This window comes from Pieris napi, chromosome 3, assembly GCF_905475465.1.
Source record: "Pieris napi chromosome 3, ilPieNapi1.2, whole genome shotgun sequence".
Classification (NCBI taxonomy): domain Eukaryota; kingdom Metazoa; phylum Arthropoda; class Insecta; order Lepidoptera; family Pieridae; genus Pieris; species Pieris napi.
The window spans coordinates 4,097,129-4,340,921 of NC_062236.1; the positions used below are offsets into that span (position 1 = coordinate 4,097,129).

Below are 243,793 nucleotides of genomic sequence, written 5' to 3' on the forward strand. Positions count from 1 at the left end.
GGGTAGCTTGTATCGACAGATGGCTATTACAATCCGTTGATTGGTTATTGTTACAACATATGGATTAAGATTACTCAGATGGTGGATTATGGATTGAGGTAGGTTATTGGGTTCGGGCGTTAATCAATGGGTTCATGCTCCAATTGGGGATAGACATAATAAATTTACTGTTTCGAGTTAGGCTTGTCTCGTCTAACAAGAATGGAACCAGCAAAATTGACTTACCATCTGAAGTGACTGAGTGATCCTTAGAAGAAGCCAAAAGATGACGCACTAACGTCATAGACCGCAAACCCCTAAGAAGACTCCAAGCAACGAAATGGGCAACATACAACTCAGGTCGTGACAGAAGTCAGTGATAAAATATTAAAGCCTTATGCCAAGAACACAATAAACTAGGCGGGTTCATCTAAATTACTTAAATACCATATCACTAAGGTTTTCAAATTCTCGTGCAAAGCCGGGTCGATCCTTAAGTAGATCACTAAGTATGTTAAACTTATTACTTACTTTATTAAATTAATTCACAAAGAGGCTTTGAATTCCTTTCGTGGCCTTAATTCTAGGCATCTCTATCTTTTATTAGGGTCAACCTCATTCTAACAATTTCAAATCCGTTTAGAAAAAATCGTTTAATCGTATCGTTGAAATGGGGAAATAACTTTCAGTATCTCTTTTTTTCTTGGCGTTAAGTTGAAAAGCCTTTTTGCCAGGAATACTAGAGAGCGGTGTCGTTGGTTATTGTTTATATAATTTTTAGGCTAATACTATTTTTTAAATTCCAGAAAAAAAACTAAAAAAAACGAAAAATACACTAACTGTTTTTTCACGATTAGAACATAATGTTTTGACGTGTTAGTCTGTATAAACACAGTATTTTTTACTAATACTAAACGAATATATATAGCCTGAAGTCGAAGCAATATATCTTTCGTTTCATTGTAAATCTCATTGGGAACCAAAAAACATGATCGCCTATAGAAAATTGCATAGCAAATGTCACTATAATAAAAAAGTGGTATTTTAATTTACAATTCGTCATTAGAGATTTCAATAAATTATTTTGCATAAAATTTAAAATACTAATATTTCATAAATTCTCTTTACAATTTTTTTTTCACTTCAAAAAGTCCAACTATTCTAGCGTGCGCTGCCAAAACCGCTAGAGTTACACATATGTTAATATGAATGATGGAAATGTTTACCTTAAATAGTCCTACAAAAAAGCCCGTCACAGTAGGTATATATCTGTGTCTTATGTGTTAGCCATTATAGCCAAAATAGTGAACCATAACTACTATAAAAATGTATAATTTATTTAAAATGCACATTTGGTAGTAATAAATTGATTCTGAAATGAAAATAGTTTTATCGCACTGGTATTTAAAGTAAAAAGATAAATATTTCTTTCACGCACTAATATTATTTCAATGCTGCGCAGACGAAGTCGCGGTCACCAGCTAGTTTTTGATTAAATATAAATTACAAAGCGGCTCTAAGAACAACATTTGGGGTACATAACCATTCCTAGCAATCCTTTAATTTCCATAGCCATATAAATCAAAGATTGATCAAGCGAAATCATTTTTTTTTTTAACCAATAAGTGTCATAGAACATGTATTGAGAACTGCATTCAAGAGCTTGTGAGAATCCAGCTACATTTTATATTATGATAAAAATAAAATAACTTATTTATTTGATAGATAGTTAAACATTGAAGGTAAGATAATTAAGGCGTAAGGCCTAACTTGTATTCCTAGTAAATTTCACTATATTTAATACCTCCCGTTCTAGAATCAAAACAATATCCGCAATTGATATGAGACGTAAATTTAAATAAAATAATTTATTGAATTTTTCGTCATGGCTAAGTGTTCCAGTATTTACCTCCTAGATTAGATCTTCAGCTACCTAACAACAACATAACAAATATCACATTATATTTCAAACAATTTAATTTATGTCAGACCATTGATCCATATTTTTAAATTTGTAACAATTGAGTCTTGGTTTTTTTTTTTTAAAGACAATTCACACCAATTGACCTAGTCCCATGCTAAGCTGGTGAAGCTTGTGTTATGGGTACTAGGCAACGGATATACATACATATTATAGATAGATATACATATAAATACATATTTAAACACCCAAGACCTAAGAACAACACCAAATGCTCATCACATCGATGTTCAGCCTGGATTCGCAGTCAGGGGTACTAACCACTAGACCAATGAGTCGTCAAACCAATGAGTCGTCAAAGTCTTGGTACTATTGGTTAGTAAACAAATTTTGCTATGGTGGGGCATGAACAGCGAACCGCAACTCCTTATCATCTGGGTGTTATTTATTGTCATCAACACATTTAGTGCACCATCAGCAAATTTAAGGTTCTAACTTTTCTATAAGGAAAAAATGATCAGCAAGGCACAATACCTCCCAGCCCCCTGACAAACCATCGAAGAAATCACGTTACAGTTAGCAATTAGTCTGAGTTAATATCAAATTACATCACAATAAGGTTTCTTGTGTTATCTTGCGTTTTGTTGTAAGTACCAAAGAATTCGACTACAAGTACATTTTCATAATACGTCCTAATACTTAACGCATTGCTGAACTAACTTAATAAAAACCAACCTGTGTTTCTGATATGCTGAAGTTTTTCAGTGCGTGGCAAGCACCCCACCGCTGCTGCCTTGCACAATCATACGAAATACGCGCGCATCAATCTGCCTAATCGCTTTAGTAATTGTCTTTTATATAAATAATTAAACTGTGACAGTCCGATAAGTCAAAATGGACCATAACGGTTCTGTGTTATCGTCTCCGAGTGATTTTGCGGAGGGTGTGGGTCGAATGTTTTATTTAATTGACCCAAAGAAAACCAGATTTGAGCGTGTAGGGGATGTGCCCAACTTTTATGTGCAGGTTTGTTTGTCTTGATAATTTTATACTATTTATTTGTACTTATACGTTCGTAAATAAAAATTTAATGAATAAATATTGTATTTAACCAACTTAAATATTTTTAATTATTTGTTTTTATGAATTGTTCTTTCCAGTTTTTGTCAGATTGAATATAAAACAATGTAATAATATTATTAAAAATAATTACAAGGTTCATGGAACATAATTTTTATTATAATTGGATATAGCTAATAATTTTTAATTAATATATCTTTTATGGTTACCCAAATTTAGGAAAACATATTTTTTTTTAATTTACATTGTAATTCTATTGCAACATATTATGTATTATTTACATTTCAATAAAACTTTGAGCGTTTTTCGGTCAAGACGACAGCTGTAAAGCACTCGATTATATTATTATTTATTATTCCGTTAAAGAAATTTATTTCTATCATGTTTTGTTTCAGTCATGGCCATACTTCTTTACCTTTATGATATTGGAGCATATAGTTTTGAAACTTAAAGGTAAACGAGGTATTCGGCTGAATGATGGTATTACAAGTTTCTCAAATGGCATGTTCCTCGAAGGTGGCAGGTACGAATTTTTTATAAAATAATAACCTTCAAGGAGGTAGCACAAAGTATTGCTAGGCAAGATAGTCTTATTTCTATAGTAGTATACGAGAGATATAAGGAAAGATATATATATATATCTCTCGTATACTACTATAGAAATAAGATTGTAGCTCTTAACCCAGAGGCCGTGTGCGTAAACCTAAGCTGTGTATTTTTTCTAGCAATCTACATTGTATCGTATGGTGAAAAAATACCGTTAGGAAACTATCATGTCTCAAGGTTTTTGCCCTAAATCAGAAACACAATTACAGAAAGCTAATATTTGCTTATAATCAAAACTATATAAGAAATACACGCTTCTACGGTGCTTCTCAGCTATCCTGTTCTGAACGGGATGTTATTAATAGATTAAAAATAGGCAATATATGTGTGTTCGACTCCGTCACTGGAACGACCTTCACGATTCAATATGATTTAATATTAAATTCCACGCAGAGGTGACATGCGACCCGTCAGAAATTTTCTTGATTAGATAAATACGAGTATAGCTAATACAAAAAATCTATTGGAATTTTGTATTAGTAGTAAGAAAAAACGAAGTCGAAGGAGGAGGTTATCAATTTGACGTGATTTTTGTACTGTTTGACAAGACGAAGAATCGACGAAGAAGTTTTAAAATTATTTGATTTAGACAATTAAAGAATTAAAAGAGAATATTCTAACAATTGATATTTATAATTGTAAATATACCCAATTATAAATATCGATTGCTAGAATAAAATAGAATATAGAATAAAATGTTCTTAAATCGTTTCGTTATTGTTCATTAAATTGAACACAAAAATGTTTTTTATAAACGTATAAGTCTAAAGTAGTTATATTTATTAATTTGTTACATAACAATTATAAGTATTCTTTTACAATTTTGGCCCTATTATTAAGTATTGTGTAATATTTAACTTATCCACGGAGGAACACTAATGTGCTAAATTATATCGGAAATTTTGTTCAACATTACGAGGTTATAATTAAATATTAATGATGAATTGTTATAGAAGCTATTGAGCTTCGTTAATTAATCGATCGACTCTCAATAATTATATTGAGAGCAGATCGATTAATTTGTGTTTCGATTTTTTTACGAATTACACTTAAAGTCCGATTAATAATGACATAAGATTAAACTCTCGATTCCAAAGTGTTGTAATTGTTTTTACACATAGTAAAACTCTGTGCCAAACATACTTACAGGTAACTTACAGAAATCTATAGCCTAGTTTATTAATAGCTTAATTTTTTCCTTAAATACAATGAGGATTTCAAAGAGTATATATAGTAAACATTGTACTGGCAAGACTTTGCCTCTACGGATCAGGAGAAAACATAAAACAAGTGACAATTATTTATGCCTTCAAAATGTGCTTAAAACCTTGTTGATACTTTCATATCTTTCTAAGGATGCTATGGCGCGGTGCAGAATTCTATACCTACACATGGATTTATGACAACTGGAAGATGGTGGACTTGCCCTGGGACTCCACCGCCACTTGGCTATTGGCAGCTTTGGGGGTGGATTTCTGCTACTATTGGATGCATAGAGCTTGTCATGGTATGTATTTGTTAAATAAACCAGTTGTACGAGCCAAGGCAGTACATTTACTCAGGCTTTCTTAGGTTTAAAGCGTGCCGATTTCCTAAATGAGCCCCGAGAGTAGACGCAGGCACTCTATTCAACTGTTACATTGCATTCATTCGTTACATAGCAATTATAATTTCATTATTTCGCTTATAGTCTGTTGTTGTACGCTAGTAGTTAATATAGAGAAAATATATATATTTATATATTTATCAGTGGCGCTACAACCTCTTTAGGTCTGGGCCTCAGATTTCTGAATGTGTTTCATGATCATTTTTCAATCTAATAGGCACGTAGGTGATCAGCCTCCTGTGCCTGACACATGCCGTCGACTTTTTGTGTCTGAGACATGTCGGTTTCCTCACGATGTTTTCCTTCACCGTTCAAGCGAATGTTAAATGCACATAGAAATAAAGTTCATTGGTGCACAACCGGGGATCGAACTAACGACCTCACGGATGAAAGTCGCACGCTAAAGCCACTAGACCAACACTGCTCTAACCCCGATTACCCAGGAACCGTACACCAGTGGTCAACGTTTGATCTTCCTTTTCTCCTTTGCCCTTAGATTTCTATAGCGTTTTCTTTATAAATATATGGGCAAGCCGTTGATGTTTATGTCGTGTTGTTCTAAGCATTTTTGGGCATATAGACAGAACAATTTGTTTATGCACTGACTCTGGATTTCCAACGTATAGACATGATCTACCAAAGCAACATTACAGAAATAATATTTTATTATTTCTGAGACACATTGAGACGAAAAACTACTTATTTTGTAATTTCTACAAAGTCATGTAGGGGAAGGTCGGGACCCTTCGTACGGTTTTCACATTTTGTTTTTTTATTTTTTTCTTTTTCCATGAATTAATCACCTGATAGCTTAAATTTATAGTCTAACTATCTGAGATTCATATAAAAAAATTACAAATGATTTCATCTGATGGTTCAACCATAATTATGATTTAAACTAAATCTGGAAAACGTACGAATCTGCCCCATCAACGGGGCACCTTCGTACAGTGTTTGGGGTACCTTCGTACGCTGTGGGGTAGTTCCGTACGTGCGATTAAAACGTCACACATAAATCAAAATTCATTTATTAGCAATGAAATTAAACAGAAACATAAAGATTTAATTTCTATTGAACAAAAATAAAATACTTTTCTTATAGTGAACGAAAATTACATAGCTCTTCTGATGTAAAACAAAATTTAATTAGTTATGTATCTTAAATTTAGAATCACATTTCTTGATCTTTGGTGCGGATTAGCATTTCTTATTTTCGGGTGTGGCAGTATAAATTCGTGGTTTTCCTGGCCGTCGCCGTCATTTTGTTTGTTTTATTACTTTGTTACAACATGCGGATAGGGTTGAAATGCCTCTGGTGTCAAAACTGACTTCGAAGGAACTACTATTTGATGGATTAGTAAATTATTCAAAGCATCTGGTTCACAAGCATCTAAATCAACCTTAATAAAGATAATAAGAAATAGGTATTAATATATATTCACATCGACGATAGCGAAAATAGCAACACAGGACAAAGTAAATGCAAAAATTAGCAATTAGCACACTAAAACAATCGTACCTACCTACCAGAGGGTTTAGTCAAGACTCAAGATGCCTTAGTAGTAGTGTATGTAGAAAGTTCGTGTCGACAAATTTTCATACAAATTTAGTAGTACAATTCGTTCAAATGTGCCCCATCTAGTGCTGTCCGAAAGTACCCCACTAACTGAATAACAACAAAATATAACTTATTTAAATATTAATAGGAAAACGTCATAAATTAAGTATTGGAGACATATCTTAAGTATATTTCGCAAGTTCTGATAGAATATTGTACTCGAAAACTTATTTTATCTACGGTAACAAGAGATAAAAACATAGATCAAAAAATTACTTACCGAGCGCGAAAACACGTCTATGCCTGTAACTTCACTCTCATCGGTGCGAATTTTGCAAAACTTCGTTGATGTATAGTTGGTACCTCGACTCATACACACATACAAAAACAAGACTGTACTTTGTTTCGTTCAAGTTTTATTTTGACTGTATGAATGTGCCCCGCGTACGAAGGGTAACGATCTTCCCCTATATTACAGAAAATAGAGTAACATTTTTATGACTGTATATCATTAGTTACGTTTCTTTATATGGAAGTAGTAATCACCTTGTGTGTCGTCCAAACTAAAATAATTATTTCCTTCTTGAAAATCGAGGCCTTTGTTTCGCTGCTACCAGTGGAAGCATATTCTAATCGCCAGCATAATTATTTGGTTGAATTCTAGAAATCCATATACTTTGGGCACAACATCAAGTTCATCACACCTCGGAAGACTTCAACATGGGAGTTGGCATCAGGCAGTCCATTTTGCAGGGATGGTGTGGCTTTGTAAGTACCATAAGTTGAGCGCTCTGGGATATTTTATTATGTACCGTACAAATATGTGACAGTAAAATTGCAAACTCTCACACAGACAATTTTTCGACATATTACAATATCGCGAGATTATAAATTATATATATCTTTGTATTTACAATTTCAGGATAATGTATGTCATACATATCAAGGGTTTTATTGACAGCACAGGAATAATGTTTATAGAAACATTATTCAAATTATGCGAGTATACGCATATAATCATTTCAAATTTTAAAAACAAATTTTCAGTTCAAATATTTGCTAAACTTGACTAGCGAGAAACGTTCTGGCTTCTTCTTCTATATAAAGGTTATACTTATGTGAACCAAAGCCAAAAGCGTTTATTCTAAATGCCTGTACATTAACTCCGCCGAAACTTTCGCGTAACAAACTCCTGAACTTATACGATACGACATTCGTTCCCAACTTGTTTAGTTACGTTTCTTTTCTTCGCTAACGAGGTTTTAGTTAATTACTATTGTTTGTCGGATATTTGTGACAACGGAGTCGATAAGCTTTTAAATATACAAATCAATAGTCTTCAAACAAGTTATTTTTGCTTCTAATAATTAAAAAAAAACAGCGGCGCTACAATTTTGTCTGGGCCTTCGATTTCTGTCTGTTTTGTTATCATTTTTGTTTCTAATAGGCGCGGATTAAGTCTAAGTCATGTCGGTTTCCTCACAATGTTTTCAACTACCGTACCAAAAGAATGCGTCAAAAAAATATGTAGAGCATGAATCATAACCATAAGGACAGGTATTAATACTGACAATATTTGTCAATTGTTCGTCAAACTTTGTTTGAGAGATGTGAGAGGTTGAAGTACTGTGATTGATTTCCATCTCTTAAATTTATTTTTTATATATTTTTTAAGTGCTTTGAAGTGTAAAATGTTCGACATCTGTGTATAACAAAAAACCAATAAATAAGTGCTAATTAGTGATCTACAGCGTAATAATATTATATTTCTACAGAGTTCGTGATAGGGGACAGAATTGGAGAATCTTTAAATAACGAATAAATAATAACATTCTTGGACCCGAGTCTACCCACTTTTGGATCTTGGGTACAATATTGTTGATATTATCTACCTACATAAATTGGGATATCTACATAAAAAGGGTATTGAAATATGAATTGTTATGAGTGTAACGATATAATAGTTGGTGTAAACCGATCATTAAAATGTACAGTTTGCCAACGACAGTATCACATTAGATGTGTTAACAATGCACTGGCCAGTCCGGAGGGTACTAGTGAGAGTAATTCGTGGATATGTGCAATATGTAAGAGCCAAGATAACCTTGACAATTTAAATATGTCCTACCCAAGTCGTGCTTCTACTGATAACATAGTTTTTAACCAGCGACGTCATCGAGAACTGCTGACTTTGCCATCTCTTTCGGGTTCCGAATTGCGAGTAATGATTGAGGAAATTGTCTCTGGAGAAATTAAACGTGCAGTCTTCGCTCTAACTGATAATATTTCGAGGCTTCTAAGCAACTCATTTGAAGTATTAAATAATCGGTTAAAGATCATAGAAGATAAACTATTCGTATCTGGAACTGCCAGCCAGCCGATATTAACTGATTCAAATAGAAATAAGCAAAGCGAGGCAAGTACTACACTACATCCAATACCAACCAAGAAAAATCGAAAGCAAAAACGCAAAAATGCATCAACGGCTCCAATTACTCATACCTCTCCCGTCGATGAGGTGAAGGAGTTGCCCAAGCCAGCAGCTCCTAAGAGACATATAGAATCACCTAATAACACAGAGAGATCAACGAATTCCTGTAATCATGTAAACTGCACGGAGGTAAAATTGCCGGTCAATCGTCGACGGTTGAGCACTCGTTATCTTGTGCGAGGTACTGCACTGCCGGGGTCAACAACTCTCGAGGCTTCAGAGAAAATGAGTTATTACCATTTGTTTTATTTAAAATATGGGACAAACGTTGAACAGGTTCGTGAGCACCTTGAAAACATCTGTACGACCAAAGATATCTCTGTAGAAGCTCTTAACGCCCGCGGAAATTACGCATCATTTAAAATTGGAGCTCCTGCCAAGTGTGGCAACCTAGTCATGGCGGAAGAGAGCTGGGCAGATAAAATATGCGTCAAGCCTTGGAAAACTAATTTTCGTGGCAAATCAAAAGAAAAATAGGACTCCCTTAATAAACACACTATATAATAAGAATGAAAAATCAAGTCTGGTTGCCTATTATCAGAACGTGAGAGGCCTTAAAACAAAATTACTAACATTCAGAACGAACCTAATAACGCTTATCGGTGTTCAATTGGTCGCTATAACAGAAACAAATCTGGATGGATCTGTATGTGACGCCGAAGTCATTGATGGCGACTGGTCTGTTATTCGCAGAGACCGTGGGCGTCGTGGAGGAGGTGTTATGCTTTTGTCAAAATCACCCTTACATTTGACGCGTTTACCTGAATATGAAAGCAGCGATGTTGAAGATATTTGGGCTAGGTTTAATTTTATGGGCCAGTACGTATACGTTTGTGTTGTCTATTTACCACCTTCAACTTCTGAAAAATTGTATATAAACTGGTTTGATCATGTAAGTAATATTGTAAAGGTAGTTAGTAATAGCAATAAGATTTTAATATTAGGAGATTTCAATTTTTATAGCTGTAGTGAAAGTTGTATAATGAATTTTAACTGTTTCCTTGCTGAAATGGGCTTAACTCAGTTCAATAAAATATTGAATAAGAACGGCAGGGTATTAGATGCAGTCCTTACCGGTGAAGAGTCGAGTTACAGCAGTGTGAATGTGGTAGCGGTAGATTCAGGTGATGAGTTATCCCGAATTGACGCTCATCATCCACCCTTAAAAGTAACTCTTAATTACAATTTTTACCAGCCTGCGCAAACCCGTGAACCATCGAATATTACTAACGTAAATGAATGGAACTTTAATAAAGGAAATTTTTTGTCATTATTTTATATTCTAGAGGACGTAGACTGGAGAGAATTACTTGCTATTGATGATGTCGACGAAGCGGTGGAACATTTTAATAGCATTCTATATAGCTCTTTTGATCAATGTTTTCCTAGAAAAATTCGAAAGTTAACTAAACAAAGGGTCTACCCTGTATATTTTAATAATGAAATCATCGCTAAATTAAGAACTAAAGCGCAGCTCCATTGGCAGTGGAAATTTCTTAATGATAATAACGCGTGTTTAGAATTTAAACGTCTTAGGTCAATCATTAAGAACGACATTCGCAAAGCTAACATTAACTATTTACATACCATCTCATTAAATTTGGTTAATAAACCTACGCAATTTTGGCAATATATTCGTTCTCTTAGAAACCCAAAAGCTAAAGAGTCTGCAATTTCTTATAATGATGTTGAATATTATGGTTGTGACGCGGCAGAGGCATTTGCTAGTCACTTTAAATCGGTATTTCTGGCAGATCACCCGAAACTAATTCCAGAAACTGCCAATCATAACCCAAAAGCATACTCTAATCATTTTGACATCAAAAATTTCGAAACAGAAGTTATTATGCGTAGTGTAAATAAACTAAAATCTAATACACCTCCGGGTCCAGATATGATTCCGGCTTATATAATTAAAGGACTGGCAGAATATTTAATATTGCCTATATCGCATATTTTCAATATTATTTTATATTCAGGGGTCTACCCAACGTTATGGAAGACATCCCGCGTGACCCCAGTTCCTAAAGCTGATTGTAGAAGCAGAGCTGAAAACTACAGGCCTATCGCGATTCTGTGTACGCTGGCGAAGGTGTTTGAAATGTCCTTACACTCATTAATGTTGCCTAAATGCATTCCCCACATCACTCCTTGCCAGCACGCCTTTCTTCCACGCAGATCAGTTAATACTAATCTATTGACTTTGGCTGACATGGTATCGCGTGAAATTGATAGGCGGTGTCAGGTGGATGTAGTGTATTTAGATTTCCACAAAGCGTTTGATCGAGTAGACAACGACATTCTTCTCCAAAAGCTGGCTGCAATTGGGTGTGGACCTGTTCTGATTAAGTTTTTTTCTAGTTACCTATCAAATCGTAACCAATATGTTAAATATGGACAATATATCTCGCAGCTTTATCCGACAATTTCTGGTATTAGCCAGGGTTCAAACCTGGGACCGTTGCTATTTTTAATAATGATTAACGACCTTCCAAGCGTTATCAAATATTCCAAAATACTATTATTTGCTGACGACGTTAAGGTCTTTAAAATAATTGAGACTGACAATGATCGTCTGTGTATGCAACTTGATTTGGATGAACTGCTGCATTGGAGTGAATTAAATAAACTCCAATTCAACTATGACAAATGTGAAGTGATGACCTTTAGTGCCTCTCCGAATAAAATACTCTGCGACTATGGCATAGGATCGAAAGTTATTAGGCGCGTAGACAGAGTCCGCGACTTGGGTGTCCTTTTCGTGCCCGATCTTTCATTTGCGGAGCATATTCGGACGATTACGGATGCTGCTTTTAGGAGATTAGGGTTTGTCCTGCGAAATTCGGTTGGTCTGACGGACACTGCCACTAGGGTGCTATATTCATCATTAGTAAGGCCAATTCTCGAAACCAGCTGCGTCATATGGTCCCCTTATGAAAGGTATTATGGGGATATGATTGAACGAGTTCAAAAGAAGTTCCTGAGAAATCTGTATAAAAGAAGATACAATTTCTTTCCTTACCTCTACCCTACAAAGTTCTTGATGGGGGTGTTAGGGTATAATTCATTAGAGCTTCGTAGGGATTTTTCGGTGGTCAGGTTTGGTTTGAGTGTAATTAAGAATGAAACGGAAAGCGCATACTTGCTGGGAGAGATCATGAGGCTATACGTCCCGGACAAATATTGCCGCTGCCGGAAACATAACCTTTTCGCTGTGCGTTCGGCTCGCACTGTCCAGCGACAACAAGCGCCCATTCCCCGGCTACTCTCACTGCTTAATGGGTTTCTCGACTCTTCGCCGGAGAGCGACCTGTTTGGGAAGCTTATGGGGGAGGTATACTGTGCTTTCAGAGTGTACCTGGAGGGGATAAGGGGGTAATGCTACCCTGTGTTGTAAATCTTAATTGTATTTTATTGTATTGTTTATTGTTTTTTAGTCTAAGTTTGGCCATTGTGCTGTTATTAAATAAATAAATATTAAAGTAATCTGACGTTGTCTGACACAAAAATTCGCTTCAACGGAGCTGGTTTAAATATTAGGAAGCAGTTACACACAAAAATGCTTTACATTATATATTAGGATATTTATAGTCGTATAATGTTAGACATGCGGTGGAAACTCATCTAGTGTCTTGTGACCCACAGAGACGTTTTACAGTAATTTGTTTTATTTCTTTATGATATCTTTTTTTGTATTATTTTAGGTTAAGGTTGGTTATTATAAGACTTGGTTATGTGCTTCTTGCACTTTAACACATCATATTTCTTTCTTTTTCCTTACTAGGGTTGCCTGGAAGAGATCGCTTGTTAGCGATAAGGCCGCCCGTGGCATCCCGTACAATTTTTATGTTTTATATTATTTGTTTTGCTATAAATGTAACGAATTGTAAACAAAAAAATGAATCTCTAGTGGCGAAAGGGGTAAATACATATCCAGTACAGCCTTGCGATTATGTTACTCACTTTTCGAACTCTCACAGCGGTTTTCACAGCGGCGGTCACGCTCAAATCAATCGTAATTTGGCATTCTGATAAAGAAAAAACTACAAACTCGCTCCTTATCAGAATGCCAAATCGTAAAATGATTGCTTTACGACTGATTTGTGCGCGACCACCGCTGTAAAAACCGCTGTAAGAGCTAGAAAAGTTAGTTACAGAATCGCAAGGCAGCTATTCCAACGCTGTTATTAAATGCCTATATTTGATAGATTAGTTTTCATAATAAGAATTAAGTTGTAACTTGGTTTCTAGTATTTGATTCCAAACGAAATATCAAGTGCATTAACACCGATAAGTCACGTGCGACCGTCAAGAAAAACTGGACCCATCGAGAATATTCTAGTACACAACTGTATTCGGAGATATAGTTACATTGTACATGACTTTCAAAATCCGATGAGAAGGATAAACAACTAAAGTATTGCGATATAAGAGGCAGAACCGAGAGCACTATGTGCTCAAAGGGGTGTTCAAGCATCTATACTTAGGGCTACCATTCATATTATTCTTCTTACAAAAGTCGTCTTGAAGGTTTTTCGACCAAGAACCTCAAAATTGGGACCTAAAAGTCGGACATGAAGCAGTAATAAGTAAAAATAGTTTAAATAGGTAGCAGAGTTTTCAATCCATCATATTATTATTCGTTACATTAACCTATACATTTGATACCTAACAAAAACATGAAAAGTGTGTATCCTCGTAATGCGTTTTACCGACTAGTTAATTAGCTATAATGCAACACAATTATGTATTCTTACTTCATTAATTGGTATTTATTACGGCTAAATAAAAATTAATTAACATAGGGAAATCTACTCTATAAAGTTATGAAGTTTAATTTTTAATATATAATCGATTTGTTAAAATTGTTTATTTTTTGTTATCTCAGAACATTGATCATGTTGTATTTTATAAAAAAACATAACAGCAAAGTCTTTACCTTAATAAGTAACCTAATAATTGACTACAATTATGTTTCCCTGCACATTCTGTCATATCTTGCATTATTAAAGAAGATTACCTACCGTAAGTGATTCGAAGAACATAACTAATTAGTGGTAGGTGACATCCCTGATGAGTGCTTAAACGTTTAGTCCACTCAACCATTAAAGCACGCGATGATTAAAGTACGGGAGCACGCGATAAGTACCGATACTAATACAAAATAAGCCCGAAATTAGGACTCAATACTTTGACCCAATTATAGCTTTATATATTTGGCCCGGTCGTAGTCAACTTTGGCCAATAATTAATCACTATAAAAACATTTTAATAAATATAGACATCGTAAAACATGACCTGTAACTTAAATGTAAGATTACATAATCTACTGTCCTTATTATAAATTAAATGATGTTTAATTTTTAAGATATTTGTAAAATAAACACGAACTGGCCCGGCCCAATAATGTGATCGGATTCAGTTACCTATGATAATAATAATAATTGCTTTTATTACCAAAACTTAATTATAAACACTAAAGTTTCATTTATAAGGATCCTAAAAAAACGTGTGTACACGCGTTAGAATAACTTCTAAACTTTGTTCTCAAAATCTTTTCAAAATTTTTATCTTTCGCCATATTCTACGTTTGTAGAAAAAACTAACCTAACAATAGAAAACAATACTCTCATAATTTTTCCCTAACGCACAAAAAGAAGTATAACGTCAAAAATTAACTTTTTACAGTCGGTAAAATACAATGTAACATTTAGGATCCATCACGTGCTTGTGCTGTCAGAATTTGGTTTGTCCACCGTTGGTTGGTTCTTCCTCCGTGGCCCAGGCACGGTCAGGTGACTTTTCGACATTGTGCTTTATATTCTTAGATTTCAGTGATAGTGATATAATAGATGAAATTAATAAATTACTGAAAGTCTTGAGGGGTGTAGTGTGCAACCCAAGTGTACTAAAAGAACACTTTTTTTGCTTTAGCATATTTTTGTTATTATTATTATTACTTTTTTTTTTAATTTATATAATGCTACAAATGTAATTATTTTTTTTTTGTATCTCACACACTGTTTTGTTGTGTTTTTTTTCTTCATATTTTTATTACTCTTTAATGTTAATATTCTACGGTTTCGATATTTGTAAATATGTGAGGAACATGTATACTAACTTTTTTAGTATAGTAGTTTATTCTAAGAGTACATTGTCTTCACATATAATTATTTAACAAATGTAACAAAATATTGTAAACCTATTTTAAAAGAGTAAGTGTGGAGTTTCTTGCCCATTCTTCTCCACACGAAACTACCTTTTGGAAGGGGCAACTAGAATCATCTTTATATTTTTTTTTTTGACGTTCAAAAGTGCCATTTTAGATGGTCTAATTGAAATAAACGATTTGACTTTGACTTTGAGAACTGGGTCTCTTCGTACCTATGGGATATGTGCGACGGCGAAGGCCTAGGTTATTTGCGATACCAAGGGCAAGAACCAGTCTGTTGCACAGATCCCCGTTATCAAAGACGTTGCGCCTACTGAATGCTGTCTCCGACACTATCGACATATTTATATGTTCGCAGAGAGAATTCACAGTAGCGATGTTGTGTATATTATGTGTTTAATATTATATATGTACCTTCTTTATTATATTTAATGTTTCACGACATTATCGTATTGGCATAGTCTGTAAGGATAATGTATGTATTTCTATAATAAATAAAATTTGTAAAAGGCTTCAGCTTAATATGTAGAAACTAAGCGACTTACATTTTAAATACAACGAAGTTTAACCATTGACATCAATCAAATTATACTGCGTAGCAAACTAACATTTCAATCCATGGATAAAAGGTTTACTCGGAGATTAAGCCTGATCCGCTCAGATAATCCGCAAAGTAATGAGAGAACAAATCTGGATTAGGAACATTTTATTAACTTATTGTGCTACATTTTATTATAGACCGGATCGAGATAGAATAAGAAATCACAATATTATACGTACATGTGGGCGCAAATTCATATATAATGATTATATTTTTACAAACGTGTAAAGATTGATATTTAATTCAGGTAAATATTTATTTAATTCAAGTAAATAAATATATATGGACGCAAATTTATACATAATCATTATATTGTTACATAAATATAAAGATTGATATTTAATTCAAGTAAATAAATAATATTAAGGATTGATAGTCTGTGGTAAATTCATAGCATTTATTATTTATGTTTAAGGAATGGTGTTGATCAGCTGCTATTGTCATTCATCATCATTTGGTAATATCGGGGTAAAATTAGTTCAAAACCGTTATATGGTTTATTTTATTTACCAATATTAATGGATCTGCAAATTAAGGACTATTTGATAGTCTGTAGTCTTTATTATTTATATTCAAGAAATGGTGTCAGCTGTCATTGTCATTTAATAATGTCAAAGTCAAATTATGAAGCCGTTAATACGAATGGTCTATTTGTCAATGTTGCTAGATCTATAAATTACCGACTATTCAATGGTCGATAATAATAATGACTCCATAGTCATTATTATTATTATTAATTATCATATCACTTTAAACATTTAAAACTTATTGATAATAAATATTAAAGTAATCTTTGACACTTGTTTCTATGACTGCCGTTTGACTCTGTGGTCGATTCGGGTTCGGTCGTGGAACGAGTACACGAAATGTCACGAAACCTCTTTATTACAAATTCTGGTTGCTATATATATGGGAACTGGTTGGTGAAGCGCTTAGTTCGGTTGAGCGGCCGAACCAATCAGAAGCCTTTAAAAAGTGGACTTTAATGTCGAAAGTAAATGGCTGATGCCAACAAACCAATTTATGACGTCATTATCTTCAACAATTTATCGTGGTGTCCGGACACAATTATTATGGCGCTTTCAAACGCCGACAGCAGCGGTGGGATACAGCCCTAAAAGACTTCTGAATCTTTGAATGGCACAACCTTCACTTTGGAACAGGAATTGGTGCGCCAACGCGGACGAAAATATCACGAAGTTGATGGTACCTCCACATGAAGCTCGAATAAAGGCCATGCTATAGCATTTTACGTTAAGTTACGAGTTAAAACATGGGCCGACAGCTGGTTGTTGCATTCAACCAAGTGGGAACAAGTGAAGGAACCATACGTTTGGCAACGAGTTTCGGTATGTGAATGACGTGCAGAAATGGTGCAACTACAAGCGAGCTGCTACGCAGAGTACGCTACAACGGTATGGATGCGTTTTTTAGAGGATTCGACAAGAAGCTACCGACGCCGAGGTAATGGATGCGATGGTCACAGGTATTTACTCTTGAGTTTATTCGATCTGAGTTGCTGAGTATTACCCTCGATTTACTTAATAAATTAGTATTAGTTTTTGAAACGTTTTGTAAACGTATAATCGAAAAAAGTTCACGTGAGCCACTTGTTATGGTCCATAGTCCAAGGATCAATTCGTTTGTTTCACTTGCAATGAACCGTCATTTGTCTCGGTACTGCATAGAGAGAAATCCCTCTAAGGCTAACGTTATTTTGTCACTATTCAGTAAGAATAATTTCAGTTTTTGTGGCACTTTTAATAATTCTAAGGTTATTGAATGATTACTGCCATCGTAAGAATCACTTCGAGAAAAATTGCTACCGCCGTCAAAATGACGAACGTGACGCCCTAAATAAATGTAATAACTATTTATCTATTCATCTATTGAGGTTAGTACGAAAACTGTATTTATTGGTAAGAAACATTATTACTGTCTTTTTTATACTGGTGCAGATCGTTTCTTAATTCGAGAAAACATTGCTGGTTTTAATAGTTAATTCTTGGTAAACGTAAACAAGTTGACGTACAGTTTATGGGCATTGAGGGTCAAAAGTTTGTCTCAAAGCAAAGCGTTACAGCTATGGTAGAAATTGATAGTGTCATTTTAGAGCTAGCGTTTTATGTAGTAGGTGACAACTAAACTCAATTTGATATTTTAATACGGTTTAATCTTCTTTAAAAACAAACCCGGCCTTAGCGTTACTCTCAACGCTATGTCCATTAATCGTTAGTTTATTGAGTGTTCAAATTTGACGCCCCTATTAAAATAAATACCGATGAATGAAATTTACAATATCATCAATGTCGTACGGGTAACAATCGGTGAGCTAAAAATTAGATTTAAAAAAAATATACCCGATAAAATTGTACAGGGGAAATGTGGAAATTATTCGAGATTTAGAGTAATATGGCATATTAAGAGATAGATAGCTCTTCCCCATTCAGAGCTCAATTTTATTAGTCGAGAAAAGGAACGGGATGGACCGACATTGCGTTTATTTTCGCAAGTTAAATTCAAATACGGTTAGAGATAATTTATTATCGTTTACCTTTAATTGCAGACCAAATTAATAGATTAGGCAAAGCCCGTTATTACAGCTGCCTAGATATGGCAACTAGCTTTCACGGAATTCCTATATTTATTTATTACATTTTTGGAAGATTTACAGTATTTTAAAGAAAAATTAAAGTTTGTAAATTATGCTAACAAAAAAAAAACAATTAATAACAAATATCTACCTAGGGATATTCCATAATATCTTAGGGACAATAGGAAGATTAAAATTAAAATTAATAATTATTAATTTATAATAACTACGAAACAGTTAAAACATTTCAATTAAGTATGAAAAAGCAGATATAAATTTATAACTATTCTAACGGAAATAGCCGGTGTGTGTGAGTGTGTGTCATACAGTCATTTTATGAACAGAAAAGATCGATGTCAAACTGGGTTGAATATTGGTTGTAGGTCTGACATTTCGAATCATGAATGTACTTATCATCTGCATGGATAGTTTGAATATTTAGATATGCCTTTCGGTCAATTTATGTATTTTTATTTTTTATTTTATTTTTTATTTTCCTCAGTGCGAAAAGCGAAGAGAGCATTTTATAATGATCATAATAAACATTCCATATGTTATAGATATGGCGAAGTAAGATTCAAATCAAAGTTGTCAATATAAATTTGAACCATCCAATATTTTTAGACGTTTACTGTTCACACATAAAATTTAATTTGATTAGTCATAATAGTAAAATGACAAATATAAATTTTGTATTAATACTCAATACGAAATGCTTTCTCTTCAGCTCAGTTACATTCTAAACATCAAAATAGGGTGATGTTTGTCTACCGTACGTTGCGATTTCTTTCTTTCCACTTTTCGGTCTTATTCTATTTTGTTGGGTATTACTCGTCACTAAAAACTAAGCGAGCATTTTATATCGATCATCATAATGAAGGATCGATGGGTAAGTGAGATTTGAATCACAGTTGTAAATATAAATTTAAAATTGAACCTTCTAATATTTTTGACGTTTATTTGTTGAACATCAGGAATGTAATTTGATTTAAACCCCTAAAGTCGTAACAGTGTGACGACAAATATCATGGTTTTTGTGATACCATTTTACCGTAGGTTTTAATTTTTATTTATTTTTTAAAGAGATCGGTTTCCCGTATATTCTTATATTCTGTCATTTATACAGCTTATAAGAAGAACTGTTTCATAATCCTTAACCTAGTTGTCAGCAGGCCGAGGCGGTTTTGTTGTCGTTGGCTGAATAACCAATTGAGGCAATTGTTTGAACGTCATGGTAAGTTACCAGTTCAGTCGAATGGACCGTATGGGCGGAAGATTCGTCAGAGCGATTTACGTGAGGAGGCTTCTACTTCCTGCTAACCTGACGTTGTTGGACCTAGGTAATTGCATTTTATTTATATAACTTTCATGACGAAAGATGATGTTTATTTTATGTATGCGCATTGATGCGTTTATACAAAATATTATATTTTTCCTATCCAAAACATCCTTCCTAAAACGCTGGCTGGCCACCATGCGTATCCTTGATCCTGGTCTGGTTGGCTAGATCTCGTAATGAGTGATGCCTTGTGTTGGCTAGATCTCGTAATGAGTGATGCCTTGTGTTGGCTAGATCTCGAAATGAGTGATGCCTTATGTGTTGGCTAGATCTCGTAATGAGTGATGCCTTGTGTTGGCTAGATCTCGAAATGAGTGATGCCTTATGTGTTGGCTAGACCTCGTAATGAGTGATGCCTTATGACTTATGTGTTGGCTAGATCTCGTAATGAGTGATGCCTTATGACTTATGTGTTGGCTAGATCTCGTAATGAGTGATGCCTTATGACTTATGTGTTGGCTAGATCTCGTAATGAGTGATGCCTTATGACTTATGTGTTGGCTAGACCTCGTAATGAGTGATGCCTTATGACTTATGTGTTGGCTAGACCTCGTAATGAGTGATGCCTTATGACTTATGTGTTGGCAGATCTCGTAATTAGTGATGCTTTACGTGTTGGCTAGATCTTGTTATGAGTGATGCCTTGTTTAAAGTTGTAGCAATCTAAAACAGCGCAAGGGACGCGCTGGAGTCAGTATGGCCGTGTGGGCGCAAATTCATATATAATGATTATATTTTTACAAACGTGTAAAGATTGATATTTAATTCAGGTAAATATTTATTTAATTCAAGTAAATAAATATATATGGACGCAAATTTATACATAATCATTATATTGTTACATAAATATAAAGATTGATATTTAATTCAAGTAAATAAATAATATTAAGGATTGATAGTCTGTGGTAAATTCATAGCATTTATTATTTATGTTTAAGGAATGGTGTTGATCAGCTGCTATTGTCATTCATCATCATTTGGTAATATCGGGGTAAAATTAGTTCAAAACCGTTATATGGTTTATTTTATTTACCAATATTAATGGATCTGCAAATTAAGGACTATTTGATAGTCTGTAGTCTTTATTATTTATATTCAAGAAATGGTGTCAGCTGTCATTGTCATTTAATAATGTCAAAGTCAAATTATGAAGCCGTTAATACGAATGGTCTATTTGTCAATGTTGCTAGATCTATAAATTACCGACTATTCAATGGTCGATAATAATAATGACTCCATAGTCATTATTATTATTATTAATTATCATATCACTTTAAACATTTAAAACTTATTGATAATAAATATTAAAGTAATCTTTGACACTTGTTTCTATGACTGCCGTTTGACTCTGTGGTCGATTCGGGTTCGGTCGTGGAACGAGTACACGAAATGTCACGAAACCTCTTTATTACAAATTCTGGTTGCTATATATATGGGAACTGGTTGGTGAAGCGCTTAGTTCGGTTGAGCGGCCGAACCAATCAGAAGCCTTTAAAAAGTGGACTTTAATGTCGAAAGTAAATGGCTGATGCCAACAAACCAATTTATGACGTCATTATCTTCAACAATTTATCGTGGTGTCCGGACACAATTATTATGGCGCGTTCAATCTCCGACATACACGTTACTAACTACTGAGATTGTTCATAATAATTAAATGATAATCGTTGTTTACTATAGAATTATTGATATGTATAACAAAAAGTCTTTATGCATATACCTCATACTAATAATCTTTATCTATATATCTTAAGTAATATTGACGATTAATAATAAGTTGATTTTCTATCTTATTTCGATATATTTGATTATTCGCTCTTTGTACACATATAATTCAAATTAATTAAGATGTATAAAATATGAACACATTCAATAGGTATGTTAAGAAAGAACGTTTTTGGTGATATTTATCACGAATGTCGATAAATATCACCAAAAACCAATTATGTACCTTTTTTACTCCACCTTCTTATATATTTAATTGTACAGGTTGGTTAGGATAAAAAAATATATTTACTAGATTATTTGCCATTGATATATAAAAAAATACTTCCTATACTGTGTTTATTACCTTATATATTAACTGACCTATGGTCCTATCTTGCACTTGAGGTTTCAAAGATAAGATTTGTTTTTATATATAAGACTAAAATTTATAATAATAATTTAGAAGTTCAAGTAAAAATTTAATAAAAATTACCCAGTTACGAAATAATAACGAAGCAGATTTGGGTCACCTAGTAGCAAATGGATTATAATAACTTCGCTAATCATGTTATAATCCTATCCGATTTATGTAATGAGTTTGTAGCTTCCATGCAAGCACGCACGGAAAATCACAGCCAAAATGTTTCCACTGATGTAACTCTTACAATAGCCTAAATTTTTTTTGTTCATGATAATAAATATTCATGTACGTCATAACTGTACTTTAAAAAATACTGATGAACAGAACACAATTATTTTGTTTGTATCGTATCATGTTTATTTTCTATAAAAAATATACCTGATTTGCGTCGTTCTTTAGATATATAAAAATAGCCGACTCATTTCTATAAATAACTTAATGTACTTATGTTTAGGCGTTCTATCTCCCACTGGCATTGGCAATCCCACCAGCCCAATTTATGGTCCACCACCAATTCAGCTACTTGTACATGTTCTGGATACATACGGAAGCTGTTAATCGTCTCGGCCCGTTGGAGTACTTCTTAAACACCCCCAGTCACCATAGGATTCACCATGGTAAGGCTCGTAAAAAAAAATTCATACTGCGTAAAATTCCTTTAAAAGGTAAAAATCTATTTTTTATAATTTCCTTTATATCAGGTGTCATCTTTCAGTGTCTCTCTATTTTAGTTTTTTTAATTATTTATATGTTACAATGAGACCAATTTTGATAGCAAATATAATACATAAATTGTCCCTCATGTATTAATAATAAAAGCCTCTATAGCTGTAATTACTTGTACATAAAAATGTGAAGTACTAAAAAATTCACACTAAAAATAAAAATAAAATAATTAATCAGCAAGCCGGTTGATTTTTGTTATACAGCTTGACCTTGGACATAGGCCTCCTCTAAGGACGTCCACTCTTGTCTGTTACTAGCTTTACGTAGCCACATAGGGCCAGCTGCTCATCGCACATCATCTTCCCATCTATTTATTTGTCTTCCTCGTTTTCTTTTGTCATAGCGAGGAAGCCATTCCGTCACTTTCTTCGTCCATTTATATTTTTCTGCTCTCATAATGCGTCCTGTCCCTTTCCATTTCAATCTTCTACTAGAAGTAACAGCATTTCTAAACTTTGTCATGTAAGGACATGACATTGAACATGAAATTGAAAGATAACTAGAAGAAATAAAGGTATTTCTTCTAGTTATCTTTCAATTTCAGATCTAGAACACTCCTTTCGATACTATTCTGACCTCATGTATTAGTAATTTTTCAATGTTTTTGGCAAGTCTCTTAGTTCATTCAGCGTGTAATAGTCAAATTTCTCTGAGGCCATTCAAACTTTACCAATAGATTTCATATTATTTACGATCCTAAATTCAACGAAATAATTCAGCACAAAATACACCACTTGCTTCTAATCCAAATGTCTAAACTTTGCATTAAATATGGCTAATTAAGTGTCTGTTTCTAATTGGGTTCAAGGACTTAATCATAAAACAAGCGCAAATTTTGTGAATATTTTGCCAGTCTATTTAAATTTTAATTAATAATAATATTTTGCAGGCAGCAACCCGTACTGTATTGATGTCAATTACGGCGGAGTGCTTATTATCTGGGATAAGATCTTCGGTACATTCAGAGCTGAGAAGGACACTGATCGGATTGTCTACGGTCTTATTTATCAACAACCTTCCTTCAATCCTATTCACTTACAGGTATACTAGAAACATTTTATAGATATCACGAGGCATCGTGATTAAGTACAACTATGCGGTACTTGTTAAGTAGTTTTTAGCACTTACAAATAATTTGAAAAGCCTAAATAGATGCATAGAAAATAGATCATTTTACTTAGTTACAAATTACAGAATCATTTATTAGTAAATCAGCCCTATTGTACTAAAATATAATTTACTAGCTGGTGCCCGTGACTCCGTCTGCGCAGGATTAGTATTTCGAGTAGCTAATATTAGCGTGGCGTAGAAAAAAAATACTTAAGATATTGACTATTTAAGATAAACATTTCCATCATACATTACATATGTGTAACTCGGTTTTGGCAGCGCACGCCAGTGTAGCTCGCAGATGGTAGATTGTTTCCTACTTACTTGATATTTTGGACAATTCCCACAATATCTTTATAAATTGCAGCCTATGTGTTATTCGGACGTATAAGCTATATTATTGTAATGTTTCATTAAAATCCATTCAGTAGTTTTTACGTGAAAGAGTAACAAACATCCATCCATACTTACAAACTTTCGCGTTTATAATATTAGTAGGATTAAAAAGGAAATTAGTATAAGAAAAAGTAATTTAAATATATCGCGTTAAAGCGTTTATTCATCACGGTTTTACATTTCTTTATTTGAAAATTAAAACGGTCCCGCGGTTTCACGTACATAACCCGCGATTATAATTTTGCTAAAAGCGTTTTAATCTAATAGTTAATTACATACTTTTATGTATCTATTTCAGACATTTTACACCAAGTACGTAATTGCTAAATTCAAGGAATACACAACCTGGAGTCATAAACTTCAAGCTGTATTTAACCGACCTAGTTGGAAACCTGAGAACTACGTACGGTTCCAAGATATGCCTGAAGATGTGAGTATTTTTAAATTTCAATATTTTATCAGACTTATAAATTCCTCTCTAAAAAAACTCTAAATTTCTAAAACTATCTGTTATCTTCAAAACAATACTAAGTCAATGTTGCTTCAATGATTGTGCTTTGAGTGAACCTAAACTATGCGTTCTATAGAAAATTGCGCTACCAACCTCAACCTTCCTCACCCCAGTTCTATCTCTGTTTTCTTGATAATTTTGCCATAGGGGTAATCCACCTTCTGTGACGGACACTGGATTGGTTAGTGCTTAAGGCACAGTGACAAGTGATATCGTTTTTCTCTAAATGCGAGTAAAATTCGGCATATTTTCGCAAAAAAACAAAATTTCTTTCATTTATAAATCCACTATAAAACTCTTGGTCTTGGTCTCAGACATCAGTTCCTCTTTTGTGATCATATAATTTAATAGACAAGTAGGTGCCTGACTCATACCTTCGACGTTTTGGATTTAAGTCATGTCGGTTTTTTTAATTTTTCCTTCGCCGTACGAGAGTAAAAAGCCAATAAGCTAAAACTGCTTAGTAAAAATATTAATAAAAATATTCTTTTTTACCAGCCGGATCTTCAACTTCGAGTAAAATACGACGTTATTCTTCCAAAATGGTGTACCGCCTACCTATTGTGCCACTATGCGTTGGTTTTATTCGGATTCTATCGGCTCTTTACGTTGCATTTGGTAAGTATATTAATAAGCAACAATAATTATATAACATGCCGCACTCAACGATATCATTCGCCGGTCCCTTGCCACCGTCAACGTGCCAAGTCTACTTGAGCCGACTGGAATTGCAAGAGACGATGGCAAGAGACCGGACGGTATGAGTTTGATTCCATGGAAGATGGGTCGGGTGCTGGTATGGGATGCAACCTGTTCAGACCTGGCCCCTTCCCATCTACATGGAACCAACAACAGAGCTGGTGCGACTTGTGATACAGGGGTCTGGGCTCCGAATATGATTTTGTCCCATTCGGTGTCGAGACCCTTGGTCCGTGGGGTCCTAGCGCTATAAGGCTTTTTAAGGAAATGTCACAAAGGTTAGTCAACATCACAGGAGACCGAAGATCTGGCAGCTACCTCGGACAAAGAATTAGCCTAGCTATTCAAAGGGGGAACGCTGCCAGTAACTTCGGAACCTTGCCTAAAGGGACTACTTTTAATAATATATTTTAGTTATTATATTTTAAGGTTAGTTATTGTTTTTATTGTTCTTCTTTTTTGTGCATTTGTGTGTTGGAATTAATAAGCAACATATGAATATTATACAATTATTTAAATAAAACCTAAACATCCCATACCAAAGCCTATATCTTTCAAGAGCTCAACGAAATCCGGCAGCTGGCCATCGTGTCTAGCAACATATTGATTACAAGCCGTGGGGTCGGATTTAAAGCGTTCATTTGGTCGTAGTGTGATATATACCTTATAGCCTTTCTAAATTGACGGATCTTCCAATTCCAAAAAGCGATTTCAATAAACAAACAAACTCTTCAGATTTATAATTATTGTATAAATGTTTGATGTACTCCCGACAAAACCTGTTTACCTGGCATTAAGTACGAGCCGTTTAAAGACGACAATAATTAATAAATAAGCTTATCTAGTATCTTTATTTCTCTGTGATGTCAATGCCCTTTGACAGTGTTTCGAGTAGTTTTAAATATAAACATTTACTAGACATTTATTTAGTTCTTTTATCTAAGTTATATGCAATAGTGAAGGTGTTACAACATTTGGTGTTTGTCTCAGATGTCTTTGACTGTCTTTTAAATTTTTTCTCCATAGGCAAGACTTCAGGTGCAAATAGTATTGACACAATTATTTCCTTTTAAAATCAAGCGTTGTCAAATCAATTTTGTATTATACAAGAAATAAACTATAAATAAGATTTAATTAATAAAATAATACTTCAATTGCTTAATAAAACAAGGAAGCTCATATCGATATTATATAATTACAACGCCGGTCACTTCCACCATAGGATGCAATAGTAGGAAAATGTTTAATTACTTGACCATTCATTTCTACTGTTACAAGATCTTGAAACAATTGAAATCTAAAGATCTTGCCTAATTGTTTCTCTTTAGAGAACAAGGAAGATTTCAGTAAAATAATAACATTATATAAAATGTCATAGTTTGGTAATATTGGAAAATATAGTTTCATACTTCGGAAATCTTTTATTAAGAATCATCGGAGAGGTATGCGGCATATTATATACATTAAGTGTTCTATTTATTCTAAAGTGTTCTCTATAAAAATATTTATGCGTAATAAGTGATTGATTATATTATAATAAAACCTAATGAAAAACTCCAGAAAGACCCCAGCACTTCAACTCTCTGCTCGTTTCCAGCATTTTTTAGTAATAGGAATTGTACTTTGTACCTGATAGTATAAAATCTATTTTTAATGTAGTGATGTTTCATTATAATAATATTTGAGTAGATTTTTTAAGATATGCGCACATAGAAATAAAAAATCTTTCCTGAGGCCTGATTGGAACGCACGCACGATTAGGCCACGAATAATTCACTACGCCACACATAGTAACACTGCTCGCATCGTGAGATGGCCATGATCATGCACGTTATCGTTTCAAACCATATAAAAGAGAATTTGTCATTATTTGAATGAAGCCGTTCGCAACTATAACATACTTAGTCATAATTTGTTCTATGGAAGGATTGGTTTAAAATAAAGCCTTAAAACAATGGAAAATATTCTCATCGGAAATATAATCCCTAAAACATTTTCAAAGTATGTAAGAACTTTTCGTAAGGCTTTATTGTTTGAAAGTTTTTGATGGATGAATATAAAGAGATCAAACTCTAAAAGTGGCTAACTTTTTAAAATTCATTTCACGGAACATCTTCAAAGCATTTAAAATAGCTTGAACAAAACAAAATGTAATGTAAATTAAGACGTTTTATTTAAATCTCATAATCCAAACATGAAATACATACGTATAAACTCTTTTGCAAAAAAAGTATATATTTTACGTTTTAAGGTCAATTTCAGTTAATTAAATTAAATGTAATTTTCTGACGTGAATTCTGGCAATTCTCGGGAATTATTCAGTGATATGAGAAAATACTCTTCTGTTTTCAATTTTAATGTTGTCTGTTTATTTTCAGAGTCTTTCACCAATCGCTGTTTTAGCTTTCGTTCTTTACCTCCTCGGCTCCCTCACGGTATTTGGAATGATCCTGGACGCTTCCCCAAAAGCACCGTTCTTGGAGCTATTACGCTGTCTCGTACTCATCACTGCTACATCCCTAGTACCTTCGTTAAGACTTAACTTATTTTCTCAAATGTTCTACGTATCTTCTGCTGTATTTTGGTTCTTATTCGTTTATAAGACTATTGTCATCAAAGTTGAAAAGAAAGGTGACTAGAAGCATCACCAAAATAAAGAAAATAAGATGACATCTAGTAGTAGTAGATCTTAGTTTGGGCATTATGTTAAAACGTGTAACTTTCGAATAAATAAAGTACTTAATTGTTTTATGAATTATTATTTTACTTCTTGTCTTATCTTAGCCACAATTTTTTTTACATAACGGCGGTAGACTCAACTTATGATTAGTGATACCGCCGCCGCCCCTGGACACATTTCCAGATCCCTAGCAAGTGCGTTGCCGTCATTTTAAGAATTGTAACGCTGTTTTATTGAAGGACCCTAAGTCGATTTGCTTTGGTGGCCCGGATTGAAGTACCTGTCCTTGCTGAGCACACCAAACTTCTTAGAAGCTAACTTAGCCTTGCTTTCCAAATGACCGCGAAACTGAACGTCCTTCGATGTATCAACGCCTAGTATTCCGTTTCTTTCTCCTTCGCGGTGTGGGCCAGCGAGTCATCCTCTCTGTGCAGTGGTGGAATGGAGGTCTGACAGAAATTCCCTTGGACAGCATTGGCAGCTTCGCTCCATCTGCCCCAAAAACAAATTTTCACTGTATATTTAAGTTATTAGTGCAGAGTTGCCCCAAAGATTACGAAGGGCAGCCTCTTTATCCATCACCGGATGCTGAGCATCCCAGTGAAGGACGCCTAAATATATAATTTCGTAAATTTGAATTAAAAATGAAAAGCTTATATGTCTAAAATAAGCTTATATATAGACTAACAGTTATTTATTTTTAAAATGAGGAAACAAAACTAAAATAATAAAAATACTATCCACTAGTGATAGATTACTAAATTATTAAAATATGTGTAATTGTTATGATGCAACAAGAATAACATGTTGCATTATACAATATTATTTATAAATAATGCCATTTGAATTCAAGAAGTTGTATATAGCTTTCGTTACTATGTATCGTTATAACATCGAGTGAATAAATCTTAAAATATATATTTTTTAGATATAATTCATCAGATCAAGGCAATATCAGCTGTTGTTATTGGTCAACATAATCTCGGGCCAACGCAATACTATCCGTTTTACCAATCACAACCAAACAAAGCGCGCCATAGTTTTGTACTCTTTTAGATATACTATTTGTATTTATGTACTATTGTTCTGACTAATATTCATTAGATATATAAAAGATATATCTGTAATATTAAAAATATTGCCCTTTTCTTTATCTGATGCTAAATAAATAACAGATTATAACGAAACTTTGGTAAAGAGGCCAAAATCCCGACGGACACCGAAGAAAGTGAATATCTGAACTTTATGATGCTAGAAATTCTCTTAAATTTAAGCTTTAAGAGTAATAATTAGACGTATGTGATTGATTTAAAATGCAATATATTTGCACTTAGTAAAAGGATGATCTAAAGAGAATAATGTACGAGATGGCCGTTGAATAATTTCTACAAAAAATAAAGAAACTAATCTGAATAAAATTAACTTATCTGACAAATAAGTAATACTTATTACTTCCTAGTATTAATTTGATTAATTTCATTTCTTAAGTCCTACGTCATCATTTAATCATTTTGAAATTATTATTTTTTGTTCATATAAATTGTTTTTATATACTAACTATTTAAGTGTCCGACTGAACATAAACATATTCTCCAATATCTAAAAAGAAAATATGTACTAACATATGACATTATTAAGCATTTGGTAGCGGGCAGCCAACTGGATTTTCTCTTATTTTGTCTAGTCAAAAGTAATCTTGGCTGAATTTTCTTTTGAATAATATCGATTCTATATGAAAGAAGTTTCAAATTATCTTTTAAAATATTTCAATCCTTAGTAAGTTTTTCTTAGCTTTCCATTATTCAACTTTTGTTTACTTGAGACAGTGTTTATACTCTGTTGCTATTTATCTATAAAACACTTGCAACCTTATGGGTTTTAGAGATTTGTTAAATTCTCTTTTGTAAGTATAATATAATATTCCATTTTTGTTTGTCTTGGGTATGGTAACAACAAGTTAGAGGTAAGGAGGGACCTTACTATCAAATAATATTTTTTAGGTCCTTAGAGGTAGAATAAATAATGCGAATAAGTTTTCTTTTGTTATTGTAAAAATAGAAAATAAGGAAATAAATAAATACCTATATATATTTTTTAATCTTATGTTCATCTAATTGTCATATATTTTTAAACAATTGTAAAAAGTAAACTGTATTTGTTTATTTGTGATGTAGTGCTTAATAAGTAAATAATAGGTACAAGAGAATACGTTGAATGGCCAGGGATCTCTAAAGACACCATGACTATACCATTAATAGTATGATGCAATTAATGTATGACTTTCATAATATTCACATGCAATAACTGGTTATGTTAATACTAACAGATCACAATATAAACTAAACAATGTAATGTAAACGTGTTTGCACTGATTTTTTTACATTACTTTACATTACTAACGATAACCACGATTTGTACGAGTAATAGCTTAATGTGGAAAGGCCTTTATACTACGGGGACGCTTAAAGATTTGTATACCAAATTGGTCGATTTAATAAATTAATAAAGGAAGATTTTTTATTAAATTTCAGGCATTCATAGTAATTTTTGACGTGACAATATCTAATAAATCAATGAACTCCGGCTGCACACACGAAAAAGCAAGTCTCATTGTCCCGTTACGCTCATTGTATGCTTGCGCCGCATCTATCTCTCTTCCACTCGAATGGCCTACGAGTCCGAGGATTCACTCCTTCATTGTATCCAAAATAAAGATAATTCAATAAAAATAATTCAATTTTATTCATAAATGTATGCAATAATTTTATCAATGTTTATGACGTTGTCACGTTAAGCTATCGTCCATAAACCGACTTCATAGACAACCATATAAATATATTTTTTTTTTATATCTTACTCTTGATACTGATTAGACTAAAACTTATTTAAGACTGGGATGGACTCTATGTACATCGATAAGTCTGAGAAAACAATTATTTTCCTAACTATTTTGTGTTAAATAGTCAATAAATTCCAACTAATTGAACATTAGAAAAAACATTAAGTGTAAGGTAAGGTTTCGAACATTTAAAGCCAGGTTTGTCTAAACATAAAATCGAAATATCCAATCCAACCATTTTATTATCTCATAAGGTGGTATTCACATTTCACAAAAAATCCCAATTACACAGGCAGCCAGCAACGTGTATTCAAATGTGTATTTGATAAGTGTCAGAAGTATTTACGATATTTATTGACGATAACTACGAACTTAAGAACTTTAGATATTTCAAATAATTAATGTGTAAACACTAACTATACAGACATCTCTCTGAGCCTGTATAAGTAATACAGAAATGAAAAAGAAATATTTAAATCTGATTAATTGTGTATCAATTACACTTAATTTACTTTACCGACGATCCCACAGTTGGTGCTCAACGAATAAGTATCGCAATACAGAGAACGGCGGACAGGGACCAAACTTTTATATTTATCAATTTTTATTTTTATTACTATGTAGATCAATATTGGTTACAAACATGTTTATTCGTCCCTTTATATACTTTTACTTGTTCACTTGAACAATATTATATCAATGACCTGTCTTATGTGTATGTGTACGTTTTAGCGGTGACAGCAGTTGACAAATGTTCAATAAAATCCGAACACAGCTCAACGAAGCAGAAGAAAATCTCTTTCTCACTTATTTGTTAAAAGTTTCAGCTACATTTCCATTTAAATTGTCAACCTTACGAATAGTATACTCCAAATGCATTACATTGTATTGTTATTATTACGCATTTGCATTTGAGTTTTACTGTCTAGACAGTTCAGCTATGCTACAACATTGACAAAATTATTGTCTTAAAGCCCATTTAGATGGAGAGAGTTTCTACGTTTCTAGAAATCGTACGCTACTATCAGCATCAATAATCGCCATAGCATTATCGTATCAAAAGTGTTTACATACAGGCAAGAACTAAATTCTCACCTACGATTATGTCATACGAGAATCGCCAGTGATTTATCGCTAGTCGATAATTTCCTGCGTCTGTTTACACATCGACAATTTAGTAAGAAGATTCTTACTTACGAGAATCTCGACTAGTTTAAACACGATCTCGTATGACATTTTTTTATGTTCTTACGAGTATCCTACAATCGGTTTGAACCGTTTTGAGTGCGAGATGTTTCATTCGAGTTTAGTGATTACTCAAAAATGACACAAAAATCCTTTTAATTTTGGAGCTGCCGAAAATATTAAGTTAATTAAACTTTTTAGAATTTACGAGTGTTTGTGGACACGGAAAAAATAAATTATAAAAACCCATTTTTAACCCAAAATATATTTTTCCGTTTCCGTTTAATTAATTCTTGTATTAATAATAATAAGTAATTAAAACACTCTCACGAACTACGCTCATGGTAGCAACTGCCACAAAACCTCGAAATACGATTATTGCTTTTGGAATTCAGTTTACACGGACACAATAAATTTTCCATTGCGAGGCAATTGTTGCCAAAGTGGAAGAGCAATTGGTGTGAATGTTTAGATGAAGAAACTTTTTAATATTCTTTCGATAATCGTACCTATGAGACGGGAAACTCTCTCTCTAAATGGGCCTTTATTCCAAACATTTGTGAAGAAATAAGTACACTTATTTCTTATTCATTTTAAACCTTTAAATAATTAGAAAACGCTTGGTAAATTTTCGATTCTCTAAGTGTCATAGGTCACTTAGAAATGTAAAAATTTCAAAGCGTTCTTGTAAATATTTAATTTAATATAATGTTATATTCCTGGGCACATCTACTTCATTCGAATATAATTTAAAAAATCTCATATTTTTTATAGAAGACACAAACGGGCAGTAGTCTTAACGTTAACCTTGTTAATCATACTGCCGCTCATAAACTTAAATTCAAACTCAAAATATCTTTATTCATATAGTTAAACAAGTACACTTATGAATCTTCAAAAAGAAGTTAAATTAATTGTAAATTTACAATTACTACCAGTTCGCAAGTCAAGGGCGTAGAGCGGGTAAGAAGAACTGGCAAGAAACTTTTCGCCTATTATTGTCATACAAATTGTTTGAGCTGGAGCAAATCAATCACAAGGATTAGGATCATTTAAGTATTCGTCAAACTTATAAAAAGCTTTATTGATTAATTTACATTAAACGAGGGCTTTGAATTTATTTAGCGATAATTCTCTAATTTTGCTTGGGAGTTTGTTGTAAAAACGAATACAATTTCCATATAAGGAGTGGTTTATCTTTTGAAGCCTGGTTGGTCGTACTCTCAAATTAATTCTATTTCGCGTATTATACTGGTGAAAGTCACCATTTGTTTTAAAATCGTTTATATTTTTTTGTAGATACCACAAGGTTTCAAGAATGTATTGACCAGATGCCATAGACACGCACAACACCAGACGCTCGCAAGTACCTACCTTGCTTCTTTTATGAGTCGGCTTTTTTATAAAGGATCTTAATTCGAAGTGTTTCAGACACAACTTTGATTTGGTACTCGACAACTAGGTATTTGGTGAGCGCGAACACTATTGCGCAAGAATTCGTAAGAACTCGTATTTAATAGATACATGCCAAGTATATCTATTTGCATACTAAAATTAGAATTTGTTACAATTTATACACAAAATATGGTCGAGTTATATTAAATTGGTCAAAAAATTATTTTATTTAAATACTTAGTAATGGCAAACTTAAAATAATGTGCAATGAGACCCAGACCGTATTATTAATAAAACTAATACGCAGACCGTTAGGAAATATGTACCGAATTATGCTGCAATTTAAATTTACCTTACTTAAAATTGCAATAGTCTTTCAAATTGCGCTCCAAATGCCATACATTATTAATAGTAGGTTGGTTGAACTTTGTTCGTCCTGAGAATTCGGATCACCTGTACTTAATACATTTCTGAATATTTTATCACCTATATTTTTTAACCAACTTCTAGAGAAGGATCGGAGTGGTCTGTGTGATACTGATAGTCATTTCTCTTTAGTCTTCCAAGCACAAGTGCCATATTAAGAATTATTGTAATATTTATTTGTTGATAAATTTGCAGGAAAGGTCTTATCGTATAATTTTAATCCGATTCCAACTTAGGGAATATTCCAAGTCTAATCATAATCTGTTAAGTTTTTTTTGAGATATGGGTCATGTAAACACCCCCAGAAGATATTTTATTTGTTGTTTGTATTTGGAATAAGTTTAATTCTTGTATAAGTCGAAACATTTACCAGGCACCGAACTTAGTACTGGCATTGAATAACTAAGAGCGTGACAACTACCTTTAGACACGGTGTTCCATTTTCAAAAACCGATATCCATTGTTCACCTTCGTATTAGTAGTTAATACTCACCTATAAGCATGATCTCCTGGATATGATTCTTTGTGTCAATATTCATTTCGTAGTTAGTTTTGTAGTCACCTACCTCTCTAAAGAATTAACAACGTTCGTTGATATTTCCAGCGAATTTTCAAATTAAAACTACAAAACGCGAAAACATCTTTCAAATAGGTCAGATTTTTTTCGGAACTACGATAAATATTAACCTCATAACGGTTATCATTTAACAATTATTAACATAGATAATAAAAATTATTGTTTGGCATGGTACTATTCAAATTGCGCAAGAATTAAATCTCTTATGAAATATATAAAATTTCCACAGACTGATCATGTTGAATGAATGATGGGGAGATATTTAAATCAGGGCTATAAAAAGCTTCTATTTTGTATTTATTCTTTATAAAATTGCGAGAGGCAATAATAACATGTTGAGATTGCTACTGTGCTTACCGAGGTTTTTTTTGTGTTTTGAATGAGCTTATAAGGTAAACAATGATGTTACACAGAAGAATAAAGACTCAAGGAAGAAGTGGCTATTAGATACCTTGTACGGTCCTTGCATCTTTGTAGGTTGTTACATGGACAAAAGTTCTTATAAATTATATAAAGCAAGTAATGTCATTACATTCATCATTTATGTAAATGTTGGACGTCCAATATAACTGGGAGTCTCAGTTCAGTTTAATGTTTATAGATGAGTAGTATAGAGATGTGGGGTCTCTCTGCATCTTCTACCGCATTTACCATGGAGAGTGTTCAGAGGAGTCGTTCGGTCTAATACCAGCAGCTGAGTTTCATTATCGGACGTCAAGGCAAAATACAAAATACCATCCGTATCACCTCGACGTCCGTCGTTCCACTACTGAGCGTTTTCTAATGCAGTTTTTGCCGCGCACCACCACTATGTGGCACCAGCTGCCCACTGAAGTATTTCCGAACCAATTCGACTTAGGGTCCTTGAAGAAAAGAGCGTACCAATTTTTGAAAGACCGGCAATGCACTAGCGAGCCTTCTGGCAATGTGAGTGTCCATGGGCGGCGATATCACTTTACATCAGATGAGCCTCCTGCCCGTTTGCCTTCTATTACAAAAAAAAAAGAAAAATAAATCAAGCTTAGTATTTACTAGTAGTAGTTATTAGTTGTAAGCTTAAAAGCTAGTTATTAGTTGTAAGATACCATCAATACCATCAAACTATGATACTTATTATTATAAGCCCCGACTTACAACATATAGGTTAGACCGTTGCCGCGAAAACCATTTCAATAATAGAGCACGATGTCCGAAAGCCACAGTACAAGACTTCTGAACGTTGGCTCAATGACGATTAATATAACATTTAAGTCCTCGCTCTATTGCCGACCACTTCTTATTGTTTTGTCGTGTACATCGGTTTTAAAGAATTCATCAAAATTTATAATAAAATTGCTAGAATTGACTTCACGCTTATTAATTTACACTCACTGATTGGTTTCTTGTCATCCCAGTGTAACAGTTGTTTAAATTCTATTTATAAATTTGCATTCTGATTTGATATCATCCATCTTATGTATCACTATTAAACAAAGAAGTTATTTATAACACAACGCGATGACAAAATAGTACTTTTGTTAAAAGAGTTCCTAATTTTACAAAATTATTTATTTTGATGATTATTTTTTTAAACTTATTAGTGATTAAAATGTTGTTTTTATTATTTTATAGTGAAGAATCCCAAATTATTTAGGTAATAATAGAAACAAGAACATTAACATATTTTAAATATTTATACAAAAGATTTATTATTTTAAATTAATTATTGCTTAAAGTGAAAACATTTTTGATATTGTTCCTTTACAGTAACTAACATAGATTAGGCTGTCTTATTACTTATGTATTAATTGTTTTTAACAGAAATTTTGCAATATTTGAAGTTCTATAATAAAAAAGAGTAGGGCAGAGATGTTACTATCAATAATTTTAAAGGCTAATACTAAACATACTATTTATGTATGTATATGTATTTTTTGTGGCCGGGCCATCTCAAGACTACCGGGTGATATATATATATATGATATAATTTTAACGGATATATACATTTTATAGTCCGCAGAAACAGTAATTCCATCGACACATAGTAGAAAGATTTATTCAGGTAACACAATACTTGGCGTTGACATATCGAACGACATTAAGTGTCGCGGTAATTTGGCAAGAAAGGCTAAATTAGCCTCCAAAACGCTTGGTGTTCTTAACAAGACGGTATTTTACTCCGGGCTGTACTTAGGGTCCTTCAAGAAAAGGGCGTACCAATTCTTAAAAGGCCGACAACGCACGTACGAAGGCACACAAAGCGATAGCAAATATAGCAAATACAGCGAAACTTTTAAAGAGTAAAAAAATACAGACTATATTAAAATGATATAACTCAACATTCGTGTATAACAGGAAAATGAGTAAAATGAGCAAAAGTTCGTAACATGTTTCAATTGTTAGCTTCGAGCGAAAACAACCGCTAAAGATACATAATAAGTTTATTTTGCCTAAAACAATATGGGTTTTATTAAATTTTCCTTTATACCTTTTCACCAGCTTTATAAAGGATGAAGTTCTAAACTCGTTGAAATCCCTTTTATGTATTTCAAAGACACAGGACCTAACTGGAAAATTGTTCCACTTTCTAGTCCCCACGGTGTTCTATCCGATGATAGGATACTGCAGATATCGAGGTTAAATTTTTATTCTTTTTACAGTGACGCATTTGTCATAACGTTTTGTTAGTTTAAGTTGTGATGAATACTATAAATATATTTTATATATTATACTATTAGGAAACACAAAATATTAGAACGTGTAGGTACTTTAGACTTTTAAAATCTACTGAGGTTAGGTTAGTAACAAGTCCGTTCCGCACGAAGTCTCGAAATAAAAGTGAGTCAACGCCGGTGTTGCCACGCTTTATATAGGTTTCTGCTACAAGATGGCGTGAGTCCGCTAACAATACTTTATCGATTTAGTGTGAGTACACGTTAGTCTTAAGTGATAAACAGTGATATTTAGAAAAATTGTACACAACAGCCTTGCGATTCTGTAACTCACTTTTCGAACTCTCACAGTGGTTTTCGCAGCGCGCGGCGGTCGCGCTCAAATCAGTCGTGAAGCAGTCATTTGGCATACGATTTGGCATTCTGATAAGGAGGGAGCTTGTAGTTTATTATTTACGCTGTGAGAGTTCGAAAAGTGAGTTACAGAATCGCAAGGCAGATTGTGTTCCCCTCAACTGTAGTAGTGTTATTGGACACTTTCTTATGTTAAATGTCCTTTTTAGTATATAAGGTTAGTTTTAAATTACTTATTAGTCTAAAGTTAGACTAAATCGTAATGTTAAATTATGTCCATGTGTTTGTTCCTGAGTTCATTGTGAGAACTATATAGAAATTGCATACAAAAAGTGAAATCGGTATCGCTATATCTATTTAAAGTTGCAGAGTACCAGCCCTGCAGAATAGTAGCGTAACATGTAAAGGATATCGTTAATTCTTTATGTGAAATGATAAAAAGCAAGAAATTTGTTTTAAATGAACTGGACTAACTCTACAGGTTTCAAAGACCGAGTCAGATGTCAAGTTAATTTTAATTGCAAATAAGAAACTCCGAGTCTTTTTGCAAAGTTGACAGTGCTCATATTAATAGGATGAGTAAATGGAATGCTGAGGTGGGTTGGGCACTTAAAATGGAAGCGAAATTTATGTATTTGTAGTTGTTTTTGTTTTTTCCATTCAATATCGTTCTTTATTTGAATTCGATCGATAAATCATATGAGCAATTCGAATTTTCAATCTAAATCCGACAATTTATAATCTATTATTTTATTCTATCATCTGCTGTGCGTTGTTTATAGTATTTACGACTTAAATCGATTTCTCTTATACTAGATACTGCAATTCCATTTTAAACCACAGGCAGATCAAGCTTTATACCAGAGTGTGACTTAAGTGACTCAAAACGAATTCCATTATTAATCGGAAGAAAAGTTACCAATAGGCGTCATCAGGATCGGTTGTCAAAACACTGCCAAGGTAAGGTAAAAAAGAACTTAATTTTTGTTTTAAAATCTCGAAACTCTTTGATACCCATTAAAGCTCACTAACATAATACCACTATTATTTAAGGAAAATAGAAAGCTTACAAAGCAAAAATTTACTGAATCAACGCATCAACAACGACGATACTTCCGTGCGTAAGATAATACTAACCTGGGCTTCAAAGAAGAATATTCAACTTACTCAGACATAGTTGAAACAAAATATGGTCAACTGGATCATAAATCAATATCGTCAGCAACATTAACAAGACGCTACTGCCCATCAGATCTTGGGGAATAGCTTCCAGCAGGTCCTGTTTAGTGCAGTCACATTCATGATTCCCATCGCTTGGTGGTCCCGCTCAATACTATCCAGCCATTGTAATTTTGGCCTGCCGCGTCTTCACTGGCCTCTTCGGTTTCCTACAAGCTTCCATGTTACTCTCACATCCATCTTTCGGAACATGTTCAGCCCATTATAACCTCTTAAGTTGTATGTTTTTCACGATATCTGATTCGCCATAATCTAGTCTATATCTAGTTTGCCAAGCGTAGTATAGTAAATAGAAAAAAAAATCTAATAAATTCTAATTCTAAATAATCTGTAAAGTTATTTTTGACCATCATAAATAACAGGATAAGAAGTAAGTGTGACGAACAATTGGGAGATAACCAGTTTGGCTTTCGCTCTGGTGTAGGTACACGTGAGGCTCTTTTTGCTCTGAATGTCCTTGTACAGAAGTGTCAAGATATGCAGAATGACGTCTTCCTATGCTTTATAGACTATGAGAAAGCTTTTGACAAGGTAAAGCATGACGTTCTCATAAATTGTTTAATCGACACCGGTCTCGATGAAAAGGATCTAAGAGTAATCAGAAACCTGTACAAAGACCAAAAAGCAACCGTGAAAGTGCATCACGAGGAAACCGAGGAGATTAGTATTTACCGTGGTGTTCGTCAAGGTTGTATATTATCTCCGTTGCTATTCAATGTATATTCCGAAGCAACTATATCAGAGGCCATTGAGGGGTTAGAGGTTGGTGTGAAAGTTAACGGAAAGATCATCAACAACATTCTCTATGCAGATGACACTGTTTTAATAGCCTCTCAATGGATGATTTACAAATGCTTGTTAATAAAGTTCATGAAACTAGCGAAAGAGACGGTCTGACTATTAATGCAGTAAAGACGAAGGTGATGGTCATTTCCCGAAACGATACTTTAGGTCCTAATTTATCCGTAGCTGGTAGAACGTAGGAACGGGTGCGGCAATACAAGTATTTGGAAACTTGGGTTACAAACGAGTGGAATCCTGATCAGGAAATTAGGTCTCGAATCGAAATTGCCCGAGGATCTTTCAACAAAATGAAGAAAATTTTGTCACATGACCATTAAACTCCGAGTCCGACTTCTCCTTTGTTACATATGGCCAATTGTTCTGTACGGCTGTGAAGCTTGGACAATTAAAGAAGATACCCGCCGGCGCTTAGAAGCATTTGAGATGTGGTGCTATCGTCGCATGCATCGAATAAGCTGGATCCAGAAGGTCTCTAACGAGAAGGTTCTGAAACGAGTTGGAATGTCGAAAAAACTTTTGCAGAACATTAAACAACGGAAAGTTTCGTACCTGGGCCACGTGTTGCGCCATGACCGCTACCACCTCCTTCAATTAATTATAATGGGTAAAATCCAGGGTAACCGCCGTGTTGGTAGAAGGAAGAAATCATGGCTTCGCAACGTTAGAGAATGGACAGGTATTGCAACTGCGGAAGAGTTGCTGCATCTGGCAAGGACAAGACACGCTTCAAGATACTGACGGCCAACCTCCAGTAATGGAGAGGCACTAAAGGAAGAAGAAGAAATAATCTGTCACATAATTTTTAATAACGAAACAATAAATCTCATGTACATCAAAGCTTGTGGACGATATATATAATAACACGGTAAAACTTTATTTATTTATTTATTTACACTTCGTTGTTATACAAAAACATACATATAAAAAAAGCAGGTTACATAAGTTATTAGGCATCGGGCGGCCTTATCGCTAACAAGGGATTTCTTCCAGGCAAAAAGGTAAAAAGTAAAGTAGGCAAAAATAAAAAAATAAAAACCTACAGAGGGTAAAGTACAAGAAGTGCATAAATAATTAATAACAAAACCTAAAAAATAACAAATAATAATACAAACAAAAATGTAAAAGCTAATGTTAGAGGTAATGAGCCACAATTAATATATATAAGCTTATTAAGAGGCAAAAGATAATTTCTCAAAAAGAAGATTTTTAAATAAATTTAAAGACTGAGCTCGTCTGATATCAAGAGGTAAGTAGTTTGTAAACAAAAACAAAAAATACAAAATTTTTATTTTAAAACTACCTTATATAGTGAAACAGGATATGCATATACTTTAGATGATGGAGTTAATAATGCAAGGTATTTGATATAGCCTACAAAGCAGGAAAATTATGATTATTACTAAGAACTTTAAAAGATAATAAAATAGATATACAAATGAAAAGGTGAGTTTGTTGCCATTTTACGTTAATACTCTCATAAGTTATCTTTTTATTAACTGTAACTGTTAACTTAAAATTAACTTGCTAACTTGAATATATAATTTTATTTTGTTACCTAAAGCGTTTACAATCGCTTAACTCTATCATAAAACATTTATTTCAACACATTAGTGCACTAATAAGTTTGAGACTTACATACATAATTATATACTTAATAACAAGTACACACTCACTCACTCACACACACACACACATCACAAACATGCGCACATACACACACAGCCACGCATGCATAGAATAAGTTCATAGAATCGTCAGAGAAACTATGAGAATTACATTTCATTTTATTTAATTTTTACCGGCTTTGCTTCTTAGCTGGGTTTTGTTTTGTATTCTTTTCTAACAACTGTCTCAATATTGTATAAATAAGGGAAGCAGCGAGCCAACCCCAACACAAGTGTCTCTGACTACTACGGGGGCTGTCTCAACTCATGTATTTAATGTAAAATTTGAGATACAATAATCATTTTCATCATTTTCACTAATGAATGTCAATATTAAAATTGTAAGATCTCCACTTACACCAGTTCCAAATTCAAGGGCGAGAAGAACTAACAAGATATTTTCCGTCACTCTTTTTGTTTGACAAGTGTTAGTGTACAAGGATATTGTAAGGAACATCAACCATTACGCCATACTTGACATATTGAAAAAATGCCATATTAATAAAGTAAAGTATCAGCGGGCAAAATAAAAGCGCTCTATGTAGTCGATGTAATCAAAATGATCGTGAATTGCTAGCCTTATAGAGGCTAGGCCGTATCAGAAATACTTCAAAAGCAGGTTACACAGAATGCGTGGTAAAAAGTACCGTAAAAAAAGTAATATACCAGTTGCACTACAACCCTATATAGGCCTCCGATTGCAAGTGTCGGTTCGCTTTATAGACAAGTTGGTGATTAACTGTGACACGTGTTTCCTTACGATGTTTAAAGAAAATCATAAAGTAATGGGTAGTCACCGACTGAAACCGCTCTACATTGAATTCAGTCAAGAGAATGGAACACGATTTACATAAATAATAACAATATAACATACGTAACGAAAATCATAATTATTTAAATAGTATTATTTTTTATTTAGTGATTAGAAGTTTTAGACATTAAAATGGCAAATTATAGAATAATCACGATTGTTTTTCACGCCAAAGGATGTCCTTATAAAAGAAATGAAAAATCTAAACTCAAATTTTAATGTTGATGATATTAAGTATGGAAATAAATAAGGTTATTACATTAAATGTATTTAATTAACTTAAATTCAATCTCGCTTTTATAATCTATTTAGAATTAGATTTCGATCATTGTAATGAAACAAATTTTCTGTTAAAGAAATAGCTATTTAATTTATGTTCATCAATAATACGTCGCTGGACCGAAATTAAAGAAATAAGAAAGACTTATAAAAATAGAAATGGATGGATTGAGAAATAATTATGTAGAATCGACATTTAGTTTTCTTAAATATTCTATATTTGTGTCGCTATTATAAAATGAGTATTCTAATTTAGGCTTCACGCATCATGAGCTTTTTTGAATTAGATGTTCATTTAACCTCACTAGTGAAGTTTACAGGGGTATATGGGACTCGACACACTCAATATGAGAGACTCCGGCTGCAAATGAGAGAACCAGGTGAGCAATAGCCACTAAAAATAATCTAAATACTAATATCAAAGTACTGACACAGCCGCAATACGAAGGTTCTCAGGGTCAGTTTCGCATTCTATCGGGGACTCAAACTCAGACAGGGTGTCACATGTTACTAATACTAAATGATTAGGTAGGGTATGGGCGTCTTATATTTTCTCCTCCAACTCTAACTTAACAAAAAATCAGCCGGTCTGTTATTAATTGAGTCATAAATTATTTTCATTTTAAAAATCTTATTTTTATTACAAGATATCGAAAATTCGAGTCTTATATGTATCAAACACTTGAGGCTAATTGAAACCTTTTAAAAAATCCTTGACATTTTCGCTTCGAATAAAAGCTTTAAACGATTGAAAGTCAATGGCACTAGAACTGAGAAAATCAAAGAAAACTTGAAAAATAAAGCCGTTGAATCGGCGCGGTCACTGACAAAAGGTTATTTTAATCGAAATGCCATACAGATATTGCATAGGGCAATCGCACTGACTTTAGCTGTCATTTAATTAAAACTCTTCAGATTCGCTATCGTAATAAATATGTCGCTCGTGAACATTTTCATTATATTGTGCTTATCTTCTCGCAAAATGTTTTTCTCTCAAGCCAATAAACTGTTGATTTCCTCATTTAAATAAACACTCGCTGAACTTTTATTAGAACTCGCAACCCGCACATGAATACAATTCTGATATACATTTTTTACATTAATTACACTCTCAATTGCTTCCGATGTTTTGAATTAAGTCATGATATTAACTGTCACAATATTAACTACTTATTTTACAATATGAAGTTTGTGTATGTTTTATTGATTATGCAATAATTGGATATTGACCTCAAGGTAAATAATATAAATAATAAAGTAATGCACTGTTTACAACTGATAAGACCTCAGTATTGTCATACTATATAGGTCATATTGATCAACTGTTATAAATGACAATAAACAAATTGAATATCGCTGCTGTGTCTGTGCTATCTCGCAACGCATTTTAAGCGCAGCGCCTGTACTCTGCACCTTCCAAGCGCTAGCAAACACGACATTTCTGTATGCAATTTCCATGCCTTTCTCTTGATATCCGTAACGAAAACTCAATATTGATGTCGGGATAGCTCCGGCTATCGGATAAAAAACCTTCTAACAATAGGTACGCTCTTTTCTTGAAATTTAATTCGACTTATTTAGAATTGCTTCGGAAATACTTCAGTGGGCTGCTGGTTCCACTTATTGGTGGTGCGCGGCAAAAACTGCCTTAAAAACGCTCAGTTGGGAAACGTCGAGGTATTAGAGCGACTCGTGGCCATGTGTAATACCTTTTCAGAATCCATATTAAATGCGCCAAAACTTGTAATATAGGGTCACTTTTCGGTAGAGTAATTTTTTTTCACAGTGGGGTCCGAAATAAACAAAAAGTTTTGATTTGAAAAAAATTTATATCGTATAACTTAATATTATTTTCAATACACTCAATAAACAACTATAAATAGTATGTCTAACACAAGAACTCATCAGTACCAATCTAGTGGATATTATGAAAAAGATACAGGATGTAGATTTTTTCGAATTTTAATAAGAATTAGTAAAAAAAGTCAATTTTCATTTAAAAACCAAAATAAATCATAACTCTGCAGGGGTTGACCTTAGAGACCTCCCGTAGAACAATTTTTTGCCGCTGATGACCTCATCTATCCCCTATTTGCGTTTGATCCACGACTTTTTGGCCACCCTGTATATTCAACATGCGATAATTATTAAACGAAATCCAAATCGTGTAACCTCATGGAATTTAATATGATTTAAATTTAATCTAGTTTAAATTCTCCTGTTGATCTACGTTTAGTGAGGTGAATAATAGCAATTCTTGTGCGTCTACGATGGAAATTACGAACGGTCTTAGCATTATGAAGGCATTCTTTCCATACCACATTAAACGTTGGAAGGTATTTTAGACATTTCCTTAATAGTACTTACCACTGAATATGTTTCAGTTGAAAAAATTAACGGACGACTGCGGATTATATTATATATGACTATTTAGGAAAAAGGGATACTCTTCTTTAATAAAATCCCACAGGCTCTTTTATCTCTGCCTTTTAATAAATTTAAGAAATGTATATAATAAATGCTTACTATAAAGTACTAGTTGATAAAAGGACCTGGGACTAGTGCTAGACAGGCTACTTCTACTTTAATTTGCGATATTTGTTTTAAAATAAGTGTTGTTTGATGATTTGCTATTTTAAAAGAGTTCCGAGAGTTTTTTACGCCGGCATTTTCTCTCGGCCCACACCCTCTGTCTTCTTTGCCGATGAGTAGGGATGCCTACAGTTTCAAATTAAATCACGTGGAATACCTGTATCTTATGTTCCATAATAAACATTTTTTTCAATTTATTTCATTTTATTTAGTTGTTTCCTTATAGATTTTTTTTAAATAGTTTAATATGTTTATTGTTTTTCTTTTAACCTTATTTGGCTTAATTGCTTTTACTTTTATGTTTTAATTTTGGTCAGAGATCGTGGTTGGACAGTTTGTATAATTTTAAATTGTGTACTTGTATCTTAACAAAAAAATGCAGAACTTGTAACTCAACTCACAAAGTTTAGAGCAAATATATATATAAATAATATATATAAAATATGATTTTGTATCACCATAACCTCAAATTTTGCTTTAAGTTAACAAAGTATGATGTATATATGTATAATATTTGGCATTTAAAAAATACAATCTTTAAATTACATTCCTAGCTATAAAAATGTTAATTACACTAGGTGGTCTAAGTGGGCACTCAAAAATTATCTTGACACAACAGTTAAGATGATATGATGGAAACTTGTTCAGCAAAAACTTGAATTAAATTATTTAAAAACGCATTTAAAATCCTCATATATAACAAATGCTTTTATTTCTAGAGCTTTAAAATAATTTTATATAAAGATCGTGTCATTTATAATCTCAAATGTTATGTAACGGCGGAAAAACTCAGGCCTTCCAATTGTATCCAAACTGTTAGTAGCTCATCGTATACAATTATGTTATACAGTTTATAAATAAAAAATCAATGGCGCTACAACCCTTAAGGTCTGAGCCTCTGTATTTGTATCGTGATTTATTTTATCTAATAGGCAAGTAGGTAGTCTGTGACACACTCCGCCGACTTTTTGGGTCGAAGACATGCTGGTTTATTCACGATGCCTTTCTACACCGTAAGAGCGACTGTTAAATACGCACATGGAATACATACTTTCATGGGTGAGAGTCGCACCCTGAATTCACTAGGCTAACATTGCTCATACTGTACTGCACTAAAATAAAAGTGCTTGAACGCGAAACATTATTTGCATAACTCGAGATTTTGTGCCCGTTAACTCCCTATTATATTTTTTCGACACTGGTCTGTGTAAATTTGTAACTTAAAAACATAAGTTTTATGTTACTTGTATATATATTTGTACATCAAAATTAAACACCTCTAAGCAATTTATGTGAGACAGTCTATTTAGCAAATTCATAGTCTTACAATTTTATACTCATACATACATTTAGTGCTTAGTTGACAGTTGACAGTACGTGTCTTCTGTTTATCTTTGATTTCGATTCCCAGAGAAACAATAATTCTTTCTTTTGTTTCCGAGTGTTTTGTTGCCTCTTACATCCTGTTATAAAAGCCTTGTTATGAGGCAGTGACTAAAACATGTTTTTAAAACTAACAAACTTTATTTAAAATTATGTTTACAATAAACTAACGTTGGAGTTGGAATATGGAATAGAAGTGCCTTTGAAAGGATCGGGATTTGGTACTTAAAGGTTTGGGTAGGAGTAGGGATACATTAGGGGGACAAACAATGTCATTAGGTACTTAACTATAACTTATCACTACATAAACAAATGGTTAAACTTATACAAGGCAAAAATAACAGTTGAAAGTTTAATAATATAGTGGGGACCACATAACACCTCCCCCCTTAAAATAAAGGTTGCGCCTGTTGGCGTGAACTTTTTGAAGAAGTTTGTTGGGCGTCCTCTTCCTCGTCGTCCGAGCTGATGCAAGCCGTCGTCGTCGTCGTCGTATTGTATGTAGACATCGGGATTTCTATTTGTTGTCGTCTTCGGGATTGGTCGAAGCAATTATTAAATATTTGAATGCATCCTTGTTCGTGAGGGTTTCTTCTTGGGTAAAAGTATTTGAAGAGGTTGCAACAATTGCAAAACTTGTAAAGAGTATAAATAAGAAGGACTGATCCAAGTGATAAACTCATTAGAGTGAAATTGTATGGATGTTCTTGAATTATATATTTGTCTTGATTTAGTATTTTAGAGTGATGTTTGATCTCGTCTTTAATAGTATTGAGAGAGTCTAAGGAAACATCGTTAATTTGGATAGGTACGAGTTCTGGATTATAAAGATCTGGAGTTCCTTCGATGCAGTTATTTTCCACGTCGACAGTAACAATGGGATGACTTATGTTTTTCGATTTCGAGTCTTCAGCGATGAGTGTAACCATTGGTGTATAAAATTTGCATGCAGGTTGTAGCAGAATTATTCCGTGTCCAAATATTTCGCCATGTGTAGTTTTTCCGTTGCATTCCATAGCATATGTAATTTTCTTCGAAAGTATGAAAATCCATTTGTTATTTTTTAATGGATGAAATGTGTTGAAATGCGCAGAGAATGTGGATACCTCGCAGTTTTGAGGTATGTCTTTAGAATTCGTCAGCAAGATGGAGACTTCGCAGATTGGTCGTGCGTTTGAGTTGAAGATTGTGACCTTACTGCATACATGAAGGTTTGGAGAGAATTCATGACACTTATCCACGGAGTTCGTCGTCAGGTAGCGTTGACTGTTTTTGCTCATAGCAAGATACATGTGCTCAGGTAGGATTGTGGAATATAAGGAGGACTCAGGATGTTTTATAGGGATTGAAATTAAATGGTATAAGGTAAATATGTCATTTTTGACTAAAGGAAAATTTAATATACATATATATAATTTTGTTCATATAAATATATGATGTAATTGTGGCAGAGTTTAAAATTTTATGAATGTTTTGAAGACTCACGGTTGCCACTAGGTTACCTGATGTTCTAGCATGACTTGATGCTAATAATTCTTTGTAAAGACTTACTGACGATATGACCGAAGGATGAACTGCTCCCGATTTAATAAATAAAATGCTCGCAACGATATCATCAATTTGTTTTTCTAGAGACGTGACGAGTTCTAGAATTTGTATAGAAACAGTTGAGATCTGTTCAGATACACTGAGATTAAAAAGTAAAGTATTCGTTGAGTTAATATAGGAGTTAATTTTCATTAAATTTTCATTGATCATGTGTTCATCGTATGAAATTTTTAAAATGGTATTGTTAAAGTTAGTAATGGTTGAAGAAAGAATTTGGAGTTGTTGTTTTAAAATATCATTCGTAGAAATTTGTTGCTTTTCTAAGAGATCTATACATTCATTATAGTATTCGGCATCTTTTGCGTCTGGTGTACCAATGAGCCATTTTAGAACTGAGCTTAGACCGTCTATAAGTTCGCGCTTGAAACGTTTGTCGCTTGTGTAATATTGAAATTCATCCAACCTTGAGTCTATATTCATAATACTTAATTTAATAAAAGAACTGGTAGTAACGACGTTAGGTAAATTAGAATTTTGTTTGATTATAAAATTATAACTATTTACTAATCGTTTTAGAGAATTCCTCGATAAGAGTAATGGTTCGATATCTCTATATATAATGAGTTTCCAAGAACTTTCCGACACTAGAATTTCACCAACTTCTTCATAATATAGTCCTGAGTTTGAAGGTATATTTTGTATGTGGGTATCCCCGACAACAAAGGTTGTGGAGTACCTGAAATATGGAAATAACTATTTTGTAAAATATAATATTGAAAGAAATATAATAATATTCAAGAATTAGACTACGACCTCTTCAGAATTCTAATTAGAATTAAACCTATTTGTAACTATTTTCTTTATAATTATATAAATTTTGTATAGTATAATGTAAAATAAAATTTTTATTATAGAACATATGATAAAACTAAAATAAGGATTATTCATGTGTGTATAAAATGAATGTATATAATTAGGATTCTCCTCTCCGTCGGATATAGTATTGGGAAATGCCATAGCAATTGGTAAACTGAAATAGAATTAAAATTGGTTTGTAAAAAAAAATCTAGTAACGATAATTATTCTAAATGATTAATGATTCGTGCGATGGTCTTAAACGATTTGCATGCACTATTTGGTTTCTTCCATTCTTTCTGATAATGTAATTTTCATTGAATCCTATTCTGACAATAAGATAAGGACCTTCCCATTTCGAATCTAAGTTATTAGGGTTAGGCACCTTGAGCATTACATAATCGCCTACGTTATACTTAGCGATGTTTCTAATATTTTTATCATAACGTTCTTTAGCTTTTTCCTTCATCGCTTGTAAGTTACGTAAAGCAACGTCACGAGAAACTTTGAGTCGTTCATTAAGATCATGTAAATAATCACAGGTTGTATATTCGTTTAATTCTTTTAGAGAGTAGAGGGATCGAGGTTTATACCCAAAAAGTAATTCATGAGGTGTGAAACCCAATGATTGATTAACTGCTGTGTTATGACATATAACTGCGAAAGGAATTATTTGATCCCAATTGCAATTATTTCTCTTATGATACGATCGTATATGATCTCTAAGAGTAGCATGGAAACGTTCTATAGAACCATTACTTTGAGGGTGGTAAGCTGTGCTCAATGTATGATTTGAACCTAACAATTTCATTAATTGTTTTATGATGCTATTTACAAATTCTGTTCCTTGATCTGAGTGAAATCGTTTGGGAACGCCGTAATGTTGACAGAAGATTAATAGAGTCTTTGCTACGGTAATTGCTTGTTTATCTACAATAGGATAAGCTTGTACAAACCTTGTTAAATCATCTTGTAAGGTTAAGATGTACTTATTAGAGTCATGGGTTACTTCTGAATAAGAAACTAAGTCGATAGAGACATGTTCAAAAGGTTCAGTGGATGATGAAGTTATTACCATTGGAGCTTTATAAGTTTTTCTTTGTATCTTACTCCGTTGGCAAATTTGACATTTGTCAATGTAATTTTTAATAGTGTCGGTCATACCTTTCCAAAAATACTCTGATCTTATTTTTCGTGTGGTTTCAACTATACCACGGTGACCAGACAAAGGGTCATCATGAAAAGATTTTAAAATAGAAGGAATATCTTCAGGATTAGGAGTCTTCACTTTGTTTTCACAGATAGTAATCTTACAATTATAAATGTCTGCTAAATAAGATGTAATATGTAGTTGTTCATTGCCTTTTAATTTACAAGTTGCGTCATCTTTTAAGTCAGGTACGTAAAGTGATTTCAAATCGTTATTCTGTAAACAGCTAAGAAGTGACTTAAAATAACTTTCAGAATCCCAAGGATCGAAATATAAGGGTCGAGAATAGTTAAAGTAAATGTTTTGTTTTTTGTTGGAAACCAATAAGTCAGTTTCGTAGAGTGCTTTAGACTTTTTTAGAAATGGTTCCACTTGAGAACACATTGAAATAGCTTCGTTGTAAAGATTGTTCTTATCGGAAATGTCACAAGAAATAGCAATAAATATGTCTTTATGTCGTTCGTCTAACAGCTTATCTGGTGAAATATGTAGATTTGGAGTGTCGAAACTATAATCTGAAATTTCTGTAAAGTGTTGATAGTTTAATTGTAAATAGTCGTCGTGAGAATCGATTTCGTTCTTATCAGTATTTTTGTCACAAGTTAAGTCAATAGTATTTGTGTTAAGAATTGAGGGCCTAGAGAGTGCGTCGGCATTAGTATTATTTTTACCAGCTTTATAAATTACTTCGTATTCATATTCTTCGAGTTTGAGACGCCAGCGAACGAGACGACTACCAGGGTCTTTTATAGAGAAAAGCCATGTTAATGGTTTATGATCGGTAACGATCTTGAACTTTCTACCAAATAAATAGGGACGAAAATGCTTAACAGCCCAAACTATGGCTAATAATTCACGTTCAATGGTGGAATAATTTGATTCTGCTTTGTTGAGAGTACGTGATGCATACGAAATAGGTAGATCTTTACCTATTTGCCCTTGCGATAAAACAGCGCCAATCGCATGAAGAGAAGCGTCTGTTGTTAAAATAAATTCTTTAGTAAAATCAGGATATTGTAAAATAGGAGGATTGGTAAGGAGACGTTTGCATTCTTCAAAGGCGGATTGTTGAGTTTCACCCCAAACAAAAGGAACATCTTTCTTAAGGAGACTAGTTAAAGGTTTTGTTAGACTACTAAAATTAGAAATGAAACGGCGATAATAGCCGGTTAGGCCAAGGAAAGACTTGATGTCTTTGCATGATTTGGGAACTGGAAAATTATCGACTGCGTGAACTTTATCAGGATTAGGTTTTACACCTTCGCTAGAAATTATATGCCCTAGATAGGCTACTTCTTTCCTAAGGAATTCACACTTATCTGGTTGAACTTTTAAGCCATTTTTCCTAAGTCGATTGAAGACTTCGTATAGCTTTTGTTCGTGTTCTTGTAAACTAGAGGCGAAGACTACTATGTCGTCTAAAAAAACAAAGCAACGTTCACCTTGTAATCCATAGAGTACGCTATCCATAGCACGTTGAAAAGTTGCTGGAGCATTCTTTAATCCAAATGGCATTCTTAAAAATTCATAATGTCCATACGGAGTATTAAAGCCAGTTTTAGGAATATCGTTTGATTCGAGTTCGATTTGGTGGAATCCAGAGGCGAGATCTAAAGTAGTGAAGTAAACAGAATGTCCTAACTTGTCGAGTATATCTGTAATGTTAGGTAAAGGATAACTATCACCTATGGTTATATCATTCAGTTTACGATAATCAATAACGACGCGCCATTTTTGTTTGCCGGAGGCGTCTACTTTTTTAGGGACTACCCAGATAGGACTACTCCATGGTGAAGTACTTGGACGTATTATATTTTCATTTAACATTTTATCGACCTGGGTTTTTACTTCTTGTTGATGTATATGTGGAAACCTATATGTTTTCGTATTAATTGGAATATTTGATGTGGTAGGAATAGTATGCTTAGTATGGTTTGTAAATGTCAGTTTGTCACCTTCTGTATAAAATATGTCAGAATATTCGATTACGATTTTATTTAGGGAGTTTGATTCTTCTTTGTTTAAATGGTCGCCTCTAATGAGGGACCAAACTTTGCTCTGACGATCTGTTTGGGAAATACAATTAAAATTATTTATCTCATGTTGAGTTTGTTCATTAGTATGTTTGTCAAAGTCAAAAATAGTAACAGGGATGGAAGGAGTGCTAATAATCTTATCTTGTTTGTCTAAATTAATGCAAGTTATAAGAAAAGAGTGGTTTGTGACGGTCACTAATGAGCGTGGAATAATAATGCCATTATCTAATGTATGTTTTTCAACGATTGCTTCGCCAGAATTCATAGAATTTGTTGTACATCTAATTACTGTTTCCGATCGTTTGTTAATTACTTGTTTTTCGAGGGATACAGTATTGTTATGTGAATTTAAATCTTGTAGTTTTTCATATAAATAAAATAAGTCATAACTTTTGACGCCAATTGTTAAGATTTTCGATTGTACTTCAATTTTACAGTCATATTCAGTCATAAAGTCATTACCTAAAATACCGTCAGCTTTTATGTTAAGGTTTGCAACATGAAATTTATGTTTAGGTAAATTGTCAAGGGAAATATTTGCCGTTCCTAAGGTCAGCATCTGAGATTGAGAACTGGAAATACCTTGAATAGAAACTATATTTAATTCGTTAATGCAAGCTAAACCTATTTTATCTTTACGTATGACAGATATACCAGCACCGGTATCAATTAAAAGAGTCACAGGTTTATTATCTATGTAAAATGTAGCATGTAAGATATTTTCTGGAGGTATATCATTTAAAGCAGAGATTGAAAAAGATTTAATATTCTTGTTGTTTGATTTCGACTTACGTTTATTTTTTTTATAATGGTATTTTGAATTCGATTTAGTAGTAGTATGAGATACAGCGGGTTTACAAGATTCAGCGATATTTTGAGATACAGTGGGGTTAGAAGATACAGTGCGATTTTTAGATTCAGAGGATTTTGGAGATTCATCGTGCTTATAAGAAATAGTAGAATCCGTATTATGACCAAAGGTTTGGGACTGGCTACCCTGTTTGTAGGTCTGTATAAAGCTAGCTTCAAAATCTGTCTGTGTGCAAGCTTCTTTGCATTGCCTCCGATAGGCTGGTTTATTATGCAAGGATGCAGACACAGTGCTTTGTAACACTCGACTTGATTTTGGAATTTGAGGAAGCATTGAATAGTCTAAAGAGCTGGGTTCATCGAGTAAGAGCTGGTAGCGATTTCCAACGGGTGCAGTGGTGCAGGGAGAGCGCGTTGTTTATTTTGCTCGTTGTATGCTCTCTTGCGACATTCGTTTATTGAATGCCCAATATTTTTACAATAAGCACATGTCTTTGGAGAAAATCTAGGATTAGGAGGCCTGAATGGAATATTTGGGTTTCGAATAGATTGGTAATTATTTTGATATGCATTACTCCTAATTGCTGGCCTAGGAGTTGCAACTGGTCTAAATAAAGATTGCCTAGCTTTGTTCATAGCCCTAATTTGATCTTCTTGCATTGCAAAACGACCTGCTTCTCTCAAGGTATCGAAACCTTTTGTTCTGAGCATTATACCCATGTCTGTAGAGAGACCGTTGAGGAATATGCTTAAGGCGGTTTCCTCGGTGGTTGCTACACGTCCGTCTAATGTTGAATCGCAAATTTCTGAGTGTAGTTTTTCTAAGATTTTGCAACGACAAAGATCTACTCTATGATAAAATTGGGTTAAGGACTCATCATGTCTCTGGAAAATCGATTGAAGTTCTAAATTCAAATGTTGAATTGTCTTGGTATTCGCGAATCTCTCAATAAGAAATCTCTTTAGTTCATCCCACGTCTCGTAAGTTTTACACCGAACTTCTGAGGCCGCGATGCCTTTAATATTATTTAGAGCACAAGTTAACAAAGTCTCCCGTTCAAACGGAGATGACAGTTTAAACACAGTATCACAGGACCTAATGTAACCGTAAATTTCATCGTGATTGTTTGTGTCGAATATAGGAATAAGATTTATAAGAGTTTGAATATTAACTGGTGATGCCTTCATTATGCTTTCGGTCTTTAATGACATGATGATTATTAAAATGTAGAATGCGTGTGTAGTTAAATATGAATAATCTAATTAAATGAAATATAAGATATAGTAATACAGGATAATATATATAAAACACACAAAATATGGAAATATAGGAAAAGAATGAGCCACAAGTAAAATGCCACTTACCACAGTAACACGAACCACAAGAGCATAGTATCGGCGAAAACTATTAAAAGCCTAAGGCTACCGTACTAGGCGATGCTAGTCCTTTGTACGTTTGCTTCGTCTTACTACACAAGTAGATCCTACTGCGCCAAATTTGTTATGAGGCAGTGACTAAAACTTGTTTTTAAAACTAACAAACTTTATTTAAAATTATGTTTACAATAAACTAACGTTGGAGTTGGAATATGGAATAGAAGTGCCTTTGAAAGGATCGGGATTTGGTACTTAAAGGTTTGGGTAGGAGTAGGGATACATTAGGGGAACAAACAATGTCATTAGGTACTTAACTATAACTTATCACTACATAAACAAATGGTTAAACTTATACAAGGCAAAAATAACAGTTGAAAGTTTAATAATATAGTGGGGACCACATAACAGCCTGTACTAAGTTTCCAACCACTATTATAGTACCTAATAAACAGATATTCTCCATTATTTTACGATGGTTCGGACAAGTATTGGTATAAGTCAGTACGAAGATATCAGATATCAGACGAAAATTTGACCTAAGGTATAATAATAATAAATTCATCCATTTATTTCGGACACGAATTCTAAAGAGCTGGTTAAGAGAAGTTAGTAACAATTTTAATTAAGAGCTATATATCTATATAGATAAGTATACACATTAAATAACCTTTGTACTTTCATATTATTGTTTAAATTCCCTTGTATTTTAAGTGTAAAACATGAATTAATACCTACTGACATTTACAAGAATTTTTTTTATTATACTTATATAGAAAAGGAAAATAATAATAGTAAGAAAGATTAAAAAAATGGCTTTCAAAGAATATTAATCCAAAATTAATGCTAATATATTATACCAATTTTATTTATACCTTTAGTAAGAATGTTTTTCTATCGTATTCATAAGTTTTTTCTTATAATCTGTAACTATCCATAATTATTATTATATATAAAATTTTAATTAGAGCAAAAAAATATTACCATTCCACAACAACATATTGCTATTTAATTGAAAAATATGGTGTAACATCGAATAGCAACACGTGAGTGGATAGATTTATCTCTTAGCGATTGTTCAAATTAGTCTCAGAGTCAATTTAAAGATTTACTTTAATTTTTAACGTAGGAACAATTTTTTTACCTAGGGTATCCACTAAGAGGTATCCTTGCTGTTTGTTAGCAGGCGACATTAAGAGTTAAATCTAATTTAATTTATTAGTAATATATATTAACTTATTGAATGCAGTAAAAACCTTTTACTACTGTATTTTATTTATAAGAGCAACTGTTTTTGTAAACTGAAAGTGTTTTGAGGGCTTATTATTATTAGAAGGCTAATAAAAAAGGACGGCTAAGAAGACGGGAAAGAGGGCTAATATAAAAGGAGGGCTGTAAAGGGTTACATTCACAATCAGGTCATAAGATGTATACTTGGATGTTCAGGGAGGTTAACATTATTAAGATCTCTTATATGTGCTATTTACATAGCAGTTTCGAATACTTTTAAGCAAATTTAATTTTGTTTTCGATGAAGGTTTTTGTAAAAAATATCAATGGAAATCGAAAAACAAATTAAATGTAAACAATTTTTTGCTGTAGCAACATTCATAAAATATGATAATTTTCAATTATAAAATACAGCGATTGAAGTGTTACTACCTTACATTACCGGCTATTTATACAAATCGTCAGAACGTCGAGTTGACTTTACATTCAGTCTGCGCAAGCGCAGCCCGTGCGCACAATCGTACTTCAATTACTCGAACTAAAGTGTATTGTTTAATACGGGAATTATAGTGATAATGTGATTATTGGATACAAATAAAATATATAAGAGAAATAAATTATACGTAAGTAAATATTTTAGTATATTTTTAACGTTTTTGTAATAGTTGACAAAAATATTTGTCAAAATTTTACTTTAATCAAAATTAGTTCAGTCGATTTATGTAATCTATAAAAAGTTAACCTAAAATAACAAAAAAATTGACTGATAACAACGGCGAAGGAGATTATAATTTTATCATAATCTTCTTTTCAAAACTTACGTATCTATTTTATTTTTATTATTTTTCGTATATTCTTCTACAGATCTATCTAAATGTGGAATATGCTTTAAGTACGAAATATTTGAGTGCATACATGGATATGTGAGTTTCGGTTAGAAAATATACATTAAAGATAAATACAATATATTACGATGTACTTTATTACCGCTTTTAAATGGTTTTTTATACATAGTTGTTTACATAATGTGTCGTGTGTAACAATTACTGGTTATTAACCTGTATATTATTTCAATAATAATATTATATAAACAACTGTTTATAAGCATTTCATATGTTTTAATCGTATATGATTATACAGTGATAATGGTATTTAAATATAATATTTTGGAAGAAGTATTAGTGTCTGAGGGAATGCCTGTCCAGGGAAAGGGGCCGTGACGTCAGAGGGGACCGGGGACCGAGTTCGATTCCCGGTTAGATATTGGTAATTCGTTCTTCTTTTGTGAATTGTGAGTTAGAAATTATATTTTTTAGGTGTGATTAGTGTATGTAGTCCACTGATATTTACGTTGACAACTGCTATTTGCAAAGTAATGATTTAGATTGTCAGAGCATTGAACCCCCGACCAAAACATATTAAATAAAATAAATGCTAGAGCAAGATATTATACATCAATGTAATTAGAGTTAAATGTAAAATTGAAACGAATTAATCGTTTACATAATTACTAATAAGCATAATTCTTTTTTTATATACAATATATTTCTTATTACGTAAATTAAATTATCTAACCTAACTTCAAAAACATCGTAATCGGTATCCAGACATAGCATTTGTGTTTAACATTTGACTGACCTATAAAAATCTTCCATAAAAAGGATTTTGTGACCTGGTTTTCAATATTTAAAAGCATTGGCATCTAGCACGAGAGGTTGGTATGTACAGCCCAAAAAAGTGCATTCCAAGATGAGGGTTTCCAAATGCTAGTCACCTAAGAGTCCTGAAATTTCCTGTTCGTATATAATTAAAAGGCCGGCAGCGCGCTTGCGAGCCTTCTGGCAGTGTCCATTAGCGGTGGTATCACTTAACATCAGGTGAGCCTCCTGCCCGACTGCCTCCTGTAACATAAAAAAAAATCTAAAATGATCGTAAACTGCAGCTAATATTAAAATTAAATTTCGATTATGTTTTTATTAAAATAAAGAAATAAACAGTACCGTAAATGATGTGTTGTTTTAAAACAATGACGTCAATTTGTACATTTTAATAAAATTGTACTGGACTTCTTCAATTCGTTTTCCGTTACAAAAAGTCATAATCATTAATTTTCAATTTTAATTTGTTATGATGTTTGACGATAGTTTACGACTTTAGTTTTTGTTTAAGAAAATTTAGCTATATGTCTAGTTTTTTATAAAGTTTGTAAATGACGTTACTCACTTTAAATAATATTTAAGATATTATTTATTAGATTGAGATTATAAAATATTACCTAAATATTAGAGAATATTTAGATCTTTTTTTTATGTAATAGGAGGCAAACGGGCAGGAGGCTTACCTGATGTTAAGTGATACTCACAATGCCAGAAGCCTCGCAAGTGCGTTGCCGGCCTTTCAAAAATTGGTACGCTCTTTTCTTGAAGGACCCTAAGTCGAATTGGTTCGGAAATACTTCTGTGGGCAGCTGGTTACACATAGTGGTGGTGCGCGGCATAAACTGCCTTAGAAAACGCTCAGTTGTGGAACGACGGACGTCGAGGTGATACGGATGGTATTTTGTATTTTGCCTTGACGTCCGATGATGAAACTCAGCTGCAGGTATTAGACCGAACAACTCCTTTGAACACTCTCCATGGTAAATGCGGTAGAAGATGCAGAGAGATCCCACATCTCTTCGCAACGCCAAGGGATCAAGCCGCACGGAAAGTGATTGGTCGTCGATGATTCGAATCGCTCTTCGTTGAATACGGTCTAATAATAAGATCTAAAAACTTTTATTTTTTTCCACCTTTTCTGGTTGAAACCTGACAAGTAGGAACTAGTTGTGTAACATAATCTCTGTTGTTTACGGCTCCCATAAGAATGTACGCCATTCTTGAATGGCATTGCGTTACATTAAACCCAACTTTTTATTAATAAACATTTAAATGGTCCCGTTTCAGACATTTACAAATCTAGGAAAGTTTTAGTATAGGATAGCAAACAATAGCTACCAAAGTTGGTTTACAAACAGCCTTTGTACTGATTCGTAGTTGTAATGAGATTGTTGCTGATTTCTCGGAAAGATTAGTATTATTAGTAAAGCTTTATTCCTTTCTGTGTTTTACCTGCCACAAATTTTAATTGAAATAAATAAGAAAAGCAATATTTAAATCGGTTAGCGGTAACTAACACTAACCGATTTTATATATTCAATATACCTCTTTGGTTTTTCGCTAAATCACCGATTGTTTATCACCGCAACAGTATTCATACACTGACGATAAAAGTCATATATACCCGCTCTGGACATCAATTTTAGTAAACTTCTATGACCGAAAAAACACATTTAATACAGCCCTGCGATTCTGTAACTCACTTCACGAACTCACACAGCGGTTTTCGCATCGGCGGTCGCTCTCAAATCAGTCGTGAAGCAGTCATTTTATGATTTGGCATTCTGAAAAGGTGGGAGCTTGTAGTTTATTGTTTATCAGAATGCCAAATCATAAAATGACTGCTTCACGACTGATTTGAGAGCGACCGCCGATGCGAAAACCGCTGTGTGAGTTCGTGAAGTGAGTTACAGAATCGCAGGGCTGTATTAGAAAAAAACACATAACATACTATCAGGCTTTTGGCATAATTAACATAGGTACATTCGTAGATAATATCGCGACACACAGTTCTACTTATGTAAATTTGACAATTTGACTGAACGAACTTAACCCAGTTAGAGTTCAAAGCCTTCATTATTAATCTATCAAGTGTAATTTAATGCGACTTTGTTAATAATTTATACAGCACATTATAATTACGAATATAATAATAATCCATATATTATTGAAGCTTTATTAATCGATACAACAATTGGTTCGTTTACATTCCTTAATATTAGAATTAGTTGTGTTAGTATAAGTTTAAAAAATTTAAGTTAGATTTAATTTTTATTTTTAGTGGTCTAGTTTTTGTATGGGTAAAAGCCTCCTCCATATTTTCCATTTCTCTTTGTCTTGAGCAACATTCATCCAGTTTTTCCCCGCCAGTTCTATAATGTCATCTGTCCATCTTTTCTTTTGTCGTTCATCTCTTTCGAGTAGGTCCAGTCCATTCTGTTATTTCCAGCGTCCATCTTCTATCACGCGCTCTAGCAATATGACCTGCCCATTTCCATTTAAGCCTTAGAGCGTGTGCAAGTGCATCTGTGAGTTTTGTTTTTTTGTGGATGTCAACATTTCTTATTTTGTCTATTCTCCTCAACTTTAAGATGCATTGCATGCTGGCAAGACAGGATTTTTCTAGTTGTTTTCTTGCTGAATTCTTATATAATAATGATTAAATGTGTTTACTGTTGGCTAATGTTGTTAAATTTTGGATCCATATATGACGAAAGTCACTTCCGTATGTCAAAATCCCACACATTTTAGACGCACGGGAGTTAGACTTAGCGCTAAGTTTCGTTTCTGAATCTTACTTTAAGTAGTGTCTCTGAATTTGCCCTATGACATGACGGTTTCCTCGTGTTATCATTCACTTAATAAGCACTTGAAGAAAGAATTATAGAACAGACAGGATTCGAATCTTAAACATTGAGTATCGTCTAACCACTAGGAAACTACTGTCTTGGAAATACCGTTGTTTTTTAAACTGTATTACTTTTCTGGTAGATGACATAAAATAAATAATTGTTCAATATGAAAAACTCTCTCCAAAAAATTCTATGCATCCATTCACCTTGAACAAATTTAAATATTTCTTAGTTGAAAACAATGTGTTGACAACATCCGTAGTTTATCCTACTTCCTTATTGACTTATTGCTATGCCAAGTTAGTAAAAGGCATAAAGATGTTACTAAGTCATAAATCGTATTTAGATAACATTGTATAATTAAAATTGTTATTCGCATTTGTAATTTCATATGAATTTTTGGTAGCACTAGGAATCATAAATATTGTCATTAGAAAATTGAATGGTACACTTGTGTTAGGAAGTAATATAAGAACCTTTCAAAACCTCTCGTTGGCTCGGATGAACTCGTAATGTGACCGTAACTTATGTCACGATCTTGGTGTCGGATCCGATGGCAATTCAAAGTTAAAGTATGTATCAGCGCGCACCTTTCTGTGAAATATCATAGAGATACTAGCACTACCGAATAGAATCAGAAAACATTTTAAATTATTATTTATTTGTTGAGCGGTCATTATACTAGTATGAGTGTTATTATTATAGCCTTGAAAATAAATAACAATAAAATTAATGGTTCCACACACCTAACGCGCAGAATAGCAAACAATATTTTTTTTACCCACATAAAATTACATACTTCAATGTGTATACGTATAATTCTAAAAGTTAATTCGATAAAATGTGAAAATGCCCTGAAATACCTTTAAAATATTAGGTTAATTGTACTACAAACGCGTTGTAATTACCTGTTATATTTGTGAATAAATAATGTTAAGGGATTCTCTTAATATTTTTTTGGTAAAATAGATTTCGTATAAATAAGATGTTAAATCGTGGGATAAATATGCCAAAATAATGTGAAAGGAAATATTTTATATACTATGATTATGTTCTTCATATTAGGTTACGGATAAAGTAATTTATTGCGGCTTAGTGGTTTGTTCGTTGTACCGGAAGATGCTCCTTTAGTTTTGGCAGGTAGCCAAAAACCCTTAAGGTTGCTCGGACCGTGACCTCGGTACGATAATTTAAAATATGTTTTACTTGTAATTGCTAAGGAATGGAAAAATAAAGGAAATATAAAAACCCCTCCTAGAACCCTGCGGCAAGCCTACGTTCCTCAGTTGGTGTAACCCGAATTTCGGCCGGGGTGCTTCATCGAGAATATTTTAAGTAAACCAAAATCTGTAAAGAAGTTGAGGGAAAAGCCTAGTAAAAATATTATTTGTTTGAAATGTGAAATGTCTAAGATAAAGTTCGGATATATTGTTTTAAGAACGTACTGTTTATACAGAAATTTTGTATTTGTAAAGAAGACTTTTTACACATTCGCAGACTCTTATTACGTTAGCGAGAAAATACTCATAGACCTACATGTATAATAAAACTATTCCATTTGCAAAGTAAATACTTAAATAACAAATAATGGAAATTGTTCTATCTATAGATTCAAGAATGGCGTCGAATGTTGTTGACTTGAATATCTTCGCACTCTAAAGATAAATCGACTCAATGCCAAGCCTTTCGTATTTTGATCCCGTGCCATTCATAAATTAATATGTAAATTGTGTTGTTTATGTCTGATATGTTATTTATTTGATTAAATCTAAACAAAATAAAATAAAACATTGAATTTTAAATATTTTAGATTCTATTTTCAATGCTTTTCTGTTTTGTTTTTTTTTTCAAACTCTCGCAGGACATTCGCAGTCATTAAATAGACTTGAAGTTTAGAAGTGTGATTGATGTTTTACACACTTATATATTTATTAATTTCCATAATCGAAAATTACAGGCTCAACGTAAACCACTGCGCTGACAGTGTAACATAATCACTAACTAATGCACACACAATAGTACTATCAAGAAGTAAACATTATCTATGCTTACCATACATTAATTAGCAAACAACATTATAACATAATTATCAGCAGCGGGGGTCTAATAAATTCTTAGTACATTTCCCTGCACGAGCAAAATATTGCATATATTATCAATAAGGGCAATTGATAATAGAACAAAGTTGCTTGTTACAAATGTATAGAAGCATTGTAATTTAATATTCGATAACCTATCCCCTTAAGAGTACAATACTCAAACCCACCTCGTCTGTATGTGTTTTTTCTTTCGCTGCGCAAATAAACTTCATCACATGGCGAAGGAAAAGCTTGTATAGTAGTTGTATGTCTTAGATACAAAAATAAACGTGTATTTAGGTACAGAAGGCAATGATGCACACAAATTACTTACTAATTTCAATTTTCTCACTAAGTGGAGATAGAAATTATCTTTGAACCGAAATATATCAGTGAACCTTCAAGCTCCATACGGAACGGCATTTGATTTTTCAATAGGCAAGTAGATGACCAGCGTTTCGGTTCTGCGTCCTATTTTACAAGCTGTCGGTCGTTTAATAATTTGCGATGTTTACTCCAAATCTTAATTTATTCTTATCATTATATAAATAATTTAACATACGACACTTACGTTTGTTAAATCGACAAAAACGGGGCTCTATTATGCCCGAGCGATTGCACATAATTGAAATTAATGTTGTATGTAATGTCAGTTTTTTATCGGTTGTATTCCTCAATAACTAGATATTTGTGGCAAGACATGAATTGAAAGTAATTGAACCGTGGTATTGAACGTGCTAATTGATACATTTTCGTCACACATAACGTAACCCGTATCAAGCTGGGACTCGGTTTTTTTGGCACAAAATTTAATTATTTACTCTTCAATATGTGATACTTTTCCATATTCAAACATTTTTTATAATATCTACATACATCATAATATATAGATAGCTACATAAAATCTAGAACACATACTAAAGCGCGTACCTAAATACATTGAATTGCGGCCTTATTGCTAACGTTAAATCCCTTTCAGGGAACAGAACAGAAGCGATATTTCTTTTTATAAGAAGCAAAGATGTGCAGGAAGTCCGATAAACCCATATTTTTTATGTTTAGTATTTACAATATTCCTAACCTACATAATTATAATAATAATTAAAAATTGCTCAATCCTTAACTGAGTGGCTTGCACTAGTGGACTTTCTTTTATATGTTTCTATTCATTACCCGCTCGTACGGAGAAGGAAAACATTTGTGGAATCTGTAATGCCTTAGACCTAGAAATCGACGGAATGTGTCAGGCAAACCTACAACCTACTTGTCTAAGAAAAAAAATCATCAATATGTATAAAAAAATCAGATACAAAAGACGGCGGCTTTTTTCTATATTTTAAGTTACAGAGTACCGACGCTGGCCTGGAAATCATAAATCAATCTGTTGATGTCTCAAGAGTCTTGAAATTATAATCTATATTTATGCAAAATTGAAGACGCCATCAGAACAGACATCCATGGAATCCGATAAGATCCACAACTTGTAATGCAAGTTCTCACCGGGTAGTTAAAAAAGTTGTAAATTTCAATTTTACGGTGCATCTGCTGAATTCGGAATATATAATTCTGGAAGTGCTATAAGTGTATTTCAACCGTAACGCCCGACCTTATTTATTTGAAATTATTCTCACTAAAATAATTTGAATAATACAACTTCTATTAGATTTCAAAAACTTTAAGTTTGTTGACGTATATTAATTTGAAGTTCAACATTTACGAGAATCTTAATTCACCAGTAAGTACTTGCTATTTATAAACCACGTACTGTATGGAATGTAGTAATATTTAATAGTATTATTAAAACCGTTATTGAAAGGTTTCCTCACGATACTTTCCTTCGTGCCAGAATTAGACACACAGAATTAGGTACACAGCCGGAGATCAAACCTACCACCTTAAGGATGAGAGTCGCACTAAAGCCATTAGGCCAACATTGCTTTAACATTTAGCCACTGTCTAATCTGAATCTAGAAATATTTTTGTAATAATATAATAACAGTAAGGGGGCGTCCATAAATTACGTGAGGTGTTTAAGGGGGGGAGGGGGTCGAGTCAAATCTCATTTAATCTTACGTTGGAGAGAGGGGGGGTCTCGGCAAATATCACGCAATTTTTTTCTAATTAAAAAAAAATTAGGAAAACGGTTGGCCCTAAAGGCTATCTCTGCAACTTCCCGCTAACTCCATACCTAAACGCTCAACATTTCACTTATTTTGTGTTACTTGTAAATGAAAGCACGAAGCAATTTTTTTTTTCTTTTTACAATAACAATCCAACGCGTTTACGTAAGAAACCTACATTTTGAAAAATCTCACGTGAGATTGGTGGAGGGGGTTTAATAAAATCTCACGACATCTCACCAGGGGGGGAGGGAGGTACAGAAAATTAAAAAAAACACCTCACGTAATTTATGGACGCCACCTAAAAAAGCAACTTATATAAATTAATGCAAATGATCAATCTTATTCTTAAACGGAATTTTAAAAGAGCAAACATAGTTTAAATTTCATCGTTAAACATTCCACAGAGTAAAATAAAAGTTGTCTGTGGTCTATTGTCTTCAATAATATTAAAATTTAGAATATTCAAATATCAGAGTTTCTCCATAAAGTCCGTAGACACAAGTAATTTAAACTTTTGCAATCTCAGCTTTATTCTCAGCAAATTTCGCGGCTATCATGCTCGACTTGTTCAATAAAAGTAATTCACCAGGATCATTTACATCACTTGCGATCGAATTCATTTAAAAATAGGTATTGAATAAAACTGAGCAGTGTTGGCCTAGTGGCTTAAGCGTGCGACTACCATATCAGGTCATAGGTTCGATCCCCGGCTGTAAACCAATCATGAAACAGATTAAGAAATCTGTGTCCAAGTCCGAAAGAGGTTGTAGCGCCACTGATTTATTTTTTTATTGAATAAAACTGTAACAACTATGGATGTAACCAAAGCATGAGTTATTATTATTTTATGTCCATTCATAAAGGATATTAAAGAATAGTTCACGGTGTTATCAATATGGTAAAAATTAAGTCTTGATAACACTTTAATTATATTTAAGGAATTATAAAATCCAAAATTTTACGTAAACAAATCGTGCTAATAAGTAATTGTTATTGCTAAATGTTAGATTACAATTGTTGGTTTCTAAGTATATTGTATATTTATTTTTAAACTTAGTTCTTTCCATTTTTTTTATGCAGAAGTGTAGAATTTTCCTTTGATAATTCATTTATCGAATATTACTTTAATATTTTAGTTTCGAAATACACAATAATTAGTCGAACAACAATTGTACACGTCAGCATAATTACATTAAACGCGTTAAACGTGTTGAATTTACGAGTTTTTACGATTTATTGAATTAATTATTTGCCTAATGGACAACTTAACAAACGTAACAAACTAGAGAGTTGTCACTCCAGTACAACATGATACTATCTTGTCTAGATATCTAGTCTCGGCCTATACAAAATGTACGGTGTTTGTTACGTTTTATATTTATATTAGACGACTCATTGGTCTAGTGGTTAGTACCCCTGACTGCAAAACCATGGGTCCCGGGTTCGATCCCCGGCTGAGACGAACATCGATGTGATGAGCATTTGGTGTTGTGCTTAGGTCTTGGGTGTTTAAATATGTATTTATATGTCTATATATCTATAATATCCCGAAACGATACATTAGTTCCTAATTTATCCGTAGCTGGTAGAACGTTGGAACGGGTGCGGCAATACAAGTATTTGGGAACTTGGGTTACAAACGAGTGGAATCCTGATCAGGAAATTAGGTCTCGAATCGAAATTGCCCGAGGATCTTTCAACAAAATGAAGAAAGTTTTGTGCTGCCGTCACATGACCATTAAACTCCGAGTCCGACTTCTCCTTTGTTACATATGGCCAATTGTTCTGTACGGCTGTGAAGCTTGGACAATTAAAGAAGATACCCGCCGGCGCTTAGAAGCATTTGAGATGTGGTGCTATCGTCGCATGCTTCGAATAAGCTGGATCCAGAAGGTCTCTAACGAGAAGGTTCTGAAACGAGTTGGAATGTCGAAAAAACTTTTGCAGAACATTAAACAACGGAAAGTTGCGTACCTGGGCCACGTGTTGCGTCATGACCGCTACCACCTCCTTCAATTAATTATAATGGGTAAAATCCAGGGTAAACGGCGTGTTGGTAGAAGGAAGAAATCATGGCTCCGCAACGTTAGAGAATGGACAGGTATTGCAACTGCAGAAGAGTTGCTGCATCTGGCACAGGACAAGACACGCTTCAAGATACTGACGGCCAACCTCCAGTAATGGAGAGGCACTAAAAGAAGAAGAAGATATCTATAATATGCATGTATATCCGTTGCCTAGTACCCATAACACAAGCTTCACCAACTCAGCATGGGACTAGTTTAATTGGTGTGAATTGTCTTTAAAAAAAAAATAACAGTCTAACGATCTATGTAGCTTATAAATTTGAATGTATTATTATGTGTCATGTTTTGTTAATGGGAACTTTTGTACGAGGATTAGGGCACTTCAATAGGTACTGTCAGCGATCATTATAATGAGTTCTTGTTCTGCCCGGATCTAAGGTTGCGCTTATAAGCACTACAGATATTGAGAGAACTACATTTTGCCGCTCAACTCTTAAAGTTTCATTTATCACATCATTTTTTTGAACTTCTTAGTTTATTTTTCAGTGCTTCCGAGGATATATGTGTTTTTATAGTTTTATAAACACGGCGATTTCCAAAATTTTCGGAGCATTAACATTATATAGCATTAAGTTATTGTATGTTCAACACAGGTTGATAATAAATAGTATACACAAATACGTGTCTACGCTACCCGATACAAACGGATTCATAATAAATTTCATAAAATTTCAAGTTTGCTTCCCATATGAGATTGATTGCTAATTAAAAATTTTTAGTAACAAGATTTTTGATTACGTTATCGAAAGGCACTCATACGAAGTAAATTTACATTAATATTCATTACAGTATCAGTACGATAAAATGCAATTAACCTTCCGCAGCAGTGCATATAATTTCGGTTTGCATTCGTACAGAAAAATTAAGTAAAAACATCTTAACATTTTTCTATTAGAATAGTAATTATTGTTATTGCCCGCATTCCCTCCATTGTTAAGTAAGAAAGTTATAATGAACAGACAGATACTATCCCAGGGTACCACACGCGCTCGCGGTGGAGAATTCCCCCCTGGGCTTCCTCCACCGGGACTCAATTTAAATTAAGATACTAAAAAATTAACAAAAACTTATCTTATTTACAGATTAAAAATCAACAACGAAGATGGCGTCCGAGGTTCTTTATAGGAACTCCACAGTCAATAAGGAGCTATCAGATGTGTTGGTGTCACATTTAAAGGGTGTAGGGCGAATGTTCTACATACATTCCCCTGAAGAAACGTTATATGAAAAACCCGAAGATGTGCCAAACTTCTTTAGACAGGTCATTATTAGGCTATCATATTTTATAGATGGTAATAAAATAAAGTAACAATATTTTACCTTGTATCCTAAGATGCTTAAAGATGCTACGAGCTTTCAACATCAGGCGATTCAGGAATTAAATTAAAAAATTATTGCTAGTATAATATACTTTTATATTCAGTAAATACGATTAATTTGACAACTATAATTTACTCAAGAGAGCTTTATAAATAAACGATAATTATTCCACCGTGCCATGTTCTAATTCTAAAAAACTCTTCGGCATTTCTAGTACTCATCGAGAACAAAATAAATACATTTATTGTCTCTGGTTTTAAGAAGGTAAATAAATTAAATTCAGATACAAGCATATTTAAAAATGATTATGAAAGAAGTGTCGCAAAAGTTTTTGCTCAACAAATAATATTCTAAACTGTCGCAACACATGTTTCATTTGACAGCATTTTGTTCAAGGCCTAATTTGCCAATCATAAATGTGCTTACAAACCGTTATTATATGAAACGTGTACAAAAGTATCGTGTGCATTATCAATATGAAGAAATGGTTGATGCGAAAAGTACCAAAAACTTTTTACCAACTTTGTCACAACAATTTATCAGTAACTATGTTATCAACGTAATCGTATATCGTCAATCATCCATAAAATTCCGGTTTTGCTATTTGCTTTTTTATTTCTGGATACCGTTTCGAAGTCTTGCAATGAGCCTTGAATGATAAATTGATGGAATTCGATTGTTTTCTCCGTCAATCAATCATTAAATCAGCTATTCGAAACAAAATATCATGTTTGCAAAAACTAAAAATTTTATAATAGGTCTTGAAAGATGTTTTTTCTTCATAGGCAAGTATGTGAGCCATATGTACCTGGCAAACGCAAACGAGTTTTCACGATGTTTTGCCGTCATAGTAGGAGCGAGTGCTTATTGAAACAGTCAAAGAAAATTTGATTCCAACCGTATTTTGAACCCACGATCCGGGTAGCACGCTTTAGCCACTTGGCCAACACCACTCAGTGTGAAGTTTTATACCTTGGCATAAACCCAGCTAAAGATAATTAAAAAGAATGACTCTAATCTGTCGTTTTTATGTATTTAAGAAACATCTTTAAGTTGCATTTATATAATGTGACACTTATATAAATTATTATACGAATACAAAAGCGAATTGATTGCATTTTTTAAGACATTTTGGATGTATTAAAAAGCGTTTATAAAAAAATACAAACATAAATATGTTTTACGCAATTTAGATGGTTGATCAAATAAAACTGACTATTAATTTATTCAGTATCAATGGAGCATCTAAGTTATAAATTGTTATCTTAATAGTCAGTTCAACAACATTTTATTATATCCGTATCGATAAAATCTTGCTAATGCAACATAATGTTAGAATAAAACTATCACATTTTAATGGCTGCTTGATTGAACTTGTTGCACATTTAAACATTTTAAGTTTTTTTCGCAGCAGCTTCTGTATAACGGCCGAGTGTATTTTCTCTGAAATATGCATCGTCGCGCCTTAGTTAATAAATAAATGGTTAATGAATCTATAGCAATCAATTTATACATAAATTTTGTGTATTCTAACAATAAAGCAATCGTTGTTTGATTTAGTAATTTTTTTTTTATAATTGTATTGAGATTTAGTTAATCAAGACTAAAATTGAATTGTTAACTGGTAATGACTATATGGTAAACAAGCGACAGAGCATGCCGCACTTCTCATTGGCATAAGTCTCAAATATCGTAGTTTTGACCCTTGTGGTTAGTAATTTTAGCCCAGCCCACTTCACACTTCTAAAGTATTGTAATTGCCTCTAATAATAACCTAAAAATTTAATAATGCTACTAATGATTTAAGCTTGATCTTTGCAAGGTTAACTATCAGTGAAGAGCCGTAAGGGGGCAGGCTCAGCTGTCGTATCTGTAGCTCATGGACTTTTAAAAATGGCAGAAAGAAAGCGAATGTATCACGTATTTCAACAGTATCATCTATTTCAGATTCTAGATCACGATTTATAAATTCAACCCTTGTTCGGTTAGATTAGTAACGTTACAACGTACAAGTGACGTTACAAAGTTACGAAAGCAGTTTCAGAAAACAATTTCATTGTAGTCATACAATTTTAAATAATGCAACAAAATTTCTTAAATAACTTTTAAATTACTTATAAATAAAGTTTTTATCATGAAATTGGTTATGCAAAAACCACTCCATCCAGTACTTAGCTCACATCCGTTCCCACAACCTTTTAAATACTTTTGCAAATTGTCTGATTAATTCGTAATTAAATTCGATTTGTTTTGTGTACGTTATGAGGCTGAGGTTATTTAATATTTTTTAACACACAATGCGTATCAAGGTTCTGTTGAATTTATGTTAATTAAATATTTCTATTTCAGTCATTCCCATACTTCATAATATTTATGATAATTGAACATATAGTGCTAAGATTAGAAGGCAAGAAAGGGATTCGATTAAATGACGGCGTGACAAGTATATCACATGGAATATTTCAAGAATGTGGAAGGTATGAACAAACTCTACTCTAATATTTATCGAAATTTTTTGATAAACCTATATCGTTTGTTTGACCATCGGTTTTGTGCTAGTGGATTTTTATTTTATTCCAATTATAAACATAGAAATGACCTGCCTTAGACCGAGATCAAGCAGTATACTTTAAAAATATCAAAACTATTTTTATTTCCAAGGATGTAGTATACACCGTAAGAAAGCAGTAGGTGTACATACATACATATAGGGACAGACTGGTTTATATCTTTCATACCTATTGTACACTTTTAGTATAACATTTTTTTGTACTTTAATAATTTTGCCCCAAATTTCGTTCTAGATTAATATGGCGTGGGGCAGAGTCGTATTTATACACATGGATATACAGTAATTATAGAATGGTGGACCTCCCCTGGGATAATACATTGACGTGGTACGCCGCCGCTTTGGGAGTGGATTTCTGCTATTATTGGATGCACAGAGCTTGTCATGGTAAGAATGCAGAGTGAACCAGCTATTTGCTATACTAATATGTAAACTTCTGAACTTACAACGCAACTTCAAAGCCGAATCCGACTTTGTATGACATGGTGGGAGTCCCAACACACACACACACACACATAGCGCACCTGGCCCCTGGACACATGGCGCACCACCACTTTGTGGAACCAGCTGCCCACTGAAGTATTTCCGAACCAATTCGACTTAGGGTCCTTCAAGAAAAGAGCGTACCAATTCTTGAAAGGCCGGTAACGCACTAGCGAGCCCTCTGGCATTGAGAGTGTCCATGGGCGGTGGTATCACTTAACATCTGGTGAGCCTCCTGCCCGTTTGCCCCCTGTTCTATAAAAAAAAAACAACGAAGTTAGTACTATTTTAACAATTGCTCAACATCTAGCTGTCCGCTATCGTCTTCTTCAGAGCTTTCGAAACGTGGAATTACGCCACATTATTGCCATTAGATTCACGGTAACAGCCGAGTCAGCCGTAGTGCTAAGAATTATTCCCGTGTGTCAAACTGGATGTACTCGTAATACGTGGTTGCCTGGAAGAGATCGCTCGAAAGCGATAAGGCCGCCAGTTGCCTTTCCTTTACATGTAATTATGCTAAATTTTTATATTATAATGCAACAAAGTGTAAATAAATAAAAATAAATTAATGCTTCAAATATCATTCTCAGTCGAATAATTTAAGTTTTATTTTAATAAAAAGTGATATTATTTCTTATTAATCTCCGAATAATTAATTTACGTACATATGCATATCATAAATTTTCAATAACTATGTAGGTATTGGTCCAGTCATGTTAATTAATATCACAATAAATGATAATTATGCACATGAATAGTAATTATGTTGTTATCACTCGGATATTATGCTTATAAAACAATAGCAATTAATTTTAATATATTATCACAAGCTACTAGCTTTATTCGTGGCTTCGCTTACGAAGACGTAATTAGGACAATTTGTTTTATGAACAGAATTTAGCATTTAGGCCGTCAACGCATTCGCGAGCCTTCTGTCATTGAGAGTGTCCATGGGCGGAGGTATCACTTAACATCAGATGAGCCTCCTGCCCGTTCTATAAAAACAATGCTAGATATTATATATATAGTGTATTTTCTTCTATCCTCATAACAAGACTTGGTTAGTTGCGTTTTAAAATAATAAAAAAAACACGATGGAAGACGAAATAAACAACTTCTTACAAAAAAATAATTCATATATGTATATTGTATATATCTGTCGTATATGTACATATATAGATATACAGAATATAATAATACTATAAATATGCTTTCCCATATAAGAGCCGTTTTTAGCTTTTGGAACTTAAAATTTTGTGTATCTACTACATAAGTATGTACATTTAAACGAGATTCGATAATTTCATAAAACATTGCAAGTATAATAGATGCAAAGATGGTTGTTGGGCAAGCGAGTTTCTAAAAGATATCAGGCGCAAACTATTATACGCAAACTAATAAATGTTAGGTCTCTAATATCCAAGCCCAAAAGGGATAATCGGTATTATTAAAAGTTTTAATTGCGTGTCAGTACACTTCGTACTTTCTGATAAGGATGTTATTGCCCTATCTCCTTCCTTTGATAAACTTATTTCCCCATATCCAGAAATATTGTGCAAGATAATGGACTATAGTGTACATTTCCTCTAACCTAACAGGAGAATCATCGACTAGTCTAACCTTAGAATGGCCCGAAGGCCCGAATGTCGAGAAGAAGCATATATATCCATAGCAATCGTAATAACTTTTTCTAGCGTTTAAGGGTATTTCATACAGATTGTAGGTGTCGCTACATAAGTTAGTAGATACCTTTTAGTTCTATTTTGAAAAGTTTTTTAAACTATTACGGCCCTATCCCAGCACGAATTGCTGTGTCAGTGTCTCGGGGTGGACTGCGGGGCGCAGTGGAGAGCTGGAGCACTGAGGCGCGCCGGCCCGTAATAACAATTAGTTATGTAAACATTAAATTAATGTGATTTTATTTAAAAAAAATCTGAAATGGATTACTTGGCTTGCGATAAAATATATCGTGTAAATTTCAAAATCACGTTCTATATACATTTTCGTCATAACATTAATTCAAAGTGTCTAAAATTGGCTATGTTTGTATTATTTCTATAGAAGTTATTTAAATCGTGTATCGGTCTTTCAAAATGGATACATAAACTACTCAACTCCACCATATATTTTTCCCATTCGCCCTACTTCAAGAAACGATAACGAAAAATGGAATGAAACAATGAACTTTTTTGGAGTTTGGCGACCAGATCGGACCTTAAGCAGTATTTTAGCATTTAAACACTTGTATCCAATTGAGTAAAAAAAAAGAACCTTAAATAATATTTGTCTGCAGAGGTTCACATACTATGGGCCCAACATCAAGTGCATCACACATCAGAGGACTTCAATATGGGCGTTGGCATCAGACAGTCGGTGTTGCAAGGATGGTGTGGATTTGTAAGTATTAAGATTTCTGATTACTAATAGTGTATTTTCATTAATTTAACGATATATTATTTGATCTATATAAAACTGTTTATGTATAACCAAGCAGAATAATTTAAAGAATGTTATGTATATACATATTGCTTATACAATAAGTTGCAGCCTCCAAATCTTTTAATTTAGAAACCCATAAGAATCAGAACGAAAAAATTAGATATGAAATTAAGCCAAAATAAAGTTTTGTATTTTATCGTGCAAATTTAGTGTGACGCAACTAAAAACAAAATGTTCATCAAAAAACCTCTTTTATATATTTCATGCATATTCAATTGATATTCAGTCCAAATAAAAATTAAATGATTGACTTCTATTCAATGCTTCGTAAATAATACACGTGTTTCGTAAATAAATAACAGGTTTCATCCTTCTAAATTCTTTCTTGTAACAATAAACCAGAACACCAATAATACCTATAGCATCAATTTGTTTAACTATTTCTGTAAGCAATATTGAAGTATAAATTAGTCCTAAATAATTTAACACTAATAACATTACATTGAACAATTACAATAAGTGAAACCGTTCTTGATTAATAATTCATTAATTACCAACATCTATTGGCTATAAATGCCTCATTATAAGTTCGTTTATAGTAATTACAGGAACATTAAGTATTCGCGAAACGTCCATATCCTTTAATGTTGAAATAATCGGTGGCTCATTATTTTAATGTACAATACGGCCGTTGATATGTAATTATTAATAAATTCAATACTATACAGGGTTATTGGTAATTTGCCAGGGACTGGTTCCTTTGTGATCTTTTTTTCAATTTCGTTGAAATTATTTCATAGTTAAGCATTGTTGAAGAGCTAAGAAAACGGTTATGTTTTTAAAAAAATCTTCAAGTTTTTTTTGTTTTTTATTGTTAAGGCATTTTAGTGGAAAGAATCTCGAATAAATATTGAAATAATATGGTTTTTCGTCACGAATTTTTAAATTTGGGCCGACTATTGTTGTTTTATATTAATAAATAACCAATTTTTATAATACATTTTTGATGTTGAATTTTTAACCTATTTTGAAAAAGAGCTAAAAACTGGATAACTCAAAACTGATTCACTTTTACATGATGCATATATATATTAAAATTACCTCCTATCAGGAATACCTCGAAATACCAAAATATATAAAACCCTGTATATTGTGCTAGTATTTTAATGTGTAATATATATTATACAATGTCTAGACAATGGGAGCTTAAGTTATTAATTACTATGAATAAGTAGCAAATATACAAGTAAGGTTAGTCCTGAATTTAAAATAACAGAATTGTTGAATAAGCTGATTACTGAAAAGCACTCGAAACATCGAATTATATAAACAACGAAATAAATTAGTATTTACATATAATTTAAAAACGGTCTAAGCGTACAGACAACTGAAAGCTAAGCTAAGTTTTAAGAACATTGTAAAGATTAATATAATCATACTTTCCTTATAGCGTAAACCTGAACTATTATTCTATACTATTCGTAACGTAAATAATATTGATTAGAGATATTGCTGTCCGAGTCCACATTCGCAAAAATATTGAATTCTATAAAATTTATCTAATTAAACAATATATACTACTCTTGATAGTAAACAATATGTTATTCATTTGCTTTCATGTGATCTGATGTTATATTTGCGTAAAATTATTCTTGCATTGTTATTCTCTGTGGATCGTGCTTTATGATACAGTAATACCTCTAACATCTGTTGAAAGATTAGTTATAAATATTTATTATTAATTAATTTTTTATTATTTTGTAGTTAATAAATATTCTGTAACATTACAGGCGTTCTACTTACCACTCGCCCTAGCGATCCCGCCCGCCCAGTTTGTGATGCACCACCAGTTTAGCTACTTGTACATGTTCTGGATTCACACGGAGGCCATCAAGAGTCTTGGACCCTTAGAGTATGTTTTGAATACTCCAAGTCACCACAGAGTACACCATGGTAAGTTAAACTTTTTATCCGTACACAAGTTTACACATACGAAAATGCACTGCAGTGCACAAATTATTGTAAAATTGTTCGCGATTTAAAGAACTAAAGAAAAGAGACGGGTCTCTTGTACCTGAACCACAAGTCGTAATTTTACGCTTAGGTCTAATTTTGTCTGTTTAAAATTCAATCAATAATTGCAGTTATAGCAAATGGCTGTTGGAATATGATTATCAACTAAAAAATTGTGGAACTGTAAAAAAATAGTATAATTTCGTCGCTGTATAATGATAACTTCGTATTTCCAGAAAATAAAACATTACAGGAAACGAACAAAAAATTTAATTTCGTCAATGTTCGTTAAAATATTGTTATGTACTTTTGTCCATAGTTTTGGGAAAGGACTTATTTATTAGTAACCTAAATAAGTCCTTACTTCATTAGATTATACCAGTTAAATGACATAAGAATCTAAGAACAAATATAAATGGTATTTTGACATACGAGGTTATCATTCTAAAGTGACGATTTGCTTTATTTTACGTTTTGAATCAATTCATTAAAAAAATACAAAAACTTATTTAACGATTTCGTACTTTTTCTCAAACCCTGAAAATATATTGTAAAAAATCAATAATTAAAATATAAAACAGCCCAATTTTAATTAATACAACCGAGCTTGTATAAAACCTTCACATTTTTCATTGTTCAAAAACAAAAGTTTTGTCAAGCGAAATACATCGCGTGGGCGAATTTTAATAACTTTGAGCGGGTCGTGGAATTCTTGTCCTTTATTAGTATAAAGATGTTTCTTTTTAATAAACTCATTTTAAATGTAGTTTTATAAAACTCATAATATTTAGATAAACACTTTTTTGACGGATTTGAAGTTATGTTTTATTATAAATTTACAATTATTTTACATAATTTTAAATTTAACCGACGTTTCGCGTGCTTTACAGCGTGCGTTTATAATAAAACATAACTTCAAATCCGTTAAAAAAGTGTTTCTCTATGTCTAAAAGTTATGTCAATAAAAGACAATACTCATAATATTTATCATAGCTATTTAATTATACAGTAATTTAAAAACTAAGGTTTCACTTTAGTCAATTGTTTTAAGGTTTCCCTGACAGACTTACAAGATATAGCCCACTTTTTTGTAGCACAACTTTTTAAAATTAAAAACAAAACAAATTTTGAAAACAAAATATACAAACAAACCTAGATTATTGGTTTGTTTGTATATTTTATTTTCAAAATGATTTTCCTTAACTTACAAGGCAATCACAAAGTAATAGGACATTTAACTAAAGAAGAAAATGGAACGCCAATAAGTTGTTTTACCTTGTTCACTGAATATTCCTTTTACATTTCAGTGACGATAAACAAATTATATTTGAAATTATTTGTTTTTATTTTAAGTGGCAGTTCTCTTTTATTATTATGTCTTCATAAGTACGATTCTTTTCAGGTAGCAACAAGTACTGCTTGGATGTCAACTATGGCGGAGTGCTCATCATTTGGGACCGGTTGTTCGGTACATTTAGACCGGAAACTGACAAAATCGAAATTGTCTATGGTCTCATTTACAACCAGCCATCGTTTAACCCATTCTATTTACAAGTGAGTTAATCACGGGTCACTTATTTGTGGGATGAAGTTAAATATGAAAGATGAAGCTAAATCGTGAATTTTATGGTTTGACTAACCACGGCTCATTGGTCTAGTGGTTAGTTAGACTGCAAATCCATGGGTCCCGGGTTCGATCCCCGGCTGAGACAAACATAGATGTGATGAGCATTTGGTGTTGTGCTTAGGTCTTGGGTGTTTAAATATGTATTTATATGTCTATCTATCTATAATATGTATGTATATCCGTTGCCTAGTACCCATAACACAAGCTTCACCAGCTTAGCATGGGACTAGGTCAATTGGTGTGAATTGTCCAATCATATTATTATATTATTACTAACCCACTTCAAGGGTGACCAAATTCGGGTTTGGTGCATGATACATGTCGTGTCCCACTTTTTTAAAGAAAGTTTAAAGCGGGAGTTTGAACACGCGGCGAGTTGCAAAATGTGCACCCTAGTAATTAACTCAAAATTCTTTCCACAGATTTTCTATACGGGATATGTGGTTGAGAAATTCCGTAGCTTTGAAAATTGGGAACACAAGATCAAAGCGATAGTTTGGGGCCCGAGCTGGGAGCCTGGGACAGCGAGACTTGGAGATGACGATTTGAAAGAAGATGTAAGTAAATATAAAGAAGGACATAAATATGCATTTACTGTATACAACATTGGAAAAATAACACTAAACGACACAAAACAAAATAGGGTCAACCACAATTGAGTAATTCGCACTGTTAAATCCTAAGCGGCCTTATAAAACGTGTACTAAATGATGTTTAAACAATGGTAACCATGGTAACGAATACGTTACTAATTTTAGTCCACGTTTTATAATAAGATAAATTAGGTAGAGACCGAAACTTTAATGGTAACTTAATCAATTGTTATTGTACTAAATCTAACTACTTACTTCTTCCTGACTATTAACAAACAGCACTGGTACTACTGATAAATAACTTCTGATAGCGATACCGTCGTTCTGTATGGCTTTTCAATGTGGTTCTCTTAACATCCGTAGATGCTTATCTTGCTGAAGCCGCGTACAAATTTTTCGAAGAAGTCTATTAACTATGAGAGTGTGCCATTACTTAATCAATTACCGTATAAAATTCGTTAGCGCGTTTAACCAATTCAAAAGAGCATTAAATATACATCACAATGAGCCTAGTTGACTAAAATTAGGATGGCTGATGGCAACGTGTATCTCGTTCGTATATATGTATCAAGTTTCATGTAAATAAAAATCCATTTTCTGTTATGAGAAGTAAAGTTCTTCAAACATTAGATGTCAACCTTGGTATAGCTATTGGGGTTTATAGAGTTTCGGCCTAGGTCCAATCCAAGTAGTTAATCAAAATAAGTTTATTCAATTTAGATGCGTCTTAGGGCATGCTTATGAATGTCAAAAACGTTTACAAAACTCGCGAAAGAGCAAGACTACGCCATCCATCCTGTTTTTATTTATCCTAAACGAACTTTAAGAAACCTTGACAGGTCTATTGAGGCCGAGTTCTATTTTCAGAATTTCGAACCCTTTCAAATTTGTTCAGTGAATTAAATGTCCAAGAGCCCTAAACGTTAATCTAAGTCAAACCCCTCGTTTATAACCCTTTACAATCAGTAACTGACCGGTGGTTATATAATTTATTTTCGTCTTCTACTTTATAGTAATAGTAACACAAAATTTATTTTTGGAAGCTTTTATCAAACAAATCGTTCTAAACGTGAATTAGGTTCGGTGGCGGTTGTTGTATGGATATGTTCAGATATATATTAAAACATGAGCATATAACTAACTTGCCTTAGACGTCGACGGCGTGCGTAAAGTACTACAAGTACTACGTAATGTATTTTGGTTCCTTTTGTAAAACGTTACGATGCGGGGCGGGGATTGAATTACGCGTTATTGTTAATATTATTTTCGGATTTCCAGTATTTACGCTTCCTAAGGCACAGGAGGCTAATCACCTACTTGTCTATTAGATTAATCTGTAGAAAATGAATGTAAGAAAATCTGTAGCACAGAACTAAAAAGGACCTACTGATATACTTAAATTTAAACATTTGCACAATTTAAACTCAATTTTGTATACATTGTTTGTTAAATTTTCAGATTCAAAGTAGAGAAAAATACGACGTGACTCTTCCTACGTGGTGCAATGGCTACATCGTAGTACATTATGCTGTTGTTTTCTATGGTTTCTTTGAACTCGCCTCCAGATATATGGTAAGACTCACTCAAAAAACTATTGGTTACAGTGTAAATGAATGAAACGCTTTTATCGCTTAATTTATTATATTCATAATGATAAATAAAATATGTACCTCACTTATCATACAAAATGTTAACTTGACGTTTTTGCTTCAAGTAAAACCTTCTCTAGATTTTTAAAAGCATCGTATTCTAGTTCAAATAAGTCGCTTTTCCATAAGAAGTTGAGGATTTTTTTATTTTTTTTAAATAGTGGTCAAAAAAGTATAGAAGAAAAAATTCGATTTAACCTGGAATAACCTTTCAAGCGATATTTTCCCTTAAAACGTTCTCTTATCAAAACCAGAAGATTACTTTATCAAGGCACATTTCAAATTAGGTCAAAATTTTAATCTATGAAGAAAGTGTTGTGAATATTTACCTACCCTTACCCTTTGTGACTTCATCAATCCGTAAAATCTAAGAGTCAATGTCATAGACTAGTATTATTACATTTGTATAAATATGCTACGTTCATGTATTTGACTCTAAACGGAAGCACAAGCTCTTTGAATAACTTTGAATATAAACTGAAAATTTATTGACGTCTGCAGGTACTAAATAAAATTATCGTAAAATTCAAAGGAGTTCAATGGTTGAAGATTTTATAATATATTAAAAAAAATTATTTTTAGCCAAACATACATGTGATCAGCTCACACGCTTCAATTGTTCAGAACTGGATTTATTTTAGTTTTCTTTTCGAATCCTCACACCATGTAGTAAACCCACTTAAATTAAAGAGCTGAATTAGAAGCTGTTCTTATTATATTTTATATAACCAATACTCATGAAAAAAAAACAGTTATATATAGAAATATTTTTCATAAAAACTACATATATCATAATTTGATATCATCCACGACACGCAATTTGGAAATCAAATATTTACAACAATGCCTTTCCATTTGATTTCATCCCACAGCTTTTCAAATAAAACTCATACAATAACTCTCTAAAGAGTTAATATACGAACCTATGTACGAAGTTTATTAGGTTACTCTGAAAGCAATCAAATGTGTGATTTATTTACTTAAGAAATTTCTATTGTTGCTAGTAGAAAATCTTGTATTGTGCGATATATAACTAATGTTGGTAAAAAGCACACAAACTATAATGAATAATTAGAGACTAGTTAGCTAAACTATTTTTATTTAATTTTCGTTATATCGAAATGGATACAGCTCCGTGTACTTGGGTTTTGATTCCCGCCTAAGCAACGATGACAAGTTCGCACAGTCGGCTACCGTAGACAGTCGGCAGTCGGTAAAATAATCAGAAACATGTCCGCCCCATTGAATTTATATACGTGAACACTTCGTAGAGAAATAGTGACGAAAATCTTTACTGTTAGATCCTGGGATGCGAAATAACCGAATCAAACAATTCGATTTGTAATAAAATTACCCACTGTGTGAAAATACTATGGTAATTATTTTTGTAATTGTTTCTTAACGTAATACAATCGTAATCCATTAGAATCGCAAGTTAAATACTCTGAAAACTAAATAACAAGATAAACATGCTTCCCAGTTGCTTTGAGACAATAGTATGCTCAATATTAATAAACATAATTTATATTAATCTATCTGAACCAAACTTAGTGCTTAGTATGACGCCTGTATATTAAAATCTGTTATTGACCGGTAGTAATACTATGTGCTAAGTAATGGTTCTGAACTCATAGTAGAGATTATGAGATTTATAAAGGTACTCCACTCTTCATACTCTTCGTCTCTTTATGACAAATTTAGTTAATGCTATGTAGAGAGACATGAGTACTTTAGATAGAACGGTGCAATTGGACAAAATTATTTTTATGAATAAAGGTGTTATTTTATAAATTTCACTCATGAGCTAATAGTTGTAAGGAATACGTAGATGCAATCTAAGAAATCGTTTTACAGAGAGTCCATAGGATAGAACACAGAAGGTAGTGTAGCGTAATGGTAATTGATGCAAGGATTTCTGCGCCTGCATAAATATTCTTTGCAGATATATCAGGGCGTGCTTATTTCTGTTAAATTATAAAACACCACGTTGCACGTGTTAAAAAGGTCCTCTGCATCTTGCAATCTAAAAAGTAATTTCAAAAACCAACCCACGACGCACTTCAATCTCCCTTATACGCAGACTTTAGAAAATACCGTAGTAACAAATAATTTATACGTTTTATATGCTGTGAGCCCCATAATAGAGACAGATCGTAACTTGGCCCCGTTTGAATTTTATTGATAGTAATTTTTCTTTACAGGGCATGACACCGTTCTCAGTTCTGATTTTCGTATTTTACGTGATGGCGTCGCTAACTATTATTGGAATGCTGTTCGACAACTCAAAATACGCTCCACTGTTGGAGGTTCTTCGTTGTTCAGCCCTCGCTTTCCTCACGAGAAGCATTTCTTCACCAACTCCTGTCACAACCCTTCTGCAAATATTCTATGTCGCATCAGCTATGTTCTGGTGCCTTAATACCATGAAGCTTTTGGAAATTAAGAGAACTAAACTAGAATAAGGGTCCAGTTGATGCACTAAGACTGAAAATGTTTTACTTTTAAGTACCCCACGTGCCAAATGTTTATTATTCGGAAAAGATTTTCTATTTTCATTTTCCATTTTCATCGTGACAGTTTCCACTTTATTTCACCAGTTTAAAATTTAACCAGGAAAAAATTTATAGTTAATACCTAGTCGTAGAACTTAGATATAGTTATTATATACTGCCAAAAACATTAAGCAATACATTAAGTTATCTAAAACTGTTATATTAGATTCTTATTTTGTACACGTGATTTATGTTTTCCTTAAGATTTGTTTAAACCAGAAATATATTAAAAATAATAATTTTTTGTTTGATTTACACAACATATATTATAATCTTTGTGATTTATTTAGTTTCTGAGTGAATTGATAAATTGTGTGATAGATGACATTTATCTGACACTTGTCATCTTTCCTCCTAAAGCAGGTCTGTGGTTTCCAATCCGACACAAAACTGGGACGATATTCGAATCCTGGGAAAATGTGCTTTCTTAGATTTAACAAAAGGTTTACCAAGTTTTTTTTTTCAACACAAGAGAGAAGTGTTCGCCTAGTGGCTTCAGCGTGCGACTCTCATACCTGAGGTCGTAGGTTCGATCACCAATGCACAGCCGGTTGCACCAATGGACTTTCTTTCTATGTGCACATTTAACATTTACTCGAACGGTGAAGGAAAACATCGTGAGGAAACCGACATGTCTTAGACCCAAAAAGTCGACGGCGTGTGCAGGGCTGATCACCTACTTGCCTATTTTTAAATCTAAAATGATCATAAAACAGATTCAGACATCTGAGGCCAAGACCTGAAGAGGTTGTAGCGCCACTGATTTATTTATTTATTTTCACCAAATACATGTTTATATCAAAATCACTACATTATTCATCTCTCTTAATAATACAAAGTTAATATTATGCAATCATATGTAAGCCGTTTGTAAAGATTGATGCCGCTAACAGCACTTCATCAAATATTCAAAGACCCTTCATAAAATCCGAAAGACTTGTTGAGATTCTTACAGAAACTGTTATATGGATTTATACGATATATTTAGGATAACTTATTAGATTTTTTCCTCTATTCTATTGATTTTTATAGGAACTGTTCATACACATCGCATTATATTTTATGATAAAAAAGTGTGCGTGTACTTATGTACGCGCGTAAGAAGTTATACTTTGGCATTATTAAAAATAGTTATTGATTGCATGCAAATAATGAATTACAATTAAATAATCAAAGACTGGAAAAGGGGTCATTATAGTCAATAAAGTTCAGTTTACATTTCAAAAATTAAATAAATAAATATTTATTATTATTCTCTTACATTAAGTGTAACATAAATTCTATTATTATTCGAATGTTGTTTTTAAATTATGTCCAATGCCGTAGCATCTTCCGTGGGCAATTTCATTCTTTTAATTTTAAAACGTAAAATTTCACTCTCATCAATTTTTCATAACGCGCCTAAAGAAGTATAACTTCAAAAATTATTATAAACCCAAAGAGACGATCACCCATGACTAGGATAATGCCTCTAAAAATTTAATAGTGTATTTTTATATTAAGTATTGTTTTATAGGAAAGTTTATGGTGTAGTTCCAAAGGAGTCGTCTGAGTGGCGTAAATTTCTTGGCCTTGTCTAAGAATCGCACAGTGGTTTTAGATTAAGATATATAAATAGTTATCACAAAGTCACTTAGTAAATATAGAAATGTGTAATTTAAATATTTGATGCTTTTAGTGTAATAATATAAAAAGGTATGTCTTTTTTATTCTAATTTGCCCCACGTTTAGCAAAGATGTTGATAATATCATTTAATTCATGGTAAGTGGGAATCTTATCTTTAAAAAAAAATTTAAGATAAGATTCTCACTTTCGTTTTGCTGGTACATAATCAAGGGGATTGGGAATAATTGCTTTACACAAATGATCTTGCTCGGAGAAAAATGAAAATATGAAGTCTATTTGCCAATATTTTTTAAAAATTCCGTCGCTCTATCTTCTAAACGTAGTTCGTAATAGTAGTTTCAAAATAACAAAAAAGTTAACTAGTTCTGTAGAAGTGGTGAATGTCGTTGCTTTCTTTTTGAAATTCATAACACATATACAGAAAATTTATAAAACTTGAATCTTTCTCCATATTTTAAATAAACCTCAAGTTGAAAATACAGAGCTTTATTTTAAAAGTTCTTTCAAGAATATCTAACGCTGAGAAAGTGGTCGAATTATTCATATTTTGTACAGAATAATTGAAGGTTATTTAAAGTAAGTTAAAATGCTCAATTGTCTAAAATAATATTAAAATTATACAAACTGATATCGAAACATATTAGTACTTGTAAAAATAAAGCAAATTCGTTTACAGAAAAATCTACACAATTTAATACAAATATGTCCATCGACCAGTTAAGTGACCCTCAAATAGGAGTAAATTGGGCTCTTTGTAATTTCTCTGTCATGAAAACAGTAGCGACTCATTCAGTCCGGCTGAAGCTTTTGAACCTTTCACCCGTGACCCGCGTTGGCGTTACAACGGATACTAACGAATCTAACGAATATTCAAACCGTTATATTGTTCGTGAAGTGTTTTTGTGTCGATTGTTTGGAATGGGTTTGATATTATGACTTAGGTGAGTTATTATATAGAAACCTCTTTGACCCTTAACAAGATTTATAAATAATAAAGCAAATATATGAAATTAATTCTTAATTCCTAAAAACCGTTTGTACAAGGGTAGTCCAATCTGTTCTATGATTGCATTAAAAATATATGTAAAAGATACATCTTCCAGAAGAAGATGTTCTGTTTATTTTATAATAATTATCTAACTAAATCAAGGAAACGCGAAAATATTGTTTTAATAAAATATAACACGCAGATTAAATTATTATTATTATATTCTTTTCGCAATTATTATCCCCTACGCACGACTGCATTTGATATGAAGCCAGGCATAAATGTAAATATACCCATTTGATTCCAGCAGATCAAATTTAATTGATATATTGTAATTAGTGACGAGTGATGGCGTAGCGGCTTTATCATCCGAGTCTCATCCCTGAGCTCTTAGGTTCGAATCCCGGCTGTGCACCAATCGACTTTCTGTCTATGTGCGCATTTATCACTCGCTCGTACGGTGAAGGAAAACATCGAGAAGAGACCGGGTTACCTCAGACCCAAAAAGCCGACAGTCGGGCTGAGAAGGCCGATCACCTGACAGATGCAGAAACCTCCAGACTAATAAGTAACACAAATTCAACTCTTTACCTAGCTTAGTATAAACAAAATGAACGTGAGAGAATTGAAGAAGTAAAGAGAACTGTTTATTGTGTATGCTTGCTACTTTGAAAATATTTATAGTGGGGTAACGGCGACCTCAAAATAATTATTCATAATATAAATTCATTAATTATTAACACACATAGATTAAGTATGCATTTTGAGTCGTAAGTGGTTTTCCTACTTAAAAATGTATGAAGCTAGAAACAGATTCCAACATTCGAATTACATACATTGAAACACAATTTAATCTACCTGAGCAAATCGAATACTATTTTGTTGCAGTGTACAAAAGCCAAATTGCTCGTTCAGTTGAACTACTGAACTGTATTTGTCTTTGAAATTTGAACAAGATGAGGTTGAGGGTAGACAGATTTCCGTGGATTTGTCTTTGTAGACTGAAATACACTGTAATCAGCTTCTAATCCGTGTACAATTTTCTCGACACTTGCAAATGTAGATGCGTAAAGTAATTTTATACATCAACTGTAAAAGCTTGTATTGTGACTCTTGATAGAACTTTGATCTATAATAATCGAAATCTTTAATAAAACCTAAAAATAAAATTATCTAATTTATAAACAATAATAAAAAATATATAAAAATACTCGATGTATTTACAACTAATTCCTTAAATAGAAAAACTTAAATATTATTTTAAAGAAAAAGCTTTTTAACCGGATGAAAGTTATGTATTATTATAAATTTACAATTATTTAACATAATTTTAAATTTGTCCGACGATGATATATAGGACACCGTGACACCGTGAGCCATTTTTGCCAAAACCCTCCACCTTTTAGTCGATACCAACTTCGGGGAAATAAATACAGATAATGCTACTTTTTTCTTATCTACAGCTGTGATACTTTTTGACATCCAACACCTTTCTTCAGTCACCGTGACCACGCACGCTGTAAAGCACGTGAAACGTCGGATAAATTTAAAATTATGTTAAATAATTGTAAACGTATAATAATACATAACTTTAATCCGGTTAAATAGTTTTTTCTTTAAATGTGTAAAGGTTATGTCAATCAAAGACAATATTAAATATTCATTCCTTATTCACAAAAAAGTATTTTATATCTAGTCCCTGAGACATAAAGCATACCGATTTCTACATCTGTTTCACTGGCGTCAAAACATGCCGGTTGATGAAAGACGTGCCATGACCTTACGTTTTATTGGACATTATTTAAAGATTTTTTTCATAATAGATTCGGGCGCGATAAAAGTTCTAAAGTGCTCATAAAAGTAAATCTAATTACATTATTCAAACTAAATAATTAATTCGTCTCATACTGTAATAATGTTTATGGTGTGATAAAATTCAGCTCAGGTTTAAAATCTAATTAAACTGATCTGGTTTTTACGTGTTATTTTTTTTTTTTTTGTAAATGGGCAGGAGGCTCACTTGATGTTAAGTGATACCGCCGCCCATGGACACTCTCAATGCCAGAGGGCTCGCGAGTGCGTTGCCGGCCTTTTAAGAATAAATGTTAATGGTTAGTGCATATATATAGTCAACTGACTTTATTATATTTTTGAAGTGAAAACTTCTTTAGCGGCATTGTACACTTTTTTTGGAATGGGTAAAAATGGTAAACTCGCGTCAGGACACGTTACCTGATCAAAAATTCGTACGATAGCGCAATAAATAAATATTGTAATCTACCACATAAATGATAGTACTTTTATACTGATAATTAAAGCAATTCGTGCAAAATTACTCCCTAACCATACCAAAATATCAAAAATGCACAACGTTAATATTCAAGTTTTCACTTCTGCCGGCACTCCCGGAGTGCAACCCGTCGTTTTTTTTATTATTACCAGTGGCGCTACAACCTCTTAGTTGTGGGCCTCAGATTTCTATAAATGTTTCGTTATCATTTGATATTCTAATAGGCAAGTAGGTGATCAGCCTTTTATGCTGGTCACACGCCGCTGAATTTTGGCATGCGCTAGTGCAGTTATGTGTGCACATTGACTAGTCCATTGGTGCACACTCAGGGTTCGAACCAACGACCACAGGGATGAGAATTGCACGCTGAAGACAGTGGGCCAACACTGCTCTACATATACATCAACATTGTGAAAAACTACAGCTTGAAAAACACAAAAACAAACTAGGAACGAAGTTGTTTAAAAGAACACAACATACGGAAACAAAATATTAGGTTGCGGAAAAAGTCTTTTCGAATTATACCATGTATGAACTTGTAATAAAATCTCTTTGGCTATACTATATGTACAAATTGTCTTAATTAAATACAGGCTATATTTTATTTTCATATAAATGACGGTCACTGGGAGCCGTCATTGAAAACATTGCATCTACATTCTACAATATCAATCAGTGATGGCATATTTCCCTTTTAAATCTACCTAAAGTATTAAGCAACGTTATAAAATTGGTAATAAGTATTATACTCTGGTATTCTAATATCAAAAATATCCCGAACCGTTTAGCCTCCAAAATGAAGCTATTTTACCTTTGAAGCGAATGGATATTGCAGGCATTTTTATTGACACGGCATGTATGAAAAAGTTTAATATTATGAGCGTAATATGAAGAAAAATGTTCTTGGTAAATCTGCTTGAGCCTTTGATATAGGGATTTTTGTTTAAGTCTTTGTCTTAATAAAAATTCCTTTGGTAAAAGGCTAATTATGTTTTGCGTTACATTGGCTACTTAGTCTTGAACGAGAAGCTTCCGTTGTACGCAAGTAGAATATCTAATTATGGAACGTAACAAACTACGAAACTGTATAGAACTTTGACTTTCATTCGTGGCTTTGCATCTAAATCACTTTGTATTTTAATTGGTGCTTGCAACTTCGTTTACCGAACTACTGACTAATGCCTGCAGCTGAGTTTCATCACGTTGGGGGTTTTCTTGCGCCGCTGTTATCCAAAACTTCCCCTAGAGGATATATAGCATACCTATAGCGTTTAGGATCCTTCAAGAAAAAGCGTCAAAATATATGAAAATAAGCCGAACACCGGAGCTTTTCACGCAACATATATACCTCAACAATCAGACCTTGGAACGTGTCTCGAAAATACGATATCTAGGCACAGTGATTGATGAAAAGGGTGACCATAGCATCGAAATCCGCTGCAGAATTGAACAAGCTCGGAACGCCTTTTCAAAACTAAAAAAAGTACTTTGTGACAAGCGCCTAAATTTATAGCTTAGAACTCGCATTGCGCGATGTTACGTCTTCTCTGTGCTGCTCTACGGCGTAGAATCTTGGACGCTGACAGAGACTATGTCCAAAAAACTGGAAGCGTTTGAGATGTGGGTTTATCGACGTATGCTTAAAATATCTTGGACAGATCGCATACGAAATACAACCGTGCTGGACAGAATGCAGAAGAACAAAGAAGCGCTTATGACGGTTAAGAAAAGGAAACTTGAGTATTTCGGACACGTTTTACGCAACTCCAAAAAATATGAGCTCCTTCAACTAATCATACAAGGCAAAGTGGCAGGTAGAAGGAGACCTGGCCGCAGACGCACGTCCTGGTTGAAAAACTTGAGACAATGGTTTGGTCAAAGCACCAAGTCATTGTTTAGAAGCGCGGCATCCAAAATTAAAATAGCCATGATGATCGCCAACCTTCGCAAGGAGATGGCACTATAAGAAGAAGAAGAAGAAAAAGCGTAGCGCAACAAGTTAAGCCAGTATCGGACTTCAGAATCTTCTTTTGGCAATAAATGTGTCCATTGGCAACATTGTTTATGAATAAATCAAACATGTCGATTTGTTATCTGTTCTATTACTAATACAAATATATGCAGGCATTTGCCAAAGTGCCATATCACATTTAATATTTAGAATCCGAATCCTACAGAATAAAAATCATTAAAATCGCTTCAGCTAGCATCTAATAGATATTTGTTAAAAGCATGCATTATAAATAAGTTTTGATCTAGCCCAATCAAATTTTTAGTTACTTCACTATGTTTATTATATAATAAGAAATTAATATTTATCGACAATGTTTTTTAATGAATCCTACGTTCACGTGAATAATTATGTCAGTAATTAAATTTCCCAAACAAATATGAAATTTCAATAATTTAACTAAATTACCATCTGTTTTACTTACCGTTTTCATTTCCTATGGAATTTATATTATTATTGGAATTTTTATAAGTCAGATCCGATTATCGCTAAATAAGGTATGGATTAGATACTTAGATTTATTCCTTGACGTGATTGCGACCTTTGACACTACAGCAGAGGTTGGCCACAAGGCGTTGTCCTATCACTACTGTGGACTCTAGTAGTTAATGAGCTCATAACAAAACTCAATGCTAGCAGTTTCTACACGGTGGATATGCTGATGGCACAGATATTTTTATCACCGGCTAGTGACAAATCGACTTCTAAGCCTCAACAGAATTAATCTCAAAATAATGATACAACAATTATGGGCTGTCTCCTTAATAAACATCTCTTTGTCCTCGGCGCGACAGACAGTCCCTTGTGCAGAGGCTGTTTCAGTGCAGAAGAATCAGTCACCCACGTAGTCCTGGAATGCGTGGCTGTGGCTTCCCAATGAGCAGAAATCATCGGAGCAGTGAGGTCGCTCTGTGAAGCTTGCGAAGTGCCCAGGGAACTTCTGTAAGGAGCAGGCAGGTTAGCCTGGACTTAACACTAAACGCACACACAGTGCACAGAGCAGTGTTGGCCTAGTGGCATCAGCGTGCGACTCTCATACCTGAAGTCGTAGGTACGATCCCCGGCTGTGCACCAATGGACTTTCTATGTGCGCATTTAACATTTGCTCGAACGGTGAAGGAAAACATCTTGAGGAAACAGACATGTCTGAGACCCAAAAATAAAGTCGACGGCGTGTGTCAGGCACTGGAGGCTGATCACCTACTTGCCTATTATATTTAAAAATGATTATGAAACAGAAATCTGAGGCTAAGACCTAAAGAGGTTGTAGCGCCACTGATTTATTTTATAACACTTAACGTGCGACTTGCGGAACCAAGTCCATACTACACCTACTCCTGTAATGTTTTAAAGTATTTTTGTAGGTAGGTAGGTACCTTCCGTGTCTTTCGAAATCATTATTAGCCAGGATTTTCTACCCCAACCTCCAGGATTTACAACAAAGCAGAAAGAAACAAAGATTCAATTTGAAATAAAATAACTATGAAATAACATAATTTTCTCAACAATCCTTTTGAATAATGCACCTTTGGTATTTAATAACGCGACTGCTCTTATGCAGAAAACCGATTAAATTCTAGTGCACAGACGTTCCTTGCCTACACAATTAGTAAGTCTATTTATGTAAGTATAACAAAAATATACCTTTACACTTTTAATAAAACACTAACGCTTAATACTTGAGTAATGTTCGTAATATCCAAATAATAACTGTCTGTTTAAAATAACAAAGCCTATATCACGCCAAAGAGTTGTTTTGAAAGCCTAACAAGCACCTCCAAGTGTTGTGCGTTTCTCAGTAAGTCACGAAAGCATCGCCTTTTTTAAAGATATTTTACTTTAAAAAGATACATTCACTATCGCCTTAAAATACAAGCAATCAGTGTTTCTGGGAATCATATCAATGTTCAAATTAATGATTAGATTAAAATCTTTCAAATAAAAGCAGCCTTCATGAATGATAAATAAAAATTAAAAATTCAATTCAGATATTTTTTTATTTTCATCGATATTTTAGTATTAAATTAAAAACTTCCTTACAAAATCGTTCGTTCGTTCAATCGTTCTTGTTTTATCTCTAAATTTAGTATGGGATTACCGATTATTTAATCGAGTTAAATAAATTATAAATGTATGTTAATACATATGTCCAAATTTTATAAAAATTGTGTGCAACAGTATTCCATTTGTGATAACTAAACTTTTTTTTTTCATTTAGAATCCCTCAAATACCTACACATTTTATTAGTTTAAAAGATATTGTTTTCTTAGATTATATGTGGAGCACCTACTTAATAGGTATTATATTGTTGGAAATTATAGGAAGAATCTACATATTTATTATACTCCAAATTTTAATAAGAAATAATACTATAATAATTTTAACACTAAATTATCTTTCGTAAATTCAAATTAAATTGCTGAAATTTTCCTTTATCTTTAAATTATCTCCTTAGAAAGCATCATTAAGATACGTTGTTTGGATAAGAGCTACAAAAATACGGGAACTCGTTTTAACTTATTAAAGGTTTTTGTGTTTAGTTCTCCTCTGTAATTATTTGCGAAACAGAAAATTCATTTTTATTAAAGGTATTTAATTGATTTTTTAAATTCAACACTGCGACACTCTTCTAAGATACGTTTATATTTCTTGAAGTCTCGTATGCTCTCAATCGTGTTAAAGAATAGGCAATACACCGCTCTACTGCATCTTATTCATTCAATCTTTTTTAAGCCATGTGGAATCAAACCCAGGGCCAATTTAACGTATTGCGTTAACCACTAAGCAGCTATTATTTTTTGGACCTTTCCTCAATAATTACGATAACAATTATTTTTTGTGATTAAAGGAACCCATAATTTATTTAATAGCTATAATACTCACACAATATTTTCTCATAAATGACCTATTTGGATGAAAATTTCTCGTTCCTTGCCAAAAATATAACGCTCGAGTGAAGTTCAAAGCCATTGAGAAAATAGAACTTACAAGTTAGTTACATAAAACAGGTTTCGTATACGTTTGAATAATTGGTTTCTTACGGAAAACTAAAACAGTAACAGTACATTATATTTTATTCATTATTTATTAATTTTTTATTATGTATTAAAGTCCTTAAATTAGTGGTTGAAAATAGCAAATAATACTTCACTAATAAGTAGGTAATATGTAGGTTTTAATTTAAAATAGAACCTGCAAAAATAATACAGAGTATAAATTGCGCTTAGTACAATTATAAGACAATAGATGGCGTTACATATTTTATAGTTTTCACACGAATTGAACCTATTAAAGATTATTGTTAAGGATTGCTTTTAATCATATACCCTGATATATATTGAATACAACATTTATTACCTCATAGTCGCCGTATAGTCGTTAGTATTTTAAACCCAAATTGAAAATCAAGAAGTCAATGGAAAGAAACTTTTCTTACCTACAATAGCAAAGTTATAAAAGTTCCCAAATTCATATAAAAGATTTAACATTGTTTGGTGTTCACCTTGAAAATACTTAAAATGTTTACGAGAAATTTTATAGAAAAGTTGCGAATTTGGCGAAAAAGTATTTACGCGACGAAAGCGATATCGGCTTGCGAAGCAATTAAATTAAGTGAATTTTTTTGGCTGAATATACATTGTCTTTGAATACAATTTTAGCTGTAGGACGTAAAAAGTAAACGTCCTATGTTCAAAAAATATATCCATATAAATTAAACTTTCCTGAAAGTCCTGATCCATTTTGGTTACATTTTTAACAGGCGAATGACGCTTGCTTTTGAACGTAACGGTCGTTAGAAACACAATCATACTTGATGATTTAGAGTTATTCTTTTACAAGATACTTCTGTCTCTCTGAAATTAAAGTGACAACTAAACTACATAATTATATTTTAGGGAGTCACGTATTGTTAAATTAGATAAAACATTAAAAGGCCAGTAGGCATATTAATGATGTAATCATAGCGGCCTAGATAGTTCGAGCGATGGCTAGGTATATCATGTTACTTTTTCACGCAAAAGCGCTATTCACAAGGATCGTTTATTCTCATTAAAGTCCCATACACCTAGTCCATTAGCAAATTAGATTTGCTGTGGCTTGCTCGCAACTCCCATCAAACTATGTAATAAGGTAAAGCACTCTGGCACGGAAGTACAATCATAAATTTTATTGTCTTTGTTTTTATATTAATAATTTTCATAACTCAATTTATGTTAATTCTGCACATAAATTCTAACATTCATACTAGCGGACATTATGTAGGTGCCTTAAATAGACATTTAATGTTTTATCAAAATCATTACCATGCTATGCAAATTGATTTTTACTTATTTGGTTTTGAAATATCTTTAGCGAAACGAAACGCGCAACACGCCTCACTGACCACAAATGATATGAAAATGTGAGTCATTCGAAACATTGGGTTATGTAATAATGTAATTAATTCGCATTGAAGTCGATTAAAGCAGTGTTATTTAAATAGTATTCGATAAGACCAAAGAGGGGTATTTATCTGATGTATTATGTATGTAAATTAGTTAAGGTTAAATGTATTTTTAACCCGTAAAGAGACATAAATACTGAATATCGATTCTTTCGCAAACCAACATTATTATGTAGTTTGTTCATAATTTAAGGATTTTTCACCTTTTGCTCTGCTCTCTCAGATTAAATTTTGTTTATTTTACTCATTTAGTATTAAGCTATTGTTACCGAGAACATTTTCTCTAATATTTAGGGTAAAGATATTGAAGATTCCTTTGTAATAAATTGTATTACATATCATTGTTACAGATTTATTTGAAACGGTGCTAAGGCGCAATTTTTATGAAGCGAAAACTACGAGCAGCGTCATTCTACTGTGACGACATGGAAGAACTTAATGCTGTGAGTATCTAACAATTTGTTTTTAATTGACAAAAGCTTGCCAACGCTCGGCACACTGATACATTGGTAAACTAACCATAAAAATTTTTTTTTATATACATGTGTCTTTACTAAGACATCATGGCACATTACAATCTAGCCTAACTTAAGACTAATAAGTAATTTAAGTCTAACCTAATTTACTAATAAGGATTTTTTCATAAGAAAGTGTCCAATAACACTACTTACAGTCTCTATTAAAGGGAAGACACTCTGTTCTTGTGTTCTATTTTTTTTTCTTTCACTCACTGTGTATTTAGTACTGACGTGCACTAACACTAATTCACTAGTTCAAATGGTTTTGTCCTTTTAAGTCTTCTCACTAGGCCAGTGGTGTCAAGGAGTTGAATAGCCTCGACATTCACGTGATGGTGGAGCCTATGTTCGTGGGCTCCAGCAGTCTTTTTTATTATTGTGGCGACGTCCTCTATATTAAGGTCCCGATGGAGGTCGTTATTGCGAATATACCAGGGAGCATTGACTATTCCCCTGAGCACTTTGTTTTGGAATCTTTGGATTACTTGGATGTTACTATTACTGGTGCAGCCCCACAGCTGGCAACCATAAGTCCATACAGGTGTCAGGACTTGTTTGTAAATCAATAATTTATTTTGAACTGATAACGCGGAATGCCTTCCGAGCAACCAGTACAATTTAGTGTAACGGAGATCCAGCTCTTCACGCTTCTTTTTAACATGGACCTTCCATCGGAGTTTGGTATCCAGCGTCATACCTAGGTACTTAGCTGAATTTTGGAACGGCACTTTGACGTTATCAATATATACTGGCTGGTAATTTGATGTTTTGTTGGTAAAGTTTATGTGAACTGATTTACACTGATTTAATCGTATCCGCCATTTTTTGGTCCACAAGCCAACAGTATTTATGGCTTTTTGTAGTTTTACTACCGCTTCCTTTTCAGTATCTGCCGTAGACATGATAGCAGTATCATCGGCAAAGGTAGCGATTACGTTATCTTCTAGTTCAGGAATATCGCATGTGTATAAGAGGTACAGGACCGGACCTAATACACTCCCTTGCGGCACCCCAGCTTTTATTTCTTTCAGTTCTGAATAATCATCTTCTTGTCGTACTCTAAACATTCTTTGTGTTAAGTATGACTCTAGTATATTTGAAAATTGACGAGGCAGTAGTTTCTTTAATTTATAAACAAGTCCTCGGTGCCACACTTTGTCAAATGCTTGAGCTACATCCAGAAAGACCGTGGAGCAGACTTTTTGTTCTTCTAGTGCTTTTTCTATATTATTTGTAATTCTATGAACCTGCTCAATGGTAGAATGTTTTTCTCTGAAACCAAATTGGTAATCCGGTATGAGCTGCTTTTTGGCAATAATAGGGTTAAGACGTTTGAGAAAGAGTTTCTCAAATAGTTTTGCTATAACAGGTAACAATGAGATTGGCCTGTAGGACGTTACTTCGTGTGGTGGTTTTCCTGGCTTAGGAATCATTATCACTTCCGCAACTTTCCACATATTGGGAACATATTGAAGTCGAAATGAAGCATTAATTAAGGTTGTCATTTTAACTACAGCTTTACGGGGGAGATGCTGTAGTACCTCACCAGTAATTAAATCAAAGCCTGGCGCCTTTTTTTTAGTTAAACATTTAATTTCACTTAAAACTTCTTTTGGTGTGACTAGACGGATGTTTAGTTGTTCTGACGATATTTCTTCGAAGTCAAGTGAATCTTCTTCATCGATTTGAAATATATTTTCTAGATGATCAGCAAACCTTCTAACTTTTTGTATATTACTTACAGCCCAATTCCCATCAGACTCTCTCAAGGGAGGAATATGTGTTGTAGGTTTTTTGATATTTCTTATCGCTTTCCAGATGGAGTAGTTGGTGGAACCATCAGAAGTTAATTGGTTTAGGAATCTCTTTATTGAAGTATCTTTATGTATTTTAATCTCTCTCCTCAGTTGTTTAGTGAGGTTATTCAGATGTTTTTTGTCTTCAGGACATCTTGTGTAATGCCACCTTTTTCTTTGAGCTCGTTTTGTCTTTATCAGATTTATAATCTCTTCTGGAAAGTAGTTGTTTTGTACCTTTTTCTTAAATTTTGGAGTATTGCTCCAAGCAGCTTGTTGGATGTTCTTTGTAAATTTATTTACTTCTAAATCTAATTGTTCCTCAGTCTTTAAAGGTACTCTTAGGTCTATAATATTCTCAAGATAAATTTTGAAGCTGTCCCAGTCCGTATGCGGGTTCACGAGACATGGATTCAGTTTCCGCTTTACAGGGTCTTCGCCAATTGTGAGTAAGATTGGTGAGTGATCTGAGTTCATATCATAAGCTTCCTCTATTTGGAGAACATTTGGTGATACTTCTCTAAATATGAAGAAATCTATAAGATCTGGTACTTTATTCTTGTCTGTTGGCCAGTATGTAGGCTTCCCTGTCGAAATTGCATCACATCTCAAATCTTTCATAGCATTAAATAGTTCTTTTCCTTTAGTCGTTATTAATCTTGATCCCCAGTAGGTATGTTTTGCATTGAAGTCGCCTCCCAAAACAAATCTATTTCCAAGACTTTTTAGCAGGGTTGTGTACTGGTCGTACTTAAGTGCATGTCTTGGTGGGCAGTAGATAGAAGATATTGTTAATGGACACCGCTTCATTGATAGGCATACAGCCACAGCCTGAATATGTTCTTTTTCATATTTAAAGACCTCATGGTGTTTCAAACTGTCCTTTATTATAACTGTACTTCCCCCGCTGGATTTATTACTTGGGTGAAGGGCATGGTAGGCGGTATATCCTTTAAGTTGAATGTACGACTCCCTGGTAAAATGTGTTTCCGATACCAAGCAGATGTCAATGTTTTCATGTTTAAGAATTATATGAAGTTCTCTTTGGTGTTTTAAAAGCCCATTAGCATTCCATGCCATTATTTTTAAAGACATCATTGCTTTGGACGTTTAGAAGCTGCTATTTTGGTGCTGCTTTCTAGTTTTTTAAGTCTTTCATCAAAAGATGTCAATAATGAAAGTATGGTGTTACTCTTTTCATCTAAGCCTGTGTTAGATTTAGTCTCATTTTGTGTTGAGGATAGAATCTTGGGACCTTTAGTAACCTCAGCGAAGGAAACAGTCTTGGAAACTAATTTTGCTGGTTTTACAGGTTTGTCCGTTTCAGTTTTTGATTTGGATTTTAAAACGTTTCTCATTTTTTGCAATTCTTTAGCTACAACACAGCCTCTGTAATTAGCTGGGTGTGACTCACCACAGTGAACGCACTTCGGTTTCGCGTCTCGTGGCTTGTTACAGTCTACTGTGAGATGCTTTGCAGTACATTTTACACACCTCGGCTCCTTGGAGCAGTATTTCTGTGTGTGCCCATAAGCCTGACACCTCTTGCATTGGGGGATCAATTTTGGTGATTTCAATGGCTGTACATCAATTTTGCAGCCAAGTATCGATTTTATTTCATAAATATTTTTTATGTTTTCCTGATGGTGGAAAGAGAGAATGAACATGTTTAGCGGTTCCTTGTTTTTCCAGCTATATTTGACGGCTGCGTCTAAGATTTTAAATCCAAAACCATAAAATACAAATTTTCATGTAACAAACACTGAAATGGAAACATGACAAACACGAAGAGATAATAAAAATATTGAATAAAACAATTAAAATTACAAAATCGATTTTAATGTGTGAGGAGAGCACCTATGGGAATCCAGACCTAGCTAGTTTATGAGAATATTTAATTTGGACGTCGGTGAGCTTTGGCCAAAACGCGTTCTTCGAAAAGAATGGAACAAATGAAATGATGGTATTGCTGAGGGTACACTATCTGGAGGTGATCTAGACTAGTACACGAATTTTAAATAAGAGGTTAAGGTTGGGTCCATCAACCCTGATTGTTAAATATCTCAAATGGCAACGATATTATTTTTATATTCGAATTTTGCCGTTCCACAACTGAACGTTTTTCAAGGCAGGTTTTGCCGCGCACCACCACTTTGTGGAACCAGCTGCCCACAGAAGTATTTCCGAACTAATCCGACTTAGGGGCCTTCAAGAAAAGAGCGTACCAAATCTTAAAAGGCCGGCAACGCACTCGCGAGCCCTCTGGCATTGAGAGTGTCCATGGGCGGCGGTATCACCATCAGATGAGCCTCCTACCCGTTTGCCCCCTGTTCTATAAAACAAAAAATATATCAATAAATTTTCTAATATTGGTCAAATATATTTTTGTATACTACGAATTTAAGCATTAACAAATGTACCTACTATGAACTATTACAAATTCTTGGCAACGTAAGAAGTTGTGAAATAAATAATGCACATTGTATAAAAATTATTTATTTTCGATCGATATAATAGAATATATTATTTATTAAAAAAGTAATGATTATTTTATCTATTCTTTCTCTTCTCCTGGGTCCTCTGACAGTTCTTCAACTTCTTTTACAGTCACAGGTTGAGGTGGTGGGGTTATCCCTTCTTCATTTAACCTCAATTGGTGAAGTTTAATGAAATCTTCGTGAGCATTGAGTGCTTGTCTTCTTTCTGTTCCCTCTGCTACAGTTGAGTCCCATGAAAATGTGGTTGTAAATGGGTTGTCACGGACGGTAGCTAATGAATTATTTTTAAGATCCGTATATTCTTCTAAATAGGTTTTTTTTAGATTACTTTTTGTGTCCAATAGCAAACTCTTTTTAATCTTTTCTTCTTTTTTTATAGCTTCAGGAAATAGAATAGCAACAGTGTCATTAAAAATAGTCTTCTGGTTTTTCATTATTTCTAACATTCTCCTTTCTTTTTCTAAGCGCTGGGCTTCCAATTCTCTTAGGGGCTTTTCGTGTTCTATAAGTTCAGTTCTGTTAATTCTTTTCTTAACTGCAATGGTTCTTTCGATTAGTTTTTGTATAATTTGTTGCCATCTTTCCTCTGGGCCCACTACTTTGGCCTTTTCTTGTCTTCGCGCTTCCGCTTCTTCTTCTAATCTCCTTTCTTCTTCCTCTCTTTCTTTTCGTTTTTCTTCTTCTTTCAGTGCTAATAGAGCTCCTTCCTTTCTTTTCATTTCTTGTAAAATATGAGGATTGTTCAACATCCACTCTCTTTGCCAAGCCATAAACGATTGCATAACTTTTAATTCACGTATTATTGTTGCTTCCATTCTTCCTGTATAGTTAGGATTTTCAATCATAAATATGGGTGGATCAAGAAATAGTCTAAATGATCCATTGACATCGCTTACACCAATCATATTTTTTGCTACTGGAAGTGTATGTAAGCTAATACCTGTGAGCATATTGCCAGATAATGTTTGTATGGCGATTGGCTGATCACTTCTCAACAACAAGTCCCAAGTCTCTAAATCACCTTCAGATGTAGTAACAAAGAATAAACTAGGCTTATATAAAGACCAAATACCCGCAGTTAATCTATATGGCCGCTTTTTCCACGTCAAAGGTTTGTTTAATAGTTTATCGGACCAAATTGCTAATATTTTACCTCCAACTGTGAGTGTTACATGATTAATGAAAGGATTCTTTTCAGTTGAAGTTATGATTCCATCATGTATACAACAGCTGTAGCTGATATCAGCGTATTCCGAATTTACAACTTCTCCAGTATTAAATTCATGTCCTTCCCATGTTATTTTTATTAGCTCACCATGTTGAGATCCACAGTACAATATTGTATTATTATCAGCCTCACATTGTCGTGCTATGTCAAATGTATAGTATGTACGGCCAGACCCTGTGTTTTTTGGGGTATAAATGTATTTAATATTTGGTGCATCCATTCCAAAGCTTTGCAGTGGCAATGTTTGTGGTTGTCCAGCCGCACCAAGAACTATTTTATAACACGGTTGTAAAACTCGATCCAAAACTTTAAATTCAGATACATCAACAAGTAACCCGGAAGGTCTCTTAGGGACTCTTTTCGATTTTTTCACTTTTTTGCCTTCAAATTGAGTTACGTTTTCTACGGAAAGATTCCATATCAATATCACACCATCGTCCGAACCACTGAAAAACATTAGTGATTTCTTATTATCCCTGTTAAATTTAGATTTTCCAGTAGGTGTTATAGTAAAGTTAGGGGAAAGCCAATGAATCGATGTGATAGGACCATAATGGCTCGTCACTAAATTTGTTAAAGCGGTAGGCTGAACAACAGCATTATCTTGTACATTTTTCATCCAACCCATGTGAGCATTCATAGCTATTCGGTACTTTTCTCTTTTTTCGCTGAATACTTCCATTTTTTCAACGTTTTCTAACTTATTGGATAAATCCCATAAAATTATTTGTCCATTTATACAGCCCCCAATTAAAATATTTTCATTAAATGGACAAAATGAAAGTATTTTAACCTCTCGAGGAGATTCCAGAGTGAGCTTTGGAATTAAGCTATCGATATGACTCCAAATTAAAACTGGATTTATACCATACACAGCTCTTTGAATAGGATCTGCTCGCGAACTTGCTGTTTTAATTACTGTTGGTGATCCATCTGCGTAGCAAATTGCTACTATACCAGACCACATTGGATGAAACACAGCACATGAGACATACTTATCTTTTGCTCTCACATCGGTAAAACATACGTATTCGTCAAATGTCATGGTATCATAAACGTCTACTGCTTGTTCAGATACTAAATTTGGATAATCATTGCAATACATATCCATTACTGTATTAAGTTCTACTATAGAGTTCATTTCAGGATTTATTGTATTGATAAAATTATTAATTTTTTTTATGTACGATGGTCTTCTCATTCGTTGTAGCGCGTTTTTATAAGCTATCAGACCCACCTCATCTGATGTGTCTGCGGCATTTTCTTCACCTTCGTCTGAACTTTGGGCATCTTTTTCAGCAGGCAATCCATCACCTTCGTTTCCAGTATCTCCACCAGCATTTTTATCATCAACTTTTCCTAATGCATCTGCTATAGATTGTGTCCACATATTTTGTGGATACTTTAACACAGTTTGTGCGTAATCGTTTACAAGGGCAGGAGTTATTTGTGATGCACAATCTACTCTCCGTCTAAATATATTATTAAATTTTTGTCTATATGGTGTTAATTCGATATAACCGTCTCTACTTGCATTGGTATCTCTAACCTTAAGACTTTTAGGCGCATATCCCTTAGGAAATTTAACGCGAATCTCCATTTCTAAGAGAGGTCTGGCATTAATAGGTAGCAATTCTTTAATTTCAACTTCACTGCCTAAGCTTTTCCATGGCCTTGGCTTTTTTTGAACAGCTTTCTCTAATTTTTTCTCCTGGCGTTTTATAAATCTATCGGACTGTTGTTTGCAATGATCCTTAGCCTCAATGGTACAGCAAACATAAAATTCATCAACATCTTTTGATTCATCGGATATATAGCCCATCAACACTTCTTCACCAGGATAGGCTTCGAGTTGCGCTTTCAGTGGGAAAAGTTCGGACAATTCCCCTCCCAGATCAATTGTTTCCATTAGTTTTGATTTGCTTATTGATTTCCAGGGATATTGAGCATTAACATGCGTTCCAATAACCATTTCAATTTGAATTTGGGTGTCTTCGCCCAAAGCAATTTTGTATACACCTTCAACATCATATTTGGGTATAAACCTTTTCCTTCTTGGCATAGGTTGTTGCGTCATGTTGTTGTCCACAAGTTCTCGCCCTATCCAAGTAAAATGTACTGTACTGTAATACTTAATTTAATGATAATATATATGGCTTATACGGCTTAAATTATAGTATTTATTTTTAACAAATTTGACATTCAGTAATTGGCATACCTTTCACTTGACTTCAAAATATATAAACAGGTTAATTATGTTTACAATAATACTTTTTGAATTACTGTATATATTTCATGACTTTTTTTATTAAAGATAACTGCCTATTTTTGGAAAATAATTTGGTGTTAATAAATGTTAATGTAGTACTATATACTACTACTATTATTATTTATAGACAATTAATCATATTAAATCAGACGTATAACATACACAGACATGACGAAAAAGCCGGAAGCCCGATGAAAATATTTTATGTTAGTAGGCATTGAAGTCTAATCACCTACTGGCATTTAAAAAAAAAATTAAACACTCAATAATGTGTTAGCCATAAAGAAATCAGCTCCATTGCGGTACTTCAAATAAAAACACCATAGCATAAAAATATAATATTTACGTACATATTAACTAATGTTAGATTGACATATTACACGTTCATAGTACTTAAAATAAAATCATACCCTCAAGAACATCCTCTTCACTAGAATCTGAAGAGACTGGCATCTCCACAATTTTCTTTTTAGCTTCATCTTCGCTACTTGAGTCGCTCATTTTACAAAATGTTCATTAAAACTAAATTTAGAATATACAAACACTGTTTATTTTTCTTAGTAACCAGTAGACGCGTACTCTATACGCATGCGTTGACAGTCCCCGAACAAAAAAGGGTAGCAAAGTTTGCTTTATCGTAGCTAGGGTACGAAAATGTAAGGAATGTTTTTACTAAGATTTCTATACTCATATATGTAATGGAAAGAACGAGAAAGTTTTAATTATTTTACATGTTGAAATAATACGTCATCACGGTTTATTTATTTAAACCATTATATTATATTGTTTAATTATTTATTTATTATATATGTTAACGTAAAATAATTGTAAAAACCGTTAGATTGTAATCTACTTCGCGAGATTATAAACTGTCGAAAGATTGTGAACCTCAGCGTACTGCTTACAATTTAACGTATTATTATTCGGTACATTCTCGTTTTCTATTGGTTATAAGTGATGTGACATTCTCGGTAAATTAATCGAATCGATTATTTCCTCATTTGTTAAATTTAAAGTTGAACCTAGTCGAATCGATTGTAAGCAGTACGTTGAGTTCACAATCTTTCGACAGTTTACAATCTCGCGAGATAGATTACAATCTAACGGTGTTTACAATTTTACGTTAACATATATATAATAGAGGGTCACAGTGCCATCAGTATAGTTGCCTCATTTAATTTCCAGCTAGTAAACATTTCTTCGATTCATGTATACATTATACATGAATTTATCCTCTCCAGACTGATTTTACGGCGGCGAAAAATATCGCTATGTATGCAAAAAAAATTATAGTAAACTAGTGGACCCGACAGACGTTGTCCTGCATGATATTTCAAGCAATTAGTAAAGCAAAGTATGAAAGTACCGACTGCAGCGCCATCTGGCGGGCTGATTTGTGAATCTAAACCATTCCCAGATCCCCTTGAACACACACAAAAAATTTCATCAAAATCGGTCCAGTCGTTTGAGAGAAGTTCAGTGACATACACACTCACAGAAGAATTATATATATAAAGAAAGATATACTATTCTTATAAATAGACCGGATGTCCGGGTAAAGGTCCGGGTTAGGAGCAGGAGCTCATTCGCGTCACTGGAGTGTTTTGTTTTTGTTCAAACTTACGAAATAAAAAATGTGTGACATTTTAGTTCTTTTGTTTTTAGGTGCAGTCAAATACTAACCATTAAGCATATAATATAGATAATAAAGGTATATCTTTGTTTTGCAGGCATCGTTGTCTCAGCGAAAAGAATCAGCTACTTTATTAAGAGCAGGAAGTGATGGTCCAACTTTAAATTACCCATTTGGCTACCCCTTAGCTCTCGTCCTCAGATTACGAGTTTTACAGGTAAATATACAATAAAAATCTAGTCTAGATTATTACACTAAGGCAAGACGTATCATTAAAGTAATTACTTAGGTAAAATTTTTTAACAGTCTACATAAATCTACTGTTGTATTTATAGTAGCTGTTTAACGTTATACGCCCGAAAGCAATAACCTATCTCAATCCATAATCCACCATCTGAGATAGTAATCTTAATCAAACGTTGTAACAAGTGTGCCAATAACCAATCGACGGATTGTAATAGCGATCTGTCGATACAAGCTATCCATGGGAGGTCGTATCGCTGTCTGTGGATAGACCTTTGTATGAAAATGACAGTTGACGCAAGCTCGGTTTCAACAGTTAATTATTTTAACAGATTTTAACTTACACCAGTTTTTGAAATAATAAAAAAAAACTGTGTGTTATGTTTTAAACATACACATGTATATTTTAATGTTATTTGTACGGTTTTATTTACTTTATTTTGTTTACATTGAATAGCAAATATGATTAAAAACTCGGTGAAATGGAATGACAAAGAGCATTTTATCCGTCGCCAAAAATTGATTGTTTTCGTTTGGTTATTGGGATGCAGATAGGAGATCGATCGACTGTCACGGTCTGATCTCAGATTGTTTTCAATCCTAGATTGTGAATTAATTATTGGGTTCGGGCGATAGTCAACAGCCGTAATTGGATTAGTTTGTGCAAATTATTAGACATTCAAATATTACTACCGCCGTTGCTTTGTTACTTCGAATAGCGATACAGATCCCGCCGTTTTTGTATAAAATTTCGAAGTAGTCATCTCGCGGAAGTAACAAAGCGACAAATCGACGTATAAGCTTGTTTAGCCGCTCAATTAACGGCTGAATTAAAAAGGTATTTTTAACACAGCCACAAAGTAAACTGTAATGAACTCCATGTGGTTCATTATTAGTTGGGTACGGCGGTAAAAATTACATAGAAAAATATATTTATATATTAAAAGATAATGGGGTACCATTTTTTAAAATTCAGCAAAGTAATTTTCGTCGTATTTCGTCCACTGTAAATTACATCAAAGAAAAAGATATTTTTTTACATGAATGCTTTAAATACAATGTCTTTGAATTGGTATAATTTATGACTCTTGCGTCTTGTCCTTGATTTTGCTCTTTCTTCAACTCTTTTACAATTATTTTAATGGCTAACACGTTTAATACTTTTAATTTACAATCTTTTTAAATGGGAATCATCAAATACTTCTATATTTAAACCACGGGTAAAAGTATGTTTATTTAAATTAAAATTATTGCATTTCTCATTTCGTACAAGGAACAGAGGACCTGGGGATTCGATTCCCGATCAGAGCACAAATCGTATATTTACCTAAGTCATTTGTTCTCCACCCCCGGCCGTATGTGATGGCACATTAGTAGGTCCCGATTGAGCATGGCAACACTTTTCTTCGGTTTATAATTTTAATATGAAGACATCGGTAACTATTGAATCAATTATCTACTGGAAATTTACATGACTTACTGAAAGTATTTCAGGACTAATTATAAACACTTAAGTCAGTTCCCGCTAACAATGTAATATTCCGAGAAGGGATTTAATTAGGCAAACCTTCACTAGATATATTGCCGACCTTTTCAGATGGTTCTCCATAATAATGGCGGAAAGTATAAAAGTGTATGTCTCACTCCACTACTTTATATTATTGCACACTCTACCACTGCATGCATTAAGGAATGAAAAAATATAATATTTATGAATGGATCTTTACAAAGTGATCTGCTAATATATACGTATGTTATATTTTTACTTTTATATTTTTATTCAAATAATTTTAGCGCTAGCGTGTCTTATAATAAAATAATATTTGCGTGGGTTTCTTCTCCCAAATGTATAAACGTCTTCTTCTTAACATGCCGTGTTATTAAATTATTCAGCTGTATTCAAAAATACGCCGTCGTCTATTGGAACTCGGATCGAACAATTTGCATTGAACATTCTAGAATAATGATTGATGCTCTATGAGAATATTAATTTAAATATATTTTACCAGATGAACATAATAAAACAAAATTAATGATTTATAAAGTCTCTATGCTATTTGAACTACAATATCTTTTCAAATGACATAAAAAATGAAATTCTTATTAACGTTATTGTCTGACTTGTCCGCCATCTTGAAAAAATAACCTGCTATGTCGTGTCACGTTAATCATGGAAAGTGATACATCTTACGACATTGTTCCTAAGATACATAACAAATCAATTTTGTTATACCAAAGCTTCTAAAATTTTAACTAAAATTAATAAACAAGAAAATTTAAATGTAAAAATAAAGCTGTCGTTTATTTCTTCAAAATCAAGATTATTTCCTTGAATAACGACGTAATTATTAACAATATTTTGCTCACAGATGCACAAATATACAAAATGGTGATGATAATTCAGCTCTAAATATATAATAAATTATTTTCATACGAATCGGAATTCAGTGTATGTTGATAGATTGACGGGGCATGAAAGAAAGGTTTGAGAATGCGAAGGAAATACGTTTTGTGATTTATGAGAAAAGATTTCTGACACAAAAGCAAGGGATCATGTGTGGTAGGGAAGATTTCTAAGATTGCGAATAAATTGAAATTTGTAGGAGAATGGTTTTTACGTTAGGTATTCTTTGTTCTTGTGATATGAAAGTGTTTAAAAATACATACTTATTACGTACTACTAATTGTATAATAAAATTTTTTGAATAAATTGCATTTAAGTTTGGCATTTGGCATTGAGAGTGTCCATGTATGTATCACTTAACATCAGGTGAGACTCCTGTCCGTTTGCCCCCTGTTGAAAAAAAGTCTAATTAATAATATTAACAATTTAAATAGCAGGCTCACTTGCCTATACTCGTAAATAAACATGATCAATGAAAACTATACAGCAACATTTAGGAGCTAAAAGTCACTGAATTACAAATTGGACAGAACTAAACGACGTAAAGAAATTTTTTGAAAAGACGTGTTAATGAGTTTGACACAGCAAGAGACAGAAATTGAAAGGATTTAGGATATAAATATATAAATATATATATATACTAGTAGACTCGGCCAAGCGTTGCTGTGGCTAAGGTTTTTGTTACAGATGTTAAATAGTATCTTATGTGAAACGTTGGTACTTTCAACACAGCGCGGCGCCACCTGTTAGAATTGTGATTTGTGACTGTCAAATAATAACAGACAAATAATTAGCAATAAATTAAAATTGTGACTATAATTTGAGATTTAAACTATCCTATCTCTCAAGTTGGATCGAACTGCACATGGTGTGCAAATTTGATTGATATCGGTTCGGTAGTTTAGGAGTCCATTGAGGACAAACATTGTGACACGAGATTTATATATATTAAGATATAACGATAAACGAACTAATTAATTAGTTAAATTTAATTTTTTAATCACGGTGCAAAAATAACAGTTATTTAGTAATAAGTAAGATTTGTAGTTATGTTTTAGAATTCAAGTTTAATTTTCTCGTTTTATATTATTTAAATGTTTTTACACTTCCAGATTGTATGCGGTATTTCAAAAATAGTGATGGGGAGTGTAGCATTCATTGAAGAGCGTCAGAAATTAAATATGGGTCTGGGTATCCCCGCTGGCACCTTGAGTGTTTTGGCAGCTGGTAAGTTAACTATGTGTTCTACACGCAATTAACTTAATAAAGGATTATAAAGCGGAAAAAACATAAAACATTTCTTTAATAATTGGAAGATATGCAGTTATTTATTTAGGAAACAAAACAGATACATGTCTATACCATAAAAAAAAACACATTGGATATATCCACAAAAAGTTTCACTGATAAAAAATAAGATACAAAGCAAAGCAAAACAAAACATGATAGCACAAAATTTTTAATTCAGGAGAACGACCAACATAGTCGCTATAATAAAGAAGAAAGATTCAAGTCACTCATAATCTATATATATAAAAATGAAACCCGTTTTCCGTTGTCACGACATAACATGAAAACGGCTTGACAGATTTGTCTGATTTTTTTTATAATATACCTTGAAGTACGAGGATGGTTCTTACGGAGAAAAATTAAAAAAAATTTAGTGAAAAAGTCTAATTCCTTACTAAGTCTAAAACTTCTATATTCCCATACAAAATATTCGTAATAATACTTAAAAGTCAATTTGAACTTTAATACCATAGCATAAAGTTCAAGTGTTAGTGGAGGGGTTCCGGGAAGGTAAATTTTTATTTTTTGACATAATGTATTTATTGTCTTATCAATTTTCTTTTTTTTATCTTACTAGCTAGACCGGTGTCCCGAATAGCAGCATAAGTATTTTAAACAAATAAAGAATCGACTGTTAGGCTAGTAATATATAATAATAGAAATCACTTCACAGGGTCTCCCCACCAAATAAATATATTATGTTTTTAAAATTAAATATTATGATTATTAATGATAAATAAATTCATGGATTATTCTTGTTGCTTGTTATGAATACTTAAAAGCAAAAATGATGTATTTAGATATGTAAGGTTTTTTGCCTGGTCTTTCTTGTATAAAAATTTCCTGTAACTCCAATAAGTACATCATTGCATCACTTATATCATCATTTGGTTGGAGCTAGACCTCAAAAATATTGTTTACCATTACGCAATACAAACTTATTAAGGAACATACAATGTGAATTAGAATAATATTTTATTAACATTCACAAGCTTGACCATTATTACATAATTGGGTGAACAGGAACTCGCTTACTACTATTTCAGCGAAATTGAATTGACCGGTGCATTGAGTTAAAATAACGAAACCTGAGATAACAATGTTGCAACTAACTTAATTCTGTTTCCCGGTGAAGCTATGTCAATACACACGACCCGCGGCTGGGGTGCGGTCACAAGCGGAGCGATTAGCGTTTCAGCGACAGCAGTTTTATGGACGATATCAATAATCATGCTGCTGGCGTTAATTGTACAGTGTGTTCGGACTTTATTAGTTATACCCGATGAGAGCGAAAGGTAAGTAAACTTATCAAGACATGTCAAATAATTAGCGCAACATATTCTAAGATATTTTAAGAAGTATCGCATATCTATCAAACATTAAATCGCTTACTTTTTAAGATATTCTTTATATGCTTTTCACATCGCCGCGTGTCCAGCCAAGGAAAAAAGGAAAAAAATTGGCAATATGCCCTGTATATAATTACACGAATCTTTTCGAGCTAGTTTTGAACCTACAATACGTAAACTATTTATTTTACATACATATGGAAAAGATTTTAAAATTTAGATCAAACGGTATATCAATATGTTAATAGAACTTTTATTTACAGTGTCTATTCACAAGATGAATTCCTGACCTCATCACGTGATTTGACCATAATCGCATGCATACAAATCACCCTGGCGTTCATCACACTCTTGAGTGCCCTTGTTTGCGCGCGAATCGACTTCAGTACCTGACGCGAGCCCTCAAGGCAGCTTACTCGTCGTCGCATCAGCGAAGCGGCCGCGACTGCTACAACGTCCACACCCAGTGTACCAACTGCTTTAGATCGCGAAAAACGAGTTGCCTGGCTTACGTAAACATATTGTTATGTAACAAGCGTCTGATTTCTTTACAAAACTCTAAAAACCATTTCAGATTAAATAATAAATACTTTGTTTTTTGTACATAATTTTAACATTGTTAATATTACTTATGGTAGTTATTATATATTGTTCATTCATCATCAATGGTGAAAAGATCTTTATTCAAATTTCGTTAAATGAGTAAATATTATGTAATTGACGTTTTGCCTACTGGCCACTTTGACCTCTAATATCTTCTCTTTGGTTAGGAATTCCAAATTCATAAAATCAATTTATAAAATGGAAAACATGAAATATCGCGTTATTTACGAGTACAAATTTCACCGTGGCACCAGTGCTGCAGAAACGGCTCAAAGGATTAATTATGTGTATGGCGGCGGTGTCGAAAAAGAAAAAACAGTGCGTTTTTCTCTCCAACGTTGCGTTCTGGAAATTTCGACCTGCAGAACAAGACCCGTGGACGGCTGGAGACCAAATTTGATAACGAAGAATTGAAGGCTTTTGTTGGAGCGGATCCATCGCAAACTATGTATGATTTAGCTGCAGCCTGCGGTGTTGAAGCAAATCACTTGAAGCAAATTGTAAAAAATTCAACTCTTTTGGGGTAGTCGAAACCGCCTTCAACTTTTATTGATGCCCGTCCAAATGGTTTTCTTTAGTAAAGAGTTCAATGAACTACCTATAACATGAGTACCTATAGCAATGGTACATTGATTAAATAAATATTATCTATTTTAAAAAAAACTACTTTTTGTTCCTCACATACAAAACGCGAATTTCATATGTAACGATATAAAACCAATGAAATTGAAGTGAGAAAAGACGTCATGAAACTTAATACTCTACATACTTGGCACAAGATGAGCCTTTGAGTAGGCATGACGCTAACAAGTTCATAATTCATATCGCGGTGACTGAGAGACTGTTATAATTAAATAAACGCTAAGCCCCTAACTTTAATTTTCGTTATTTGTATACGGTAAATGTGGAAATTTTTCGAGAGTAGGGCTATAATATTCCGACTTTGTAGATTACTCTTTGTAATAAGGTTGTTGGTACTTATTACCTTACCTTATCTTTATTTTTATATCACTCTATTACAACTTCTTATTTGGTTCTCTTTGCCTACAATAGATAAGATAATATAAGTTTTAAACGTATGAATATAAAATACATTTTCTTGCAATGTATACGCTACTTTTATACTAGATATTTCTAACTGTTACGATATAATGTATCTTGATGTAATGTTGTATAGAACTTCGTATAGCGTAAGAATATGGACAACACAATTGTATACATTTATTTATAATAAAGAAATGTAGATTTTTTTACACGGCCTACAATTCTGAACCCTAGTCAACGTCACAGAAACCTTTTTTTAAGAAGGGAAATGTGCGGGAAATGTTTAAAATACCGTACCAAAAAGCATAGCTTGTGTCAATTAAAGTCAAAGAGTCCTCCAGCTAGCCGAGGGGTAAATTTCACAATTGCCTGACGCAGCTCAAAGTAAAGCAAACAATTATTCGGTTGTAGAATTCAATTGCAACTTTAAATACAAATTCATGTTGTTGTTAAAGAGTCTATAGATTTAAGGCTTTGATATGTCATTAGATTTATTTATTATAACAAATTTCCCTATTAAATGGACAAAGTATAGATCTTACAATTATATTTACAAAAAAAAATCGGTTGTCTGTAAAGTCGGTTTACTGACGGTAGTTGAACGTGACAACGTCATAAAAAAATATTGATGGGATGGTTGCATTTTTCAAAAAAAAAATTAAATTTTATTTTTTTGATAGGTATTTTGTATGGATATAGAGAAGGAGGTAAATGAAAAACACAATTGAATTGATCAAGTTACATTTATTTGTACGCATAAATACAATTATGTCAATTTTAAATGGAACGCCTCAGAGCGAGGTAACGCCGCATGAGTCATGTTTTTTTGTGCGTGCAGCCGGCTCCATCGAATTATAAGACGTTGTCACGTCAAAAATTATAAAAGTGATCGATTTATTTAAATCAATTTGAAATATAAACAGTGGTTTTTATTATAGTATATAAGATTAAAAGAATATTTTGATCATAAAATAATTATGTTCCGAGATTTTTTGCCCTATCTATCAAAGTCAATCAAGGCGAGATTTATCTTAGACCGACGTTATCGAATTTCGGTGTCACTTGCTCAATTGATCACTTACGATAGAATTTATAGAGATATTAGAGATATTTAAAGATATTTTTATATAATATTTCCTTTACAGGTCGAAAGCGTGATGCTTGATGTGATCATGTCCTTAATGGGTTGTATGAAGTCCCAGAGCCCAACACGGCACACTTCTTCATCTGTTGCGCTGATAATTTCACTGTTATTTGTGTATATTAATCAGAATTCGGTATATAGTATTCAATAAGCACATAGAAAGAAAAATCCATTTGTCCACAGCCAAAGTGACTTTGATTACAACCATTGAGAATCGGATGCTTAACTACTGCCCCAACTGTAACCTTCTATTGAATTCAAAATAAACAAAAACGGTCGCTTTCTGTAAGGCGTTACATTTCGTTTTCGTATCCGAGTTAAATTTGGGTCTTTATTTATTCTACTATTAGCCATAATTTAATGAACAGCTAAGTACGGCTGTTAGTCTATTTTTGACAGTTCACTTAGCTAAGATTGTTTAAATATATATCGTTTTCTGTAAATCGATTAATAATAAGTTTTCATTGTTTTAAAACAATCAAATTCTATAATCAAATCTCTCCGTTCTTTTTAAAAGAGTTTATAAGTCTTCGAAAACTTAAAAAAAACCCGGGTGAAGTGTTCCGAAAGTCATCATGTTCGTCGCGTATTTTTGGATGTTCAAGTATAACTCCACCGTCAAAGGAGCGATAGGTATGGAGTTGTCAAATGACTGATACAAAAACAAAATTATAAATAATCTAATACCCTTGTACTAATTACATATAATCCTTTAAATTAAATATTTATACCGTGTTTTGCTGTTTGAATTTATCAGTTTGATAACAATATCTATAGATTCCACTTTTGCCAACAATTCAATTTTATAAATTTAGAGCATTATTATAAATAAATACCTAAATGGATTTCGAATGGGAAATTTTACGCTTGGAGCTTTAAGGGGCTTATCGAGGCCTTTTATTAAATACTCTGACGATCAGAGGATTAATTTACATGTCCAAATGGAAAAACTTTTTTACTTTTCAATTATGTGGTGAATATTAAAAACCAATTATTTGTGATTTTATTTCGAAAAATACAATAAAATCATATTTTTTTATTTATAAAAATATATCACTATTTAACTGTAGAAATTAATTTAATCTGTGCGCAACATGCGTTCAGATACTGCATTGACTAATCCAAGACGAAACGAACTAAATAAATTTATTGTTTAAACATGTAATATTTGCCTTTGAAAACTTGCCGATAATTCTCAGTAGAACCAACCTCCGAATCAGTAAGTAAAAAAATTACAGAATACAATTAAAAAAATCTAAATTAAATTTGCTTGCTTCTTTGTTTATGCTAGAATTTCTCGTTTACGTTTTTAAGGAAATTAAATACAATATTATTAATAATTTCTTTCCTTATTTTGATTCCAATCGAAGAAGTTTTTCATTAATCTTTGGTTTACAGGCTCCAATTAGATTTTAACTAATAGTAGTTTTAATTAAACGTTTTCCTAGAATGAATATTACAGTACAAAAACCCACGTTTTGAGTGTTTTATAGCCATCATGGTTAGCGAGAGACCAATCGTCTCACTGTCATCAGACCACATTATAAAGTTAATTTCCTTAGGGTAATAACCAGATTCTGAAAAGGTGGGAGCTTGTAGTTTATTGTTTATTAGAATGCCAAATCATAAAATGACTGCTTCACGACTGATTTGAGAGCGACCGCCGATGCGAAAACCGCTGTGTGAGTTCGAAAAGTGAGTTACAGAATCGCAGGGCAGTACGGGGTGTCATTATAAACTATAAAATAAAAGTATTAAGGCATTTTTGAAGTTTGGCAAAATTGTTATACTTACACGATTATTATGCTTAGCTTAACATAAATAACCTGATACCTAGCACGTGACCGGTCAAGAAAGTCTAAATAAAAATAAAATTGGAGTCGCAATTAAGAAGCTTCGTATACAAATTTTAAATCAACATATATCCTACTAATATTATAAACGCGAAAGTTTGTAAGAAGGGATGGATGTTTGTTACTCTTTCACATAAAAACTACAGAATGGATTTTAATTAAACTTTGCTTTTTTAGCTTATACATCAGAATAACACAAAGGCTACAATTTATAAAGATATTGTGTGAATTGTCCATAATATCAAGTAAGTAAGTAAAAAATTTACCATCTGCGAGCCATTCTGGCTGCCAAAACCGCTAGTTACACATATTACATATTATGGAAATGTTTATCTTAATAATTAGTCCTACAAAAAATTCCGCCGTATTATATAACATCTATATCTTATGTGTAAGCCATTATAGCAAAAATAGTGACCCATAGCTACAATAAAAAATTATAATTCCACATTCACATTTTTTAGTAATAAATTGATACCTAAATGAAATTAGAGACCTACTTTTATCGCTTCTGGTATTTAAAGTAGATAAAATACGTCTTTCACGCTAAATCATTTGGACAAATGTTATTTTAATTCTGCGCAGACGAAGTCGCGGGCACCAGCTATTATACATATACTATAACATAAAACATGTATGGATACGGATATCATTCTTCGATATTCTTCAAACAAAATTAAATATCCAAATTGACTAAACTTCAAGGTTATTGAATAATTAATGAGTTTGTTACCGAGAAAAACAAACTTAAAAGACGTATTACGTCGTTCCATTTTCTGTTCTACTCTTTGTTCTTTTAACAATTGGTGTATTTGTTCAGTAGTTACATTTGGTTTCAGTAACACTCTTGTTTACAGTGTAAAGCACACGGCAAAGTGGGTCATGAGCAAATACTATCGCTTTTCTCTTAACGAACTCGAACTCAATTAACTTAATTAAGACTTAGTGTTTATTTATGAACTGTCCAACAGCGCTCAAAAGTTTAGTCATGGCTATTGATAACTAGACCAATTGCGTTGTAAACTAAATTGTTCATAATAGATATATGTTGGCGAAAATTGTCTTTGATTGGAGAATGTCAACCCAGACATAATTATAGCAATTAATTGGGAACGACCTTCAAACTCGACTGCCTAAAACAATAAAACCTGTGTTCTATACTTTATATATATATATATAATGGTATCGATCGTTTGTACGAGTACTGGGAATAAATAAGGCGCAACTGCGTTTCTCTGTGAATATAAAAGTAACAACATTTAAAGCCTATATTTTAGGTTTTATAAAATAAAAAAATGTAATGAAAAAAATTAAAACATCTTACATCTATTATGTCAAGTGACAAATTAAACATCGTCGATCAGACGGCAAAGAAGAAAAATAAATTATAAAAAGAGTTTGTATAGGAAAATATGTTTTCCTCACATATATATAAAGTATAGAACAGAATAAATATGCTTTGTGTCTATACCATTTGCAAACAGAATTTTTTAATAGCAAAAGCCTATTTGTGTAATCCCTTGAAGAGTCATGGAATAGATATTTGTTTTATTTATTATTAATAGGTACCCTTCTTAGCTTGGTAGCTTGAGTTTATGCTGAACACATCTATTTCCCGGGAATGGAAACCGGAACGGAACCAAGAAACGTATTTGTTTAAATTTGAACGCTAAAAATTGTCACTTTCAATTTTTAAGATTAATTATCTTTTTAATTAGCTTCGAAGTAATTAAGTTTTATACCTACTGTATAATATAATATGTTTACACGAAGCAAATTATTCTACATGAACAATTCTTAGAAAACACATCATGATAATGACCATGTAACACTTCAGTTAATGTGACACTGAAAAGAGATCTGTTGACCTTGAATAAGTTATTATTATACCATTAAGTTTCATAGCATGGTTATATAGGAAATGCTAGTAAAGAGGAAAATGAACAGCGCTAAACTAAACTCTAGCAAAACGCATATAACAACTGATCTTTGCGGAACTATAATTGTCATACAATTTCGCAGCACCCACCATGTGAGACAGGTGACCATTCGCTAGAGATGAGCAGATAAAAAAAAAGAACAAGCAATCTTATTGTTTACGACATGTGTGCTGCGACCAACTCCACACACTTACTTTTAAATCCATATCGTAAGCAATAAAATAGTTTTTGTATTTATAAACAAAAATATAGTTTTATTTTTCGTTGTATAAATTATCGGATTTCATAAAGGATTGCGGAAACGTATGGTCATTTAATGATAAATATCCATGAAAAGAGTATGCAAAGTATGAATAGCCACGGAACGGAATAGATAGATCACGTTCAAAGAGCCTTTTGTTGAATTTTTACTGAATATCCCCGCTTTGGCTGCCATAAAATACACACTTAAAATCTAAAAAGTATGATTTTTAATCACACAGTACGCCTAACAGCCTAAATCGTACTTTTTTAATAAATCTTTATTAGTCTCCGCACGTATGTGGCCCATTTGCATACACGATAGTTTGCACAGGCTTTTATAGTAGATAAAAAACTAAAAACATGACACTGGGCAACTTTTTTACAAGAGATTAAACTAAATTATGTACCTACTTGATTTTCCGTTGCATACATATTTCATTAATGCAAATGAACAAGCAGGGAAAAACATAAATATTATGATGAATAAACCTAGTCATCAACTTATAATGTATATATTTGCTATAAGGAAAATCGGATAATAATATTGAAGCAGATTGCATAATTCATAATTATCGTAAGTAAATTTGTAGGTACTTGAGAAACGTCTTCATAGAATCAGAAATAAAAACCTAATGTATGTAAGATCGACAAACTTGCTTGTTTCAAAACGCATTTATATCAACAATTACCGGAAAATTATTTTTACGTTTATGAATGGTAGATAGCTCTTACGCTAAGCTAAGAATAAATAAACGAAGAAATATTTCCTTTGTGGAAAAATTTGTGTCTTCAAAATTAGTCCGATATATCCTAGAAACTGAAATTTGAAAATGTTATTTATTTAAATTGTTAATATATTTTACACCGCTCATGCTTCTCTAATGAGCTCCAACTTTGGTCTCTGACAACACAATGAAGCAATACTATGGTGAAGTTTCACCATAAACACTTCCGACTTCGACCGTAATCGAACCTAATATCTCAGGCGTCCAGGCCACTTTACGATATCGTTGAATCACGAGGCCTACACGCCATATAAAGAACGTTTTATAATAATTAGCACTAAATTTAATATTTTGACAAACGATTCAGGGTCGAAATACAATTTATATGAAAAGGTTACCATCAATGTTTTGTCAATCACGTTCCATATAGATTGAATTAATTGAGACATATGGATCGAACGATTGGACGCACACTCACTAATTCATGAATTTTATACAGTGTGTCAGCCAATGATATGATTAAAATTATTAAATTGTGTCTAATATCACTTGAGCTTCTTAATTTTTGTTCTATATTTCCTAGTAAGTCTCTGTGGGATTTAAATACATGATTAATAACATAACTTTAAACAAACAATACAAACTCAGTTATAAAATACTGCAAATAATAATAATAAACTTTAAAAAAAGAAAAATAATGCTTTTAAATTATAATATTTTCTTATATATAAAGGATAATGTAATCATTAAATTTTATCCTATATGAAATAAAAATTAAAAAAAAAATCAAATTGAATCCTATTGAAGTCGGTTAAAATAAAGCTTATTTTGCAACTGCCTGTATATCTCTCACGACGTAAACTGGTATTTATTGAAATACATTCTCAGTTTGTTCGCTGTTGGAATATTCACCCAGATGAGACAAGTTTAGTTTTTCTTTGTAATTAAGAATTGCAATGAAGATGGATCAAAATCAAAAATGTATCTGTGGAAAAAAGTGAAAGTGAAATCAGATATCGTGTCAATAAACTTAAATAAAAGCTAAGTGAAAGAAGTCAAATTAACTCAAGAAATATGTCAGGTCAAGATGTCGATTTTGATTCTTTGCTGTCAGCCGCGGGTGAGCTTGGCCCCTACCAACTTTACATGTCCTTCGCGATGTTTCCCTTCTACACGTTTGTTGTATTCGTATACTTCACGCAAATATTTCTGACAGAAGTATCGCCAAACCATTGGTGCAGGATCCCCGAGTTGGAAAACTTGACTGAAATCGAAAGACGGGATTATGCAGCGCCCCCAGACAATTCTCGCTTTGGATATTCAAGATGTTCAACTTATGATGTAAACTGGGCGGACATAGTTTTAACAGGAAATAAACCTGACAGCAATACGCCAACTATTCCTTGCCAACATGGATGGGAATTCAATAAGAGTGAAATACCGTATCCAACAATCACCAGTGAAATGGGATGGGTTTGTGAGAAAGACAGTTACCCTGCTACGGCACAGGCGATCTATTTTGTTGGTTCTATAATTGGAAGCTTCATAATTGGCTATCTAGCAGACCGATATGGAAGATTAAGTGCAGCCATCATCAGTACTCTTATGGGAGGTATCTTTGGAATTCTTACTATTTTCTCCAAAAATATTTATGATTTTTCAGTCTATAGGTTTCTTACTGGGACCGCATATGATTCTTGTAGGATAATGGCATATCTTATTTGCTTAGAATTTATTGTTCCTAAACACAGGAGTTCTGTGGCAAACGTAACCTTTGGCGTATTTTATTGTTTAGCAGTTGTCGTTTTACCCTGGATAGCTTTAGCTTGTGGAGATTGGAAAATAACAGCATTGGTGACGTCAATTCCTCTATTAACTGCAATACTAGCTCCTCTTTATCTCCCAGAAAGTCCAAAATGGTTAATTTCTAAAGGACGAGTAGACGAAGCTATCAAGAAAGCTGAAAGAGTTGCTGAAGTAAACAAGAAAGTAATACCACCGGACCTCATTGAAAAGTTTAAGGTAAATGCTTTGAATTGTGAAGAAGCCAAGGACATGAGCATTTTAGAAGTGTTTAAAAGACCATATCTAAGAAATGTATTCCTTATAATATGCCTTCAGTATACTCTGGTAGCCATGACGTTCGACGCATTGTTTAGGACAATTAATTTATTAGATTCTAATTTCTTTATTTCATTTACACTAATATCATCTACAGAGCTTCCGTCCTCGTTGGTGGTTGCCTTCATAATGGACGTATTTGGAAGGAGAGTCCTCATTTTCGTATTATTAGTACTTACTTCAGTTTTTGGTGTGATGACTACATGTTTCTCTGGTTGGCAATCAGTAGCATGCGCCGTGTCTATGAGGTTTGTTCTAAATATGGCGTATAATATCTCAATTCAATGGGTCCCGGAAGTATTGCCCGCCGCAGTGAGAGCGTCTGGTGTCAACATAGCTCATATATGCAGCTCTTTTGCCATGATCTTCTCCCCATACATAGTCTATTCAGATGTGTACTATCGTTCCCTACCGATATTGATATTATCTGTTTGTTCGTTAGTGGCTGCAGCAACCGCACTATTTTTACCAGAAACAGCTAATAAAGTAATGCCTCAGACATTTGATGATGCTGAGAAACAAGCAAAAGATCATAAGCTATGGGTTTTCGCATGTAGTTGGAATGAAACTGTTAATAAAGATTTAAAAACATAGTATAATGTTGGTTATCAATATTTAATATATTAATTAATAAATGTGTATAAACTTTTATGCTTATTTATTGTAATAAATCCTTATAAATAATATATGTATAATAAATATTTGTTGTTTAATTTTCCGTTGTTTAATTAAAACGGAATCAAGTTGTTGTGTTGATGTCAAGTCAAATCTGTTAGAGATATTTTAATGCGTGTAGGTGTCAAATTATTAAAGGAATAAAATTCTTCACATCCATCATAATTCTTTATTTCACAAGATTAAGAACATCAACAAATTTCTTAAAAATTACAATAACGAAGATCTAATCGTAGAACAGCATCTTGCTGCGCGCCGTAAATATGTACAATATAAGCTCTTTGGCCTGTACAAAACAAACATAGCATAAAAACGAAATTAAAAAAAAAAACAAACGCACGTCTGGGTAACGAAGTTAAAATACTTTATTCAAATAACGAATCACTATTTAAAGTATAGAATAGGTCTTTTATTGCTGGTAAATAAGTCAAAACACCAAGTCACGGAAAATATCTTATTCCTTATAATTAGGTATTTGGTGCTATTGACTTATATACCAAATCAAGAATTATATGAAATAAACAAATCCGTAAACAATACATGAATTTTGCATCAAATACAGTTATTTAAGAAATAAATGCATTCATTAATCTACGTGAAAATCTCGATGTCTCGAGTATCAAGTGACAGTTAGAAGACATTTTATCGTAATCTCTTATCTATAAACAAGTAGGTATAAAGCGTACTACCTAAAGTAGGCACAGAAGGGTTCAGTACATTTGGCTTAACTTTGAAAAATCTTAGGATTATCACATTAACCATATGCTATAGGTAAGTGCAAACGCGAACACTTATATACTTTTGGAATCTCTAACTAGTAATACTAAGGTTCTACGTTTAAATAATTTAAAATTGGAATGTTTCAAATCTTTCAAATAAACCGATCTTTCTAATTCTAATCTATATGGTCTAAGATCCCGATATACAACGACCTTCACCGAGATTCTTATTTAATGAAACGTATTTTATATTTAATTTAATATGTCAATAAATATAATCCATATGGGTTACCTAGCAAATTTCATTCCAGAGTATTTTAATTAATATTTAAAAAAAAAAATTTTTTTTAAATTTCACCGGTATGATTATTAGATAAATTCTATACCAATCGAAAGTATGAAGCCCTGAAGAATATGCAAACGTTAGGTTGTTTTTAATCAATTAATTATTTATGTGACACTAAAGTATATATACATCTTTAGTAAAAAAGAAAGTTATAGTGATACATATGTAATACTACCCTGATTAAAAATATTGATTAAAAAAAATTTACTACATGCAAATTATAAAAAAATATTTTTTTTAAATATTAATTAAACATACTCTGGACTGAAATTTGCTAGGCAACCCATATGGATTATATTTATTGACATATTAAATTAAATATAAAATACGTTTCATTAAATAAGCATCTCGGTGAAGGTCGTTGTATATCGGGATCTTATACTAATAAGTGATACGAAAGTACATCTTTTACGGAAGCGACATTATTTATAAATAGCCTAAAATAGTGTTGAGCTGAGATCTTTTACACTAATTTAATAATTTATCTAACAACTACCTATACCTAATACTGATATTCCACCAGATATGGATAATCTGCGGACAAATAAATATTCAAAGGCAGAATACCAGTTTTGTGATCAACACACAAACACTACACAACTAGAAAAGATTTATTACGGTGATTTACTGTGATGTTCGATTAAATGTAAAAAATTACTATAATTAAAACGCAGTATCATACACAAAGTAATCAATAATGCACATTGTACATGCTTTTGTTCAATGCATATATTTACCTAATTACATGCCATTATCTAAATTGGATTATATGAACATGTAGCGTTATCTTTAATGTGCCAATGACACATTTCATCCTTGAAAATCGACATAAGACCGAAAACGATGCACATAATTATTTGGATAGGAATTCAAGATAAAAATAGTAAATATTTTTTTTACTTTATAAATAAAAGACAAGTATATACGCAATATATATGTCGTGGCCCGATCGAAAATCATCATTAGATTCGATCGTAAATATATAACCAAACATCAGTTTAGTGAAAATTGTTTTTATTTTACCTTTTTTTAATTTAACTTATTGACTGATTCAATTCTCCGACATTTATAAAAACGCGGGAACCACACCATGCCTTTTAACTAGGACATAATTTCAATTTATGCCGCCAATATGCTTCACCGAAAGAATATCGCTTCTTACGATGAATAATGTTACTCATTTACGATTGGTTTATGAAGGAATCATGAAATGACCGCGATCCGGCCACGACACATTACTGAACTGGAGCGTAATTTATGCATTGAAACGTATACGTACGAATTCAAGGAAATATATGTATTATAATTTAATAATGTTACAATTTTTGTTATAATACGTAACGATAAATTTTCATTTTCTCTCGACTTTAATACTTTAGTATTATTTACAAATTAGCTAAAAATAAATTTTAAAAACATGAAATTAGTTTAATTCATGGTTTCAAATTACCTACAAGTTCAATACTTTGCCATAATTTTTTTATCGATTCCTTTTTATGTTAATCGGTACATAATTACAAAATTTCAATTGTCTACAAAAAATAAATGAGTTAGAAAAAAGCACCGTAAATTAATTAACTCTGAAATAAATTTGCTACACCACGCCCATTATTAATTGCTTCACTAATACTTTGAATTCTAGTTGTGAGCTGCTTGCTACTCTGAAGCTTCCAATAACGATAGAAGTATAGATTTATTCCAAGACATCAGCATTGAGAGAACTATAAAGAAATTGTATACAAATCAATAGATTTAATCTTCGCCTTAGGAGCGTTAAAGTATTACGTAACGCAATTTTTGGAGATTATTGACCCCCCCCCCCCCCATGTAACTCGCCGTAACGTTTTTCAGTACCCAAGTACAGTACTGTACCCAAGTATAGTAAAACGTTTCGTGATCACCTAGTGACTCTTTAGTTACTATTATGTGGTGTAAGTCGAAACCAGTTAACAATAACGCGTAATTTAATCCCCGCCCCGCATCGTAACGTTTTACAGAAGGTAACCCCCCCGCCCCTCCAAAATACGTTACGTAATACTTGAACTCTCCCTTACGTAAGGGCGTGTTTTCCCACAATTTTATTTCGCTTCGACGATCATGGCATGGTTTTGTAAGACTTAGCGCGATCTATGACTTCTGTATGTCTAAATGGAATACATTTTTAACGTAAGTCTTAGTGCTAAGACTCATATCTTAATCTTAAGTAGAAGTACTCTTAGTCAATACTAAAATAGGTTTCCCTACCAGCGGGTCAGATATGAAGTGTGACACATTTTCACTATATTGCACAATTGAAATAAGCATAGTTCAAAATACAAATTTAAATGACTATTTAGAATACTTATGTACATAGCACTATAGGTGTATACTTCGTGTTTTGGTAACCTCACATTAAGCTTGTGCATCTAATAACAGGAATAAAATGGTAGTAATACTTAAAAATATTACTTCGACGTTACAACTCATTTGTCTCTTTTCGTCACAGCGTAACAGAAAGAGACAAAAAATGGTAATTAGACTGATTTATTTTTTAAGAGAGGTTGCACTGTCTAGTCTAGTCTTTATTTACGCTATGAAGCAATGCGACAGATTATAAATAAATAATTTTACTGATCAGTTTTTTTTAGTTAATTGAAGTGTAATAATTCCAATTAAATAATTTATATATTTTTACGAGCTCCGATAGTGCGTTTTATGTCAGTAATCTAGTAAATTTTTTTATAATCGTCGTAACAACAGATTAACAAAAAAAAATTACTAACTTTAATTTGTTTTAATTACCATTTTATTCCGCCATCATTGGTATGTTTCGCGTGTTTTATACAATGCTGCCACATTTCCCGTTAGTAAGCGATAGGTTTGGGCCAAGTGAGGGCCGGCTTAAGGTCGCAAAGCCTCCAGCGACATCGAAATTGAACTGGTTATTTTGTAACCCCAGTAGTATATCTATTAACGCGTTGGCCGAACTTTGCGCGTTCAGGAGTTCGAAAATTATGCAATTACATTCGATTTCCTTGCTTTTCGCACTCGAGCTGGAGCTAGTTGAGGTATTTCCAGAAGTTTGGGGAGGGGAGGGGTGGAGGGGGCACATGATTTGGAGGTTTTTGGGATATTGAGTCGGTATCCCCGAGAGATGATTCGCCGCAGCACGGGCGTAGAAGAGGCATGTGTGGCCATCTGCGTCCGGAAAGTTGGGGTTGCCATTGTGCTGAAAAGATTTTTTATTATGTTTAACAATATATGATTTATTAAAAGTTTTTTAACTCAGCCATAGGCAGTTGCGTTAAGTTGCTATGAACTTAGTGAATATAACATAAGTTTATACTGAAGAAGCTTGTTTTTCAAATTCATATATGGTATACGTGATACATACTCAAAAATATTCATTCACCTATCTCCACTAATCAATTTACAAGATTTAAAAGAACATTTTTTCAACTAAAAAGGCTAAAAAATATGAATACATACAAACCCCAACAATCAATTTCATGTACCTTCAGATTATAGCTCAAATTACCAGAAAATAGATATATTTAATGTAACTAAAAAATAATATAAATAACTCTGGTATCCTTTATTAGATATTATGGTTTTGTTATTTCTCTTTTATATTAAATATATTACAATGATCAATGCAACTTACAATTTATTACATAAGTATATATATTATTTTTGTATTAGTAGGTAATAATAATAATTGTTAATTGTGTTTTATGTTTAATAACTAGCTATAGGAATACTACAAGGAAATAAATAAATTTCAACGTTTAACATTTCAAACACTATATGAACAAATCCCAACTCACCCATATAAGAAGCTGGGCAGCAGATAAATTTCCTGCAGCGGACGCAGCTCTTAAGGCAAGCGACCTCTCAGTGGGGGAAGGGGCTCGCGGCGGCGGCGCGGCCAACAGCCTGGCGATCGTCGACATCACGCCACGTGACGACGCCGTCTTCAACGCATCACTCACGACGCTCGATTCGGTGCTCGATAGGAACGCCCGACGCTCGTATTTCATTCTTATCCACCTGAAATTGAAAATATTGCTAAAATCAAAGTAAAAGAGAACTCACAATATTGAATTATAAAAATGTATAATATATAAATATTAGTTCATTTTTTTTAATAACGACTTTCTTAAGTAAATCGACATGGATAGAAATGGAAAGGACCAAGGGGAAGAAAGAGAAGAGGTCGCCCAAAAAATAGGTGGATAGAAGAAATAGAAGCGGTAGCATGAAACGAATGGAGAAAGAGAGACATAGACAGAGTCAGTAGGAAAAAGCTGGAGGAGGCTTTTACCCGTGAAGGGTTTCCGATAGACGGTACTAAAGGTAGCTAGGATATAGGATAACAAATATTAAAAAATAAAAAATGTAAAATAATCTAAGCTAGGTATATATCATAAATTGGAATCTATGCTAAGCATTGGTTACTTGGGAGATATTAATGTTCAATTTTTAAATAGATTACTTTGGGATAAATGGAATCACATACCGCTCCTTATCCTCCCTACTGCTGGCCGCGATAGGTTTGATGTGCCCCCTCAAATCCGCTTCCCAAATAGAATTGGCTAGAGTATTGCCCATAGACACCATCACGCTCACGTGACCGAGACTGGAAATAAAAAGAAACTTTTAAAATAAATTATTTAATAAAAAAAAACGTTATTTTTAAATAACTAAGTCCCTCAGTACGTCAGAAATGTATTGGATTTAAACATATGGGAATCATAGTTATATGTAATAGTATAGTACTGATTGTTAGTGACTAACGCACGTGCTTAGCTAGAAATCTTAAGTTCGATTCTCGACGCGAGCTGCCCTATGCAAAACATTTATGCGTCGACGCCCTTTAAAATTCTTAAAACTTTCGATAGTCCTCGCAATCATTTAATCCATTTTACCCAAAATACTAGATTCATACAAAGATATGGTATCTAAGGCACAGAACCAATAAAATACTTATTACTTAAACATTGATTGCATTATTTTATAAATATTCAGATCATCATAAATTTACTTACGGCCACTCATCTAGGTCCAGAGAGCGAACCCTTGATATATGAGAGCCGAGGTTCCTGTGTATGCCAGAACACTCTATGCATATTAATACGCCTAGATTCAAACTCGCCCAGTCCGGATCTGGAAAAAAACCACAGAAAACAATGTAAGTAGGCACTTTAAAATGAATGTTATTGTATTGGGTGCTAAGTAATAAAGAATTTTATTGAAGTGAAACTTATTTAGGCGCATGAGGGTATTTTTTTTAAATAATAATATTAGCGTCACGAAGATGAGCAGCGTTTTTATCGAAGAAAAGGGAGAGAGCGATTAAGAGTGAGTGAGAAAGGGCGAACGTAGCATGAAACAAATAGCCATGGAGCGAGAGTAGGGAGCAAGCAATACTTTCTTGTCGTGGTCGGGCCTTTGCCACCGTTTTTCACCGTACTTTTCTTAATGATTTTTTTTTTATAGAACAGTCGGCAAACAGTTAAGTGATATGGACACTCTTGATGCCAAAGGGCTCGCGAGTGCGTTGACGGCCTTTAGTTGGGTTCGACACTCATAAGGTTAAATGAAGAAATGATCCATTTTAATAAACCTAATTATGTAAAAATTAATTAAATATTATTATTAATATAATACCTGTAGCTCCACAATCACAACACTTGTCGTTTCCTTTCACCCTCCTAATGTAGTACGTAGCTCGTACGTCGCCCGTTGAATTCGCGCCCGTTGGTGCGGGCTGACGGGACGTCTGAAAATACATACATTTATTTAAAAGAAATATCCATTAGTAGATTTACACAAATATAAACAAAACAAAATATTATAAAGTTTTAATATGTATTTAATCAGAGGAAAACAACATTTAGCATATAAATGTACAACATGCGGTCTTATATATATACGAACAAACAGTTTAATAACAATAATCTTCTTTAACGAAACTGAAAAACAAAGCCTTTATTTTGTGAAACTATAATCTATGGCATAAAAAGAGAACAGTAAACTCTCGTTACCAGGCCATAAAATTAAAAAAAAAAGAACAGTAAACGAGTAAAATCAAAATCTACGTAGCTCTGTGCGAGAAGAGAACTGACATAACGGTAATGCTATAATATAATTCTTATTTTCTACGTCATTTCATATATTCACAAAACTTTTGATTTTGTTATATTACGTATCAAGATCACAACTGACAACTGCTATTATTATTACACTGTCAAACAAAAAAGTAATTTAGCACTGCGACCTCGAATGAACCCTCGATCGACTTCAATTACGTTTTGTATCTAAAAATATTTATTTGAGTAATTTGTTAATCATAAATAGAATGTTTGTACTAACCCGTCCTTGTAGCGACGCCAGTATCTGCGCTTCCACAGCTGCAACCCAGGCATCTCTTTCCGCTGCGGCTGCTCCAGGACTACTCCCTCCACAGACTTCCCATCGCCAACGCTTGCCATCCAGACTTACTATTGTAAATTCACAGGATGTTGCATTTTCACCCTCTGAAAAGAATAATTCATATCCTTAAGAAAACCCATTAGGGAGCGATTTTGGATGGTGGGGGGGTCCTTTTGTAAAACTTTACGATACGGTGCGGGAATTGAATTGCGCTTTCTTGTTAATATTATTTTCGACTTTCCAGTACTTAACACCACATAATGGTAACTTTAAGGTATAAAGAGTCACTAGGTGGTCACGAAACGTTTTACTGCGCGATACATGGGGGGGGGGTCAATAATCTCCAAAAATTGCGTGACGTAATACTTGAACGCTCCCTTTTACAAAAAACTTGGCCAAGTGCGAGTTGTTCCGTAGTAGCCAGATAGATTAGGGTACATATATCTATTTCAAAGGGCATAACGCACTTGCGAGCCTCCTGGCAATTTGAGAGTCCATGGGCGGTATCACTTAACATCAGGTAAGCCTCCTGTCCGTTTGCCTCATCGATACATAAAAATATGAAGATTCAATGTAGTCTTAATAGTTTAGGAACAAAGCAGCCGTGGCATAGGAACAGATAGAAACGGCGAATCTATAAGGGCTCTGTTGCCATTTGATTACTAAACCGTAGTTCAGCATTTTAGCAAAATCGCGTCTTCAAATAGAAATCGTGCCTGACTAATGCAAAACTCAAATTGAACTAAGAATAACAGATTTCTTTAGATAATTTAGTGAGATTTTACAAATTTATATCATTCAGGAAACTTTGATCTACATCTAAGATAACCCAAGGCAATACCTTCTTCATCCTTCTTAACACCACTGCTCTTCATCCGTCGATGCCTTTTCTTCACATGTGGAGTGTCTTTGTCCGTTCCATTTGCGATATCTATCTCTGATGCTAACGACTGCCGGCTAGAAGCCGGTTCCTTCATAGCTTCAAATGCAGAGATAAGAGCTTTGTCCGTCGCCCGAGTTGGCTTATCTTTGTAACCTGTAATCAAATTAAATTATGTTCATAAACTATGTATCCTTCTAGAGATTAATTTAAAAGAATGGAAGGTCTAAAAAATTTACATTTAGTTCTTCTTTGAGTACAACTCAGAGTAGTTGATAAAGTTTGACGGTTAAAATGAGCATTTAAAATGAATTGATAAAAGATGCAATGATAATCCAAAGGGATTTACAGCTTTCTTACGCCCGTACCCAATAACCTATCTCAATCCATAATCCCCCATCTGAGTCATAGTAATCATAATCCAAATGTTGTAACAAGTGTGCCAATAACCAATCGACGGATTGTAATAGCCATCTGTCGATACAAGCTATCCATGGGAAGTCGTATCGGTGTCTGTGGAGAGACCTTTGTAGAAAATGACAGTTGACGAAAGCTCGATTCAACAGTTATTTATTTTAACAGATTTTAACTTACACCAGTTTTTTAAATAATTAAAAAAACTGTTTGTTATGTTTTAAACATACACATGTATATTTTTATGTTATTTGTACGGTTTTATTTACTTTACATTTATTATCAAATATGAGTGAAAACTCGGTAAAATGGAATGACATTTTATCTGTCGCCAAAAATGGATTGTCTTTGTAGGGTTTGGTTATTGGGATGGATAGGAGATCGATCGACTGTCACGGTCTGATCTCTGATTGTTTTTAATTTATTTTAGATTGTATTTAAACAAAGAGATTGTGGATTGATTATTGGGTTCGGGCGTTAGACGTTACACTAACGTGGTAGGGAAAATGGTTTTAGATAACCTAAGTCTATGCATATACCATTGTGGCTATCAGCAGGCTTACTCCGTAACAGCAATTACGCTTTTGTTCTAAATATAGAAATAAACTCGAAATAAATATTTACACATAGTATTTTTTAATAAGTCAACACTTACCCAATGATAATCCACCAATGCTGTCATGGATGTCGAAGTTGGTGTAACCATTGTATCCGGGGACTGTTGTGATAATAGATTTTGAACCCCGTGGCTTCTGCCCTGGTACCTTGACAGTCACATACTGAAGGGCAATTTCTTTTCCATTCACATCTTCCATATAATCCTGAAATTTCAGTCAAAATAATTAAAAAGATGTTGCTATATCTAAGAAAATTCGTGTCTTGTAAGTAAAAATCAGTTGTATATAATATTTTCCAATTAAATGTGATAGTTAACTATATTTCACGGAATGTATTAAGTGTGAATTGTTTAAAGCGTGAACTTATAAATTAAAACGGTTTTATACTGTGAGAAATTAGCCTAAAAAAACTGCCACGCGCGTCACTTTGTGTTTAATCGTTGACAAATTGTACTCCAAGTGCACATATAAATACTTGTCGAGCTTCCTACTCCTTTTTTTTTGGACCGATTCTATAACATTATATAGTTTTAAACGCCCGAAAGGAAAGCAGCCTAAAAGCTAGATTATATATTACAAAGAAAGTATTAGTTTATTTGAAAATAGGAACGTTTTATAATACTTATAACAAAATATATTCCTATTGATTTCATTTGTATCTACGTTTGTTAGAATGATTTAAATCCCTTTCAATTAACACTATTCTACACTCATTCGAAAACTTTGAAAGTATGCTTTTCATAAAAAAATGATAGGTTTTCCAATACCTAAAACCAAAAATTTACATCGTTGAATATCGTTTGGATAAAATACTTAGGAACTAAGTTTTACAAGATGTTACCTAATACATACTGTAGCGGGCTGGGGCAACATCTTAAGTCTAAAGTGCATAACAATGTAGTAATATGTTGTAACACGTAACCCTAAACCCATTACGCTCATTAAAACCCGTCATGTAGATTTTATTACCTCGCCTTCAATAGTGTCCTTGAACCAGCCTCGCGAAACCGGTTACAAATCCCAGCCATAACAAATACACATTCTTAACACAATAGACAAAAGATCTAGTATAATTTAACTTCTATAGATTCTTTATCAAATGCTCCGATAGCGTGAACTTCAATTGGTCAATGTTGAACGTAGGCCTCTTCATGGAGACAATTGTTTTAGTTTGGATATACGAAAGCTTATAAAAAATCAACGCACATGAGAGAGAGATAGAGCACAAAATAATTTTTCCCTCAAATCGTTTGATCTATTGATGAACAACACAATAATTAAATTCAGGCAAGTAGGTTAAACGCTTATTACTCGTATGACAGAACGTTATAAATCCAGAGATACTTTATATGGTTGAGAGAAATTTTAAAATTATAAGCCACTAATTGGCGTTTAAAATAACCTAAGTCGTTTCAAATAATCGTTTAAAATAATCTCTCTATATAAAATAACTTACATGTAAACTCGGATGATACGTCAGTCTTCCATCATCACATAACGTCACATACTTTTTCTTCCACTCTTTGTTCAACGCTTTGCTGCTCTTCTTGTATAAGTAGCCTTGCTTGAGGGGTATTGCTCGTCCCGACCCTAGCTCACCGTTCTTCAGCCTGTCATCGCCTTTCTTTGAGGGTGTGAATAGATTGGATCGTCTTCTAGACTTCCTTGATGTCGTTGGAGTAGAAGACGGAGTAGGGAGATCTTTTGATTCCTTAGACTGAAGGTTATCGAGACAGTGCTGCGTTGTGTACTTGACATTGTTATTTTCTGTTGCTATGGAAACAAGGCCAGATGAAGAACCATGGCTGCCCAGAGAATTTCCCCACCGGGATGAGGTATCTGAGCCATTTGTGCTGTGAATTTCAACTACGTGTGTAGAGGATATGCCGCTGCTATTTGAAGATGCGTCAAAGGATGATGCTCCTCTGTGTAAGTGGTGTGATGATGCTGACAATGTGTGATGACTTCGTGGTAGTGTGTCCTGAAATGGACAATGTTTTGTTTCAGACTTCTGTTGATGCTTAGGTATGCATAGTAAACATGTTTAATTAAGTACAAAATTAAATATAGAAGATAACAGTAATATCATATATAATAGATAATGTGTGTTATTACTTTAATTTACCAATAATTTTTTATACTTAGTTGTCCCATACAAAGGTGTCTGATTCGTATATCAGTTCAGTAGTATCACAGTTAAAGGTTATTTGAACTACATATTTCAATTTAAGCCTTTAATGAAACTCGATTCTATCTAAGGAACCTAAATTGGTTATGAAGGGAACTATTGTTTGTGATTGGTTAATCATAACTTATTGTCGCTTGCTATTTTATTTGTGGAATATGACCAACAAACCGTATATAAAATTATATATGATATTTTAATTATTAAATATATCTCATCAAAATTTAATAAAATTGTTTTAGCAATTATTTGGTAAACATGCAATTTTATTTAGATATTTTCGAGAAATTCTAGTTTTACTATAACATATTTATAATTAATCTCAACATACAATTTGACAAAATTCCTTATTTTATAGATTTTTCGTCATGTTAACACAATATATAACACATACCTTCCACGCATTATATGTCATAAAAACATGTTAATGTAATTTGTTCATATAGAATATAGAATAGTAATATCTTCTCTGTTCTTAAATTACAACATTCATATTATGTATGATATTATAATTTATAAGTTATCGCTTTCACATGTAAAAGAATAACATAATAAACATGAATATAGGCTAAATATTCATGTTTACATAAAAAACAGGAAAGCAAGAAATTTTCATTCATTTAACATATAGGAATTATATAGTACATTCCTCTCCATTATATTTTGTAATTTTCCCTGCTAATTAGACATAGCTCATTGTGCAGTTAATACTTTATTCTTAATTTTTATTATTCTGATATTGCAATGATTTTTCAGCTCAGTATTACTAATGGAATAATAAGAATTATGAACTCTTCAATACACCAAAATGTTCTCTTTTCTCTTAACATTTAATTTTCTTTTCTTTTAACTTTTTTTATGAAAAGGAAAGAAAGACACCTTTAGTTGTTAAGGTAACTTTCCAATAAAGATTCTATAATAAAGAACATGCCTTGTAACAACAGGAAAAAAATTCAGGATTTCTATAACTAAATCTTAGATTTGATACCACTTATCAATATATATTTTTCTTTATTTGATAAGATTATCATTACTAGAATTTTGACATTATTATCAAGAATTGTTGTTTCTAGATTATAACACTAGAAGTGATATCTTATTTTACAAGTTTTAGCTATCAATAAAATAAATGGCCTATTAATGGTTTTTAAAAACCTAATATTAAAGGACCTCTATATTTAAAGTAAATTTTATGTAATAACACACAAATTTGGGTACTTTATAAACTATACAAAATTTAAATCGAATAGTGAAGGTAAAATAGCTAAACAATTAATTACATATTGATTTCCATCAAGGCCGCAGTTTGATGAAGCGTGATCACAACAATTTATAATTAAGCCACAATAATATAGACTCACCTTATATAGAAATGTGGAATGGTTATGGCTTGGTGAGTTCGCCAGCGGTTGTGGAGTAACCGGCCTCGAACCAGAAAGACATTGGGATGAAGCAGACAACCGCGTACCTACAATCTTCTGGCATGCTGAAAAAATCACCACCACATATTTACACGTATTGAAACACACCTCATTACATGCAAAAACTATTCACTAATATATTAATTCTACACACGAAAGGTCTTTAAACGGTAAAAACAACACGCACATTCGAATTTAGATGATTTTCGACGGTCGCGTTCTTCTGCTCTCTGTATATTGTAGCAGGAACTTCGACGTCTCAAACTGGATATAGGCGACATATTTGTCTTGAATAAAACTGATTTATCCATTTACGTTTTCTTTATTTTCTAAAATTATTCACCGTAACGATCGTATCACCGGCAAACATTAAAACAACAGCTGTCAAAAATGTAAACAATGCGGAACGAATGACACGACTCACACGACCGCTCCGCGCTCGACTTGGGGCCGGTGTTGCCAGTTCCCCATTTGCCACCTACCGCGCTTCAAGATAATTCCCTGACGCAAATGCAAAATGCGTAGGTGCCATTTGCAACGTAATAGCGTATAATTTTAATCGAATTTTTTTATTACACATAGAATACTTCATAATTACACAAACTTATTTTTAACTGATAACTATTCAAAATATATATATTTTTTTAGTAAAAAGATTTAGTCTTACCATCTTGAAACACTCGTTCAACGTTTAATCCATACGTTGCACATGTCTCATAATATGAACACCTTCTGAGTTCATTTGACAATTTGCGAGCGCGATTATCATCCACAACTCGGGGACTGCTTTCACTTATGGCATCTGGAAAAGCCACCGTTCATTAGATATGAAATAACTGGCGGAAGCATCAAACGCATCGTAATCACTATGTATAGTAAAATATAGACTCATAAACCATAAAATATACAAGTAGGATGTGTAAAAAATAGGTACCTTGTGTTCCTACTAATATTATTGGTATTTCGGCAGAATTTCTATAATGTGACATTTTGTTGAAGTAATTTGAAACTGTATTATAGCTTGATTCGTTTTCTAAACTAAACACGAAGATAACTGCGTCTACCCATGCGGTGAACTGCAACAATAAAAAAAATTATTAATTTAATAATAACAACTAATTCCTTCCCATACTCCTCCGAAACGGCTCGACCGATGCTTTTGAAATTTTTAATGCATATTCAGTAAGTCTGAGAATCGTCTACTATATATCTTTGAAACCCCGCAGTGATAACTGATAAGGTGTGTCCACTCCAAAAAAATTGTTTTTTTTTTTTGTTTTTTAAGATACAGCATACAAAAATACATACAACCCCTAATTGTTACCCCTCTACCAACAACCCCTACGTTTTATTATTGTAGATAGTTATTTTTAATGAACAAAAAAAATGTTTCCTAGAAATAATACGTACATTATACCTATACATGGCAAAACAACGTTTGCCGGGTCAGCTAGTTACATATAAAATTATTGCAAAAGAACTCGCAATTTAATTTTCATCGAGGAAATAGAGTAAAGTTAATACAGGTTTAAATTTTAGCCCTAATAATAACTTAGTAAAAACCACTCCCATGGTTTTACCGTAACGATGAAGGGTCATTCCGCTATCATATGGAGGGTTGGAAGGGTTGGGTTTCGTCTGGATGTTTAACGTACTTACAGCTAGAGGGTTACCAGCTATTTTTACGCGTAAAATAGCACAACTATAAAATTTAATAATTATAAAATTAGGACTAGTCTAAAAATTAATATAAAGATGTTAAGATTTGAGTGAGTAAGAGGGTTACATATGTAGAGACACGGAGATAAAATTTAATTCCGAATTTATAAAAAACAATTTGAAATTAAATTGCGATTCGGGATAATTATATAATATATTGTAATCAATGACATAAATAAGCGCAAATTATGCCCACATTGCAAAACTAAATTATTAAAGTATGATTTGTCAAAGATAAGGGCCAAATTTTTTAACTAACGATACCTCTCTATTAAAAGAAATTACATTAGGTACGACATAGTAATACGAAAGCAATGTTATGAAATCATAATACATACAATATTTTTGATGTTACATTTGTAATTAGAAAATTTTTTAGCTGTTAATGCCTATTTCTTCTATATTTTTTTTTAAACTGTACTTGCTAATAATTGGTATTTTATATGTAATCAAATTATTCATTATTATCCGAGTATTTATCACGCATTAATTCTAAATAATTGGTAAAAAAATACATCCTAGATGCTAATATTAACTCAAATCAATCTGGTCTAACTCAAGGACTGAAATTAATTAACAATTATTTTTGCTACGTCAATAATAACTCACCCGATTATGATGTATCCTATGACAAACAAACACTAGGTTTATCTACTGGAAAAATGTTAGAAAAATATAATTTGCAAAGAATATTTTGCTAAAGTAGTATATATAAGATTTTCACAAAACGATTTGTGCGAACGGAATAATGTTCGGGAGGCTACTGGGCGGGCGGGCGGCGGGATAGAACCTTGCATAGCCTCCATATTTGCCGTCTTGCTCACACAACGGGAAATGAAAAGGATAGCCTTAGTGGATGCACTCATGTCCAAACCCTGCATTTACCTATATTATAGCTTAACAAAATGTACTGGAGATGAAATCTATTATTGCTGTGTTGATGACTTAATACTTAGACTTATAAAGATACTGTAAAGTATTACTATTTATTTAACGTCGTTGTTTCTATACAAATAAAATTTAATTTAGAATTTTTAATATATTTTTTTTTGTCCCAAATTAATTTTTAATTAATTTATAATAACGTTAAGATAAATCACAATTCCATCTGTAACATTTACTATAACAATCTTATCTTTTCAGGACATATAGATACCAAATGCGGAATGAGTTCGACAGATAACGAATTTAATATCCTGTAACAAATTACCTAATTATCACGAGAATGCACGACATTCACATAATAAATATAAAAGACTTTGTTCCACATTAACATGTGAAAGTAAACATCAGTTCTGGATTATCTTACCAGTGCCCGAATTGTGTATATGTTAACGTAAAATTGTAAACACCGTTAGATTGTAATCTATCTCGCGAGATTATAAACTGTCGAAAGATTGTGAACCTCAGCGTACTGCTTACAATTTAACGTATTATTATTCGGTAGATTGTACTACACTAACTTAGTTATCATTCAAACTTCTTTGGTCAATTACAGATTAATTTTACTTCCCAACAATTTCATATAACTACCGAATAATAATACGTTAATTTGTAAGCAGTTCGTTGAGGTTCACAATCTTTCGACAGTTTACAATCTCGCGAGATAGATTACAATCTAACGGTTTTTACAATTTTACGGTGACATATACACACCTCGATCTCTCCAGTACGAAGTTCTTAATACTAATTATAGGCATGTCACAAACAACATGCCTTATTGTTTTACTATGTCATGTAAGTTAATACGTACATAACGAGTAGGTACTTTATTACATTTGAGTTCCAAATAGCCAAGAAGTGGGAGGTAAATTGACATATGTAGAAACAGACTAGAGTATTTGAGAAACTACTTCTAAATAAAAAAAAGGTATTTATTAATACATTCTTAATTGGCGGTTTATTAGTGTTTTATTCGGACCAAGAAAATCCGACCGATTTGGATTATCTGGTTGAGTAATTAGAAATTTTATCATATGTTTCAATAGCCAGCAATTTATTAATTAAATCTGTAGTGAGAATAACATTTCATTGAAATATGTGTACTTGTGTAGGTACAGGTAGGATGTTCCATTTTAAAACAAACTAATATACAAAAAGGAATACATTGCTTCAGAGTACAAGTTTCAAGTCATATTTTTAATTTATAAAATAACGATTAAAATACGTCTTTTTTGATGTACCCAAATTGTTCATAGTCGTAACAAAGATGCGTAGAATCTATATTCAAGCGTGCGGCGTGATCCTTGACGACTTGACCGGTTTCTATTGTGTTAAATGTAAAAGATCACGAACTGGTTTTCAATATAAGTATCTCACTGACATATTACTAGGACCTTATTATATGATTATTAACATTATACTAGACTTGACAATGTAGTATGTAACAGCGAGCCGTTAATACTGTATAAAGCAGCTCCTGAAATAGTCTCACAGTATCTCTCAACAGGCCGAATGTTATAATAAAATCATAAGTATCTACTTGTTACTTTAAGCTTACCTACTACACACTTACGTACCTAAAGACGTAAGACAACCAAAAAGGGCGGCCTTTATATTGAAAGAAACACGCGATTTAACAGTGAAATAGTAACAACGGGATATACCTGCCTAACGATAATTAGAGTAGTACTTTCACAGATCAATAAGGGCTGTTTTCCGACCCTTAGGAAAAACCCTCTATTGACTATACGTGCCGACTGTATGGCGCCATGCTAAAACAATAGCAGCTAAAATCCCCTTTTTTATTTGTCTCTTGTTGAGAACATTAAAAAGTGTAGGGAGATTTTGTTCAAGATGATGGATAGGGGAGTCTGCTCTCGTCTCAGCTAAAATCGATAAAGTAGTGTACATGTAGTCATAATGTCAGCGCTGTCAACTTTGTAATCAACTTCATAATTGGAACTTTGTTGATCGAAAACGATAAGTTATTGCTTAGTTATATTTTATTTAGGTACCTATTCATACAATGTGTAATTACTTTACACATTATAATAAAAACGAAATTTAATATTAGATACTATCTTTTTTCTTAACTGGTCCTGAATTACGGTTCACATCGTTGGATATACATATATGTTTTATGAAACACTAGCTGGTGCCCGCGACTTCGTCTGCGTAGGATTAAAATAATTTTTGTCCAAATGATGTAGCGTTAATATATTTTATCTACTTTAAATACCAGAAGCGATAAAAGTATCGTTTTTCATTTAGGAATCAATTTATTACTAAAAAAAATGTGCATTTGAAATAAATTATAACTTTTTATTGTACTTAGTTATGTTGTACTTAGTTCACGATTTTGGCTATAATGGCTACAGGAGGCATATTTAAGATAAAAACTCTAGAGGTTTTGGCAGCGCACGCCAGAACAGCTCGCAGTTGGTAGATTTTTTTCCTATTTACTTGATATTTTGTACAATTCACACGATATCTTTATAAATTGTAGCCTATGTTTTATTCTAATTTATAAGTGAAAAGTTTCATGAGTTAATTTTCACATATGTTCCTTCTATTCTTGGATAACAATTACTTAAATGACATAATTTACGCCCGTTATTTAGGTTACGTTAACGCGGAAATCCTATTACACTACAAAACATGGCATCAACGCCTACGTGTGACCATGCGTAATATACAATTACGCACGCACTATTTAAGTTAATCTTAAAATTCCCTTCCACAAAGCTTTTTAGTGCTTGGGACACATTTCTGCACCTGTTTCGCCTGATGAATATTGTTTACAAGATCTGTTATTTTATGAATTTTTAGGGAGATTAACAATCTGAGCTTACTGCGATGACGTCTTACCCTGAAACATTGCTAACGAAATTAATCGCTAAGGATATATAAAACATCTCGACCTTAGTCACTGGGGTCTTCGGGCCCACCAGAGGTTTTTGAGTGTAACATGCCGTTGAGGTCCCGGTAGAATGCGACAGCGAGCCCGGAGCCTCTGTAACGCGGCTTTGTAGGAACTACTCGAGGTGGTTTAACGCGCAAACCCAATAACCTATCTCAATGCATAATCCACCATCTGAGATAGTAATCTTAATCCAAATGTTGTAGCAAGTGTGCCAATAACCAATCGGATTGTAATAGCCATCTGTCGATACAAGCTATCCATGGGAGGTCGTATCGGTGTCTGTGGTTAGACCTTTGTATGAAAATGACAGTTGAAGAAAGCTCGATTTCAATAGTTAATTATTTTAACAGATTTTGACTTACACCAGTTTTTTAAATAATTAAAAAAAACTGTTTGTTATGTTTTAAACATACACATGTATATTTTAATGTTATTTGTACGGTTTTATTTACTTTATTTGGATTACATTGATTATCAAATATGAGTGAAAACTCGATAAAATGGAACGACAAAGAGCATTTTATCTGTCGCCAAAAATGGATTGTCTTCGTAGGGTTTGGTTATTGGGATGCAGTTATGAGATCGATCGACTGTCACGGTCTGATCTCAGATTGTTTACTTTCGGATTAATTCTTAGGTTCGGGTGTTAGTGGGTATTGCTCACCCAGTCTCTGAATAGCAGAGATTTTGGCGTGGGTCGAGTACCACACACCCCTGCAACTTTTGAGGGCAGGGGATGCGCTAATGCATTTCCACCTCAGATATGAAAAAAAGGGGCCTTCGGGCAGGCCTGTCAGTGGTTATCTGTCGAGGATCCTCCCTTCAGGTTGGATTCATCACCATCATCATCCTTCCACCGCAATGCTTTACGAAACCATTATGTGGCAATTTATATTGTTTCTAACAAGGAACCACTCATAGCATATTTTGATTTCTTTCTATAATTAATTAGCGACCTCGCTTGCGTTTTTATAAAATTAACACTTATTACGAACTTTCGGGAGAACGTTCCGGTTCACAATCTTTCAACAGTTTACAATCTCGCGGTAGATTACAATCTAACGGTATTTACAATTTTACGGTGACATATACGTATAACACATTATCTTTAAAGGACAATGACTGTCTATGACTCTATGTCAATGTACAAAGCACTGAGTTAAAATAGAAGCAAATTTTGCACTATGACTTATTTATTAGATCACTAGAAGTTAAATTTGTTTAGACTTTAGAGAATTAGTCTAGGGAGTTATTCAGTTTATCATTTCAATATTTAAGCTTTAATAATGTAACTTTGAAAGTTCGTTCATTTAGAACGCAACGAACTTCTTGAGTTTTTATGAATTTATGTACTTAAGTATGTTTGAAGAATATAACGATTAATCGGGTCATTATAAACTATTATTAGTATCAGCGTTGATATTGTCGGCGAAGATAATATAAGATTTGTCTTTGAAGACCTTTCCTTTGATGTCCCTTTTCACATTTATGTAAATAGCTGAAGGTTTTGCTTCAGTATATTAAAATAAACATCCTATACACTATCTAATATTAAAAAAAATTGTACTTAGACTTCTTACTGCCCTATCAAAATTAAATCATTACCCGTACCATAAGCGCGTTCTTTTCTAAATAAAAAAAATATCACGGGGGAAAAAATGATGCATGTTTATAATCAAAGCTTTAATTAAAAATAGGTACATAAAACCTTATACTTACTTGCATCTCAGGTGATCCGCCTTCATCTCTTATTAGTAGGAGGTAACTGTGTCCGTCGATTATGACCTCTTTCTTAAAACGGCCGCCTATAGAAACAAATTTAAGTTACATACTCCTGTAGGAAAAACTAAGTTAAATCTAAAGACTTTACTTCCGCCGGGATCGTGCTTAATACTATGAAGTATGAAACAATTAGCCCACATATGCCCAGCCGAAATCTTATCTTAAGGAAAAAACACAAGAACAACAACGACATCTAGGCAACTTAATAACATTAAATATTTGATATAAGCGCCATCTATCCTCTTCTCCAGTAAGCATTAAAATGCATAATTTAGTTTTGTAAATTCAAGAGGCTACATACATGTCATCATATCAATATCATAACATAGGTGGCGCTTTTTTATATTATATTGAATATTACATTTCTATTTTATTTATAGGCGGTATGAAACATTTAGTAGACCTTTCGAAAAAACACTCACCTTCGGGACTTTCTTCCTGCATGTAGGCTCCGGTTAAGTACCTATGCACCAACGCTGACTTTCCACTGTCCGGGGAGCCCAGAACGCCAACACGGAGCTCGGTAACACCGCGAGCGGATGTCCATTCCTGGCTGTTCACGAACGAATCTGGAATAAAGAAATATTTTTATAGAAGAAATTGGTACGAAACTTCAAATAAAATATTAGTATATATATTGCTAAATAAATAAGAGTATCTATATTTCAATAAGTAAACTCTATTTATTGTTCTATTATTTTAAAACATAATGAAATGTTTTTGTTTTAAATGTAAGAACTTACATTCCCAATCAGACTCAACAGATGCCGCTGCAGTCAATAAAAACAAATGGAAATAACATAGTCATATTATCATATATATCATATTATATACAGAGTAAGTTAAACTCTTGGATATAGTGAAATTTTCTTTTTCTTAAACTTTGTACCGACTAGATGAAAGTTCGATTAAATTTTCTAATGCGAAAATAATAACGTGAGAGTGCTTTGCTTTCCTGTATTCTTACACACAACATTAAACTTAAAGGCTAAGTTTAAGACTTAATAACAGAATAAATTATTAAGTTATAGTTACAATTACAATTAATTTAACTTCTTTCTGACAATTCATAACTTTTACCTTCATGAATAAAGATATTTTGAGTTTGAGTTTAATTGTATTACTCGTCGAGATATTGGCAACTGCACAATAATTCTATATTAAAATTGCCCCAAATATTCCAAACAAAAATAAGAATTCATGTTTTATATGCCTCTTTAAAAACGCTTTGTCAGATGCTACACAGACTTTTAGTTTTTTATGATTTCAAACGACAATAACTTCACAAGAAAAACCAGTTTAACTTAACAAGGAAATAAAACTTGTGTTCGCGGCACTTTCTATCGAGATTCAAACACTGGGACAAAAACTAGATGGTTACGTCTACAGCTTCTGATTGATGGCTGTTTTACAAGACCTCGTTTATAGTGCCTGAATATTCATAGGGCCTTCGAGAAAGGACGCGTCTGCTTTGTTAATTGTTTTTTGTACGCAAAAATAAATTGAAAGCAAACAAAATATACGAAAGTGTTCATTCGTCCGGTACTTCTTTACGTTCAAAAAGGTTTTTGTTTTTGAGTAATTTGTTCCAAAGACTAGGTAATTAGATCGAAATGTTGTTTGTGTTTCACGTCCATCAGACCTAAATTGGAGACCTTCATCAAGGGACAGTTGTAGTAGTAGTACTTTTATCCCGGAAATACTTTGTTTCTAAAGGTGCTGTACACTGTGTATTATTTATAAACAGTATGTACTGAGTGCATGGCGTCAACGATTTAACTCGTAAAGTAACATAATTCAAGACAAGCGCTCAATATAAATCAATGCAAAACTTGTTCCGTCAACACAGTGGGGTCTACCAGACCCCTACTTTAACCTATATACGATCAAACACTCATTTCACACATTTACGATGCTATAAACTCCCGTCGTGTACCTAATGGGCGGGTAATTTCGGTTTATGAATTCTTAATAAACTTTCAAACCCTTATTATTGGTCTGTGGTCTCTGAATTAGTTCCTAATTTAAATTTTAGGGTCCTTTTAATTCATACAGCATAAAACAAAAGAATATGATTATTCTCTTAATTCAATTATTAATAACTGATGCATTTCTTTGATTCACAAGGTTGACAATACATACTTAAAACTGTAAAGAGCATTTTATTTCATTAAATCAAAAACAGAGTTATCAATATGTATATGATTGAAATTAAAAGAGAAGTACAGGAGAATAAGGATTATATATAGATATTATATGGGGTTTCAAAATACAGCATGGTCCTGATACATCATTTAACGATTATCAATTCGCACTATCCTTTTTAAATCAATACCCTTAGCACTTATTATCTTACTTCCATCCATAGTAATTTTATTAGCATAATCCAGTCGGTGCAGTAGTTTTTGAGTTTATTCCCTTTATCTAATTTATAAAATTCTCGTGTCGCGGTGTTTGTAGTTAAACTCCTCCGAAATGGCTTGACCGATTCTCATGAAATTTTGTGTGCATATTGGGTATGTCTGAGAATCGGACAACATCTACTTATCATCCCCGTAAATGTTAAGGGCCCCTAATTTTTTTTTATTTTTAGGTTATTTTATTTATTTATTTTTTGATACAGCATTAAAAAATACATACAACCCCTAATTTTCACCCCTCTACGATAAACCTCTATCTTTTATTATAGCAGATACTTATTTTTATTGAACTTAAAGAATGTTTCTTAGAAATAATATACATGGCAAAACAACATTGTCGGGTCAGATAGTATTCTATATAAAAGAGACACTTTAATAGTTTTTAAACGTGCTCGTATTGTATTTTGTAGGAGTTGCAACTCTAACTAGAATCTTATCATCTCTTCATTTTAAAATATAAATTATTTTATGTTTCATAATAAATAAACAAAGCCAGCCAGCCAAATGAATTCTATCAGACCGTTTCTAGATACGAGAATTAAATCTGTATTTTATCAAAAATATATATGTAGTGATATAATCTTAAAAAATCAACCTTTATAATGGGCTTGTAGTCAAGAATATATTTATTTGCTTCTTTTTGACAAACATTGTTTCGTCAATCTACATTCATACAATTAAGATCGCCAGACTTCAACGTCTCATTATGCTTTTAACACGAAGCAATTTGTACCAAATGTGTGATTCTGAAAGCAAATTAGTCGGGATATAGCTTCCAAATGTGTTAAAGAGGCTAATTTTGAGCTTAATGCTAAGTGAGAGGAAGCTTGTTCTTAAAATAGAAATGCGTTAAACTGCTACTAAGTATAACATATGTAATATGTATGTTGGTCTGTTTCTATACTATTACTAGCTGATCCGGCAAACGTCGTTTTGCCATGTATATCATTTATAATAAAAATAGGGATTAATCGTAGAGGGGTGAAAATTAGAGGTTGTATATATTTTTTAATGCTGTATCAAAAAATAAATAAATAAAATAACCTAAAAATAAAAAAAAATTAGGGGCCCTTAACATTTACGGGGATGATAAGTAGATGTTGTCCGATTCTCAGACATACCCAATATGCACACAAAATTTCATGAGAATCGGTCAAGCCGTGAAAATTAGGGGTTGTATGTATTTTTGTATGCTGTATCATAAAACACTAGAAAAAAAATCTAAAAATATATAACATACACCCCTAATTAAAAAATAAATTAAAAATCATAAGAATCGGTCGAGCCGTTTCAGAGGAGTATGGGAACGAACATTGTGACACGAGAAATTTTATATATATATAGAGATATAGAACTTCGCAACATTAAGACACTGGGCCGCGGAGTTTGAGCCGGCAAGTCAGTACAGTCTCCTCCCTGACGAAGTGTTTAGAAAGAACAGTTTTAATATATATTTTAGAAAATATACTCGAAGTCATTTCATAAAATAATACAAAATTCAAAGAATGATTGACCTTGTTTACAATAAGTACAAAAACCGTGTGTTTTTTGTATCAATTTGGACAATTTAATAATTTAAATGTTAATAAAAATTATAAGTTTTTATTTGCTTATTCTTAATTGTATGGTTTCCGTTCCGCCATTACAAATAGGATTATTCGGTTTAACGAGGCCTTGTTTTGGAAGGTTAAGCAAATGTCACGACAAGGTCATACTATTGTTTGTACAATTGTGGCAGATGATGCAAAACGAAGCAAAAGCAGTGACACAGAATAGCAATCATGCAATCAATAGACAAGGATTTCTATAGACATATGAAACAAATATACTTTGTTGTCTATACTCGCCAATAAACCAATCCACTCACGGATTTAAAATTATCTAATACGCATATTTATAGTTGAAGAGGATTAGATCATGTTTTGATGCAAACAATATATTGCGTTCTTCTATGGCAAAACTATTGAAGTTTTAGAGTTAGTACTTTTAAAACACGGATATTTTTAGTAAAACCTCAATAAAAATATTTAAAAAATAAACTTCAAAACCTGACAATATTATTTATAAACGTGTTATTCTAAAAAAACGTAGATACATATTTTATATATATAATTCTTCTGTGAGTGTGTATGTCATTGAACTTCTCTCAAACGACTGGACCGATTTTGATGAAATTTTTTGTGTGTGTTCAAGGGGATCTGGGAATGATTTAGATTCACAAATCAGCCCGCCAGATGGCGCTGCAGTCAGTACTTTCATACTTTGCTTTACTAATTGCTTGAAATATCATGCAGGACAACGTCTGTCGAGTCCACTAGTAATCTTATAAACTACTCAAACGATTTTGATGAAAGTTAAACTATCCTACCTACCTAAGTCTTACGTCTCGATATATATATATATATTATATATTGTTTACACATGTGTTTGGAAGACTATGTCACATAATAAAGGTTAAACTGGTAATCTCCATCTACAAGAGCTTGAAACAACTATTTATAGATGTTTAAAATCAATTAAAATACCACAGTCAATTATCTCGCTAAGTTTCAAAGCATGACAATATCAAAGAAATAGGGAATAACAGTAGTAAATTAAGAGACAGGCCACGAATGTTATTCATGGTCATAAATTGGATTTCGCTTTTCAAATGATAGGGACGTGTGACGTGAATAGTTTTAAAATAGCGTATGACATCTGCCTCCCACTCCTAAACATCTAACAACTAAATATATGTATAGGACAAAATACTTTGATATCCCACGGTATATAAGACGTCTTATTATTTAAGAATTTTTAAAATAGTAGAACGTAGTAGCATTTACAAATTTACAAATAAAAACAATTGAAAGTTCAAACAAATTTAAAAATGTCCCTGTGGCAGTATATCTTTAGCGCTGCTTTCCAGCGGAAGATGATTAGATTTTAAGAAGGCACGGTACTTCTATTATCTGACATAGTATAAGTTTTGACATACTAACATAGAATATGACATAATAAACAATTTACTTGCTTATAATTTTATTTGCTAGTTTAATATGGGTGATTGTGTGTATTTTCTTAATTCATCCATCATAATATGAACTTTCTAGGCAAATAAAGGATTTATTTATATATATATGATGTGGATTACTTACAATTTAATAAAAAATAATCTAATTTAGTGTTATAATGGATAATTTTAAAGTTGATATAATATTTCTTTCCTCTTTGCAAATGGGTTTCTTATCAAATTGGACATTTTATTTGATATTTTTTATACCATCAATTAGACAGTGTTCAGTCATTGCTCTTTGTAATAAATCAGTATTAACGTTCTCCAAGATATAAACATCTTATCTTGAATACGTAGGTTGTTTTTAAGTACATTTTTAGTACGAGCAAGTCAACGGCTACGTCTGTTATTTATATAAAATGAAGCCTTTAAAAAGCACAACATCCTATTGTTTTTAGTTTATAAAATAAATCAATGGCGCTTCCACCTTTTAGGTCTGGGCCTCAGATTTCTGTCAGTTTCATGATCATTTGTTAATCTAATAGGCAAGTAGGTGATCAGCCTTTTGTGCCTAACGCACGCCCTCGATTTTTTTGGGTCTAAGGCAAGCCGGTTTCCTCACGATGTCTCCTTCACCTTAAAAAAATATGTTTTTAGTTCAAACTTATTTATATATTTCTTCTTCTTCTTCAGTCGCACTCTTCATTTCTGAAGGTCGTGTGAGTGTAGAACTTCCTCTACTCTCCCTGTCATTGGCAAGCCTCTGCGTCTGGGTGATACCCGTAATGGTATTTACTTGATCGGTCCAGCGAGTAGGGGATCGGCCTCTAGGTATGGTGCCCACTCTGCCAGTCACAATGAGTTTTTCTAGGCTTTCTTGATCTCTGCGTGTTACATGTCAAAAAACCCTCAGGATGTAACAAAGTGTCTAAAGACTTTTTGTAACCGTCTTAGTATGGACATGTCTGTTTTCTTATCTGTCCGCCGAATCCATAGCATCCGTCTCCAACACCACATTTCCAGAGAATCGAACTTTCATCGAAAATTTTTATATTTTTATATCGAAAAATAATATTTAAGTTTCCCACTTTTTTACTAGCCCATATGAGAATTATTAGTAATGAAACTGTAGGTGCGTTAACCCTCTAAATATGTTATTTGATGCAGACGCTTTGTAAGATAAATAAATGTCCGTCTTTTTATAGGTTCTATTTAAAATCTACTGGACATATACCTCACTCCCAAATTTCCAGTACAATCGGTTCTCCAACGCTTTCCCTCCACCCTCATGTACACGTATAGGTATGGACACTTAAATCCAAAAATTAAAAAAAAAAACAAATCCTCGAATCCACTCCAAACACACAATAAATTTGATCAAAATCGGTCCAGTTTACGAGTTTCATTACAAACACACACAGAAGATTTCTATAAATAAATATTGAGTGGCTTGTCTCATGTCTTTATTTACATTAGATAGAAGCCTCACAAATATTACGTAACCCCACGAATGTCATTTGAGGCTTGAAGGCTTTGCGGTTTGACCTACTGAAGCCCTATGACACCGGATTAGGGGCGCAAAATCGGAAAAAGGGGTAATGGCCCATTCGTCGGCGCGCCATGACTTCCGCTCATTTATACGCCGAATGGAAAGAAAAATACGTTTTAGCTTTTACCAATATTGAATTTTGTTAGGTTCTTACAATATTGAGGGATTTCATATTCCTTTAACAAAAGTTTTCACGAAGTCTAAAGGAGGATTTTATACGCATTTCAAGCGATTTGTTCCCACAGTACTGGTACAAATGGGGTTTATTAAATCATCTGTATTCTACTTCTATCATTTACTAGACATTTTTAACACACATGAGAATTTAAATCTGTATTAACATTATAAAGTAAGATTTAAGTTGGCACCTGGTAGATAGTACCGGTGACCCAAGAGCTCCTCGTTCAACGAATAAGTATCACAATACAGCAAGGAAATGCTGTCAGAATTAAAGATAGTACATACACTGCCACAGGGATCAAACTCTTGAAATTTGTTTTAATTTTTTATATTTATTATTATTATTATTACTATGCAGGTTAAGAATATTATAAATACTGTATATGTATGAGCAGTGTTGGTCTAGTGGCTTCAGCGTGCGACTCTCATCCCTGAGGTCGTAGGTTCGATCCCCGGCTGTGCACCAATAGACTTTCTTTCTATGTGCGCATTTAACATTCGCTCGAACGGTGAAGGAAAACATCGTGAGGAAACCGACATGTCTTACACCCAAAAAGTCGACGGCGTGTGTCAGGCACTAGAGGCTGATCACCTACTTGCGTATTAAATTGAAAAAATAAGTATTATTAAAAGAAGTTTAAGCCAGGGTTTTTATTTATGTAAGGCACTAAAAACAACGTCAATACATGTCCCGAAGCATTCGGAAACAGTGCAATAACAAAGTTGAAATTCTCAAGAGGAGTAATTTAATTAAAACGAACAATAGCTCGCTGTCTTGGTACATCTGCTCTGATTTAGGTACCTGTAGAACATCTGCCAAAGGAGAGCACCTTTTGTGCGATCCCTTCGCGAATAGATTACGAAATCTTTCATATCACGTGGTAAGCGAAACCCTATTGCTAAGTGATGTGCTACTTATCGATAGGTCATTTCAAAAACACTGTCCATGTTTGAAAATATTATTTGATAAAAATGTTTTAGTCTTATTTAATGTTATTAAATGAACACTATTTGTGTGAAGTTGATTGGAATAATAAGAATAATATTATAGAATTTGACGGCTCATTGGTCTAGTGGTTTGTACCCCTGACTGCGAATCCATGGGTCCCGGGTTCGATCCCCGGCTGAGACAAACATCGATGTGATGAGCATTTGGTGTTGTGCTTAGGTCTGTCTGTTTAAATATGTACTTATATGAGTTAGGTCTGTATATGTATAATATGTAGGTATATCCGTTGCCTAGTACCCATCACACAAGCTTCACCAGCTTAGCATGGGACTAGGTCAATTGGTGTGAATTGTCCAATCATAAAAAAAAATGAATAAACGTGAGTGTTACGTGTTATCTGAACCACTAAACAAATTAACGAACTACTTCTTAACCTTGTACATTTCTAATAATATAGTTTAAATGAATTGTGAAAGAAGCACGTAGCTTTATAAAATACTTTCTACATTGTAAAATGCATTAAAGCTAAACGTGAACAATAGTTATGAGAGCACTATTGTCGTGTTCCCAATAAAATATCGTCGATTCAAAATGATTCTGATTATTATCAGTGACCTAGATAATAAGATCATGTTTCGGAATAGCTCTTCAGTAATTTCTTATCGGCTAACATGGATATCAGACAATTCGGATCGAATAGTATCACGTTTTATGTGTAGGTATAAACTATTAATAATAAAATATATTAACGTCTTATCGTCATAAGGAAATGCTTTATCAATGGCTTAATAAGATTATTGATTGTGTTTATGGAGGATTATTTGTTTAAAAACAAACATGTACTGATCGATTGTTTCTAAGATAAGAATTTATTCTCATAACTGAAATTCTATCTTAGAAATCCATCAAAATTGGTTGAACTATAGAATTACCAAAATATTTAATAATTTTAGTTCTTAGTAGTAACAACTTTTTAACTACAAAGTTATCGATACGTTATTGTGAGGAACACCACTATAGCGACCCCTCAACTCAAATCTCTCAAACTTTATAATTACATGTTTTCCGATACGTGAATTTCTTGTGTATGCGGATCATTATTAAGTCATTTATTGTCGGTTACCGTGGCAACGCCCACAGTTTTTTCTTCAGTGCACTCACATTGTTCTTTTTTGTTTTTATGGTAATTCAGCTGAAGACAAAACCATTTACAACGAACAAGTACTTTCATATGTATAATTAAATAATTTTCTTAAGGTAATTTCGTCTAAAATAATAATTAGTATTACACTACACTACACTTTTACTGTACTACACTTTGTTCGCATTAAACTATTCGACAACGTATCAACGAATAATTTAGTTGTTCCAGGTGTTGTAACAATTACTTCGGTAACTTTTCTAGACTGGTGTACTGCATGTACAGAGAAAAAAACAGAGGGAATCACAATTCACAATCAACGCACTAAAAATATATTTATCTTATCATAGATTGATTGACTAGTTTATTTGTATACAAGAACACGTAGATAGGTTAGATTCAGAGTCGAGACTTAACACTAACTAATAGGGGCTAAAAACGTATTAAAGTAAGTTTTGACTATAAATTTCACCCTCTGAATTTCCGTTAAAATTAAAAATTACAATATGCGAGGGAGATTCAGCCACAATTACTCGCCAAGTATTCACAAGTCGCATGAATTGTAGCGCGTGCTCAATCGTGCGATTTTCTGATTGATTCTATGGACAAACGATTATTTCCGTTTCCTGCATTCAAGAACCACGTGTGTCGGCTTTACTTTGGTACCGAGTCACTATGCCGTGCGCATTTTAAAAACGTATACATATTCAAGTGGTCCATTAATAATCGCGTGTATGAAAACGTATTGGCTCATTATCATAGACATTACCTTTATCTATATCAGCTATACGTACATAATTATTTAATTAGCGGCACCGTTTATTGGAAGTGCATATTATGACGCATTGCATACTAAAACATTTGTTTTTGTTCAACAGGTTTCGATATTATATAGTCTAGTTAAACCTTGCATAATCACGCAATTACTATCTTCTGCATAAACTTTCATTTAATGGCTGCCATATAATCTCAGATTCCACAAAAGCGCTAGATTGCAGGACGATAAAATCTATCCTTACGTTGCAAATTTCTGCCCCATTTCGCGGAGCCCTAACGAGGTAGCGTTGTCTTTTAAAAAGCAAGTGGGTCAGACAGTAAGCCATCACTAGCGACCTCTCCCGACTTTCACAATTGACTGGGCGTTCCATTTTTAAAACCCCGCATTTCCAACCTCCGGTTCACGTTGGAAAATTGGAACGGAACAGGCCATATTGCTCTTTAGTTTACACTTAGGAATATAATGGCTTTTCAAAGTAGCTCGCCGCGGGGCACGAACTAAATTGAAAATAGCGTTGCGATTTTTGTTTTATTAATGAAATTCGGGAAGGCGCGGTTTATGATAACGCCGTAATTGACTTTGAGATGTTAAAAGATTTCAAGCGGTCTTTGTAGACTGCAATTAAATTTAAATCACAGACAAACGAAAAAATTTTGGTTACTTAGCTAAAAGCTATTTAAAAGTATTGAGAGCAGTGTTGGCTTAGTGGCTTCAGCGTGCAACTCTTCATACCGGAAGTCGTAGGTTCGATCCCCGGCTGTGCACCAATGGACTTTATTTCTATGTGCGCATTTAAGATTTGTTCGAACGGTGAAGGAAAACATCGTGAGGAAACCGACATGTCTTAGACCCAAAAAGTCGACGGCGTGTGTCAGGCACTGGAGGCAGATCACCTACTTGCCTATTAGATTTACAAAAGATCATGAAACAGATTCAGAAATCTCACTGATTTTTTCAAATAATTATTTTATGGATATAAATTGCATATTTTTATAGATGGCAATACTAATTCAACGTCGACTCTTGACGTCATAAAACAAAAAATAACGTTATAATCTTTGGTTTAATAACCATCGTACTTCACTTGTTTGTATGATTATCTACAATCATTGCCATCGACTCTCGGTAAACAGGCTTTCCATAATTGGAGATAGCACAACCTGCTATGACTTCCACTGCTTAATAGGGTACAGTCGAAAACACATTCTACAAGGTAAGATGTGATTCATAAGTGCCTATTTATAGGCATATACAAATACTTTGTAACCAACTTCAACCAATGTATTTTCTTCATTTATGCATATATATGTATATATAACAACTAGCTGTGATCTATGGTTCCATCAGCATTATTTCAGCAGCACGATGATAAAACCTAAAGCTTTTCTTGGTAAATAGACTTTTAAATGCAAGAAAAATATTTTTTTCAGGACTTGGTATCGCGGATTTTTTTTGTAGATGTCTTCCATAAAACTAGTTTATCACAGCGATTGAAAGATTTTTATTGGTATTTTCATACCATGGGTTACACTATTGTAATTTCATACACAACCCTAACTTTTTTTAAATATATAGCCTATATTCAGGGATAATGGGAGATTTTTTCAAATCTCTCTCTTCTATGCAACTCTCAATCAACATACAATCAAATATCTTCTATTTACGATATTAGTACAGATAATGTACACTCAAAAACAATAAAAATGATTCTAAATTTAAATGTATAACCAATTCTAGGATCTGAGGCGTTAACGGACGGGAAGAACTAGCAAGACACTCTCCGCCACACTTTTTAACCGACAATTTTTAAGTCGCTTGCAAGTACACGAAGGCACCTGCAAAAAGAAGCCTCTTCCGATATATTGCTTTTGTGTATAAATATACCATGTTTAATTCATTTTGTAAGACTAACTTAAATTAAATTTAAAAAAAATATTACCTGCCCTAGCCAGTACTTTATCTATGAAGACGTTTCTGTACAGATGTGTAATTTTAATAAAGACAATTATTATGAATACTACATTTCAAATTATATGACAAATTTACCAAACTGGTACGAGTGCACATGCGGTTGTTAAAGAAACACTTTCCTGGCACAGCTTATTAGTAAAACCTCTGTTGATAATCTTGCAAAATGATGCCAGTATTGAAGTAGTTACCACAGAACAAACTTTATATTTGGTACTTATTTATTTATTTTTAATTGAGTATTCCTTTATGATTTTTAATTGTAAGTATTTGATACGTAAGTCATAAAATTTGTTCAGAATGATGACGTGATTGTATCAATAGCGATCTTTTAATTGAATGAATAAGCTTACATCACCTATAAAGGAAATTTGCATTTGAACAGTTTAAACTGTGATTCATAGTATCGTTTAATATATATTTTACAAAGAAATACGATAAAAGGTCAATAATAATGGTAGATTTATTCAGGATTTCGAAAAATACATAATCCAATACCGTAGATTACTAGAATTTACCAATGTCTTATTATAAATATATTTCTGTGTTTAGTTTGGGTAATTAATTAATTAATATGCTCTAATGATCATCCTAAATAATATTTAATATATTTATTACTTTGTACTATGTCATTTCACAATATTCTTACAACTTTACTCCCGGTTCCCTTTTGCGGTAAAATGAACAAAATATTATTTTACTTTTATAACTTTTTAAGTAAAAAAATAAATTTAAAATTATTTTCTATAAGTTTCATATTAACTATAACAATGTTAATAAAACTAAATTTAAAAATCAACTCTAATAAGTAATAACCAAGTCACTTTAAACTAATAATTAACACATTGCATAGTAAAAAGCTCGACTTATTAAGCGCTCATTAAGGATTACAAAGAAACTCGTAAGTAAAGGACTGAAAAGTTGATTATAGCATAATGGGCCTAATTAATAGCTGAGCCTAATTACTGAGCTTTTGAAAAACATTCAACAATTCTTTGTCTTTGTAATTTGAACAGCAGTTCCTTTAGATGAACTCGTTGGCTTGTTAGAAAAAAGTTTGTAACAAACCTTTTAACACTATAGTATGTGCGCTGTGGCATTCTTAATTTTTCGTTTCACTCTTGAAAGTTGCCGCGATTTACAAATTCTAACTTAGTATTTCAGCTGTACCAAATTCGTAATATATCTATTAAATCATTAATAACTGTAGTCACTAAAATTTAACCCAACCAGAATGTTCTAGTCTACAAATAAAATCAAATTGAAAGAAAGGATTGTCACCCGCACCATGATACAGCGCACATAGTATACTCGTAGTATGAACTAGGAAAGACAATCGGCTTTTTAGAAACGTATAATAAACGTTGCCACCATGGCATTAAAAAAACATAGTTACCATAGCAACAGATACGGTATCTTCAGTCTAATTAATATTTAAGAACCAGTATCGCTACAATAATAAACTACGCTATAAAGTCGAAGAACTTTACTACATAGATTTGGTCCTATATTATAGGTATGTAACCTATATGTAATTATTATAATTATATTAAACAAAACTTGGCAATTTAAAAGAGTGCCTTAGAGTTTATTGCCAATTCTTCTCGTCCATTCTGCACCCTTGATCTGACAACTGACAGGAAATGTAAATTTAGAAGCATTATTTTTGTACAGCCCTTCATAAGTGAACATTGTGTTATACACATAAATTAAATCAATCCTATATTGTTAAGATAGAAAGAACTAATAGAAGAAACGCTTTTTAAATCTCCGTAATAAACCAACACCAACAAAAACATATCAAATATTGATAGCGCTGGCGTCCATTACGAATAAAATGTCACTCCCAATTGCCACACTCCCCTGGAGTACCATAGGGAGGGCCACCGCAATATATCGTGCGAACCTTTTCAATAACTTCCTCTTGGGTCTCGGCCCCAATAAATAAGCAAGGTGAACTCTCCTATATCATGTATGATACAGCGAGATATTTGAGATACATTAATGTTCCAACAAGGAATTTATATTCAACACGAAATCTTTGTCTTTGGACATTTCACTTTTGTAATTTTATATTTATTAAAGATTTTAAAATGGCGAGTTGAGACGTTAGGATAGTATTATTTTGGTTTTATTTAAAAACCAATTATAAACTATTAAAAGACTGCACTATAATATTGTGTATAATCTTACCCCAGGTAAATATATATTATATCATAATTATCCTCTGACGCTTATGTCTGTACCATGGTTACCTACTTCCTTTTTATGAATTTATTATGACAAATATACTTTCAAAGTTCGATGTCTATTTAGAGATGTTATATGTAGAATATATTTCATTTCTTATTATTTAATGCAACAGCTACTGTCATAATTATTATTTATTGGTTACATATTGGATATATATAATTGTTTGAAAACTAAAGAAAAGTTCAGAAAACTGGTTTGAAAATTTGCAAAGTATAATATATTTTACCGTACATCCAATATGTTCTGCTTATAATATTTATCATAGTAAAATCTATGATAAATATTGTACAGTGGGGAAAAGTTGATGTTTATTATTAAATACAACCTTGCATCTATTGGACTGCATCCACAATTGCCAGAATTGGGCCACTCATATCAGTTGTTCATCTTAAATGTATTCGAGACAGTTTCATACATCTAACAAAGTTATCTTAAAATTGCATTTGGCTCAACCTGTCACTTACAACCTCTTTTCTTCTATAAATTCGCAAAATGGCGCCGATGACACAGTTCTAATTTTAAAACAATTGAAAGTTTTATCACAGCCTCGCGATGCGGGTGGAGTTTTAAAAAAAGAACGGGTCACTGAACGGAGATTTTTAACTGTCACCAAAACTTTGCAATGTATTTTTATTTTTTTAAATTAGAATTTTTTATTATAAGTACTAACATTATTAATTTCACTAAGGTTAAAATGCTTGGGATAGGCCCATTAACTTTTTAAATACTTGTAACTGCTACCGAACATTAATAAACAGGCTATAAAAGGCAACTTATGTAACGTTAAGTTTGACATTAGGGTTGGCACGCGCTAGCCAGGTGCAAAATAATTAGATGTATGATAGCGGGCGTTCGGGGTGGAATATTTTTGCTACCTGCTATGTAGGCGTTGACAACTCGATTGTATTAAATTCAATGTGCTTCAAAGGAGCCTATTTTATTGAAATTGCTAAGACGTTTTATAAAAACCAGTCGCCCAATATTGCGGTTACTCAAGGGAGTGTCTTAGGTCCTACGCTCTAGAGTTGTTGAAGGGTTACATACAAGAGGCGGATGAAACGTCAGCGTGTGTGGTACGCATAATTTAGATAAGTAAGGTATAGAAAGACCTAAAGACAAGTACGAAATAAATGTCCTTTCCGGCTGTAGTCGGATTTCGACAGATAGAAGAGATACTAGCCCTAAGCATGTCTGCATCTTTACTTAAAGGCTTTCCGCACAAACCTGGAAGGGCGTTATTTAAACATAATACATACTATACCACAGATGGACGATCCACTTAACATCTCATACCTACATCTTTTTAAATTTAATTACAATAATTTGTTATCAAGATAATTGACAAATTTGACGGCATTGTTTGATGACGTCGATTGGAGATGTTCTAACATTGATATTACCTTCTAAATATAGCACAAGAAAGAAATGTAATATTTTAGTTTCCGTATAATAGAGTTAAATTTACTCTTCTTGTTGTATTTATAATTGTATGTTATCCTAAAATTGCCTAGATTTTTCAAGAGGCAAAGTAATTGCTGTGGGAATTAACACACTAAAACATTAACATGGCGCTAATTACGAAGTGATAAAACTCACGAAACACGTGTTTGAGCACACATGCGCGTGCGCATTAAAACGCGCGAGACTTGGCATCATAAAGTTTTTATAGAATATTATTCACTAAATTAATTCACTTTTATTTTCTCTCTGAAATTAATAACCTGGAGCTCAAAACGATACTTAAACTGAAAAAGTAGTTTATAATAAACTATTTAATGGCACTGTCGAGTTATATATTTGTAAGAAATAAACTCAAAAATTCCTTACCCCTTATCAGCCCTGATCAAAATAGACTTTATTTCCAAAATGTTTAATCAAAATCGCATTATTAACTATAAATTACAAAAGGTTTTATAAAAGTCACATAAGTATGATAAGGAAGCTACGTCACGTAAAATCTAGATAAGAAATAATGCGTATAATATGAAGGCTTCGAGCCAATTGCAGTCTATTTTAAACGTAGGAGAAACCCGTTCAGTCTATATTTGTCTTTAAGCGTTATTAAGTGATTTATTTCTCGTAATAATAGTGGTTTTAGTGTAGGTTGCGCGAAGGTTGCTCATATGCTTTTTCGACTCACCTATCTACTTCTTTAATACAGTGTCTCATATTATATATTAGCACTAACGCGTTAACACAACGGCTTTGTAAAATATTTGTATGAAAGATATTCGAACATTTTTTGGAAACGTTTCCATTGCTTTATAAACCTCCCATGGTTACCTACTGTAGCTTTTGTTAAAATTTTAGCAAACTTAAAATTGACTTAAGTACATTTTTTATTTGCTGACAAAGTCGAATAAAACAAATTGAAGTTTGATGCACTGAGTTGAAACTTAAAATTCATCTCAATACTTTGCATGTTTCAATGCTGATGATGTAATGTTGTACTCTAGTATTTCCTCGTATCCCTTGGAAAGTAATTGGTGAGGTAAGATGTATAGCGATATTCAAGTTATAGATACATAGGTACTTAAAAATGCAAAGCAATTTATTTCAAAGGCTATTAAAGCGGCCAGCGACAAAAGAACCAAAATATTTTTAGAAAGAAAACAATCCAATAGTATTAAAGTAAAAAAAAGATATTGAAAAAGTCCCTGGACACAATGGCGGTGGAGTAGAGTAATTTAAATTTTAAAAAAATACTATTAAGGTATAAAATAAATAATAAAAATCATACTCTACCACTCACCAGACTTCCTCTTCTCGCTAACGAGAACTAGAGATTTAGTTCTCTTAACTCGCAAGGAGCGCCGTCGAATAGACCGCATAAGAGCCTCCGGCATCCGAGAAAATTTAGGTGAATCCACCCTTTTTTCGGGCATAAAAAAGTTTTTAACCGCTAACATTTTTCACAACTATAGTTTTTCACAAGGAAAATCAAGTTTCCATTCCACTTCACGTTTATTTATCCATTCGATGAACATCCGTAACCATTTATTACGTCACAGTATTGTTTCGGATAATCAAAATGCCGCACACGAGACACTTATCCTGTCGTAATCGGGGGATAATATCCGATAGAAGTTGCTCGCCATGACCGACACGTGTTAATCGGGCAAGAGCTAACGACGTACTGCCTCACGTGCGAGGCGAGGCTTACATTTGAAATTGGAATTCACTGTGCAGTTTACGCGAATTTTATCAATTGTTATCAGACTGAATATTCTTGGCAAAATTGAATACAATGGGAATATGACTTATTAATTATTAAAATTAATGCAATTCAGTGATATATTTATACATTCAATACATGACTTTCAAGACGCAAACTCTTGTAAGCCACTGAACTTTGGTCGTTCGTTGAATCATGAAAACAGATTCTAAGATTGATTAAATTGCTTTCAATTAATTAAAAGAAATGACGTAATTAACGCGATATCAACCTTTGTTCTTGCTTTAGAGTAATAAAGGCCTCACCTTGAAATTGGAAATGTAATTAGCGTTAGTACTTACTAAGTGATTAATGCCTTAAATCCATCGCGTAATTTTTATAAGTAATGAATTAGACTTTATTGAATTAGGCTTGTATATATAAGTACATAAAGTTAATACCCCTAAAACATTGATTGATTAGAACAAATGCTTATATTTTTTATACATTGCAAAACATTAAAGTTTTATTTAGATCTCCTAACATTTTTAAAGTACATTCAATAGTAATAAGTAAGGAATGTATACAGGAAATAGGGCATTGAAAACAGTAAACAACCTATTAATAGTATACAATATTGACTTACAATTTTGCAACTTGCGAGTCTTCGTCGCCTAATCAGTTTCACATAATCTACATATTTTCTGTCTTCTCGTTCTTTTTCTTCGCATACACCTAGTTGACCGAAATTGACGTATGTAATACTTGCATCATTTTTGCCTAGTTTTAGGACGAACGAATGAACGATGAATGGCAATAGTGCAATAGATTTTCTTAGACTAAAAGTTTCATAAAATCAGAGCAAAAGGAATGTAAATAAATAAAAATAATAATTAGTTATTTAATTATCAAACAAGTGCATTCGACAATCGTGATCATCTAGATACTCGAAATGTCTCTCTTAGTAATGTTAATAATATTATAAATTTGCTAATCACGTTTAATTAAATTATCTTCTTATTTAAATGAGTAAAACTTGCGCATAAATCAACAATTATACTTTATTCAACAGAAATATAATATAACAAATTTAAAAAATCACTACTACTAATGTTTCACTACTTGAGATCTTAACTTAAAAATACTTCATCAGATTTTACAGTTGTCCAAGTCGCATATTTACTTTTAAAGCGCACTCAAAAGGCGTAGTGTTCTAAATATAAATTATCAACTTGCTGTTCATATTTACATCCGTATCTCGAGGGATTATTGCATCTTGGATCAAGTTGCTCATATAAAACCTTTCAGCAAATTACCGCTTATTTTGTACAATTTAATCTGGTTCATATTATACGTATTGCAGAAGCAATGCATTTGACGTGTAAAGTAAAGCACGCACAGATAAGCACGTTTTACTCAAAATAAACATTGGCATCGAGTGAATAAAACAAAAAAAGAAATATGATCGCTCGTGGACCGGCTTATAAATCGATAAAAAAACATAGATTCACTTTATAACTAAAGCGCTAAAGTGGCTATGTTGTGGAACAGTTCCCGTTGCAAGTCGTGCGAATCCTTATCATGCCATCGGAGCACGATATTCTGCTTAGCATTTTATTCACCAACCAATTTATTACGAGTCAAGTATAAAATTATAGTGTCTCTAATCTTTAACTTGATTTTACCAAGTTTTATACGCTTTTAAATAGTTATGCAACTCACGTAAAAGGTTCAAAGTAGTCACGTAGGTTCCTGACTTTATTATATATACTATTTAACATATAGTATTTTATTTAAATTCGTATAGTCATCTGCTCTACCCTACTTAATAGTAACTCTACTGCATTAATGTATACAGTTAATGTTGATACACAATGAGCAGTGGCCTAGTGGTTTGAGCGTGCGTTCGAAACTCACCGATGGATTTTTTTCTTAAACAATCGCTCGTACTGTGAAGGAAAACAGTAAGAAAACCTTAAATGAAGGCATGCCTTAGACCTAATTCGACGGCATATGTCAGGCACTAAAGGCTGATAATCTTCTTGTCTAATAGTAAAGATAAATAATCGCGAAACAGATACAGATATCTGAGGCCCAACCTTAAAGGTTTTTGCGCGACTGTTTTCATATAAATCATAATTAATTGGCGACAATATTGGCGTTCACTTTAAACAAGGCTCAATAAATACGGAAACGATATCAGAATGCTCTAATATATAATACTGTTATTTACATTATGGTTTAATGGAAGAAACATGTGTCGTGATGATGGGAGTCTTATCTCATCCCATTGGGAGGGGAGTAGTTAGGAAGTTTATAAATATGTCATATAAAAACTATGTGGAAGATGCTCTGATGTATCTCTCAGGACAAATAGTTATATATAATAAGTAGCTTATAGCTTTCCTCGATACTATTCAATACTAAAATAAAACGACTCAAGTTAAATTCGTTGAGAGCCTTTATTTACCTCTGGCATCATTACATAAAGCTTGCCAAAGGCTTAAGTAACTAACACAGTTCTTATGTAAAATTGTTCGCTATACGGATCTATGAGCCCGGAATAAATGTTTTATTATTATTAAATCCACACACCATATATTTTATTTTTCAATCTGTAAATCTTTTAAATCTTTTAAATGGCGTTTAAAAAAAATATTTTGTGTTATGTTTCGTAAGTTGCAAGGTTTTCTAAATAAACAATTGAGGATTATACGTTCTGAATAAGATGTAACAGTAAACAATGACGCCCTTATGTCGCTCCTATAAAACCAGTCTTGTACAATTAAAGTTTACAATTTATCAGACTTTTTAGAATGTCGTCCTCCCACAAGTGCCACAAGGACCGGTCTTGTCCTTTTATTACGCGGTACAATTTCTTTATTGTGGATCACAAACATCAAAATCTAATAAATAAATGTTACTTATATTATCTGTGGACTATTGACAGCTATCTATGGTACTTTTACTTTACTATGAGTGAAACTAAAAGATATAATTGCAAGAAGATATTTCAAACAACAAAAAGCCGGTGTTTGAAAAATGCATTGAAGTACGAATTAGGCATTTTCTACTCGAGGTATCATGTAAACAAATAAATTAACAACTACGTATTTATTTAATAAGGTTATAATGTGTTAACTAAAGTAAGTATATCCCTTTCCATTACACCTTAAACAAAATATGTCAGAAAGAGACAACTATTATTGATTACTATACAAACCAAGCCAACAATACACAATGACTCCTTAACTCATATGCCATGAAGAAGTGTGATCTAATAATATATATGCTTGTATCGTTTTTACGTCTAAGCCACTGAATATATAAATTTTAGTGTAATTAGTAAGGGAGAGAGACTACAACGACTTGGTTAGGGTTGGTGGAAGGCTTTTGGTATGAAACTTTTCCATAGGATTTATCGGGATATTTCGTGTTAGGTCCAAATGAGTGTTTGGTTAGTGGGTATAGCTCACGCGCGAAATAGAAAAGACCTTGGAGATTCACCCATACCCATATTTATTGATGTTGTTAACTGATGTTCACTGCCAGTAAGCTCGCAAGTGCGTGTTTTTGGTGCTTAAGAATATGTATTTCCAAAACAGGCCTTTTCCAAAAAACACCTGTAACGGAACCAAAACAAAAAATACTCTGATAAGGATATCCGGTAGACTACTATAATCGTTATCAATACCCTTAATTGGATGACAGTTTATTCTTAAATATAATTATGTATGTTAATGTGTCCGCATTTCCTACAGCCTTTAATGCTTGTGGTATGTCGTATTGTATTATTGTAAATTCTCCTTCGTCTTTTTAAAGATGATTAAAGACAGAGTGTTCCAGAACATCTTAAGTTTTTATTATTTTCATTAACCTATTAATGAAGCCGTAAACACCTCTTAAGATTCACCCTCAATAATGTAAGTTGATTGCACTTTAATAAAAAATATACTGACAACAAATAATTACTATTAAAGGATTAAATAGTATCTTAAAATTCCTTAAAATTATATTAGATTGCCTAATGTATTTGTATATGTAATAGAATATAGCTATATAAATGAAGGTACAAACACGTATAATGTAGAAATTTTGTCACGTAGTTTGTGTGCGTAGTGTTTTTTTATATTTCATCATACAGTATTTTTAGTTTTTAATAAATCCGAAGGGGGTTGAAATCATTTGCTGTATAAACGTATTACTAAATATTAGACTTTTAACATATCTGCAGTACTGCAATGGATCCTATATACCTACTGTCATTATGTCAAAAAAGAATTTTTTTTATGTTAATATGAATTGTTTAATAGTTTTGTTACCTCTTTATTATATTAAACGTACGTTTAGTAAATTTATCCACTGTGGGAAAAAAGAAAGAAGTAATAGGACGCAAACAAGATTTACACATTAAACTTCAAAATTAAAATAAATATATTTTAAAAGTTCTAATAAATAATATTAGTTTTAGTTGGAACAATTACGTTGTTTTGGTGATACCTGATGATAGGGAAAAAATTATGGCTATATATAAATTACAATTATAAATATCACCTATTAAAATTGCGTACCAAAATGTTACTAAGATGATTAAACGTTTTCATATATTTTTTAGTTTGTAAACGATTGATTAATTCTTATAAACGATCTAGGTCTGGATATATAATAATATATAATTGCTCCCCTCACACTATAAAATTGATTTTTGTTTAGTTTTCTGTAATTTGAACTTTTTTCTTTGATTAGTAATTGTTTTCTTTTTTGTAATGTTTGTTATGTTTGTGTTGTAATAGGTTATGATCTCTATATATATGTATGTCATGTTTGCCTTTAAGTGCTTGTCACACTAAAAATTGTATTTTGTGTTTGTTTTTACCAATGTGCCAGTGTGCCGAGCGTTGGCAAGCTTTTTATCAATAAAAAAATTAATAAAAAAATAGCTTTTTTAGAGAAAGGAGCAAACAGCAGCCTGCCTTGCAGAGCCGGTTTTCTATGGGTGTTTTGCCGGCCTTTGAGAGAAAGATTATTTCTTTCCCTCAAAGGCAAGCCATCATCAACATCATCGCTACACATTTTCTGTTTTTTAATGTTTACCTACATAATTATTTTATGATTCTAATATGCGTAAGTATACTATTTTTTTATACATACAATTTAATGTTTTTTTAAACAAGTAGGCACAAGCTTGATCATAAATAACTGCTTCCATTTTGTGGCCCGAGCTAAAAATAAGTATTTATGACGCGGGATCATACAAAAAATACACATTTATAACATATAAATTTCACGTAACGTGGTTGAATAAAATCAAGTTAACAGATCGTAAAAATATAGAATAGACCCGACTACAATAAAATTTTACGATTTCTTCTGGATTTACGACTTCTAACTCAAAACTCATTATAGTACTTAAATTCAGCTCAGTTTATTTTATTGCTAATCATTTTTAAAGCGACTTTGTAATATTTGCTTAATACATTGTTAGATTAGAACTTTAACAGTAAACTAAATTTACCATACCATTAAGATTTGTCGAGAAAAACATAGCTACATACTCGGGATATATTTAGAAAGGTATTTAAATCATGTGAATATAAAAAGGTAACAACAACGAACTTAATTATTAAAACTCTGGGCAAAGAGAGTTTTTTTTTTATTCTAAATTATTACCATAGGTAAATCATGATTGGATTTTTTGGGTAGTGTCTATATTATGCATCCTTTTCAACGGTAAACGGTAAAAAAACAGTATACTAAATAATTAGCCTTTGCATCTGCCTTTAAGGTTAAGAAACCTTGTATGTCAAAAAGGCTCTAGGATCTGACTGGACTAGACTCTGTAATCTAGGACTCTGACTTTTCAAGTTATAAATTTTTAAAGATTTTTTTATAAATAAAAAAAAATATATAAGAAATGCACGCTTGGCATTGCGCACAGGTGCGTTCGTTTAAAAACCCAGCAAACGACCGCAGAAAAATAGTCTACCACCAACGTAGCGATGCGTTTTTTATTAGGAGCGCTTTAAAAGTGTCGACAAAAAAAAAGTGTGCGATATCATTCGCTCGTGTCTGCCTCTTTGACTCTTGCTTATATTGCTTACAAATGGTGATTGGTGGTAGAAGGGTGAAAATTAGAGGTTTAATGTTTTCCATTAAAAAAATTGTCTAAATATGCGGAGGGCCACCCTTATCACTTAGGGATATAAAATAGTTAACGACCAAATCTTAGAACATAAATGTTTTTTTTTAAAGCGCCGAAGCCGTTTAGGAGAAGTATAGTAACAACTGGCAAGATAATTTTATATATATTAAAGAAAAATTGTTCATGATGAAAATTTGAATAGGTTTAAACTATATACTACGTTCTTTATCTATTAATGAAAAGGTATTCATTAACATAGCAATTAATCTACATATTCTTTTCACTGTGCTGAAACAACACGATTTTGCTGCTTTTTACGTTGCTCCAGTTTCAACCACCTTGAGCTTAAGGCTATGACCCATATTCATGGTTTCGCGAACTTCTATAAAACATCCGCACTTTCGGTGACGTCATAGACTGCTGTAAAAATATCTTACTACACTTTGAATGTATTACTGGCAATTTATTGTTTTCAACGACGTCAATGCCCTTATTCCAAATTTGAATTCGATTCATTCATGATGGAATTATGGCGATTTCTCCGAAATTCAAAATTAGAACGTGCGTACCGTGTTACATTTATTTTTTGTGCATTTTGTATGAAAAGCCATAGAATAGATACAAATTATGGACAACTAGCATCTTCACAATAAGTATTGAGCACCCTGCTATAAATCATTTCAATACTTGACACTATGGCCGGGCCCGATTACTTTATGACCCAAAACTGCCGCAATTTACGAGTTACCTTTCTAAGATCATCAACGGGTATTAGTCACGAGCGAGTGATTTCGATCGATCGTTTATTCAATTTATTTATGAGTGTATGGAATCGTTCGGGCGGAATTACGATTATCGTCTTATAATTCGATTATTATCTTTTTGATATATATTCTCACGAAAGGGATACTGGGGACTTCGTAAAATTGCAAGCAAACCCTCTTACTGAACAATATTTAATAAGCCTTTGAAATAGCTCTAAACGTTTCGATATTTTACATTATTTATATCTGTCAACGTAAAATTGTAAAAACCGTTAGATTGTAATCTGTCTCGCGAGATTGTAAACTGTCGAAAAATTGTGAACTCAACGTACTGCTTACTATTTAACGTATTATTATTCGGTATTATAATCTATCGAAGTGAAATCGTCAAATTGTGAAACGGTACGCACCTCGCTCGCTGATTTATAATATGTAATACATAACTTCAATCCGGTTAAACAGTTTTTTCTTTAATACGTTAAATTGTAAGCAGTACCTTGAGTTCACAATCTTTCGACAGTTTATAATCTCGCGAGATAGATTACAATCTAACGGTATTTACAATTTTACGTTAACATATCTAAGCAGTATTGCTGTTAATTATTTTGTGAAACAAGCATTAAATTCTCTAGTTTTATTCCAATAAAGGGACGAAAATTGTCACGCTATTTGAACTTGCAATCCCCTGCCTGAGTGGAAAATATCGATCGATCAATGTTATACAGGACATTGCAGCTTTTAGATTGGTCATTTTAATATAAACTATAAACACATTTAGTTTCCTCGTGCTTTATGCAAAGCCCATAAATATCATACAATACAACGATTTGTTTTATAATTAAAAGTCCACGAGAGCGACTATAAATGAACTTCAATCTAGCGTACCTATATAATAATTATGGCTAAAAAGTATTAATCTGAAAAATAACCTGAAGGACTTTTCTTAGTCTTAAATTTTACGTGAGTTACACTTAGCTTTATGCCTTTGAATATCACCCTTGATATATAGGTATTTAAGATATTAAATATTAAATAAACTAATATAAAATAATGCTTTAATATTTAATTCTAGCATGACTTATTTACAATACCGCATTAAAACAGTGGCGCTACAACTTTTTAGGTCTGGGCATTAGATTTGTGTAGCTTATTTATGATTATAGGTTCCTAATAGGCAAGGAGGCGATCATCCTTCTGCGCCTGACACACGCTGTCAACTTTTGCGTCTAAGGCATGCTGATTTCCTTACGATATTTTCCTTCCCGTGCGAGTGTTAAATGCGGACATAAACAGATTGTCTATTGGTGCATAACCGAGGTTCAAACCCACGACCTTACGAACGACGAGAGCCGCTGTAGGCCAACGTTGAATTATATTTGTGTAACTTCGCTAAAAACATAACTTAACCTAAAGGCACGTTTATGAATAGAACCGTTAATTTTAAATTGGGAGCGAGTGCACTTCCTAACTTTATGGGTAAGCTTGAGAGCTTCCAAAATGTTAACAGATTGTAATATAACTTGCATAAGACGATACCAACTTTCCGAAGCTGAACTTTGCACGTTAATATACGAAACTACTAAATGTCCTCAGAACTTTGCTTTGGCAGAATACGATAGGGCCTGATAAGTTATTATAATAAATATTTTCCAAAATTATAGAGACTGGTCCATGTAAATATAACTCATTAAAATATTTACATATTGACACACAAATAGCAGCAATGTTGGTAGTGGCTTCAGCGTGCGACTTTAATCCCTGAGGTCGTAGGTTCGATCCCCGGCTGCGCACCAATGGACTTTCTTTCTATGTGCGCATTTAACATTCGCTCGAACGGTGAAGGAAAATATCGTAACGCAACCGGCTTGCCTTAGACCAAAAAAGTCGACGGCGTGCGTCAGGCACAAGGAGATCTACAACTTGTCTATTAGATTGGCAAATGATCATGAAAGAGATCTGAGGCCCAGACCTAAAAAGGTTGTAGCGGCACTGATTTTTTTGACACACAATCGTTGATAAAAGATTTACAAATGCGATAGCTTGATGGGTAGGGCGTCGAACGGAGCACGGAAGCGTAAGAACGGTGATTGCTTAAATGCCCTAGAAGTTCAGATTGCTCTAACACCGCTAACCGTAAAAAACATTTTTCGTGGAAAAAACATAGTGTCGGCGGTTTTGTTTTATGTGAACCCAGATTAAAGTTACCGATGAACCAAAAAATCAACCATATAATTCACGATTCGTAAAGCAGCTAAAAAATGGTTTAAGAAATAGATAAATAACGCTGAAGGAGCATTTAATAAAATTTTATACTAGATCAAATGTCAAGAAACACATTTGTAAAATCTTTATAGAATTTGATATTTTATTGAAGTTCTACTTCTTTGGGCTCGTTAGGGAAAAATGATGAGAGTACATTTTTATGATGCGCGCGCACTCCGTCACAAAAAACCGACACCCTGAAGTTAGCTATAGTCTACATTTTAGTTTTTTCTATTTTTAGCATCGTTTTTTCTTCAAACATAGATTTTTGAAAAGAAGAAGAAGTATAACTTCTAACGCGTGTACATAAGTATACACACGTTTTATTAATAACTCGCCACGCATATACTTTCAGTAGCTTTATTACCTTTTTTAGTTATCTAATCTAAAGTCCTCGAGTACCAAATGGTGCATTTCTTATTGAAATAATCAACCCCAAATTCCCTTTATACATATATCCCTACATTAGTGCCATGCTGTACCACTCTATAATTATCTGTTGTGCCCTGCTATATTTGTACTTTAAATTCTACATAAAAGAAAATATTTCTATTTGTAGTTTCAGTTGTATCTGTATTTTATTTTTTGTACGTGACATTTAGTCAACTGGTCACCGTTTGTCAACCGTGTCATTGTACTATGAAAATCAATTTAAATACTACTATACTGTTTTTACAAAAGAATCATATAATGTCGTATCGTAAAATTAAATATTTATAAAATTGTGCACTGTTGCTCCCGAGTTACAAAATCCCACAGCTCGGATAAAAAACAACTATATCCTTGTATGAAATTTACTTATAAATGATATAACGAAATAAAATATTCTTATAGAAAAATAGCCACTTAGCTGCCTATATTCCAATATGTTGTTCATCAAACGAACATACAATATTTGAAATTAAAATACACTTACTATTTCCTACAACTTGATTTACTTGGATATTGGAACACAATCGATCAATATATAAGCACTTATAACAGAGTTATCAGATGCGCGTTAGATTGTAGAGGGTGGACACCCTTGACACGTGTTGTAAGACCCTCTTTCATAAGCTTAATATGCCTTTATTCTATAATTTCCTAAGGCCCTAAGAAGGAAAACTTAATAGATTCAGACAAGAAAAAGATATTGCTCATTCATACTGTTGAAACTGAAGAAATGGTTATAAAAAGAAGTCCAGGATAATTAATCAAAGATCTTATATCTCTCAATCAAAGATATTATCAAGAAAATATGACGTAACTATTTTATTTATTAAAAAAGATACAGAAATTGATGTGACGGTGGATCACAACTTGGTCACGTTTACTCCGCCCACCTAAGCGTCAAAATTTATCCGGTTAAAGTTATTATCTACTTTAGTTTTCTATGATTAAATTTAATGGGATGAATTTGGTCGTAGCTATATGCAAGCGTCTAACAAAGGTCTTCAAACTTTCCTATCTAATAGAAAACTTTTCAAATGAAATATATTTAAAAAAATCTGGGTATAATCATGGTTCATACGTAGAAATTCTATTCTCTTTCCATTACTGATTTTTTCTTGTTTATTTTCAGTTCACACCTGAAAAAACCTGTTTTTCACAGCCAATGGACTTTTTGTTTCATGCTCGAGGTCCGCCCAGAGGGTTTAATAAAAATCAATATCGAGTGGAACCAATCGGCGTGTGATGGAATCATTGACGCGCCTGCAGGGTACAGGTGATTAAATACAGTACACTAGCGTAAATAAAATATATTGTTTAAACTTGTCTAGACTGAAAACATGTTTAATATGAATCGCAGTTTTTATTAAAACAAATGTACAAATAGGATTTTTGGAGAACATTTAAAATCCTTTCGTATTCTTTAGATATATTTACCTTAACAAGCTGATGATCAATTTTTCTTTATCAGACCGATAATATTTTATTGTTCTAAGCATAACGAACTCACCGAAGTTAGTACTTTGCATTCAATTGTCTTCATATACAATAACGTTTCTCATAGAAGCCTGTGCCTCTTCTACAAGTAACACCAAGTGAAATGTGGCCAAGCTTTTAATAGAAAAGTTTAAAAAGCCACTAACAATTTGCGCTACAACCGTTTGCATCTTTGCATCAGATTCCTACTGTTGTTTCGGTGATTGATTGTTATCAGCCTATGCCCGTGTGCCTCGTGCACACTTTATCAATTCTGTAATTGCATAGGAAACAGTGACAAATCCATAGGTGAATTGAAGGCATGACATGATAAGAACTAAGCTCTAACGTAATGCGGTGGTTTAGGATAACAATCTTATTATAAGGAGTATAATAGAAATAGAACTACCTCATTTCACTTATAGCCTATTCAGACCGTTATAACACTTTCTGTCCTGTCGTTTGGCCCGCAATCGGCAGTTACGGTCCACCCTCATAATAGTAATACTTCGTGATAGTGTGCTGACACGCAATTCTTATCTATTATGATCTAATTCATATTTACATAATTAAGTTATGACGTGAAAAAAAGGTTTTGAGCTTTTATATTCCAAGCTTCATATGGATTCTCTTTGTTATTGTTATAGGAAGGTTTCATATTTAATTTGTGTGCCTTTTTCTGGTGGTGATCAGATAGAAAATCTGAAATAATTTCTTCTTGATATGAAGGACTTATAAATGTTTATCTAAGCGACATTTTCTCCGACTACGGACTTTTATCACAGCCTTATTAACCACAGGGGTTAGACGATCTAACAGTTTTTATAATCGATACATTTATTACAATAATTTTTATAGAAAATAACCTGATATACAGGAAAATAAGGTTTATAAAATGTTTAAGAAGCCTCATTATCAAAGTAATAATAATACTTAAACGAAACCGCATTCGTTATCCAGTCACTTGTTAGTTGGAAGATTGTGCAAATTGTCTTGTTCGAACTAATAGCACAAAATTCGTGCACTAAAATATTCGCCAAAAATAAAACGTTTTAACAAATAAAAGCCTTACGTAATCCAACCTAGATTCAAATTTCCACAAAATATTCTCAATATCCGAACAAAAACATCGTCTTAATCTGTCAACCAGAACAAACTTTTTATCGGATATTGCTTAGGCGTGAATGGATTAAAGGAACGAAAATAAGCCAAAGAAAACATCCATTCAAATACCACAAACAAACGAAAACGCAATTGACGGCCGAACAATGATTCTAATCCGTAAAAATGATGAGCTAGTCAATTTTACATTAGATATGCGTGACAACCTCAACATAAAGTTCACAATTCACTACAAAACGGTTCAAGGTAGGGGGCCAATTAAAATGTATTTAAAATATAATCTCTAGTGCAAAGACGTTACGTTAAGTATACTTTATTTGTATCTTACAATTATTTTCTTTATGTAAATGCAGACTTTAAATTACGGTCGCACTTGGCAAGGGTTGTCGCTTCATAAAAATACCCTTTCTTCCCTTTGACAGTCAAAGGCATTAACAATGAGTTCATAATTCTAAGAAATTAAAAAATATAATCCGCTAAATTTAGAACAGGGACAAGGGGAACAGAAGTAAATAAAACGCCAAAAAATATTAAGGTTTTGTGTTGTTGCCGCGGGCAAATTAATATTGATGTAGGTTTGCCTTTCAGCGGGAATATTTGTGGTTCGGATATATTTTTCCGAGGGGCATAATATAACGAGAATTGTTTTAAATAAAGTACATGAAGTAGTTACAAATATAATAAATACAATACCTCTAACTTGATTTTCAATATCCATTTCAAAGAATCGGAGTGATTTTTATGAAATTGATATCGTTGCATAAGAAAATACAAAAAACATATTCAATATTATTGTAAGGGGTTCGGAAACATTAAGAATTCGGAAGGAATTATTGAGTAGGGTCCGCGACCCTTGGATATTTTATTTCTGTATTTGCTAGGGAACAGCATAAAGTTACAACTCCGTGCTATCATTGGCGAAATTGCGAAGGGTGGTCCCGAAGACGAGAGGGTGTAACTTGGAGACTCTTTTTACTACCTTAGTACATAATATTTTCATAACACTTTTCTCTTCAACTAATCCCTTAGGACATCATTTTACAGCCTCAACCGATGTTTCTAGATCTTTTAACTATTTTTAACAAAAATAAGTAATCTTGCCCTATGGGCATCTCCATTGTTATTCAATTTGAATTCATGCGTACCGTAAGGTACTGTAAACATTACGCAATGTCTAGCCCCTCAAAATTTAAACTGTATCAAGCTAACATTTCTGACACTCGAACAAAAGGGCATGAGCCAAAGACGTCCATCACGAAAACGCTCCAACAAAAGATGTCGACAAATACATTTGACAAACGAACTCTGACAGATGTTACTTGAGCCGTTGTATTTCGTAAAACTGGAATCTTTGTGCTAAGCTTCCGTATTGCAAAACCAGTATAACGAAAATAAGAGGAAGCTCTTTCAAGTCCATGTGAAATGTTAGATGTGGGAAAATACGAACAGAATTTGACAATAAGCTGGATTTTTGTAAATGACCTTACATATGTCTTAGCATACAAATGATAGCAATTAATTTTAAACAATTAAATGTGTTGTTAACTATTTTGCTACCTATTGTTGTAACTTGCTATTACCAATTTCTGTCTATTACTATAGGTAGGAATTATACACCATTCCTAAAAGTGAAATTTAGAAAATTTTACGTTTGGACTATACTATGCTGTTATGCATTAATTTGAACTCTAATTATTACAACCATATTAGTTTTCAGATTGCAGCGTCGGTGTATGGTGTATAGTGTATACCTTTGTATATATCACTTCTTTATGGGGCGGGGTTTGTAAAAATTATTCCTAGGAGTATGTTTTCATTCCATTAACATTCAAATTTGACCCTAAGATTTCTTGTTTTGACGGCTGAGATAAGTTTAACAAATATTGATTACTTTTCGCGTCATGGTCACGACCATGTTTTACTATCGAACCCGTGACCGTGACGCATGCTGTATCGAAATAACCCCTCAAACCAACAAAATCGTGCTGAGAAAATCGAAATGTTCAACGAAGTGACTTTATTTAGCGAAACAACCAATAAAATGTGATGAGAAATAGATCAATACAATTAAAAAAGCTTTACATAAAACAATTATTAGGGGACGTTTAAGTATTTCGTAAGCAGGTTTACTGCAATAAACCTCCCCCCCCTCCTCTTGTCAGCAAAGCTCTTAAAAATAATAGTACCTAAACGTATTAATTTTTGTCGGAATCCTCGAAAATGCATTTAGTTTTTAAGCATAGACAATGTGTGGGTAATATGTGTAAAAAAGTAAATAATTACTGTTGACGTAATCACCAAATATGAAATGGAAGACCCTCCTGCCCCTATAGTGATTACGTAATGCTTGAACTTGATATATAAATATATGTCACTATTTACATTACGGTTACTAATTAAATTGTAAGAGCGAGATAGCCCCATATTTAATTACAATACATTATATATTTGAGGTTTATAGTACCTTTAAGAAGGGGTTACGTTTATAATAGCGTAGTATAATCCCTATACAAATGTTATAGGCGGAAATATGAATTATGCTTGAGGTTTATAAGCTGATTTAAAAAATTCAAAACATCCTTGGCTTTTTCAGTATTGTAGATAATCTATACAAATAGTATTTTCTTGTATGTGTAATACACATAGGCTGGTAAATATTGTTTCGCAGTAATATAGGATCAATTCCATGCGGTCCAAGAACCCTTAATTATCGAATTTTATTATTTATGTTATTTAACATAAACCACCAGCGATCCTTACGTATGCTAAAAAGTATGGTTAAGAAAACATGTAGATAAACATAAAAGTCATTTTTATTTATATAATTTAATTTACATTAGTACAAAAATAAACTATAGAGATGGTATTGAATATAGATTAATATAAATTATTCTCACAGAGTATCGATTTCCTTATTATACAACCTTCTGACATCACTTAGTACGTATTCTGATCACAGATAACAGTAAATAGGAGATGTATCGATGACCTAAGAACCGCATTCACGGAGGGAGAGTTGTTGCTATGGTAATAAAAGGGGTAATACAAGCTTATAGCAAACGTTATCTGCTTTTAAATGAGTTTGACATGCACCGAAAATTTATTAAAATATATGATAAATAAAAAGAGCAATGTTGGCCTAGTGGCTTCAGCGTGCTACTCTCATACCTGAGGTCGTAGGTTCAAACCCCGACTGTGCACTAATGGACCTTCTTTCTATGTGCGCATTTGACATTTGCTCGAAAACATCGACAGCGTGTGTCAGGCACTGGAAGCTGATCACCTACTTGCCTATTAGGTTTAAAACGTGATCATGATACAGATTCAGAAATATGAGGCCAAGACCTAAAGATGTTGTAGCGCCACTGATTTTAGGAAAAGGAAAATTCTGATGACTTCAGCAGTAGATCAATTTGCATGCCGTTCTATTGTTGTTTTGACGGGTACCAAAATTAAACTTATACCATCCAAGCCTTATGCCACAATTAAACATTTTCAGTGACTAAATGTTTAATACCATAAAAACCTACAAATGCCTATTTTACGAAGATTTTCGAGACTAGAAATTATCTGCTTTTTTCGCGTAACTAATATTGATACAAGAATATATGAAACAAGGGTATGAAAATTTAAATTACCCGTGAGACAAACACACACATGTGACACACGTCCTTGTAAAGAAAAATACAGGTTTTATAAAGATCAAAGGTTCGTAGCATTGGGGTAGTTTCATTTTGAATAAGGCTTAATTCTGAAGTTGGTAAATCAAAGTACGGGAAGCGGGCGTTACAAATGAGTCACGTACACTAGATACCTACAGCTTCAAAAATAAATACAAATATTATTTAATTATTCATTTGTTTCCAGCAAATATTGCGCAGTGAGACTAGCTACTTTAGACCTGCTTTATGTCATATTCGCGTGGTGAATAATGTACATAATACAACGCCGATGCTCCTACACTAAGGAACGTCACTAAGCAATTAAATAAAAGAAGTATTCACAGAATAAATTTGAACTATTTTACAATTACGAGTATTATGAAGCCGAGCTTGTCTCAGAAAAGTATATATGGGAATAATAAATCACTTTAAGTAAATAATTCTTATACAATTCATGAGACACCAAATATTACTACTTTTTTTTTAAATTACAATTCCTTAAAATATTTTCGCACGTTAGCGGGAACGAGTTAGGTTATCAATAGAAGTCTGGGGCTAAATTCGCCATTCAAACTGGACATTACTGGTTTTTTGAATACTTTTATTCATGTATTGTGAATCTTAGATTTTTATGCTTTTAGGGTGCCAGTTAAAGTGTGAAATTGGCCGCGTTTACATGCCAAAATTTATTGTCAAGATGTTATTAAAATGTAAAGACGAGCGCTTTTGATTTCTGATTGTAATTTTTTACGTTTAATATAAATTCAGAGGATTATTTTCAAGGTCAAGTCCAAGTGTATGCTAGTGGTTATGGTAAATTGCTTAATGACGTCTCTAATTCCTTATTATATATATATATATATATATATATATATTTATATAAAAGGTGATAATGGTAGTAGTAACTGCTAAAATTTAAGAAGCAAAAATTTGAATTACTACTTTATATCATGAAAGGTACTTCTTTCATGATACTAGTTTGATACTAGGTAGGATATAGTATCTATGTACAGCCATAGATAATATATCTATCCTAGTATTGTCCATTACGTCATGGAAGAATTAAAAGGCATTGGTCGCGTTCTGTAAAAATCTTTTGTTTTGCCACATAGTACGAGACTACAGATATAAAAATGACTTATCAGTATCACAACAAAATAATTCTTAACAACAAATAGTTTATTTTTAAAATGAAGATTTGGTATACATATTTCAATCGATTACTCAGTGCTCTGATAGCCGTGATCGTCTAGTGGTTAGGACCCTACGTTGTGGCCGTAGTAACCCAGGTTCGAATCCTGGTCACGGCAGTGAAATTCACTGTCATGGCGGAGCTAGTTTTTTTTCTTTTTGAAAGATGAAATCACACTAACAATATAATAAATTACAGAATTACACAATATATCAACCTGATGTAAACCAAAATTATTTAAAGACCAGGTTAACTACAATAAATATATATGCACCTATTTAAATTTTTTAATATTAATGGATGTATGAATCAAAAACGATTTTGAATAAAACAAAAGTAAAAACATAATTAACATTAATTATAAAATTATGAGTATGTACTGCCATCTATACTACAATGAAATAAAGTATAGGTGTAAAACTTTGTGAATGTTCGTAGAGGTTTGTTAGTATCTAACAGAGGGCGCTGTGTGTAATATAGTCGCGCCATCTAGGGGCAATTCCACAAAACAACAAATAAAATAAAACTTGTTAAAATGCCATCTAGGTTTAAACGTTAACGTTGTCCTAAACAATCAAATATTATTATTTACTTATTTTATTTATATTCGTAATACTAATAAGAAAAATGTGATTTATGATAGAGTTTATTAATATAGAAAATATTTCTTTAAACTATTTGACATAGCACAATGCCCAGATAACATTTCAGCGTAGGTCTAGACGCGTCGTTTACAAAGTTATTATTATCTTGTAAACTTATTTGAAATTTCTAGATGTTTTGTTTTTTAATTAATGGCGACCAACATCAAATATATTTATTTAAAGATTCGTTGAATGAAGAACGATTTGTTTTGTAGTTATTATACCAATTCGTATTTCCAATACATATCTGTTCGCGATGAGCGATTCTTTTTTAATAATGTACGCATCCAACTCTCTGATATAATCTTATAATGATATCCACCAGTATAGGGGGGAACGGAGGCAGAGACCGTCGCAAGATAATAATAAAAATGGAGGTCTCACAAAATAATATCCACGCCAACAAAGTGACAGCCACTAGGTAACAAATATGTATAATACTGTCTGAAAACAAGTGTCAACTATATCTCAATATTCATCTCTCGGGAGTCCCTCGTATAAGTCGTGCTTGAATGATTGATGGTGTAGTCGAGACAAAGTCTACGTTACGCTATTTGCCCCTAAGACCCGTCCCAAGATATATAGAGAGGTTACAACTTAGTTTACACTTGTAGAAACTATTGCGGCCAGCAGAAATTGAGTCGCTTATGGAACAGACCTACTGTTTTAAAAGTTTTACTATAATTTTAACTCAACTTTTTTACTGTTTATAATATTTAGATATGGTTTATTTGTTTGCACGGTATAGGAGGTTGGATGTTAAAATATCATGAATATAAATAGATAATATATACATTTTTAATTTAATTTAATATGAAGCAAAAATAATACTGAATTGTTGTAGCAACTCCATATAAATAAATGGTAAAGGATGGTCTGTGTTTACAGAACATCATATTATAATGTTCAGTAAAATTTCCGAGGTGAGTTACTGTAGGTATCTATTAAATCTCTATTGTATTTTATTACGCCATCTCGCGACTGGAAGATATATTTCATACAAGTAAGGTAATGACTATAAAGGAGTAAAATAAGTAAAAGGTACCAAACAAAATGTATTTTTACAAGATTTCATTAGAATAACTATCGGTTCCTAACCGTCAAAAAGAATACGGACGTCGAGGCAGAATACGAAATTCCACCCGTATCACCTCGACGTCCGCCGTTCCACAACTGAGCGTTTTTTAAGGCAGTTTTCGCCGCGCACCACCACTATGTAGAACCAACTGTCTACTAAAGTATATCCGAACCAATTCGACTTCGGGTCCTACAAGAAAAGAGCTTACTAATTCTTAATAGGCCGGCATCGCACTCGCGAGCCCTCTGGCATTGAGCGTCCATAGGCGACGGTATCACTTAACATCAGGTGAGCCTCCTATAAGGACAGGAGGCCCTTTTGCTGTTCTATAAAAAAAGACGGTTCACAATTGACTGACTCGACTATTGAACTGAACTTATTTAATTGAGACGGTAAATAATACTACGTGACACGACAACGACTATATTTTTAAATATAATAATTTATTGGTTATTTTAAAAGAAAATCTTGCGGGCTCTTGAATAACAGAAAACATTGACAAAAATTTTCAAAAGTTTTTACAAAAAAAAAACATTATTAGCTTGCCTCGACACTGTAACAGCTCGTTATACGAAGACAAAGCTTTAAGCTGTGCAAAGCTAAGTAATTGTGGCTACACCCCCAGCAGGTAACAACAGGTCATTAACCTTTGTCTCATTATTGGGCTTACCTTGTAATGCCGCCGGGGATATTGTTTGATATTATATCTCTTAGGAATTCCTTTTATATTAAACTAAGCCAGGAGTGGCCTAAATGCCTAAAATTTAAGCTTATACACACAGGAGACTAATTTATTATCACACAGATACGCATATGTGTTTTAATTAAAATTGTAGTATAAGATCCCGCTATACAACGACCTTCACCGAGATGCTTATTTAATGAAACGTATTTTATATTTAATTTAATATGTCAATAAATATAATCCATATGGGTTGTCTAGCAAATTTCAGTCCAGAGTATGTTTAATTAATAATTTAAAAAAAATATTTTTTAAACATTTCACCGGTATGATTATTAGATAAATTCTATACCAATCGAAAGTATGAAGCCCATAGAATATGCAAACTTTATGCTGCCCATTCTTTTCCGGTCACAACTATCGGGTTGCCAGGTATAAACAGGTAAATCTGTACTAGCATTTTGCAACGGTCTGTTTATTGAATGAAATTTAAATGAAATTAAAGATTATTTTATTCTGAACACGGTGGTATAGGGTTGGCTGCGAAAAATCAGTCCAGAATTGCGGTTGTCGAATTTTCAAAAGTAAAATATTGCTCCGAGTGAATGTGTGCGACTGAGAGGTCCCAACCGACCATCCCATGCGATAGAAGAGGACACAGCATAGCAGCTGTTTAAAGTCCGCCCACTTAAAGAAATAGCGTGCGCATGCAATTTGGGCTTGGAAAAGAAAAGGATAGCAATGGACTCGTATATACTATGCATCATTTTGGAGTAGTTTATTATTTAAACGCGGACTTTAAACAGCTGCTATGCTGTGTCCTCTTCTATCGCATGGGATGGTCGGTTGGGATCTCTCAGTCGCACACATTCACTCGGAGCAATGTTTTACTTTTGAAAATTCGACAACCGCAATTCTGGACTGATTTTTCGCAGCCAACCCTATACCACCGTGTTCAGAATAAAATAATCTTTAATTTCATTTAAATTTCATTCAATAAACAGACCGTTGCAAAATGCTAGTACAGATTTACCTGTTTATACCTGGCAACCCGATAGTTGTGACCGGAAAAGAATGGGCAGCATAAAGTTTGCATATTCTATGGGCTTCATACTTTCGATTGGTATAGAATTTATCTAATAATCATACCGGTGAAATGTTTAAAAAATATTTTTTTTAAATTATTAATTAAACATACTCTGGACTGAAATTTGCTAGACAACCCATATGGATTATATTTATTGACATATTAAATTAAATATAAAATACGTTTCATTAAATAAGCATCTCGGTGAAGGTCGTTGTATAGCGGGATCTTAGACCATTGGTTTTGAAAAAAATCCAAAAAGGTTTTAACAATATTTCGTACTTTTCTATTGATTGGTCTTGTAATTAATATTAAAGGATAATTAAATGATTTATATACGGGTATTAATATCATGTAGGCGGCAACTTCGTTCATGGATATTATTTGATAAATGTATGTATAAACATATGATATCGTGACCTTTATTCATAGACATATATATATATCATTGTGTCTATTATAATGTCTCATGTGTGGTTGATTTAAAACATGTTTGTTAATGGCAAAAAACCTTAATAATAATCAACTACCGTTAAAAATTAGATATTTTTTTCTTTAAATTATCTATTTAAACAAAAATGAATCGCAGAGTAAGTTACTAGGCGCTAAACTTTGCTGGACCAAATCAAGTCCTTTTTTTTTCTTTGGACATTTTTTTGTAGGAGGATGGTATTTATGGTAAAAATATTAACAAATATACTTTTATGAACTTAGGTCTTAGGTCGTAATGTTCCATATGTTGGTATGTATATATACTAAAAAGGTAGGCTAAGTAAAAGATCATATTAAGGCGAAACGAAGTTCGCGAACTAGTATGTAATATGTAAAAAATTAAAGCTAAAGCTTCTAATCAATATAATTTTTTATCAATATTTTTATAAATCTATATAAAACTAAAATTCGGACATTTCAGCTGTAAGTACAAAAGATTAAAACTAAATAAAGTAATTTTAAAATCGAAAGAATAACATACCTATGCACCCGCTTTTATAAAATTGCACAAAAGCTATTCAACACAAAATGAGAGTCACCTTTCAAAGTGGAAAAATGAGCGTAGATTGAATGGATTATAAATTTATTGTTGAGACGTGAGATTGCAATAACGTTATTGCGTGAAAACGTCTTGTGTGGTCTTGGCAGTATATTTAGCTATTTCCTTCTATGGATATAAAAAGTACAGAGCTGAACCCGTATAAGTATCGTAAAAATATTTTTTATCGAAATTTTGAGCTGTGTATGTTTGTTTGCACACCGAACAAGACTTGAACGAATATTCGTGTATTTAATAATAAAAAAATATTGAAAATTTCAATAATAAAAAATACATAAAATCACCAATACCAATTTTTCTATCAATTATTTGATTACATTGGTAACTATCTACACTTATGAACATAGTGTCAATGCTTGATTTTTTACAGTTACTAACAGTTTCCAAATTAAGGGCGTAGAGTGAGCGAAAAGAACTGGCAAGAATAACTACAACTTGGCGTACAAGGAAATTGTAATTGCTTCACTTAACATAAATAACGATTAGTAGTGTAAAAATCTTTTACTCTAACTAGAAAAATAAATGCCATAACGTTAGCCGGGTCCGCTGAGAGTATACTTACTTACTACAAATAATCAAGATATCTCAACTTTTTGTTAATAGTTTCACTGTAGTACTTGTAGTAGTGCCTGTATCATTAAAAGTACACAGCACTGAGATGACTTTCAGTACAAAACTTTACATGAATATTAGTAACACGTCCTTAATTATTTACAGAGCCAATCAACATCAGTTTGTGTCGCAGAGGCACAAAGCAATCTACTGAATTAATCACACCGATACCTGGGAACCACAGTACACTACATTGATAGTAAGGAAAAATTCACAAATCTTCTACAGCGTAAGTATATTTACATTTAAGTTTATTTAGGACATAGCTCTCTTTTATTTGTTACTTATTAAGACTTTCTTATTAGGCTGTCAAGTATGCCGAAATGTTTAAATAGAAGTGCGGGCCACGTGGTTAGGCTTCAAGATAGGGGGCCATACAAGCATTACGGAAGCAAATTTACTGCACTTTACCCCCCCCCCCCCCCCTTTTGTCAGCAAAAGTAATCAAAGCTATCAAAAAGAACATAAACATTTTTGTAGGAATCCTCGAACATGCATTACGTTTTCAAGCATAGACAATGTGTGGGTAACTTGTGTAAAAAACCGAAAGGACCAAATGTCAGAAGGCGCAAAGGACCACCCCAAACGTGAGGTCGACCCTTCGAAAACTGCTGGGCCATACCGGCTCCAGGTTGCTTGTGTATGAGAAAAATGTAATTCCTCGGAGGAGGCCTATACTTGTTCAACTAAAATTTTAGCTTCTAATTTAATATATCTTATATGTTCATGTAGTATGAAATTAAAGATATTTTTTCTTTTATGTTATTTTTAAATGCTATCATAAAAAGTTACCCTGAACTTTACCATTAAGCCTCGGGTCATAAAACGCATTATACACAGATTTAGTCCTTTTATTGACTAGAATAACTACTTCATACAGCGCAAACAGGGATGGCCCCCCGAGCCCTACAACTAAACGCAATTCACACCCCACGTTATCAAAATTCACAGCATGTCCGTCTCATTGAAGCGCTTTCAAAGGAAAACATACGATATCCTGCCTCTATTTTTCACCGCTGAAAAATTACTTGGAAAACATATGAAGCACCGGAAAACCTGCGAAAATTAGTTTGGATAGTATTTTTGAAGCTTGAAAAATACGCGACAATTCGGCCGTTGCGACATATGAAGTTTGGATAACAAATATTGTTTAATACCGCGTTCAAAGAAACCGTTATTAAAGCCTTGAATGGAAGAGCGTACCTTAAAAGGCCGGCAACGCACTTGCAAACGTTGTGTCCAACAACAACTTTAACATAAGCCCTCTATTGCTAAACATATGCATACGTTCTTTTAAAAAATAATAATAAATCAGTGGCGCTACAACCTTTTTAGGTCTGGGCCTCAGAATTCAAGGCAAGTAGGTGATCAGCCTCATGTGCCTGACACACGCCATCGACTTTTTGGGTCTAAGACATGACGGGTTCCTCACGATGTTTTCCTTCACCGTTGGAGCGAATGTTAAATGCGCACATAGAAAAAATGTCCATTGGTGTACAGCCGGGGCTAGAACCTACGTCCTCAGGGATGAGAGTCGCACGCTGAAGCCACTAGGCCAACACTACGATTAATAGATATAATAAATTAATAGATGTTATTTACGTTTTTCAATGTAAGCTTTTAAAGCGATTTAAAAATCCCCGAAGGACAACGATTCAATGTGTTATTCTTTTGTCCTAACTGTATTAACTGTATTTAAGGGAATTGTAATTTAATAATACATATCAAACCATACATGCTTAGCACATAGTATTATACATTATACAAAGAAAAGCTTTCCAACTTTATCAGCAGAATAATATATGAGACTTCGCCTATTCCCATTATCAAGCTCTTTACAAATTAACAGTGCAAACAACACTGGCAAATTGGACTAATACTTTCTGAGTCTAGAGTTATTTCAGTTTCACTTGCTGGAACTAAAACTAATTTCACTACTGTTAAATTATTAACAATGTTTTCTCAAAGACGAATAGGTCAAGTAAATAAACAAGTTGTTTCAATAATCAGAAAAGCAATGATTTATGTAAAATCGTGGGTGTCATTGAGACGTGCGCTGAACACGTCATGTAAAACGCATAATCTATGCATCTAAAGCAGAAAAATAATTTATACATTTATTTGTTTTCAATTCGTAAACACGATGTGTTGCCTCATGACCATGCCACCTCCTTCATTTAATTATAATAAATAAACAGCGTAAATATCGTGTTGGTAGAAGGAAAAAATCATGGCTTTGTAACGTTAGGGAGTGAAAAGGTATTGCGACTGCGAAAGAGTTGCTGCACTGGCACAGGACAAGACACGCTACACGAGACTGACGGCATTTGAGAGGCACCAAAAGAAGAGATTGACAACTAAGCATTCAAAATCTATTTGAGGCTTTTAAGAGTTTGAATAAGGCAACCCCTTACAAAACTCCTTCTGTACATTAAAATATTGGTTGAAATTAATTTGCAGACGCAAACGCAGATGCGACACAATCCGTGGCTCTGTTAGACCGAGGACAAATAAAATGCGCGATCGTCTTTTGTTTCTTCATCCATATATTTTACACGTGTACGAATGATTATTTTGTTGTCTATAGTCATTATTTAAAAACAGACAACCTTTCTCGGTCAGCTTTGACAATGACAGTTTTGTGCCGAAAATTACATCGTGTATTTTCAAATGGAGTTTAACGTTTGCAACAATGAGTGTCCGTACATCCCTCCTATTGTTGGACATTTCATTCTTGTCGAGACATTTAGTATATTTTTTGGTTGAAGTAATATTAAACGGCCATTGTTGTCCATATTGGTGGTATTATTGTAGCGTATATATAGCGGATATAGCGTTAAGTTGTAGTTAGATAAGTAATCTATTTGACATTTTCAAAAAATTTTCAGTATAATCATGAGAATGATTATTTAAAAAAATATATTTTTACAAAAATATCGTTGTTTGGGTACTAAGTTTCTGTACCAGGGAACAGACATATTTCTTAGTCAATTGTCTTGTTTTGAAGCGTTTTCGGTCCTTTTTAATCCGAAATAATATTATTACGGAGACGGGTTGACTGAAATGTTTCTCTAGTTTTCCTTGGGTTAGAGACGTTTTCAGTAAGCTGAAATGTGATTTATGGCCGTTTCAGGAGAGGCTCTATCACATATTACAAAATAGTAATTTGCATTATGTTAAGGGAACATACACTGAAAAGGGCGAGGGCGTTTTCAGGACGCTGAAACACTTTTTCAGGCAATTGCAGATCACGTGTAGTCGAGTGGTAGTTTTCAGGAAACCCGTTGACAGGACTAGTTATATCCCTTTGATGAAGGAATAGTCTAGACCGAATTTTCTACGTTTGGGACACGGATGGAATGATACGCGAGAGATTAGGAAGATCGGTACCTTCTCGAAGCCAGATTGTACCCTCTACGACAAGGATAAAGCAATGTGCGAAAGAGATAAAGAGCACGTACGTTCTAGAATTATGCAAACGCTACTCAGTGCCAATCCTACCTAGAGAGTTCTCGAACATCAATCAAGATTATTCCCAGGGATATATAATTTAGTTTCGAGTGCGATACCAAGAGATTAACATTGAAGACTAAAGTGCGAATAGTGAAGACAAGCCATAAATTACTGAGTAAAGTGCGCGTAATTGAAGTATATAACTAGTGACCGTATTTTGTGTGTGTAATTAGTGCATTTCTGCGCGTAATTTCCGGCTTTTTAGTGTTCACAAATTCCTCGTTTATTTATTTAAAAATAAACCCTAGATCTCGGCGTTTTCTATCCGATCCTCTAGCTCGTTACAATATTGTTTAGCTGGCTTTAGCTTATCAAAAGCGCACTACCTTTCTTTCTACCCTAGTTTGGGTTTAGACAGCATGTCCAAATGTTATCAGAATTGATTGCAGGTTTAAGGGCAAAAGCATGACCAACAAAAAACTTGTACAATCGACCCTTATCCATCAGTTAGAGATGAGACAACTCTTTCTGTTTCTTAGACTTATATCTATTACGAAAAGAAAATATACATTACTAAAACTATTATGATTACGCGTAACTGCAATCGCAAGTAAATAATGCAATATGGTTGACAAGAACCTAGCACGATTATGAGTAAGTCACAATCCAATAAATTTTTGACGTATTAAAAAAATACTTAAAGAAAACACTTTTTAACCGGATTAAACTTATGTATTATTATAAATTTACAATTATTTTACATAATTTTAAATTTAACCGACGTTTCGCGTGCTTTACAGCGTGCGTGGTCACGGTGACTGAAGACAAAAGGTGTTGAATGTCAAAAAAGTATCACAGCTGTAGAAAAAGTTGCATTATCTGTATTTATTTCCCCGGAGTTGGTATCGAATGAAAATTTAAATGTGTAAAGGTTATGTCAATAAAAGACAATACTATAAAAAAATACTACAAACGTTATGCTAAGTTTACACGTTAATCATGTTGTTAGAATATATATATAGAATATTGTAAAAAAATTATTACATACAAAATTTAAACAATTTTATAACGTTTAGTCTCTATGGCTAACCTTTAATATTGGCAGCATTTCTTTGCTGTATTGCGATACTTATTCGTTGAGCGAGGAAAGCACCAGCTCTGTGACCGGTACTATTTACCAGGCGCCAACTTAAATCTTTAATTAGCGCCTGTGTACTTGAACCCTACGGCCCAACAATTTATTCCAAAGGGAACAAAATTTAAGGAAAGATTTATAATTTAGGCGTTTATTAATCAGGTAGGTTAAGAATATTGTTCATATAAATATTTGTGTTGGAAATTAATATAAGTATAATCATTTATTTATTTAATAGAACAGGGTAGGAGGCTCACCTGATGTTAAGTAATACCTATGATACAAATGGTTCCACTATTCTTTTTCTTACCGGACTTAAACAGATTTTTGTAATGTTTTTAATAGCGAAAACAATAGTGATCCGTCTCCTCAAAGTTCATTGTTCTTATGTTTTTAATCATTACTACGCTATCTCTGAGTCCCGCAGATGGCCAGGACAGTATAATTGCGAAGCTTTGAACGGGGTATCTAAGATCTTTCCCGGGATGAAGCTTTACACACTGACTTTAATAACTCACAATTATATAAAGTACATACAGAGGAAAGATTTGATATTTTGGCTCATTTTATATCAGATAAACATACAAACGATTTAAACAAACAACCGTTTTATAAAGTCTTTCAAGTAATGGACTTTTTTTTTTCGAAAATGAGATATGCAGTCCATATCGCAAGCAATAATTCAATTATTTTTCGCCGGAAATCAGTGTCTAGTTGAATAACGCCCGAAGCACTTCCATACAAATTTTCATTCCCTATATATTTTCCGTTAAGTTTAATTGAGTGTTTTAGGCGTTAAAATGTAAGAGAGTCACTTTCGCTTTATATTAGATGTTGACGGAAGTTTGAGTGCCAATACCTACTATAGAATTTTCATAAACTCAAAATATTCAGGCACTCAACAGAATTGAGATTTCTTAATGGGGCTTAAAATCAAGGGCTTAAAAGATAAACTTATTTCGCGATAGTTTGTATCGTAACCCCTTACGAATAAACAGATCTTTTTACATCTAAGAAAGTATTTTTGGGTTGTCTGGATTTTTATTATACGCAAGGTATTTTTAATTTTTTGTTACTTGAATCTGTCAATATATTTTAATATTATTTTTAAATAGCTTCGTTATATTAAAAATTATCTATTTTATGCGTTCTATAAAGTTACGATCCCTTAAGCTGTCAAGCTTTAATGCGCTAACTAATGCAAATTGTCATTGGAACACGGTCCCTCCGGGGACGAGTCTTTTAGAATTTTAGGGTTATTTGAAAATAAATAATGTTTCTAGAATAAAGAAGACTCGTCATTTACGAATTTTAAAAACAAAAAAATATATAATCCCCCCTATAACGCCTTATAGGGGGGATAAATGTGTATGCCTTGGTGTCTTTGTATTTTAAGACCTTCGTTTTAATGTATAATGAACTTTATTTCTCATTACAAAAAAAAAAAATTACATGAGAAACTTAATATAATATACGTTTAAATACACACACATATTTCTATTAGAATATATATATATATATATATACCAAGTAATCTTGGATATATATATTCTGTATATATAAACACATATATACAGAATATATATCCAAGATTACTCACAAAGCTGAAAGGGAAAAAGTGACATGACATCTGACAACTGTCAACGTCAAATTACAACACGGAAGAACACCACAGAATCACGTTTACTATCAACAAAATCTTAAAGCAGACTAAACCAATGTTAAAATATAACATATATAAATTAGTGATTTAAAAATCTCCATATTTAAGTTTACACTCTATTATCTTTTATGATAGGTCGTTATATTTTATGACAGCCGTAATTCAAATTGGATCATCGGAAAAGATTGCTTTAATTTACGGAAAATACTCTCAACAAAATGTCCTTAATGCAAAATTGGAAAAGGTATTATGAAGTTCACAATTTATGAGCACCAATTCTTTGTGCACCTGCTACTGTATTCTTGGAGATTTAATTCTAAATTTGGTTTTATTATAACAGTTGGGACCCAAATGTTTTGCAAATAATTTCTATTGAAGATTGAATACGAAAATTCGCAATAATTTTTTACGTTCGTTATTTTTTGCACCTTGGCTATATAAAATGTTATACATGTACGAATAAAAAAAAATTGAATAATTAATACTATATGTATACAAATAATAAAGGCATGTATGTGTGATACGATATTATTGTGTATGAGTGTGAATAATATATTATTTTTTAAGCAGTTCTATGTTTAAATCAGTGCTAAGGTTTAAGAAACGAATAAACAATATTAACGTTACGTTAACTGTAAATTGCATATTACACCTGATTGAACACGTCCATAAAAAAACAAATTAATAATAAACCTCCTTCAGTTTTTTTCATGTCTCTTAAAAACAAAATTCTTTTAAAAAAAGAATATACATTCAAAACGATTTACGTGAAAATAGATAAGATAGAAACTCGATAAGGAAGCGTGAGTAAATAAAGCCTTTGAAAATAACGATATTTCTGGAAAACGTATTCGTCGACGTCACAGACCGGAAATAATGTGAAGGGTTCCCGCCAATTTGTTGTTTATGAAATCGGTTGGAGTTAAGTGTTGTGCGCCGATAAGATAAAATGGGTTTGCGAATATTTCTCGGATCAGAATAATGTGAATAACTTTGTGTCTATTATGTGAGGGTTTTATACAGTTTACGTATAATTATGAAGTCCCATAACCCCAGTGGGTATCATACATATATCAGTAGGCAAGCTGCACATAGGGATTAGTAACAATAATCATTTCGCCGGGAAGCCAATCCAATACCTCTAGATAAAACCCATTGTATTAAACTAAAATTAACGAATTCTGTATTAAATTTACTAAAGAATATTATTTTATAAAAACAGCAAATGTATGTAGAATTCAAAACTTGATAGACATCTCATTTATTTAAGCCGACTATAAAAGTTCATATTCCATAAATAAATAAAAGAACCGATGATTTCACATACCTAAAGCTTTAAAAGTTTATAATGAGGACGATTTCCAAGATATGTTACCAATTACGTGAGACGTAACACAGTCCCTTACCTGTAAAAAACAAAATTAAAATTAATCAAACTATTTAAAGCTTTCTGTACTTCAGTTGTGTAGTACCTATTGTATTGTTGAATGCAAAGATGTCTTTCAGACTATATAGCATATTCGCACTATAAAAAAAAATCAGTGGCGCTACAACCTCTTTAGGGTTGGCCTCAGATTTCGGAATCTGTTTCGTGATCATTTTTAAATCTAATAGGCAAGTAGGTGATCAGCCTCCAATGCCTGACACACGCCGTCGACTTTTTGGGTGTAAGACATGTCGGTTTCCTCACGATGTTTTCCTTCACCGTTCGAGCAAATGTTAAATGCGAAAACGATTTAAAAAGAAGAAAAAATCTGACTCTATTATATTTTGAAATACGTATCTAATACCTATTAACGAAAAAAAATGGGTTTGTATAAATTAAGTTAATTCACGCAAATCATCAAACTACCTGCATTTATGCAAATTCAAGATATATGTATTCTAGTTATAATTATTTTTAAGAGTATGTGTAATGTGAGAGCATGAAGACGCCCTCTAGTGATAATCAACAGCTCGTACACGGAATATTTAGATTTTAGTGTTATCTATCACTGTCAGGAGCAAAACCACTCGCCATTCGAGTTAGATTTTAGCTAACTTAACGTGAATTTCCCCAAGACTCTCTGAGCTGGGTGTAATTTCATAAGTAAACAGATAATTTAATTAACAATGTAGGTGGAACTAAGGTTGTGGAAATAGTTCAAACAGAATAAGAAATGAGTTTCGTAGTGGACATTTTCATCTCTCTGAGTATTTATTTAACTCTCCAGCTATTAACTTTTAAACTATATTTATATTTTTATCATAGTGAGAATTGTGGAACCAAGTTTTACTTACAAACATATACAATCTGCACATATTTTTTTTAATGCATTAAATTACGATAAGATTTCGTGGGATTTTTAATTGACCATCGTTGACAGAAAAATTAATGATGGATCTCATCGAATGCCAAAAAACAGTTTGTTAGTGGAAATTTATCCAGTATATAGCCTATGCAATATATGCATGTAAAATTGTCTATGAATCTAAGTTTTGCGCGTAACCAAACAATCACTGCAAGATCAGTCGTCAATGAAAAGAAATAAAGATTGCCAACTTGCCATTACGACCTACTATAACGTAATCAGTGGTATTTTCTTGACAAACAATATAAAACTTTGTTACTTAAATGAACTTCCTAAGCGATAATAAACGCATTTTTCTTCTTCCTTCATTACTGAAAGTTGGTCGTCAGTCCTGAGAAGCAAGTCTTTCGCAGCTGAAATATGCGTTCTCTAACGCAGCGCATCTGGCCCTAATATTACAACTACTTCCTAGCGATCACGACCGCTCTGTCAAGAGTGCACCGAATAGGAAGAAGAAGAAGAACGCAGCGCAGCCATGATTTTTATTTTTTACCTTCTATCAACACACCATTTACTCTGGATTTTACCCATCATAACTTTTTACTCGAGAACCAAATCAAAACAATGTTAAAAAAATTACCTTAATAACGCTTCCAATAACCGCAAACTTCTAATAGGATTATACGGAAACAAACCGTTTAGGGAGAGTTGGTCCGGCGTCCATTACTTACGAGTTCCATTTACTGTGTAATTTGATATGCACTTTATGGGATCAGATAAGACTATGTAACTACGGCTTAGTTACCTATTCAGGATTTGAATTCATTATTTTAAGAACTGTTTTATAAAAAGCCTTTTACATCGTCTAAATGATAAGTTAATTAAACATTACTGTAACAGTCTTAGTCAGAGTATATTATAGATAATTTAAATTATAGTTATAATAAGAGCCTTTCCTCCAACTTCGATTTGTTCCCTTTGGAGTAGAGACTATTGGGCCGTGGGGTTCAAGTGCACAGGCGCTAATTAAAGATTTAAGTTGGCGCTTGGTAGATAGTGCCGGTGACCCCACAGCTGGTGCTTTCCTCGCTCCACGAAAAGTATCGTACACTGCCACAGGGACCAAACTTTTTAAATTTATTTTAAATTTTCTTTTTATTAATTTTTAATTATTTTTATTATTGCTATGTAGGTAAAGAAAAGTGTAAATTCTGTATATTTGATTGATGAATAAATAAGGAGAATTGTTATAATAATGATCATTCCTATTAGTGGAACTCTTCCTACGAAAGTTTATGTTCGATAAGTTAAATACTTAATTACGCATAGTACGCGGATTGAACCAAAATAACGGTGAAATTTATGGAAGTCTTCACTGAATGATTTTAGTAGCCATTTAAATATTTAAAATAGTATTACTTTTAATCATAATAATGACTATAAAATCTCTAATACTATCGACCATAAAATAGTCGTTAATTTATAGATTAATATATATATATAGAGCAATATTAGCTAATCAAATAAAAAAAACAAGGTTTTTGTAATTTGACTTTGTCGTTGTTAATATATGAGCTTTGTGACATAATGACATTGACAGCTGACAGGGCCATTGTTCCGACATGATATACTCCATTATTCATTCAAACTAAATCAGTCTAATTCCAATCTTTCGTCTTTTTTGTGAAATCGTGTTGACGCTGTGATGAAAAGAGATAGATACTTTAGTTCTAACTATTCAAGACAGGTTAATTTTTTTATAATTTAAGATGATCATTCTTTTCTCCGGTAACTTATAATTAATAACATTATAAATCACACACATTAAAAAAAGCAAGTTTATTACAGAAACCACAAATATAAGAACGTCGACGCTTTAGAAATGTATTTTCATTGCAGAACTTTTGGAGATTAAAGTGTATATCACACAACATACAAGTCATGTAGCAACTATCAATCCTCTCTTTCCCTTAAAAATGCTTGTCGATTTGGCGATCATTAATTTTCTTCGTGTACCAAAATGTTAGGGGAGGCAGGTAAGCAATACGTTAGATGTAATCACTGACGTAGATCGAGTTTTCCATTTGTCTAGGAGGAGGAAAACGGTACCAAATGTCCCAATCAGAGGTGAAAAATAAATCAAGTATACTATTCGTACTATATAGCTTACTAGCCAGTAGACTGTAAAATGTGTATTTAACTTTATGTGTAATAAATGTTAAGGGTGTCTATATAGTATATGTTGTGTATGTATTAGCAAGCTGCACTATATAACTTGAGGGGGTGAGACCTAAGAACCTAACAACCCTACGGCTCCCTAAGCTCTACACATAAATGTAATCAAAATAGGGGTTTATTGTAGAGGGGTGAAAATTGGGGGTATGTATTTTTTTATTTATTTATACTTCATTGCCAGTTGCCTTTCCTTTACTACATGTAAAATTTATGTAAATTTTTTATATTATAAGGCAACAAAGTGTAAATAAATAAAAATAATACACATAATTATACATATAAAAAAACTAAAAAGTAAGTAGGTTACATAGGTTATTACTTATTAGGCAACGGGCGGCCTTATCGCTTTTTTTGTATGTTGTATCATAAAAAAAGAAAAACAAAAAAAAATTGTCTAAAAAATATTTTTTTTAAACACCCCTTATCACTTAGGGATATGAAATATAGATATCGATTCTTAGACTTACTGAATATGCATACAAAATTTTATAAGAATCGGTCGAGCCGTTGCGGAGGAGTATGGTAACGAATATTGTGCCACGAGAATTTTATTAATTACGGGCTGTCTGCACCAAGAGACCTTAGGTAACAAACGGAGCCATACGGCTAGGATTAGACGTTTAAGGTGATGGGATTTTCTCAAAGCTATATGGCAGGCTCACCACGATAATTAGGGGCTTGAAGGAGTCTTCGCCACTTTGTAAAGGAAGCGAGAAATGAATGTGATAGTTCCTTTATCTGCCCTGCGATTCTGTAACTCACTTTTCGAACTCACACAGAGGTTTTTGCATCGGCGGTCGCTCTCAAATCAGTCGTGAAGCAGATCAGAGCGACCGCCGATGCAAAAACCTCTGTGTGAGTTCGAAAAGTGAGTTACAGAATCGCAGGGCTGTAAGATTTTAGCTTACGATTTGACCAATTGTTATTTTTAATTTCATTAAGATTGCAATCGGGAGCTTAATGTCTCTTTTATAGAACTATATTTATTTGTTTTTATTCGTTACGAGAGATGTTCTTTAACAAAGAGCTGAATTTTCCAATGTGAGAGATTACAAGTCGTGCAAAGACAAAATCTATTGTCCTGTCCTAAATAATAACAAATCTCTTGATTTATGACAAAGAATTCGTTACAGTAATAAATAAATCAGTGGCACTACAACCTTTTTAGGTTTGGGCCTCAGATTTTTGTATCTGTTTCATGATCATTCTCTCAATCAGTCAATCTAATAGGCAAGTATGTAGGATCAGCCACCTGTGTCTAACCCACGCCATCGACTTATCGGGTCAAGCCGGTTTTCTCACAATGTTTTTCTTTAGTGCACAGCCGAGAATCGAACCTACGACCATAGGGAAAAGAGACGCTGAAGCACTAACACGGCTCCTTCGTTAATAATTTTATCAAAATCTTTTTTAAATAGGCTTTAATACTTTTCCGCTTACAAAGGCGATAATTTCATTTGATTTTATTGTTTTTACAATGAGTCTAAACATTATTGTTTTATTTATGCGAATAATTGATTAACAATCATGCAGACTCAACGGTATGAAAACGATATTGAAAATTGTCGTAACCGTGAATTATAAAAACCTCATTAATTCCCTCATATATTGTTTGTATGGAACGGAAAAGCTGAGCGCCGGTATATGAGTATAAAACGCCGTATGTATGCGAGATCACGTCTTCACACTACGGCTGGAGTTTTAACACTTTTACACATTAAACTTTAGTGTTTCATACATTTTTAATGTAAAAACTGTTTTTGTTTGCTTTTAACAGTATACGTTTTAAATACGAGTGCAGTTTTAAGCTTTAGCATGGTTCCACTAAATAATTTTAAATATCCTTATCTTAATATGTTATATTAAAAAACCACCATCCATTTTTCAGTATATCAAATTTGCTTTTGTAAAAGGTAACGATGCGGGGCGGGGATTGAATTACGCGTTATGGTTCATATTATTTTCGAATTTCCAGTACTTTACACCACATAATGGTAACTTTAAGCTATAAAGAGTCACTAGGTGGTCACGACGTAACGTTTTACTATTGGGTACAGAAAAACGTTACGGCGCGCTACACGGGGTGGGGGTCAATATAATCTCCAAAAATTGCGTGACGTATTACTTGAACGCTCCCTTGCTGCGATGGTTAAGATACCTTAGGACGCATATACCTAAAATCGAATTAATAAAAAAAATATGTACACAACTTGACAAGAGGCGCCAGTTGTCAGGCGAATTATACATCCTAATTTTAAGCCACAGCTGCTAAAAGGGTCGATTAAATATTTTGAATTATCCTAGCAGTAAATAACATATATAAGAAATCAAATTTCTGACTAATAATTTTCAAGCGTCCATTTGTCCATAGACAGTGAAAGGAGTAATTTTTCTTCATTTTCCGCACAAAGAACAGTTATTAGGTTTCCAAGAGCCACATCCTTCGCCATTATGTTTTTAATTTGTCCCTCATCGCGATGAGAAAATACTGGAGCATTTTCTTTAGTATTTTTACGATATATCTAATATATAAAATTCTCGTGTCACAGTTTTCGTTGCCATACTCCTCCGAAACGGCTTGACCGATTTTGATGAAATTTTTTGTGCTTATCCGGTATCTATGAGAATCGGCCAACATCTATTTTTCATCCCCCTAAATGTTAGGTGTAGTCCACCCCTAAATTATTTTTTTTATTCTTTAGACAAAATTTTTAATTTCTATTTTTTTATGATACAGCATTAAAAAATACATACAACCCCTAATTTTCACCCCTCTACGATCAACCCCTATCTTTATTATAAATGATATACACGGCAAAACGACGTTTGCCCGGTCAGCTAGTTTAACAGTAAAATAATGTTTGGAGTTAGTTAATAGACTATCATCTAAATATTTCGCGTTTTACAAGTTCTATACATATTTATTTTTAATTACAGTAACTTAACACTAATTTGATGAACAAAAATATACATGCTAAGGAACGAAATAAACAATTTTCAATTCACGAAGGATTCCTCCTTTGTGTAGGATGTGTACACTATGTTGTACCTACATTGAAACAATGTTTATTTTAATGTAAACAATACCTTTATAAATATTAAGAGTTGTATATAGGTTTTGTTTTCAGATTATAAATTATTTAAGTATATGCTTTGATCATTACCACAGGAGCCGCTTTAATTTATATTTTATATTAATTTTATAAATTTATAGGCTCTACCAAATCACGGGTGCAGCCGATGTCAGAGTACTCTTCAATAACATTGTAATAATTAAATAAACTGCGGAAAAAAATTGCTTAAACGACTTGATTCTCAATACCCGTATTTATAATAAAAACAATAATAACACTTTTTACATCAATCACGATAACACAAGGAGGAGAAAAATAAGATTTAATAAATGAAGACAAGAATTTAAATAGACGGTCTCTCTGCTAAAAGCAGTGTCTTTCAGACAACCCAAACATAAATACAATAAACATTTAAAAAATACAACACCGAACTTAAAGCCTGTATTTACTTAAGAACAAAGGCATATCAATTCCTTCAAATTACCTTACTATCTATCGTAGTAATCACTCCAGTACGGTTTTACTGCAGTTTTATTTCTTCAAGACCATTATTGGGGAGAGTTAATCGCTACGATAGGAATGTTGAAAGCAAATTGGGTTTTATTTACCATTTTGATTTTGCAGTGTTATTCTGAAATTAGTAAATATAGACAGTCGAGTAGTAAAAGAAGTCAATGTAATTTTCACTAACCGACTTAAGAAAGCAAGGTTGTCAGTTTGACCCGTATGTATGTAATATTATGGGAAATGGATAATTTTTGGGTATTAAATGATAAATCTATTTAGGCTTCTATGCATGTGTAAATTTATCTAGTATAAGTATGTTTGGTGTAAAGATGATGCTTGACCGAAATCGGTTCATAGTTTTTGTACATTTACGCAATGTATTATACAACTTTCAATTTAAAGTCTTTTGTTATTATTTTATTTTAAAGTGATTTATTTATATATTATCTCTTACCTAACAACTCGTGGTAATTATACCAGGATTTATTGAATATTAATGTTACTCATGAGGTTTTCTACATTCAATAGCGTTCGATTCCCGAATGTGATCTTTTGTTTCTACATGCACAAATAAAAGTCACTCCAATACTCCGCGGTTTTAAGTCGGATTTTTGTTATAGAACAGGGGGCTCATCAGATGTTAAGTGACACTGCCGCAGATGGAAACTCTCAATGCCGGAGGACTTGCGAGTGCGTTGTCGGCCTTTTAATAATTGGTTCACTCCTTACTTGTAGGACCCTAAATCTAATTGGTTCGGAAATACTTCAGTGAGCAACTGGCTCCACATAGTGGTGGTACGCGGCAAAAACTGCCATAAAAACGCTCATTTGTGGAACGTCGAACGATGAGTTGATAAAGGTGGAATTTCGAATACTGCCTCGACGTCCGATGATGAAACTCAGCTATGAAAGGTATAAGCAGGTATGAAACATGTAACGGAGACTGTCAATTTTTTTTTTTATCATAAGTTTATTTAGATAGCACAAGAAATTAAATGTGAATTGTACCATTATTTGTAAAATTCATTCCATGATTGCATGAACATTCAATTACTTTAAAGTGCCTTAAAAGGATGTTTGAAATGTTTGTTCAGCTATTGAACGGTTCTCAATGTTATAAATCGTTATTCGGCCCAATCCATTAGGATCTGATTGTGCTCAAATCTCATCCACCTGCAATCAGGACGGGTTAAGATTGATGTTACCTTCCTATAAACCCATGTATTATAGTTGTTATATATATATATGAGGAAAATTCGTTGGTAGTGGTAATTGTCTTGAAAATTACTTTTTTTTTAAATAAAGCATGACGTGAGTGAGCATTTCTCTTGTCTGAGCTTCTTATCTTTTAATTATAATTTAATAACATCAAAGTCAAATTATTTCAAAAGCGTTAATACGAATAGTGTATTTAATTAGTCAATGTTGCTAGATCTATAAATTAACGACTATTCAATGGTCTATAATAATAATGACTCAATAGCAATTATTCATATTATTATTTTTTAATTTTATAAACACAAAAAAAATCGTATTTTAACTGGCAGCTGAAAGTAAGGTTATTGCTTTAACATATATATATATATATATATATATATATATATATACGTATATTAAATATGGCACATTAACCCTTTTACAACTTTATTAATACATTTTAGTTTAGTTTTATTTAATATATCTCTAGTTTTACATGTCATTTTATGATTTTGTTTATTATTTTTGTACCTATCTACCCCCAGTAGGTGTGTCCTTTTTTATTTTACTAGAGATGCCTACCTCGCTCTAAGACCGCGCCTAATGATGTATGTTTTTTGTATGTATGTTTAAGGTAACGAAGTGTAAATAAATAAATAAATACGTGTTAGAGAATTCTGCGCACGTATATTTTTGAATCAATGAAGACATTTAAAAATCTCGATTTCTCGTTTGCTACTAATGTTTTACTAATAATAATATTATTTTAGGTAGGTTGTTAATCATTACTTTTAGAAAATAAAAGGTAGAAAACTGACTTCTTAAGTACCGCAGACTAGTCTTGCGAGAAAATCCACGTTTAAAAGTGAATACATTTTTCAAAGAAACCGTAGATAGAGGTTACGAATTTAAATAAAACTTCCTTAATGGATATAAAAGAGGATTCCAATTAAAACGAAAGTAAAAAATTCCTAAATAATGTACTTCACTTTCTTTTCCAGCGTGGAATCGACTCCCGGTTGGGGTTTTCCTGAGAGATACGACCTCCAACTATTCAAAGTTATACTCTATAGTGTACTTCTCTCTCAAAGGCCGGCAACGCACCCACTAAAAATGGGCTGCGCTTACTGCCCTTTAAGGGCGCCCCGTAGGCTCATTTGCCCCCCCTATTATATAAAAAATCCAATACATAGTAGACATAACAAATACTCAATACGCAATGTTCTAAACTGCGACTCAAACGCGCATAGCGTCGACGAAGAAAATGAAGATCTTATCAACAGAGACTTCTTCACCACGACACCACGGGGTAGAAGGTAGTGGTTTTAGCAACCATACAGTGCTATGCATACAAATAAGACGTAATAAAGAATATGTAAATAAATAATAATATTAGACTATAATTGTTCATTAGCTTTAATAGATTACAGTAGAATTAAAGTGATATAAAAAGTATTTATTACATTAGTGACGGCCTGTCCGGCCAATCAAAAATTCGATGATAGACAAAACAGGGAATTAATGGTTTTATAAATACAAATAGCCTATGAAATATTAAAGTGAAAAATGACACAATACCTATGCTATTCGCAGAAAAGGCGAACATACGCTTCGTAAATTCAAATGTCGTATTTGATATTGAAGTGTTTCAAATTGAATACGAATATGAAATATGTATTCAGAATTCATACAAATGCATGGACAGTTATATTTTTAAATTTTAAACTTTGCACCGAGTGTGTAATTATAAAAACACGATGTCGTTTCATTCTTAGGGCCTGTTTCACAATGTACGGATAAGTTCTATATAAGTTCCAAATTAGCTATTTATTACTTATTGGTAGGATAAACACTATTGTTGCGTTTCACGACTGTCAGATAGCACTATAAGTCACATAAAGTCCATCATAAGTATGAGTCCGATGAAGCGTCAAATAGCACAATTTATCTTCCAAATAATTTATGTGTTGCATAGCTATTTGGTACTTTATCCATACATTGTGAAACAGACCCTTAATATAAAGTATTAATAAATTCATCAAGTAACTTAAATATAATGTATATATAGTGTATTTCATGTAATCGAACGAAACTTTCAGAATTTTAATGAAATAATTTGTAAACATTTTAGCGGATTCGGTTAAAACCACATGGATCAACATTTGGCTTATGCAAGCTCAGGTGGCAAGTTAAATTCAAATAATTCATTAAGTGAGCCATGGTAATTGTTACGCCTTTAATACAATTACTTTATTTTGAGAAATATAATTAGATACAAATCATTTTTAAGGATGCAAAACTATTAAAAAACATTTAATATACATTTCCATCATTCATATTCCTAATAGTCTAATGACAGTTCATTTTTAATATATTATCGGAATGAGTTAGAATTATATAATTTTTTTATTTATGAAAACATGACAGACACATCACAAATACAAGATACATAATGAAAAATATATGCAAGTTAGAATGATAGAACCTTCCTTGAATTGTTTCATAGATTTCAGATGTTTTTCAGATTAAAATTAAATAAAAACAAAAAAGTAATAAAAAAAATACATGCCTTGCCGTAAGTAGTATGAAAACATAAAATCTGAAAAGGTGAGTGTTATAGGAATTACAAATTCTATATATGGGGACACAAAACCCAATGTTGGTACGTATGTTAGTTAAATCAAATGTATCATGGAGAGACTTGGCCGGAACATGAAAGTTTATTAGACCGAAGAGTGAGGAGGATTAAATCAACTTAATTAAACTAAAGAAGTTGAGTTTTCATTTGCTTTCTTGTATGCTAAGAATACCATAGAATGCGAAGCACACCAATATCAGTCTACTATATATATATGTCACCGTAAAATTGTAAAAACCGTTAGATTGTAATCTATCTCGCGAGATTGTAAACTGTCGAAAGATTGTCAACTCGACATACTGCTTGCAATTTAACGTATTATTATTCGGTAGTTATATGAAATTGTTGGGAAGTAAAATTAATCTGTAATTGACCAAAGAAGTTTGAATGATAACTAAGTTGGTGTAGTACAATCTACCGAATACCGATAACCGATAACCGATAGATTACAATCTAACGGTTTTTACAATTTTACGTTAACATATATGCGACAACGCATCATCTCCTAATTCGATAAAATTACCAAAGGCGATGAGAAAAGACTGATTGTGGTACAGAATGTAAAAGATCGCGCGGTTGTTCATTAAAATAGACCAATTGAAAGACTCATCGTATCCAAAAAAAGAGTTGTTTTTATAATTATAATTCTTAAATCGGATTTATTTCGAATGCATAATTAACAACACTATAAAATACAAACATGAAAGTTGTAAATTAAAACTAAATCACACAAGATATATGCCAATACATTCAAAGATTCTTTTAAAAACATTTTAATCTAACACTTTAATATAAAAGATTTAGAATGTTCTATATTAATAAATACATGATAATTATTATGAAAAAGTGATTCTATTTAAATGCTTTATAGTAAGAGTGGGAGTGACGAAATGCGTATTGAAAGGAGTGTAATTAATCCTTATAGTGAAATTGTTTAAGTTAATTTTCATGGTCTATAATAATGTATATACATATTTCAATTACAAATAGTTCAATTCATTATTTATTAATAAATAAAAATAATAATTAATAAAGAATGAAAGTTGAGAATTGGTCATCTCTTGCATCTCTATCAGTTATATCATCACCAAAACATGACACCCAAAGCAAAACAATAAGTAGGTACAATGACACATAACGGCCCATATGCAAATGAAACCATAAACAGTAACTCCATGGCTACCGTAGGATAGCCAGCATATTCTAAACGGCTGACGTCATTTCATACTAAAATTTACATTTAAACGTTGATGGCATGTAAAATTCTATGGCATGTCTACGTAGTGTCTTCCAAGCTCTGTTCACGTAAAATTTTATATATTTCTTCGTATTCCTATAGCTTATTCGATATTCAAATTTAACACAGAACAATTATACAAATAAGAGACCTTCTTTCATCATTCACTGATATTGATAATATTTCTATTAAAAAAATTACGATAGTAGAGATGCAAAGGAGCAAACCACAACTTAAAAGGCGAGAGTATTTTTTAATCTAAAGAGCGTTTCGCGTATTAAACTTTTGCAAAACATTTATGTTTTAATTTCATGCGCACACGGATTTATTTTGACAGCCAGAACAATTACATTCCAAATTCAAATCGCTTTTAATCCCCGGGGGCTAAAACCTATTTTAGTTGTTTTCATGAAACCAACTAGCTCTTAAATAGATGTGATAAAAATTTATTTAAGCCAATATTGGAGTCGCGTTACTAATTATATTTTGTGCCCATTCGTAAAAGAAGAAGTTTTTATTCGATTTAGTAAGAAAGCTATGGCTAACTAACATATTCGTAACTTTATTAAAATTCTGTTTAGATTTAAATAAAAATAAATCAGTGGCGCTACAACCTTTTTAGGTCTGGGCCACAGATTTATGTATCTGTTTCATGATCATTTGTTAATCTAATAGGCAAGTAGGTGATCAGCCTCCTGCGCCTGACACGCCATCGACGTTTTCAATCTAAAAGCCGGTTTCCTCACGATGTTTTCCTTCACCATTCGAGCAAATGATAAATGCGCACATAGAAAGAAAAGTCCATTGGTGCACAGCCGGGAATCGAACCTACGACCTCAGGGATGAGAGTCGCACGCTGAAGCCACTAGGCCAACACTGCTCTAGTTCTAAATAAAACATGTCATAATAAACTTAAGTAATGTCAAAAAGTATGTAATAAACGCTCCTATGTTTCGCGATATGATCAACATAATCACAACTTTTATAGAGATTTCTCAGATGGACACATAGTTTATATTACTCACATAAGATTCATATTGGTGAATAACAAATAGGTATCTACTGATACTATAATATAACGAAGTATTTAACCGTCACAATTTGGGGCAGAGGTAAAAAATAATAATAATTGCCAATCCAGGTTATTTTTCCTATATTTTTGTCTGTTGTTACATAAATATAGCGTTATCAGTGAGCAACCTTAAGTAAATTAGCTAATTAACGTAGCTTATTAATATTAGCCACAAAGCCAAACTCTGGGTTGTATCCGCAGAATTCCTAAGTTGTAATTACGCACGGGTAACGAAGGAAACAAGGCAACTCATTATAATAGTTTCATATCTTGTGATCGTTCCATTTTTCTTTCTTACAGACTGTTGTCGATAGAACAAACTTTCCGAAGTGGCGGAAAAATTGTCAATTCAAAGAACTTTAAATAATTCTTTGTTAAAAATAATGAAACGAAAATCTTCGTGCTTCAAATAAATATTTAATTAGTAACTTAATAATAATTGCGTTCATTTTTATAGAAGATTCTGTGGTTCTGTTCTGTACTGTTCTCCGTAGTGAGATCAAAGACCTATGACACCTATTTAAACTTCACGCACATGACAGTTTGCGTTTTGCCATAGCGTAATTATATTCAAAGGTAGGTAGGTAATAAGTGACTATTTGAGAAAATTGTATTTATAATCGATAAAATTTAAAAGTACATATTTCATATGAAATAATGCTTCTGCTAGTGTAAAATAAATGACAATGAATTTGTTTTAGAATCAGATCTTATCAATTAAAATTAATTTAATGAAATAAATTTTTTAAATTTGTTTTGATTTTCTTTTTAATTATTTTTTATTCTTTCTATTATTACTTTGTAGGTTAAGAAAATTGTAAATACTGTATACTTGATTGAAAATAAAATTTTATTAAACAAAAACGTAAAAAAAAAAAATATCAATTTGTTACATCAATAACATATTATATTCGTGACCTGGAGTACACAAAAAACCCCATCAGTCAAGTCCCTGGATTCCAATTTCATTTCGTTTAAGAACTTACCTTCCACCATTCCCATACAATCACGTTTATAAAAACTTTTGCCGAATTAATAGCTCTCTTGCTATATTTAACAGTATGGCGTCAAACATAAATTAACTTTATTACATGCTTCATGTTGTGTCCCATAAAACAGCTCATCATATTGATGGTGCTTTTGATGGCAACTCATAAACATTGAACTTTGTTTATTCCTTGTTTATTTGCGTTGACATATTAAAACGGTACACAATTCTAATGACGAAGCTTAAATGAAAGATGCAGATATTATTCATGCTTTGTGTGGTCTTATGTATAATATCTTAAGAAAGGTCGTGATTCAGCGATTTCTTTCTGCTTTGACTATTACTAGTGCGAAAGATTAACGCGTTATTTAGAAAAAAGAGAACAGTGTTGGCTAGAGCGTCCGACTTTAAGGGCATTTGTTCGATTCCGGCGTTGCACCATTCATATTAGTATTAAATACATTGTTAGTATATCCGAACCAATTCGACTTAGGGTCCTTCAAGAAAAGAGCGTACCAATTCTTAAAAGGCCGGCAACGCACTCGCGAGCCCTCTGGCATTGAGTGTCCATGGGCGTATCACTTAGCATGTGAACCTCCTGCCCGTTTGCCCCCTGTTCTATAAAAAAAATGTCGTAAACAGTATTTATTTATTTTTATTTATGTTCTTTTTAAAATTATTTAATAATAATTCGTTATATGTAACAACAATCTTGTTTCTATATTTATATTCGTACATAGTGCGAATCTTTTATCAACGCACGTAAGTAGGTAAACATTGCAAACGTGGGTTAAGTGCTGAGCGGTTTCCTAACAAGCGATTACGTGAAACCATGGTTAAACCCCTATTTAATGGACTACACTAATGGAAGAGACGACGTAATTCCGTTCAAACCTGCTGAAAGGAATTAAGGCTTTTTTTAAACCAATGCTTGATGTCCAAAAAATACATATTTTGTTCACAAAAATGTAGGTATATTTTACCCATATTATAAAATAATAGTAGTGTATATTTTATACTATACTAGCTGACCGGGCAAACGTCGTTTTGCCATGTATATCATTTATAAAAAAAAATAGGGGTTGATCGTAGAGGGGTGAAAGTTAGGGGTTGTATACGTATATTTTTATGCTGTATCATAAAAAAATATCTAAAAATAAAAAAAAATATTTAGGGGTGGACTACCCTTAACATTTAGGGGGATGAAACTTTGATGTTGTCCGATTCTCAGACATACCCAATATGCACACAAAATTTCATGAGAATCGGTCGAGCCGTTTCGTAGGAGTTTAACCACAAACACCGCGACACGAGAATTTTATATATTAGATAAATCCTGAGAAATGTTAGCCTAATATCTAGAAGCGCGACTCGATAAACTCTAGGATCGTGTGTTTGAACCTCCGTGCACCAATTGTTTTATCTATCTGTGTAGTTAAAAGTAAATAAATTCCTCGCTATGACAAAAGAAAACGAGGAAGACAAAATAAAGGATGGGAAGATGATGTACGAAGAGCAGCTGGCCCTGTGTGCCTACGTAAAGCTAAAAACAGAGAAGAGTGGAAGCCTCTTAGAGGAGGCATAAGTCCAAGGACAAGCTGTGTAACAGCTTTTTAAAGTGTTAATTTATTAGTACTTCACATTTTTATGTACTAGTATACGTAATTACAGGAAAAAAGGCTTATATTTTTTAAAAAATTATAAAGTATAACGATTTTCAAGGGACCGACCATTTTTTTCGTTATAGAGAGATCTCGTTATACCGAGTGAAGAGTAGAAAAATCAAATTTAACCAATTACAATAATTTATATATATATAATAGATAGGTGACGATGGTGCGTTTAGTAACTGAGACCAAAATTTCCTACAGGCAATGTAATCTAAAAATAATGGCACACGTGTTAATGCAATTAAGAATAACAAAGGCGAAAAGGCTGTTTGTGACGTCGTGTCTTTTTTAGAAATTTTGGCACCTCAATAGGTTAGTTTTGTAATCTGATTATAAAAATAATTACACTTAAGTATGTTGTTGATGTCTAAATATGAAAATATTTCTTCATAATAGAGAAAGCCTATTGCGTTATAAAGAGTGAATTAATGTATGGGTTTTGTGTTAAACCAAACAAATTTTACACTCTATTATTATTATAACCAGCACCGCCAGCGTCTGTAGCACGGACTACTAAGTAATTTATAAATTAATTTACCATTCTACTCCACTGCCGTTAATTCACCGACAGATGAATGAAAGCGAAATTCAATTTAAAGCATAATACAGTGGAAATGTCAAAACATTACCACAGGTAAATATGACGATCAAAGAGGCCACATTGCTGACCGCAGGCGAAATTAAATGTTTGAATTCTGAACGGAGTCCCTACAGCTAAGACCATCAAATTACTTTTATAATTAAAATGTACGTCGACTATGTTTTCTAGGCAACCGCAAATTGAATGAAAATGGCAGGAAAAAGAAAACACTTGCGCTTTGTTGTTTTAATTCCAGTTTGTTTTTCTGTCGGCGATCGATGCGAACATGTTTAGAATTGTTCATGGATTTTGCTCTTGTATTGTAGCTATCATACTTAGCTACTAGATATCATAGTAGCGGATGCTGATTGTTCTAAGAACTGACAATTATTATCTAATTAAACAGTATGTCTAGTAACATTTTTGTTCAACTTTTAAAAGAACATATTAGCCTCACCTGACCTTACAACCTAACTGAAACCGCCGTGCCTTAGGCCCTAAAATTCGATGACGTATGTCGGACCAGCTCACCGATTACCCTGTTAAGAAAAATAAATTATCATGAAACAGATTAGGAAATCTGAGGCCCAGACGTCAAAGGTTCTCGAAATACCTCTACGAGAAATGTAAAAAGTCCCGTTTATCATAGGGTATGGGGTAGACACATATTCGTGCATTGATTTTATTTTTCTATACATATTTGTTATAGGCAAACTTTGTGGTATTATCTTGTATAGCATACGGGTGAAATCCGCTACATTCGAACGAGTGTTATGGACACATATACATATTTAAGTGCGCGATGTTAAACCTGTTGTTTGGCCAGATTTGAACGCCCACCAGATAAGGAACCGCGCGCTTTAAAAATAAGACGTGACAAATGCCTTAAATTTTTTACTGTCCCCAAACAACAAAAATACAAACAGAAACAAGACTATAAGATCTGGGCAATAAACAAATATTGTAAGTATCTTCTATAAATGACTATTGAACATTAATTACTCTACCATGAGCCTAACAATATATTACAGAAAACGATTAAGTGTAAATTGGACAAGCTCTTAAGATAATGGAGAACAGTCAACATGATCTATCACTTAGCGCACCTGAGGGCCTGTCAAGTGTTTAAAGGGAATAGTAACGAAACGATACTGACGCTTTAATTGAAAATCTATAAAGATTAAATCCATACAAATGGAATACGTAATTGTAGCCCATTCCCGCGATATTATTTAAATTAAGAAAGTTTTCTGGAGTTTTGTTTCAATAGATAGGCAATACATTTTAGACTATTTATTACTTTTTATTACTTATACTAATATATATTTTCTATATTAAAAGTCACTTTTCTATATTTTTATACGTATAGCAGTGTAAGCCGTCTTTAAATCAAATTTGGGTGAAGTAAATCTTCATCAAAAATTCAAAAATAGAATAGATAAGAAGAGGGTGAATCCTTATGAAGATCAAAGGTAGGCTTAAACTCGAGCTTTCATTCCTACTGAAATTTTAAGCTTTGCTAATTAACAAAATAGCTTAAGAGCTATACAATGAAGTAGGTAAACATTAACAACGTTTATTGTGTTGTATTTAATTTAAATAAATAATTTCAATAGTCACTGATTTTATCCGATTGTAAACACAAAAGTTCACAGACGATTCTGCCTATATTATAGTTTATTTATTTATTTGCTCATCAGTTTTCCTACAGCTAATCACTAAACAATATCCAAACAATTACATTATACACAAAAGCTAAAAATGGAATACACATTCAAACATACGCATTAAGCACAGTTAACAACTTTTACCTATTTATACAAAAAAATAAAACAAAAACAAAATATATATTTATAATAAATTCTAAGATGCATTGATCATTATAATAATATATTTAATATAAAGTAAGAATAACATATTTTATCTGTCCCATGGCTTTTTGGGTAGTTTGAGAGTTATCAATTGTATGCTATTATATAATATCATAGACAGGAAATATAAATCAGAAGTGACCACAATAACTTCAAAGTTTTTCTATACCTCGATTATGGGAAACGAGATTTATGATGCAAAAATAAGGGCATTTTGAAGCTATATTGATAAAATCAGACCGAAAAATTTGCATTAATCGATTTTATGGTGTGAACGAAAATGGTCCGAATCACAATTGACATACAATTTCAACTTTAATTAACTCCCTAAAATATCTTACGGTATGTAAATTACAGGAAAAAATGTACCTAATAGTAAAATAATCTTATACGCTACCAACTTACTCCAACTCAACTTCGTGTTTTCATACCTGTAACAAAAATATTGCTTTAAGAAACGCCGAAAGTAAAAATAATTTATTGGCACAAAATGACGATCAAAGCCGCACCCAGTACCTAAATGAATATAGTAATTTATTCAAATTAAGAATAAATTTGGTCCCTATTATTAATTTTTTAATTAAAAAGAAAAGACAAAATTTATTATTCGTGTCATAAATAATATTTTTCACAATTATGGCACAAATGCTATTATGCCACGTTTACATAATTAACATGTTACAGTTAAGGTGATATTCAGTGTGAGCGCTAAATATGTATCCGACATGTCAAATCCAATACGTTTTTTCACACGGGCACACTTAACGCTAAGAAGTACCTATTAAGGTATTAATATATATTTAATTTAATAAAAAAAATGGTCTTGAAATCGTCCTAGAATATAATCTTGTTTTTCTAGCCAGAAGTGGTTTTCGCTGGGTATCATAGACTTAATAATATTAAAGTATGTAAAAAAGAATATTTACGTAGGAACATTATTATTTTTAAAAGCAAAAATGAACCTAATAAGAAATATTTACACACACATTGAGCCTGAAATAGAACATCTGAAGGGGAATGTCCAGAACAGTACTTTCTGCCTTTCCGAAGCTCTTAAAAACATCACGTGCTCAAACTTTCTTCTGGCGAATAATTGCTTACATTATTCAGCCAACAATACCTCATCAAATGTTGAAGTTTTGAAAAAGGAAAACCGACAAAGTAATTTTCAACTTCGTTCAAGATGTGGGAGGCTTTATCCGCCCAAAAACGTACATTTTAAGTAGTGCGAAAGCTTATAACATTGTTTAGAGCAGTGAAACATGTCTTATATATATCAGTAAATCGTAATTACTAGGCGTTTAAGTAAATATTAGGTCCTTACATATGAAATTGGCGTTTTACGTTTTGGCCACTTTGACCTCAAATATCTCCTCTTTGGTTAAGAATTCCAAATTAAAATTTGTACAGCTATTTACTCATGTATTTGTGCTTCGATGACCGTCATTCGTTTGTTTTTTTTCTTCTGTTTTTTTCTGTTTGCGTCACTCATTTTACAAAATTGAAAACTTAAAGTATCGCATTATTTACGAGTACGAGTTCCGCCGTGGCACTAGTGCTGCGGAAACGACTCGAAAGGTGAATGATGTGTATGGCGGTCATGTTGCAAAAGAAAACACAGTTCGTTTTTGGTTCCAACGTTTTCGTTCTGGAAATTTCGACCTGCAGAACAAGCCCCGTGGACGGCCTGAGACCCAAGTTGATAATGAAGTATTGAAGGCTATTGTGGAAGCGGATCCATCGCAAACCACGTCCGAGTTAGCTGCAGGCTGCGGTGTTAGTGATAAAACTGTTTTAATTGACTTGAAGCAAATTGGGAAGATTAAAAAGCTTGAAAGATGGGTACCTCACGAATTGACTGAAGCAAACCGGCAAACGCGCGTCGACTGCTGCGTTACATTACTGAACCGGCACAATAATGAAGGTATTTTAAACCGAATCATTACCTGTGATGAAAATTGAATTCTTTACGATAATCGGAAGTGCTCAGCGCAATGGTTGGATCCTGGCCAGCCAGCCAAATCCTGCCCCAAGCGAAAATTAACCCCAAAAAAGTTACTTGTAAGCGTTTGGTGGACTAGTGCCGGTATTGTTCATTGCAGTTTTCTCAAATATGGCCAGACTATTACGGCTGATGTCTATTGTCAGCAATTGCAAACCATGATGGAAAAGCTAGCGGCTAAACAACCTAGGCTGGTCAATCGCTCCACGCCACTGCTACTTCACGACAACGCTAGACCACACACTGCACAACAGACGGCTACCAAATTAGAAGAGCTTCAATTGGAATGTCTAAGACATCCTCCGTACTCCCCGGACCTTGCTCCAACAGATTACCATTTTTTTCGAAATTTGGACAACTTCTTGCAAGGGAAAAAATTTAACTCTGATGGGGCAGTCCAAATCGCCTTCACAGATTTTATTGATTCCCGTCCGACTGGTTTTTTTAGTAAAGGGATCAATGAACTACCTATGAGATGGCAAAAGTGCATAGAAAACAATGGTTCATACTTTGATTAATTAAATATATTATATTTAAAAATATTCGACGTTTTGTTCCTCCCATACAAAACGCCAATTTCATATGTAAGGACCTAATATAAGTATGTTATAAAGATAAAAAAAAATGTGTGCGTGTACTAGGTGTACACACGTAAGAAGTGAAACTTCTTTATGACCTTATTTTTCGAAAAATGATCTACTATATGCAACTTAACGAAATTGGTTAAATAAAGTTTAACAAAAGGCTTTTATTATCATAGACATGAATACAAATACAATTATTTCATTTTACCTTATACTACTAAGATTATTACAGAATTATTACTATCATTGTTATCGTTATTATATATTTTTGTTATTAATGGCTTCGAATCTCTTCGGATCAACCGTGGTAGGGACAAGAAAAAGATGGCGCGTAACCGAAAAACGTGACGATTTGCTACAAAATTTCTCCCATACGTCGATAAAAAATTCATTCTAACGCCGATAAAGAAGTTTGACTTCAAAAAGAAACATGGCGCGTAACCGAAAAACGTGACGATTTGTTACAAAATTTCTCCCATACGTCGATAAAGAACTTTCATTCCAACGCCGATAAAGAAGTTTGACTGCAAAAAGCAACATGGCGCGTAACCGAAAAATGTGACGCGTAACGAAAAAATGTTACACAATTTTTTTTTTCCAACCCCGATAAAGAAGTTTCACTTCAAAAAGAAACACTTTTCAATTCAATGATTAATTAGTTAGTTAATATATTCGTCTGTTAACCGCTCTATTTGTAAGCACGAAGCCTTGCATTGTTACGAATTATGCTTACACTGGGAACTTAGTTTTTAGGAACAGTTTTTATGTTTATACTAGTAATAGTATGTAACAGTAATGTTACTGCAATACGGTATGAAAGCCGTTAGCATGTTAGAGTAAATAACGAGCTACATAGTTTTATTACCTCACATTTTTTCTATTTTTTTACAGGCACAAGTTAAAATAGATGCCGATAGCATATATAGCGGCATGCTTGAATCTCGCAAATGTCGGTTCCAGGTCTTGCAATTTAATTTAAAATTAAGTGACTTCAAATTCGGATAACACTAAAATTTATTCTTGATTTGATTTTGCGTTTTTCAAGGCAGTTTTTGCCCCGCACCACCACTATGTGGAACCAGCTGCCCACTGAAGTATTTCCGAACCAATTCGATTTAGGGTCCTTCAAGAAAAGAGCGTACCAATTCTTAAAAGGCCGGTAACGCACTCGCGAGCCCTCTAGCATTGAGAGTGTCCATGGGCGGCGGTATCACTTAACATCAGGTGAGCCTCCTGTTCTATAAAAAAAAACCTTTATATGTCGTAAAACATTCTGACATCTAATGTATCGTCCGAAAATAAAAATTAAAAAAAATTGGTCTTCGCCCAACAATTCTGTATGATTTGTGGTCATTTAATTTTGGGCCTAACACACCCCGTCAACTAAACAAACAATCTTGAATACAAATATGAAAATAATATTTCAGAAACCTCCTTGATATCAATATCATATTGTATCCAAGTAATAGGAAATTGATCGGACCTCCATAACATTATTGGAAACGATAAAACAATACACCGAACCTAATTTCAATACAAAGGTTACCAGATTTTGTATTCATCGTGTGCCAAATTGCATAGCCGAATACGGAAGACTTCCTGCGCTATAGGAAACAATGGAGTATTGAGTATCGCCATACTTGGTTGTCTTACGAATGGTGTATTAATAGTACTATGAAGGCACGTTGCACTGTTGTCCTCTGATCCTTAAACACACCTTTTCCAAAACAATTAAAAAAATCACGCTAAAGAAATTGCGCCATCGATGCCTAACTTGCGACATATAGGCGTTCGTCTGTTTCCAATACAGGCGATATTGAATTTGCCAATTAACTTCATTTTTACACGCTTTATGTAAATGTATGTATGTATGTATGTATATATATATGTATGTATATATGTATGTATGTAACCGACTCCTTCGGACTCGATTTTGACCCACTTTAAACGGACAGATTTTATTCAAATTTTGCGCACCTGTCAAAGATCGATGACAATGCAATAATCCGAAAAAAATAAAATAAATAAATAAACTAAAAAATAAATAAAAATATGGCGCTCTGTGCCATATTTTTCGTCTATAGAGCAACCCACGCTTTTTCACAATAATACCAGTATTTTTTGTTTATTACCATTTTCAGCCTAAATTAGGAATTATTTTTCACTTTTTAGTATGATGTGCTTTAAAAGCGTGTTTTTTAGTTTTTTTTAACTATTATTTATTGGTCTTATACAAAGAGTTACAGAGTACGGGCACTGGTCATGGTAGAATGAATCGATTTTATTCTATTAATTACTTTGTCTTTTCTATTAAACTTCTCTTGTTACCTAGTAAACTATTATTAACAATATTGAAAGAGCTGCATCGTATCGGTTTTTATCGTTAAGGTGGTAATTATTAAAATCGGAACTTTGTTAGCGTGTCAGTCATTGAGATAATTATATTCACAGAGCAACCGTGCTGATTAGAAAATTCCCTGTAATCGTCTGCTGTCGTTATCTGTAATCGTTTAAAAAAATGTTGTTATATGAAATGAGAACCCAAAATCTAGTCAAAATAAAAAGAATTAAATACGTTGGAAAAGATTTTCCGAGGCTGGAAAAGTTTTTTAATTAAGAATTAACATTTTACCTTAAGCTTTCATTTACCGTTGCAGGGTAAATAAGTTTAGCAATGCAAATCCGAATCCTGGTTTCAGGTAGTTTGAAATTCCTTTAATGTAACAAAGTTTGGTCATCAATAGATTGATTAATTCGATGCTTTTATAAAGTTTAAATTAACTTGAATAGGAATGTTTTAACTTGCTGTGAAATGTAGTTCCATCGGTGATCATTCGGTCGTCTCGCGATATTGTATAACCTCAATATGGACTATCGAAAATAACCTTTCAATTAAAACCTCATAGTTTTTGAGATTGTTGATTTAGTAGCGTATTCAACTTAACATTTTTAGGCTCTAGATTTTGTACTTTTATATTTGTCATCCATTTCATATTCCCTTTTTTTCAAGCTAGATTTGATATAGCCATCTATGCCCTAAAATACTGATTAATTGCTGTAGATACAGTAATCATAACCCATGAGCGGTAACCACTAAGCCACGGAGCCAATAAAGGACTAAATCCGTATGTATCTAGACCGTAATATAATATCAATGCAAACATGGTAAGGAATAATTGGTTGGTAATATAAGTATCTAATATATTATTTTATAGTATTAGTAAGGAGCGCTTGCCTTATTATTGTTTTGTGTAACAGGAAGCATACGGGCTGGAGGTTCACCTGATGTTAAGTGATACCGCCGCCCATGGAGAAGGTGCGTTCCCTGCCTTTTAAGAATTGGTACGCTCTTTTCTTGAAGGACCCTAAGTCGAATTGCGTGCAACTCTCATTCCTGAGGTCGGCTCCGGCTGTGCGCCAATGGACTATCTGTCTATGCGCATTTAACATCCGCTCGGTGAAAGAAAACATCTTCAGAAATGTCAGCAAAATATCGAAAGTGTCGCCTCGTGGTGAAGGGTTATGTGGGACTCGCCATTGTGCATACCTACTAAAACCCCACGGCGCAACCAGATATCACCCTAGGCAACACACGGTAATAGCGTAGCCTTGTCTGCATCCCACCACGCGATCAGTCGTGGTAATCACGGTCCTCTATAGCCACGAATGATGTGGAATGGACCTTGGCACAGCAAGGGCCATTCACATCGGAGGTCGGGTGCAAGGCTTGCAAGGATGCGTCAGCATCCTATATGAAAAGCTTACCTAACCTAACCAGGAATAGATGTCAAAAATTATATACCGAAAACTGTACTACACTTAATTGGTCCATAATCGCAAAACCACGTAACTAAGTATCAGTAATAAGTATTAAGCTCTTAAAAGTTTCCAATTAAATTCGTTGTAAATCCTCAAGTGAAAACCAAACTGTAATAGCTCTTCGAAATCAATTTGTAGTTTTTCCGAAATACCGTTAGCTCGCTTCAATCTGCTCAACTCGTTTAATGTTGCGTGAAACAATCGTATTTCACTTGAAAAGCTTTTCTCGACAAATTTAAAATTCGAATGTTGATAAATTGGAAAAACACATTGTGATCTAATGAATGTAATTTAAAGTTATTTATTATAATTATTATGAGTACATTATTGCTGATTTTTAATTAATACGACAAATACATATTACATTTTAGGAATATTCAGTGCCTAATGAACAATATTTAATTTAGAGATTAGTTCCAAAATTTATACAGCAATTATTAAATGTTCTGTTTAATTAATAAGGACGGTCTATGTTGATGTAGAGCGGTATATGGCTTAAGCGTGCGACCTTCAATCCTACGGTCCCGCGTTCGTATCACGGCAAATTTGCACAATAGACACTTATGTATTTATTCACACTTCGTTACTTTATACAAACACATACGTATAGAAACAGCCGGTTACAAAAGTTATTAGGCAACTGGTGGCCTTATCGCTAACAAGCGATTTCTTCCAGGCAACCCTAATATGGAACAATAAAAAAGAAACACCTTCAGTAAAGTACAAGAAGTGCATAAATAATTCACAAAAAAAACTCAAAATAACATGTTACACTACGTATAACTGATATAAAGCAAAATCTAAAAAAATATAATAACATGTAATAAACAAAAATGTAAAAGCTAATCCAAGGGTTAATTAAGTCACAATTAATATATATATCTACGAGTATATATTAATATACTTACTGTTACGGTGAAGGAAAATATCGAGAGAAAATCGGCAACGCATATAGCTAAAAATTATCAAAGAAACGGATACAATCTAAGGCATTACCCATATACCCTCTAGCGCTGGATTATTATTATTCATTTTATAAATGTACGCATCAAAAATGCCTAAGTATTTTTTTATTACAATTTATCATTTAGAATTAAGTATTTTCGTCTTATGATTTCTTGTCCTTTCAAAATAATATTTGACAAAGGTAAATAGGGCATTATTCATTATACAAAATAATTTATAAGTGAAATTACTTTAAGCAAGTAATTAAATACAAGGCGTCAGATTTATCAACCGGTGTCTGCATAAAAGGAAGTAAATGATATTTTGTTTAACTTTTCACTTATTCTGTGCTATCCTTAGCGTCAGAGAGCTCCATTCTCTGAATATTTTATGATAAGAATTTGTTTCGCCCCTTTGTTTTCGTATTTTCCGCGAAAGGTACTCGTGTTATTAAATAACAATTTCAAATTAGAATTTAATATTAAAATACGTGTATGCCACGCGATTCCTAAGATTTTCTTTATAGTATAGAATATTCTAGAAGATCGTAAGTAAAACGCTCATTCTGAACTCTAAAGTTATTTTTAATGTTTGCAAATTAAATAAATAACTATGTTAAAACTAATTCAAAATTTATCTCATTGTGTATAAGAAGCCAAAAATTCAGTTTTATTATAGCAAAAGCTTTCCCTAAAACACTGAGACATGAAACTCCTGTCAGTTTTACCTTGGTTTGTTAATTCATATTTTGCGCCAACGTAAACATCATGGCATTAAGGAGAAAACTATAACTAAATAAGTCTAGTCAAAATATCATTTATTCATGTAGGTAACTATGTACACTTAAGAACGTCAGTAAATACAATTAATGCAGCAGTTCACAAATGAAGAGCATAGAACGGACTGGAAGTTTATTATCACTTTATTCAAAATACCCGACTGCTCGTTTACCGCCTGTCCCATAAAATACTCTTCAAAAAATCTCGTAAATATTTTTTTTTACATAATATTTTATGAATTACTATTTGATTGTAAACATGAAGAATATACCGTTTGCTATTATACTTCAGATACCTGTACAGTGTACACGTTTCATAAAGTTCTGTTGAGTATTGTTATTTGACTAGCTTGTTGGTTTTCGAAAAAATCCTCTACATGCTGTGGGAACGATTCGGCATAACGCAACTGGACAAACAGAATGTACGAAACACAAAACGTTCAATAACAATAAACATTTTGTTATGGGCATAAATTTGCCCCAGAAGAGAAAATCTAAAATCCAGAATAATATGTTACACGATACGACAAAATTTTGTGATTTTAAATACATATTTTATATTGAGTTATCCTTCGAAGCGGATATTCAAAATAGGACTTTAGGTAATGTAGGTTTGAATTATTGTAAAAGAACGTAACTGGCTAAGCATTTATATTTTACGTATATGTCACCGTAAAATTGTAAACACCGTTAGATTGTAATCTATCTCGCGATATTGTAATCTGTCGAAAGATTGTGAACTCAACGTACTGCTTACAATTTAATGTATTATTATTCGGTAGATTGTAATCTATCGAAGTGAAACCGTCAAATTGTGAATTTATATATATATATAAAACAAATTCGGGTTTGGAACACGAGAACGGCTGGACCGATTTTCAAATTTTGTGATATATTGCATTTGTCTTTGTTAATAAAACAAAGGAAAAAAATCCAATAAAAATGTGTTTTTTTTATTGAACAGCGACAAACGGTCAGGAGGTTCTTCTGATGTTGAGTGATATGGACACTCTAAATGCCAAAGGGCTCGCAAGTGCGTTGCCGGCCTTTTAGGAAAAAACAGTCGATGTCGGTAAATTCTCTTCTCAAATTAAAGAACTTATTTAAATTAAGGTTTTGAATATATCCACAATATTCGAATAATGGCGTATTTTAGATTGACAAAATGTAGAATAATGTCAATGTTGTCAAATATTTATGCGTGAGTTCAGAGATTTATTTTGTATTAAGTAGGTAAGGAATATTTTTGTGGGACTTTATTCATTTTTGTGGGACAATGGTATTATCTTGATAAAGTATTGAACTTAGTATCTATTTTGCATTCATTGCATTACTTTTATAAAATCGTAAATAAAGTTCAGCTAATCTGTAACACGGCATTCATTGATTGTTAGGCGGTACGAAGTTCGCCGGGTCAGGTTGTAATATATATAAATAGTTTTATGGCACTTTCTTTAAAGGTTAAACCCACTGGTTAAAAACAAAAGAAATGTCTACAACAGCAGACATATAGAACTCATCAATGATTAACGTCTAATATTTTCTCAGAATGAGAAATCAAAGTACACTCGGATGACAGCATCGCATCATCATTAGGGCAAAAGGCTAAACACGTCAAAGGATAATAAGGATAACAAATCCAGATCGGGCTCACGTCCATCGATTCGACGTTTTATACATGTGTTCCATTTGACTTATAACTAATCTAGCGAGTAAGACGCTGAAGCAACCCATTGGAAATTGTATTTAATTACAACTCCATACAATATGGGTATAATTATGGACTACCTTTGTGACAGGCTGGTGTCTATAATAGGACTAGATACACTATACTAGACTAGAGTACAAACATTCTGCGGTACGTCTTGGTTACAGTACCTACTATCAAAATGTAATATGTTAATGTAAATTTGACGCATTCAGAAAAAACTGTGCTATAATCATTATAAAAATCAAATCTAAAATATTCATGCGTATACTGTGCTAGCTAATTAATTATTAAATATATACAAAAGCTGTCGCCTCAACTCTGAAGTGCGGTCACCGCTATACACAAATTGACTTTTCTTGCTTTCTGCGCTCGTATGGTGAAGAAAAACATCGTGTTATTAAGACATGCCGATGTCTTAGAAAAATCGACGGCATTTGTCAGGCACAGATTTGTTTCATTAAGAAGAAAATGATCCCGACAAGACAAGCCAAACGTTGGTTTGTTGTTCTATGGTTCTTGTTTCAGCTCAAAACTTAACCCCGCACAGATACGTCGCAGCACAACCGAGCTAAATATATCAGACCTGGGAACGCAGCTATTTATAGTGCGTTAAGAGTATCGCTCAATCGGTGCATGATAATCGATGATATTAAGGTCGATCGGACGACTATTAGGTTACGCGGTCAATGCTCGTTATTATATAATTAACATAACGACGTCTTTTTATGTTTTATACAAACATAGCTTATGTACCGTTATTGCGGTCGTAAGATAAATAATAGACCACGCATCAACGCCCCGATACTTTCAAATAAACCTTTATAATGTAGGCTATTGATTTCTTTCTGATTAAAATAAATCAGTGGCGCTACAACCTCTTTAGGTTTGGGCCTCAGATTTCTGAATCTGTTTCATGATCATTTTTCGATCTAATAGGCAAGTGTTCAGCCTCCAGTGCCTGACACACGCCGTCGACTTTTTGGGTCTAAGACATGTTGGTTACCTAACGATGTTTTCCTTCACCGTTCGAGCGAATGTTAAATGCGCACATAGAAAGAAAGTTCCTTGGTGCAAAGCCGGGGATAGAACCTACGACCTTATTGATGAGAGTCGCACGCTGAAGCCACTAGGCCAACACTGCTCCTTTCTTTCTTATTATCGTATTTAAAATTGTTCAAGACAGAGCACATCGGATCTTAGCCGTCTAAATGAAAACACAATACTTGTAACTAAGGAGCATTGAACATAACCCCTGTTTCAACTCAAGTTGATAACCTATCTGTGTTTGCATCAGCGGATCGATAAATCATATTGGATTTTGTCAAAGGCGATATTCACGGCAAACCTAGATTGACACGGGATAATTGCTTTATCACAGCTTACTATAATTTACTGGCAATCACGATGATTATAGCAAATTACAATGATATTAACGGTTATTTAACCTGTACAGTTTTGGTTAATAATAATAAACTAAGGATGTAAGGTTGGAATACTGCTAAGAGCAGAATCTTTTAGTAATAATAATAGCAGGGCACTCGACTTTCAACCCTTTTTTGAATGTTGAATGCCGCAACGCTTGCAATTTCCACCCTCGGTCTAGGATGTATATAATATCTTCCTAGGTAACTTCCCGATATTTGACCATGCCCTCCATGTACGGAGTAACCACTCAGCCCGCACCGCACCGCAATTTTTGGAGATTATTGGACACCCCCCCCCCCATGTAACGCGCCGTAACGTTTTTCTGTACCCAATAGTAAAACGTTTCGTGATCACCCGTGACTCTTTATACCTAAAAGTTACCATTATGTGTATTAGTACCATAATTCAATCCCCGCCCCGCATCGTAACGTTTTACAAAAGGAAGCCCCCCCCCCATTCGTTACGTAATACTTGAACGCTCCCACAGCCATACAAGGCTGATTTTTGCGCTTTGCGTTATTTGCGCTTTGACCGGGACTCGAACCCTATACCTCAAGCGTTGCAGTCGCTTAAACTGGCATCTGGGATCATACGTTCGAATCCGTCCGAATTCGGTTCAAAGATATACAAAATAATAATTCCTTCGAGTCAAACACCACAAACGTTCTCGACAAGTACAAATAAAATATTAATCTACGTCGCTGTAACAATGATTACATGGCCAATTTTAGTCAACTTTTCTCATTGTTGGCAATAATAATCCAAGTTCGCAGTGGTAAAGGCGGAGAGGAAGTTGTGGCTTCTTATTAGTTGTGCAAATGCGCCGATTGCATAATACTGGATCTTAAATAATTCAGAAGCTGAATAGTTATATTTGCAACTGAGAGAAGCCGTACTATATTGTAAGGCCGCCTAGCGATCGCGATTACAAAGGCATCGGGATGAGTTTCGAGGCGATGTCCTGCTTCTGGGCCGTTATGACATAACAAAACAAACCGCATTTAAATCTCGTGAAAATTACAATACAAGAACCAATAAATTTACCATGGAGTGTTCAGAGTTGTTCGGATTAATACCTGCAGCTGAGTTACGTCATCGGACGTCGAGGCAGAATACGAAATTCCACCCGTATCACCTCGACGGACTCTCCACAACAAAGTGTTTTTTAAGGCAGTTTTTGCCGCGCACCACCACTATGTGGAACCAGCTGCCCACTAAAGTATTTCCGAACTTACTCGAATTGGAGATGAAAGAAGATGGTGGAAAGGCACGGGCTGCCCTTCGTATTTTGGGGGAGACGGTTACTCTGCGCTAAAAAACGTTACTTAGGGTCTTTCAAGAAAAGTGCGTACCAATTCTTAAAAGGCCGGCAACGTACTCGCGCGCCCTCTGGCATTGAGATTGTCCATGGGCGGCGGTATCACTTTACATCAGAGGAGTCTCCTGCCTGTTGTATAAAAAAAAATAACGCGTTCGGGTCCATTCTCACTTTGGCCAATAGCTTTAAATAGTAAATTTTTTCAACTTGATTAATCATATGTAATATTAGATCTGACGACATAAACTTGTAAATAAATGACAAATTGTTTTAAAAACTATGTTAATAAATTATATAACCAACAATGTTCATACAACCAAGGAATCTTCAAGTATGCGCTATGAATGGCGTCTATAAGTCTTCACTTACGATTACATGAATCTTCTGCCGCATACTAGCTATTCTAAAATATCCCCTTAGCAAACAGAGTCAAGTTTCAAATTAGTGTTTAGAGAATCCCTTTAATTAGCGGTACAGCCGTGACCACCTTGAAAAGGAACTAGGTCACAGCACTTGAGTCTTGCACTGGTTCATCTATTTTAGACACGCCAGATATATCTATGCGAATAATGAATGAACATATTATGTAATATATGTATATTTAATATTACATTCCGGGTGATCCAATTCGACTTAGAGTCCTTCAAGAAAAGAGCGTACCAATTCGTAAAAGGCCGGCAACGCACTTGCGAGCCTTCTGGCAATGTGATTGTTCATGGACGGCGGTGTCACTTAACATCAGGTGACCCGTTTGCCGCCTGTTATATAAAAAGAGGTATGTGAATTGTAAAACGATACAGATAATATACAGGTGTCACTACAGTGCTAACCACTCATGGACAAGGGTGTTAGGGTGTGTTGCCAACCTTTGAAAGTTCGGAAATACCACTGGCAGCAGTCCACTTAAAGGTGGTGCGAGTGCGGTGTCTAGGATTCTGGCAGTAGGTACTCGGGCCTAACAATTCCTTACAATCTAGCTCGCAAGGATAGGAGACCAAAAATAAATTCTAATTTTGTTCTAATCCTGTACTATTTTAAGCATTAACAGAACTATTGTAGCCTGACAGATCATCAAAGTAAGAACATGTTATTCAGATCATTAGCCCCATATGAACACGCGACATTGAATTTTAAGTGTGCGTCAGACCGCGTAGACGCTCGTTAATCTTTATATATATAATTCTACTGTACCTGTGTATATCACTGAACTCTCTTAAACGGCTGGACCGATTTTAATGAATTCTTTTGTATGCATTTGGGTGGCGCCCTGGATGGTTTCTTTTTTATAGAGCAGGGGGCAAACGGGCTCACCTGATGTTAAGTGATATCGCCGCCCATGGATACTCTCAATACCAGAGAGCTCGCGAGTGCGTTGCCGGCCTTTTAAGAATTAGTACGCTCTTTTCCAGAAGGACGATAAGTCGAATTGGTTCGGATATAAAACTGACTTGAAAAACGCTCAGTTGTGTTCAACTTTCGATGTTATTAACGTGCTCCAAGGTTTAATACTGGAGAAGAAAATGAGGATAAAATAAAAATTATCAAATTACAGTTCAAAAGCCAAAACCACCATTTCACTTGAACTTTAGCTTAGTAAAAACTTTTAAAACAATTACAACGTAAAATGTAATGTTTTTCATTGTTTTATTTCGACCAAGCCCCGAATATTTCAAAGCGTTTTACTTTTTCTTGTTTCAAACACAAAGGTGTGTTGGGGCGAAATTAAACAACTTTTGTACACGTTCTTCCGTACGGGACGAAATATGTTTAAAATTTCAATGGATTTTCTACGTTTTTTTTGTAAATTTTTTTGACGTCGAACAACGGAATTTCACATGTTCTCTTGGGTGAATTGTTTGATGTAACGTCAACTCCAACCAAAAAATTTAGGGAATATGGAAATAATAAAATCATTCCTATGTAGCCTGAAGACCGGAATTAAAAGCTCCGCCTCCAGCTACGATTGTGAGCCGTTCTCCAGCAAACAGATTTTAGTTAGAAATTCAAAGATTCAATTTGGATTTACATTATTTTTGCTGATCTGTTATTCATGAAAATAAATCAGTCCAATTGCACCGTTTCAATGCACTAATCTCCCATCTATTTTGAACTAGTGTAAAGTAAATAAATGATTGTATAGTTATACCATCTTTTTTTTGAGTTCTAAGAACACCAGTTAAGTAAGTATGTAATTGTAATTCATTCGCGTTATTATCTGTAAAATTACTATTCGCGTAAACTCGTGTAAATTTAAAATATAATTTTTTACCTCTAAATGTAGTTTGTAAATGTATTAAAAATTTTCTATACAAATAATTAAATTCTGCGAAAATAGTAGAAACATCTACAAAGTTAAAAAGGAAATCGAATTGATGTGTTTGCGAGATAACTTAAACATGCAAATTGAAATGAAATGTCAATATTTTCGCTTAGCTAAGAAACGAGAAACGAAATAATTTCATTGGGATTATGATAACTGAGGTAGAGAAAAATTTATTAATTTAATATTTTATAGCTTAACTTTGAATTTCTCAAAGCAAATATATTATTTATAAGATATACAAGTAAACATTGCATTGGTACTTATAATTTATAATAAATATAAGTATGTTTTTATAATAAAATCTCGCAACTGCCAAAAATAAATTAGCAACTATATTCTGGGATAATCAACATGACAACTATTTATGAATCTAACTCGTTACTTGCGCTAGGTTTACCTCAAAAACAGTTCACAAAATACGAAGATGAGATGAGGTCATTTGACCTTTCTTTTTGATATCCGAGGTGGAAATGCATTTGCGCATCCACTGAACAAAAATCTCTGCTATTCAGAGACTGGGTGAGCAATACCCACTAGAACCACCTCGAGTAGTTCCGACATGGCCGCGTTACAGAGGCTCCGGGGTCGCTGTCGCATTCTACCGGGAGAGAGGTCATTTGACCTGGTAATAGAGCGTCCATGATAATGTAAATTCATTCGAGTATCGAGACGAAGATTGGATAAGAATATAATATAAAAGGCAGAGCTTAGGTGTGAGCTACTACCGGGGTCCACAGTGAACTTTAGAATGTGATTCATGTATCATGCAGCGTTAGAGGGTGTAGTGGGGAGCCCTCTGGGGGGGGGAGAAAGGCTCTTGCAGGAAATACTCCATAGATCCAGAAAAACGTTGCGACATGGCAAGTCAATGCCGCTAAGCATTATCCTTCTTCAACTACGGGCAGCTGTGTGTGGTAGACTGAATGATATATGGAATTTTTATGATGATTGCCAACCTCCGAAAAGGATGACACTATAAGAAGAAGATATAAAAATATCTTTCAGAGAGCAAGCTGGAACACACAGCGAATTGTCGCTACTAATGATTGATAATTCATACCGTTAATTAAATATTCGTTAATCTAATAGCAGTATTAAAACCGCAAGAAACAACACAAATATTATTTAAAATGCCATATAATGATTATAAACAATTAGTGTTGGATTCCTTCCTAATGACTTTGACTATTATACGGTTGAGTGTAGCCTCAATTGTATGCTAATGGGTTTTATATCTTCAAAGGAGTAATGTCCTGTCTATGTGTGACCAGGATTAAAATAACTTAAACACGGAATAAGTGCGGCAAGTTTGCTATAGCACTTACCTCTTTATAGGTTTAGTCGCTCATATAAAGCATTTAAAACATGTGGGGCCGAGGTCCAAGCCTTTGGGATGACGCGGTTTGATAGAGTGGCAACGATAATGTTGAATATGTGGACCCAGCTACCCGCTGAAAAGAGCGTACGAATTCTTAAAAGGCCGGCAGCGCGCTAGCAAGCCTTTTGGTAGTGCGAGTATCCATGGGCGACGTTATCACTTATCATCAGGTAAGCCGCCTGCCCCTTTGCCTGTTGTAATAGTTCTAATTTATTAATTAATGTAATATGTTTTAAATTTTGATTTCTATCGTTCATTAAATAATTGATATTATCTCATATACCTTGTCATTAATTAAGCGCAAACAAGGCGGTAATTATAGTACATCGGGTATTTCCATGATGTTAATTAAATACTCTTTGATAATATAATTTTCTCTACAACGCCTGTTTTACAAACTAGCTTGCCCAGGCTTCACACGGGCAACTGTGACCCGTAACCTTGAAATATTATATACCTAAATCTTCCTAATAAATCATAGATAGACATATACTGTTGCAGTGTACTCTTATCATATATCTCTTCATCGTTCAGGTAGGGTTTTTAAGAAACGTTTTAGGTCAACTGTTTTTTCTCAGAATAATGACATAAGGCTATCTATTGGTAAAACAATTTCGAAAATCGGTTTAGTAGATCCAGAGCTTACGCCCTACAATCTCACAAACTTTACCTCTTTACAATATTATAGTAAAGATATTACATAAGTCCAGTGCATACGTGTAGCAATTTATTTCAGCGTGTCGAATTCTTCTGTCACTAAAACTAAACGGATAAATATTCGTTCTCCTCAATTCTTATGATTAATCGCCAAATGGGATATGGGACAAGAACATTCGACTGTTCCACAATGACTGGTTTGTAGGCCTTACAAAAATGTATATTTAACACCAATGGCGTAACAATAGGGTGGCAGGGCTGGCAAAATGCCACGGGCCCCCGACCCAAGAGGGCCCCTGCCCAAGAGATGTTATGTTCTATGGATGAATGTGAAATCTCCAATACGCATTGGGCTAGCGTGGTGACTACAGAACATTCCCTCTCGCCTAAGAGAGGAGGCCTATGGCCATTAGTGGGACAAATACAACGTGTAATTGAGTACGCTGAGAATCTAGTTATTTTTTTTATTAAGTTTATTAAAATTAAACTGAGTACAACGTGACGATTTTTACTGATAGGGCCCAATTAAAAGAATTTGCCACGGGCCCCAGATGGTATAGTTACGCCACTGTTTAACATAGCATCGAATCTAGAAATTGCACGAAATATGCGTGTTATTATAGCGTCTTAGTTAGTCCGCGATAGCTTTCTTTTCTACAAAAGGCAAGAAACGCATACACAATGTTCTAGGATTATGTGAAAAGTATTATCATAATATAAAGCCTGTGTACAAAGCTACTTGAGGCTTCTCTATTTTTCAAACTCAACCGCAAGTCCTCTACAGCAAAAACATAAGGTTTCACGATCCAATTGCATGTGAATGCGAACCTAATTCGCTAAATAACATTTGTAACGGTTATTATACTTAGTTTTACAATACTACTAATGATAAGCCTATCCTGACGTTGTGTATGCGTACAGAAAGGTTGACTATGTTAAATGTGATTGCGCTAACTAGCTTTGCGCATTATCTGTATTAATTTCCCAGGAGTTGGTATCGACTAAAAGATGGAGGGTTTTGGCAGAAATGGCTCACGGTGTCCTCTATTAGAGGACATTTTCTACAGCTGTGATACTTTTTTGACATTCAACACCTTTTGTCTTCAGTCACCGTGACTACGCACGCTGTAAAGCACGCGAAACGTCGGTTAAATTTAAAATTATGTAAAATAATTGTAAATTTATAATAATACATAACTTTAATCCGGTTAAAAAGTGTTTTCTTTAAACAAAAAAATATGTCCATATAGATAACCTACAGTCTACAGATATGCCTTTTAGAAATAGTTTATATATATTTATTATCATAATGTAATAATAATCGAATACATTCAAATGCAAAATGATACATATTTTAGCACTATAAACGACACAACATTTTTACAAGCGATTCTAAATTCAAATATCGAATACTGCCAGTATCCCAAAACAAATTAACAAAAGTGAAACCCATGATTCTACCCTTCGAAACAATAATTACAATTCAGCACAATTCAAATCTCAATTTTGAATTTCGAATTCCATTTTCCAATATGTCAGTGTAATGAATTTTAGATCCCACATACTATGTGACGTTAATAACATACGTAATTATTCATGAAAAGCATTAGTTTCCAGCAATTAGAAGGGAAGCGTATTCAGCAATCAAATGCTTGAAATGGAGTTTCAGTTGCCGCTTACGTTTGAATTCAAATGAACACAGCTTTTAGTCTACCCGCTGAGTATGTAAATTATCCTTTCTCGTCTATACAAAACGATTCAACTAAGTCGATACCTTTAATTGGAAACGTATTTTTATATTGGCTGGTTTACGCGAGAGCAACAAATTTGATTAACATGAACTTAATTCGACATTTATTAATGAATTAGGTTCAGCAAGTTTGCTTCGCGTCTTGCTATCTTTGACTGCTTATTTTCTTTCAGAGTTCCACTATTATATGCACATATTATATATACAGGGTGGCCAAAAAGTCGTGGATCAAATGTAACTAGGCGATAGATGAGTACATCCACGAGTCGATCCACGACTTTTTGGCAATCCTGTATGTTTATTAATTAGAGAAAATTTAATGGACAATTGTTAATAAGGTCCTAAGGCCATAACTGATCATTTATTATTATTTATTATATTAAAATAAAAAGTCGATAAAAAATGATATCTTTAATTTTTAAATACAGAAGAAGTCGTTCGTGTATAGATTTTTATTCACTTCCTGTTTAATGAAAACCTCCATTATGATACGAAATCTTGTGTGACATTGTTCAACACATTTGAAATAGAATGATATAATTCATACGAGTTCATACAATATTTTAAACTTTAATTAAAATAATAAACACACAATCACAAGCGATTCGCACACCATTAAATCAATTTTATTATCCTAATGTAGGCATAGTATAATTTAGATATAATTAATTATATATTTATTATATTATTTATTTATTATATTTGAATCATTGTAATATAATATAAAGAACTTTTATTTTAAATAAGGAAATTTTTATTGAGTAAATTTATAGTTAGGGTAAATTCCACCCGATTTATATTACACAATATATAATATCAAATTTCAATAATAACCTATGGGCGTTTACGTACTATAAAACGTCAAAAAAGTAGCACAGTTTAACTATATTTGCAACAAGTACGAGCATTAGTACGCTTAAAACAAATGAATACCAACAAGTGAGCAAAAATAATCAAGATCCCTTTAAACCGAAATTGAAACCTAAAATCACACACACATTTTAAAAATGGAATAACACTCTACGTCAAAATGTTTCCGATATGGAATAGCTGTAATCGATTTTTATTTCCATTAAAAAAACGTCAACGTGTTGATATTGGTTATTGGAACCCGCCATATTTATAATGGATGCCGCAACTGTCCCGTGGTCACGAAAAGTGGATTTTAATTGTGTGGATTCATAACAATATTCAGACAATATTTAGTGGGTTTTTTAACGATTACATTTTTAAAACCAGAATGTTTGAATGAGAATTTCTGATTGGATAACGTTTTTTTTATAAAATATTTTATTTCTTAAATATATTAAAAATATGTATTATTATTTATTATATTAATTATTATTATATTTAGGAACAGAATTTTTATGATCGTATCGGTACATAAAACGTGTATTATTGAAATACATACCGTTATGTCGTTTGTGTATTTTTATTTTTCCTTATTATGTTTTCCTGGATCGCTTTTAAGCGAGAAAGGCCACCCGTTGACCTAATTATATTTAATTGTAAAAATACTACACTATATATACTAGTACCCATAGTATAGTGTTTATACCACGAAGTGTTAAATAATTAATAAATAATCTTTGTGAATTGAGCAGTTTTTTTTTTCATGTGTCCTTTTTAATATTGTCCTGATCACTGTTTACATAAGTTTTAATTGCTTTGTTTTGTTCTATTAGTTTTGTCTAAATAGCTTTTGGTTTTATGTATGTTTGCACTTCTTGCTTACCTTATCTTTTTTTTTCTCAGTGGTTGCCGGGAAAAGATCGTTCGAAAGCAATATGGCCGCCATTTGCAAATAAACATCTTAAACTTTATATAGTAACATTCTTAATTACATCAAGGCTAAAGGAATTTGCAAGACTTGAGGGACATTATCGATACAATTTAATTCAATTATACCAAAAATTTCATAGAAATAATTGATATTAAACTTGCAACATTTCAAACCAAATAGATTTCCACAAGTACATGTATCGAGTCTGGTTAACAAGCACAACACGAGTGAGTACAGAGAACACTTTTCGAGCAGCGATAAATCTTCCTTTGTACACAATTATTCCCCGTTTGAGCGACAAAGCACTTTCAAAGTGGAGAGTCAATTTGGTGTTTCTGTTGCATTTTTCCCAGCAATCTGTGCCCGTCGTGAGTTCTTTAATAAACCCTCTACTCATGAAAAACTATGCCAGTTCACTATTTCCAGACTTAATCTTATATTATCTTATCTATCTATATATATATATAAAGAAAATGGTGTTCGTTTGAGGCTCTTTCACGCTTAAACCACTGATCGTATCGACATGAAACTACCACTATTCGATGCGAAATTTTTCCTAGATGGTTTATGGCTATTTATTTTTTTAATTCCAACGTTCCTTCATTTTTTTATTTCTGTTTTACTTTTATGAAAATTTTTCCCGCTAATAAAAACAAAAGAGGCTTCCTAGAACCTCAAAACGTCAACATCTGTTAAAAACTCGATTTTCGAAAATTTTCAATTTTATAGCGGGAAGTTAAAAAGAAGAATGATAAAAATATGAAAAAATAATAATAATTTTTTGTTTATTTCCTATTTTAATTCGCACAGCGAAGCGGGCGCGAAACGGCTAGTAATTCATATACATATAGCAAGAAAATATAAAGTTCAAGATCCTTATATTAAGAAAGAAAAGAATAAGACAATTTAAATGACTCAGCTTATTTGTCAATATATTTTAATTACTTTTGTGGACTATTTAAAAAGAAAACCGCTCAGTCATTCATGGTACCTTCTTCAGGTCCCAACACTGATGTTATCAGGCTACTAAGTAGCGGTTCGCTTATACAAACCTAAAGAATAAAGTCTTACACCTTATATTAAGCGGCTATCACAAACAAATCTTCGTTATTTACAAAAACTAAAAATCTCAAGAAATTTGTAATAATATAATATAATTTTACCCATGTCCACGAAGTCCCCACGAAGAAAAAATATAGTGAAAAGCGTATAAAACATAATATTTTCACATAACAATAATGCCTCACCCGTAACTAAACTTAATAATTTCCCAGATGTTACCAAATTACCGCAGAACAACAATAAACTTGCGGCACTTACTCATAAACTTTCGTTGAGAGTGAAAGCTTGTGAATTATCTATAGCTCGTAAAAAGTAATGCCCACTGTCTCTTACATACAATGCTTAAAAATGTATGGGAATTGAGAGGACGGTGTATTTTTATTTTGTCTCCTTGAATCTCATACAATGGCATAAAGTTCCGATTTCAATGTTTCCTTTACAAACAAAACAAAGGTTTTACGGAAGAAAGCTCGAAGAAAGACAAGTTGACGGTATTGTGTACCGATATGGGGTTTTGTTAGGAAATTTTGTTTAGTTTGTGAGTGATTATAACGTTTATTTGGTATCGCCAATAGTGGACTGTTGATATGTTTTTAAAATATTAGATTCATAGAAGCCGCTTTCTTCAGAAAAAAAATATATTTCATATTTTTTTCTATATAGAACAGGGGCAAACGGGACAGGATGCTCAACTAATGTGCTAAGTGATACCGCCGCCCGCGGACACCCTCAATGCCAAAGGGATCGCGAGTGCGTTGCAGGCCTTTCAAGAATTTGTACGCTCTTTTCTTGAAGGACCCTAAGTAAAGTTTTTTAGCGCAGAGTAACCCATTCCCCCACAATACGAAGGGTAGCCCGTGCGTTCACCACCACCATCCTATTTCCAGTTCATATATTTGGTATTAATACAACAATTAATTCCATAAATAGCGTTAACATATTCATAGAATGTCCGGATGCAAAAGTTTTTATATAATAAACGCTGGCAGGGTTCAACGTCCATTTTAATTTTAACAAGTCAACTGTCAAAGTTCGCAGTCTACAAACAGAAAGTTACCTTTTACGTTAATATTAATAGTTCGAAACTTGCACTCTTAATTATTTAATTAAATGGAATGGCGGCATTTTATGCTTCCATGAAAATTTCACATTCAGATTGCTGCCGGTATTTTTAAACTAAAATCCAATCAAAATGTGTCAAATGTTTTCGATATTTTAACATTTTTGACAGCGCTTAATGAAGATATAGGTTTTGAAATAGAAGCCCACTCGCCGCACGGGATGAAAATGAAATCCAAAATGAAGATGTCATAGGAATTCCATGAATTTCGGTAAACTAAAAAATTTCTTCAAAAACGTGTTGTTTTTTTTTCGATTCGGGTGAAAGTCTAGACTCGGGGGTAAATGAATGATCAATAATCTCATACCTATTATATATCGAACTACAGATGCTACTGTATTCTCTTATATATATATACTGAAACTACTCTTAAATAAGCGTGTTTTTAATTACACCAGTAATGCTAGAACCTTCTGGGCCTCAGACTGCTTCGTGATGATTTGTTTTTTTCTCATAGGCAAATAGATGATCAGCCTCCTGTCTCCTGTGCCTCATAAACGCTGTCGACTTTTTGGGTCAAAGCAAAGCATGCCGGTTTCCTCACGATGTTTTCCTTCACCGTATGACACGACGTAAACCGAAACTCTATTAGTGCACAGCCGGGGAACCTACGATATTAGGGATGTTAATTGAGAATTTTTATTTAGAATTTTGATTTATGCACCAGATTTTTACTCTTCTCGAAAAATCCTGATATTTCCTAGCACAAAAGTTCAGACCACTCTATGAATGATAGACAGGCCTTCAATTCTTCTTTTTCCTTATTTTGCAATGCAACCTGTGCACTTGCTATCGACAGTTGAATTACAAATTCCAATTTGTAGTCTTCGGAGAGCTACTTCAGATTTTTTACAAAAAACTATTTTGTAATTTAAAGTTTGATGGCCACAATGTCTTGAACATATACGTTGTTTACTTATGTATCTATTGTCTTCGTTACATAAATATTAATCTAATTATTAAGATTAAATTAATATAACTTTTTATAAATAACATAAAATATGACGATTAATAATGGATAAACTTTTACCAAAATTGTATGTTTCAGAAATTTTTCAATTGTGATGTGTGATGCGACTATTTTAATATTATCAGAAAGGTATCATTGCAGTATTAGAATTATCAATGAGATAGATATAAGATTCATACAGAATAACGATAAATATGGAATTTGGAAGTGATACAGGCAATCCGCTAATTATTTAATAAATAAAACTAAATTTTCCATTAAATAAATAAAATCCCTCATACATTATTTATGTTAATTCAAATACACGTGCATATACAATTAAGCTGATTTGGCAAAATATACAAGCTAGCTTTGTTAGATGGATTGCTCGGTGAAGTGAAAATATTTGCGGAATAGATAACATACTTCGAAGTTGTGATGGATCTGTTTTGTGATGGATGAGAGCGGTTTAGTTTATAGTTAGCACTTTATATTTGAGTTATCGGAGGGCAGAGGTATCGTAAATATTCCAGATATTATTATTATTTATGCAACACTAAAGACTCAACTTCTTAGACATCTTATTTGCATCTATTTATCTTTGTATCTAATTATATTTTTCCATTTGAAAGTAATTTGATATATATATATACACCATTCACTGTATTAACGTGGCCATAACTATAAAAGAAAGTAAACTACTTCGTTTTATAGTATTAAATATATATATATTAATTAGACGACTATTTAGATGCATCCTATTAAAGATATTCTTGAAAACAGGAAAATTTGTATTCTTATGTTTGTAACGAACCTTAAAAACTACTGGACTGATTCTAAAATTTCATTAACATGCCATCTATACAGGATAACGTAATCACTGGTAATAAAGGCTGTATTTATTTTTAAAATATTATTAATAAAATACTCATTCGTGCGAGGTCGAAACAGGCTGCTAGTACTATAAAGAAGGGAAAAATTAATAGTTTTCAATCATAACACTTGAGTATTTGCGTATTACTTATTTATTAGGTTCACTGCTATAGCAATATACTAGTCGAATATAAAATATATTTTAATAAACAAAGTTCATTCAGAGGCGACCTAAATCTCCGTGAAATTTCTTTTAAAAAATCGTATTTGGTCCAGTATTGTCTTTCATTTCAAAGCTAAGGGAAAAGACTGAGATCTCAATAGAATCAACGAACAAAGGGGTAAATAACTTCTGGGTTTAAAATAATTTTATTCATTGTTTTTGAATTTTTTTTTTGTAGTTTTTTTGTAATTTGAATTTTTTTTATTAGTAATTTTTTTTTTTATAATGATTGTTTTGTTTAATAATTGGTTTGATATTTGTATGATCTCTACATGTATGCCATGTTTGCCTTTAAGTGCTTGTCACATTAAAAATTGTATTTTGTGTTTGTTTTTACCAATGTGTCAGTGTGCCGAGCGTTGGCAAGCTTTTTATCAATAAAAAATAAAAATAAATTAAATAAAATTATTAATATGGGCTACATAATCCCCGAGGAACAGATTATCAAAATTTCCCAGCGAAGTCAGGACAGTTCTAGTTAATATGGAATGACCTAATTAATACTAATATGTGTTAAGTGTAATATAAAGCCTATTTAGTTCAGCTCAAGTAGAAGGTTGGAGTACTTATAATTGGGTTATATTTATGTCATTATATAAGTTATAAATACAAGTTTTATAGAAGATCAGACATAAGACTTTATATATGTAAGAATAAACCAAACAGATATATACTAATTATGGACACGAAAATATAAACACAGCTATTAAGGGTACATACAAACAAAGCTATTATAACAATAATTTGCGCTTGACAGCAGTACAAACATATCAACATTGAAAAAGTGACTTATTGAATGATTGTTGCACGATAATCCGAGTTTTTTCTGTGTATTTTTTGTTATATTAGGTAATACAGCTAGCTTAAATTACATAAAAAAGGTTACGATCTCTACAACTTTTGATTTAATTAAAATATTGTTACTAAAATAAAGGCTGATTGAACAAAAAAACTTTTCAGACACCCTTTCTTGGGACACATTTATCGCGTAGTTAATATTGTTTCTTATATTTAAAATCCTTTTAAAATTAGTATTGTAAATATTCGTGTAAAATTATGTTCCACACAAACAACACACCGAAAGGCCTACAACGCACTCTGCCTGGCAGTGTGGGTATTCATCGGCCACTCAGCGCCGATACTGTGTTTATACCCAATGGCGATAGCGATCTCGACTTTACTATTCAGTCTTTGTTTCACGCGATTCCAAGATTGGAAAATGAGCGCTACAAAATGCCTCTTAATTTAAAAAACCTCTACATTAGGTGGTGTTTGTCCCATATACGGGAAATGTGCAAACATAACGACGGTACATAAGGTTATATACGGTACATTATAAGTACAAAAGGGTGTGAAGGGCTTAGAATGAAAAGGGTTAATAAAATAGGCCATGTTTCAAAGGTAAATGAAAGTTCATTAAGCAAGATGAAGACAGATAATGAGGATTTTTTAATACCGTTTCGTTAGCACGAATTACGTAACAATTTCAATGGCTAAAACCAGATTATTACGGAACGGTGCAATTATCAAAGTTGGAAAGATATAAAAAATCGGCTTCTAAATATATACAATATTAAGATATATGAAATTACAGCCTAAAGTAGTTATGTTTAGTTTTTTGACGTGATAACGTCTTTAAAATCGTTTTAGTCGGGTGACATGTTCAGAAACTTGTGTCACACCAAAACCTCACGAGCGCGATCGCAGGTATAACGAGAGAGAGACGGACCGATCTCCCGTCTCATCTCGAGCGCTGCCAGTCATTCCGTGAATGTATGAAGAAAAATGTATATCATAGTCGAATAAGTAAACTTGTCATTTTACACCCGAAAATTATCATCAAAAGTGTGAATAAAACGATAGATGTAATTTAAAATTTGAAAAAATTGTTATCTTTATTAATTCCTTACTTCCCAAAAACTTATATCACCAATAAGACGTTATCACGTAAACATCTCGATCGTAAACCTACTTTACAAACAACCAATATTTTTTAATTAATTGAAAAGTGACATTAGAATAAGTAGTCTTAGATTGTATTTGTTTTTCTAAAAAGCAAGTTGGTGAGCAGCCTGACACTCGCCGACTTTTTGTGAATAAGACATGCCGGTTTTTCTCGCAATGTTTCACTGTACGAGCGAGTGCTAGATGCACGCACATAGACAGAAAGTTAATTGGTACCCAGCCGGAGATCCTACGACCTTAGGGATAAGAGTCAGACCTGAAGCCACTAGGCCAACACTGCTCGACGTTAGTATTATACTATTTATATACTCAGCTATTTTCGGTAAATTACAAAATTTTCAATACTTAAGGTTCATAGTCAATTTGTTTATCTATAACAAAAAACAAATATACTTAAGATCTTGCCTAAGATGGGAAATATAATATGTAAATACAAAAAGTTTCATCCATTTAACAAAAGGAAAAAATCTATAAAAACTATTAAATACATTGAACTAAGTAATGCCTAATTCAGCTGTGTTTAGGTGTGATAGTGTGAATGTGATGGTGTGAAAGTGGGTATCTATGTACATGAGGGTGAGTATGTGGGGTGTGCTTATTATTTAGCGCTATGGATATTCTAATTACTTCTTTATGAAAAAACCATCAACTTAAAAAAATCAATGCCACACAATTTAATTATTTTTCTAGTTATCGCAAAATATAAATAATAACCAAAAACAAACGGGATCGGCGCGATGCAACCCCCTTCATAACCCCCCTGCTGTCGCCCCTTTTTAATGGTTACATAGACATTTTATCCCTAAACCGGATGTGTATTCCGTTGTTATTTTTCAGCCGATATCACGAGCTAGTATACGAAATAACTTTTATAGGTCAATATAAAATTAACATAAAACGATTAAAAGAGCGCAATACGACGTTAAAGGACTGTTTTCTTGATTAAATTGCTGTTACTGAATAAATTACAAATTTTATTATTAATAGTAGCCTACATATATTACATACAAGGGTTTACTATTTACTTCACGTCTCTAGAATACGTATTTTTTTAGTCTAAGTATGATTTATTTTTAGTTGGCCTAGTGGCTTCAGCGTGCGACTCTCATAACTGAGGTCGTAGGTTCGATCCCCGGCTGAGCACCAACGGACTTTCTTTCTATGTGCGCATTTAACATTTGCTCGAACGGTGAAGGAAAACAACTTGAGGAAACCGACATGTCTTAGACCCAAAAAGTCGACGGCGTGTGTCAGGCACTGGAGGCTGATCACCTATTTGCCTATTAGGTTTAAAAAAATTTATCATGAAACAGATTCACAAATCTGAGGCCAAGACCTAAAGAGGTTGTAGCGCCACTAATTTATTTATACACACTTTAAGGCTTACATTTTAAGGTTAAACTTTAAACCCAGCTAGAACAGGGATCAATTCTATCAAAGTAAATAACAACAGGAGACAAGTGGCATTTTGTATGTGGCCTCGGCAGCATACTTCAGCAAAATGTTAGAGTCACCTTTATCAAAGGCTGTAATGCTGTGTACGCCGACAATAGAACGGAAAGGGTACTAAAATTGTGACACTACGGTTTCGGAAAAACAGCTTAGATACACTTTGTAACATTAAAATATTGAGGATAAATTTATACATCAAGAATGTCAAATTTGAAATTGGAACTTTTTTAAATCTTATATTAAAGACCTCATTCGTTGAGCGACTTTACTTTGTCTATGATAGTCGCAGGTAGTCTATGGCTCTGCGACCTTCAATTACTGTACGCCTAATGAATATATGAATATTTTGATACTTGCGGTAAAAATTATTCGAAACACGTTTACTATATGAAAAATAACGAGTTCATTAACAAATTTACGCTACATTTTAAAAATATAGTGTTATTGAACTTACAGTTTAAAATACACGTAAGCGACGCTTGATGAGACTCAAAGAGCCGACACCCATCAAAATTGGCGCAACGTGCTTTCTTGGCAATGAGCCAAACTCCACCCAAGCAGCAGACACAGCTCTTAAATTTCGTATTAAAATTCAACAGCCAAAGAATAACGCTCGCTTGAAAGCGCTGAAGGGTTATTAGGGTGAGAGAAATAATGACACATGCACTAAGTGCGCCCGCACAAAATAATCTTTACCATTGTTTGCTACAAATTAATATACATAGTTGTGGTTTTCAAGGGTTTTTTAATTAATATACCTACGTATTAATGTGGTTACAGACTTTATGACTTTATCCACATTTATAATAAATTAATGTTTCTAAGCTTTTACTAGCGGCATTTAAATAATAAGTGTATTATTTCATTTTAATTAAAATTCAAGCTTACTTAAAATAGTACAAGTCATTTATCCAGAACAGATGCTACGAACAGGTAACTAAATTAACGTACAGCACTCGAGGATTTTATAATTGAAATGAATATTTTTTAAATTACAATTTGTTCATTGCTTTAAACATATCAAAACGCTCCAATGAGAAATTCTGGTCCGAAGAGCTTTAGACATTTTACAGAACTACGTATTATACAAATACTATATACCTACAACCCATACAAAATAACAGATGCAGAGATCTGTGACCAAGATGTTGTTGTAGGGGAACTATTTGGTTCTAAGGCATTTACCTTATGTACACATAATTAAAGTTTTAATTCCTCATTCTGACCCTTTGTTTATATCCGAGGTGAAAATTCATTTGCGCATCCCCTGCAGTTGTGTACAAAAGTTGCAGGGGTATGTGGGACTCAACCCACACCAAAATCTCTGCTATTCAGAGACTGGGTGACCAATATCCACTAAAACCACCTCGAGCAGTTCCTACAAAGCCACGTTACAGAGGCTCCGGGGTCGGAGAAGGTAGGAGATGGGCATATCTTCTCCTATTTACTCCCCGTCTTCTACCCCTAGGATTCGTCCTAAAGCACTCCCTCTCTCGTTCTGCTGTCTGCTTCTGTAGCATTACTTGCTCAGAGAAGGATACCACTGCGGACAATACTCCAACGACTCATTCTGACCCTGGATGTCGCCGCTTTACTAAATAAGAACGGTGTACATTATCGAATAAAACCCCAGTAATTTAGAATGAGTTCGGACAGAAACAGAGGCATTGTTGAGATGACATCATGAGGCAAAGCGTTAAATTGGCGAAGCTTCAATTAGGATGAACACAATGTCAACTAGCGTACATTCTAATCTGGTGACTAAAAATAGGTAATCGCGTGGGACAATCACGTAAAGTATGGTTTTATCTTAATATTTTTCATAGCTCCAGAAAACGTTCGTTCGTTGGGTACCCTCAAATGCCTTCCTTCGTAACACACAATCATAATAAAAGACAAAATCAATTTAATAAATACATACATACGACCATGTGCAAATATATTTATTAAAATATAATTTAATCAAACGTTGACAGAATGCGTTTGGAAGCTCATATACAGGGTGGCCAAAAAGTCGTGGATCAAACGCAAATAGGGGATAGATGAGGTCATCAGCGGCAAAAAATTGTTCTACGGTAGGTCTCTAAGGTCAACCCCTGCAGAGTTATGATTTATTTTGCGTTTTATAAGAAAATTGACTTTTTTTTACTAATTCTTATTAAAATTCGAAAATATCTACATCCTGTATCTTTTTCATAATATCCAATAGATTGGTACTGATGAGTTCTTGCTTACAACATACTATTTATAGTTGTTTATTGAGTGTGTTGAAGATAATATTAAGTTATACGATATAATTTTTTTTCAAATCAAAACTTTTTGTTTACTTCGGACCCCACTGTGAAAAAAAATTACTCTACCGAAAAGTGACCCTATATTACAAGTTTTGGCGCATTTAATATGGATTCTGAAAAGGTATTACACATGGCCATGAGTTGCTCTAATATCTTTCTAGGACGAAAAAACAACAACGATTCGGACTTATGATAGATTATTATTTACCTACCTGTGACCAGTACTGTGTGAATCGGACTAGATAAAAAAAATTGGACAGATGGCTGGAGGGTTACGTAGGAATTTAATTAGACGGTGCAGATTAAGTATTATGGTCAGAGTCAGGAATTTTGAGCATATTTTATTGTAAAATATTTTGTTTCCTACAAACAACCATTGAGAAATAATTGTTTTAATACAATTATTATTTCACAATCGTTGTTTGTAATTCTTCCTAGAAAGATATTAGAGCAACTCATGGCCACGTGTAATACCTTTTCAGAATCCCTATTAAATGCGCCAAAACTTGTAGTACAGGGACACTTTTCGGTGGAGTAATTTTTTTTCACAGTGGGGTCCAAAGTAAAGAAAAATTTATGATTTGAAAAAATGTTATATCGTATCACTTAATATTATCTTGAATACACTCAATAAACAACTATAAATAGTATGTCTAACGCAAGAACTCATCAGTACCAATCTAGTGGATATTATGAGAAAGATACAGGATGTAGATATTTTCGAATTTTAAGAAGAATTAGTAAAAAAAAGTCAATTTTCATATAAAAACCAAAATAAATCATAACTCTGCAGGGGTTGACCTTAGAGACCTCCCGTAGAACAATTTTTTGCCGCTGATGACCTCATCTATCCCCTATTTGCGTTTGATCCACGACTTTTTGGCCACCCTGTATAAGTGCGAAAAATAACAGAGATTAACACTAATCATTTAATAAACTATAAGGTTTAATTCATAAACGCTTATCGTGCCTACAAATGATTTATAACCTTGGCGATTGGATAACAATAACGGGGCGTTCAACTTGCGATAAAAACTACTTTGTGTGTCAAATCGGTTAGCGTTTAGTATTGGTATGTTCTGGTCTTGCAAGTAACAAGCAATTAATCTATTAATGGGCAGATGTAGCTTTGTTTTCTTTTTTAGTATGGTAACATATGAGAGCATATGCACGTTTAAGACATGTAAAAATGATTAACTAGTAGTCTTCCAATAGCGATAACAATTGAAATATACTTTTTTTTTTAAATATTTAATGTGACGCTGACGCGAGCTTCGGATCGCGACGTCAACGACAACCAATTAACATTGATGCTGTTGAGAGTTAAAGAGCACCATAGAGTCTATGGCATAGACAGTAAAACCCATAGGCATCCACAGGCAATACATCTACGTATAATAATAAAGGCATAGATAACGTAGACTAATTATTGATACAGTCTACGTATGATTAAAAATCTATTCCTATCACATCTATTTTCGTTAGTTCACGAACCTCGTAAAATGGGTCAAAGCCAACGCGTAACCAAGGAATCATACATTAGATTGCTACATAAGTTTCATAAAAACAATATCAACACATGTTACCCGTTACGTACACTACAAACATAATTCCCTACGCCATTGCGTGTAAATGTAGATAATTGTCATTCTTTGCAACAAAGGATTTCGTGACTCTAGATAATAGAGTTGGTTATATATGATGATATTTATCGGTTAACAAATGCCAAGTTTTATCGATCGTCGCTTGAACGGTTTTCCAATTCAGGTATTTCGAATGGCCGAGCTAAACAAGAAATGTCAAGCAGTTGGCAAGTTGATATTCAAATTTCGAATTCTCGAACCCGTTATTTGAATTTTGACGGGAATTCGATGGATTTGTTATTTCATTATATTAATCTGGTTAATAAAGTTTGACTTATGTTTTCAGCTATAATTATTAATTTGTTTATGATAGTTATCTGTGAATTTGTCTATTGTCAACTGCAGCTGTCAAAAAATATCTCATACGACGAGCCTAAGAGAAAGGGAGCGTCCCTTTGCATTAATTATTAATTAATATTTAATTTAGATCATTAACTGATAAAATTACCAGCGACAAATATTAATTAACTTTAATTAATTTACAGTACTAACATAATATTTTATAATGAGTACATATAAGGACCTTCGAAAATTTATATCCTAAGTATATTTGATACATTTATAACAAATAAATATGTTAGAGGTTTTAGGGACCCATATCGCAAAATGTGTAATTCAGGTGCTTTGATCCCGAAACTATTGTTAATCATAATTCATAGCTAAGAACTAAAGTAAAAAAGATTATACTAGTAATAGTTTCTCTAACTTTACACGGAACTTGTAAGTTTAAATATATTTCAATCAAATCAAAATATGATCTCCATAGAAGTCATATGAAATTTCATACACAAACAAACACTTTCGAAATTTAGGATGCATTGGTAAATCCAAATAGATACTCGTAGACTATATAATTCTAACAACATCACATACATACAGATGTCTCATCCGACTTCAAAAACGAAGTCGGTTAAAATCTTTACAACTGCGTTACGATATTTAATAACCCTGTAACCTTTTGTTCCCCTCCTATCACTTATGAATATCTAGGGCAATGTATACTCTAGGTTTATATAATAAACTTATACTATTATACGACACTAGCTTTTGTTTTTTAGTGTTTTCCAAGAGAACGAATCACGTTGGAACCCAATTAGACAAACATTGCTAACATCGTAGAGAACTAGGTGCGATTACCGACGAAAAAAGATTTGATACAAATCTATTGATCATTACGCTTATCAACACAGTCGCAAACGAGCATTTTTCTCACACAAGAGTTAAATATTATGTTTTATAATAGCTGTATGAAATTACATATTTCGTAAGAATAATTTTAATGAGAACACATTAATGACTAAACGATTATAATATTACAATAAAATATTAAATGCGTTAAACGGTATTTGGTAGATATTTTATTAAAAATATCTAAAGTCATTTTTGCTTATAAAATGTTTATCTGAACGCATTATAAAACAAAAATGTCTGTAAAATAAATCATAAATTCATATACTTAAGCCTCAAAAACGTAAACTATACTAAATATAATAAAAATAAAAGCGGTAATATACAAACTAATCTACATGGAATATTATTAAGGTTCTGGAAAATATGGCTTACGTCCAGGTCGGACGTGACGAATTGACTCTACGTTATTCCCCTCTCCATGTCTAGTCGCAAGTTTAATGACAAGTCAATATTTTTATACATTTTGCAACTGCATTATTATTTTCATATGTTTCATAGGTTCGTTGCAAACAATTAATATAGTCGTCATGACGACTATATTTGTTTGCAGGGAACCTTGAGGGAAATACCAGATAATTTTGAAGCTCGAGTGGTATTCGGGGGATTATTTTTCCGACCCAAATGTCGGCCAATAGAATTGCACCATGAGACGAAATGTACAGTTAACAAATAAGAATTTCATAATGAATAAAACAACTACTTAATACTTTTCTTGAAGCAACGACCAGAGAAAATTTTCACAAAAAATTTTCAGTATAATACCATGTAGGTTGTACCACGTGACGTCGAATGGTGCAATTCTATTGGCCGACATTGGGGTCGGAAAAATAATCAGTCGTATTTTATCAAGAACTCAACTCTTATCCTACGTAGGTATTAATAATTATAATAATTCAAAATATATTCAAAATGTTTGTTCCCCTTAAATGTTGGCAGCACTTCCTCATTGTATTGCGATACTTATTCGTTGATCGAGGAAAGTACCAGCCCTGGGGTCACCGGTACTATCTACCAGGCGCCAACTTAAATCTTTGATTAGGGCCTGTGTGCTTGAACCCCTCTGAGTCTTTACTCTAAAGGGAACAAAATTGGAGGAAAGACTTGTATTTGAGCCGTCTATTATTTTCCGTCGTATTTTATAATATTCTAATAATTGTTATATTGAAATAAGGGAACGCCTAGTCCGATTTCTAGCCTGAGGTCGTACATTATTCATACGTAATTTAATCCCCCCCCCCCCGCATCGTAACGTTTTACAAAAAGACCCCCCCCCAAATTCTCTCGCTACCTTAAACAAAAATACAAACAAATACAGACACAGAAATATATCTGCAACATGCCCTAATATGGGACGTCATAAACCATACGTCGTAAACTCTTAACGTACCTACGACAGAAAGTTTTATATTTATGTAACTTTATTACTTGGCTGAGACACAACTCGGAAAATGTTAAATCAATACCCAATTTTCACAAACAGGTGTTCCGAAACTGATGTAGTGGGTTTTTACACTGTGGGCTGACATGATCATGCTTAACAAGGTATTACGTGTTATTGGTATTTATGTGAATCGTAATAAGGCTTAAGATTGCTACATAATATACGGCAAACTTATGTAGCTAAAATATTTAAGCTCCGGAATGTGGCAATAAGTATTCCGACTACATACTGATATATCAATGAATATTTTGCTAAAGATATTAATTATGTAATTATCAAGTCTTGACAGTATAATGGGAATATATTAAGTAATTTACTCTGAGCAAACATATATATATATATATATATGTTTATTTATATCTTAAACGCAACCTTTCGCCTCTTTTCTTCATCACTATAAACAAATAGGTTTAATAGAAACAAATGTTACTACATCACTGACAGATTATTTCATTCTCCAAATATTCCAAAAATTCTATAAATATTTGATGTTAAAATGTAAGCAGGAAACAAACAAAACGTCAGCACTGTTTGGAGTTGTACGCGATAAGCTAACGTGATTTTATTGAATCGAACATGTAACTGAAAGTTCATTGATGTCACGTCAATGCTTTGTTTATTTTGTCAGAGCTTTTTAATACTAATCGATAAATATAATATTGGGACATATTTCTATTTCAATGAAGTGTTAAGGACGCAATCATCCTTTGAGATATACGATTTTTTTTCTTTAATAGCGTCCAGCCACTATTAGTGACACGTAAATCTTGACAAATTGTATACCTACTCGCTGTGTCAATTAGAGAAAATCTCGTCTCGTTAATTAAGTTAATTTCGAACAGACGCGGTGAAGATCTATTCTATGTGTAGCGATAAAGGAAAATATTGTAAAGAAATTGGCATGTCTAAGTCAAAATTACACGACATTTGTCTGACATAAGGATTACCTGCGTATATATACATATATAGAAAAAAAATATAAAAAGGAATGCGGAAATGTTGCCTAATTACCGCAGTGTTAGTAAGTAAAATAAACAAGTAATTTTTTATTGTAATTTTGACGTTTTTCTTATTTTTAAATTACAAAACAATAATCTAAAATATTGTCAACAACACAAATAGATTTGCTTAGTAATATTATCAATATTAGTTTAATCTCTTTGTTGATAGAGTATGGGATTGAAGTAGAAAAAACCCGGACAATCTATTAATTGGCAATTGTTTAATAATCTCTGAACAAGTAAAAGATAACATTGTCATAATTTTTAAAAAATAACTTTATTAGTTCTACGTAATATAAAGTTATAAGAAATGTATTAACAATTATGGGATGTAATTATAATTTTAATAAAGGAACAGAGCATTGTTGAAGAACGTTCTAAATTCAAAAATCTTTGCTACCGTGTTGTACGATTTTTATCTCATCTAGCGTAGCAAAAATATTGTTATTTGTAGCAAAACAGAATTACGTTATCATCGCAATTATGCATAAAGGTAAATCGTTCTATATTCAAAAACCACCGACTGTTGTGTATAGATTCTAACTCATATGTAGATGTATTCGAAACAACTCTACCATATAATATAAAGCTCTTTGTGACATTCGTCACTGGACCAACAGAGCTTGTTCACACACTAGTTAGGCAATACAACCCATTTCGGTTTGATCAGCTTAATGGTTTACTGCACTGTACTAAACATGAATACTAGATTTAACTTTAATGCGTTTCATGTCCTGGATACTAAATACGTCTACGGCGGTTTTGATTTTCGGATATCAACGCGGTTTTGAGTTGATCGCTCAAGTTGGTCAAGTAACTTAATAAGGGTAAGATACAGAGACGTATTGTTAGGTGCAGAGTAAAAATGGTTGTAAACAGTTTTCAAAAATATTAAAGTTGTAATTTAAAAAATATATGAACTTTGTTTAACTGTTAAGTTGGTTATGGAAGAGCTGGGACAAACAGGTATTTTTTACTTAAAAGGGTTCCCAAATCTTACACATTGGAATGCATTGTTATAATGAATAAAAACATTTTTATTTTATTTTATTTATTAGTACTTAGAGCCGAATTTCGTCTCATCTAGGACCTTATCGGTACTGAAATATTATAATGAAAAATATTCATATAACAACATCAGATATAAGTATCTAAAGGCAATACGATAGTCAATATACAAATCAATAAAGCCTCTATGCCTTGATGTGTCTATTAAAGTGAAATGTTGTAGTTGGCATCGATTACGCCGCTATCAGATTTTAATACTCCATAATGGACACTCATATCATACGAACGCCGAATCAAGCAAATGAAAGCCATTTAAATCGATTAAGCGAATCATCTTTGGAAAAAACTCATGAAACTGCCTCGAAATTATAAAATAACTGTTTGTGTTTCATTAATTTGATTAGTATTATAGTAAATCGCGTAAATTGTCAATAGAAATGATTGAGGATATGGCGTTTCGTAAAATAATGCTGTCCGGAACTCCGCATCAGTAATTATAACTTTACTTAGAATTAATGTTAATTAGCTTAGCTTTTAAAGACGTTTTAATACAACTGTTGATTTGAGTTAAATTCATCAATCAATTTGTTTGGCTTTAATTGAGAAAGTTTCTGGCGCTACCAATATTTAGATTAGTTTGTCGGCGTTTTCATTTGAAACCCTAGTCGAATGATAATTATCGATTTTCCTAATTTGCCGTCGCTTTTAGTGACGTGATTGGTTTTAAAATAATTTCGTATTATTGTATATTATAAAGAAGAAGGCTATTCACCTACTTCTTTAAACATATTATAATTTTTCAATTCGAAACTAAGATATGCTCCGCCCTTGACAGATTTTTTAAATTTAGAATAAAGACGCTATACACAAACATCCGGCCGATATCCAGTGAAAACAAACAATAGTTTATTTTAATAATTATCTGTGGATCGGACAAAGGGAAATTACACAACAATACAGCACCTACTCAGTCGGGGTATTACAGTTTTATTACACTGCACAGTTAGGTAGTGCTCTATTTGCCATTGAAATGCAGACAATGAACTCTACAATTTACTCTATAATAAATAATCGGTGGTATCGTAAACCATGGTATTTATTTTTGAGAATACTATTTACCTCTCCTACTCCAAGGTTAAACGTTAAAAGCTCGTAATGCATAGATATTAAATAATTAAACAGGTTATCAGGTTCCTTATCAAAGAGTAATAAATGCAAGGCAAATCCCCAGACTCAACAGGATAAGGATTAGAGCGGTATGTTTTAAAAGTTTATGATGATTTTGATGTCCAATATAGAATTTATAGCATTTGTACTACAATTAAACAATGATACTATGAAAAGTGGTGAAGTTAAAGTAAACATTGCCACTTGTATATTAATGACCCGTCTCAACACTTTGGTGGCGCAGGTAAAAAAAGCCACCCCATAGGTTCTTGGAACTAGAAAATAAAAACATTCACCGTGTTGAACATAAGGTACTCGATTAAATATGTATGGTTTATATATTAAGAATTTTGGTAACCAACCTTCTATAGCCACGACATGATCACGGATTTGTTGTGCGAGCAGCGGGTCCGGTACTAGTTCCACAAGGTCGTAGAGAGCGTAAATCGACGGATGAACGCTCTCGAATCTTTGAATCTCTTGCCGTATCGACAGAGAGGTGTTTAAGCACGCCTGTGAGTGCTGCCGAGTGCACATACTGCTTCTAAACCCCAGCATTTAGCTAGGATGACCAATCAGCACACCACAACCATAAGAATTATTCATATAGGTATCACAACACTACACTGGATGATGCATTGCATATAATCTTACAAATTCACGTGTTGTTACACCATAAAACGTTCTAATTTTAAAACAAAACGACACAGACACTAGCGAAGTATATAAATTGACAGAAAGCGTGAAAGAAAACAATGTAAACAATCAATTAACGAGAAATACACCGATAACAAACGAATAGACCACCTCGTTGGTAGCCATTACCGAACTGTGGCGTTTCATGTGCGTCCCGACTCCCAATAACTGACGTATTCAAATGTTGAAAACAGCGCCCTCTGAACTTTCATATGTAAAATCATTAGCAGTTGAAACTAAAGAGTACTGCAGTCTTTACCTAGATGTCGCTTCATCAGTACCGCAGAAAAAAATCAGTATAAAATATAAATACGAATGATTATAATGTTAATTAAACGCACAGTTAAAATAATTGTTTGTATATTCTTCCAATATTGGGTATATTCGTCTTTCATTGGTCAGATTTTATAGTTCAAAATAAAAAGAGGTGATTTAAAAAGTTAAAAAGTAAATATAATTCAATGGCAAAATATAATTTAATTGCATAATATGCTCTTCTTCTGTAGTTACAATATACTTTTCTACTGTAAAAAAAGGGATGTTTTGTTTCTAAAATCAGTGTTTAAAATAAAATAGACTGTTTGTTGAAGGATATGTGTAATTATTGTCTTACTGATAACAGTCATGCATTAACATTTACTACACACACATAATGTGTACTTTTGACGCTACCCGGAAATGAAAAACGCTAAGTAATTATTTATACACAATTAAACCGGTTAAATTTTGACTGAAATTGATATCTTCAGAATTTGTAGTGAAAAGTACTCCAAATTCTGGAATTCTAGTTAAAAATGTATAATTATTGTTATTTTAAGTATGTATATATAACGCGACAATCATTCCAGGTTACAGGTAAACGTCTTTCGAGTCTTTGCTACCAGAGGTCCAGAAAATTCAAAAAACTTATTGTGACTGGCACCTCGAGGTCTATCCCCTACTCTCTGGACTTCTGGAGTCTTGCCGTGATGGCAAGAGCGCTAGCGCTAAGGATTGCTGAATGCAGTGGAGTGGAGGAAATTGTTCGGCGGAAGAGCGCGACTAAAGAAGAAATAAATTAAAATAACATTCATCGAAAATAAATTAGTATTTTTTTAACTAAAGTACTTATCTGTTCCTTGTTTTCATCACAACGTATTGTCACAAAAGAAACGAAAGATAACTTTGAAAAATTGATTTAGGTATTTATTGATAGGACTTTTTACCCTACATAAGCTATTAAATCATTGCT

General features: G+C 33.1%; 6 protein-coding genes and 1 non-coding gene across 9 annotated transcripts; 5 read left to right on the plus strand and 2 right to left on the minus strand.

The window, feature by feature from the left end:
• Positions 1-2,661: 2,661 nt before the first annotated feature.
• Positions 2,662-28,271, plus strand: LOC125063624 (alkylglycerol monooxygenase-like). The gene is made up of 9 exons (XM_047670160.1): positions 2,662-2,926; positions 3,376-3,503; positions 4,942-5,093; positions 7,415-7,518; positions 22,529-22,691; positions 23,690-23,841; positions 24,605-24,736; positions 25,316-25,435; positions 27,895-28,271. The coding sequence occupies exons 1-9, from the start codon at positions 2,795-2,797 to the stop codon at positions 28,153-28,155; spliced, it is 1,344 nt and encodes a 447-aa protein (XP_047526116.1). The 5' UTR covers positions 2,662-2,794; the 3' UTR covers positions 28,156-28,271.
• A 27,650-nt stretch (positions 28,272-55,921) lies between these two features.
• Positions 55,922-81,743, plus strand: LOC125063440 (alkylglycerol monooxygenase-like). Its single transcript, XM_047669869.1, has 10 exons — positions 55,922-56,081; positions 67,339-67,517; positions 69,926-70,053; positions 70,381-70,532; positions 72,925-73,028; positions 74,861-75,023; positions 76,486-76,637; positions 77,133-77,267; positions 78,762-78,875; positions 81,154-81,743. Exons 2-10 carry the CDS (start codon positions 67,359-67,361, stop codon positions 81,412-81,414), a joined length of 1,368 nt encoding a protein of 455 aa, XP_047525825.1. The 5' UTR covers positions 55,922-56,081; positions 67,339-67,358; the 3' UTR covers positions 81,415-81,743.
• Positions 81,744-83,472: 1,729 nt separating this feature from the next.
• Positions 83,473-110,362, plus strand: LOC125063720. Its single transcript, XM_047670302.1, has 6 exons — positions 83,473-84,072; positions 93,216-93,308; positions 102,905-103,024; positions 106,567-106,681; positions 107,880-108,039; positions 108,357-110,362. The coding sequence occupies exons 2-6, from the start codon at positions 93,249-93,251 to the stop codon at positions 108,484-108,486; spliced, it is 585 nt and encodes a 194-aa protein (XP_047526258.1). The 5' UTR covers positions 83,473-84,072; positions 93,216-93,248; the 3' UTR covers positions 108,487-110,362.
• LOC125063719 (dynein axonemal intermediate chain 3) lies at positions 97,660-101,024 on the minus strand. Its single transcript, XM_047670301.1, has one exon. It carries the CDS (start codon positions 100,980-100,982, stop codon positions 97,734-97,736), a length of 3,249 nt encoding a protein of 1,082 aa, XP_047526257.1. The 5' UTR covers positions 100,983-101,024; the 3' UTR covers positions 97,660-97,733.
• A 6,161-nt stretch (positions 110,363-116,523) lies between the features above and the next one.
• On the plus strand, positions 116,524-118,415 carry LOC125063694 (carcinine transporter-like). Its single transcript, XM_047670269.1, has one exon. The coding sequence runs from the start codon at positions 116,720-116,722 to the stop codon at positions 118,358-118,360; it is 1,641 nt and encodes a 546-aa protein (XP_047526225.1). The 5' UTR covers positions 116,524-116,719; the 3' UTR covers positions 118,361-118,415.
• Positions 118,416-121,496: 3,081 nt separating this feature from the next.
• On the minus strand, positions 121,497-242,688 carry LOC125063635 (centaurin-gamma-1A). 3 transcript variants are annotated; one of them, XM_047670171.1, is made up of 15 exons: positions 242,229-242,688; positions 139,226-139,372; positions 138,741-138,826; positions 132,372-132,513; positions 132,105-132,239; positions 131,378-131,502; positions 129,288-129,812; positions 127,870-128,035; positions 126,762-126,956; positions 125,861-126,024; positions 125,156-125,267; positions 124,534-124,651; positions 124,005-124,124; positions 123,313-123,535; positions 121,497-122,714 (listed from the first exon to the last, which is right to left on the minus strand). In XM_047670171.1, exons 1-15 carry the CDS (start codon positions 242,422-242,424, stop codon positions 122,325-122,327), a joined length of 2,844 nt encoding a protein of 947 aa, XP_047526127.1. In that variant the 5' UTR covers positions 242,425-242,688; the 3' UTR covers positions 121,497-122,324. The 3 variants fall into 3 exon arrangements, with proteins under 3 accessions (XP_047526127.1, XP_047526128.1, XP_047526129.1); XM_047670172.1 differs by lacking the exon at positions 242,229-242,688 and adding an exon at positions 155,789-156,184; XM_047670173.1 differs by lacking the exons at positions 138,741-138,826; positions 139,226-139,372; positions 242,229-242,688 and adding an exon at positions 133,766-133,906.
• Trnah-gug lies at positions 173,286-173,357 on the plus strand. Its single transcript has one exon. It is a non-coding gene; the product is annotated as a tRNA-His (tRNA).
• Positions 242,689-243,793: the final 1,105 nt, after the last annotated feature.

Bases quoted from the DNA above. Each gene is read 5' to 3' on its own strand.
- LOC125063719 (XM_047670301.1), bottom strand. From the start codon at position 100,982: ATGACGCAACAACCTATGCCAAGAAGGAAAAGGTTTATACCCAAATAT.
- LOC125063440 (XM_047669869.1), top strand. From the start codon at position 67,359: ATGGCGTCCGAGGTTCTTTATAGGAACTCCACAGTCAATAAGGAGCTA. The intron at 70,054-70,380 runs GTATGAACAAAC...ATTTCGTTCTAG, and splicing joins ATATTTCAAGAATGTGGAAG to ATTAATATGGCGTGGGGCAG. The intron at 76,638-77,132 runs GTGAGTTAATCA...TTCTTTCCACAG, and splicing joins TTAACCCATTCTATTTACAA to ATTTTCTATACGGGATATGT.
- LOC125063635 (XM_047670171.1), bottom strand. From the start codon at position 242,424: ATGCTGGGGTTTAGAAGCAGTATGTGCACTCGGCAGCACTCACAGGCG. The intron at 138,827-139,225 runs GTGAGTGTTTTT...TTGTTTCTATAG, and splicing joins GCAGGAAGAAAGTCCCGAAG to GCGGCCGTTTTAAGAAAGAG. The intron at 126,957-127,869 runs GTAAGTGTTGAC...ATTTGATTACAG, and splicing joins CATTGGTGGATTATCATTGG to GTTACAAAGATAAGCCAACT.
- LOC125063694 (XM_047670269.1), top strand. From the start codon at position 116,720: ATGTCAGGTCAAGATGTCGATTTTGATTCTTTGCTGTCAGCCGCGGGT.
- LOC125063720 (XM_047670302.1), top strand. From the start codon at position 93,249: ATGAAGCGAAAACTACGAGCAGCGTCATTCTACTGTGACGACATGGAA. The intron at 93,309-102,904 runs GTGAGTATCTAA...TTTGTTTTGCAG, and splicing joins ACATGGAAGAACTTAATGCT to GCATCGTTGTCTCAGCGAAA. The intron at 103,025-106,566 runs GTAAATATACAA...TTACACTTCCAG, and splicing joins TCAGATTACGAGTTTTACAG to ATTGTATGCGGTATTTCAAA.
- LOC125063624 (XM_047670160.1), top strand. From the start codon at position 2,795: ATGGACCATAACGGTTCTGTGTTATCGTCTCCGAGTGATTTTGCGGAG. The intron at 5,094-7,414 runs GTATGTATTTGT...GTTGAATTCTAG, and splicing joins GATGCATAGAGCTTGTCATG to AAATCCATATACTTTGGGCA. The intron at 22,692-23,689 runs GTAAGGCTCGTA...AATATTTTGCAG, and splicing joins TCACCATAGGATTCACCATG to GCAGCAACCCGTACTGTATT.